The sequence below is a fragment of the Cetorhinus maximus genome, chromosome 21 (assembly GCF_964194155.1).
Source record: "Cetorhinus maximus chromosome 21, sCetMax3.hap1.1, whole genome shotgun sequence".
NCBI lineage: Eukaryota > Metazoa > Chordata > Chondrichthyes > Lamniformes > Cetorhinidae > Cetorhinus > Cetorhinus maximus.
This window is the reverse complement of record NC_135899.1, coordinates 61,037,799-61,303,921: the sequence shown is the minus strand read 5'-3', so window position 1 is coordinate 61,303,921 and position 266,123 is coordinate 61,037,799. Positions and strand designations below refer to the sequence as shown.

At 42.2% G+C, this 266,123-nt stretch overlaps 3 protein-coding genes across 10 annotated transcripts; 2 read left to right on the top strand and 1 right to left on the bottom strand.

The window, feature by feature from the left end:
• Nucleotides 1–32,689: 32,689 nt before the first annotated feature.
• On the bottom strand, nt 32,690–50,724 carry sfpq (splicing factor proline/glutamine-rich). 2 transcript variants are annotated; one of them, XR_013580027.1, is made up of 11 exons: nt 49,993–50,724; nt 48,441–48,742; nt 47,940–48,035; nt 47,487–47,683; nt 46,940–47,024; nt 46,622–46,736; nt 44,877–44,913; nt 43,646–43,791; nt 34,215–34,268; nt 33,431–33,570; nt 32,690–32,782 (listed from the first exon to the last, which is right to left on the bottom strand). XR_013580027.1 is itself a non-coding variant. In XM_078566977.1 (9 exons), exons 1-9 carry the CDS (start codon nt 50,584–50,586, stop codon nt 40,998–41,000), a joined length of 1,707 nt encoding a protein of 568 aa, XP_078423103.1. In that variant the 5' UTR covers nt 50,587–50,724; the 3' UTR covers nt 40,608–40,997. The 2 variants fall into 2 exon arrangements, 1 of the variants encoding a protein (XP_078423103.1); XM_078566977.1 differs by lacking the exons at nt 32,690–32,782; nt 33,431–33,570; nt 34,215–34,268 and adding an exon at nt 40,608–41,132.
• Nucleotides 50,725–62,501: 11,777 nt separating this feature from the next.
• LOC144695903 (uncharacterized) lies at nt 62,502–107,957 on the top strand. The gene is made up of 3 exons (XM_078566990.1): nt 62,502–62,558; nt 74,027–74,719; nt 106,897–107,957. Exons 2-3 carry the CDS (start codon nt 74,036–74,038, stop codon nt 107,599–107,601), a joined length of 1,389 nt encoding a protein of 462 aa, XP_078423116.1. The 5' UTR covers nt 62,502–62,558; nt 74,027–74,035; the 3' UTR covers nt 107,602–107,957.
• Nucleotides 107,958–134,403: 26,446 nt separating this feature from the next.
• Nucleotides 134,404–239,524, top strand: zmym4.1 (zinc finger MYM-type containing 4, tandem duplicate 1). 7 transcript variants are annotated; one of them, XM_078566983.1, is made up of 28 exons: nt 134,404–134,526; nt 150,708–150,768; nt 158,419–159,369; nt 168,211–168,278; nt 170,548–170,715; nt 171,777–171,855; nt 177,250–177,514; nt 186,845–187,007; nt 187,981–188,193; nt 192,691–192,841; nt 193,686–193,801; nt 198,106–198,369; nt 200,240–200,390; nt 202,388–202,560; nt 212,549–212,699; nt 213,941–214,063; nt 217,742–217,785; nt 217,885–218,029; nt 219,932–220,047; nt 221,516–221,687; nt 222,927–223,136; nt 227,685–227,788; nt 227,978–228,149; nt 230,117–230,268; nt 231,427–231,541; nt 232,528–232,776; nt 234,077–234,203; nt 236,256–239,524. In XM_078566983.1, the coding sequence occupies exons 1-28, from the start codon at nt 134,464–134,466 to the stop codon at nt 236,464–236,466; spliced, it is 4,977 nt and encodes a 1,658-aa protein (XP_078423109.1). In that variant the 5' UTR covers nt 134,404–134,463; the 3' UTR covers nt 236,467–239,524. The 7 variants fall into 7 exon arrangements, with proteins under 7 accessions (XP_078423109.1, XP_078423112.1, XP_078423110.1 ...); XM_078566986.1 differs by having other exon boundaries at nt 192,691–192,844; nt 217,745–217,773; XM_078566984.1 differs by having other exon boundaries at nt 192,691–192,844; nt 217,745–217,785.
• The last annotated feature ends 26,599 nt before the right edge of the window (nt 239,525–266,123 follow it).

The following is a 266,123-nucleotide window of genomic DNA, read 5'->3' as shown; positions in this document are numbered from 1 at the left end:
GAGTTGCTGTCCTATTTTAGTATTTCAAGTTGTCGTCAATCTTTGGTCTTATGGACAAGCGAGATCAAAGGGGGACTGAGATTAGCGAGAAACTGAAGAGAGATGCAGGATCAGGATTAGAGCTAGCATTTGTGAGTGATTTTATTTAAATTGTGGTTTATTAAACAGTTTTGTTACTGTCTTTCACACACCTGAATACTGGTAGAGAAGATACAGTAATTCATCATTTTATCATGTTCACATCACATACAATTATATGATGATGCTAAAATTATAATATATAATATTACAGTGCAAACACTTAAATATGTTCATCTAAAATTCCCCTGTGCTACTCCAGCAACCATTAAACGTTTATTGCAAATGATATTAAAAAAGATTGATTTAATCTTAAAATAGCAGAGAGGGGTTTCAGATGAACACATGAAATAATCGCATGAAGTATTACCTGCTGTAATGTCAGAGCCAACATTTTTTGTGACAACGTGTTATGATTTCAAATGAAATGCATCATCATTTGACAGAAATTGCGTATTGCTCACCGCCCACACCCCCATTAAATTTAAAAAAGGCTGCCCCATAACACAGCCTTAACAAGCTCAGTGTGGGACTTGTGCCCTTGAGAGTCCTGCCCTTGAGAGCTACTAGCCAATCTGATTGGCTAGCAGCTCTTGCAGCAGCAGCAGTGTCAGAAATCAGTGGTGGGCACTGCCAGGACTGCAAGCAGGCCCACAAAGAACACAACATGGACACCGGACTAAGGAGGAGGGTGGGAGTTAGGGTTTTGGAGGCCCTTGTGGGGAGGCACAACAGGGAGGTACAATCTCAAGGTGGGTGGGTGTCCCCGATGTGTACAGGTCACCTCCCCCAAAGGAGATTTTTTTTTTTTTTTTGTAAAAATATACTTTATTCATAAAATATCTTCAATCACATTCAAAACCATTTCAAAAACAACATTACAAGGGTACAATCCAGGTTAAACTTTTACAAAATGTATCACCAGGTGCATCAGTACAAACAATATTACAATCATTTACAGCCTTTCATTTTGATTTGTACAGCCCGAGGGGCTCTAAACAGTTCCCAGTCTCTCGGTGCGCTGTGGTAGAAAGGTCTTAGACAGTACCCCCTCCTTTCTTCCCGCTTTTTCTCCAGAGTTGGTGATAAAGCAGCCTGCTCATTCTTGTCCACCTTCCACTGTCAACCACATTATGGCGTCAGAGGTGGAATTAGGCCCTTAATTGTCATTTAATTGGGCAGATAAGGGCCTCAATAAGCATAAGGGCGGGCGGTCACCTTACCCACCCACTGTAGAATGTGGTATGGGTCAGGGGTAGGTGGGAAGGCGGTGAGCTAGCCACACGTCATATTTAATGTGCCCCCGCCACATCCTTCAACACCAAAAACATTTTTAACGGTGGGGGAGGGTGTGGTGGGTGGGTTGTAAAATTCAACCCAATATTTTCAGATCATCTCCAGAATGTTGTGGCGAAAAAGGGACGAGAGAGAGATGACAAAGTTACACAGTCTTACATGAACATTCAAGGCAGGGATACTTTTGGTACAAACTAAGCATAAAGGAGGAAAGATGGATCTTTCGAGCTAGAGCTCCCTTGATTGCCAAGGAAATAACGGTTAAAAGAAAACTGATAATGGAGGTTTATGGCAAATTCCCGATACAAAATATAGTCAAAAACCAGTACAGAGAGTGTAGGAGGAAGCTGAAAAAGGATAAGAAGGGCAAAGGGAGAAAATGAGAAGAGATTAGCAGATAGCATAAAAGGAAACCCCAAAAGCTTTTTATCGGGACAACTGTTTTTCTTGTTATATATAAATGACCTGAGCTTCGGTATAGAGAGTATAATTTTGAAGTTTGTGGATGATATAAAACTTAGCAATGTGGTAAATAGTGAGCAGGCTAGTGACAGTCTTCAGGAGGCCACAGACTGGTCAAATGGACACATGGCTGATGTAATTTAATGCAAAAATATGTGGAGTGATGTACTTAGGGAGAAACAACATGGAGAGTGTTGGGTTTTGAAATGCAACAGTACCACATGTCCTATCTGGCTTTCTGTAATCAAGAGGCCTCTGACATGAGGGAGCTCACTGTAGGTTGTCATTTTAACATCAGTTCAATAAAGACTTTCACTGGGAAACCACTGATGTCTTTGAACTTGAAACATGATATCAGGAGTGGATTTAAAATAGAGTTTTTGGACCCTGGAAATTCTGCAGAGAAGCCACAACTCAGAAAAGCACACAAAAATGTTCAAATATGCTAAAAAGCTGCTGAAAAAGGACATGGAAAAGTGAACACAAACCGAAGACTGCGAGTAAAATATTGGGGAGTGAACATGGCTGTAAACTTCCCCTCCCAGCTCCTGTCAAAATGAAAGGCAACATGTGGTAGAGCTGGATGTTTTTCCACTTGCAATGGCAAAACTATGAGCTGGAAACAGACTTAATTAACAAGCCAAAACTGATAAGAATAGCCACACATCTAACACTGCTGGAGAGGGACTGCTACAAATTTTATTCCACCAAGAATCTATCCAACGACCAAAGATTTTGAACACCTTGAACACACATTTTGAATCCTAAGTGAACATTGCTTATGAATGCTATGTATTCAACACTAGAGCACAAGATGAAAAGGAAACCATAGATCAGTATGTGACTGCAGTAACACAGCTTGCAGAATTTGGAATGTGAATTTGGACAACTAAAAGATGATCAGATTAAAGATCTTAGGCCTACAAGACCCTTCCATGAGAGCAAGCCTGCTGAGAGAGGAGCAACTTACACTCAGGAAAGCGGTAGACATGTGTAGAAATGCAGAGGTTGTAAAACGTCAGCAAGACCACATGTATGGCAGAGCAGACCAAAGCAGGCATTATGCTGAGAGACATTCCAGGACAAAAGAGCAGAACAATCATGGACAAAAGGCAGGATGCAAATACTGTGGCAGAAATCATACAAAGGGAAAGGAGGATTGCGCAGTGTGGGGGTAACATTATTTTAACTGCAAGAAACCAAATTATTTCTCATACAAGTGTTTGGCTAGAAAGAAGCGCAACAAACCTATACAGATGGCCCCTGGAGAGATATCTGCAGAAAAGTCCAAAGAAGACCTATACATGGTACAACAGGCTGGTTCTGCCAAGTACTGTGTACAGTTTTGGTCCTCGTATTTAAGAAAGGATATACTGGCATTGGAAGCAGTTCAAAAGAGATTCACTAGGTTGATTCCTGGGATGAAAGGGTTGATTTATCAAGAATGGCTAAATAGATTAGGCCTTTATTCATTAGAGTTTAGAAGAATGAGGGGTGATCTTATTGAAACATATGAGATTCTGAGGGGGCTTGACAGGGTAGATGTTGAGAAGATGTTTCCACTAATGGGAGAATCTCGAACTAGGGGACATGGTTACAGAATAAGGGGACACATTTAAAACTGAGATGCGAAGGAATTTCTTCTCTCAGAGGGTAGTGAATGTCTGGAATTCTCTACCCCAGAGAGTTGTGGAGGCTAGATCACTGAAAGTATTTAAAGAGGAGGCAGATAGATTTTTGAAATATCAGGAAGTTGAGGGCTATGAGGAGCTGACACAAAAAGAGGAGTTGAGGCCTGGGGCAGATCAGCCATGATCTTATTGAATGGCAGGGCAGGCTCGAGGGGCCAAATGGCCTACTCCTGCTCCTATTTCTTATGTTCTTATGTCAAGTCTATAGATGATAAATGGTTTGTGACTGTTACACTGATGACCGCAGAAGGAAAATATCACGCCAACAAGAAGTGCAATTGAAGATACCTGACATCAAGAAGTGTCAGATAGACACTGGTATGTCATGCAACATCATGACCTTCACAGACCTGGATGAAGTGGCTCAACATGACAATCCAAAAATGAAGCCCTCAAAAGTAAGGTTGAGGCTATATGATGGCATGACACATATACCGAGAGGACAAATTAATTTGAGAGCCCAATGGAATGGCAAGAATGAAGACCTAGAGTTCCAGATCATAAATGGGATGGAACAGCCATTCATCTCAGCTGAAGCAAGTCTAAAGCTTGGACTGGTAACCCTGAATGTGCCAGAGATTTACAACATGTCACAGCACACAAAACCATTGACTGCCGAACAGGGATCTAACTAGGAATCGTGCGATGAGTACCCCACCTCCTGACTCCCCAAAGCCTGTCCACAATGTACAAGTCAGGGATGTGATGGAATACTCCCCACTTGCCTGGATGAATGCAGCTCCTACAACACTGAAGAAGCTGGACACTGTTCAGGACAAAGCAGTCCGCTTGATTGGTACCACATCCACAAACATTCAAACCATCCAGTAGAAGCAGTGTATACCATCTACAAGATGCACTTCAGGATTCACCAAAGCTCCTTAGACAGCACCTTCCAAACCCACAACCACTACCAGCTGGAAGGACAAGGGCAGCAGATAGCTGGGAATACCACAACGCGGAAGCTCCCCTCCAAGTCACTCATCATCCTGACATGGAAATATATCGCCGTTCCTTCACTGTCACTGGGTCAAAATCCTGGAACTCCCTTCCTAACAGCACTGTAGGTGTACCTACATCACATAGACTACAGCAGTTCAAGGAGGCAGCTCACCACAACCTTCTCAAGGGCAACTAGGGATGGGTAATAAATGCTGGCCCAGCCAGGGAAGCCCACATCCCGTGAATGAATAAATAAATAAATAAAGATCCTAGAGAAGTACAAAGATCTGTTTACATGGTTGGGATATCCACCAGGAGAATATTATCTAGAAGTACATGAGAGTGTAAAACCAAGTCAGCATCTGCTGAGAAGAGTTCCAGCTGCCCTCAAATCCAGCCTAAAAGACAAGATAGAAGAGCTGGAGAAGAAAGGAGCAATCAAGAAAGTGACTGGATTAGCAGCATGGCAGCAATGAAATAACCTGGAAAGCTGCAAGTATGCTTAGACCCAAAGGATCCAGATAAAGTACTGAAAAGATCTCACTACCCCATGTCAACTATTGAAGGAATTTTGCCGCAATATGACAAGGCAAAGAACTTTACTACCCTAGATGCCAAGGATGGTTACTGGCAAATGAAGTTAGATGAATGTAGCAGCTTTCTAATGACATTCTGGGCACCATTTGGGAGATACAGATAGTTGCACTTGCCGTTTGGCATATCTATAACTCCAGAAGAGTATCAATGCAGACAGTTTGAGATAGTCAGTCCCCTTCCTGGACTGGAAGCCATTGTGGATGATCTACTAGTCTATGGATGTGGAGACACAATGGAAGAAGCCATAACTGACCATGATCAGAATTTAAAATGACTGCTAAAGAGAGCTCACTAGATGAACCTGATCAAGAAGAATTTGCAATTGAAGATACCTGACATCAAGTACATAATCATGTACCGACAGCAAATGGTCTTCGCCCAGATCCTGACAAGGTGAGAGCTGTAGCAGTGATGCAGCAACCAACAGATGTGAAAGCAGTGCAATGATTTGTTGGATTCGTGAACTATTTAGCAAAATTTTTGCCCAATTTGTCATTGGTGTGTGAACCATTACACAAGCTCACTGCCAAGGAGTTGCAGTGGTATTGGGGCACAGAACATGAAGCAGCATTCATTAAAATCAAACAACCAGTGACAACAATACCAGTGCTGAAGTACTATGACATCAATGATGAAATAGCCTTGCAGTGTGACGCCAGCAAGACAGGTCTTGGGGCAACCCTGATACAGCAAGGACAACCTGTCACATTTGCATCCAGGGCAATACCACAAACTGAACGATGCTATCAGATTGAGAAAGAGTGCCTGGCTATTGCTTTTGCTTGTGAGCATTTTCATCAATACCTGCTTGGGAGAGACAAAGTAACAGTAGCGTCCGGCCACAAGCCACTTCAAAGCATTTTTCTCAAACCACTATCATCTGTTCCAAAGTGTCTGCAAAGAATGTTAGTTCATTCACAGAGATATCATCTAGGCATGACACACAAGCAAAGGAAACAGGTGTCACAGACATGCTGTCGAGAGCAGCGCCCCCCATGGAGAAAGTTAAGGATGCTACAACAGAATGTGAAATCTTCCAGATTCAAGATGCAGCAGCAGTTTGACATGATTTGGAAGTCCTCAACCCAGCAAAGACATTGAATCTGACAGACAAGCACCTTGCTCAAATCAAGTGAACTACCCAACATGATGCAACTCTCAGAGTGTTACAAGAAGGGGTGGTGAAAGGGTGGGCTATGATCATCAAGGATGCACCTGTGGTCATGAGGCTATTGGGCATACCAAGATGAATTGACAGCCCAAGATGGCATCTTGTACAAAGGAAATAGTCATCATCCCTAAAGAGCTGAGAGGAGAGATGCATCCATGCAAGCCATCAAGGAATTGAATCGACTCTGAGAAAGGCAAGAGATGTGCTCCATTAGCCAAAAATGATCAATGAAAACAAAGACCACATCGGCCAGTGTGGTGCTTGTAACAATTACCAAGCTAAGCAAGCTAGAGAGTTGATGATGACGCATGACATCCCAGATAGACCATGGATGCAGCTGGGAGTTAGACCAGCTATCTTCAATGGTGACAGGAGAAATAGTGGAATGCCTGAGAGCACACTTCAATCATTACAACATTCCAGACATTATGATGAGTGACACTGGCCCTCAGTTCATGAGTGAAGAATTCAGCCACTTCACCAAATAATGGGAAATTCAACACGATACATCATCCCTGCACTATCCCCTGTCGAAAGGAAAGGCTGAGGCGGCAGTGAAAATCGGCAAAGGGATCATCAAGAAATCTAGCACAGATGTATACAAGGCGATCCTCAAATGGAAGAAACACATCGGCTGAAGGCATGGAAAGTAGTCTAGTCCAAAGACTAATGTCACACCGCACATAAATTACTCTTCCAATAACAAAAAAGCTACTGGAACCAGAAGTCGTAACAGGCTTGAATGAAAAAATCAAGGTGAAACAACAGAAAGCCAAATTTCATTTTGACAAGACTGCCAAACCATTGCCAGAGCTGAACATTGGAGGCCCAGTCAGTGTGCAAACTTTCAACACTCTCAACAAGAATCAACCGATGTGGAAAGTTGGGACATATGTAGAGAAATTGTCACCTCAAGCGTACACGGTGGAAGTGAATGACCAAATATACTGGCGCAACAGCAGACATCTACAAACAACTAGTGAAGCTGTTCCTTCACCGCAGTTGGCTGGTCAGGGAGAAGGGATCTTTCCAACTGTACCGAGTATAGAACTACCATCAATCCCAGAAATCCACAGGGTCCCCAACAACAGCAGCAGAACAACAACAGTTACCACGGCAACAAGTGCCACAGGAACGACACTCTCCAGACAAGGAATACCACCCAGACGAACCGCCAATTGCAATGCGCAAGCATGCTGTTAAGAGAACTGTATGATTTAAAGACTATGTATGCAATGCAGGGACAGAGACTGACTAGTAGAACAAACAGTTGTTAATGCATGTGAACATTGGGTAACTTGGGTAATTCACAGTTACACATGACCATGCACGCAAATTTGTCTTTTGTTCGTTAGGAAAAGGGGGATGTTTGGGTTTTGAAATGCAACAATACTACATGTCCTATCTGGCTTACTGTGGTCATGAGGGAGCTCTCTGTAGGCTGCCATGTTACATCAGTTCAATAAAGACTCTCACTGAGAAAGCATTGCTGTCTTTGAACTCGAAACAGAGAGGAAGTGTAATCAAAATGTACTGTTTTAAGGGGAGTGCAAGGAGAGATGCTCACATTCACAAATCATTAAAGATGGCAGTTAAGGCAGGTTGATAAGGCCCTTAAGAAACCATATGAGACACATGGCTTTGTAAACAGGGGCATTGAATACAAAAACAAGAAAGCCCTTCTAAATCTTTAATTCACCCATTAGGCTTCAGCTTAAGTATTGTTGACAATTCTGAGCACCACACTTTAGAAAGGATGTCAAGGCCTTAGGGACAGTACAGAGGAAGTTTATTAGGATGATACCAGGGATGAGGGACTTCAGTTATGTGAAAAGATTGAAGAAGCTGGGATTGTTCTTCTTAGAGCAGAGAGTAAGGGAGACCTAAGTGAGATATTTAAAATATAAGGAATTTTATAGAGCAAACAGGGAGGAACTGATTCCTCTGGCAAGTGAGTTGGGAACCAAAGGTCATAGATTTAAAATAATTGGCAAAAGAACCAGAGAGAAAATGAAGAGGAATGATTCCAAGCAAACCGGTGTTATGATCTAGAACACATTACTCGAAGGGTGGTGGAATCAGATTCCATGGCAACTTTCAAAAGGCAATTGGGCATATATTTGAAGAGAACTTGCAAGTTTATGGGAGAAAAAACTGAGGAGTGGGACTACATTTGACAGTTCTTTCCAAGAGCCGGCACAGGCACAAAGAGCCAAATGGTATTGTACTGTAAGATTCAATGTTTTAGTTTCCCAGCAGCCTTTATACGACATCCTCCAAGTTGATCATGAATTGGCTATTACAAAGGGTAGTGACATCACTTTCCATGCACCGCTGTCCAATCCTGATCATTTCAGTTCATTTGCTTTCAACTTGCATGTTTCCATGGGAACCAAACCATGTCACTAAGATGTTCTCTGATACAAAGAACTAGCCCCGGATCTCTCACCATCTGCTGTGGAATATAATAGGGCTCGACTCACGCACACGAGTGCAGCCTGCAGCAATTCAAAATCCATTACAAATAGATGGTCACTGCCTTCACTTGCTGCTGAAGAAACACACGGTTCAATTCAAGATAATGGACCTTTATGTTAAAGTGCAGCATCATGTCAGTGCATAAAAAATATCTTATTTCTAATCCTATAGCCTTAAAAATGCATACTATTAATATAGCCACAGAGCCACATGCAACCATTTACTCAACCATCCTTTTATTTCTTTTCAAAGCATAGTATTGCTAAAGGGAAATGTTTCATGATTTTATAAAAAATTGAGAAGGAAAGGAACTAAGGAAGATATTTTGCAGCTGACCATATTTGCCAATTGAAATTTTTACTCTTATCTTCAGTTTCACTTACGGAAGATTAAGGACATTCACTCTGGGGCTTTCTGTGTGGTTTATGCAGCATGTGGGGTAGTACTGAGGCAAGCAGACCAGGAAAGTTTCAATGTAATCAATCCTTAATGCATGTTGAGCTAGATTGCAAACAGGCCCAGCAATTTGGGGCTGGGATGGAGGCTAAGATTCTCCTCCATCACTAGGTCATCAGAAAATAAAACATTAGCCAGTTTCCTCCTCCTGGATGCCTTCCACTCACTCCTTCTACCGGAGATGAAGGCAGGATTGTCCTTAACTGTGATAATTCCCATGGCTAACCATGCTACCAATGCCCATTACGTCGAGGATTTGGCATTTAGATGACAGACCAGAGGGCAGCTGCGGAACCATACTCCAGTCAAACCATTGGTTTCAAGAGTGTGGGTGAGAGTGGTAAAGGAGTTCTCCAAGAACACAGCAAAATACTGTCGATACTGGAAGTATGAAACAAAAACTGAAAACCCTAGGAACATTCCAAAGGTGAGGTAATACTGATGGAGAAAATGCAAGTCAATGTTTCAAACATGGAGCTCTAGCTCAGTTCCAGTTCTAAGGAAGGATTCTACAATTTGAAATCCAGCTTATGTTCTTTTGCCAGACAGCTCGACATGCTGAGTGTTCCCAGTGCTTTCTGTTCTTGCTTCAGCCCTGTTCATGTCCTCAATTGCCTTTTGCAGGACAATTGGACTTTGTCAGAGATATAGAGGAACATTTATGTTAAATTTTGCACACTGCCCATTTTTGGATGCTTCGGAGAGGTTATCTTTGACTCCTTCAGTGAAGATCAGTGTGGGAATGCAGCTGTGAAGATTTCAGTGTGGCTAGTCCCTGGAAGGAAGCTTGTATTGCTCTTTCAGTAAGATGATAACATCTTGTGGATGCAGGGTTATGTGTTATACAGTTCAGATCAAAGCAAAAATGGATAGAAATGGACCTTTAAGGCCTTGGAAATAATGCATATGCTACACAAGGCCACGAGTGACTGCTAAGGCCATTACAGAACGATGAAAACATGCAATAATTTTATATTAGTTAAAATTTAATCAGAGAGTTTTCACTCCTTCAGTGGTTCAGTAGGGACAAAATGCAAGAATTAACTCATCATGGCTATCATGGCAGTGGAAAAGCTATAATTGACCTCAAAAAAACAGGAGCTGTGGTGGTGGTGCAGGGAAGCAGAGTTCCTATTGCATAATGTCAGTAAATGAGCATTTGACAACATCATAAGGAGAAGGTCAGCTTGATTGTTGAGCTCCACTGTCAAATTATTTCCTAATAATGTGTTCCTTGTACCATCTTTTCCTCCCCTCCATCCGAAGCGCCTTAGGACATTTTCTACATTTAAGGACACTTATTAAATGCAAGTTGCTCTTGACATATTGGCTCGACACAGACGAAGAATGAACTCTTGGCCAAAACACTGGAGAGCTGCAGGGTCATATCTCAGTATGAGTCAGTGATTGCTGGAGCAAAGAGGGAAAACAGGGATAAAAACAAAATTTCGCTCACGTATTTACTTAGTGACCACGAAGGTGGGAGAATTGCAACGTGTATACTGTTCTAGAGGTAAGTTGGGTTATTTGCTCCATTGATCTGTCCCAACACAGTAACCTCAGTACTGTTATCAGTAGTCTCTGCTTAAACACAAACACTGGCAGAAAAATAGAAAAATCAACCATGAGATAGGAAAAAAAATGTTCCAGTTAATCATACTTTTGGTTAATTATTGATTCTAAAAGAATCATTGAAACACCAGAAATTTCCTCAGAGCTTCTCCTGCACCGTTGCTGTAACCTAGCCGCTATGTCCATCCCTCTCCCAAGCCACACTCTTGGCTCAACCAGATTGTTCACAACCTTGGAATCCTGTTTGTCCCTGAGCTGAGCTTCCAATGTCATATCCCATCATAAAGATTAACTACTTCCATCTCTCTAACATTGCCTGAGTCTGCACTGTGCTGCTGTATCTTGTTGTAATCTCCATACTCGACTATTCCAATGATATCATGGCCATACTCCCATTTACCGCCCTGAATAAACTTAAGCTCATCCAAAATTTTGCTGCCCATATGTTAACTTGCAGCAAGTCCCATCCACCTCTCGCCCCTATGCTTGCTGACCTACATTGCCTCCTGGTCCGACAGCGCCTCGTTTTTAAAGTTCTCACCTTGTTTTAAAATCCCTCCATGGTCTCAACCCTCCCTAACTTCTTCCAGCTGTACAACACTTGGAGATCTCTGCTCCTCTTATCTGGCTTCTTGTGCTTCCCTGATTTTCTTCACTCCACCATTGGTATATATGCCTTTAGCTTCCTTGGCCCTGAGCTCTGTAATTCCCTCCCTAAACCACTTTGCCTCTATATTCTCCCTCCTCCTTCAAGATGCTCCTTAAACCCAGCCTCTCCAACCCAGCTTTTGGTCACCTGCCCTAATATCGCGATGTGGCTGTGTGCCAAATTTTCTTTGATAGTGCTCCGGTGAAGCACCTTGAGACATTTTCCTAAAGATGCAATGAAATGCAAGTTGTTGTTGCTTTAACCTCAGCAGAAATCACATGTACACATGGGGGACTGAACTTTACAGGATGCTGTGGCCCCGCCTGCCCGGCTGAAAAGTTGCGGGGTGGGAGGGAAGCCTGCCCACAATCCCAATGGCTGCCCTGCAGCAATTTATTGTTGGAGCAGCATTAATTGCTTTAAGGTGAGACTTCTGCGTCTTTCTCAGGAGAAAGTCCCGCCTTAGAGCGCTACTGGCCAATCCGATTGGATGACATCTCTGTTATCCCAGCAGAGCCACTGGGAGCCATTGCAGGAACTACAAGCAGCTCCCCATGCTGAGGAGCCTGGACTGACAGGTAAGTCCAGGGTTGGCAGTCTTGGTGAGGGGTGGGGGGGGTGGGGGGGGGGGCCTGGGTTCAAGAGGCCAGGGGGAAGTTTGGGGTGGGGGGAGGATGACTCTGAAGGAGGGTGCCGCTAATGGGCTCACAGGCCCCCGAAAGGAGACTTCCACCCCCCCTTGTCCAACACCAGCTTAAGCTGCTGGGTTATCTGCATGGCATGGGTCTCCCCTAACCCCCACACCCCCTGCCCTGGGTGAAATGCTATCGGTGGCTGGATGAGGCCCTTACCTAGCCATTAATTGGCCACTTAAGGACCATAATAGGCCCAAGGATGGACCTATCATTATGGGATGCACCCCATAAAATTTCAGGCAGGCTAGGGGTAGGCAGCAGGCAGGCTGCCCATCGGATTGTGTGTGTGCCGACCCCAGACCACCCACCCCTTCAAACCCGCCAACAGAGCAACATTAAAAGGGCGTGGAGTGATGATCAGGAATGATCCCTCCCTTCAAACTCTTTTAATTCCCTTTTTAGCTATTACAATCCATGGAGAAGCTGGCTTTGGCCTACTTCAAGCAGAGATGGCGAAAGAGAGATTTAATAGCAATGTGAAAAATCATGAAGGGTTTTGATGGAGTAAATAAGGAATAACTGTTTCCAGTGGCATAAAGAAGATTTAAGGTAATTGGCAAAAAAAAAAAGAGGCAAGATGTGGCTTAGTCGATAAATATGCTGCTTGGACTGAAATTAGACCATATAGGCAACAGCAAGAACTTAAACTTATATGGCGCCTTTAACATAATGAAACATCCCATAAGAAATAGAAGGAGTAGGCCATTCGGCCCATCAAGCCTGTTCCACCATTCAATAAGATTATGGTTGATCTGATTGTGGCCTCAACTCCACTTTGCTGTCTGCCCCCATAACCCTCAACTCCCTTGTAAATCAAAAATCTGTCTAATTCAGCCTTGAAGGTATCCAATGACCCAGCCTCCATTGCTCTCTGTGGAAGAGAATTCCAAAGACTAATGATCCTCTGAGAGAAGAAATTTCTCCTGATCCCTGTCTTAAATGGGACCCCTTATTTTTAAACTGTGACCCTCGCTCAAGGTATATTCCCACGAAGGTGAAAGGTAGGAAACAAATCCAGAGCTCCCAGGATGATGAAAGAGACAGAGATTAAGACAAAGAAAAAGGGTCCTTATGCCAGATATCAGGTGAATAATACACTGGATAACCAGGTTGAATTTAGAAGGTTCGGGAGGGAAGTGAAAAACCAAAAAGAGAAGCAAAGAGGGAGTATAAAAATAAACTGGCAGCTAACATAAAAGAGAATCGCAAAGTCTTCTTTACTTATATAAATAGTAAAAGGGTGGTGAAAACAGGATTGGGACCAAAATTAGGGACAAGAAAGGGGATTTATGCATAAAGACAGGGGGCATAGCTAAGGTATTAAATTAATACTTTGCATCTGTTTTCACCAAGACAGGTGATGCTACACAGGTCATGGTGAAAGAGGAGGTAATTAATACATGAGAAGGATTTAAAATTGAGAAGGAGGAGGTATTAGATAGACTGTCTGTACTTAAAGTTGATAAGGCACCAGGACCGAATTAGGTGTATTCAAAGTTATGAGGGAAGTGAGAATGGAAATTACAGAGCCATGGCCATAATTCTCCAGTCTTCCTTAGACTCAGGGGTGGTGCCGGAGGACTGGAGAATTGCAAATGTTACACCCTGTTCAAAAAAGGGTGTAAAGATAAGTCCAGCATCTATAGGCCAGTCAGTTTAACTTTGGAGAAGCTTCTAGAAACAATAATTTGAGGCAAAAGTAATAGTCACTTGAGCAAATATGGGTTAATTAAGGATGGGGAAAATCATGTATAACTAACTTCCTGGAGTTTTTGGAAGAGGAGATGAAGGTATTGCTGTTGATGCAGTATATATGGACTTCCAAAAGGCATTTGATACAGTGCCACACAACAGACTTGTGAACAAAGTTAAAGCTCATGGAATAAAAACGACAGTAGCAACATGGATATGAATTTGGATGAGGGATAGGAAACAGGGGGCAGAACTGTCCCAGAATTTCACAAAGTGCGGTAGCGGGCAGGAAAAAGGATGTTTTACCTCCCAGCTGCAATGGCTGGTTTTCACGCCATATTGTCCCACTCCTGGCGCGTCCTACCTCATTAATAATGCATTCCATGGAAACGCGCCAGATCATTGGCGGGGCGGCCTCTGATTCAGCCACCCCACCATAACCTCAGGCCTTCAGTAATCCAGGCGCCATATTTAAAGGGTGCCCCTGCACAGAGCTAGCACCCTCTAGGGGACCGGAAGTTGCTGCAAAGTCATGGCTGCCAAAGGGAGGAAACATGCTGCCCCAAAATTTAGCGTCACGTCCCTTGGGCACCTACTGGATGCAGTGGAGGCCCGCCGTGAAGTCCTCTACCCCACTCTGGGCAAAGACCACCAATCCAGCATGGGAGACGGCGGCAGCGGTAGTAAATACCATGCAAAAGAGGACAGCAACCCAGTGCTAAAAGAGGATGAATGATCTCCTCCGTTCCACCAGGTTAAGTCACTCTGCTCATCACTCTCAATTCATACGCTCACCAATCCATCACACATCCACAGGGATCTCACTCACTGTCAGTTCAAGGGACAGCACCATTCACACTCTCACACATACCATCATCGGCCCTGTAGATCATGTCCTCATCCCATCCATGGCACCACTCACCACCCACACATGCCAGGCATCCTTCTCATCTGGCCTGGCAGGTGTGCTGCTTACACTCTCTCCATCTGTCTTCATGCAGGGCAGGCTAGCACGCAACAAAAGGGAGAGGTCGCAGACTGGTGGGGGAATGCCTGACATCAAGTCCTCACAGACTTTAAAAATATAGTTATCTAGCTGGCTGGCCATGATCTGAACCGTTCATGCGCTGACAATAAGGTTGGCGGTGCTCAACCAAGTGAGGATCCTGTAATGCAACATCCACCAGACAACCATGCTGTGAGTCTGTTTCCCTTATGCCACAGTCCCCTGCCATGCACTAATTATCTCTCCCTGTTTTGACAGGCACATCTGGGAAGCAGCCGAGGGGGTTCACGAGCCAGGTTCTCGACTCAAGTCCTGAAGACACCTCGGAAGAAGAATCTGATGACACCCTAATTGAAAACCCATCACAGTGTGCACCCACACCCTCCACCAGTGCAGAGACACACACCTCAGTGGGACCTAGTTCTAGAGTAGCCTCAAGATCACAATCCGGTGAACACATCGCACTGTCTGAATACACAGTAGGCAGCGTCAGGGGCTTCCAAGGTTTCCAGCACTCAGAGGACTGCTGGAGGCCAGACATCTGCTGAGCCTGAGTCAGATGAGGAGCTTCTATTTTTAATTTCATTTATAGGCCAGCATTTATTGCCCATCCCTAATTGGCCTTGAGAAGGTGGTGGTGAGCTGCCTTCTTAAACCGCTTCAGTCCCTGTGGTGTAGGTACACCCACAGTGCTATTAGGGAGGGAGTTCCAGGATTCTGACCCAGTGACAATGAAGGAACGGTGATATGTTTCCAAGTCAGGATGGTAAGTGGCTTGGAGGGGAACTTCCAAGTGGTGGTGTTCCTATGTGTCTGCTGGCCTTGTCCTTCTAGATGGTAGCAGTCATGGGTTTGGAAGGTGCTGCCTAAGGAGCCTTGGTGAGTTCCTGCAGTGCATCTTGTAGATGGTACACACTGCTGATACTGTTCGTCGGTGGTGGAGGGAGCAAATGTTGGTGGAAGGGGTGCCAATCAAGCGGACTGCTTTGTCCTGGATGGTGTTGAGCTTCTTGAGTGTTGTTGATGCTGCACTCATTCAGACAAGTCGAGAGTATTCCATCACATGCCTGACTTGTACCTTTTAGATGGTGGGTAGGCTTTCGGGAGTCAGGAAGTGAGTTACTCGCCACAGAATTCCTAGCCTCTGACCTGCTCTTCTGACCACAGTATTTATATGTGTAGTCCAGTTCAGTTTCTGGTCAATGGTTATCCCCAGGATGTTGATAGTGGGGGATTCAGCAGTGGTAATGCCGTTGAATGTCAAGGGATGATGGTTAGATTCTCTCTTGTTGGAGATGGTCATTGCCTGGCACTTGTGTGGCATGAATGTTACTTGCCACTTGTCAGCCCAAGCCTGGTTATTGTCCAGGTCTTACTGCATTTGGACATGGACTGCTTCAGCATCTGAGGAGTCACGAATGGTGCTGAACATTGTGCAATCATCAACGAACATCCCCACTTCTGACCTTATGATGGAAGGAAGGCCATTGATGAAGCAGCTGAAGATGGTTGGGCCAAGGATGCTACCCTGAGGAACTCCTGCAGTGATGTCCTGGAACTGAGATGATTGACCTCCAACAACTTCAACCACCTTCCTTTGTGCTAGGTATGACTCCAACCAACGGAGAGTTTTCCACCTGATTCCCATTGAGTCCAGTTTTTCTAGGGATCCTTGCTGCCACACTCGGTCAAATGCTGCCTTGATTGTCAAGGGCAGTTACACTCACCTCTGGGATTCAGCTCTTTTGTCCATGTTTGGACAAAGACATAAGGTCAGGAGCTGACCTTGACCCTGGCGGAACCCAAACTGAGCGTCAGTAAGCAGATTATTGCTAAGTAAGTGCCACTTGATAGCACTGTTGATGACCTCTTCCATCATTTTACTGATAATCTAGAGTAGACTGATGGGGCAATAATTGGCCGGGTTTGATTTGTCCTGATTTTCGTGTACAGGATATACCTGGGCAATTTTCCACATTACTGGGTAGATGCCAGTGTTGTAGCTGTACTGGAATAGCTTGGCTAGGGACATGGCAAGTTCTGGCACACAAGTCTTCAGTACATTTGCCGGAATTTGTCAGGGCCCATAGCCTTTGCAGTGTCCAGTGCCTTCAGCTGTTCCTTGATTTCACGTGGAGTGAATAGAATTAGCTGAAGACTGGCATCTGAGATGCTGGGGCCTCCAGAGGAGGCTGAGATGGATCATCCACTCGGCACTTCTGGCTGAAGATTGTTGCTGGACTTGGTCATACCTCAGTTGCTGGAGCTGCAAAGGCAAGCTTGGGATCATCAAGAAGGGATGTCTGCTGCACTCCTCAGATTGCAAGGCATGATGGAGGAGTCTGTCTGCCTTCAGCCTAAGGTGATAGCACAGGCATGCCAACGCATCGAGGTCAACACTGGTAGGATGGCAGCTGCCATGGAGACCTTGGTCCAGGACATTGGCCCTGCACTGCTGCACGGGCTGAATTCCAGTGCTAACGCCATAATTGGCCTCCAATAGTGTCAACGCAAGAGGGGTGTGGGGCAGCTCAATCTCACTCCAGCTTCCCCTTTTCCTCTAGGAGTCTGCCACAGGCCCACAGGCACCTATAGGGATGAGAAACAGCAGGTGCACACCACGGGGCCATCCACCCAGGTGACTCCGGGAGTCTCCGGCCCATCCAAATCCCCTCTTCCTGTGACCTCAGCAGCTCCAGCTCCACAGGCTGAGGTGGGTGCCACTGCCGCACAGCAAGACCCCAAAGCAGGCCGGGGCCCTCCAGGTCTCGGCCCTTGCCAAGGTCATCACAAACAGGGCATAGCAGTCATCTGGCTGCCTCTACCTCCGCTCAGGATGTCGGGGGAGCAGCAAGACATAACGCCAGGGTTAAGAAGGTTAAGAAGATATAGCTGCACAGCCTGGGTGTGGGCATTAATCACTTGTACTTATTGTTCACTATTGTAAAAAAAAACTTCCAAGAGTGTCTCCTTGCCTAAGGCTCCTTGTTATGATGAGCAGTGTTCATGTCACCCACATGTGAAACCTTGGTTCCTGCACAAGTTAAAGGCAGGTGTCTCAGTCCAGGGCCTCTTCCCTGTGCAGTGTGTAACTTTCAGAGCAAGGCAATGATCCGGCTCCACACTCACTGGACACATTACTCTTGCTTGCACCTTGATGATGCTTGTCATTGCTGCCAGAATGTCTTGGGCAGGCGTCACATAGTCCCGTCATTCTTTCCGTGTGCTCTCAGCACCTTTAAGGTGGGGCTGGCTCCCATCTCTTCAGCATCTGTGACCAGTGACACTGTGCTCCTGAAGGCTCAGGTGCTGAAGACTGACAAAGGATCAGGTGCATTTAACATTTCACGGCTGCATCTCTATGATATGGCCCTGATCACAGAGTGCAAGCGAGCTGCCCTCGGCCAGACAGGGGTCAGACATTCACAGAGGCTATGTGAAGATCTATAGCGTGTCCTCACTGCGTGTTGTCATCCTCCTAGAATCAAGCAACTATTAGGGCCTCTGCTGTGTCTCCATGACATGAGCCTGAGCACTGAGGGTATGTGCGTTGCCATCAGCCAGACAGGAGTCAAACATTCACAGATGCAAGGTGAGGATGTCAGGACTGTCCTTACTGCATCTTGTCATCATCCTCCACAAATCATGCGGCTATGAGGGCCTCCTAAGTGCACCTGCCTCTTCTGGCCAGTGCGATGGCCTCATCACCAGCATCCTCACCTTCGAGGACCTCATCATCATCATCCCCTTCGATGTCCTCTTCATCGGAGGAGACGTGCAGCTCCTCCATCTCCTCCTCAACCATGTCCTCCCCGCCATTGTAGCACCAGGTTGTGTAGCACAGAGTAAACTACAAGGTTATGCAACACCCTCTGGGGACTGTATTGCAGTTCTCCACCAGGCCTGTTGAGGCCGCAGAGCCTCATTTTCAAGATGCCAATCGTTTGCTCTACCAAAGTCCAGTTGCGGCATGAGCCTCATTAAACCGTCACTCTGCTGAAGTCTGAGGCCGCTGCATGGGCGTCATCAGCCACGTCCTCTGTGGGTAGCCCTTGTCCTCGAGGAGCCAACCCTGCAGCCTCTCTGGACCCTGGAAGCTGTCAAGGATCTGAGACCTGTTAAGGATGTAGGAGTCATGGACACTCCCTGGGAATCGCACGCATACTTGTAGGATGTTTGTGGTGGTCGCACACCAGCTGAACATTCAGTGAGTGGAAGACGTTATTGTTGACGTAGTTGCCACAAGGATCTAAGTGCCACGTGAGTGCAGTCGATGGCACCCTGCACCTGTGGAAAACCAGAGATCTGTGTAAATCCCAGCGCTCCTGGCTTTCCTGATCCTAGGCGAAATGCACATAGTTCTGTGCCTTCACGAAGATGGCATCTGTGACTTCCTGTATACACTTGTGCCTGGAGGCTTGCAAGATCCCGCAGAGGTCACCTGTGGAGCCCCGGAAGGAGCCACTGGCATAAAACTTGAGCGCTGTGGTCACTTTCACAGCCAGTAGCAGTGGATGCCCTCCTTTTACCCGTGGTACCAAATACTGCAGCAGGCGACATGTGACTGACCAGTTCCCTAGACATGTGCAGTCTTCAGCGACACTGGCTCTCGGTCATCTGCAGGAATGACAAGTGCCATCTATAGAGAGGCACCTACGATTGAAGACGCAATGTGGATCTTCAGCTGCGTGTGCAGCAGGCTCTGGCTGCCCCTTCATCTTGAGGGAGGTGCTCCTGCCTTTGCTGAGCCGGGTGCCTCTGCTGCTTTCTTCTACTTCTCTGGTCTCTGTAAGCCATAAGGCACACCACTAAATCACCAGGCTCCATGATCCTGATGTTCTCCTCCCACAGGATCAAAGAGAGACGCGTGGGTTAGCATGGGTGTACTAAGAACCTCTCTTGGTTAGGTCTGAAGGCCCCTTCACGCACGCAGGAGAGTGCAGGCCACCATTTGGTAGGCTAATGTGTAGTGCACTCATTGGCTGTCCGAAACCCACCCACCTCCACCCCACTCCACTTGACTGATTGGTGGCAGCTTCGGCCACTGGACTACATGTTTTGCTATCAGCTCAGGTGCAGGCATTCTCCAAACCTGCACTGCAAGTCTGCACTGTTAGCTTGAACCATGATGGATACTGGTCCAAACCTTAATAAAGACATTGCAAGGGGCTGTGAGCGCCTCCACCAGTGACTGCGCCATGGCCGTCTTTCAAAAGGGAATTGTTACAACTTGCCCAGTCGGCCAATTACTCTGCTGCCCCCTAGAACGCACATTAATTTGAAGTCTGCGCCTGAGAGGTGAAAAGTTCTGGAGCTTCTGATGGCACTTTCATGCTTTTGTGTTGCTTGAGTGGGCAGAAAAGCTTCAGAGGCCTGACTCCAAGCATGTCAATGGAGCTGCTGCTGAACAGTCTCAGCTGCGGAAGAATGCTCACTTTTGACAAGTTTTCCAAGTGTGTGGCCGCTCACACACCTCCCCCTCCCCTCACCCCGGCATGTGCTTGAGTATTTCCTGCAGTCTGTGCTGCCTTGCCCCCCCAACCCCACCCTGACCCGCGCTGGGAGCCCTTGCCCTGGCATTGCACTGAAAACCAGCCAGGAAAAAGCGACTTGCTTGGGCAACACGAGTGCACGGCGCCTCCTCCTTGATGTCCTATGGGCGATGCTCGCGAGCGCTGCGCAAGGTTGTGTGCACTCACCTCAGAGTTCCCCTCAAAGTTCAGGTCGCTAGGTGCATGTCGTTTATGTACAGCCGTGGAACACATCGGCATATAATCACGCCAACGTGCCTGGATGATCCAGCATGGGGTGGGGGGGAGGATGATTCCAGTGATCAGGGCTTATAATTAGATACAAATGTATTCAAATGACGTTCCCAACATGCGGCAGCAGGAAATGCGGCCTACCATTGACGGGTGGAGCAGATGATCACAAACTGGTTTCACAATGGCATAAAGCCAACTTTGGGCCTTCTCACCACGTTGCATATTGTCCACCCCCACCACCATGATGCCCAACCCCAACGGGGCTGGAAAATTCCGGCTAGAGAATAATGAGGCTAATGGATGTTTTTCAGTTGGATGAAGGTTTGAAGTGGCGTTCACCAAGGATGAGTGTGGGACCCTTATTCTTCCATATATATCTTAATGACCTAGAGTTTGTGTACAGGGCACAATTTTAAAATTGGTAGATTATGTAAAACTTGGAAGCATTGTGAATTGTGAGGAGGAAGTGTGTAGAACTTAACATGGACATAGTCAAGTTGGTGGAATGGGCGGACAAGTGGCAGAAAAGGAAGATTATATAGGATAATGGGGAAAAGGCGAAAAAATGGTGCGAGGTGAATTGCTCATTCGGAGACCCGGTACAGACACGATGGGCAGCATAGCCCTCTTCCGTGCTGTAACAATTCTGTGATCGTTCTAGGTTCCCCCACAAGGGGAAACACCCTCTCAACATCTACCCTAACAAGCCCCCTCAGGACCTTATTTAAGATTTGAATAAGATCACCTCTCATTCTTCTAAGCTCCAACAACTATAGGCCCAACCTGTCCAGTCTTTCCTCATAAATCAACCCCTTCATCCCAGGAATCAGCCTAGTGAACCTTCTCTGAAGCACGCTTCACAGGAGCATTATAAATCAAAGTATGACACTGAGCCACAGAGGAAATATTAGGCCACATGGCCAAAAGCTTGGTCAAAGAGGTTTTTAAAATATCTTAAAGGAGAAAGATAAAGTGGAGAGATGTAGAGAGAGAATTCCAGAGCTTAGACCTAGGCAACTGAAGGCACTGCCACCAATGGTGGGGCAATTAGAACAGGAAATTCTCCATCCAGTCAAACATACAGGATATACGATGGAGGATCACTGCATCAACTCACAAAGATTACTTTAATAGCACCTCTCTCCCCTGTTAACTCTACCATCAAGAGGGACAAATGCAGCATTGTTGTAGGAACATTGTCATCTCAAAGTTTTCTCCAAGCCACTAACCAACTTGACAGACATGCGTCACCATTCCTTTAACATTACGGAGTCAATATCCACCTTCACCTAATACTATTGTGGGAACTCCATCAGCATGAGGGCGTGCTGCAGGTCAAGAGGGCAGCCCACCACCCCTTTAGGCCAATTAAGAATGGGTGATAAGTGCAACCCTGCTAAAAATACCTATGTCGCAAGAATAAATAGAAAAGGTTAAATCGCTCATCCTTGTTGATCGCATCTAGGTAGTGTTAGGGAGACTATAATTGGCCTCAATACCCCTAGATTAACAAGGGGGAAAAAGCAATTAGATTGTTGCACCCGAATGCTATTCAGCGATTCCTGTGGGAGAGCACACCTGGATATCAGGTGAGGCAGGATTGGCCTCAACTGAGCTCCCCCCTATTTAAATAAACCAACTGCCCAGGCTAACATATAAAAAATGGCCACTTAGGCAAGCCCAGAGCAACAAGAGTTAGCAGCTTCAGTGGAAAGAGGGGAAAGGGAGAGTAAAAAAAGGGTCTTTCTCTCTGATCCTTAATGCATGCTGAACATTGTCACCTGGCAATGATTCCATGGTTGTCCTTCCATACATCTATGTATTCTTCTGAAGCTCCACTTTGCAGGCTGAAACAGCAGACACAAGGCTTTTGACTAACCTTAACTGCTTTTACCAGGATCAGTCTTCTGCATGATACCAGATCTGAAGTGTGAATAGACCTTTTGTTCTATTCTTCTGCAAATTCTGATAGTTGCGAAACAAACAAGTGTTTTTCTTTGGTCTTCACTTACATCTTGTTCCCACTTCTTCAATTCTATAAAATGCATGAGTGAGCAGAGCAATGTGAGATGCTTACAACAACTACCTCAGTGTGATGAGGCAGTATGCCATTGGTATGAGTACACATATATAAATTGCTTTTTCAATATTTAACAAAACTCATTACATAAATAATGGATTGACGTTCAACAATGTGGAAGCTAATCTTCGTGTAAAGATCTTTTGAATTACACATGAGCCAGTATATTAAATATTCCCAGTGGAACAGGTATCAATTTTGCCCATAAGAAACAGAATTTTAAGGTTAGTTCATTATAAGGGTGGATGTGGTGTTCTTAAAAAAAATGGTTTATGGTTTCGGGACAATTGCAGAAACTGGAAGCTTGTAAGGATAAAGAAAATACCTGAAAATTTTAAATAAAAGCATAAAATGCTACACAGAAAGCCAGTCAATACCTAAAAAACGTGCACACTTGAAACAGTAACCATTTTTCATTTCAGATACTGCTCAATTTGTTGCTTGTTTCCAGCCTCATCTAATTCTATTTCATTTAAAATTGTCTCAAAATTCAATCACACAACACCTGCTTTTCAGGTGCCAAAAGGCTTCCGAAGCCTCCAATCTGTCAGGCAGGAATTGCGTCATTCACTATTTTGTATAGGCATAAAAAAAAGATGTCTGGCGCCCAAGCCTGAAACTGGCACTAGGTTTGTTACTTGCATGTGCAAAGGTCCTAGTGCCCTGGCTGCTGAAGGAACTGCATTCAAGAAAACATGGAAGCGCAGAGGAAGTAACGATAACCCGATATGAAACACTGGTTTCAGCCGATCTTGAGTACTGTGTCCAATGCTGGGCACTACACTTCAGGAAGGATGTGAGCGAGGACAGAAATGATTTTCTGGAGTAGTACCAGGGATGAAGGATTGCAGTGTTGTGTAGAGTCTGGAGAAGCTGGGCTTGCTTTCATTGGACCAGAGAAAGCTAACAGAACATTTGATAAAGATGTTTAAATTCATGAAGGGTTTACATAAGCAGGAGAAACTGTTCCCAATGGCTGAAGGATGGATAACACAGATCGATTTAAGGTAATCGGCAAATGGAACATAAAGAAAAAGGCAACAAGTAGTTAGGAGTTGGAATGAACCTGTTAGAGTGGTAGAAGCAGATTCAGTAGCCTTCAAAAGGGAATTGGATAAATGCCTGAAGAAGAAAAAATGTGGAGGGAAGAGTGGGGAATGGACTCATTGGATTACTCTTCAAAAGAACTGGTAGATATAGAAGGCCTAATGATGAGCTTCTGTGCTGTACTATTTTATGTTCTATGTGGTATAACAGAATAATCTTAAAGGGAATGCAAGCCACCACCAAAAAGGATAAGATTTGGTAATATATTTACCTGAAAGTGGCATCCACATTAAAATCGCACCAGCCATCACTCTTCTCAATCCTTTCTGCACCCCAGTAATCACAAATCCTTTTCCCTCCCCCAACCACTGCCTCCACTTCCCTTCATACTCCCAGCCATCAAAGCTCTCTCCTGATCCCCTTTAATGACTTGCTTAAGGCCACTATTGGCATTGCAACAACTCGCAGTGAGTTGCCGGGAGATGGCCATTACGTGTCCTCAGTCCGCTGGTTTGATGACAACAAGGCATTATGTTACCTCAGGCCTATCCATTTAGGCATGGGGAGTAATTCCTATGCCCAGTTTATGGGCACATTTACATTTCTATGGCTGGTACTCTGGTAGGTACTGCATTGTGGGAAATGACATGATATAGCTACAGTGTAAGATTTTGCACCGTCTATGCTTGGATTTCTGGTATATGCTTACAGTAAGCCAGACTCAATGCTGAAAGCATGAAGTTGCAAAATTACTCAAGACATGCAACTAAAAGTAAAAACAGGGTAATTTTCCTTCACCATACTCCCAAATTACAGGTGCAATGCAAAAGTAAAATGTGTTCTATATCTTTACCACTTGCTGAAACTGAACAGCACTGCCCCAAAACTTCCTGCTGTTTTTTCTGGTTCAATGCTTGGAGAGCATAGCAATTTAAATGACATGCAAATTGACATCATTTGTACTTGCTTCACCTGGGCACAGGCTATTGCCTCGGAGGCAAATTTTTAAATCACTAGAAAGAACTGCTCAGGAGCTAATCTATTATTGGAGACAAGTCTTACTGATAATCTTTCCCCAGGTGAAAAAAAGATAACAGAGGGTACATATAAACATACATCTGTAACTAAAGCATTATTTTCCACACTTGCAATCGTCTGTCTGAACACAGAAACAAGAACAAAAATATGATAATATGGCAGTTTAATGTACGGCTAGAGACATGGTCCAGGAGGAAAGACTTTGGAGTCCTGGAATATTGGGGCCAGTTTTGTGGTAGGAGGCGAGGTGGCTGTGGTGGGGAAGAGACCGTTGTTCACCTCCTTGTGGATTGTGCCTTTGCAAAGAAAGTCTGGAGAGAGATGCAGTGGTTGCTGTCGAGGTTCATCCCGAGCAGTTCTGTGACACAGGACTCTGTGCTCTACGGGCTGTTCCCAGGGACACACACCGAGACAAGCATCAACTGCAGCTGGAGGATCATCAACTCGGTGAAAGACGCGCTTTGGTCTGCCCGAAACTTGTTGGTCTTCCAGCACAAAGAGTTGTCCCCGACCGATTGTTGCGGACTGGCACAATCCAAAGTCCAGGACTACGTGCTGAGGGACGCACTAAAGCTTGGGGCAGCTGCCGCAATGGGGAAGGGTCGCTGTCTAAGACCTTTCTACCACAGCGCACCGAGAGACTGGGAACTGTTTAGAGCCCCTCGGGCTGTACAGATCAAAATGAAAGGCTGTAAATGATTGTAATATTGTTTGTACTGATGCACCTGGTGATACATCTTGTAAAAGTGTAACCTGGATTGTACCCTTGTAATGTTGTTTTTGAAATGGTTTGGAATGTGATTGAAGATATTTTATGAATAAAGTATATTTTTACAAAAAAAAAAGATGAACAGGTTACATCTGAACAGAGCTAGGCCCAATAGCCTTGTGAGCAAGTTAACTAGTTCTGTGTGGTTTACCACCACTTTCTCAAGGGCAATTAAGGATGGGCAATAAATGCTAGCCTAGCCAGTTACATCCACATCCCATAAAAGAAAGAATAAAATTCTGAGAAGGAAAATTGAAATTTATTCTGAAGTGGGAGAGGGAAAGTGATTGGACACCAAGGTGCATTATCAAAAAGTAGAAAAAAAGTGCATAGAGGACTGGGAGACACAGAATATGATATAATACAGAATTAGATTGCAGGTGTGAGAATATGATGTAATGGTAATCACTGAGATCTGCCTCAAAAAAAATTGGGGTGGGAAGGGGGTGAAGGATTGGATGCATAATATTCCAGGTACAAGGTACTCATGAAGGAAAAAAGGAGGGGTTTTGACTAAGGAAATATTAGTGCCAGGGAGAGAACAGAATGCCCTCGATGAGTCAAAGACAGAACTTATTTGGTGGGAATTCAGGGATAATGGAGTTAATACTTTATGTAACAGCAGTTGAAACAACTGTAAGAAGACAGAGGAACAGGTTTGTAAGGAAATGACTGAGCTGTATGAAGAGTTGTGATTATGGGAGACTTTAACTACTCCAATATTAAATGGGGCAGTGTCTGTGTTGAGGGCAGAGGGGAAAGGAATTTCTAAAATATTCAGCAGAACTTTTTGCCCAACAAGGAGGCATTGCTAGATCGAGTACTGGGGAATTAAATGGATTAGATGGAGAATGTCACAGTAGCGGAGGTGGGGGGGGGGTGGGGGTGTGATGGGGAGGGTATCTCAGGAGTGGTGATTAGTTTCATAACCTTTAAATTAATTATGGAGAAGAACAAGAAGCAATCAAGAGTAAAATCACTCAACTGGGGGATGACTAATTTCAGTAAACTGACAAGGACCTGGCTTGGTTAAATTGGTATCCAAGACAGGCAGGTAAAAAAGTAATGGAGCAATGGGCAGCCTTTAAAGAGGACATGGTCTGCATACAGCCTGGATACATTGCCACAAGGGGGAAATGAAGAGCAAGCAAAACCATAGCAGCCTGGATGAAGTAAAATAGGGGTCTATGACATATCAGCTTGAAAGTACAAACAAATTTTTTTTTACTCATTCATGGGATGTGGGCATCTCTGGCTGGGCCAGCATTTATTGCCCATCCCTAATTGCCCTTGAGAAGGTGGCAGTGAGGTCTTGAAACGGTACAGTCCATGTGGTGCAGGTACACACACACACTGCTGTTCAGGAGGGAGTTCCAGGATTTTGACCCAGTGACAGTGAAGGAACAGCGATATATTTCCAAGTCAGGATAGTGAGCGACTTGGAGAGGAATTAGTGGTGGTGTGTCCATGTGTCTGCTGCGCTCGTCCTTCTAGATGGTAGTGGTTGTGGGTTTAGAGGATGCTGTCTCAGGAGACTTGGCGAGTTCCAACAGTGCATCTTGTAGATGGTACACACTGCTCCCACTGTGCATCAGTGTTGGAGGGCGTGAATGTTTGTGGATGGGTTGCCAATCAAGCTGCTTTGTCCTGGATGGTGTCAACCTTCCCAAGTGTTGTTGGACCTGCACTCATCCAGGCAAGTCAAGAGTATTCCCTCACACTTCTGACTTGTGCCTCGTAGATGGTGGATAGGCTTTGGGGAGTCAGGAGATGATTTACTCATCACAGGATTCGTAACCTCTGACCTGCTCTTGTAGCCACAGTATTTATATGGCTAGTCCAGTTCAGTTTCTGGTCAATGGTAACCCCCCAGGATGTTGATAGTGGGGGATTCAGCGATGGTAATGTCATTGAATGTCAAGGGGCGATAGATTCTCTCTTGTTGGAGATATTCATTGCCTGGCACTTGTGTGGTGCCTGTATTACTTGCCACTTGTCAGCCCAAGCTTGGATATTGTCCAGATCTTGCTGCATTTGGACTTGGACTGCTTCAGTATCTGAGGAGTCACAAATGGTGCTGAACTTTGTGCAATCATCAGCAAACATCCTACCTTCTGATTTTATGATGGAAGGAAGGTCATCAGTGAAGCAGCTGAAGAAGGTTGGGCCTAATGCACCACCCTGAGGAACTCCTGCAGTGATGTCCTGGAACTGAAATGATTGACCTCCAACATTCAGAGCCATCTTCCTTTGTGCGAGGTATGACTCCAACCAACGGAGAGTTTTCCCCCAGATTCCCATTGAGTCCAGTTTTGCTAGGGTGCCTTGACACCATACTTGGTCAAATGCTGCCTAGATGTCAAGGGCAGTCACTCTCACCTCACCTCTGGGATTCAGCTCTTTAGTCCATGTTTGGACCAAGACTGTAATGAGGTCAGGAGCTGAGCGGCCCTGGCGAAACCCAAACTGAGCGTCAGTAAGCAGGTTATTGCTAAACAAGTGCTGCTTGATGGGCAGTAATTGACTGGGTTAGATTTGTCCTGATTTTTGTGTACAGTATATACCTGGGCAATTTTCCACATTGCTGGGTGCATGCTAATGTTGTAGCTGCAGTGGAACAGCTTGACTAGGGGCACGGCGAGTTCTGGAGAATAAGTCTTCAGTACATTTGGCAGAATGTTGTCAGGGCTCATAGCTTTTGCACTATCTAGTCCCTTCATCCATTTCTTGATGTCACGTGGAGTGAATCGAATTGGCTGAAGATTGGCATCTGTAATGCTTGGGCCTCCGGAGGAGGCCGAGATGGATCATCCACTCGGCCCCTCTGGCTGAAGATTGTTGCAAATGCTTCTGCCTTATCTTTTGCACTGATGTGCAGGACTCCTCCATTGTCAAGGATGAGAATATTTGTGGAGCCTCCACCTCCAGGGAGTTGTTTAACTGCCCACCATTCACAACTGGCTGTAGCAGGACTATAGAGCTTCAATCTGATCCGTTATTTGTGGAATCGCTTAGCTCGATCACTTGCTGCTTATGCTTGGCACACAAGTAGTCCTGTTTCACCAGGTTGACACCTCATTTTTAGGTATTCCTAATGCTGCCCCCGGTATGCCCTCCTGCACCACTCATTGAACCAGGGCTGATCCCCTGGCTTGGTGGTAATGGTGGAGTGGGGATATGCTGGGCCATGAGATTACAGGTTGTGGTCGAGTACAATTCTGCTGCCGCTGATGACCCATAGCACCTCATGGTTGCCAAGTCTCGAGCTGCTAGATCTGTTCAAAATCTATTCCATTTAGCACAGTGATAGTGCCACACATGATGGAGGGTATCCTCAATGTGCAGATGGGACTTTTTCACAAGAACTGTGAGGTTTCACTCCTACCGAAACAGTCATGGACAGAAGCATCTGTGGTAGTCAGGTTGGTGAGGATTAGGTCAGGTATGTTTTGCATTGGTGCTTACTAAGGAAGGGACTTTGCCAAAGCTATGGTAAACAAGCAAGTTGCCAGGCCACTGGATGAGATCAAGTGGTACTAGAAAAACTACAACTAGATATGTCACTCAGTTTGGATAGATTGCATCCCTGGTTGCCAAGGGAAATAATGGTAGAAATTGCAGAGATACTTGCCACACTATTCTATTCCTCCTCAGTAGGGGTGATGCCAAAGAACTGGAGGGTCACAAAAGTCAGCTTCTCCCATTTCACTTAATCACAATGCTCATCAATTACCCTTTTTCAGTCACCCACTCATCTTCTAATCCTGCTGCATTTGTGTCTCATCTTTCCATCTGGTCTTGGGCCTTCCTCCTCTTCCTACCAGTTCCATCTCCAACACTCATCTTAGCACACTTCCAGCCCCACCTCTTTCTGGAACAGGTGATCTCAGCTCCTTAGTTGAATGCTCCCTCATTCTTCACTGATCCCCGATATACTGGTTTCTCATAATGCCCTTGTCACTCCACACATTCATCTCAGCATCTGCGCATTAAAAATGATCATAAACATTTTATTCTTATTCACCTGGAAATTACAGGCCATGTCAGTTTAATGTTGATGGCGGAGAAGCTTTTTAAGAAACAATAGTCTAGAAGAAAATTCACAGCCAGATCAACAAGCAACAGCAGCCAGCACAGCAAGTTTGCTAACACCTGATTTAAGTTTGCTGATGAGTAATTGAGTGAATGAGAGCAGTGCAGTGTATGTTTAACATACCACCATATTAAACTTAACAAAACTGAAGCCCATAAGATTAAAAGGGACATGAGAATCATGTTAGGAAGGTATCATTCTAATGTTATTGGAATTTATTGTAAAATAGCGGTGCCTGAGACTTAATTGGATTAAAGGTAGCTGGTCTTAAGGCTTTGTTGTAAACATGCACGGGGGAAGTTTAGAGTGTAAGGTGTAAAAGGACATTTGTATTTTTAAATAAACCAGGCTAGATTGTTTTCGGTGGGGGGGGGGGGAGAAGAGGAGAAATGTGTCACCTAGCCAGATGAAGTTTAGAAATAGTATGTTCATTTTTCCCCAAAGATTACTGGTAAAACTTAAGTGCTATGAGCACATTTTATTATCAGTAAGATAAAAGTCCAAAGACAGTGAAACAATAGGAATTTGCATTCAAAGGGGAAGGTATGTATAAAGGAGCAAAGGCTGCGCAAGAATGGACTTTTAAGATCTAACAAGCATAGAAAGCCTTCAGCATCTATGCTTCAAGCTGCTGTTTTCAAAGGGCTGAAGTTAAGAAAACTCACTGACTTCTGAGTTATACGGACTTGAAGTTAACTGTTTCTCTCTACACAGATGCTGCTAGGCCTGCTGAGTTTTTCCAGCATTTTCAGTTTTTGTTTGATTTCCAGCATCCACAGTATTTTGCTTTTATTTCGACTGGTTCAGGATATTGTGTGTCACCTTGTCTGGGTTTCTTAAAATCTGCATGTCTTACTGTTGCCTTAACGAAAGTGTAACTGGGAGCCAGATTAAGTATAGGGGATTTTTAAGATATCATAGCAGTAATTTGTAGATTATATACGTTTAAAATCATTAATAAATATTTAATCTATTTTGGAAAAACCTAGAAGACTTGGTGGTCTTATTACTACTGAATTCAAAGCACTCTTGAAATTTATACAAATCAAAAACAAGCTGTGGCAGTTGTTTTAAGTTTCCTTTTGGGATTTCAACAACTCGGCACTTACCATCAGCTGTGCCATAACAAGACAATACGTACCAAATGGTATAATTTGGAAGGGGAAGGTACAGGAACAGATAGCTGGGGTGTACATGCACATACCTTTAAAAGGCAGAATAAATTGAGAAAACTTTATAAAAAGACTTAAAAGAGGCAGAGAGAACAAGAAGATAGTTATGCCAAAGTTAACATAATGGTTAGATCCTAGCTGAATTAGTGTCCAATTCTGGCCATCATACTTTAGGGAAGCTGTTTAGGCCTTAGTGAGGGTGCACCTTTACTAAAATGATACCAGTTATGAGAATTCAATTAATTTGGAGACCAGTGAAATTGTTGTTACTCTTCAGAAAGATCATGGGGAGATTGGATGGCAGTTCAAAACTTTTGAGTTTATAGTGGCAGAAGTTCATTGTTTAAGGAGAAAGGGATTTAAAAGGTAACAGACAAGGGACAATGAGGGAAAAAATATACATCCACTTATGATCTGGAATGCCTGCCTGAAAGGGTAGTGGAAGCAGATTCAATACTTTTAATGGATACATTTGTAAGATTATGGGGAACAGAGAAGGGTGAGATGAATTAGATATCACTCACAGAAGGGCCAACAAAGTATTGCTATGCTCTAACTGGTGTCAGCACCCTCAACTAGGGGGTGAGGCAGCTAGGGGGAAAAAGTCAACCACTACCCCATTACTACAGTGTAAGAAAGGACAAATGAGCTATAATCCTTTGTTTTTCATCTCATTAACAATTTACTTGCTAAGTGCTAGAAAAGCTCAGGTCTGGCAACATCTGTGGAGGGTAACATAACTCTTCAGAAGAGTCATTCTGTACATGAAACATAACGTCTACTCTCAAACATGAAAAAGACATCGTCAGGCAAGGTACCAGAGAAAATAAACAGCCATTTGTTGTGGAACTATTCACAGCTCAATAATTTCCAAGCGACAGCAATAAATTGTGTCTAATTTTATGTATTAATTTTATATACCCTTGCAATTGTGCAGCTGTCACAATTTAGGCATCAAAAATTATTACCCATAGGCTCAGGAAAGTATAAAGTCCTAGATCCAATCCTTTGATAATCTCATCTAGATACAGCACCATCAACTCCAGATTCATTAAAATTTGACAATTCCCAATAGATAAGAGCTAGAGGACTTCCAAGCAGCTGCTAGAGGAATTTTTAACCCTTTTCCTTTACAGATGTTTGTTTTCCATTTTGATTAGATTTTTACATTAAAGCTTCCTTAGACCATTAACATCTAGAACAGATGGCCCTTTTAGCCTCAGCACCATATGACTAGGAAAGCTAATCCAGCAAGCATGGATTATTGAATCAGCAATGATCTACCACTAGGTCCCCACAACAATTGCTGTCCTTTATTTTAGCAATTGTAGAAGTCAACAGCAGTGCTCTAGTACTCCCTTTTTAAAAAATTAAACCTAAAAATCATACTGGACATTTAGTGCACATCATACCCACTGGATAACCAAGAATCAGAATAGGTTTCTTCATCAAGCAGTAATTTTGCCTGAAGGAGGAACATGTAATTCAAACTTGTATTTATAATGATGATTTATTAGACCAACCCTACAGAAGAAATTATAGTCCAATTTGAACAGCCCCTTTCTCCCCATAGCAGGACATTTGCTCTAGGTTTAGAACTAAACACTATTCATTCATGAGAACCTTGATCAGTAGACCAAGGTATTAGGAGGCTTCACAGCTTGATCTATCCAAGGTAACTAGCATATGGGTGTTTAGGCCCCAATATCCTTAGTAGATCAGTAGTTTTATAAGGCCAGAGAGCAGTTAATTTTTGCTCTTCACAGGTACCAGCAGCATTTTCTGCTTTATATCAAAATTTCAATGTGTAGCTCCAGGCCTTGCTCCATTTTTCATAACTGGCATGAGATGGAACATTGGCCCTTAGAAGGCAAGGTGACCTGAAAAGCAATGAGGACTTTTCTTGATTAATTTAGTAAATGTAAAAAAAAAACAGCAAGTTGAGTCAAAATCAATTTTATTCAGTATAGAACAGTGAATTTGTATCAGTTCTCCAGGCATTGAACGTCCCAGGTTCTCCTTCATCCATGACCCTAAGAAGAAAAAAAAAAAAATTAAGTCTGTTGTCAGGATTTGTTCATCTGTCCACCACCTTCATGCAGACATGATTTGCCTGTTATAGAAGAATCACCTAATATGCCGACATTGCAGGGTTACGGTATTTTTATTATACCTCTTGCTGTAAAAGGTAAGTGGCCTGGGTATGTGTTCATTAATAAATCCACTTCAGCCAACAACTGCCTTGGTGTTTCAGACAGAGCAAATGAGCACTATAGGCATTTATTCTCAACTGGATGCTGTCACAGCTTTCTACTATGACCTGAAATTTGCTAAGAGCACTTCTTAGCCAACATTAAGCAGCATCCCCAGGCTGTTTTAGAAACTCAATTATTGCTACAATAGAGATGGTAGCTAATATTCAGGGTCCCTTAAAACGAGCAAGCACAACTCAAAAATAAAGGCTTATAGTTTAAAATACTTACATTCATAACTTGTCAGATCAGCAGTTTACACAACTCTAGTGCCACATGATTCCACTCAAGATAACCCAATTTAATATCCACCCAGCTACTCTAAATGTTGGTACTTTCAAATCTGCAATTTGGTAGTATAAATTGTGAATGCAAGGATGAGAGTAAAACTCAAGATTAAACTGTATAAAACAGAACTAGAAGACCTACATGTTCAGAAATATCCTTGAAGACATCCATTCATGTCCTTCAACTTTGGCACAATTCTTTATGTGCACCCATCATCCCATTTTGAGACTTCTGGTGACTGACCAGATGTGAAACATTCTGGTTGTCACATTTCACAGGAGCTGCAAATGAAACCAAAAATCAATTTAGTAAACATTAACCTTAGATGAACCACCCAACTCATGTTTCCCAGCTGAACAGGCAACTTAGCTGAAAATATTTCAGGCATATTCAGATGGTAAATTTGTGTATTGTTTATTTGTATGTCTGAGAAAGCAGTTACAGTTCAACGTAGAGGTTGACTATCTATTCAATGGCTTCAGCCAACAGTCTAAATGGTTGTAACACCACCAGGAACAGGGCAGTTCAGTATATGGGCAATGATCTGACTTGGATGGCTAGAGTCCCAATTTGAGGATGGGCCAGGGTTGCTCCAGTGGGACATGAACAGCTCAAATTGTGCTGATCTAATACTAAATCACACCAAGTAAATGGAAATGGAAGACTAATGTCTGTCTGGAGGAGATCTAACTAGATACCACTTTTTGGGGTGGGGTGGGGGGTCACTTGGTTAAGGACCATGAAAAATTTGTAGCTCAAATATTATCTTAATGAGGTCAAGTGGGTAACAGCAAGAAACATGGAAACGGCATGATAAAATGTTAATTACTCAAAAGCCGATTTTTACTTTATCTTCCAGGAAAATGATTCATCCTAAATGCTTCAGGTGTACACTGTGTAAAACTGGTAATAAATAGCCACTTACTTGTATCTTTAATGCATCGACAGTTTTTCAACATGCATCAAGCTCTTTCCATGCCTAAAGAAAATACATCAAGTTAGTAAGTACTCATAGCTCCTATATACAGCAATTCTGAACTGCTTTACAACATCCCAATCAGGTTACATCACAAAATCTTGCCATGCAAATCCATCCCAGATGTAGATCTGGAATAGAAAGGCTGACTGAACCCCCAACAGCCTCAGTGGTGCTAACTTGTAACATTTTAACGGGGACAGAATGGAGAAGTTGAAGGCAAGAGCTAAGGGCATGTAAGATCCATCCAAACTGAAATGTTTGTGGTTAAGCCAGAAAAATACAGTATACTTTTACTGACTAGTCTGGCAGCCCTACAGAAAAAAAATGCAAAACAAGCATTTGTGCTTTAAGCCAAGCTTTGCCTAGGCTAGTACAGCATTGTGCAAAATAGTCTTAGCATAGAGAAGGTTAAACAAATTTAAGATTAATAATTCTAAAGCTTTGGACAGGCCAATTAAAGTTGACCAAGCTGGCACAAAAATGCCTAATCAGGCATGTGTGCATATAAGGGAATTTATGCCCACATCTTAGAACACATGATTCTAACCTGTTTTGCAACACTGAAAGAACATACACCACATATCCCTATTATGTTCTGGCATCACTCTTCTGAACAGGGACTTCCTAGTCAAAAATTGGAGCCAAATTGCACTGGAAAAGCAGTCATGTACAAGAGAATTTAGATGGAATACAGTGCAGACACTTTGCTACCAAGTTTCAGATCCCACTTGCAAGTTCAGTGAAACAAGATGAAATAGATCACCATTTCAGCTCCAGGGACAAGCCACTGATGGCATTTACACAAGAAAAAAGCATTTAATTGCTCACTCTATAGATTACTAAAACTTGACATAATAGGCCGGTATACTCCCCAGAAATGGAATATGAAAGTAAGCATTACAGGTTCAAGACCTGCAGCAAGAGTTCATCTTGCAGTCAGACCTGTGGAACAAGCTGCAGTTTACACAGATTTAAAAAGGAATTGTCAAAATCCCAGCATTGCAGCAGGGCAAAGAACCTTAAAATGGTTGAGGACCTGAACAAAGTCAGGTCCTGCACCATGATTTTCACATCTCTTCCACCCCAGGTCTAAACAAAATTTACAGCTTATTTCATCCAAAGCAGTCGAACAACTAAGCACTCGCCAGCAAGACCAATGTTCTAATATGTTGACCTTAGTGTTCTCCTCCCTAGGCAATTTTGAGTGTATGGAGATTTCACCACTGTCATATCCAATACTGATGGCGAATCATTTGTCTTGATAAGAAAACACAAGTCATCTTATTTTTCTCAATTGATTACCAAGTTTCATTTGCTGATGAATTAATAAAGATCAATTTAGCTGAAGGAAGCCCAAAGCAACATGATTCTGCTATGGCCCATTTCCATTATATTTATGCAAAGCGAACTTTTACTGCTGCCAGTCAGAAGCCTGACTAGGCAAACAAATGGGCATTAAGACAAAGCCTGGTGTAAGGATTTAGTTTCTATCAAAATACCGAAGGATTCCATTGTACTTCATTTTTCATCCGATTGCCAGATACACTTGAAATAGGTGTCCAGTTGGAAGTGTATCACATTTATACTATTAATCTTCACATGTAAAAGTCAGTTTCTTACGTCTGCTGTATCGATCTCTGATAATTATATCTTCCTACACTTAAGCAGGTGCACAAGGTTTGGTCTTAGGGATATCAGGTCAAGTAACTCAATGGCCATGGTTAAATGGTAGTTACAGTCATTACAAAGCTGGTTTAGTAAAAGTAAAAACTAAGTAATTCCTCTATACTCCAGACAGTACCAAAATTACAGTAGACAAACCAAATTACAATAAATCGCCGTGCAACAGTTATATGCATTCGAGGGAGTAGGGAGTCTGATAAAGGTCCATCAAGAGCAAGCAGGATTAAGTGAAAGCATTTCTAATCCCCACCACAATCCCCAAAATCCAAGTAGGCATACCAAGTTACCATTTCATTTTATACAATGCAGACAATTGTCCCAACATTGAATGCCACTTAGTTTGGCAAATATAACCTATGGTGCTAAATAGCCTATAGTACATTTATTCTCAATATATAGATATATAGATAGATTGTGCTGCTTTATAGGTGTTCTTGGCAAAGCTTGAAAGTGCAGTGTATATAAAGACAAGTTAAAAAAACTAAACTACAACCTTCCTATTCACAGTCTAAGTCGCATAACAGCTTTTTTTGAACTCAAAAAAGGTACAAGACAGAAGGCGCATCTACCCATTGTTGACAATTCACAGGTGCCACAGAAGTCTTAATGTCGTGACGCAGCAGTATTCAAAAACTGCACATACTAGCTGTACATCATTTGGGCCATTATACACCACTGATACCAACATCCACCAGTAACAGCCCAACCATATAAAGTGCTGCACTGTAATTCCACTGTCAGAAAGGTGATGCCTGAACCATTTTACTCATCTTTAAGAAATTCTGAAAGACATTTTTGTTAACAAGTTATTGTACATACCTGTATGCAGTCTTTATTGCGTACCGCAGAACAAGCAGGAATACTATTCTCCAGGTCTTACTGCCCAATCCCATTTGCAGTACTACAGATCCTCAATGCAATGTATTGCAGACAAGCTGACTGTATTTATTCACTGTAGAGCGGCATTACTTGCAAGGGTGCAGCACAATTGGCTGCCAGCCGCCGCTTGCTGGCTTGTAACTCAGATGCGTTGCCATGTAACCTGAGAATCTGAAACTGTTATAACTGCCACTGAAGAATACTGGGGAAGACAAGTTATTTCAATTTGTGCCCAGGTTTAGTGGGCATTGCAAAATCAGCACCTACATGCTTAAAACGGCAACCTCTAAACCTTTTATATGCGTTCAGATTAGCCAATACCATAAACCAAATTCATAGATATGTAAAAAATGTTTAAATAAAGGAGCCCTTCACTTAGGTCAAGAGATGGTGGGCTGGCTAATTAGCTTCAAAACAGAAGTATTTTTAAAAATGTAAGGATTCTGTGAAGTAATAACTGTGGGCAGCTCACAGTATTTTGATATTTAAAAAGATATATGATGGGCATTTCAAAAATGGTTCAAGCACTGCTTGCGCAGCCTAAAGTACTGGTAAGATCCCCAAACTGGTGCACCAATTTAAAAAAGTTCACAAAAGCCTCTAGCTACAAATACCACCACAAAACTGAAGTCTACCAAGCTCGCTTTCAGATTTTGAAAAGGTGGAACCTTGGTTATCACCTCCAGCTGAATATGCCAAAGCTACTTGAATTATTGTGGAACCCATGTTCAAATGCAGCAATTCTGCCAAGGGAATGGCAATAAAATTATTGCAAGCTTGCAAAGAATACCAAACAGCAAACCAGAGCAGTTGCTTATTCAAACCCCCACAAGCTCACCTCAAATAATTTAAGTTGCACACTTATTTTGCCAGAAAGCAAATTTTTCTACATTTGCAAATTCAATGGACAAATACTAGATTCCATATAGCAAAGTAGTGTTTGAACAAAAATTATATTGAATGTCAGGTGAAAATTAAGCCTAGCTCAAATCATTAAGGCAATCAGCACTTAACCAGGTTTTAAAACCCACCATCCCAGAATTTAGAATATCTGATCTTGGATTGCAATACTTACTCTGATTTTAAACTTTAATTTAAGAATGATTGTGAATTGCCCTCTCATTGGAAAACAGCATCTATGGGCACACAAGACCATGTAAAAAAAAAAGGGGGGGGGAATTTGCTACCTTCAAACACCCGACCCTCCCCGTAGCCCCCACACAAATAAGTTTTAACACTTACCATTATCACAATGCTAATTCAGCAATTAATTGTTGGCACTGCATGCTACTGCTTGGTTTCCAGTTACCCATTGAAGCTGTTCAGCTTCTCTAGGCAGAAGATACAGAAGTCATGTTCTGGTAGTCCAGGTATGCTGATGCAAATTCATTCCTACTGGGCACATCTGCATCTCCCATATCTTGCTACTGGTTTCCAATTAGATTTTCCAATCAGCCAGTCCCATTCAGGAATGCAAATTAGGACCAAAACTCAATTCAAAAACTCGAGGTGAAACCTTCACAAGTTATTGGTTGGGGCCCCAAGCTGGATCAGGTTTAGAGAGCTTTGTGGACCATTAACTGTAGATCTTTCAAGGATTATCTTTCAAATATGAAGTTCATTTAGAACTTAAAAACAGGCAACTGTTCTGGAGTTCTGTCACCTTTTACAGTCCCAGTTTTACATCAAAACAGCCTGGTAAAACTTGAAAGACCCTATACAGAGAAGTTACTTAAAAAGAATTTCTGATTCCCAAGTCCAGATAAGACTCCGTGAATATTGCTTTAGTGTTGACGTCGATGCAATAAACCAAGCACTAAATACTGTGATTCTACACAAGTAGATAGTACTCCTTGGTATGTTAACTACATGCTGGGTACATGTTTTTTTGCATGCTTTGCTGCATTGACTACGCCCCATCAAAACACCATTTCCATTACTATTGCTCAATTTGCAGAATATTGCAATTTAGAACTGGGATACTGCCACCCCAGGTTTTTTGCTGTGAATCTGACAAGACTCAATGCATTAGTTTACAGGCCTACCACTTGAAAGTTCATATATCTGGGATGAGGAGGAATCTGTTTTTACTACAGCTAACGGCTGCCACACAATATCAGTGGTACTTCAAGGCAGACGACTAATGCCATTTTGTAGCAAGCAACATAGGAACTTCAATCGTCACTGAACAGTGTTGCGTAGATTTGTTGTATTGCAAAACAAAGTTTTAATAGACTTGAACTTACAGCAACAGGTGGAATAGTTTTACACTGCCACTTTGCCCACCAAGACTGAAATTCAGTAGTTTGAAAATAGATCACTTAAATCAAGTGGGACATATTTTGGTATTGCATGCATTCTGGAAAAATACTGCAATTTGAGTTGAAGGTGAACGTTTTAAATATATAAAAGTCTCTAAATTGATGTTCAGAAGTGCATACATCACCAGTGAGGCCCAACAGTTCAGCTCTAACCAGATGTGGCACTCTAGTGCCGATACACAAATCAAAGAGATAAAGCACAGCATATAGCTGTTAAACTGACTACATTCACAAAGCTTTAGTCTCCTTCCAAATCCAAGGGAAGTGGTAACAAAAATATTATCCATTGCAAATCTAAAGGCAAAAAAATGCAGTACATCCCTGCACTATGGGCCAAGTCCAGCAGCAAATGGCTCAATGTTTAAATGCACCAAGTACTGAGCCAGGGATCATGAATCTCAAATCCAATGCCTAGGCTGTGCCAACCGTCAACAACAGGGCATTGTAAGGGGGTTCAGCATCCATGGGCTGGCAAAGGAAAGTTGTCAGCCAGGGCTCCTGACTATCTAATAACCCTTAATTGTGCAGGTGAAACCAGGCTTGACTCCAAGATTAAACAACTTCACCACAATCTAGGTTCACATGCAAGTCACTTGGAATGATGCACAGGGCACTGCTGGTAACCATAGATCCTCAGCACGAGTCATCTTCAGACGAGAAAGTTGCAATAAGTTGAGAAGAGAGCAAGGAGAAGGAAGAAACAAATTTGAAATAAAAGTGCGCTTTGCATTAATCAGTCAAAACACATTTAACATCTTTTGAAGTACTAGCTATATAACCTTCCCTCTCTTCCCAATACCTATTTTGGAACGTGCTCCAAGTTAATTGGAATCTGCGAAAGTCAGTAACATTGTCAGTGAACTTCATTCCCACCCCAGCATAGACTGGATTTGTCTGCAGACTCAGACTGCCACAAAGACTTCTGGGAAGAAAAGAAAACTTACAAAATACAATGTTAAAACAGTCCAGCCTGTATCCAAAACTCAAACCACAAAAACAAGAATCATTTTGAAAGCAAAATAAAGCTTCCATTTAACAAAATCCAATTAGGTGGCAATTCAGATATAAATGAGACCAGACTTTTCAAAGTTTTAAAGAAAAAAAAAAGCAGGAAGTCTTTTTACAAGACCTAGTTTCCCATTGTGTACAGAATTGAGACACTAGTTGTGTATTTTGGCCAGCTTCAATTTAAATCAGAATAAGTGCCAAATCTCAGGCCAAAAAATTGATACAACTTAAGATATACACAAGCATGACGACTGCCAGTTTTGTGTTCAGTGCACTCCATTTCCATTGAATTCTTACCTTATTGCAATCAACAACTCTGATAAGTGATACACAAGAGTTTGCAGAAGTTAGTAAATGCAACACTTGGTCTCACTTAAGGAAGCAGACAAGTTGCCACAACTATGCTGCGACTTTGCTTGTGGTTAAAAACAAATCATTTCAAATCATGAACACTATGAATGGGTTTTAATTTAAAAAGACGCACCAAAATACAGAATGCCACCATTTCAAAACAGGCATTTAGCCTACACAATTTAACATGCTTCTAGAACAATTCAGAACAAAAAATACATGGAGCATACTTTCTAAAGATTTAATGGCACTTCAGCGTACAGTCGAAGTACTGGGAAAAGATGCCTATTTGCACTATCACTGTTGTTTGACATAATTCAACATTCACAATGTGCCAGCGTGACTTGTTACAGTTTACAAAGTTTTGTCAATACACAAATCTAAATAGGCATAAAATGCAACTTTGCCACCAACTAAAAACGCAAGAATGAAGAGTTCGTGTCTAAATGAAAGACTATATCTGGAATGCACTAAAGGACTATGAATTCTAAAATCTAGGCTTCTTTCCGCCTGCTTCATATTCTTCTCTCCCTCTACTAAAACTAGGCCCAGTAGGCCCCATAGGACGGGGGGGTTGAGCATTCATTGGACCTGGGGCTCCCTGTCCAAAGCGGTCATTACGCTATTGGAAGAGATTTAAAGTTCATCATACATGGTAGCATTCAATGTCCATATAAGTTGCACGTGACAAATTGAGTAAAATGTGTAACATTTAGGTCAGGGAAGACATCCGCAGTCAATGTTCGTCGATTACAACCAGGAATGGGGCGATCCACAGGTACCAGGCACATAAAAAGAAAAAAAGAGGGCAAGTTGTTCATTAGTTTACTGACCGGTACATGGAGGAATCCAAGGTGGGTATAATCCTCCCATGACTTGTGATAACTTAAGAACAGTGGCTATTCTGCTTGTAGTGCAAGCAAACCACCATTACCAACACAGGAATGCATTCAAATGTCTGATATGGATCTATAGATACCTTTATGTTACAATTACCATCTCCACATCATGTAGTTTGTCAGAGATGCAGAGCTTTAACACTTCAAGTTAAATAGCCTCTGCCCTTAATGGAAGTCACAAGTAACTGACTTATTCCCACCCACCATTTCCCCATTTAATGCAATCTGACTAATGAGCCAGTATTGTAGTACATGTTCTGTGGAGTTCAAAGAAATAATCATCAGCCGCTGGATACAATAGTTTTGTCAGAACAAAACTTTAAGCAACTTCCACCACTAAAGCATGGTGGGCCAAGAATAAGTTTTCCACCTCTTATTGGAAAGTCAATCTTTGAAAGTGGTTTACTTTTAGAGTATGTTAGTTTAAAATAATTAGTAGAAACTTGACTACACTGAAATATCCTATTCTAGTAGGCAAACTAAAATTTACAATTAGAGTACAGCACAAGTACTACAACACTGGATCAGCATTACCATTCAAGTTTAACTGGGTAAAATGTATACTTCTGCAAAACATTACACCCATTAAGTGCATGAAAATTAACAGGACATTTTCCTCAATTTTCAGTTTAAAATGCCTAACTCATTACCACTTGCACAATACACCTCAAAGTTGAGGGTGGGCAAGTGGGTTTGCCATGACCAATGGCACACTGCTGTGCTAAGGGAGGGCACTCAATCCCTCCCTCACTTCACTCCAAGGAGCAACTTTCATTGTGGCTCATTTGTCAGCCCAAATAAGGCTGACAAATACTGTCACAAGAGGATTTTAAAGCAAGTCTCAAAAGTATTAACATGGTAGCACTGGTTAGCTAGTCAAATTCTGATTATCCCATTCAGAATCTCAAGAACACTTCAGGATCTGTGTTTTTTTTAAAATAAAACTTTAATCTAGCGATTGTTAAGGATAACAAAGCAACTTGTTTTCACCTCCCTCCCCTCTTGCCACCTAAAAGGTTTTCCAAACAGTAAACAGAATTTCAAATTAACCACATCTTTGCACTGTACTGGACCCAACAGAAGATTGTAGAGAAAGATTAGATAGCTAGTTGAACAGCTCGACTAGCACAGGTGCAATGGGACAACCAGCTCTCGTGCTGTAATATGCAAGACTATGCAGCTGCCCATCTCAATTGGAAGGATATCTGCAATTTAGAATAGAGTTACTGTAATTACAATACTGCCTCACTTATTTTGATGAAAACACTGCTTATTGTAAATATATGAACACTGTTCCAGGTTTAGTTGATACTAGCAGCTACAAATGCCAGCCTTGGGTAAGGAAACTGGAATTTTACTTCAATTTCCTATAGAACAGAAACCTAACTTGTGAATGGGTTTGACTAGCATCAAACAATCAAACCTATCTGTATCGTTGCAAACATTTTTAGTACTTTCAATCTCTGAAGTACCCATTGACTACAATCAGAAGTGATTCTAGAGTTTCAATCTTGATATAGATGCAAGTAGTCCAGTTGTTGCCAACCCCATAGTTTGGGGAAGTTAAGATTAACCCATCAATTTTTTCCTATAAATCCAACCTGCCTCTCAGCATGCCTGTCCAAGCACAAACTGTCACCTGCACTGAGATGGCAAATAAAACATGTCATTTTGGCTGGCAAACCAGGTTAGATAAGCAAGTAGTTATTACAACAGTTTGACAACATGCAATTTTGCAAATTGTTGCAGTATATGCACGTTCTTTATCATTTCACTGGAGCACTTATAAACTTGTGACGACTATATTGTAACAAGTGTTGACACAACTAGACTTCAGGAGTGATATGACAGACCGACCACAAGTGATCAGATGGAAAGACGTAAAACGTCTGATTAGTCTCAGTATCTGCAATGACTATCAGATTGACATGTCACAACGAACTGCTTAAACTGAATCCTGCTACACAGTCCAGACTGAAATGCTTTTGCTTCCTATGGCAGCCTTTATCAAGCTGCCTCTGCAGTTTGCCATTTTGTACTTGTTCCAATAACGACAATTCTGCTGAAAGTTTCCCCACCCAATGGTCCTTTAGCTCAAGCTTTTACAAATCACTGTACACTATTGTTACAGTTCTCTCCTCCAGCCCCCCTCCTTCATACCAGTCAACCACATTCATTTCACTTTACAACCAAACCACACATCCAAGCATTCACTCCTAACCACAGTACACTTTACCCCTGCTATGTCGGTGGTGTTTCCACTGCTGCCCATCATCTGTCCAGTCATTGCACTTGGTCCTCCAGGGCTGTTCATTGCACTGTGACCTTCATAACCCATCGCTGCCATTGGTGGGAAGCTTTGGTTTGTAGCAGCATACTGTTCTGAAATTTAAAATCATGTATTAAAGCTTGTGAGTAAGGCAGTGAAGGCAATGATGGAACAGGCATGTGATTTGCTTGAACTTCCTGGTCTGCATCAAAACAAGCACTGGAATAGATAACCAGTCTGCAATAAGAAAGCTGCTCAGCAATAGATATGCCCTTGTGTTTATATACATCTAGCTAATCAAAGCATTTTACACGCATCACCTCACTTAGCTGGAAAATCTGCTGAATGGCAGACATCAGGTTAACAGGCCCTCATGATCATCAAGTCAATCAAAATTATATAACAAGTTGCAGTGTGAAGAAATGCATGACATAACCTCATATTGGACAGATATGAAAGTTACCAACAAACTTTCATCCAAATACTTCCCCTATAAACCTCTAAAGCAGTATTTAAGAGACAGGTGTCATGGAGCTTTTAATGCATATAACATTTTGGAAAATATTTTGAAAGAAAAATAGAGGCTTAGTCTGTGGGTGTCTTAATTGGATTAAAGTCAACTAGTCTGGGTGCTTTGATATGTACTAGTTTTGAGATGTAAACAGGAGGTAGAGTGCATTTGCATTTTTTGAAGAGAGTATTCAAGGAGTGGGCTGAAAACTGACACCTCCCTAGCAGCTATGTTTATACTGCTAATAAAATTACTACGAAAGGGGTTTTATTGTTAGAGATGTTTAGTTCAGAGGTTGTTGATACAATGAGAATTAACATTCAAATCAGTGGTGGCAAGTACAACTTCAGCAGTTATTAGGCGTGCAGAGCAGAGGCAATGTAAGATCAAGTGAAAAGAACCTCATTTTGAAATCATACAGTGAAAATGCTTTGCCTGCTGTCTGGTTAAGTCTATGGGTTGCTGTTGCCTTAATGGAGATTATTTTGGGATAAGTTATGATAGTAATTTGTAGCCATGTGTATATGTATGTTTCATTTAGTTTAATGTAAAACCTCGAGAATTAGTGGCCTGATTCCTGAATTTAGAGTTGCATCTCAAACATAACACTTAAAAATTATAGGTTATGATAGTTATTCATGGTTTAAGATACTCATAAACCCAAGAGCGAAATTATTTGCCTCTTACCTGCCATTCCTCCAGCCATGCGCATTTCACGCTCTCTCTGAAGAGAAATAAAATTCAACAATGAATAGCAGTGCAAACATTCAACATGTCAGTTTGAATTAATAGTTCAACATGAGCAGCTGACAAAATCAAGTTCAATCCCCAATCTGACATCAGGACATTTGAGGGCTGTCCCAAGAGTTGATGCCAACTATTGCAGAAAAGAGAATTAAAAAAAAACAATGGTTAGGTAATATAAGCAACTGTAAATCTTTCTCCGAACACCATAAAACTAGTTTCAGATGACTATTCATGATAAACACCCACAAAATTGTACCGAATTAAAAAAAATGAAAGCCATCCAGAACATCTGTCCAAAACTATCAATTGAGAGATATGTCCCATTTTAGCTATTTTATGAATGGACACACATTAGGCATGGAGAGACAGTTCTTGAAAATTGAGTGGATTGCAAAAGGGCTCCCCTTGTGAAATTAGGCACTGTCAACAGTATGCAGTGACCAACTTAGCTACCCAATCATAATGGATTATCAAAAAATGCAGCATGCAATTGAGTGGAGGATAATTAAATATTTAATATAATATATAAATATCAGATGGTACTAGAAGGGGAAAATGGATTAATGCACTCCTTAGTAGCAGCCCACAGGATATTTAACAGCAAAAGATCTGCAAATTTAGCATCCACATGAAGACTCACCATCACTTTGGTGTTCAGACATGACCAGTTACTCCAGTTGCTACTTAATCACTAAACACCTGAAAATTAAGTTCCTCTTCTAATCAGCTCCCATAATGAAACACATCCCCCTCCACCCCCATCAATTTAAGATCAATAAGAAGATCCTGGAAAACATGAACCATTTTTCATATTTAAGGAGCCTCCTCACAAAGGCAGACAAATGACAAATATCAACATCACTTCTAATGTGCCAGCTCAGTTTTTGGTTGACTTAAGTGTATTTGGGGACCACGATCTCAAACCAGAAACCAAGATCACGGTTTACTGTACAGTAGTGTCTCCTCCCACTTCATTTCCCTTTGCTTCAGAGGTTTGGACGACCTACAGCAGGCTACTGACTTACTGGAAAAGTACACCTGCTGCGCCTTCACAATATCCTCCAGATCCAGTGGCAGAAAAGGTGGTTCAACAGCAGCATCCTCTCCCAAGTCAACTTGCCCAGCTAATCACTCAAAATCAGCTTTGCTAAATAGGACATGTCATTCAAGATTCTACAAGTGGAGATTGCAGAACTCAATACCAAACACTAAGTAACTACTGTTGGGTTCTACTGGAACTTGGGCACGGCAGTGGACTCCCAGGAGGATAGCAACAACACTGGGGATCTCCTCAAAGCATCTAAGAAGTCATACATACCCAAGTCCCTGGCTTATGAATGACCAAAATGGAGAAGCTTCAGTTGGGAAGGCATTGAACCCAGAGGCACTTCACTGGTAATGTGCAGAGGTGTCAAAGGGAGTGCACAAACCTCCAAGCAACCCATCTATCCAATGCCTCAAGCACCACCTGCCATGAATATGGCAGAGTCTGCACATTAGACTTACCAGACATTTCAGAACCCATCGAACTGGAGTGGAAGCAAGTCATCCTCAATTCCAGGGACTGCCAAAGAAGATTCTACAAGTGGAGATTGCAGAACTCTACTGCCCATCACTTCAAGGGCCCGAGAGCGCAGACTGGATAAGCACAAATAACTGTAGTGTGTCATTTAATAAAAACTCACTGGATCCATGTATCCCATTCGGAAGTTCTCCTCCCTCTGGCGCCTCATCATTTCCTCCTTTTCCCGCTGCCGCATCAGCATTTCCTCCTCCCTTCTACGGCGCTCTTCTTCTTGCCTAGTAGATTTAGTTGAAAAGAGTTAATTTGATAGTTTATAAAGAAACTTGGAAAATTTCAATGACAGGACAGTAATCCAAGCTAAACAGCAGCTGGCAGCAAGATATCAATGACTTCAGAAGTAGATCTCACAAATTTCAAAATTAACTAAGCAGTATCACAATTCCATATGAAACCACAGGCATTCAAATAGAACTCTTACCTTAACTCTAATTGCTTACGCTTCTGAACCTCTTGGCTGTGAAGCTCCTCCATGCGACGAAGCTCTTCTTGGCGTCGCATAAGATCTGCATAAAAGTTTACAAGTTTCTTGAAACCTTAAACTAAAAATCCATTAACCTGCATTGATGAAGCACTGAGCAGCAAATTATATTGTACATTCACACCACAATATAATGCGTTCAGCACACTTGTGCTGTTCACCAACTGTTTTCCCCGCCACACCCGATTTCCCCACCCTTGGCAAACAGTAGGAAATGTAGGATCAGCAAGTCAAGAACTCAGGATCGCTTCCTAACAGTAAGATAGGACTCCTAACAGGAAATTCTTACAAAGTCTGTCTAATTGCAAGCTAATAACCTGCTATATTTCCAACAGGGTGTCATCTGCTTAATTAATATGAATCAATGTTTAATTTACCTCACTTATGCACAGTTAGCTTGTGGTATCAGAAATATCATGTTTCATTTTAATACCATGATTAAACTCAGGTTGTAGCATTATTTAATGATTTCCTCCTACCAACTTACCCTGCCTCAGCAGCATTGCTTGGTGCTCATGATATGCATCTTCCATTTCATTTTCCAGCTTATCTCTGGCCTCTCTCATGTTCTTTTCCACTTGATCCCTTTGTTGTTTTTCCATTTCATCAAGAGACTTCCATCGTTGGGAATACTCAAACTCAAATGTTCCATGCTGGGCAAAACGAGGCGGATGTTCCCTTTCCCTACAGAATAAGTATATGGTTCATTAACATACAACATTTATCAATATTCAATTGAATCATAATTCATTCTATTTGCCATAGATTCTGAAGTCTCAATTCACAGTAAATTATTCATGCAGATCTGCAAACTGGGGAATTATGATCAATTTCCACTGCAAATCAGCTTTAGACTTGAATACCAGTTCTAAGCCAATTACAAAGATCAATCGCTTATAAATTGCCCCACACTGAAAAGCAAAATAATAATAAAACTCACTTTTGATACATTGGATTCCTCTGAGCAAGCTTCTCTGGAAGGCCGTCCTCATCATCATATTGTTCCATTGGCTCCACAATTACAGGCCTTGGAGACCTACAAGACAAATCAGCTTTTAATGAGAAAAATGAACAACCCAACTTGCCACCTCTTGCAATATGTACCTACAGGAGACTCAGCTACCAACTGGTACAAAACACAGTCAAACCATTCCAGTGTAACAAAATCCAAAGCTTTCCAACAAAAATAAAAATATTTAAATACAACTACAGTGCATATTAAATATCACAAATTAATATTTGTTGCACAGGTACTACATGTATTTTTCTTTAAAAAGTTGTGGCTGTCAATGGTACAATAATTCTACTTAATTTGGGGAAGAATTCGATATGACCACACTTAATTTGAGACAAGACAAGGAATTTTACTTTAGGCTGAGTTACATTTTAGCTGCTTAACAAATCACTGACACAAGACAATATAAGAGAGACTATTGCTTACGCAGTTAAAAGGAATACTCCGTCGTTGCATCGCTCAAGAGCCTTTCTTGCAGCTGGCTTTGTTGCAAATTCAACTATGCCTTTGCCTGTTGATCTGCCACGATCATCTACTATCACAATAGCCCTCTCCACCTGACCAAACTGAGAAAAGGCTTCCTCAAGCAGTTCATTTGAGACATAGGGAGAGAGATTGCGAACAGTCAGAGCTGCAGAGTGTGTGGCAAAACGGATGCGAAGAGGCCGACCCCTCATGGGTGTATCGTCAAGTTCAGCTTTGGCTATTTCAGCCAAAGTTCTGCTTTCCTTTGAGAGAAAAGAAAAAGCATATGAAAACAGCTCATTCCACCCACTTGTTTTTGACAAGCAAATCTGTTTTTGTTCAACCAAAGGAAAGCCAATTCAACATATCGTCCAGCATTAAATTTAAACAGGAAAGTAGCTTTGGTACACTTAACAGGTTTATTTTAAAATAAAACGTTCTATTCTCTGAATAGAGAATTACTGAAAAGCATACAGAACCATAGGGTGACAGTAGGAAATCAAATAAGCTTAAAATAAAGGCAACTCACAGCCTGAAAGGGTTGTAGAGGCAGAAACCCTCAACTCATTTTAAAGGTGTCTGGATATGCAGCTGAAGTCAGACCAAGTGCTGGAAAATGGAGTGGCCTGTTTCTCAGCCAGCGCAGGCACGATGGGCAGAGTGGCCTCCTGTGCCGTAATTTCTTTTCTACATTTTCTAAATATCTGAAAAGCAGTGTGTAAGGACATGAGGGGGCAGGGGAGTGGCCATAGATACCATAGGCTGAATGGCCTCCTGTGCCGTCACAATTCTAAAGACGCTGATATGTGCATATTTTTCCCTTCCCACTCAAATTCCTGTCAAAGACAATTGAGGCAGGGGCACTGCCAGCTCCATGGTGGCAACGACAATCTTCTGCCATGAAAACTCCAAAAAGCCAAATTTGGACTCGGAATATTAACTCAGCAGGTCTGACAGCCTCCTTGGAGAGAGAAAAACAAAAGTTAACGTTTTGAGTCTGCATGGCTCTGAAGAAGGGCCATAAGGGCTCGAAACGTTAGCTTCGTTTCTCTCTCTCTCCACAGATGCGGTCAGACATTTCCGTTTCAGATTTCCAACATCCGCAGTGTTTTGCTCTTATCGACATATTAACTATTTCCCTCTCCACAGGCGCTGCCCGACCTGCTGAGTTTTCCCAAGCGCTTTCGTCTCAGATCCCAGGCACCGGCAGTATTTTGCCTTTAAGTGAATATTGTGCGGCAGGTTAGGAGAAGGCAGGCCAGGTGGATGTGGGGCATTGGCTACAGGTAATGGGGGGGGGGGGGGAGAAAAGAACGGCCGCGCTGCGCCCGATGTTAAGACAATGCTTGACAGGGCGGCGCGCGCTCATGTTGCGTGCACGCGCCGGGGGGTGGGGGGGGGGGAGAGAGAGAGAAAGAGAGTGGGCGAGGCGCGCACGTGCGCTCCCGAGTTCGGGGTCGCGCCGCGGCGGTTCCAACCCCGGCCGCTAGGGGAAGCCGCTCGCTCGACTCACCAGGCGGATGAAGCCGAATCCTTTGCCTTTGTTGATGAAAACCTCGCCGGGGTCGCCATATTTCTCGAAGAGGCGCTTGAAGTCGTCCTCGGTGATGTCGGCCGGCAGGTTGCCGACGAAGAGGCGGCAGCGCTGCGTGTAGGTCTTCTCGCCCGGCTTCCGGAGCAGCGAGAGCTGGGCCCGCAGCACCGCCTGCTCGCTCTCCAGCTCCTTGGCGTCGCGCTGCTGCTGCCCCCGGCTGCCCGGGCCCTCCGAGGCCCCGGCCGCACTCCCTTGCGGCTGCGGCTGCTTACCCTCGCCGCCGCCGCCGCCCCGGCCCGCCTGAGAGGCCGCCGCCTCGCCGTTCTTCTTGTCCGGCTCCCCGGATTTCTGCGAGGCCTGCGATTTCTGAGGCGGGGTCTGCTGCGTTGCGGGCACCTGGTTGGGGGCCGAGGCCGCCGGCTGCTGTTTGAGGGCGTCGGCCGGGTTTCCCGCTCCGTTCGGACGGTTAGGAGCGTTATTGCGGTTGCCGCCACTGCCGCCTCCCCGGAACGGAGGGCTCATGCCGCCCCTCCTCTGAAATCCGGTACGGTTCCTGAAGCGATCCCGAGACATCTTATTCCTGGGGATTTGTTTTTGTTTTTTTTTCCCCCCGCTGTTGGGTTTTTCCTTTTGTCCCGGTTAAACCGACTGCAAAGGTCAACGTGGTGAAGTGCACAAAATGGCGCCGGGTGGGAGCTGGGGCGGGCGCTGTCGCTTTATATACCGCTCCGGCGTCCCGCCTCTCCGTCCAGCGGACTGGCTGGCTGTAGGAATCACATGACAAACTCTGACAACCGATTGGGCGTCACCAATGTCAATCAGCCAGACCGAACCGATAGTGGACAGGGAATGGCCAATCAGGTTCAACCAGTTTCCAGACAAAGGATTGCTTCTTCTGGAGGAGGGGGAGGGTTGAAACTCTGACAAGTGGCTCTGGTCTCTGAGAAATGGAGGTTCCTGCTTTTTTCTGGTTAAAATATAATACAATTTGATCCTCTATTTCCCTAATTCTCCAATTATAGCGTCGATTTTGGTTTTAAAGGCACTTTTTTGCCCCTACTGTCCTGTCTGGCAAATTATTCATCATTTTATTGTTTAAATAAATCCATACCAATTTAGTTCTAACATTTCTGTAAAAATACATTAATTTTTAACATATATTCTCGTATATTTTGCATCAAACAGAATAAATGGAAAGTTTATGGCAACCCAGAATCTTGCATAAGTGGAAAGCATCCCTTGACTCAACTTATAAAATGTTTCATATGTTAAATGGCCTTTTATTGCATTCATGTTATGTGTACTTTCAACCTATTTAAATTTATATTCTCCGGCCCTACTTTCTGGTTTCCATTATAAGATATTCAGGAGTTACTGATAATCATTTAACAATATTTTCTATACTTCATTAGCTTCTCCCTTAATGACCTTCTTTCGAGTCAGAACAACTTAAGTTTATCTAAGTTATCTAATCTTTCCTCATAGTTGATCTCCTTTATACTTGGGACTGGTCTTGTGGATCTTATGTAGCTTCAATAACGCATTTTTAATGTTGCAGATACAAAAACTGAATACATTATTTTAAGTGCAATCTCACAAACATTATGAGTTCTGGAGAATACCCTTCCTAACAACACTGTGGGTTTCCCTACACCACATGGACTGCAGCGTTCAAGAAAGCGGCGCACTGCCATCTTCTCAAGGACAATTAGGGATGCGCAAGAAATGCTGGCCTAGCCAGCGACGCCCACATCCCATGAAAGAATTTTTAAAAAAGACTGACTGTGTGTTCCAGCATTCTTAGTATCTTACAGCACCAGAAGGAGGCTGTTTGGGCCATTGTGTCTGTGCATGCTCTTTGAAAGAAGTATTCAATTAGCCCCATTTCCCTGCTCTTTCCCAATAGCCCTCCAATTTCCTTACCTTCCAGTATTTATGCTATTCAGTTTTGAAAGTTTCTATTAAATCTGTTTCCACTACCCTTTCTGGCAATGCATTCCAAATTGTAGAAACTTGCTGTGTAAGAAAACGTCTTTGTCCATGTTCTGGCTCTTTTGCCAACAACTTTAAATCTGCATTCTCTGGTTACCGAACTTTCAACCAGTGGAAACAGTTTCTCCTTATTTATGCTTTATGTTTATTTTACCACCATGCTAAACTTTGGGGATAGATTTGGGGACTGATCGAGCGGTTCAAAACTGGGCATCCATGAGGTACTGTGGACCATCAGCAGCAGCAGAATTGTATTTGACCACAATCCGTAACCTCATGGCCCAGGATACAAGAACACACGAAATAGGAGCAGAAGTAGACCAATTGGCCTATTGAGCCCGCTCTGCCATTCAATATGATCATGGCTGATCTTGGGCTTCAATTCCATTTTCCCACCATCTCCCCATATCCCTTAATTCCCTGAGACTAAAAATCTGTCTATCCCAGCCTTAAATGTATTCAACAATGTAGCATTCACAACCCCCTGGGGTACAGAATTCCAAAAACTCGCAACACTGTCAATGAAGTAATTTCTCTTCATCTCAGTCCTAAATGATTTGTTACTTATCCTGAGACAGTGCCCCCACTTTCTGGACTCTCCAACTCATAGCCCCCATATTATCCACTCTACCATTATCATCAAGCCGGGGGATCGACCCTGGTTTCATAAAGAGTGCAGGAGGGCATGCCAGGAGCAGCGCCAGGCATACCTAAAAATCGGGTGTCAACCTGGTGAAGCTGCAACAACATAGGATTACTTGCATGCCAAACAACAGAAGCAGCATGCAATAGATAGAGCTATGCGATCTCACAACCAACAGATCAGAACTAAGCTCTGCAGTCCTGCCACATCCAGCCACGAATGGTGGTGGACAATGAGGACGAAGCTCTGTAATGCTGGGGAGCTCAGGAGGAGGCCAAGGTGGATCATCCACCCAGTACTTCTGGCTGAAGATTGTTGCAAATGCTTCAGCCTTGTCTTTGGCACTGATGAGCTGGGATCTCCCATCATTGAGGATGGGGATATTTGTGGAGCCTCCTCCAGTTAAGACCTGGACAATATTCAGGCTCTGGCTGATAAGTGGCAAGTAACATTTGCGCCACAAATGCCAGGCAATGACCATCTCCAACAAGAGAGAATCTAATTACCCCACTTGACATTCAATGGCATTTCAATTAATGGCAATTTATTCAATTACCATCGCTGAAACCCCTGCTGTCAACATCCTGGGGGTTACCATTGACTGGAAACTGAATTGGGCCAGCCACATAAATACTGTGGCTACAAGAGCAGGTCAGAGGCTTGGAATTCTGCGGCAAGTAACTCACCTCCTGATGCCCCAAAGCCTGTCCATCAACTACAAGGCACAAGTCAGGAGTGTGATGGAATACTCTCTACTTGCCTGGATGAATGCAGCTCCAACAACACTCAAGAAGCTTGACACCATCCAGGAGAGAGGAGCCCACTTGATTGGCACCCCATCCATCACTTTCAACATTCAATCCTTCCACCACTGATGCACCGTGGCAGCAGTGTGTACCATCTACAAGATGCACTGCAGCAACTCACCAAGATTCCTTCAACAAAACCTTCCAAACTTGTCAGGTCTACCACCTAGAAGGACAAGGGCAGCAGATGGATGGGGACACTACCATCTTTGAGTTCTCCGCCAAGTCACACACAATCCTGACTTGGAACTATATCGCCATTCCTTCACTGTCACTGGGTCAAATCCTGGAACTCCCTACCTAACAGCATTGTAGGTGTTCTTACAACTAATGGACCGCAGTGGTTCAAGAAGGCAGCTCACCACTGCCTTCTCAAGGGCAATTAGGGATGGGCAATAAATGCTGGTCTCGCCAGTGATGCCTGCATCCCATGAATGAATAAATAAAAAAAATACTGTCAAAATGTTTCATAATTTTAAACACCTCAATAAATATCTCCTTAACCTTCTTAGCTTCTCCAATCTCTCCACATATCTGATATTCTTATAAAAACAAAAAGCTACTGCGGATGCTGGAAATCCAAAACAAAAACAGAATTACCTGGAAAAACTCAGCAGGTCTGGCAGCATCGGTGGAGAAGAAAAGAGCTGACGTTTCGAGTCCTCATGACCCTTCAACAGAACTGAAGTATAGATAGGAGAGAGGTGAAATATAAGCTGGTTTAAGGTAGGGGGCGGGGTGAGAGAGAAGTTGAGGGTGGGGTAGTTGTGGGGACAAGCAAGCAGTGATAGGAGCAGATAATCAAGAGATGTCACAGACAAAAGGATCAAAGAGGTGTTGAAGGTGGTGATATTATCTAAGAAAAGTGCTAATTAAGAATGGATGGCAGGATATTCAAGGTACAGCTCTAGTGGGGGTGGGGTGGAAAGACTAACAAGGTATTAGTTATAGATTTAAAAATAATGGAAATAGGTGGGGAAAGAAGAATCTATATAATTTTTTTTTTTAAAAAGGGAGGGAGGGGGAAGAAACGGGATGGGGATAGGGGGAGGGGGAGTTTAAGATCTAAAGACTTTAGATCTTAAACTCCCCCTCCCCCTCCCCCCTTTTTAAAAAAAATTTATATAGATTCTTCTTTTCCCACCTATTTCCATTATTTTTAAATCTACAACTAATACCTTGTTAGTCTTTCCACCCCACCCCCACTAGAGCTGTACCTTGAGTATCCTGCCATCCATTCTTAATTAGCACTTTTCTTAGATAATATCACCACCTTCAACACCTCTTTGATCCTTTTGTCTGTGACATCTTTTGATTATCTGCTCCTATCACTGCTTGCTTGTCCCCACAACCACCCCACCCTCAACTTCTCTCTCCCCCCGCCCCCTACCTTAGACCAGCTTATATTTCACCTCTCTCCTATCTATACTTCAGTTCTGTTGAAGGCTCATGAGGACTCGAAACGTCAGCTCTTTTCTTCTCCACCGATGCTGCCAGACCTGCTGAGTTTTTCCAGGTAATTCTGTTTTGTTTATAAAGATTTCACATTGCTTCCTCTCTTTTGTTATCTCTATGTATATAAGGCCAAGGTTTGCTTTTTCAACAATATTAATTTGTCCTGCCACCTGCAAGTTTAGTGTATGTGTATTCCCAGGTCTCTCTTTTACTGTTCCCTTTTCAAATTTATTTTTCTTCATTCTTCCTTCAAAAATGCTTCACTGACTTGGATGAGAGGGCTGAGTGTAATCGATCAAGTTTGCAGATGATATAAAGCTTGGGAGGAAATTAAGCTGTGAGGAGGATGCAAAGAGGCTAGAAAGGATATAGAGCAGTTTAAGTAAGTGGGCAAGAATGTGGCAGATGGAATATAATGTGTGAGGTTATCCACCTTGGTAGGAAAACAGAAAAGCAAAATAATTTTAAAAGGTGGCGTAGCAGAAAGGTCCAGTACATTGAGGGTTAACCTGGGACTGAACACAGTACCGCCCACCAGCAATGTAAGAAGGCACCTGACCCAGAGCTTAGGGCAGCACTGTAGAGCTATGTAGTAACATGTAAGGACATGCAATGGAGTCCTCTCTATACTTGTACCCTCTACTGTAAATACGTACATTGTTCAGTAATGTTAAAAAAGACTTCTTGGTAACTTCCACAAAACTGCTTAATGTTGTCTAAACAGTACACACCATAGGTAGCCACAACCCAACAAAAGGGGTGGGAGCCTGGGAAATGTTAGTATTCAGAGGGAGTGTAATGAAGGTTTACTAAACTGATTCCTGGGATGAGGGAATTGTTCTAGGAGGAGTGATTGAGCACGTTAGGCCTATATTTAATCAAATTTAGAAGAATGAGAGGTGATCTTGAAACAAATAACATTCTTATGGGCTTGACAGAGTAGATGCTAGGCCTGGGAGCCGAGAACTCGGGAATCACAGTCTTAAGAATAAGGGGTCAGCCTTTTAGGATTGAGATGAGGAGAAATTTCTTCACACAAATAGATTTGAATGTTTGAAATTCTTTCCTGCAGAGGGCTGTGGATGCTCCATTGGTGATGATATTCAAGTTAGAGATAGATATATTCTGAATACTAAGTGATTCAAGGTATATGGGGTTAGGGCAGGAAAGCGAAGTAAACGGTCAGGATGATCTTGGAATGGCAGAGCAAGCTTGAAAGGTCGAATGGCTTATTCCTGCTCCTATTTCTTGTGTTCAGACTTCTCTGTGTTAAATTTTAAAAGCCCTGTGACTGCCCATTTCATCAGTCTGTATGTCCTCCTAAAGTCTGCTACTGTCTGGGTCCTACTTAGGAGAGATATATCACATTCAGCATTTCTGAAATTACAACCCTTGGGGAGCCTTGGTGTAAATATGTTTAAAATGTTATAATTAAGTAGTTCTCAGTGGGTTAAATTCACAGGACAAAAGGGCTGGCAGATGTTAATGAGAATATTGATTGGACCCTAAATTTTAACTCAGGCGAAAGCTTAGAGTCAGGGGAGGGGTGACAGAGAAAGCAGCAGGCTTGCTCTGAATGGTCAACATGAGGCCCTGGCCATTTTGACGCCTGACTCTCAGTCTAGGACCATCTTTCCATCCAAAGGTAGCTCATCAAGTAAGTGAAGTAGTGAATGTTGTGAGTAAACGTGAGCAGGGAATCAATGCAGTTGTCAGCATGTAGCTATGCAGAAGCTCCTTTCACACTGCTCAATAATTTATAATTGCTAAAATCTGAGCCACAGTATTTGGATTATGGCTAGTGAAATTGGATGAGATTTTGTTGCGAGAATCTAATATTCCTGGTCTGACCCCTCAGTCAATGTATACCTTTCTGCACATAACACTGTGATTAGCATTAAGAGAATCAAGAGGAATGTGACTAAGTGTAGAACAGTGCCTTCATTTCTCCTTTGAGTGATATACCTGCTTGGATTCTTTCAAACATACTGTTAGAATTTTCTTTAAATAAGTTTGATGATGGGAATTGGCATGGCAACTTGCTGGCTTTGTAAGGCATGTATAGCAGTGCCTCACCTGTTGAAAAGGTCTCCATCTGGAACATCTTGACACCTAAACTTGGGAATGACACCAACGTTTATTTGGGAGGGTGGAGGGAGGGAGCAGGACCTGGGTTGGAAATAAGTGAGGTAAAGGTAAAAACAAAAAACTGCGGATTCTGGAAATCCAAAACAAAAACAAATACCTGGAAAAAATCAGCAGGTCTGGCAGCATCGGCGGGGAAGAACAAAGTTGACTTTTTGAGTCCTCATGACCCTTCAACAGAACTAAGTAAAAATAGGAGAGCGGTGAAATATAAGCTGGTTTAAGGTGGGGGAGTGGGGGGAGAAGTGGGGGGGCAGGTGGTTGTAGGGACAAGCAAGCAGTGATAGGAACAGATAACCATAAGATGTCACCTCTTTGTTCTTTTGACTGTGACATCTTTTGGTTATCTGCTCCTATCACTGCTTGCTTGTCCCTACAACCACCCCACCCTCAACTTCTCTCCCCACACCGCCCCACCGCCCCCCCCCCACCCCCCGACCTTAAACCAGCTTATATTTCACCCCTCTCCTATTTTTACTTAGTTCTGTTGAAGGGTCATGAGGACTCGAAACGTCAACTTTGTTCTTCTCCGCCGATGCTGCCAGACCTGCTGAGTTTTTCCAGGTATTTCTGTTTTTATTGAGGTAAAGGTATCAGCAGGTGACTGACATTTGAGTAGATAGGAGGAAAGCCTGGGACAGAGAAATTCTAAGGTTTGCCAAGAGCCCAGGGGATAACTCCTGCATTCTGTGGTCCACAAGAAAGCAATAAAAGAAAATTAAATGTAGTGACCTTCTTGGCCCTCTTTTGGGCTTGCTCTTAACATAGCACCAGGTTTCCCTGGTGTGTCTAACACCAGGCATCCAATACATTGCTGCACAATAAGAATGGATCAGAGTCTAAATTATCTTATTGAATCCCGACTTTTGCATTTTAATATGGCTCTCTGCAACCTGGATCAAGGACAACCAGTGGGGCCCAAAATGGGTCTGTTAAAATGGCACAAATGTTGCACAATAAAGTTGAATGCCACATAGTTGCTATTGTAATCTCCCTTGTAAACTGTGGGTGTAGGCAGTTAAAATCAAGCCTCAGGCACCTACAACAGTGCTTTGGCTATTGGAGGTTAGTAATCCTTTATACTTATTCTAGTTGAGATGACTTTATTTGTTCCAGCTCAGCATGGGGGCTTCTAGGACTGGTTGGTGAGATTTCACCTCCTGGGGCAGAATTCACAAAATGCCAAAGAAAATCCCATGTCCAAGGTCAGTCATGCTAACAAAGGTAGGAGAAGGCAGGTCTTGATCTTATCTAGGTATTAAGATGTAGCAGGTCTGTTTTCCCAAATAGAAGCTGCCATTTGTAATAGCATGATATGCTTTTGTTTTGTGTTGTTATTGGAAACATTTTAAGAGACGTCTAAAACAGTCAAGAATCGCTAGTTTTGTTAGTTCGTTGATGGAGAGGGTGGATGAGGGTAGTGCAGTTGATGTGTAGGTGGACTTACTTAGGACTTTATCAAAAGTCCCACATTATAAACTTGTTATCAAAATTGAAACTCATGGGATTAAAAATGCAGTAGCAGTGCGGATGCAAAATTGAGTGAGAGACAGAAAGCAGAGAATGTGTTGAACATTGTTTTGCAAAATTGAAGGTACTATTACAGAGTAGCACTATTGCTTTTGATTTATATTTATGACCTGGACTTGGGTATAGAGGGCATAATTTCAAAGTTTGCAGATGACCTGGAGCACAAATGTGGCAAACTGCAAGGATGACAGCAGCAGACTTCAGGAGCACAGAGTGATGAAATGGGCAGACACATAGCAGATGAAATTTAACATGGAGAAGGGTGAAGTGATGGATTTTATTGGAAGATTGAGGGGAGGTAATATAAACTAACTAGTACAATTTTAAGTGGGTGCAGAAGTAGAGAGACCTGGGGGTGCATGCACACAAATCTGTGAAGTTGGCAGGAAAAATTGGGAAGGCTGTTAAAAGAGCATCTGGGATCCTTGACTTTATCGATAGAGGTATGGAGTGCAAAGCAAGCAAGTTATGCGAAACCTTTCTAAAACATTGGTTTGGCCCAGCAGGAATATTGTGTCAAGTTCTGGCACTACACTTTGGGAAGGATGTCAAGGCCTTGGAGAGGTTGCAGAGGAGATTTACTAAAATGGTACCAGAGATGCAGGATTTCAGTTATGTGGAGAAACAAGAAAAAGTGGGGTTGTTCTACTTCGAGTAACGAAGGTTAAGGGTTTAGTAGAGGTGTTCAGAGTTATTAACTGTTTTGATGGAGTAAAGAAGGGGAAACTGCTTTTGCTGGTAGTCGGGCCAATGACCAGAGGTCACAGGTTTAAGATAATTAGCAACGAAGCATTAGTAAAATGAGGGAAAGCAAAAGCTACAGGCAAGTTGTTATGATCTGCAATGGACTAGCTGAAAGGGCAATGCAAGCAGATTCAATAATAACTTTGCAAAGGGAGTTGGATAAAATTTTCAGGTGCGTGGGGATAAAGATGGGGAGTGGGACTAATTGGATAGCTGGCGCAGTCACGATGGGCTGAATTGGCTGCTTCTGTGCTGAATCTTTCAATAATCCTGCAACATACCTTCTGCAAGATAAACCAGCTTCTTGATTGACCTTGTCTCACCAGTTACACATGGGGGTTCAAGTGAGTTTATGGTATCTGGTCATATGTCAAGGGGGACATAGTGTTACATTGCTAGAGTTATATATAAACATTGCGAAGTATGAGTCAACTCCAGGATGTAAAGCACACGGGATCTGCTGATGGAATTGACAGATATCATTGAATTCAAGAAATTATCTATGGCACACCCAAAATTTATTACACATGGGGCTGGATTTTATGGTCCCTCGCCGGCTGTGTTTTCGATCGGAGTGCATGTGAAATATGTCAAGTGGCCAGCCCACCACCTTCCCGCCCACCCTTGACCCAGCACCCATAATACGGGGGTGGGCAGGGTGCATAAGGCGCCCTGTAGCACAACTGCCCTCAGGCCTATTGAGGGACTTAAGTGGCCAATTATTGCCTGCTTAAAGCCCTCAATCTGCCTCCACTGTTATAAAACGCTGGGCAGTGGCAGCAGGCAAGAGTGGAAAGGCCCTTTTTTAAACAACTTTGTTGAAAAGGTGGAAAGAAAGTGGAATGCAAATCATTTGGGGGTGCCCTAGGTTCAGCTTCTCCCCCAAGATTTTACAACCTCCCCCTTTTCTTCCTCTCTGTCTAGCTTCCAAAACCCGCTCCCCCGCCGCCCCCCCCCCCCCAATAGGTTCCCAAATCCTCCCTTGTTTAGGCTGCTGCCAGCGTGTTATCACTGGGGACGCCTTTATGTAAAGACGGTTGGTTTGGAACCAACTTTCCTTTGGAGAGGCTGGGGGACCCTATAAAATCCAGCCCTTGATTTCTTTGAGATTGCTCTTGCAGCACAGAAATCATACCTTTCTGTGTGTATTAGCTTGAAAGAGTTTGTCAATGTGTTAGTTGCATCCTAAATCTCGCCATAGGAGGAGAGAAGGGGAAAGAGGTTCTGACTTCTGACTGCCCACCTGCGTTTTAGGACTTATCTACAGGGGTTTTCTGGAGGGCATCATTGCTCCTTGTACCTGCTGCTGCTCAATTTTTCTGATGTTGAAATTAATTTTTACTCTAAACATTTTTCAGTTGGAATGGTTAAAGGTAATAGGAAGCCCATTGTGCCCATTTTAGAACTCAATGGAGGAAGACACCAATAGGAATTCCACAGACCAGGAAAATGAACATAATCAGCAAAGAAATAAGCTTTCTTTCAATCTTTGGAAAGTACTTCCTGGGCTCTTTGGAAAGTACATCTGCCCTTTTTTGTGGTGCTGAGCATAAATTGTGAAAAATGTGATGTATTGAGCTCGCCATATGGTTGTGTGGGGCAAGTGAAATTTAAATGAATCTGATTCATGGTTAATAGCCTTTGCTCATCAGTCAGGATGACATAAATTTCTGAAAGTCTCTGCCAAAGCAGAGGGGGGAGGGAACCAAACAAAGACAGGCACAAATGAAACCTAAGATTCAGGGATAAGTTTGCAGGCATGTGATAGAATAGTACCAATTCCTAACCATTTTTGATGGCTGCTGAAATTGAGCTGGAGATGGTTATGAGGAGGGATTGCTTGCCCCTTTTGGTACTCTTCAGCACTCTTCCTGTAGCATGCCTGCAAGGAGTTGGAGCCAAGTTTAAGGCCACAGCCAACCAGTGCTGTCACTAAATGGTCGTTGCAGGTGTCCTTGCAGCAGATGGCACAGCTTCGCGTATGCCTCTCTACTAATCCAGACCCTGAGAAGACAGATCCCATGATGATTGCCAATTAGATGTGCCAATGTCTGTAGAAGCATCTTGGTGGGAGTGGTTAACTGAGCAACACTGGCTGCTGATCATCTGTTGATCATGCGGTGCTAATGAAGACATGTCAATTTGATTGGGTGCTTCAGAGGTGGCATACAACACTGCAGTTAGTCAGATATTCACAAATCTTTGAGGTGTCATTCATATCTGCTGTCCTTTGGGAAAACATTTGGCTATCTGCATGAATCATCAATCAAAGTGAAGTCTTTGTGCAGTCAGGGATATGTGGGTATCACTGGGTGGGCACAGCGCACCTGCCTAGCATCTTTTGGTAGATTTCCCTCTTCCAGACATGTCAGATGGGGAGATTCTCATTGTGAATCCCATTGGTGTCATTATTAATACTGGGACAAATAATAAAGTAGAATAATAGTCTCAAAGGCATATGACAATCCAACTATCAGGGGTTTCCTTTTCTGTTTGGATATTACTTAAAAGGTACCATGTTCTTGGACAGCATTTGGCAAACCATTTTTGTTTTTGTACACACAAGACAATGACATAAAATCACATCAAAATCAGTCATTGTTTTTGATTTTGATGTCACAGTACATGGTGCAAAGGTGAATTGTAAGGGCGTAGGGAAGAAGTTAAACAAGTAAAATCAAACATACCAATTTGTGTGACTAATCCCAAAATATATGCATTGTTTTGTGTTCAGCATTGCTTAAATAAACCCGACACATAAGGTATCTGTGGAAGGTACTTATTGTAACACTGAAAAGGTCTCCCAGTCAGATTATTCCATTCTTAGCTAAAGAAAGAGGTGGGAAGTGAGGGCAGGGCAGAAGCAAAAACAGGGGAAAAAATTCAAGCGCCAAGCCCAAATAAATCATGCATAAAGATGCATCTGGTCATTTTAATTTCCTTTTCCATTCTTTAAATTTTGTTAAATTGTTTTCACTTCCTTGGAAAGACTAGAATTTTATTTTTTCTTGTTAATTATCACAGAAAAGAAATAATCAAAAGACATTGCATTAGCAGTTTAAAAGGATCATGTCCTTACATCCTGAGATGTATAATGAGAGTCCCTGCTTTTTCAGCATTTGCAGTAACCCAGTTTACAGCACCCCTACTGCATTGTGGGATTCTTTGGGTGATTAGTTCTATGTCAGCTTGGATGCCTGGCTTCACTGTGTGTGGGTTCAAACAACAGGGTAAGTATCAAGCATGTGTGCTGCAATCTTTCAGGATCAGATGTTAAAACTAAATGCACTGTAATGCTTCATGTGTGTTTTCTTTCACTGTTAACAGCTGCAGTGGTATTATTTTTTTATATTGAAGTCAGGAAGAGGCCTTTCTTGACATGTTCATGTCATGGGCTGCAGGTACAGAAATTTAATAGGTTGTACAAAGAGGAAAATCGATAGAAGAGGTGGTTTAAAAAGATAAAGGAAAAAAATAATTGTTATTCAATTTTCAAATACTGTAGTACCGAATGATCCTTAAACTGTATTCTGGTCTCACACTGTTCAGAGATGGACAGTAGGCCTCCTAAAAGGGACATGGCATGTGTATATTATAAATAATGGATGAGTAATTGAAAGCTCTAGAGGATGAAAAGGTATAGAAAAGAAACTATAAAAGGTTGTCTCAAATTACCTCAATGCTCAAATGTTAGAAAACAAGATATCTGCACACAAACTAATGTGTATCTGATTATTACGTTTTCTTCTTTAAACTTGCTGGTCAGGAGCATCCTGACAGTGTGCATTTTGTATAGGTTCTATGTTATGATATTCATAATATGGAGAGGGGCTTGGAGCGATGTCTTTTGTGTTAAAATAGATTCATCGAATTTTACAGGATACTCGGTCTATCACTCTTGTACATGCATTCAGAAGAGTTATTAATAGTCCCAATCTCCCACCCTTTCTCCATGTTCTTTTAAATCATTATTTTTCAATGTTTTACCACTCCTTTAAGCAGTATCGTGGATTCTACTTTCATCATCATTCCAGGTAGGTTATTCCAATTTGCAACAAGCCTGTATGCAAAATAAATGCTCATATCTTCTCCCTTTCTTCCTTTAGTGGTGATCTTAAAATCTTAATACTGTCTAGTTACTGAATTACTGAAATATGGAAAATATTCTTTCCTTAGCAAAATCCTTTATAATTTTGTGCACTTCTAACTTTGAAACCTTCTCTGTCCCAATGAGAAGAGTTGCAACTTCCTTAGTCTCTTCTCATAACCAAAGCCTTTCATTAATGGTATAAATTTAGTGAATCTCTTCTAGATCCTCTGTACAGGCATGGGTAGCCAACAGTGCACATGTTCTAACTGCATGATGACCAATGATTTGCATAGGTTTAGCATTACCTCAGCTAATTGTCAACTTAATGTGTAAGTGTTGACCACTTGATCAAGATAAGGGAGCTCTGCTGGGGCTGTGGAACGATAGCCAAACAAGAATAGAGAGGAACAAACTCGGATTTAAAAAAAAAATCTACAAACAAGACAGGAGTCCTGAATTCTCTGAAATGTTTGTTGCTGATTTTTTATTTAGACAGAAGGAACGAGAAAGATACAAATAGAAATGCAGAATAGCAGTTTCTTTCCACATTGTAATTTGATTTAAGAAAACAAGTTGAATTTTGAAAGCAAACAAAACTTCTTTGAGGGAAATAGACAAGAAGGGGTAGGAGGGAAACATGTTAATTGTGAAGGGCCTCTAATGACTAAATACCCATTTTTAGGGACAGTGAATGGGAACAGTGAAGTGTGGATAGAGAGTTAAGAGTTAGGTGACTGATAACGGAGCAAAGAAGAAAAGAGTATAAAGGAATTTAACTGGTAGCTCAAAGGGAATAATGTTGGAGTAATTGTTGGACTGAATAGAAGGGAAAAGGTATAGGATGCAAATTGGTTGGAAGAATCACAAGTGATTAGGGAAAGGAGATGTCCGAGGGCCACACTTTCCCAGTAATTGCCAACTCAAATGCACCCTGCAGTGATTGGTGTAACACACATCCCCTCCCATCCAAAGAAAAGAAGAAAACCAAAGGACAGAAAGACAAGCACAAAAAGATAAGTTATGGAGAGAGAAGCCAAGGACAAGAAAAGACAGAGGCAGAAGCTGAAGGAGAAAGGCAGAAAGAACTAACAACATGAAAACACAAGAGACAATTAAAAGAATGAAAATGTTCTCCAATTTACCATGTTCAATGATGGGTTCATCAAAAAAGTATGAAGTATTTCCATGTTTTATGGGATAGTCACATATTTGTATAATTCATTAACTAGATTTACTCCATGGGGCTCCATCAATGGGGAAACATTTAGGAATACAAAGTATATTTTTCAAATAACTCAGAACTGATTCTGTTATATTATGTGTTTAAATACCATTAACATGTTGCCTGTATGTGTGGAGAATACAATGTTTCAATTTGAGGTCTAGATGTTCCTGATGTACGTGGTGCAACATTTCACTGCCACATAAGAAGCTCATTCGATTCAACTACAAAGGGTTTCAAGCGCCATCTCTTCACACCATCCCTTTATGATTTACTCTAGTCCAAGAGCTAGAATTATGCATTTTCTTCAGATATAGTTGATGGTAAATAGATATCATCAGGACGATGGATAATTGAAATTGAAGTATCCTATGGGATGATAAGGCAAGATAGGTTGCCTACAATGGTAGGGTCTTTTCATATGGATTTTAGAGCACAGAAAAACATCGTTTGGCTCATCTGGTCTATGCTGGTGTTTATGCTCCACACCAGCCTCTTTCCATTCTACTTTATCTAAACTGTATCTTTAATTCCTTTTTCCCTCATGTACTTATCTAGCTTCTCATCTATGTCACTCACTGTAACTACATACAAGATCTACCTTCTAACCATGCTAGGTAAAAAGTTTCATCTTATTGGGAATTTATTAGTGACATATTTATGGCCCCCAGTTTTGGACTGCCCACAAGTGGAAATATCTCTACATCGATTATATCAAACCACATCATAATTTTAAATATCTTATCATCTCAGCCTTCCCTTTTCATGAGGAGAGCCTCAGCCTGTTCATCAAATCACTCATTATAAAATCATAGGATAACTATCGATGAGGAAAGCCATTCAGTTTATTCATCCAGAAAGACCATACAGTCTTCTTATTGCAGTATCCAATTGTTTCTAAATAATTCCAGGATTTTTGGCTCCACCATTCTACTTGAAGTCCATTCTATATGTTGCTAACTCTTCGCATGAAGGAGATCTTCCTTGACATCAGACCTAAAGTTACCATTTTACCAATTTGAATCTTTGGCCAGATTTTCACTACCGAGGCGGGTAAATCGAGTTGAGAAATTTCCTGCCTCGGCAGAGCCGCATCATTTTAAAGGGTCCCATTAAACATAATTTTTGTTCCAGGGAAGTGGGGGCGGGATCACGTCAGGTGTGCCAACCCCGGAAGCAGATCTTAGGTGGATACAGCAGCGGGTGAGTGCTAAGGCGGGCTGGTTAGAAAGCCCGCCTAGGTTCTCTGGGATTATCCCTCACACCTTCCCAACCCATTCCCCATGCCCCCTCAATGCCCTCGATGCCTCCTCCTTGCCACCTCCATGTCACTTCATATCCTCATGGCCACTCACCCAGTATCCACTATGAGCAGATGTGGAGATGAAAAAACACTAAACTTCTAAGAAGCTGATAGAGCTCTCACTCATACACATTTAATACAGAAAAAGCTCCCATTCATGAAACCCATTCAAAGATTTTAAATCTCCTCAAGTGTTCAATATGTTATTAAAAACAATCTTCTTTTGAGTGACCACATGAAAGACAGTGAATTCTTTAACAGCCTCTTTAAACTGTGAATTTAAATGTGAACTCAGCATCCCCTGCTGAGAAAATTGCTTTTATAGCATTTGGAACTCAGTCAAGCATTCATAATTGGCTCACCTGTAATTACAGCCTTGGGAGATGTCAACAATGAACTCTATTGAAACCTCAGGGATATGTGTTAATGGTTTTTTTCTAAGCGACACCAGATGGCCTGTCAATCAAAGCACTCGCAGCCTTTTTAAACTGTAATTGACAACTTCAGCCTCTCATTTTTAAAGGGCTGGCAATTTAAAAACTTCAGGCCATGACACTAAAACAGACCTTATCCACCTTTCAAGGCCATTTATGTCTACTCCAATAAATTTGTGACTCCCATACTATGAGTTAAGGCATGTGAGACAGCAAAATTGGGATCTGTTTGAACTCAGCACTAATTTCAAATGGCCCTGCTGAGTTCCAAGTTTCCCACCTGTGATTTATGCCCCATTCCTTCCCCCTGCTGGTGGAAATGGAGACAGGACTTCCACATCTGGGTCCTGGATGCCATTTTTAAAGGCCTCCAGAGTCAGCCTGACTTTGTGAAAATCCAGCACTATGGCTCAGTCTGGTTTGAAATAACTTCCCCGATCTACCTTTCCCTTATCATTCACTTCTCTGGCACTTCAGTTCAGACCTGAAAAGCTCAAATTACTCCATGGTATCTTCTCATACCTCAGTTCTCTTATACTCAGGATCAGCCTCTTGGCTCTGTCCTGAATTTCCTCCAAGGTTTGGATCTCAGCCTTGTGCCTCGTTGACCAGAACATGACACAGTACTCAAGATGTGGCCTGATCAGATCACTATACAATTTGAGTATGATGTCCTCTGATTAGTATTCTACAGCTTTGTTTTTGTAGTTCAGGATTCTGTTGGTTTGTTCATTGCTTAGTGGTTGGACAATTTGTTTGTACCATCCTCATCCTCCTTCTCTATTGATTTTAGGTCTCTGGCAGCATCCCAATACATTCCCATGGATCTCTGCTGCTCATAGGTGTCCATTTTCTTCTATTGTGGATGAGCCAATGGCTTTTATAGATTCCACTGAGTCATAATATACTTGTCCAGAAATTTGAAACAATCATGCAATTAATCTATAGATCTTTATAATATTATCTTTAAAATGGTACTTTTTCTTAAATCTAATGAAAATATTGCATTCGTTGGCCAGTTGGATTTGCCCTGCTTTCTGTGGTAAAGATATACCTGGGCCATTTCTCACATTGTTGGGTAAATGCCAGTGTTGTAGCCGTACTGAAACAGTTTGGCTAGGGTCACAGGTAGTTTTGGAGCAAAGGCCATAATGTCATACATCGAGTGAATCGATTTGGTTGAGGACTGGTATCTGTGATGAAGGAGGCAGAGAAGGATCCATTCTTTACAAGCAGCAGGCAAAAATGGGAAGGATGGAACAATGGAGTCTTGCAATAAAGTTAATGGTTCATAAAAATGGAACAGAAATGTGATAGCGTTAAACACCCAAGTGAGTACAGAAATTGCTGAAAATACTCAGCATGTTTGGTAGCAGCTGTGGGGAGAGAAACAGTTAACATTTCAGGTTGCTGATCTTTTGTCAAAACTGGAACAAGTTAGAAATGTAATGGGCTTTAAGCAAGCACAGAGGCAGAGAAAGTGGGAGGGGAGGAAAGAACAAAAGGGAAGGTCTGTCTTGGGGTGGAAGGTAGGGGAGATTAAATGTCAAAAGGGACATTGGTGTAAGGTCAAAAGAGATGGTAACGGGACAAGCAAAGAAACAAAAGATGGGACACGAGGAAGTGTAAATGGGAAAGCAGAATCCTCACCATCAGCTGCATTCAAAAACAATAAAACACAAAAAAGGGGCAAAGATTATTGTTGAACTCAAGTCCAGAACGTTATAAAATGCCTAGTCCAAAGATGAAGTGTCTTCCTGGAGTTTGCTTGGAGTTTCATTGGAACAGTGTAGGAGGTCAAGGACAGGTAAATTAGAGTGGTAGTAGAATGGAAAACTAAAATGACAAGAAGGCTGGAAGTTGGAAGCAAAGTTGATGAAATTTTCCAGTTCGGGGCAAGGCAATGGCAGTGATACAGTCATCAAAGCAGCACCTTCAGCATGATGCCACCACCAAAAAAACTTCCCCTCCCCTCCATTTTCCACAATCAGGAGACATCATTTCCTTCATGACACACTGGTTCATTCATCAATCATACCCTCACATCTGTTCCCTTTCCTATGGCACCTTTCCATGCAAGCACAGGAGATGTAACATGTTTACCTCCTCCCTTCACACCACCCAAGGCCCAGTTGCTCCTCCTAGGTGAAAGAGTGGCTGGGATTTTGGGACCCGTTGCAAAAAATTTGGCAGACAAGCAAAAAGTCCATTGACACTCGGCAGGAATTTCTGGTCCCACCAGAATCCTGGCCAGAGGTTTACCTGTGCTTTGAATTTAGCATTCGCTGCTCACAATGAAGTCTCCTCTTGAGGAAGCCAAACGCAGATCGAATAACAGCTTTGTGGAACACTTCCATTTAGTCTCCAAGCGTGATCCTGAGCTTCCGGTTCCTTTCCAGTCATTTTTATTCTCCGTACCCACTCCCACTCACCCTCCTATACCGTTCCAATGCAGTTCAATCTAAGTTCAAGGAACAACTCCTCTAGTTTTGTTTACAGGCATTTTATAGCACTCTGGACTCAACACTGAGTTCAGCAATTTCAGATCATAACCTCTGCCTCCATTTTGTTTTTTCTTTTGGATTTTACTGTTTTTGAACTGCAGTTGTTGATAATTCTGCTTTTCACATTCACACTTCCTCTAAACCCATCTTTTCTTTCTTTATTTGTGTTACCATCACCTTTGACCTTGCACCATCATTCCTTTTGGCATTTAATCTCTCCTGCCTTCCATCCTATGACAGACCTTCCCTTCCATTCTTTCCTCCCCTCCCTCTTTTCACTGTCACTGGACTTGCTTAAAGCCTGTTACATTTCCAACTTCTTCCAGTTCTTATTAAAGGTAATTGACCCAAAATGTTAACTCAGTTTCTCGCTCTACAGATGCTGCCAGACCTGCTGAGTATTTGCAGCATTTTTAATTTTTATTTCAGATTTCCAGCAGCTGCAAAATTTTACTTTTGTACCCAAGTGCAATTACCAGCCCTCTTGCTTTTCCTGTTCCTCATGCGTAGTGCTACCCCTGTGGTTTCAGCAGTGTTAGAGGCAGGCTGACTGCTCAGATATTTTTGATCGACATCCTCTGGGTCTTGGAAGCCATCAGGGTCAAAGGCCAAAGACTGCCCCACTTACACCTGTGTAGGGCAGACTTAGTCATCGGGACAGGAGACAGCATACGGGGTCCTAACTAAGGTGAATGGGGTTGGTGGCAGTGAGAGATGCAAGTGCTTTGAGCAGAGTCTCCACTTCCATCTGCCCTTTTCCCATTTTCCTTTTCGCAGCCTAACCACACTTCCCTGCTAACCAAGAGCTGGAGAGCACTTTGCTGCACTTCAGTGATCCACTGAATGGTCAAGGTGAGCTTTCCTCCATCCTGCTTAAGGTGGCAGTCTGAGTGTCTAGGCCATTGGTGAGGCCGAGCGTGCACTTGTTGGACTGCCACATCTGATGCCGCACACAGGTGGCTGCAGTTTCTGTGAACATAAACATCACGAAGGCCTGAGACATCATGGTGCTCATACTGAGACAGGCTCCTCCAATCTCTCTCTGCTTGTGTGCACTGCCTCTGGAAAGGTTGACAGAATCTCACACAGTTTCTGCTGCTGCTCCAGTATAGGAATCTTTTATCAGCTGATCGAGTGGCTCATCAGCTGCATGCAGCTGAGTAGAGCTTGGAACATCCTGTGCTTTCCAACATTCCGCTGCTGTCCCTGTCTCCAGCAGCCCTTCCTGCTCACTTATCATGTCTGAGACACCATGTGGCCTGTTTTGGAGGCCCCATTGAGGTAGTGGCATTTGAGCTGGTGGAGGGTGCGGATGAGGCATGTGAAGGTGCTTCCTCTGGCACTACCTCCCGAGGGACACTTGAACGACCTGCGGGAGATAAAGGACATGAATTAGAACCAACAGGATGAGAGGGTTCTAAGTCATCATGTTCAAACCATCATATTTCAGTGGCTGCTGGTATCAAGTCTACCTGAGTGAGTCTTGTACTGCATGTGGCTGCGTGACATTTAATTATGTCACCAGGTAGCTCGGAGATCCTCATCTCTCCATTGTTAGAGGCCAGTCATACTGAAATCCAGTTTATATCCAGCACATCCTCCTTTGCAGCTGTCAAGGTGTCTATGACTAGAGGGCCACGTTTGGTTCTCTATTCTTACCTGTTATTCTGTGCTCTCTTCTCCTGCAAGGAGAAAAACAAGAGACACGTGAATATGAACTATGCAATATTTTGAAAGTATGGAAGGACAACATTTGTGGAGAGTGACTTGAGAGATGGGTGTGATGTTGCAGTAAACTAAGAGTGAGTGTCACTGGTGGCTAGCTATATGGGGATGTGAGGTGTCTCAGCTGAGAGATATGGGTGCATGTCTAAGGACTATTGATCTGAGGAGTGACACACAGGGACAGCTGGGGAAGGCAGAGTGAAGGGGTTTGTACTTGCATATGGCATGGCACTCACCTTTCCTGCCTTGATCAGGTCCTTGAACCATTTGTGGCACTGTATCCAGGAGCAAAAAAACACACTCCTGCTGCTGACCTCCTGCCACTTCCAGCCACACCTGCTTGTTCTCGAATGCTGCCTTCTTCCTCCTGTCCACTGGAGGCAGAATCTCCCTGTGGGCCCTTACAGCCTGCAGCCCTGCAGCATGATGTACAGGGCTGCATTGGAGAAGTTTAAGCCCTGATTTCTTTCCTGTCTATATAAAAAGAGTCTCAATTCTGTCCTTCGGAAGTCTGGTCTAGCAGGAGCTGCTGGCCAATCAGAGCCAGCAGCTCTTGCACTCAATGGCGCCACTGGGGAGGCCTTGGCTGTTGCCAGAAGGACACCCTTCAGAGTCCCAGGATTGCCGAAGTAAATAGTGGGGGGGGGCAAGGGCAGGAGTGTGGCTCTCAGCGGCCCCCCCCACCCCCGACCACCACCCCTTCCTAATGTCCAGTCCCTCAGTCAGGCACTGATTGCCTTTGGCTGAAGACCTCCCCCTCCCAGGGAACAAGCGGCCTGTACAGGTTCACCTGTCATGCACGCTGCTTGGCAACATGCTCACTTACAGCTGGGTTAATACAGGCAGCAGTGGGATGAGGCCCTTATGTGGTCATTAATTGGTCTTCCCACCTAGAACTTAATTCTGGTGGAGGTGAAAGGTGGCGGGGTTCTGGTACACCACCACCTCACTTAAGTAAATGTCTTTCCCGCCCCCAAGCTCGCCACCAGCGAAAGCGGAAGATTCCACCCCTAATTTCACTCTTGAAAGGTCTGGATCTATTTTTAGTCCGTGTCTCCTAGTTAGACTCCCCAACCAGTGGAAGTTTTTCTTTATTCATTCACAGGATGTGAGCTTCGGTGGCTAGGCCAGCATTTATTGCCCATCCCTAATTGTGCTTGAGAAGGTGGTGGTGAGTTGCCTTCTTGAACTGCTGAAGTCCATGTGGTGTAGGTGCACCCACAATGCTGTTAGGAAGGGAGTTCCAGGACTTTGACCCAGCAACAGTGAAGGAACAGTGATATATTTCCAAGTCAGGACGGTGAGTGACTTAGAGGGGAACTTCAAGGTGGTGGTGTTTCCATCTATCTGTTGCCATTGTCCTTCTATATGGTAGTGGTCGTGGGTTTGGAAGGTGCTGTCTAAGGAGCCTTGGTGAATTCCTGCTGTGCATCTTATAGATGGTACACACTGCTGCTATTGTGTATCAGTGATAGAGGGAAGGATGTTTGTGGATATGGTGCCAATCAAGAGGGCTGCTTTGTCCTGGACAGTATCAAGCTTCTTAAGTGCTGTGGTAGCTGCACTCATCCAGGCAAGTAGGGAGTATTCCATCACACTCCTGACTTGTGCCTTGTAGATGGTGGACAGGCTTTGGGGAGTCAGGAGGTGAGTTATTCATCGCAGGATTCCTAGCCTCTAAACTGATCTTGTAGCCACAGTATTGACATGGCTAGTCCAGTTCAGTTTCTGGTCAATGGTAACCCCCAGGATGTTGATAGTGGGGGATTCATTGATAGTAATGCCATTGAATGTCAAGGGGCAATGGTTAGATTATCACTTGTTGGAATGAATGTTACTTGTCACTTGTCAGCCCAAGGCTAGATATTGTCCAGGTCTTGCTGCATTTGGACATGGACTGCTTCAGCATCTGAGGAGTCACGAATGTTACTGAACATTGTGCAATCATTAGCAAACATCCCCACTTCTGACCTTATGATGGAAGGAAGGTCATTGATGAAGCAGCTGAAGATGGTAGGTCTGAGGATCTTCGCTGATAATTGCACCATTAGTGACTCCTCAGATGCAGAAGCAGTCCATGTCCCTGTGTATTCCAATAAGAGAGAGTCTAACCATCGCCCCTTGAAGTTCAATGGCATGAACTAAAAGCTAGAGATTGGTATACTTTTGAGTTAAGTTTCATAGTTGAAGTGTTCAAAGATAGTGGAAGTCCTGATGTGGCAAACTCCGTGGGAACTGCCCAGGAAGTTTCAACTTCCAATGGGCAATTTCCCTGGTCCCTGGGATTCTCCAAAAATGTCTCTGACTCTGACATAAAGTCAGCATCTTTGCAGTGTCTGCAGTACTTACCTGAATAGCTATTGAGAAAATGTTAGACAGATTAAAACCTAGTTTAACATCTGGGTAACTACACAACTGACCCCGCCCTACAATCACCTCCTGACCCCTGACTACCCCTCCAACCACTCCCTGACTATCCCCCTGATCCTCCAACTAGCCCCTGACTCCCCAGACCACCCAACAACCCTCCTTACCTGACCCAACTACACCCCCAACTACCCCTCCCGACATGACCCGACTGCATCCCCGCGACCACCCAACTAGCCCCCATTCATCTGACTGCTTCTCCTGATCACCTGACTACCCTCCCATCCGGACCGGGTTACCCACCTGAACTGACTACCCATCCTGACCACCCAACTACCCTTCTGACCACCCGACCACCCTCCCAACCCAACACAGCTATCCCCCCGACCCATTCAGCCACCTGCTCCCCTATCCACCTACCCACTTATCCACTTACACGTCAACCTCCTTACCTGCCTACCCACTCACTAATTCATCCAGTTACCCATTCATCCACTCATCCATTCAGTAACATCCAGACTGGACATTTAAACTTACATATGGCAACTGGTGCCATAAAATAGGGCGTGTCCTGTCTTCCCCCGAATCTACACTGCTCTGACGAAGTTTCCCCGTGGATGCTGTGCTGTGCATTTCTGTGAAAGCCAGGATTGGAAGATCCCAGCAGAAATGTATAGCAGCGTCGAGTCGGGAGAATTTTCGATCACAATGGCAATCCAACGATCAATGCTGCTGCTCGGAAGACCCAGGCACTGTGTTTATCCCTCTACCAAACAATCACCGACACTATATCACTCCAACCTGCACTAGCTGGAGAATCAATTTCTACATTAAATTGGATGTGGGCCAAATAGTTGCTTCCTTAGCCAACTAAGTTGCAGATCCTGAACCAGCAGATCCACCCCATTTCACACGCTCACTGAATAGACTTGCTAAGTTGTATCTTTAGTGTCAGACTGTAACATGATTACTGTAGAACAGAAGAACACTGGTCATCAAGGTTTTTCATTTCCATGCAAATGTGTTAACTATGTTAATTCTTTGTCTTTTCAGCATTATTCGATGGCTAACATAAATACATCAGAGGAAATATCAGTCACCATACAACAGATCAAGGAGGGCCCAAAAGCCAAACTACGAGAGCTCTGTAAACAATATGGGCTCCCAGTTTCAGGAACAAGGGTATACTTTCAAAGAGTTCTGTGCCAAAGGCTTGGCATTGATCCAAAATCTGTCATTATTCAAAAACCCACTTCACGCTCAAACAGTCATGGAGACTGTTGCAGTGTTGCTGGATGCCGGAGTCGTCGGGGCAAAGACACACATATTCGGTGGTTCACGGTCATCAGAAAAAAAGGAAGTCACACTGCAGCCATAACAAAAGCAATCCAGCTTACAAGAGAAGGTTGGACACCAACAATGTATTCTCGGATCTGTGGCCAACATTTCACTTGTGGGCAGCTGTCTTTTGAGCCAAGTTCTCCTGACTACATTCCGCATTTACACATGGACCCTATTGCTAAAGCAGCAACACCGCATTCCACCTTATGGCCCAAAGACAGTTCAGAACAGGCCATGGACTTGACTAACAAGAGCAACATCAAAACCTCTTCCGCTCATGTTGCAGGTCCATCTAATCTAGATTTTACAAACCAATATCCAAGTATGAATTCTTCAGTTAGGGCGTTGCTTCAATCAACTCCTGAGGATCCTCATCTGTCTGAAACACAGGAAGCAGAAACCAAGGTAATGTGAAGCTGTTAAGATATATTGGTAGAGGTTATTACAGCTGTTCTGAATGAGGACGGGATCACACAATAAAACTGTGTGAAATTTGATGCTAAATTCTTAAGCTCACAGTGTGTATTAGAATGGTTATTGTCACAGAAAGTGTTCTCTTGATGATGAGATTTGGACACATTGTGGGTGATTTTAACATACCAAGATGATAGTGGATTGAGGTTTTGGGGATGTTAAACATTCAAAAATCTGGAAACCGACCCCATCCCACTCAGTTCCAGTTTTAAATGAAATGGAGTGGTGGGGGAGGTGATTAACCTGCTCCCAGGATGCAGGTTCATCACTAAAATTATTTTAATGAGGCTATGTGCCTCCAATTCAACAAGTGTATTAGTTTTGGTACCTGCAGGCTGGGTTTTCTGCGGTTATGAATTAACCATCAGCTGAAGAGAGGCAAGAAGGGCAGGATCCATTAGCTGAGTGACTTTCCAGCTTTGTTTGTCAGCCAGGAGGAACATGAATGCTTCCTTCCAGTCCACCAAGCTTATCTGTTTATCCCCTCTCTGTGATTGGACCGGTCCTACGCCTCCCACCCTACCATAGTGATTGGACTAATCCTTTCCATGATCAAGCTGATCGTCCACCCCTGTGCTTGCACTGACAATCAGACCTGCAATTGGACTCTCCCCGACAATTGGGCACTTCTCCTATTCCTCCCCACCTCCCCCACCCCTGCCCAGTGATTGGGCTTCCAATGTCCAATCTGCAATCCCTTCTCTGATCTGCAACTCCTTCCCCAACATCCTCCAGTGGCTGACCACCCCCTCACCGATGGCCCACCACCATGTATCTGGCAACCCTTCCCCAACCATGGACGACCCCATCCCCCGTGTTCAAGATCCTGCACCCCTCCACTTGCAATCATACCTCATTTACCTCTGCTCTGCTCCCTCTCAATCCGGCTGGCTATAGACAGGAAACCCATCCAAAAAGTTTAAGGGATGTCCTGCCATTATATTCAGCAAGATCACTGGGAAACCTGTACTTCCAGAGTTCTTAACTGCCAAATCTATCCCTCTCCCACCACCCTTCCCATGTTAGTTGTTATGACAGAGTTTAGAGATCTGTACTATCACAGTCACACAATAAGGCCTTGAAACTGACATTGGCAGAAAACTGTACCTTTGCATCTCTCACTTCAATGGAGGAAAAACCAAAACCAATGCTAAGCTTTACAAATTCGGTTGACTGCGCTGTTTGCTGATCAGGGCAGCTACCATTGGCTTCAATAATTTTAGGCTAAAATGGGGAGAAGGAAAGAGGAACATCAGCCTAACTTCTAACACAAGTTCTAACTTGTGAAACTGTATTGCTTCAAAAGAACAGAGATAGTGAACTTTGTGTGTTGTGGAATTGTGATTGGGCTTGTGTCTGCAACTTCAAACTTCCCCTTCATTCTTTGCTTCCTCCTCCACCAATTTTAAGGTGACTTTCACCACTTCCAGATTTACTTTATCTCCTTTCCCAATCTTTTTAAACTTGTTGATGTCTTGCATTCTCCTACACTTGGCCCATTACCTTGCTGTCTCAACATTATTTTAAAAAACGCACATGGAAAATATTTGATAGAGTTACATCATTAAAGAATAAAATCAACTACTGGGAGCTTCCCGGTAGAAGAAAGGAACAGTACGTAACCTTTTTGGGGAAGCCTAAAGGCTTAGTTAAAGTGATGAGTTGTAAGTAGGCTTTCAAAGACTGGAAGTGGACCACAAAGTGGGAGAGTTTTAGAGAAGAAGTTGCAAAGAATAATGCTGATGACTGAAGGCGCTGTCACCAATGATGAAAAGGGGAGAAGAGAGATGTACACAACACTAGTATCAGAAAACCAGAGAGACCAGTCTGGCCACAGCAGTTTGCACAGGTAGGGTGGGGTGCAACTGTGGAGGAATATTTAGATGCACGTCAAGGATTTTAAGGACAATGTGCTGGAAAAAGGGAGGCAAGTGTAAGTCAGCGTAGATGGAAGTGATGGGGAAGTAACATTTCAGGTGGATTCATATGGAAGCACCCATGTTATGGATAAATTTGACTTTATGGAGGGTGAGTGTCAGGATCCAGGCAAGGAAATTGTTAGATGTGGCAGGAATAAAATCATGAATAAAGATTCAGGGGCAGAGACAAGCAAATTGTAAAGGTGGAAGTAAGTGATCCTGGGGCTGGATTGGAAATGGGGGTTGAATCTTAGCTCTGAGTTGAACTAGATGCAGTGTCAGTGCCAAGGAAGTGGAGTTTTTGGCAATGACAGGAAACAATGGCTTCAGTGTTTAACTGAAAGAAATTTGGCTTCTCCACAATTTAATATCATACGGGCAGATTGACAGAGGTGGGTATGGGATTAAGGGAATTGGTGGAGAGATACAGCTGAGTGCTACTGGCATGCATAAAAAAGCTGACCCTGGGTTATGATGAACAGTTTTCCGAGAGATAGTCCGTAGGTAATAGAGAGAAATAGGAAGTTGTCATTGCCTGGAAAATATTCCAGCATGAGTTGCAGCCTATAAAAGGGGGAAAGATAGATAACATAAAATAAGACCATAAGACATAGGAGCAGAAATTAGGCCATTTGGCCCATCGAGTCTGCTCCACCATTCAATCATGGCTGATAAGTTTCTCAACCCCATTCTCCCGCCTTCTGCCCGTAACCTTTGATCCCCTTACCAATCAAGAACCTATCTATCTCGGTCTTAAATACACTCAATGACCTGGCCTCCACAGCCTTCTGTGGCAATGAATTCCATAGATTCACCACTCTCTGGCTAGAGAAGTTTCTCCTCATCTCTGTTCTAAAAGGTTTTCCCTTTACTCTGAGGCTGTGCCCTCGGGTCCTAGACTCTCCTACTAATGGAAACATCTTCCCCACGTCCGCTCTATCCAGGCCTTTCAGTATTCTGTAAGTTTCAATCAGATCTCCTCTCATCCTTCTAAACTAAAGATTACATAGGATATACAGCAGAGAAACAGGCCATTCAGCCCAACCAGTCCACATTGGCGTTTATGCTCTACTCAAGCCTCCTCCTACCTTGCGTCATCTAAAGTTATCATTGTAATCCTCTAATCTCTTCTCCCTTAAGTGCTTGTCTAGTTTCCCCTTAAATGCATCAATGCTATTCACTTGAACCACTCTTTGTGGTAATGCATTTTACAATCTCACCACTGTTTGGATAAACAAGTTTCTTCTAAATTCCCTATTGGATTTCTTGGTGAGCATCTTTTATTGATTGCCTCTAGTTATGCCCTTCCTCACAAGTGCAAACATTCTCTGTGTATCCACTCTCTTAAAACCCACCCCTCAACCTTCTTTTTTCTAGAGAAAAGAGAGCCAGTCTGTGAATCCTTTCCTGATTTGTATACCCACACATTTCTGGTATCATCCTTGTAAATCTCTGCACCCTTTCCAGTGCCTCTAATTCCTTTTTGTGACACAGCGACCAGCACTGCATGAGTACTTGTAGTGTGGCAAAGTAAGGTTTGATACAGGTTTAGCAAAACTTCCCTACTCTTCAATTCTATTTCTCTAGAAATAAAACCTAGTACTTAGTTTGCCTTTTTTATGGCCCTGCAAACCTGTGGCACAACTTTTAGTGATTGGTATATTTGTACTCCGAGGTCCCTTTGTTCCTCTACCCCACCTAAACTCGTGCCTTCCAAGTAATAAGTGACCCCCCCCCCCATTCTTCCTAACAAAATGTACGACCCCACATTTATCTGTGTTGAACTTCATTTGCCAATTATTTGCCCCCCAAATTAAAGCTGTTCAAGACTTATGCTCGTAGCAACAGGATTGAAGGTCACCAAGCTTGTTTAGAAAAATGCCTTTGTGCATTGCTGCCTTTGGTGTATTGTGGCTTACCATAGTCATGTGATCATTGAAGTCATCTAAGGTAAAACAAAGGTTTTGGGCAGAAGCCATTTTATCTACCGCATGGAACATGGTGTCAGAAGTGGGATTCAATGTCTCTGCTTCAGTCAGAGACCAGAATATCCAAAGGACCTCAATAAAGCTTTGAAGAGATCTTACTACACCATGCCACCCATTGAAGAAATTTTGCTGCAAAGGCAAAGATCCTCACCATCCTAGATGCGAAAGATGGAAACTGGCAAGTGAAGTTGGATGAAAGCAATAGTTTTCTAACTATGCTTTGGATGCCATTTGGGAGGTATAAATGGTTGCGCATGTCGTTTGGCAGAAAGGACTTAACCTGATTCTGATAAGGTGCGAACTGTAGGAGAGATGCAGCAACCAACAGATGTGAAGGTGGTGCAATGATTTGTTGGATTTATGAACTACCTAGCAAAGTTCTTGCCTAATTTTTCATCTGTGAGAACATCTATGCAAACTTACTGCAAAGGATGTTCATTGGTATTGGGGCACAGAGCAAGAAGCAACTTTCAGTCTCAGAAAAACTAGTGATGACAACACCAGTACTGTGATATCAATGATGAAGCCACCATGCAATATAATGTCAGAGAAACAGGACTTGGAGCAACCCTCATGCACCGAGGACAACCTGTTATGTTTGCATCCAGAGCGTTAATGCAAACTGAATGATGCTACGCATGGATTAAGAAAGACTGCCTGGCTGTTGTCTTTGCATGTGAGCATTTTAATCAGTACCTGTTTTGGAAAGAAAAAGTGATGGTAGGAGTATGACCACAAGCCACTTCAAAGCATCGGTTCTCAAACCACTCCCATCTGCTTTGAGGCACCTGCAAAGGATGTTACTTTGTTTGCAGAGATAAGAAATATCATTTGGAAGTGAAGTACAAGCAAGGGAAGCAGATGTATATTGCTGACATGGTATTGAGAGCCACATTCTCTTTGAAAGAAGTTGATGACGTTAGTACAGAATGTGAAATCCAGATTCAATGAGAAGCAACAGCACAACATCTTCTGAAAGTCATCAACCCTGTAGAGACATTGGGCGGAATCATCCCAGATTTGCACTAAGTTTGGAGCAGTCGGGAAAAAGAATGTTTTACCTGCCAGTCGCAATGGCGGCTTTTCACGCCCTATCAGCCCAATCCCGTCTCATTAATCATGCATTCCTGGGAAACATGCCGTTTTGATGGTGGGTGGGCTCTCATTTGCCCGCCATGCCCTCACCTCTCTGCTTCCTCGTGCCGAGTGCTGTATTTAAAGTGCAGCTGTGTGCACACCTCTCAGTGCTTCCAGCCTAGGACTGATGCACAGAAGACATGGCCCTAAATGGCAAGAAGACTGCAGCCCCCTGATTCAGTGACGCATCCCTTGAATGTCTTTTGGATGTCCTGAGGCCCGCTGCGATGTCCTCTACCCCTGCTCTGGCTGCAGGAGGTCCAGCATTCTCACCGCTCCAGCTTGGTAGGTGATGGCAGTGGTGATCAGTGCCAATGCTGCACAGAAGTGGTTGGCCATCCAATACAGAAAGAGGGTGAATGATCTTATCCATGCTGCCAGGGTAAGGCAACCATCTCATCACTCTAAACTCACACACTCAAGCCCATCACACATTCACTGGCATCAGACTCATTGCCGGCTCAAGGGACATCACCACTCACTCTCTCACACACACCCTCACATCTCCATCTGCTCTCATCTCCTCTGGAGACTGGCTCCCCAGCCCTCACCATCTGGAGGCCACTTGCACAGATCAACACGTGCCCCCACATACACCCTGGGATATCCCCCCTTCCCCAGTACAGCCCTCACCCTGCAGCCTCTTCCCTTGCCTGAGGCCACTTCTCCCCCTTCCCCAAGCAAACCCTAGCCCTGCAGCCATTGAAAAGCTGGTCTTATGGCTGGTCTGGTAGGTAGAGACCTGCCCATGAGCACCCCCTAAAAGTGATGTGGTGCTGTTTGCCAAGCCTGGCGCTGATGACCATGAGTGCTGCCCGAAGCAAGGTAGGCAAACAAACCTAGAAGTCCTGAGCGAAGTGCAGCTCGCCAGGAGCACATGGCTTATGTTCAGTTGTGAACACCTCAATGTGCCTGGATGATCCAGCATGAGGAGATGATTCTCGCCATATTGTCCGCTCACACCACCAAACACGCCCACCGACGCCAAACACGCCTGCTGCCAACAGGCACGGAAAATTCCACCATTGAATCTGACAGACGAGCGACTTGCTCGAATCAAGCGAACTACACAACGAGATGCAACTCTCCAAGTGCTACAGGAAGTTGTGATGAAAGGATGACCTGAAACTATCAAGGAGAGCGCTGTTGCTATTAAAGTATTGGGCATACATAGGTGACTTGATTGCCCGAGACGAGAAGAGAGATTCTGAAGCACATCTATGCAAGCCACCAAGGAACTGAGTCTAGCCTGAGCAAGGCAAGTGAAGTGCTTTACAGGCCAAACATGAGCATTGAGATTAAGGACCACGTCTGCCAGCGCAATGCTTGTCATGATAATCAAGCTAAGCAAGTTAAGGAGCCACTCTTGACTCATGGCATCCCAAATAGACCATGGATGAACCTTGGAGTAGACCTTTTCACTCTCTTTGGAGCTGACTATCTCATCACCGTCGACTACTGTTCAAATTACTGGGAATTAGACAAGTTGACATAAATGACTACCAGTGAGATCATAGAATGCCTGACAGCCCACTTCAGTTGGCATGGCATTCCCCACATTGTGATGAGTTACAATGACCCTCAATTCATGAGTGAAGAATTCAGTCACTTAACGAATATTGGAAAATTCAGCATTACACATCATCCCCACATTACCAACAGACAAATGGAAAGGCTGAGGTAGTGGTGAAAATTGCCAAAAGGGATCATCAAAAAATTGAGTAGATCCAGCACAGATGTGTCCAAGCCGTTCTTAGAGTGGAGAAACACACCTACTGAAGGCATGGAAAGCAGTTTAGTTCAGCAACTATTGTGATACTGCACCCAAACCACTCTTCCAATAGCTAAAAAATTACTGAAACCATAAGTAGTAACAGGAGTGAGTGACAAAATCATAGTGAAATGACAGAATGCCAAATTTCATTTTGATAAAGGTCCAAATCATTGCCAGAGTTGAGAGTTGGAGAGCCGGTCGGAGTTGAAACATGCAACACACTCAACCAAAGTCAGCCCACTTTGCAACTTGGAATCTGTGTAAAGCAGTTGTCACCTCGATTGTACATGCTTAAAATGAACAACATGATATATTGTCACAGTCGCAGACACATATGTGCAACTGGAGAAGTTCCTTCTTCACAGTGGACAGCTGATGAGGGAGAGTTGATTTTGCCAACTGAACACAGAATGGAATGACCATCAGTCCCAGAGATCAACTGCTCCCCAACAAATACTATGAATCAGCAGTAACACTTGCCACGGCAACAACATTCCTGAGAGAGGCAACATCACCCCAGGAACCAGCAGACACCAGATAAACAATCAACAACAACCCACATGCAAACCATTACAAAGATCTGAATACTTTAAAGATTATTTGCCTTCCTAATTGTTTGCTGCACCTGCATGCTAGCTTTTAGTGACTCATGAACAAGGACACCCAGGTCCCTTTAGACATCAACACTTCTCAACCTCTCACCATTTAAGAAATACTCTGCCTTTCTGTTTTCTCTGCCAAAGTGGATAACTCCCGAATTATTCATATTATATTCCATCTGCCATGTTCTTGCCCATTCACTGTCCAAATCCCCTTGAAGCCTTCTTGCATCCTCCTCACAACTCACTTGTGTCATCAGCAAATTTGGAAACATTACTTTTGGTCCCCACGTCCAAATACTTTATATATACTGTGAACAGCTGTGGCCCAAGCACTGATCTGTGTGGTACCCAACTAGTAAGAGCCTGCTATCCTGAGAACGACCCATTTATTCCTACTCTCTGTTTTCTGTCTGTTAAACAATTCTCAATCCATGGCAGTGTATTACCCCAATCCCAAATACTCTAATATTGTTTCCTAACCTCCTGTGTGGACCTTATCAAAAGCCTTCTGAAAATCCAAATACATCACATCCACTGGTTCTCCTTTATCTATGCAACAGGCAACATCCTCAAGAAATACCAACAAGTTTGTCAAACATGATTTTCCTTTCATAAACCCATGTTGACTCTGCCCAATCATAACATTATGTTCTAAGTGTCCAGTTATCACATCCTTTATAATGGATTCTAACATTTCCCCTACTACTGACATCAAACTACCAGGTCTGTACTTCTCAATTTTCTCTTTCCCTTCTTTCTTTAATAGTGGGTTACATTTGCTACTTTCCCGTCTGCAGGAACCTTTCCAGAATTTTGAAAGATAACCAATGTATCCACTATCTCTATATTCACCTCTTTCAACACTCTGGGATGTAACTCATCTGGTCCAGGGGATTTATCAGCCTTCAACCTCATTAATTTTTCGAGTACTACTTCTTTTATTAATACTAATTTCTTTCAGTTCCTCCTTTTCATTAGTGCCTTGGTTCACCAGTATTTCTGGAAGATTTTCTGTATCTTCCTCCGTGAAGACAGACACAAAGTAATTGTTTAGTTTCTCCGCCATTTCTGTATTCTCCATTATAAATTCTCCTGTCTCCGCCTGTAACGGACCCCCAATTGTCCTTGCTAATCTTTTCCTTTTCACATACCTAAAGAAGCTTTTGTTTTACAGTCTGCCTTTATATTACTCGCTAGCTTGCATTCTCTTTTCCCTTTCTTTATCAGTTTCTTGTCATCCTTTGCTGGATTCTAAATTGCTCCCCACCCTCAGGCTTACTTTTACTGGTAAATTTAAAACAACTTCCTTTGATTTAATGTAATCTTTAACCTCTTTTATTAACCACGGTTGATTTATCTTTCCTGTTGAGTTTTAGAGGGGTGTAAATTTGTTGTAGACCATGAAATATTTTTTTTCAAACTAGCCGTTGCCTGTCTACCATCAAGTCTTTTAATATATTTTCCCAATCCGCACTAGCCAGCTTGCCCCTCAGACCTTCATAATTTCCTTTGTTCAGATTTAGGACCCTAGTTTCAGAATGAACTATATCACTTTCAAGCTTAATGTAAAACTCTATCATATTATGTTCACTATTTCCTAATGGCCCCTTTATGGCAAGGTCATTAATCAGCCCTTTCTCATTAGATAATACTAAATCTAAAATAACCTGATCCCTACTTGATTCCTCAATGTACTGCTCCAGAAACCCATCTCGTACACACTCCAGGAAGTCATACTCCACAGCATTAGGGCTAATTAGGTTTACCCAGTCTATATGTAAATTGAAGTCGCCCATTATTACTGTATTACCTATGTTACATGCAGCTCTAATTTCCTGACTTATCCTGTACACAACATTATCAGTACAGTTTGATGGCCTGTAGACAACTCCCATCAATGTTTGCTGCCCTTTGCTGTTTCTTAGCTCCACCCAAACAGATTCTACATCTTGACCCTTCGATCCAAGATCTTCTTTTGCTAATGTACTGATCTTGTCTCTTATTAACAGTACTACCTCACCTCCTTTTCCCCATCATCTATCCTTCCTAAATGATGAATATCCCTGAATATTCAGTTCCCAGCCCTGGTCACCCTGTAACCACATCTCTGTCAGGGCAATTAAATCATACCCATTTACCTCCATTTGTACCTTCAAATCATCTGCCTTGTTGCGATAGCTACGTGCCTTCAGATATAGTGCCCTTAACTTTGCCTTTTCAACATTATTCTGCATTCTGACCCTATTTGATGCTTGCCTTTGTTTCATCTGCTTTCTAATTTCACTTGCTACTTTAACATGCTAGTGGAGTGGTGGAGGGAGTGGATGTTTAAGGTGGTGGATGGGCTGCCAATCAAACAGACTGCTTTTCCCTGGATTGTATTCAACAAAACAAAATCCAGCAATAGCAGCATTAATTCACAACTTAAGTTTTTGGCGAAACTTGTGTCTGGATTTTATAGTAAATAGAATGCCCGAGTGTAAGTGCTAATCTGCTATGTGATCATTTGTTGCTACGACTAGAACAGAAGTCGTTTACACTGATGGCTCTGGTTAGTTTTGCAGATGGGATCCTGAAATTGTGCTGCTCTTCAGGTTAACTAAGTTTTTATTGACTCGTAGAACTATTTACAAATATACAGTAAAGGGTACAAGCTAGTAGCTGTCCGCATGCTTGCTAGTACACATAGCTCTTGATCACTGTCATTCCCTGTCACTCTGTCTTTCTCACTCTGCATTGTTCTCTCTGCCTCAGTCTATATCATACCTTTATGTTGATCTCTGCCATTCTCTATTTCTCTGTCCCTATAATTTCTCGAACTCAGCCTCCTTGATTCTCTGGAGATGATTTTAACTCAATCTGCCCAGCAAAAACAGGGTAGGTAAGTAGTTAAAATCCCCAGGGCTCCAGAAAATCTTATCTTCCAATTTTGCCCCTTTCAATAATCACATGGATTCCCACAGGATGCCTCAGTGGCCAATCCCGGAGATTTATTGGTGGGTGGCCATGGGCTGTGTGAATTTGCATTGCTTCCCACCCTAAAAAGAGTGAGTGGCTTTTGAGATGAAATCAAAACTTGCCTGCTGACTACTGGCTCCAGTTAAAATTGAGACCTGTTTCTGACCATCATTCACTATCCTTGTCATTTTCTGTCTTTGCTTCTCGTTTCCCCCGTTGAAAATTTCTGGATCCAGAACTGCAAAAATTGCACTTTTATATTTTTTGCACATCATACAAAAGGCGGAATACTGGATATAGCTGTAACTTACTTAGTGACAACTTCATGATGGGAGAAAGTGGCGTAGTCGTAATGTCACTGGACTAGTAATAATCCAGTGGCCCAGGCTAATGCTCTGGGGACATGGATTCAAATCCCACCATAGCAGCTGAATTTCAATTCAATTAATAAATCTGGAATATAAAGCTAGTCTCAATAATGGTGACAACTATCATTGATTGTTGTAAAATTCATCTCAGTCATTAATGTCATTTAGGGAAGGAAATTCGCCATCCCTACATGTGACTCCAGACCCACAGCAATGTGGTTGACTCTGAAAGGGCCTAGCAAGCCACTCAGACCAAAGGCACTTATGGATGGGCAACAATTGCTGCCCTTGACACCCACATCTCATCAAAGGAAAAAAAATGAGCCACTTATCATCCATTGCTATTGCACATCATAAGTGAAGTAATTGGATTTCAATTTTCACCAGAAAAACACGGAATTGTCCCAAATAATCCCAAAACACCAATAAAAACCCTGGAACCCTCTGATTAAAAAGTAATATAAGTTTATTCAGTTATCATTTTCGCCCCTTACTTCAGGCTGTTTTACAGTGGTGCATTGTTTTCAAGCTGTCATCTTTTTTGATGCTGTTTGTCTTTTTTTATTTTTATGGGTTGGTGCATGTGGATCATTAATTTTATTAAAGATAAAGTCAAGGGTTGAGGGATTGCCTCGTTTTCAGTAGAAAATTTTCCCCTTCTCCAAAACTTTCATTCTCATTGATCCGTCCAGTATTAGTTTAACTTCTGTTCTGTAGTTAAAAATCCTTTGGACACCCTTCAGTGCTTATTTAACTGATTAATAACTGTTCCTCAATGACCAGGTACTTTCACAATATCAGTGAGCACTTGACAAATCATCTTCTATTTTGGGACAAAGAGAAGAAAATATTGATTCAAAGTATGCATTCTAAAACATAAAGCCTTAAAGTTTGAATAATAAGTCATGCCTAAACATTTTAGTGATTGGTAAAATATAATTATAGTGAAGAGAGAAACTGTTATTACACATAAACTTCAAACAAGCATGAGATAGTTGGCTATTTGCCTTATAAGCTTTGTGAGATATGGATTTGAGTTTCCTCGATCACACTTACGAGGAGATTATGGGGTAACTAATGCCTGATTTTACGTCAATCTTGCTGACAGCAACTTATGCTGAAATTTCCTGTGAATCTCATTGGCATACACCAAACATAAAATTGGTGTAAACAAGCAGATATCAGGTAAGTAATCAGGGCCCAAGGAAAGCACAGAACTTATGCCAAATTCCTTTTCAGGTATGAAAATTAAAGTTTGAAGCCATTAAACCATCTTTTAAGCATGTTAGGCACAGCATGTTTAAGAAAATACAATTGTGATAGTATCAAAGATAAAAAAAAACCCAAGCAGTTCCCAGGGAGGAGAAATAAGAGAAAGAAACGCCAGAGAAAATGTCCTGACATCAGAAACATGCCTTTGAGCTGAGCCTAAAATTATGGGTGCAAATTTGAACCCATTCAGAGCTGGTTTAAACTCAGGAAAACTGCGTTCTCTCATCTCTAACATGTGGTGGAACTATGTTAATGAGCAGTACAGGTTTTGCAGAATTGATGCAAAAGATCAAGGAAGCTCAGTCATGGTGTAAAATCCAGTGTAAGTCACATAAAGTGCTAATTTTTGCAAGCTGTTGCACTGAAAATCATCATTTTAGCTCTAATTATGCCATTGCTAAGCTGAATAACATAGGAAACTCAGGGCCAGATACAAGTTTATTTTCTCTACAAGACATTTCTCCTTTGCTTCCACTGTGCTGAGTCAACCTTTGAGAGGTAGATAACATGTTATGATTTCTTTCCATGTGTTGAGGTTGAGGATTCATCAGTTTGTGGCACTAATCTGCCTTGTCACCAACCTTTTAATCTTGTTTTTTTTTGTGTTCTGCATCTTTCTTGCCTAAAATGAAAAGCTCATTTAAAATATAAAACATTCCCGAGTTGTGACAGATTGGTTTGTTGCCATGACAAAACAAACTATTGCATCAAATGACAAATGAAAAATGAGCATGTTACTGTAAATCAGTTTGAGTTTATTTTAACAGTTTGGAACTTTCCCATTAGCTGAATGTACTGTGCTCAGTGTTGTGCTTAGCCTCACAGATAAGGAAGGGCCCATGCCTTGGGGCTATACTCCTCCAGGGCAATCTGTTCCCATTGCCTTCTCAACATATATCCAAAGGGCCTCCTTCCCCTTGAGGGTGCAGGGCATCTCTCCTTCTTTCCACCTCCACCATCAAGACCTCCAGTGCAGTGTGTGAAAACCTATTTGTTCAAACTCTTGCATGGTTTTCTTTCATTCGTTTTTGGGATGTGGACATCGTTGTCCATCACTATTTGCCCTGGAGAAAGTACTGGTGAACCGCCTTCTTGGACCCCTGCAGTCCATGTGATCCAGGTACTCCCGTAGCGCTGTTAAGGAGGGAGTTCCAGGATTTTGACCAGCGACAGTGAAGGAACAGCGATATAGTTTCAATGTGTGTTGAGCTTCTTTAGTGTTGTTGGAGCTGTACTCACCCAAGCAAGTGCAGAGTATTCCATCACACTCCTAACTTGTGCCTTCACTCTTTCCCTGGTCAAATTCACTTGTAGAATGACTCCCAGCACTGCCTCTTTAAAAGGTGCAGGCTTGTTAAGTAGTGCAGGCTAGCTTGAGGGCATGCATGAGTAATGATAATAGGCCATGTGCTGATTTTGCAGTCCATTGTACAGTACGGGGAATGCTGGCTGCAGACAAATCATTATAATGAACAGGCAGTGTGAAGCTGAAGTGTGCCTGCATTTCAATCAATGAACAGAGATTAATCGCGCATTGGAATCTCTGCATCCATTTTCGGTGCTAACTAATTTAATCTGCAGAATTCCTACCCAAAGACTCCTTACAGTTCTTACTTCTTTGTGACTGTTTTCTTTGCTTTCTGCAGGCACATTAGTGCTACTTAATTTTGCACTGTTTTTCTTTTGTGTATATTCTTAAGTACTCAGCACGACTGTTTTGTCAGGATTCTAGGTCTCTGCGGAGGGTGGTGACAAGATAGTCATTCGGAACAGGACTCCTGGATAATCTATTTTCTGCCCCTTGCCCAAGGGCTCTGAAGCCAATTCTAAGACCCCTACTAACTGAGGTCAGGCAACAAATTGAGAATCAGATGTGCAACTGTCTGGTTTATTAGACTCAGCCACATGTTTCCTTTTACTGACTGCCATTAGGGTGGATTATTGCTCTGCAATAATCCACCTTTCCTCCTCGAGCGAACCAACTCATTTTTCCCTCACGCTTCATCTTGATTTGAACATAGTATTCCATTACATCTTCCTACTCCACGGTGCAATGGCAATCCCCATATTTAGCATGTGGAAGAAGAAAAGGATGTGTTTTCTAAAGTACCACAGCATTTGATGAAGTACTACAGAATAGATGTGTTAGCCAAATTGAAGCCAATGGGATTAAAGGGGGAATGACTACATGAGTACAAAATTGGCTAAGGGACAGGAAGCAGAAGGTAGTGGTGAATGTTGATTTTGCTGATTTTTGAATGATGGGCCGATATCCATTGGAGTTTAGAAGAGTGAGAGGTGATTTTATTGAAACATAAGATCCTGAGGGGACTTGACAGGGTGGATGCTGAGAGGATGTTTCCCCTTGTGGGAGAGACTAGCAGCTAGGGGATACACTTTAAAATAAGGGGTCTACAATCTAAGACAGATGTGAGGAGAAATTTTTTTCTCTCGAAGTCTGTGAGCCGAGGGAACTCTCTTCTCCAGACAGTGGTGGATGCAGGGCCATTGAATATTTTTAAGGCTCAGTTAGGTTCTTAATTGACAAGAGATCAAAGGGTATAGGGGGTAGGAAGGAAAGTGGAGTTGAGGCCACAATCAGACCAGCTATGATCTTATTGAATGACGCAGCATGCTTGAGGAACTGAGTGGCCTACTCCTGCTCCTAATTTGTATGTTCGTTTGTTTCAGACTGTGGGGTGGGAGGCGGGGTGGGGGGGGGGGGTGGAGGTGGGGAGTGGGTGGCGTGTGTGTGGAACAGGGGGAAGTGTGCAGTTATAGCCTCAGAACTTGAGACCATTGCTCTTTTTAATATATAGGTCTTGGGTATACAGGGCATAATGTCAAAGTCTTCAGAAGACGTGAAATTTGGAATTAGAGTAAACAATGAGGATTGTAGCATATTTAAAGTGGACATGGATTGATGAAATAGACAGACGCGTAGCAGATAAAATTTAATGCAAGACTTATGAAGTGATTCATTTTGGTAAAAGGGGAAGAGGCAATATAAATTAAATGGTACAATTTTAAAGGTGGGTGCAGGAGCAGAAAGACTTGGGGTGTATATGCAAAAATCTTTGAAAATGGCAGAAAAAGATTAGTGGCTGTTAAAAAAGCGTCTGGGATTCTTGGCTTCATAAATAGAGACATGGGGTGAAATTTTATGGCAGCGGGATTTTATGTTTCCACCGAAGCCAATGAGGTTTAGAATGTCTCGCCATATTTTACGGTCCCGTTCCCACCGAAACAGGGCCGTAAAATTCTGCCCATAGAGTGTAAAAGCAATGAAGTTCTGCTAAATGGTTATAAATCAGTGTTTAGGCTCCAGCAGAGATATTGGACTGGATTTTTATCTTCGAGGCGGGTGGTGGGATTTGGGAAAATTCCTGGTTTTGCGCACTTGCCTTGGGGGACAAAGTGACTCAGGAGGCGTGATTTCCATTCTGAGTGAGGGGTGGGTGTGGGCTGGAGTTGGACCAGCTGATCCTTCTGAAACAGTTTGGAGGCAGAGGCGGGCTCTTCACGACTCAGGCCCTATATAAAGTGCCACCATGGAAGTCAGTCACCGTGAAAGGAAGGAAGGTGTGAAGAATTTGCAAGGCTGCGTGAGAGGAAGCTTCAGAGCGCTGTCTTGTGAGTAAAAGTTGGCCAACTGGTTATTAATGCTGCAAGAGAGAGCCCATCATGAGCCTTCCATTGGAATCTTTAAATTGTGAAGTTTGCCTGTTGTAAATGTCTAAGGAATGTCTGCACAGCTAGTCAATCATTGTTGGCAAAGATCCACCACATCCAACCACATAGATGTCTGCATCTTTGCAGCTGCAGCAGGTCATGACACTGTACAGCAAGTGAAATGAGTATTGCACCTCTAGGCTATCAGGATGCCACATGCAGATCCCTAATGCCCTGCCACATACCCTTTCACCTGTTACAAGGTAGTGTAGGCACCCAAAAGTGCCTCGCCCGTAACCTTTACATCAGCACACTTTCATTGCTGGCATGTATGACTCCAAGGGACTAGTCCAGCAGGGTCCTATAAGCTCTAGAACACACCATGACATTTTGGGGGTGCTTACACCCAAGCACAGTTCATCCAACCTATGATCAGAACCCCCACACAACATCAGTCTATGCACAACTCGAAATTATGGTTCCGGCATGTGATTGCACACAGGTTTTCAGTAGCCACGCAGAAAGAGAGAATCCATACTCATCCGTGTGCCTCCTTCATTGTCATGGCAGAATGAACCAGAGAAGCTAAGTTAGTAAGTCTCATGGAGTAGCTGCACCCAGGTTCTGCAAGCAGGAGATTGAAGGCCGAAGAGAAACCCTGCATCCCGCAGGTAGAAGGAACCCTCTGGCCATAATGAAGAGAGCCTGGCAGGCAATAGCAGCTGCAGTGAGCGCATCAGGCAAATCTGAAAGATCACGGATACAGTGCTGCAAGCGGTTCCACAACTTGCTACACTAAGGCAAGGTGAGCTGTTTGACAGAACCATATATTTATCTCTGGCTTGGGTGTCAGCTGACTGAGACATCAGAAGGGGCATAAATTGCACGTACTTCCCCATCAGCAAGGATGAACAAATGGACATGACGCTCTTGTATGTCCAAGCATTAATGAGGTAGCATCTGAATGCCCACTGTGACACATGGCCAAATTGATCAGGCTCATCCATGGATGCCAGATTCAATGACCTTAAATCTGTCTTTGTTGATTATTTGCAGGGGATGGCCAAGGAGATGGCCCAGATAGGGGGTCGGCGTGTAGACCTGAGGGTGATTAGGCCAGTGGAGGAGAGGGCAATGCAGATTGCACGTTTGCCTTCCCAGACCAGTGTAGGAGATGGCAAATTGCCCATAGCAGGTGCCAAAGGTGGTGTTATAAACACTTTGGAGCATGGTTTCATTGTTGGGGGTGATGGTTATTCAGCACGGGGGAGGTGGACTGAACACGATGGGAATTTGGCGCATTGTTGAGCAGGAAGAAAGCATTACGGGCCAAGAGCTCTGCCCAAATAGTTGTTGAGAATGACGTGTAACTGTATGCACTCTCACACTGACCAAGGCTTACAATAATTATCTCCTGCTGTGTCACACACAGATCCCATTGTTGCACACCCACCCTGCAGAGCCAGAGCTTGCCTCAGGTATCAGGAGGAGGAGGGGGAAGAGATGTCCGAGGAAGCACAGTCCCACCTGACCAGCCCACAATCCACGAACACAGATGCTAAGAACTGCGGAGGGATGTAGTGCGCATTTCGCGTCAGTTGCATGTGGTGAAGGTCACTACACCAGAGTGCAGGAGGAGGTGTCAGAGTCAGGGACATCTGTGCATAGTCCCCCTTGGAGGAGGGAGGGCGGTGATGTTAATGCTCAAGTTGACATAGGGGTAGGGCCTATGGGACACAGTACTTGGATCAGCAATGTCTGGTAGTGTTCCCCGAGGCAATGCAAGCTCATGCACAGCGAGTGGAGGAGCCCATCGTGGTGATGAGCACAACCTTGTCGCAGGGGATTAAGTGCATGAAATCCAATCATGACAGAATGGCCAATCTCATGGAGAGACACATGCAGCAGCACTCAGAGTGGATTTAAGAGCAACGTAACTCCATGAATAGAGTGCAAAGCTCACTCAGTAGCCTGGAGCAGTCTGTTCAGAGTATGAGCGTTGACCTCCATGGAATACATGAGGAGCTGTGCACCCATAACAAGGCGTTTTCGTTGCTGGCACAGCATTTGCTGGAATGGATCACTGCTGTGTCCCAGCAGGACACCACATCCAACCCTCCAGAAAGCCAACCCAGGGCTTACAGGGAAGAAAGAGGCTGCTGGGGGCAGTTCTGCAGCCTCATCTTCCATGGCTTACCTGTCCCCTCTGCCAAAGCCCTCATCTGTGGTACTTGATCCAGTGATCTCAGTTGCCCCTTCAGAATTGCATGTCCTGCAGTCTCAGGTAGGTCCCCAACAGGTCCCTGTATGAAGAGGCTGGCCGCATAGCTCCTCAATGCTTTACAGAGAGGTGAGCAGCCTGTCTCCACCTCCTCCGAGGCAACGACAGGGGCACCACATTAGAATGTTTGCAATTGTAAGGCACCATGATGATTCAGTCATTGATGGATGTGTAATATCTTACATTATTAAGTATAATTTTGTTCATTGGCCAAAATTTTATGTTGAATGAGCGGGCGCAAGCCCGACCCGAAATCACATGAAATAGTACGAGAAGATGTCGGGGTGCATCCTGACATCTTCCCACTCGCGCATGACGTTACAATCGGCAGACGCGTGCAGGAGTTGGAAGCACGGACGCCGACAATTAAGTGGTCAATTAAGCCCGTTAAGGAGGCAAGTATTTGAGATTTTATGTGGCCAGCCCGTGTGCTTTTACGGTTGGCTGATGGGCCAATCGGCCTTCACGTTTTCGCTTCATACTCGATCCTGGGTGGGATAAAATGTCCAGAATGAAATAAAATAAAAGAAGATATTTGAAGGTTGAGGTGTTATGAGTTCTGCTGTCAGTTGGTTGAATTTGCATCACAGAGAGAGTTTGCGGTATTTTTTTGTGCCAATTTCATTGGAACAATACTGCATCTCCCTGAGGCAGCCCCAAAGCAATTGTCAGCTATCAGGGAACTCATTGGAAACACCTGCCCGCACTTCTCATAGCGACCACCCTCTTCCCCGCAACCCCCCCCCCCAGCAGCACTGAGCCTCTTTAAGTGCGCATTTCACGGTGGCTGCCAGTTAATCGGCCAGCCAGCGTGAAATCGCGTTCGGGATTGGAAATCGTGGCTGCTTCCAGGTCCACCGATCAAGCGCAAAATTCGGGCCATTGTCTGTAAATACACCATTTAAATCAAAGGATGGATGCATTGGTCTATACTTGCTGTGTGGCACATACAATAATTAGGTAAACATAAAATTCATGTTCTTACCAGTGTTGCTGAAGATTGTAGCCAAAGTCCATCTCCCTTTCACAGGTATTTAAAAAGGAAAAGAGTAAGAAAAGTGAGTATTGGTCCCCTGGAGAGTGACAGTGGGGAGTTAATAGTAACTAATGAGGAAATGGCGGAAGAAATGAACAAATATTTTGCTTCTGTGTTCACAATAGAGTATACAAAAAACATTCCAGTAATAGCTGCAAATCAGGAGGTGAATGGGAGAAAGGAACTTGGCGAAATTGAAATCACTACGGAAAAGGTACTGAGCAAATTGATGGAGCTGCAGGCTGGCAAATCTCTGGGTCCCGATGGATTACATCCTAGGGTCTTAAAAGATGTGGCTAATAGGTATTTGATGCGGTGGTGTTAATTTCCCAAAATTTGCTAGATTCTGGAAAGGTTCTGTCAAATTGGAAAGTAGCAAGTATAACCCTTCTGTTCGAGAAGGGAGAAACAGGAAATTATAGGTCAGTTAGCTTGACATCTGTCATGGGGAAGTTATTAGAATCGATCATTAAGGAGGTTATAGCTAGGCACTTAGAAGAGCTCAAAGCAATAGGGAAGAGTCAGCATGGTTTTGTGAAAGGAAGATTATGTTTAATCAATTTATTGGAGTTTTTTGAAGGAGTAATCTAACTGGGATCTGTTTCTGGGCAGAATCGTCCCAGATTTGCATTTGCAATGGTGGCTTCTCATGCTATATTATCCCAAACGCGTTGCATTAATTAAGCATTCCCAGGAGACGTGCCATTTCCATGGCGGGCGGGCTCTCATTTGCCCGCCACGTCATCACCTCGCCACTTCATCACGCCAGTGCCACATTTAAAGTACAACTGTGTGCACAGCTCTCAGTGCTTCCAGTCCAGGCCTACCACACAGAAGACAGGATGGCCCTGAAAGGCAAAAAGACTGCAACCGCCCGCTGCAGTGACACATTCCTCGAGCGCCTTTTGAATGCCGTAGAGGCCCGCCGTGATGTCCTCTACCCCTGCTCTGACTGCAGGATGGGCAACAGCACTACCAATCCAGCATGGAAGGCGGTGGCAGGGGTGGTCAGTGCCAACGGCCTGCAAAAGAGTCCATCTGAGCTGACCTGCATCTCTGCCCACCCAATGATCACATTCCCATTCAGCACCTGATCTCGCCCACCATGACTCTCGTTTCACTTTCGATTTAGACAGCATGGTCCTGATTTGATTTTTTTGTGCGCTTCCCCATCTTTTCCCCTCCCCTAGTCATCCATTTCCTTTCTTCCATCACTGCTGACCTCCCTGGCATCACTTTACAACCCCCCTCTGTGACCTACCAGCCACAACCCTTTTCCTTCGGGGATGTCCAGGTGAAAGTGCACGTTCCCTTCCTTCCCGAAAATACCACCCCCATCCACATTCACCTCCCCGACTTCCTCCTTCCCACTCCCAGGGTCTGTGTCTGCCTCTGAGTGGCCACCAAACACCCTCGCCATCCCTTCTACCACTACCGTCGAACCCTCACTCTCCCACTTTACCCCTTCACTCTGCTCTTGGTCATTCTCACCATTCCCTTGTTCCATGCCTACCCTCAGTTCGCTCCCCAGGAGGCAGTCATGGACTCATCTGAGCCCTCCCTTGCAAGTTCACCTGGACATCCCTCCACTCTGGACCCCTTGCCCTCTCCAGACCCCTTCCCCCCCCCTTGGAAAACCTGCCCCCCCTTTAGAACTCCTTCCTCCCCCTGGGCTCTTTTGCCTTGCTTAGTCCTTCCCTCTTCCTGACTCTTTTAGACACCCTTATTTCTTCCTCCATCCTTACATCTTCCTCCACCCTTAGTCTTTCCCCCTTCCTGACTCCTTCCTCCACCCTTACCTCTTCCTACAGCCTTACTCCCTCCCCTCTCTGCACTCATTCCTCCCCCCCGGAATCGCTCCCCTCTCCGCACTCCTTCTTGTCCCCCGGACTCCTTCCCTTACACCTTTCACCTCCCCTTAAATCTACCTCACCTGCTGCTGCCTTCTTCCCTGTTACTCCCCCCCCCCCCCACCCCGGTACTCCCTCCCCTCTCCCACCCTCCCTGCCAACACTTTCATTCACCCCCTCCCAACCTCATCCCATCTTTATAGCTTCATTCCCCCCCCCCCCCGCAACCTCACTCCATCCTGACACCTTAATTCTCCTCCACCCAATCTCACCCCATCCTGACACTTCTTCCTTCCCAGTCGATCCTAGACCTTCCTCTCCTACCCCTGGTACATCTTCCTCTCCCAAACACAGCTGGACCTTCCTCTCCACCCCCTCGACCGTCATCCGTTGTGAGCAGACCCTCAGTTGGACTTTCCAACTTTCGTAGGCTGCTTCACAGCAAAGCCATGTCCTTGAGAATCCACCCAGCATGTCATGGATGTTCCTCCAGTGTGCAGTTGCTGTTGGGCTCCAGCATCTTCTGCTCCTTGGATGTCCGTGATGTGAGCTAGGCCCTGGCGGTAAGTCCCGACTTCTGCATGTCACATTTGTCAAGACGTGTTCTGCACCGGCGTGTTTTCCCGCCGATGTGGACGGACGATCCAGTGCGTGGGTTGGGGGGTGGATAAGTCCGGCGGGCTAGCCTTATAATGATATGCAGATCTATTACAATGAGGGTCCCAACGTCCCATAGCGGGAAACACAACCCGCCATCGATGGGCTGAGCAGACAATTGTAAACTGGTTTCACGACATTGTGAAAATGATTTCTGGCCTTCTTGCCATATTGTCTGCTTATGCCGCTGAGCATGCCCGACACCAGCGGGCATGGAAAATTCCACCCTCTGTCCGTTTTGTCTTGTGGGCTGGCAAACTGCCTCAAACTGACTGCCTCAAGAAGAGTTGTTCACTGACCCTTGAACTATTCTGGTGACCTATCAAAACACTCCCACCCTTGTTACTAGGTAGGAACCAATGTAACAAAGATTGGAACATCCTATACCTTAAAATGTTACAATCTCCACAGGCAGCTAATTTAGCACCCAGGGACACAAAGATCAATGATTTCATGACAAATTGGAGAAATATTTTACGTGGAAAAATTTGCAGGGCTATGGTGAAGAGCATGGCAGTGTGATTATTTGGGTAGCTCTTACAAGAGGTTGGCACCGGGCATGATGGACTAAAAGTCCCCTTCTGTGTTGTATCGTTCTATGACTGAGGGATGCCAGGTGGGTTAGGCTGCAGGAGCAGAGCTCTAAGCCCGCCTACCAGTATCCACACAGTTGCAGAGTTTAACAACCTACTTTGGCAGGCCATTAGTGCAGGTGAAGGTAAGAAAGAAGCTGGAACTGCAGACCTGATGCTACAAATAAGATGTGTGAATATCTAGCTTACCGTAACATTGGATGCTTTCTCAGAAACACTTCAATCACTTCAAGGGAGAAGTTTTCTCCTTTCTCCTCTTAAAGGGAACAACGCCTGCTGGTGTAAGGTTCCACAGACTGTGGCGGCACACTGGAATCTCATACAAGGGGCCCTTAGTATGTTAGCCTGTATGGTGAATGCCATCAGACTATTTTCCCATTGGGGACTTAAAGCTGACCGCAAACCTGCCTACATTGAATTCATACATGTGCACACTTCCTGTCAAACTCATTGGTTGGCAGTCAAGAGAAAAAACCCTTGGTTTGTTTCTTCACTCTCCTGGACCTACAGGGCTGAAATTTTCTCCCATTGGCAGGTTAACGGTGGAGCAGTATACTGTGAATTTGCTGCTCACCCACCACAGTTTCCTTCCAGCCTTCCATTCGCCATGCAAGGTTGATCTGGAGTTGCAGCATGCACCTGATAGTTTTACAACAACTTGCATTTAAATGGCGTCTTTAATGTTGTACTTCATTGGAGCCCAATCCAATAAAATTTGACACTGAGCCACATAAGGAAATATTAGATGACCAAAAGCTTGGTCAAAGAAGCATTTTTTAAGGAGTGTCTTAAAGGAATAGAGTTGGAGGGAGTGAAATACCATCCTGGCATGCCCTTTAAATGGCTGCAGCCTGCTGAAAAGCAGCAACGCTTTTCCAAACGGAGGAAGAAGAAGAACAGCAATGTTTGAATATGTAGAAACATTCCAGGAAGTGGGAAGGTGTTCAGCATCTGGAAGGGCTCCCAGAATCTCAGGTGTATTTCTGGCAAAAGTGAGATACCAACTGCTTGGCACTGAGAGCAAGAAGCCCCATAAGAGACAGGTGCACACCATGTGAAGGGAGGTGGCAGAAGCAGTCACTGCAATTTGCAGCACCCCAGGAACTTCCATTCAGTGCAGGACAGGCTTCCATGACCTCATGACACTGGGCACACTAAGTCAAGATACTGCTGCCAATGCTTCAAGCCTTCTTTGATGTCAGTACTAGAGGAATCTTCAGAAATGGGCCAATCACCCCTGTCTCTGCAAGAGAAACCAGGATCCTCTGTGACAGCTATGTCCCAGAGATATCTCAGTGCTCCAGGGCTTTACTGGACTGCCCAAGGGTGACCAACTGTCTTGTATTTTAAGGGATTGTTCCGTATTTTGGTCATTTGTCCCGCGGCCCTTTGTCCTGTATTTCTAGGACACCCTGTAGGAGACTGATCCTGGGAATCTCCAGGTTGAGTTTGAGTGGGACTGCAAGTGAGTGAGTTGGCCAGAGTTGAGATGATAATGTTGTGACTCAACAAGATAAGTTGTAAGTTTTAGTTGATTTTAAACCCGCAGCAACCTCACCACCTCACTGTGTTATTACATTATCAAAACCTTCCCTTCCCATGTTGAAAACCACAACCCCTGCTCTCATGTTTACCACATTGCCCCCTCAGGGACCCCGCTCTCATGGTCATCAGCACACAATCACCACCAACCCCCTACCCCTATCCCATGGTCGAAGTGTCCATTATTTTATTTCGTAAGAGTTGGTCTCTGTCTCCCATCTCTTAATTTCACTTCACACCACATTGTTTATTAAGTGTCTCAGCCGTTGGAGAAGCTCAAAGGTGGCATTTTCTTTAAATCTAGATAATTTCTGTAATTGAAGTTTTATGTGAATTGAATTACACAATAGTTTTTCAAGTGGACAGCCCTGTAAACTTTGAGGCTGGGTTTAAACTTGGGACCTAGGAATTGGTTTGGACCTGAATTAGTGCCCACTTTTATGTGGATGCAAAATTGAAAATGCCCCATTACAAGCATGTGAACTTCCTGCTAATTTTTCTTTATGTATTGTACCTGGGAGCAGTGGAAATGGTCTTCCCAGCAGTGCAAAATTGGCTCATAGTGAATGGGCAGCTAATTTTTCACTGCGTCATTTTCTACTTTCCAGTCAATTTGGAAACTATTCCCAAGATTTCAAACCAGGTAAAAGCGACAGTGCGACTGGGAAATGGGTCTCCAACAAGAGTTTGAACAATTATTCTGTGACCTTCAGTGGAAAGATCATCAGGTGCAGTGAAAATCGGTTACCAATTTGCTACAAGCCCATTTTGCCCAATTTCACCCTTTACTCTAGGCACATGACCAAACCAATATTTTTCAAAGCTTACTGACAAGTTGTAACAATAACTGATTTTATATAGTATAAATTGGATTATTGTAGTATTTTTGCCTCTGTGTTTTTGTCTATGTGTAAATCTGGATAGTAGGTTTGACCTATACATGCTGTTTTAGTGGAGTGATGTTTTCTGCTATGTCAGGTAACAGGACAACAGTATCCTACTCTCCAGAGAACAATCAGCTATGTTTTGGGGTTATTTATTAGACCTGGACTATAGTAATCCAAACCTGGCAGAAAATGAAAAAACTGGTTTCATTTCATTGGCGATTTGACCTGTCCATGGAAACAGTTCTCGAAACATTTACATCACCAAGGTTATCAGGAAAAGTCCAAATTGTAAGTAGGAGCTCTTGGCTGAAAAACCAAGCTTTGTTGTAATCAAAATCAGATCTAAAGTGGGATGTGGCTGCCTAAGCATTCCAATCTCACTGGCACTAAGCTAGGCACAGTGATCAAACACTATCAGTGTCCTTCCCCCTGCTGCTCCTTGTCAAGGACTCCATCATGAAACAAGCTCAACTGTTAAGGCTGAAGCAGAAGGAGAGGCAGCCTAAGGCTCTCCTTCTGCAAAATTTCAAACTTAATTAGTGGGAGATATCTAGCAGTTCAAGTGAAATATGGTGATATCTATGTCGTTTATTGGAATACAGGCTCCACAGTGAACACCATTACACAGGGTTCCTTCTTTGACTCCAATAACCTTGGAATATGCAATTAGTTGCAGCTGATGATCCTTATAAAGAGTACTTAAACATTGATGCAGAAATTATGCCTGTAAGGGACCTGGTTGCAATTTAGAAGATGGGAGTTCCCATGCTAGGACAACAAAGGAGTACCTGGAGCCCTCAGGATGAGCATATGAAAGCTCACTGAATAATTTGTTGAAGTCTGAGCTCATTTCTTTGATGAGACACATCAAAGGAAAATTAATTTTTTGTCAGGCAAAGGTAAGGGGAGCTAAATTGGATAGTCCCGAAAACTGGTGCAGGGATTCTGATGAACCCGCACTGGTTGATTGAAATGCGGGCAGCACGCCAATTTCTTTTCCAATACCCAAGAGGTGCAACTTGGCCAGGCAGTGGGGGAATATCAAGAAAATAGTGAAGATGGAGACAGAGCACAATCACTTGTTTTCACATTCGCAGCCACCAACTCCGATACTGACACTGTGGAAATACTGCAGGATAGATTAGAAGCAGGATCTGCAGATAAGAACATAAGAAATGGGAGCAGGAGTAGGCCATTTGGCCTCTCAAGCCTGCCCTGCCATTCAATAACATCATGGCTGATCTGCCCCAGGCCTCAACTCTTCTTTTGTGCCAGCTCCTCATAGCCCTCAACTCCCCGATATTTCAAAAATCTTATCTACTTCCTCTTTAAATACTTTCAGTGATCTAGCCTCCACAACTCTCTGGGTAGAGAATTCCAGACATTCACTACCCTCTGAGAGAAGAAATTCCTTTGCATCTCAGTTTTAAATGAGTGTCCCCTTACTCTGTAACTATGTCCCCTAGTCCAAGATTCCCCCACTAGTGGAAACATCTTCTCAACATCTACCCTGTCAAGCCCCCTCTGAATCTTGTACGTTTCAATAAGATCACCCCTCATTCTTCTAAACTCTAATGAATAAAGGCCTAACTTGTTTAGCCACTCTTGATAAGTCAACCCCCTTCATCCCAGGAATCAGCCTAGTGAATCTCTTTTGAACTGCCTCCTATGCCAGTATATCCTTTCTTAAATACAGGGACCAAAACTGTACACAGTACTACAGGTGCGGCCTCACCAACACACTATACAGTTGTAACAAGATTTCCCTATTTTTAAACTCCAGTCCCCTGTACCAATACAGGCCAAAATTCCATTTGCCTTCTTTATTACTTGCTGCACCTGCATGCTAACTTTTAGTGTTTCATGCACAAGAACATGCAGATCCCACTGTGCTGCATTTTTTTGGAGTCTCTCTCCATTTAAATAATAGTCTGCCTTTTGATTCTTCCTACCAAAGTGCATGACCTCACAATTTCCTACATTAAACTCCATCTGCCAAGTTTTTGCCCACTCACTCAAGGAATCTACACGGGGATATAGATAGGTTATGTTCTCATCACAACATGCCCTCCCACCTATTTTTGTATCATCAGCAAATTTAGATACATTACATTCTGCCCCCTCCTCCAAGCCATTAGTATAGATAGTAAATAATTGAGGCCCTAGGACTGCTCCTTGTGGCACTCCACTAGTTATGACTTTCCAACCTGAAAAATCTTGACTCTCTGTCTTCTGTGTGTTAACCAATCCTCAATCCATGCTAATACATTACCCCCAATACCTGACATTTGTGCGGGTTCTCCTATTGGCCTTCCCATCTTCCTGTTCTTTCCACTGTCCTTAATTGGACCACGAATGTGGAGGTGGCCTGCTAATTGGCCATCTCTGGAAGACCACCTTTGCCGGCATGCTGCTGACCCAAGCAGGGTTGGAACCCACAAATGGTCCCAATGCCTGAAACTTTTACAATTGCAGACAATTCCACTCTATGCCACCTTCAAAGATTTCTGTATGCAAATTCATAGGTCTCTCTGTTTCTGCACCCACTGCAGTAGCAAGTCTACTGTCAAAAGCTCCTATCTTGTGCAATAACCTTTTATGTGGCACTTATCGAATGCCTTCTGGAAATCCAAATACACCACATCTACGTGTTCCCCTTTATCAATTCTGCTTGTTATATCCTCAAAAACTCAAGCAAATTTGTCAAACATGATTTCCCTTTCACAAAACCATGTTGACTTTGTTTGATTGCATTAAGCTTTTCTAAATGTTCTGCTATTTCTTCCTTAATAATGGACTCTAGCATTTTCCCAATGACAGATGTTAGGCTGACTGGCCTATAGTTTCCTGCTTTTTGTCTCCCTCCCTTCTTGAACAGAGGCGTCAAGAAGGTTTTCCAATTCGCTGGGACCCTCCTGGAATCCAGTGAGGTCTGGAATATTTTGACCAATGCCTCCGCTATCTCTGCAGCCACTTGCTTTAAAACCCTTGGATGCAGGCCATCAGGTCCTGGTGACTTGTCTGCCTTTATGGACTGAATTGCGTGCACGCAGCAGAGGCTTCGGCAATGGCCCCAGAAGCAGGTGCCATTGTCAACTGGGAGAACTGCAGCTGGCTGAGCACAATCATGCAGCAGCTGGCCAATTAATGCCCTGGAGGTGCAGGGTCTGTCCATGCTGTTGGAGGGATAGACCATGAGGCACCAAACTTGGCATCACCTGATGTGTAGGCAGCTGCTTCCACCACCTAAAGACCTGCCAGACCTGCATTCTATCCAGCCTTGTGTGCTCCAAAGGAGCAGCAGCCCTCCAGAATGGGCACTTACTCCAGAGTGAAACTCTCCAACCTGAAGGTTCCTGGGACCCCAGAGCTGAGCAGTGAAGAATCTTAGAGCCCCAGAGGTTAAGCAGTGTATAATCCAGGAACTCCAGAAGCTGACCAATGTTCTAACTGGGTGCATTGCCACAATTGGTCAATGACCTCCTTCGCTCTGCCAGAGTGAGTCCTCCATACTGCTCTCCTCTTTGGGGCTTGCATGTGGGAAGTGGGCTTCCGCTTTCTTCATCAATTCTATTTTGGAATAACATATGCATTGTTTCAAGTCTATATTGTCTATATTAGGGATCTGATCCTTCATTATCTTAATGCAGTTTAAGTAATTGATGTCAAACACCCTTTAGATTTTGACAGTAGACTTGCCATTGCAGCGGATGCAGAAACAGACAAACCTGTGAATTTGCATACAGAAATCTTTGAAGGTGGCATAGAGTGGAATCGTCTGCAATTGTAAAAGTTTCAGGCATTGGGACCATTTCCGGGTTCCCACCCTGCTTGGCTCAGCAGCATCCCGGGAGGGGAGGTCTTCCAGAGATGGCCAATTAGCAGGCCACCTCCACATTCCGTGGTCCAGTTAAGGACAGTGGAAAGAACAGGGAGATGGGAAGGCCAACAGAAGAACCCGCAGGAATGTCCGGATGGCAGGCCCACGAGGAGAGGTGAGTGCTCTTGAACAAGAGGGAGACATTCAGGGTGCCTCAAAATGGAAGTGCTCACAAAAGGCTCCAAACTGGGGAATCTCTCCACAAGAATGTCTGCGATCACGACTGGACCTCTTTGAGCCTTGTGGCTCCCTGATACCAGCATTTTAATTAGTATCCAATTCCCATTCACCTCCCGCTAAGAGACTGTCTCCAAGGTGTTGCTGGCCTCCCAACACAGGGGGGAGGCCCATGCAATGCTGGGAAAATTCCAGTACTGTCAGAAAATGATTGAGGCCTTAACTCTATTGATTGTCTGCATGCATCCAAGGACTGGTTTGCTGATTCCAGTGGCAGCTGGGAAAATCCCTCAGAGGCAGAATCACATTAGTGAGCCATACCAATGAGGTTTTATGGAACTTTCCTAGCTTCTTCCACCTCCAAAGCCGTCTCTACGAGGTTAGGAAGATCCTGCCCATAGAGTGCAAAAGCAAGAAAGTTTGGCTAAAAGCTTTATAAATCACTGGTTAGGTGAGAAGCAGCATCAATTCTTTTGTTTAATTTTCTAATAGCTGAGAAACTCTATCTGTGAGGGAGAGTGACATTTTCGTGGTGTTGAGGTCTTCTGATTCATTGTCCATGTAGGGAGGGGAAATATTAATAGTTTTTTGATAAAGTTAAGCTGGGCAGTAATCTGGTAATCTAAATGGAATATAGCTGGTATTGTACTGTTCATCACCCCTTATTCCAGGAGCACAACAACAGATGTGTGCACAAGCCTTTCATTTGGATGAGAACAGACTCCAAACAAGGTTTAACAATTGCTTGTAAATGTTGCACCTGCAAGTACACATCTCTTCCAGTGAGAGGAGTTTTCAGTTCTAATTGAGGAGTAACTCACAGGCAAAAAACAGCCTAGTTCTGAGCTAAACTAATTAGGTTGTTCTTCACTGCTTAGCATTAGTGAGCTATTCAAACAGGATAATCATGCACATAAACCATTATATTACCCATGCAGCTTAATGCAATGCCTCATAAAACTGAAAAGGAGACAGGGGAACAAAGAAGGTGATTTTCAGTTTCATGTTTATTCAGGGAAGAAGGTGGAATGGAGAAGCAAGTTTGAGCCTCAAGTTCTCCAAAGCAGTAATCATTCTTTAAACAAAGAACATTTTAAAAAGTAAATGGGGAAAAAAGTAAATGATAGGGAGATATGAAAATACTAGGCCCTTAAATTACCATGCAGAGATCAGAAGTGATGAAAGATCACTGACCTGAAACTTAAGTCTGTTTCTCTCCCTAGAGATGCTTTCAGGCCTGCTGAGTATTTCCAGTATTTGCTATTTTTAAATTAGAACCGGGTTTAAGTTGTTACAAAACGCCAGAGAACACTTAATAACAAAACTAGTGGGTCTCCCTTGCTCACAGGTGGTCTGGATTCTATTCTAGTTGCTAAAATGTAGCTGCGCTTAACTTGTCCTGTCCATTTTTGGTTATTGTTAAAGTAATTCTTGTGGGAAAGTGATCTAATTAGGCAAATCCAGGTAATAGTAGCTACAGGTAAATTAGGGTAATTTAGAGATTAATCGTACTTGCTTCTAAATTTCTGCTCACAGGTCAGAAAAATCCATCACAAACTGATAGGCTATTTAAAAAAAATGAGAGAGATTAGCATATGACATCTGAAACTTGATGGATCCACACTGGATGCAAGACATAACCACACAAACACAAACACACTTTTTTGTTTGCTCCATCACTGTTTCACTAATGAAGCTGAGTTACATTGTGAGTAGCATGGCAGTCATAGTTCTATTGCATTTTAATTTTCTTTCCCCTTAATTAACTTTACTACATCTTCAGTCTAATATTATTACCAGCAGTTGAATTTACTAATATCACATTGTCATCATGTCATATAATGTCCAATTTTCCTTGAAAAAAATAGGACTAGATATTAACTGTTGGGTAACTGAATGGTAGGGCGGTATTTAATGGAGGTGATGGGGGCCTTGCCCACTGACTGGAGAGCCCGTGAGAGCCCTGCGTCACCTCCTTTCGGGAAGGCTCACCAAATTAAATGCCACTTAACGGGACAGCGGCAGGCCTTCCCTGCGACCAAGGACCCCGGGGCCAGAATCCCACTGGCCTAGAGCAGCCAGCAAATCAGAGGGCAGCAGCAGTCCATTGCTTGGCAGCGCCCACCCGAGGCCCAGGCTCGCCCAGGGACCCAGGCCACAGCTGAGTGATGTTGGGATGGGGTTCGTGTTGGAGGGGCTTGACAGGAAGGGCAGGGGGCTTGCTCTCAGTGGGCAGCTCCCCCCCCCCACTTCCCGAATCTGGGTTCCTTGATCAGGCACTGAGTGCCTTTGAATGAAGGCCCAACCCTACAGGGTTGCTTTTAGGGCTTCCTGCATGGCTAGTCCCCTGCCTGCTGCTGAGTGAATAGCATCAGTGGTAGAATGGGGGCTCTAAGTGCGCATTAATTATCCACTTAAGATTCTCAATTGATGCAAGGCGGGAAGGCCGTCCATGAGCTTTCGTACCCTGGACTAACCAGTGCAGAGGTGGGAAGTCAGTGGGATCCCCACCCACCACCCTTCTGCCCAATTAAATGCCTCCCATCACCAAACTCGCCTCAGGGATTCCACCCGTAGTGTGTACTAGCTGGTTGCTGAATCTGCCACAGGAGGCCCGGTCCATTTTGAGTCTGGGTCTCATTATGATGCCACTGGTGAGCTGAGGTAATCAAATGGACACTCCACTGTATCTTGTTGGCTGCAGGATAGGACAATATCAGATAGCCTAGAAACTGACCTGGCTAGCAGGACGATAGGCCTGAGTTGGTGGGCGTGCTGTGAAGGGGCAAGGGTGAGGGGAAACCAGAACTCTAGCCAACCACATTATTATTGTGGAACATGGAGAAGTACTCTTGGTCCTCTTGGCCTCTCCTGCTGTACTGTTATTTAACACTGGGCAGAGTGTGCATGTCATAGGCTGTGCCCTGTTGTCTATCAAAATTGCCGTCAGGATCCTACATACTTCGTAGGTCCACCAATCTGCATATTAAAAGGTGCTACTGCTTGAAACATGTGGATGCTGTAGCCATCCAGAGTAAGGCCTCTTGAGCATAAAGGAGCTGGAGTACCAGCATAAACGGAGTGATAAGCCATTTTAGCCTACTACTGCCCTGTTTATGCCCAGCAGCCACAATTTAAAATCTGTCCCATAGTATTTTGCAATAGGACCAATCAATTTGGGGTATTTTTTTGACTTTGTGTAATAGTACAAAATAGGTGATAGTGAATTGGCATCCCTTGTTATATCTATCCCGAATTGACTTCAGTTGAAATAAAGATCAGAAGACATGTAAAACGGACTGCCAATTCACTATTACCCTTTTAACACTATCACACAAAGTCAAGATCTATCCCATTGTATAGGTTTACCAAATTCTTTTGGTTATGATTAACAAAAAAATGGCACTATCCATTATGTACAATCAATCGTAATTATTCACAACTGATTAATGGTCCTTTTGGTGCAGATCCCTTTTTATGTTAATTGTGACAGTTATAATTTTCTTTTTCTTTAGCATTACACAATGACTCATGTCAATATATCAGACCAGACATCAGGGACTGCCCGGCAAGTCAAAGAAGGCTCAAAAGGCAAACTGCGAGATCTATGCCGACCCCATGGTCTCTCCATCTCAGGAAATAGGCCTTACTTTCAGAGAGTTCGCTGTCAAAAGTTTGGCCTCAACCCTAAAGCTATGATTCCAGTTAAAAAACCTGCTGCCAAAAAGGTTGTTGCTCTTAGTACAACTGCCCATGAAAGCTCCTGCTGTATTCCTGGATGCCCAAATCGTCATGGCAGGGACAATCATGTACGGTGGTTCGCTGTTATTCGAGAATCAGAAGCACACACAGCATCTTTGATGAGAGCTATACGTTTCACTAATCCAGGGTGGACACCAACATTTCATTCTAAAATATGTGGTCAACATTTCTTTTCGGGGCAGATCTCATTTGTCCCAGGGTCTCCTGACTATGTTCCTCACTTAAATATGAGTCCCACTTTTAGAATCATTACCAAGGCCAGAAGTACAGAAACTGAATGCAGAGGCAACCCTGATTCAGTTTCAATCAACAGCAAAGACCCATCCATTTGCGACTCAGTAAGTGAAGACAAAATTGTGAATCCACCGAATACTGAGGTACAAAACTTCAAGAGCCTTCACCTGCATTCTGCTCTGAAAACAAGAAACAAGGTACTGTATTCTTCTATTGTCATTTAGTACTCCACATTAATCCCACTCTTGAACTCTAGTAGTTTTCAGTCTTGTTCCTACATGAAATCAGCAGGCAAAAGAATAGATGAACCAATTCTGGTGGTTGGGGGAGGGGACATGCGGTTCCAGATTTAATGGGGCTTGCAAGAGTGGGAAACGTGACGGGCAGGGTGACTTAATTAGGCAGGGCCTTAAATTTCACTTTCCCCATGGCTGCTTCAGATTTAGAGATTAACTCAGCAGCATGTTTGTGGTGGGTGAGGCCTCATGCCATCCTTTGGCGGGTTCCTACCTGTAATACATTTGCATGCATGAATAATCATTGTATTTAACCGTTTTGCAATCACGTCCTACCTTCACGATAAAGTACCTAAGAATCTTGTGACACTCGGCTCACATTCGTTTAAAGATGGCATACAGTAGTTGACTCTATGCAGTTGTTTCTGAGGTCAGCCACTTTCCTTGTTGAACCCTGTGGCACAAGGGAGGGGGCAGGAGAATGGCAGCGTGCTTGGAGGCTTGGAACCAAGAAGGGTGAGTCAGTGATTGTGGTGGGGTGTGGTGGGGAGTGCATGGGATGGCTGTGGAAAGGGGCCAGGAACATGGAGGAGTAGAAGAGGGATCCAAGGGCGGTGTCGGGGGTATGGAGGAGTGGAAGTGGAAAGAACCTGGCATCCTAGGTGTGGTGGGGGGGTCAGTAAAAGTAAGAAAATGAGGGGCCTTAAGGGTGTCAGTACTGTCCACATGTGGGGCTATCTCAGGGTGTTGGCTGGCAAAGTCCTCCCAAGGCTTTGAGTTCACCTACAATATTTCAATTATCTCCGCTGACAGTGATCTCGGATAATGTCTTTTACAATGCATGAAAGGGAGGACCAGCTGAACTTGCAAGTTCAGTCATGTCCCACTAAGTGGCGAGTACAACACTGGACACTAAGATGAACTTTCAATAAAAAATGAAAGTAAAAACACAACATTGTTTCTTCCAAAATAAAGAAATATCCTTAACTTCCCTTTAACCAATGGATACCAGTACGTTTAGCTCTCTGAATAGGGTGATCTCAACAAATAATGATGATGTACACATGAATAATGTGAAGCCAATGTAATGTCAAGTATTTACAAGTGAAATTTACATTTTAGGAACACCTGTGCCATTTTTGTGCTCTCAATAAGTCTTATGTTAATGGCAACAGAGCTGGGCATGAAATTGTGGCCGTGATGCAGAGCCTTCCTGATTGTCCAGAAGGCTCTTTTATAGCCCACTGTCTCCTGCTGCATCGTCAGCTTACAGCTGCTTTCACCACTGAAAACCTTCCCCTGCTGCATGACTGCACAAGTCTCGGATGCACACTGCTGGCACTTTAAATTTTAATTGGAATCATTTGGGAACCAGCAAAAAGCAAGAGCACAGAAATGGCATCCGCTTCCTGTTCCACCGTTGAGAACAGGACGCCATGGTAAAAATTCCGCCCATTGTGTGTGGAACCTTTTTTTAATTTAAATTCCTGGTTTAGAACAGAAGAAAATCAATATTCAGTGTAGTCTTTTTGAGCCCCCACTCCACTATCATTTATATCAAAGTTTATATAATTGTTTTCCTCCTTTTCTCTTCCTTTGTTAAAGCCAGTGACTGAGCCTAATGAACAGTACCATAGAACTTACTGTCCTCTGGTACCTCTCCCAAGTCACCATTCTTCATCTGTCACTGGTCAGTGAATTTATTTGACTCAGTGCTGAACTTTGTAGAGATACCTTGGCTGGAATTTATGTAATTGGATGAACAATTGCAGGCAAAACAATAACAGATGAAATTTAATGTGGACAAGCACACAGGAAGGAAAAATGGGTTATAGACATTCTCCATGAAAGCTGTTGAAATAGCGAAGGATCAATTTAATAGAGGCCGAGGAGTTGATGTTCCACAGGTAGTAGCAATGCAGAACATTAATCAATAAGGCCGATAGAACGTATAACTTACAGCCAAAACAGAATAATATGTCTGAGGAAGATCTGATCAAACCGTACGGTGTCAACTCATACCTGGAGTGATGTGTCTGGTCTGGTCGCTGAGACACAAGAGGTTTTTCGGTGTTGGAGGCAGTGCAGAGAAAGACCGTGAGATTTCTCCCTCAGCCTGAATTTTTGTTCCTGGTTTGGGAGCACAGAGCCGGGACAATTTCCAGCTCTGCAAACATCCTGGTGGTGGGGTGGGGGAGGCGGGGTGGGCGGTGGTGGCTATTGGCGCGGTGAAACAGGAGTCATGCCCACTGCCCCTGAAAACAGTTCAGAGGCAGCACAGGGGCTGCAGGGTGCGGAAGCAGCCTGGGCAAAAAGGCCAGCCTTGGTGCTCCAGCACGATGGAAAAAATTGAATAAGACTAAAAGCAGACCTCCAGCCCTCACCCCTCACACTCCCCACGCCCCATCCTTGCAAATCCATACCATCTCATGGCTCCTACCCACTCCCATGGCTCCTCATACCCTCCATGCCAATCTAAGCCCCTCTACCCACCCCTATGGCCCTTTAAACCCACAATGCCAACCGATGCCCTTTATAGCCCCTCTGCCAACTTAGTTCCAACTCATGCCAACCCATGACCCCAACCAACAACCTTTGCCCTTAACCATCCATGCAAGCTCGCCCAGTATCCATCAAGTGCAGACCCCAGGACCCCTGCTGAGATTAAATAAATTTCTTAAGTGTCTATTGATGAATTCACTATTTAAAAAAAACACTCTCAATGATAAATAAACATTCATCAGAAATAACATCCTTTGATCCCTTATAAGAACAAGCATTTCCATTCATAGTCCCATCTCAAGGTCTTTAGAAACACCTGGAGCTGTCATTCAAACTGTGAACTGACAGGCAGCCCACTGTGATAATGAAGGGTTGTGAAATCAGCCATGCAACACTAATGCTGTAATGGTAGCACTCAGGCTATGTCATCAGACAGACTGAAATAGCGAGCTCTTTTTTTTAAACACAGCAGGCAGTTATTTCAAATATTTAAAGAGCAGGAGATTTAAATGCCTTGACAGCTCCCTTTACAGTTCCAATGAGAATTTCAATGAGTTTATACAGCTTTTACACAATTTCATGTCCACATTTAACAATGCCAAAGGGCACCTGGCCTCTCCTAAAAGGCATCAGGCCTCTCCCAAATTTTACATGACCCCTCCCAAAGGTGTCCCGGGACCATTTCCAAAAGAGTACCTCACCTCACCTAAAGGGTACCTTACCTCCGCAAAAGGGTACCCTACCTTTCCAAAGAACTCCGATAAGTTTAGATCCTCTCCTACCAGGTCTAATGTGCACACGTCATATTTCCCATTCTCTCCTTGCGAAAATCAGATCAGGCTGAAGGTCTGATGTGCAGCTGCCTTTGTGAACCACGGATGTGCAAAGTTCGACCTGCCTCCATTCTCCCCCTGCGAAAATGTTGGGGGCCGGATTCAGGCCACTGGAGCCATTTTCGCATAGACGGAGAGCGCCTTTATCTGCATGGAAAATTCTGGTCTACTATTGAGGGCCTGAGATATGAGGAATAAATGGATAAATTTGCTTTTTCAACCAGTAGTTAAACAGATTTTAAAAATGATAAAAAGTAAACTGAGAACTTATATTGGTAAATATTCTTCACACAACCTTCTGAATCAGAGTACTACCACAAAGCCAAGGGTGATCCCATTACTACAGTAGAACTTTACTCCTGTTGTATTAGTGCGGCATTTTTTAGTATCCCACAAGAACAATTCTATGGGCAGGATTTTTACCTCGGCGGGCGGGCGTGGTGGGCAGGCCCGGGAGCAGTCACGAAACTGACTGCTGCCCGCAATCGGGCCCTGACTGCGATTTCACGCTGGCTGGCCAATTAACGGCTAGCCAGCATGAATCGCGTGCTGCAATGCTGAGCGTTGCCGGGGTGGGGGCAGGAGGAGGGCAAGCGCAGAAGTTTGCGCATGCGCACACTGAAAGCTCCATGAAAGCACAGAGCTGCCTCAGGGAGCTGGAGATTTATAACAGTACAAATAAAGATTTAAAAAATAAGGTGAACATGTCCCTGCTCATGAGACTCTGTCCCATGAGCAGGGACATATTATAAATGAGATTTAAACATTATTTTATTCTTAATTCCTGTTGGAAACCTCATCCTGCCCGTGGACGAGGTTTCATAAAAAATCCAAAGGCCGCTTGGCCTTTTTGCCCGCCCACCCGCCAGACGAATGGTTGAGCAGGCAGCGAAAAGTCTGATTTAATTAATTGATTGAGGGCCTTAATAGGCCTCTTATTTGTTGGTGGGCACACTACCACCTCTTGCGCGCGCCTGCCAAAAAACGAAATATCATGAGAGAGTGCGTTGACATCAAGACGCTAGCCCGACGTCATCGCGCACTATTTTGCTCTCATTCGGGTTGGGCGCGTGCCCACCCGACGAGAGAAAAATTCTGCCCTATGGCTTCTCAGAGAGAGGCTGCTAATTAACATTGAATTGGGCAGATTTATGCAGAAACCCACGACTTTTAGGAACTGATTTGACACTGCGTAAACAAATTTATTGTAGGACATGTACAGCTAGCTCACAGGGAAGACTTTCACTCTCAGTTTGGGTTGGATTTGAAATAAGGTCCCAGAGGAGAAAGGTCAGAACCTAATCCACTGAGCAACCCTGTTCCCCTAATTATGGAAAGCTTGTTAAGTGTTAAAGAGACAATTTTTTCCCTCCATTCTCCTTAGCTACCCCACAAAATGCATCATTCCCTGATTGAAAGAAAAAGGAGTACAGTTTCAAATATAGAAAAGGTATGTTTACTGACTCACCTATTCTGTTCTCTCATTCTGTTCATCATGGATGAATTTTTCTCTGTATCGTAGGTCCATTTATTGGCATGGATAAGACTTCATTGTCTAGCATATGAGGACTACATGTCCTGGATACTTCTACTTGTTCACAGTTTACTGAAATGTGGGTTCTGAATCCAGAGCTTTTTCTGTCTTAGGAAATGGGCTGCAACTATTACCAATAATGAATCCCTGGATACACCCCATTGTGTGACATTATTCCAAATACAGCTTCAGTGCAAAAATATTGCTTTTGTCTTCCTGCCCTTCCAGTGGCTATTCCTTCTCATCCCTTGCCCAGTGTTGTTTCTCCTTTCCCATCTGATGATACATTATCTAGCTCTCTTTCTTGCCAATATTCATCTTAACCACCTCCTCTCCTGAAAGAGAGGACATCTAGCTAGGACATAGTTATATGACCAATCGTCCTCATGGTATCTTGCTCAAGTGCCCATTATTCACTGATCAGCATTAACAGGCAAGCTGGATCCTGCCCTCACCTAACATAAATACACACTCCCAGAAGAAATTGGTGCATGGCAATTAGGAGTGAGAATTCCAATCAATTTTCCTTCCACAAGTCTGAAACAAGTTGCAGTTAGACTTTTTGTGCCTGTAAGATTCAGCTACTCATTGGTTAAAATCACTCAGCTTCCCAGGGAGACTGTGCTATCTCTCAATGAAAAAGCTAAATTCTTCGAAGTGCTTTTCTCCCCATATCTGATCTTGTTGGACTTTAAAAAACTTCACTCCTTTGCTCAATTCTGTTCTACTAACATGACTGATATTAAGGTCTTTTGAGTTGTCCACTCTTTGAAATCTCTGGTCCTCATGGCACCCATTCACATCTTCACAATGTTGATCTTTGAACTTCAGCAGTAGAAATGCTGCAGTTGATTTCAGTGACCTGCACCAAAGTGGTAGACAGGAAAGAAATAGGGGCTAGTGCAACTGATCACTGTGCAGAGATATACCACCCATTCCAAACCCCAGAAACAAATATTAAATTAAAACAGAAAATGCTGGAAAACTCAGCAGGTCTGGCAGCATCTGTGGAGAGAGAAACAGGGTTAACGTTTCAAGTCCATCTGACACTTTTTCAGAGCTAAAGAGAAGTAGAAATGTATTGGATATTATACAGCTCAAGAGCAAGTGGAGCAGGTGGAGCAAAATAGAAGGTCAGGGATAGAGGAGCGCTAAGGAGGGATTGACAAAGATGTCATGGACACAAGACAAAGGGAGAGTTAATGGTAGCGGTAAAGAATAAAGAAGGTGCTGATAGTGGCATAAAGGCAAGATAGCAGAATGTGTTAATAGCAGGGCAAGGGTCAGTGCTCTGTGAAAGCACAACATAGAAACCAGTGACAGATGGCCCTATGAGGTGGGAGGGCGTGGTTGGGGGAAAAGCATAACATTTAAAAATATATATATATTTAAAAAATGAATGAATAAAAATAAAAAATTGAATTAAAAAAGGGGTAAAGATGGAGGAGAGAGTTCATGGTCTGATGTTGTTGAACTCAATGTTACATGCGGGAGGCTGTAAAGTTGTAGTAGCTGCAGGTATAGCCTCTCCTGCTGTTTATCAGGGGTCATTTGATGTTCTCGGAGACTCTGACCAATGAGCCCTAAGCGTGGGTAATCAGGCGCAGGGGCGGGGGGGGGGGGGGGGGGGGGCTCCCTGATGAGGGTCCTGATAGAGCATGTAGCATCTGAAAAACTCTCCGTAATAAAGTTTATCTGTCTCTTGTTGAAACCACTCTGGCCCATCAAGTCATTAGATTTGGCGATGTGGGTAAAATAGCTCCAACACTGCACCTCCCCTTGTCAGCGTGAGTACATCAAATGTTAAGAAAAAAGAAAAGACTACTCACCAGTCATGCCACTGTTTGGCAGAATCAATTTTTACGATGCGACTATGGAAGACAGGTGCTAGTATGTAGAGCACCTTGATTTTTATTTCATAGGGAACAAAATTACCGTGGAGGAGAAACATAAAGCAATCCTTTTGAGTGTATGTGGTTGCAAGACACACAATCTGATCCTGACGTCCCCGAACATGTCCAATTTTAAGTCCTTGAGTGAATTAGTGGATCTTGTGAAAATGCATTTCCAGCCGATACCATCCGTAAAAATGCAGCGGTTTAAGTTTATTCCAGAGTTAGCACCATGAGAGAGTTCATTGCAATCTATGTAGCGAAACTGAAGCAGTTGACAGAACACTGTGACTTCGGGGACACACTAAATGATATGCTGCGGGACCCATTAGTTTGTGGAGTTCATGACGATGCCATTCAGCGCCATTTATTCGCAGAGGTTGACATCGATTAGAAGCGCGCCCTGGAAATTGCACTCGCTGTGGAAAGTGCTGCAAGTGACTCGCAGGCTTTGCAACACATACAATGTGGGGCTGTTCTTCATGTGGGGCGGGAGCCTACCGCCGATTGTGATGCGAAAACCAGAGTAACAACAGCGAAGCAAGAAGCAATGTCCATAGTTAGAAACATGAAACGGCCTAGTAGAAGCACTTCAGTGACTCCAAGGTTAATCTGTTATAGATGTGGGGGTGACCACATGCTGGACACCTGCAGATTCAAGGAGGCAGAATGCCATTACTGCCATAAGAAAGGTCATTTAACAAGGCAATGCAGGGCAAGTCGAAACAGCCCGTAAAGCAGCAAACCAACAAGAGTGAATTGAAAAATACAGCAGAACTTGAAACTGCTGATACCGACATCTATCCCCTGTACAACATTACCGCTGTAAAAACCGAACCTATCCCTGTCACAATCCAAGTTAATGGGAAGCCACTAATAATGGAGGTAGATACGGGACCCTCAACCACAGTGGTGGGAGAGCACACATTTAAGTACCTAAATGAAGGTACCCAGCCACAGAATCTGGAGCGGACAACCGTTAAATTGAAGACATACACTGGAGAATCCATACAGGCAGAGGGCATTGCCACAGTACCAGTGTCTTATAGTCAACAGACAGCTCAGCTTCCAGTGATAATAGTGACAGGAGAAGGACCTAGTCTTCTGGGCCAAGGACAAGGACTGGTTTCAGAAGATCAAGCTTGACTGGTCTGAAATATGTCACCTGAGAACAGGAGGAGTTCCTGAACTGTTAAGCAAATACGACAGTATATTTCGGGATGAGTTAAGAGAATTGAAGGACTTTCATATGCTGCAAGGATCCCTCAGGTCATAGTTGGTTCCTCTGGAAAATCGTAAAGAGAAACAAATGAACTCCACTCTGAACAAACTGAAGAAACAGTTGTCAGAGAAGACTCAACAATGTTAAATATTCCAGGAGAAAGCCAAGAGATACAAGAAAGAGACTGAAGAGCTGAAGAATCAGCTGAATGAAACAAAAGAGGCATTAGAAGGCAAAGTCATAGAACTTTCCAAGATGCGAGTGGATAATGAAGCCATGGGTAGCTCAACTACTGAACTGAACCAAGTTAAGATTTCACCAGAGTGAAACTTGGCCAACTGTGAAATCAAAATGAAGGACAAGGCAAAACTTTGCGGCAAACAGAAAAAGAAAAGACAGAAATCAGATTAGAAAAGGCTAACCTGACACTACAGCTCAAGGAGCTAGAATGAAGAGAATTGGATACCTCAAACATACCATAAACCATTAATGAGTTTATTGAGTGAGGATAAGGCAATTCCACCAATAGCATCGGCAAGAACACAATATTGGGCTTTGATATTACATGTGTATGAGTATACCTTTATGCACCGTCCTGGCTTACATATTGCAAATGCGGAGGCGCTCAGTCGTCTCCTGTTAGCAGATAGCATTGTGCAAGCTCCAGTGCCACAAGAAGTTGTGCTAGTATGGAATTTCTTGGATTCCTCATCTGTGTGTGTGAAGCAAATTAGAAATTGGACGAACAGAGATCCAATTTTGTCGAAAGTCAGAGACCTTGTTTTGCAAGTTTGGTCAAATTCACCTGTATCTGAAGAGATTAGACCATTTCATGCCTGAAAAACAGAATTAAGTTGTCAAGATGGAATTTTGTTGTGGGGATCAAGAGCTGTTGTTCCTTAGTGAGGAAGAGAACCACTCTTGACAGAGCTTCACAGTGCGCATCCAAGCATATCGAAGATGAAAATGCTTGCGCAAAGCTTTATCTGGTGGCCAGGCATTGACAGTGACATTGAAAGCATGGTCAAGCACTGTCTTCATTGTCAGCCACAACACAGTTGCCTGTTTCCGCTTCCCAGCATCTGTGGGAGTGTCTTGGTTGACCCTGGGTTAGATTACATATTGATTATGTAGGACCATTCTTAGGTACCAGGTTTTTGTTGATCGTAGACGCATATTCTAAATGGATAGGCATATACCAAGTCAGATCACCAACATTAAGTGCAACTATCGAAAAGCTGCATCATTGTTTTAGTATACAAGGCTTACCGGAGAATCGTCGTTTCTGATAACTGTACAGTCTTTACCAGCACTGAGTTTCAGAGATTCATGAATTTAAATGGAATCAGGTATATTAAAACAGCCCCATGCCATCTCTCATCAAGTGGTTTAGCTGAGAGAGCTGTGCAAACTTTCAATTCTGGAATGAAGAGGTTATCAGAAGGTGCTCTAGAAACTCAACTTTCCCACTTTCTTCTCAGTTATCGTACAATGCCACATTCGACTACAGGTTCAACACCCTCTGAATTATTGATGAAAGGCCGCCTACGTACAAGGTTGAGTCTGGTGTTTCCAAACTTAGAAGAGAAGATAGAGAGAAATCGGAATAAGCAAAAATGGTATCATGATATTTGTAACAAACCTCAAAGATTCACTATAGGAGACACAGTATTCGTGGGGAATTTCAGAAGTGGACTTTGTTGGGTTCCTGGAACCATTGTCTCAGAGACTAGTCCCTTATCCTTCCAGGTGGAAGTAGAAGACAGAGTTCTTCGAAAACCCGTGGACCATATTCATGATAGAGGGACATTCTAGCAACCAAATATTCCGCCTGTGATTAACATTGAACCATTAATCCCTGAGGTGGCAGATCGACCTAGAGTAGACATGCCCGATGTCTCTGTAGAGTTGCCTAACCTGAACTGCCACTTTCTAATGATGTATCTTGTTCTGCAGTTCCTGATCATGTCCATCTATGGGGGAACCTCAAGTAGGAGAGCTACGCCGTTCTAACCAAATAAGGAAAGCACCTCAGAGCCTTAACCTTTAATCACGTGAAGTTGTATATGTTGTTGGATATTTTCTGTAAATAGAAACTATAAAAAAACTAAAGGGGGAGGAAATGTAGTAACTGAAGGTATAGCCTCTCCTGCTGTCTGTCAGGGGTCACGTGATCTTGGAGGCTCCGACCAATGAGCCCTAAGTGTGGGTAAACCGGGATGGGGAGGTGTAGGGGCTTCCTGACGAGCGTCCTGATCAAGCATGTAGCATCTGAAAAGCTCTCTGTAATAAAGTTTATATGTTTCTTGTTGAAACCGGTCCGGTCCGTCAAGTCATTACAAAAGTGCTTAATTGGAAGATGAGGTGCTGTTCCTCCAGTTTATGTTGGGCTTCACTGGAACATTGTGGCAGACCAAGGACAGACATGTTGCTCTCACGCCCACATATCTGTCCTTGGCCTGCTACAATGTTCCAGTGAAGCCCAACGCAAACTGGAGGAACAGCACCTCATCTTCCAATTAGGCACTTTACAGCCTTCTGGACTTAACATTGAGTTCAACAACTTCCGGCCATGAACTCTCTCCTCCATCTTTACCCCTTTAATAATCCATTTTGAAAAATTTTCATTTATTTTAAAAATTATTTTTATTTATTTCTTCATTTTTAATATTTTTTTCTATTTTTTGTACTTCTATTTTTAAAAATTAGTTTTTATCCTTTTATACAAAGCACCCCCCCCACCTCCCACAGGGCCATCTGTCATGTGGCTATGTTGTGCTTTCACAGAGCGCTGACCCTTGCTCTGCTATTAACTTGTTCTGCTATCTTATCTTTATGCCACTATCAGCACCTTCTTTGTTCTTTAACACTACTGTTAATATTGCTTTTGTCTTGCGTCCATGACATATTTGTCAATCTCTTCTTAGCTCCCACCTATCCCTGACCTTCAGGCTCCACCTCCTCTTAAACAATATAATATCCAGCACATTTCTACTTCCCCTTAGCTTGGAAGAAGAGTCATACGGACTCAAAATGTAGGCCGGAATTTTACGGCCCCGTCACGGTGGGGAATGTAAAATCCCGCTGCCGTAAAATTCCGCCTGTTAACTCTGTTTCTCTCTTCGCAGATGCTGCCTGACCCGCTGAGTTTTCCAGCATTTTCTGTTTTTATTTCAGATTTCCTGCATCTGCAGTATTTTGCTTTTACCACAGTAACAAGTAGGCTGCTGAAGCTTGTTGTGGACACTCACTCAAGTTGACACTTGAGTGAGATACAGTGAGATATGACTACTTCATGCATCCCTGCAAGAACTTGGACAGAAAATGGTACTGATTTTTGGTTGCAAGTTGCTTGAGTTCATTGAGCTGCAGTCAAGTGTTATTGGTATTGTTAAATGACTGCCCAGAAGGAAATCTCTCTCTCTGAATCTGAGTGTACAAAAAGTCCCTTTGGATATTATTAGCCACCCACCCACATCAGCTAAAAACAAAAGATGCTGATGGCCAGAGGCATTTCTTTAATTATGTAACAATTTACTGATTGACTTCCGTGGTTTTGACCATTGTCTCAAAACTAAAAAAATGTACACAAGTGAGTAGCTTAATAGCTGTCCCATTTCTCTTTCAGATAGTTCATTATCATTTCAATTACACAGTTCTCCACCTGTCGTCTGATAAGGAGAGAATTTTTAATATGACATCAAAAGCTAATGTTGCATTTAATATTTAAGAATTATTATAAATTGACAAAATTCTGCTTAAGATATGCCGATAAAATGTATCAAAAAATTTTGCAGGCACTAATAACTACTTACAAGCAGATATCGATACATGGAACAAAAGGTAAAAAGCTGCAGATGGTGGAAGTCTAAAATAAAAACTGAAAATTCTGGAAATTCTCAGCAGATCAGACTGTCTCTGTGGATAAAACAGACAAGTTGCTGTTTCAAATTTGGATTCTTCATCAGAACCTTGCTACTGAATCTGTGGAGTGTTTCCAGCTGCGAAAATGCTAGGTCACTCGCATAGCTCAGTGGTGGTTGTCTGGTGAATGACTCACCTCATGACTTCTCAAATCCATTCCACTGCCAACAAGATTCAAGTCAGGGCTGTGATGAAACACCCTATTCTTGCCCAAATGAGTACAGCTCCATGAACACTCAGCAAGTTCAACACCATCCAGGCAAAGCAGTCCACTTGATCAGCATCCTATTCAGTTGGCTAATATCCTACTGGCATGCATATGCACTATCTACAGGATGCACTGCAGAAAGTCTTTAAGGCTTCTTCAGCAAAATCTGTCAAACCCAAGGTTTGCACCACCCAGAGGGCCAAGGACAACAGATATTTGGAAACACCAAGTGCCCTTTCAAGTCGCACATCGCTGTCCCTTCATTGTCACTGGGTCAAAACCCTATCGAACAACACTCTGGCAATAGCTTCACCACACAGACTACAGAGGTTGAAAAGCAGATTCACCTCTACTTCTCAAGTGCAACTAGAGATAGGCAACAAATGCTGACCTTTCCAGTGGCACCAACATCTCAAAGAATGATTTAAAAAATGGTAAGAAGTGGATGCAGAGCTGCTGCCATAAGGGAACATCCAGTGCCCTTTGGCTACCCGTCAGCTTCCAGGTAAGGGTGGAAAGGGGATTTCTGGAGGATTTGGTGGGAAAGAAAGGGGTCTCCAAGGCAAGGGAAACTTCAATTATCTTTGTGCTGCCTGTAGAAGCATTCAGCTTGAAGGCCTCTCCACTCTCCCCATGAGCTGCCGACCTGCTTCAGACTGGTCGGAAAGCTGCGACAGCTTCACTGCTCAGCCCTGGTTAAAATGCTATCTACTATTGACCAAGTAGAACACTGATTTGCGTAAATCCTTGAGGCTTATGCCTGTCTTAGGCGTGCGTCTCATCCATCTTCAGTCACCTACAGGTTAATATCAGAGATGGAATTAAAGAGTCAAGTTCCAATCAGGAAAGTAAACCTGCCACATAGGAACAGGAGTAGACCATGCAAGTCTCTCTGACAACTCTATTGCAATTCTCATGAATTCATGTTCAGGCTTAAAACAGGCAGTTGCTTATGTCAGCCAAAAAGGGATTTACTTAGGATAATTGTTATCAATTTACGTTGAAATCATTTTCAAAACTGCCAGTTATAGAGCCTCATGTGCTCTTTTATTTTGGTCAGAAAGGGAAGATGCAAAATGTAAGGATGGACTTAAAAAGAAGATTCTCCGTAGATGCTGTCAACTGATGTTAGTCAAAGCAAGGAGAAAATCTGCAAACCAAGCTCAGATTAAAAGAAAGTTCTGTCAGCGCTACCCTGTTATCTCATTACTTCTGTTCGGCACACAGTGACAGATCAGTCATCCAAAAGCTCTTTTATCACAATGGTTTTATCTATGGTTTCATAAAACATTTATCACAATTGACAATAATAGATCCATTATAACAGTCAAAACAAAAAGGTTGTAATTTTACAAAATTGGAATTACCACCATAGTAGATTGGTACTGGTTATCTTGACAATTGTGACTGAACAACCATCACTTCTTCCCAAATGGTTTCTTAACAGATTTTTGTGAAAACAAAAACAATTATGACAAGAAATTTGTATTGGTTTTGAAGTAGTTCATTAAAGAAAATAATAAAAACACAGCTGTAAAATATTTCACCCTTGCAACATATCTGCTATTGCAACAATTGCAGAAATTAAGCAAATCATATTCGCCCGAACTTGCCTGGTATAAATGATGGGGATTGTAGATCATTGCTGATCTTTACCTCAACTACATTTCCCCACTTGTTCTCCATATCCCTTGATACCCTTACCCAATAAAAAAATTGTTGATCTCAGATTGGTTGGAAAGCTGACCCAGCATGAATAACCTTTTGGGTGGTGGGGAGAGGTGGGGGTAGGGGTGGATAGAGCGGGTGGATGGGTAACGAGTTCCAGATTTCCACTACCCTTTTGGTGAAAAGTGCATCCTGATCTCAATGTAATTTTAAAATTACATTCCCTTGTTCTGCATTCTCGCAAGAAAGGAAATAGTTTCTTAAGGCAGGATTTTCCCGTGGGCTTTGGGACGCTGATGTTGGGATCAAGTGGTGCTCCTGAGCCTGTACTTACAGGGAGTCGTATTAGGAAAGGAAGGCAGGCTCCCAAAAAAAGTTTCAGAGATGGCCTCAAGGAACAAGAAAAGCACACCAAGATTTAGCCATGGCTCCCTGGAGGCTTTAATCAGAGGTGTCCGCCAACACCAGGAAGTTCTTTTGCCCAGAGATGGATCCAGGAGGTCCACCAACCGCACCTTGCCGGCCTGGGAGGTGGTCGTGAAGGAGTTCAGTTCCATGGGCAAACGCCAGAGAAATGCTGTCCAGTGCAGGAAGAGGATGAATGATCTGAGCTGCACCGCTAGGGTAAGTCAGCCTTCAGCTCACTCAAAACTCATACTCTCATAATGCATTCAAAGCTTCACACAGCTCAGGGATCTTGCACAATATTAGCAGGGAAGATATCAGCGTTGAAAGCCTACTCACCAACATCTCATCTATCATCCTGTATAAACAACATCTTCAGCCCTTACTGGGGAGGGGTGCGGTGGGTGGGGAGGACTCAACACACACAGTAGGCATGCATGCTTCCTAACCTCTGCTCCATCCCTTCTGATCACATCCCATCCATTTGTCTTCATGCAGGCCAAGCTTTCCCACAATAAGAGGAAGAGATCCCAGACTGGAGGAGGGACGGCCGACATCAAGGAGCTCTCCAAATTCAATGAGGATGCCAGGAGTTGGCAGAGGAGGACAGAGATCATTCCTGAAGGTGAGACTGGCCTCTCCCAGCAAGCCAGTATGGATAAGCCCTCCATGAGTTGATCACATCTTGACATTCACAGTGAGTGACATGCAATGTTGTATTCAGCCTGTTCATGAACAAAATCTATCTTCTGTCTCTTACAGGCAGCAACAGGTCCAGACAGACCAGCACAGGCAACAAAAGCCCCAGCCCACCTCAGAGGAGAATGCTGAGGAGCCATTTGAAGAAGACCAGTTACAGCGTTCAACTGCACCCTCCACCAATGCAGAGACACATACCCCAGTGGATCATAGACATAGATTAGGTTCAGGGTCACATTCTGGGGAACACCTCACTGACATATCTCCGCAGCATGTGGAGGAAGTGACAGCCCAGGTCTCTGGCACTTGGAGGAGTGCTGGAGAACAGCCACCCACTGTGTCCAAGTCAGGTGATGAGCCTCTGGAAGTGGCTGTCGCAAACATGCTGGAGATGCAATGACAGGTGGTGGAACATCAGGCAGACTTGCGAGAGGCAGTCAACAGTTTAGAGTGAAGGATGGAGGAGTCCGTCCATGTCCTGTCTAGTGTTGTGGCTCCAACATGCGAGCGCCTCGAGGTCTCCATGAGTAGGGTGGCGGCTGCCTTGGAGACCTTAGTTCAGCAGTTTCTGCTGGGTTTGCACTAGGACCTTCATTCCATTGCAATAGGCATTGGTGGGGTCCATCAGTGACTAGGCAAAAGGAGACTGGGCATTTAGACCTCCCTTCAGGTGCCCCTTCTCCTCAAGAGGTCAGTCAGGAGCCCTCGGACACCCACAGGGAGGAGGACGAGCAGCTGGACATCCCACGCCATCCATTCAGATGACTCAGTGAGTGTTCAGCCAATTCCAATCCCCTTTGCCTGTGACCCCATCACCTCCAGCTGCACAGGCTGAGGAGGGTGCACCTGCCTCAACGCAGGGGACCCAAAGCAGGCGTCAGCACTCCAGAGGACACCAGCCAAAGTTATCAAAGACAATAGGCTGTAGCGGTCAGCAGGCTTCCTCCACCCCTGCTGTGGATGTCGGGCATTCACCAAGACGTAGCGGTAGGGTTAGAAAGATTAAGAAACCTTGATGTCACTTTTGGGTCACGGGTGTTCACTCACTGTATACATCATGCACCTTTGTAAATACATTTGCTGTTCATGACAATGGTCTTGTCATTTGAATGCATCGTGTATATGCATCTATGTGGCCTCTTATTGTGGGGTGACCCAAGCTCCCACTCCACGATTGCCTCCCTTTGTGAACCTCACGTTCATGTGATGTCCAGCTGACTTATGTTAGTTACTTGCCCCTTGTCTAATGTCAGGAAGACCTGTCAATCTCTTTATTGAAAGTGACTGCAAATTGCGTTAGGAAATGATATTCATTCAAAGACACCATGAAGTTATTGTGCTCAATTGCATTGAAGGGTTACCACTCATGTTGTATGAACATACGAAATAGGAACAGAAGTAGGCAGTTCGGCCCCTTGAGCCCGCTCTGCCATTCAATAAGAAGATGGCTGATCTGTTTTGTGTTTCGAATTCCACATTCCCAGCTACCCCCCATAACCTTTGATTCCCTTGCCTAACAAGAATCTATCTAGCTCTTCCTTAAAAATATTCAATGACCCCGCCTCCACCGCATTCTGAGGCAGAGTTCCAAAGTCGCACAACCCTCTGAGTGAAAAAAATTTCTCCTCATCTCCGTCTAAAAGGACAACCCCTACTTTTAAAACAGTGCCCCCTAATGCTGGACTCACCACAAGAGGAAACATCCTTTCCACGTCCACTTGTCAAGACAGTTCAGGATATTATATACTCCAATAAATTTTTTAAAAATTCATTCACAGGAAGTGGGCTGCGCTGGCTGGGCCAGCATTTATTGCCCATCCCTAATTGCCCTTGAGAAGGTTCTGGTGAGCTGTCTTCTTGAACTGCTGAAGTCCATGTGGTGTAGGTACACCCACATTAGGAAGGGAGTTAGGCAGGGAGTTCCAGGATTTTGACCCAGCGACAGGGAAGGAACGACGAGATATTTAAAAGTCAGGATGGTGAGTGACTTGGAAAGGAACTTCCAGGTGATGGTGCTCCCATCTATCTGCTGCCCTTGTCCTTCTAGATGGTAGTGGTCGTGGGTTTGGAAGGTGCTGCCTATAGAGATTTGGTGAATTCCTGCAGTGCATCTTGTAAATGGTACACATGGCTGCTACTGTGCGTCAGTGGTGGAGGGAGTGAATGTTTGTGGATGTGGTGCCGATCCAGCAGGATGCTTTGTCCTGGATGATGTCAAGCTTCTTAAGTCTTGTGGGAGCTGCACTCATCCAGGCAAGTGGGGAGTATTCCATCACACTCCTGACTTGTGCCTTGTGGATGGTGGACAGGTGTTGGGGAGTCAGGAGGTGAGTTACTCATCGCAGGGTTCCAAGCCTCTGACCTGCTCTTATAACCACAATATTTATATGACTAGTCCAGTTCAGTTTCTGGTTAATGGAAACCCCCAGGATGTTGATAGTGAGGGGGATTCAGTGATGGTAATGCCATTGAGCGTCAAGGGGCGATGGTTGGATTCTCTCTCTTGTTGGAGATGGTCATTGCCTAGCACTTGTATGGCATGAATGTTACTTTCCACTTGTCAGCCCAAGCCTGGATATTGTCCAGGTCTTGCTGCATTTGGACATGGACTTTTTCAGTATCTGAGGAGTTGCGAATGGTGCTGAACATTGTGCAATCATCACCAAACATCCCTACTTCTGACCTTATGATGGAAGGAAGGTCATTGGTGAAGCAGCTGAAGATGGTTGGGCTGAGGACACCACCCTGAGGAACTCCTGAGCTGAGATGACTCAACTCCAACAACCGCAACTACAACCATCTTTCTTTGTGTTGGGTATGACTCCCATCAGCGGAGAGTTTGCCCCCTGATTCCCATTGTCTCCAGTCTTGCTAGGGTTACTTGATGCCACACTCAGACAAAGGCGGCCTTGATGTCAAGGGCAGTCACTCTCAACTCACCTTGGGAGTTCAGTTCTTTTGTCCATGTTTGAACCAAGTCACCCTTCACTCTTCTCTCCAGTGGAAACAAGCCCAGTCTGTCTAACCTTTGCTCATAAGACAACCCGCTCATTCCAGGTATCAATCTGGTAAACCTCCTCCGAACCTCCTCCAATGCATTATGTCCTTCCTTAAATTAGGAGACCAAAACTGCACACAATATTCGAGATGTGGTCTCACCAATGCCCTGTATAACTGAAGCATAACTGAAGCAATTCCTGAAGCATTCCATTAGCCTTCTTAATTACTTGTTGTACCTGCATACTAACTTTTTGTGACTCATGCACTAAAACACCTAGATCCCTCTGCATCTCAGAATCCTGCAGCCATTCTCCATTTAAGTAATACTCTGCTATTCTTCCTGACAAAGTGAACAACTTCACATTTTCCCACATTATACTCAATTGGCCGGATTTTTGCCCATTCACTCAACCTATCTATATTCGTCTGCAAACTCCTTATGTCCTCTTCACGACACACTTTCCTACCTATCTTTGTGTCTGAAAATTTAGCTAGCATGCCTTGAATCCCCTCATCTAAATCATTGATATAAATTGTAAAAAGTTGAGGCTCCAGCACAGACCCCTGCTGGACTCCACTTGTCACATCCTGCCAATGAGAAAAATACCTATTTATGCATACTCTCTGTTTTCTGTCCGCCAGCCAATCTTTTATCCATGCTAATATGTTATCCCCTACACCATGAGCTTTTATTTTCCGCAATAACCTTTGATGTGGCACCTTATCAAATGGCTTGTTTGTGCCAAAGCACAAGACCTGCAGCCATGATGGTCTCTCCAGCCATGTGCGCATCTCTGTGGCAGCAAGAAATGTCTCATTTAGGAGGCCACGACTGCATTAAATCTACTTGACACAGGCTTTGGGCTGGTGAGCTGCCTTTCACTTCCCAGAGCAGCTGCATACAGCTTTGACTGATGACCTTTTCAAAGATTAGGGCCTGGTGAAACATGAGGGTTGGAGGTCCAAGGCCCAATGCTGACATTGCTCTCAATGTTAGTTGTTGTGAAAGCCTTTTAGATAACTGGCATGCCACTAAGCGACAGCAGAAATGCGCCTGGGTACCCTTTCCTGCACTTTACTCCTCCTGAAACCTCATGGCTATGAGTGTGTCACGGGCACATCTTCCTCATCTTTGATCGCACCCTCATGAGGAAACTCCCCATCATCGCCCTCTTCAGGTTCCTGCACTTCCAGTTCTTCATCGTCCAAGGAGTTCTCAGCCTACTCCTTGACCTCCCCTTTGAAGCGCCAGGCTGTAAAGTGCACAACAAACCACAATGATGCAGGATATCCTCTCTGGAGAGTACTGAAGAGCCCTACCTGAGCGGCCCAAGCATTGGAAGTGCATCTTCAGGATGCCAATGGTGTGCTCCATGATGGATCCTGTCAAACTATGCATTGCGAAGTACCTTTCCTGTGAGGCACTTTAAGCACATGCATGGGTGTCATGAGCCATCATTTCAGTGGGTGCACCTTATCACCAAGCAGTTAGCCTTGTAAGCACCTCAACCCTTCAAATATCTGAGGCAGCTGGGGCTGCGTCAGGATGTCTTAGTCAGGGGAACTCGCAGAGTATCTGGCACAAACGTGCATGATGTGCTTCTGATGGTTGCACACCAGCTGAATGTTTAGTGAGTGGAACCTTTTCCTGTTAATGAACATCAGGGACTCTGACAGCTCTTATAGAGCTCTGAAAGCCACATGTGTGAAAATTGATTGCACCCTGTACTCTAAGGAAGCCAGAGATTCCTGTGAAACCCAGAAATCTAGCAGCCTGGCTGGCTTCATCCAGTGTGGACTTCACATAATGATGAGCCTCACTGTAGAGGGCATCTGTCACCTCCTTGATACATTTATGTGCTGATGACTGAGAGATGCCACTTAGGTTCCCTGTGGATCCCTGGAACGACTCGCTGGCAAAAACATTGAGTGCGACAATAATCTTCACGGACACTGGCAGGTGATGTCCTCTCCGTCCATATGGCTTTAGTTCCTCCTGCAGAATATGGCAGATATGAGCTATCACATCTCTTGACAAGCCTAGATGTGTGCAGCATTGTCTCTTGCTCATCTCCAGATAGGAACGGCGTCTTTGGTAGACCCTTGGTCATGTGAGTCACCTCCGTGGGATGGGTCTGACCTCTTCATCCTCAGGTTCTTGCTGCGGCTCCCTTGGACCATGTTCCTTAGGCCGGGCCTCTTCTCGAAGCCGTGCAGCGCAGCGCCAGGCCCTTCTTCCCCTCCTCAATTGGATTACTGCCATCAAGAAGGCAGCATTGAGCGCAGGCTTCATTACTCGATCCCCCTTCTCCCGGTGGACAGATAGATGCAACAGATTAATGAGTAATGGGTAATGATAGTAGAGCTCCCAGTCGCAACCAGGAAGTCAATGTTATTCCCTAGTGTTCGTCTGCACTACTTGCCATTCCCTGATCTAGTGTTCCAGCTGAGGCACAACCTCATAGATCTAGGTGACGAAGATGCCACCCCAGCTACTTGACATCTTAATCACAGAGAGGTTGGATGAGGCTTGAGTGCCTCCAGGATATGTTCAACCTTATCTAATGCCACTCCTAGTATGTCTGATCTGGTGTACTGATTTATGCCTAACCTGCACTTTTGAAATGACTGGATGTCCTTTGGCCTGTTAGCTATGCCAACTGCAGAAAGCGCCTTAGAGGCTTTCATTGATCATCTTGCAGATATCCAGCAGCTGTGCTCCTTTCATGGTTGGCTACATCTTCCATTCTCACATTCCTATCTGTTAATGCTCAAATTGATCAACTTCATTGTGAACCCAATGACTCTGCAGTCTCAAGTTAAAGCGCTTCAAATGGCAGTGGCTCCAATTGCACCTTCTCAACAAACTCTTCCTGAGTTCTATCAACTCAGACTCTATTTCCATGTTGTTACTTTAAGCAGTGTGAGGGTGCTCCCTGTCAGGGTCCCTGAATCCAGTCATGGGCTCCTCCCACACTCCCTCAGCCCCCTCCCTTGCAGATTCTTTTCCAGTTTTGATTTTAAATTGCATCATAACTTTAGGGTCTCAAGATGGTGGTGCTGCATTTTTACTTTGAGACCAGCTTCGACATTCCACCTGTCAGAGTTCGGGTCCACCTGCTCTTCCTGAAGCCTGCAGATGTGCAGGTAGAATTCCCTCCCATGATTCTCCTGCCTCTCCCAGTAACCCTGGATCCCATTGTCATTCTAGTGGATATTCCTGTGCTCCCTCTGAACCCATGACTGATGATGTTCCCATTCCCCATGTGGATCTCACTCTCCCCATTGTGATGCTGTGTGGACGGTCATGTACAGAGGTGACCCCCACCTCCCCACCGGCAGGAGAGTTTTGGGTATGCCCGCTTTATTACGTTTCCCCCACTTACAGGCTGCAGGTGCCTTCACTGACCATAACCATCCCAGCTGCAGTCCAGTACCAAGCCAGACACCCCTATCACCATGCCCTGCACACCAAGTTGTGCCTGATCCTCACTGAGCACACAGTCCTTGCCCTTCCCTGGAGCAGGAACATGACGTGTATGCCATGCATGGCCCACAGAGCCCCAGAGCTGACTTTAATCTCTCACCCTGACTATGAGGTCCACAGAGCCACAGGACTGCCTTTAATCTCTCACCCCAGCTTCTTGGCATCAGTCCAGGGACAATGGCTATCTTTCACTCAGCTCTCTGGCTCCTTAATGAATGACCACCCTTCTCCCCACTCCATAAGTCTCTGTGCAACCCATCCCTTTTGTGCCACACTAACCACCCACCCCCGACTTTCATTCCCTAGAGTCTGCATGCATCCCCTCTCCTTCATGCAAATCGAATCCTATCCACCCACTTATGTGTCTGCGTCCTACTGTTCCATGTTGGGCTCCAGCTTCCCCACCCCAATCTTCCCTCTGCCTACCATCGTTCCCCCTCACCCAACCCTCCCAAACCCCCTTCACCATCATGTCTCTGCCATCGTCTTCCCCCTTCTAACCCTACTAAACACCCTTCACCCTCATGTCTCTGTTATCTCCGCCACCCCCCAACCTTCCCAAACTCCCTTCACCCTCATGTTGCTGTCCTCTTCATGCCCCCAACCTTCCTAAACCCCGTTCACCCTAATTTCTCTGTCATCTTTCATCCCTTGGTCACCATGCTGGTCTCTGTTTTAAAGTGCAGTCCTGCCTGAAACTCGCAGCAAACAATGCTGTCCTGCTGGAGTAGCATAGCAACCGTGGTGAGCAGCCCAGCCCAACGCCCAAGGCAACCACGGTGAACAGCCAAGCTCAACACCCGAGGCAGCCACGGTGAACAGCCAAGCTCAACACCCGAGGCAGCCACGGTGAACAGCCAAGCTCAACACCCAAGGCAGCCATGGGGAGCAGCCCAACCATACACCCCCACCACTGTGGGCTAACACTGGCACCGCTGAGGAACTGGAGCAGTGCTGTTGCAGGTAGGCTTTGAATGTTGCACTCACCTCGAAGTCACAACTGAAGTGAGGGTGGACAGCTGGATGCCATTTATATCTGGTCATGATTTAGGCCTGTCGAATTTCCTGCTGATGTGGCACGTAGTTGGGGGGGGGGGGGGGGGGGGGGGGAACATGGTTCTGACGAGTTGCGTTTTTAATGAGTATTAATGACATGTGAATGCATGCACATGGCATTCCCGACATGCATCAATGGGAAAGCTGACCCACCATCATCCTGCCATGACAGCGGCGAGGGGAAAAATTCTGACTCGTTTTTCCACCGGTGGGAATTCGACTTTTTGCCTTACTCCGAATTTTCCACTCCTGCCCACCACAAAACCCATCACTGGTGGGACTGGAAAATTCCGTCCAATGTCTTTCCATAATTCTGTTGCAAATATATAAACCAGAACTATCAGACTCACAACCTACTACCTCAGTGCTGCCAAACTTGTGCATTCACCCCTCTAGTGCTGACAGGAAACCCCCAGTGAGTCCAATCCCTCTTTCTATCCTTGCTTTGACAAGTGCATGGTTTTATTCCACCTCCCATGATTTATCTCGGCATCACATTTTCTTATTTTTAGATTTCTTACATCAAAATTCAGAGTGAGAAGAAGTGGAAGACAAAGGGAGTGGGTGGAAAGCAAACAGATAATTACAGGAAGAAAGTTATTTTTTGTTCACAAGCTAAGTCATTGGAGAACAACTTTATTTTAATACATTGCAATGAATGTAGTATGACTTACCTGATATTATAAAATAATGTATCTTCCTACTTATCATCAATAAAGCCATAGTAGAGCTCCCAGAACACAAAAGAAATAGAATAATAATGTTCATCAGTTAAATCACCTTAATAAGCATGGCTGATAATTCTGTTCATAGTGAGCTAGGAATCATACCCAACCTAAACACTGGATGGAATTCTTGTAGTACGGTGGTTTAAGATTCTTCTATAACATCAGCTTTTAGAAGAAGATCTCTACTGAGGTCTCAAGACTTTATGTTGTTAATCCCTTTGTTGTAAAAATTGTGATATCTGGACTTCTCTGATGTGCTCTTAGATCAAATCAAACAATATCTCACAGCCTTTCTGTTAATGTAGAGGATTATAACAATTTTTTTCCTTTTATGTAATAATCTGACAATCATTCAATCTTAAACAAATGAAACAGACTTCACCAAAAAGAATATATATAATTATCTGCTCAGATACAAAAAAGGGACTTGCATGCAGTAGACATATGAATTTGTTAGTTAACTAGATGATCCTGCATCCATCATGACCACTGAAAGAGATAAAAGGATTCTTTGTGATGGAAAATTCAGATACCAACCAAAATTTAAATCAATGAACCAAACTGATCCAGCATCAAATACATAATTTGAAAGTTCAAGACAAGGAAATAATCAATATAGCCTCTGTTATGACAAGGAACATGACTCAGAGGGAAAATTATGAAGATTGAAAAGAAAAGAAAAAAATAAGTATCTCTTTCTTGTCAGTCAAAATGCATTCTTGTGGACACTCTGCGTGGCCATATATCCATCTTTGGGAACTGTCATTAAGTTGTACAGGGAATGAATCCTAAATCCTAGTTCTGTTTATGGATTTCAGCACTAATCTTTAACCTGTCAGGACCGAGTTATTTATGACTTTTTGACTAATTCTGCTTCTTCCTATATTCACTTTCTTAGAACTGCTAAACCTTTTTTTTTTAGAAATAATTGAAGCTATTTTGATTTATTTCATAGTTTCTTCCAGTTCACTTAGTTCTACAGTTTCTCCTAACCATTGGGTTACTGCGTTTCACTAACTCACACCAAGTCCGTTGCTTAGTTCTGCAAATTTCTGCAGTTCCTTTGTCACTCTTAGTTTTGAATGCCTCTACACCTCTGACTTCTAGGCTTGGCTTTATGAGTTTCGATGACCCTCTCTGTTTGGTAGGTTTGCCCACCATTCACCACTTCTCCTGATGCAGTTTATTGCCTCTTGTTTTGTGAATCTCTGCACTCCTATTATGCTTTTAGATCTTGCATGAATTGTGATATTGTTTTTCTACCTCCATACTCCATCAGTGGTTTTTCCACTTCAAAATAATTTATTGTGTGAAACACTTTAGCTTTGCTTTTGAGAGACATGATAAAGTGCTATGTAGATGCAAGTTATTTCTTACTAACTGCATTTCTTACTTTACAGACTTTAGGGGTGGACATCCTACTGAGTACTATTGCATTCCTTACCAGAATATTCACTGGTATGTACAGATAGTGAATGGGTGGATACTTGTAAATCTCCGAAGAAAGGCTTTTGCTAATATCTCAACACCATCATCCATGCTTCCAAGTTTAGCTTCTGTAAAAATACACACACACAGTAGTTCATCTCGTAAAGCATTTTAGACAAGGAGTCAAGATCAAGTATGGCTTTGAAATTAAGTGGTTTGGTCCAGTGTATGCAGATACAATTCAGTTGCAAATTTAAAGACATTCATTCTATCCTTATTTTGTTAAATTTCCATTGAAAACCCCTGTTTATATTTATCCATAGTGAATGACAGGATATATATTTAAAAGTAACGTGAAGTTACCCAGAGTTAGAAAGTACAGATTTTTCTCTCCTTCCGTCTGCATGTTAAAACCACCTGCTGTTGACTATTTAGCAGTTATTTTCACCCACTGCATTTTCACCCTTGTATTTCTTTAGTCTAGAGACTCAACATTATTCAGATACAATATTCAGCATTTCTGCTAAGTTGGATTTGTTTTGTGGATAAACTGATTGCAGAATAGTGATAATGCTACTGGGCTAGTAATTCAGAGACCCAGGCTAATGCTTTGGGAACACGCGTTCAAATCTCACTATGGCAGCTGGGGATTTAAATTCAATTAATAAATAAATTTGGATTAAAAATTAAAGCTAGTCTCAGTAATAGTGACCATAAAACTACTGATAAAAACCCATGTGGTTTGCTAAAGCCCTCCAGGGGAGGAATCCGCCATCTTTACTTGGTCTGGACTACGTGACTCCATACTCAGCAATGTGGCTGAATCTTAACTGCCCTCTGAAATAGCAAGCCAGTTAGTTCAAGGGCAATTAGGGATGGGCAACAAATCCTGGCCTTGCCAGCGGCGCCCACCTCCCTTGAATGAATAGAAAAAAGTTTATTTTTATCAAACGTAGGACCAATTTGTACACATTTTTATCTGTGTAGTGTAGTAACTATTCTTTTTATTTATACCATTTACCTTCTGAAGCAATAGTTTATTAATAGATTAGCATAAGATTATCTAAATAATGATTAGATGGATTCACATAATTATGAACAAGTATATAAAACCATATCTATAACTCAAAGGTAAATATTCATTAATTGTGCACATTTATCACCATGAAAGTCATTTCTATAATTTTGATTTCACTGTTTTTAATGATCAGAATTGCAATTTTTCCCTAACATTGAAAATAATTACCATTTTGAAGAAACAACCTAAAACAATGAAACCCATATCTAAATAGAGGCTGAAAACTGTTGAAAGAAAGCAATTCCAAATTCAGTGAACCTTCTCTTCTGTGGCCTGTCCCTGCTTGGGTGGCATTGGAGACAGAGTGGAAGTGTTTACTGGCATTCCTGCAACTCGCTGCATTTGGTGGGCACCACAGTGAACAGAGTGGATAAAAGTAATATTTTAAGTAATTGTGTCAGCTGTGGTTCGGTTGGTAGCATTCCTGCCTCTGAGTCACACAGTTCATGTCCCAATATGCCTTCTTCAGAACAGAAGAATACATGAATTTGCAGGAAAATCAGAGTCCCACCATCTCATGGGCTTTCAGTGGAATTGAAGTAGTGGAAATTGAGAAAGTATGAGCACTGGGCTAGGCTGGTGTTGGCGAAAAAAGGTGAAACGTCAGGAAAGAACAGACTGGGTTGGAGAAGGACTAGATGGGTGGTCAAAATCAGAAACTGGACAGATGGAGGAATGACAATGCTGAGGCCACAATCAGAGCAGCCATGATCTTATTGAATGGCAGGAGAAGCTTGAGGGACCGAATTGCCTACTCCTCCTAATGTGATTTTTTAAGCTGCGTCCTGGACTATGGTTAATTATGGATGGATGGAACCTCCCTTGAGGACTATGGCTAATTATGGATGGGTGGGACCTCCTTTAAGCCTATAGCTAATTATGTATGGATGGATTGATGAATGGGGGACCCCCCCCCCTACCTGGGACAACCTAGTATCCGCTTCCGGGCTTCATCTCAGAAGAGGACAGAGTCAACCTCCAAAAGGCGGGAAGAAGCAAGCTGAATTCTCGCGAGATCTGACACCCCCCCCCCCACCACCTCAGGGAACGCTCACGTCAGCCTTGGCCCCGCCCCTCCGCCCGGCCTACGTCACCACGCCGTTGTGCGTGTGACGTAGAGGCGCCGTGTGTCACGCCGTCACCCGCGCAGCGCTGTGCGTGACATTCTGATGTTGGTGCCACCAACATGGCGGACCCGAGAGAGCAGGAGGATCTGTGCGTCTCCAGATGCACAGGCTCACCGCACACGGTAGGTCTGGCAAGTCCGCCGCCTTCACTTTCCCAACCGCTGGGCGCCATTATTCTGATATCTTTTTTGAGCGGTTTGGGGAAAAAAATATAAAACAAATCTCAAGCCAAGACATGGATATAGAGGGGGAAGTGCATTGAGGCGAGTGGTCTGCCGGGGAGAGAGATGGAGGAATGGGGGGGGGTCACTTGTCAGTCCATCAGAGGCACAAACACACACACAAACAAACACACATGCGACGCCTTCGGTGTCGAGAGAGAAGGCTCCAATCCCACCCCCTCCCCCCTAAGTTTGAATCCGCGTAGTTGCATTATTTACTCCTGTGAGGTGTGAAGCGCTTTGCTGGCTGCATCTTCTTGCAAATTTAAAATATTGACTAAGTGGCGGGAGGGCTCTGAGTCTTTTGCAGCTTTTATTTTATATATCTTGTAAAATGACACAAGGTGGAACTTTGTGGGGCTTTCGATATCGCGATAGTGACTTAGTGTGGCCCATGCTTAGTGGTCCTGCTTTTGTCTGGGAGAGAGAGAGGGAGAAGGATTTTTTTCTCAAGCCCCAGCACATTGTTTTGAAATACAGAAATCTGTACAATGCCCATTTTATTTTACAGCTCACTCATGATATTTGCTAAGATGCGTGTACATTTGGATCAAAACTTTAAAAGGAGGAAAACTTTAGTCTGTATATCATTCAATTTTTACCGAAACTTTGGTTGTTTTTATAAGGTAGTTGAATGCTATTGTACTTAAGCATCTGTGTCTTTTAATTGTGGGAAATCTATTCTCAGATAAGAACGTTCTGTATTTGTGGCGATAGTTTGGATAAATGCAATTTTGGGTTTTCAACTATTTGACAGTGGCCCCCATAAGTGGACCTTTTTCTCCACGGTACCACAGCTGTACTGTGTACTTGCCCTGTAATCTTCCCTTTCACAATGGTGGAAATCAAGGATTAACAATTATGTGTAATAATTTTGCTGGATTAAAAAGTCTTCTACTGCTAAGTGACTGCCTTCCTGAGTGGCATGTTAAATATAAATAGGGTTTTAGAGAGAAATTTAATATTACTTTTGTAAATGTAATTGATAATGTGGCATATGCAAAGTGTGAATATGTTTATGCAAGCGTGAATCCCAATAGATTTATCTCAATAATTGTTTGCAGTAATTATTCAATTTACAAGTAGCCAGATATATATGTTTATTAGCCAAAGTGTTAGTAAACACATGCAATTATCTTCTTTAGATGTTAAGAAATTTGAATTTATGTGGTCTTTAGAAATATCTAATCAATTAAGCAAGCTTCATCTAGGATCAAAAATCCCCCTCTACAAGGAAATTAACACTTTTGATTTTTTGAGCAAACTGCTCTTTAAAATTAAATGTACCGTAATTTTGGTGTATACTTTGCAATTAATGTAGCTCTGTATTTCTAATATTCAGTTCCCATATCTAAAGTTTAAATAATTTGTTCATAGTAAAATAAAGAAAAAACTTGAATTTATGTTGTGCCTTTCATGACCTCAGGATGTTCCAGAGCACTTTACAGCCAATTAAATACTTTCTGAAGTGTAGTCACTGCTGTGGAAAATGTGGCAGCCAGTGTACCGCAAGCAGTGTGATGTTGATCAGATAGCCTGCTTTAGTGATGTTGATTGAGGGATAAATGTTGGCCAGGACGTCGGGAGAAATTCTCTGCTCCTCTTCAAAAAGTATTAATGTTTTATGCCCACCTGAGAGAGCAAATGGAACTTAGGTTAAACATTTTATCTGTGAGGTCGTCCTGAAATATCCACCTAAATTATGCGCTTAAATCTGTGGAGTGTGTGGGGCTCATGTGCTTCTGGGGGGGAAAAAACCTTTGTATATGATGTGGCGACGGTTCCTTTAAGAACTAAATTTCTTTGAAAGATTTCTGGAAAAAAAGCAGCTTGCTTCCACTAAATAATCATGTGACCAAGCTGCCTGGGAGATAACCAATAAGGAAAAAGGTCAACCAGCAGTTAATTACCTGGGTGAGTTGGCCCCTGCATGTGGCTCTGTTCAAGTAGTTTGGTTTTTTGGTTTAGAACAAGCTGGAGAGAGGAAACATCCCTTTAATGCAGAGTTCAATTGAAATTCTGTGTGTTGGCTAGAAGAGTTTGAAACTCATGTTAATTGAAGGACTCCTAACTGTTAGTTGAAGGACTCCTAACAGTGAGTTGAAATTCTAGGCTGAGGAGAGAGAGTAGGTTTAGATGCAGGACTCCGGAGATAAAAAATACTAGAACCAGGAGACTCAAGGTGGCCACATTTAAGACGGTAGCGGTAACTGTGTTGAACTGGAAATCTACAACTGTGGGGCAATTGGAGGAGACTTGAAGGGACAGCCTTACCTGAAGTTAATGGAAATCCCGAGAAATCTTAGCTGCTGTCCAAATCTTTGAAACAGTACTCGGATCAAGTGGTTAATCTACTAATTTCTGATAAATTCCTAACTTGAGTTATTGGGTGCGTAAATCAAATGGGTTAGAAAGTTCAGTTTAAAATACAAGCACCTATGTTCATTGTACTGTTAATATCTTTAACATAACTGTTTAAGATTGTCACTAATTACACTATCTTTGATTTTGGTGCAGCAAAATTCTTTTGATTTAATTCGTGAACCCTGTGACTTAATTCTTTTAGCAAATACCTGGGTTTTAGGATTCTAAGGACAATGTTACTGGCCTCTACCGAGATCATGATGGATGGGTTTGGAACTCGGATGCAAAAGTGCCCCTACTGATCCTCAGTTGACACCTGTATACTCTGATCAACAAACAGAAAGTGTGCTTGTTATGAAATGAAATAGTTGAAAACGTGACAAGGCTAGACAATTGCATTCATGATTAGGCTGAATATGAACTAATTTTTGGCTTTGGTGAGACTGGAAAGCAAAGCAACTCACTAATTTGCAAAAGACAACCATTTGTTTGCTCTTTCATGCTGACCATTTCTTTTTTTGCATTCTCGATAGTTTAATTTAATGTAATGCAGCTTTTAGAAATGTAGAAAATTCACAGCACAGAAAGAAGCCATTAAGCCCATTGTCTCTGTGCTGGCTGAAAAAGAGCTAAGCAGCCTAATCCCACTCTCCAGCTCTTGGTCTGCAGCCCTGTAGATTATAACACTTCAAGTGCATATCCAAGTAGTTTTTAAAAATTGAATGAGGTTTCCTGTCTTTACCACTCTTTCAGGCAATAAGTTCCATTTTCACACCACCCTTTGAGTTAAAGGATTTCTTCCCAACTCATCTCTAATCCTTCTACCAATTACTTTAAATTTAACGATCCTTAGTTGTTAACCTTTCTGCAAAGGGAAATAGGTCCTTCCTGTCCACACTAACCAGGGCCCCTCAATTTTATGCACCTCAATTAAATTTCCCCTCAGCTTCCTCTGTTCTAAAGAAAACAGCCCCAGTTGATTCAATCTTTCCTTGTTGCTCAGATTCTCGATTCTTGGCAACATCTTTATAAATCTCCTCTGTACCTTCTATTGTGCAATCACAGCCTTATTGTAATGCAATGACCAGACTGAATGCAGTATTCTAGTTGTGGCCTAACTAGTGTTTTAATCTCAAGGCCCTGATTTTTTTTTATTCTAAAGCCAGAGATATGTGTTTTCTCACTTATAGCTTTTAGTATGTATCACCACTGAAAGATGTGCCATGAATAAGATCTATGATTCTAGGATCAGCGGCATTCTTAGGCGTTCATCACAGGTGTCCTTGCTCTTGCATGAGTCTGGATAGATTGTGCTGATCATCCATAAGGGCACCATAGACAAGCACAATTCTGCTTTTCGTTCAAAATAATGATCAAAAGTGAAAGCTCTAGTTAATTTTTGTTTTGTAACCCATCTTTTGGGGGAGGGGGGTGACTTAGCTCAGTTGGCTAGATGGCGCGCATGTGGATCAGATTAATACTAACAGTTTTTACTAACAGGTTTTCCCCTATTCCGGATGAAGTAGACTCGGTGCCTGCCTCTTTGCCCAACCCATAGTAAAATCATGGCACTTCGCCATGGTTAGGCAAATAATTGCCAAGGTCCAGTCTTTGGGCAGACAGCTCAATAAGAAGAATAAGATCCATCTTTTAATGGAAGCTGAGGCCAAACTTAATAGCTGTGATTGTAAGATTGGCTAAGTTGATACAGATCTGGGATGGAACCATTTAGTCACCATCGTCCGAAATCATGTGGCGCAATGGAGAGCTATCAAAAATGTGTATTTTATTCCTTAATAGAATGAAAATGAACTAAGTTTTTTTTTGAAAGCAAAATACTGCAGATGCTGGAAATCTGAAACAAAAACAAAATGCTGGAAAAACTCACCAGGTCTAACTGCAACTCTGGAGAGAAAAACAGTTAACGTTTTGAGTCCGTTGGAACTCTGTTTTTCTCTCCACAGTTGCTGTTAGATCTGAATTTTTCCTGCATTTTTTTTTTTGCAAGTTTAGTATTAACTTTTGGAAATAAAAAAAACCCACCAGTGACTAATTTCCAAGATAATATTTTACTGCTGGTACATTATCATGTTAAATTGGGGGGGTGGTTTTAGGGTGATTTGGTATGAGAACCTTGATGAGTTTCCCCTTCAAGACCCAGCAATGCTGTGACCTATTGCAGCATCCCTGTTTAGTCCTCGCTAAGATCCCAAATATGATAACAGACGAGGTGGCCTCTTTGATTAAATTGTATGAACTGTTCATGTAAAAGTCAAAAAACTAGATCTCTTTATTTGGTTCAGAAATGCAGATTGTTCAATTTTATCTCAGTATTCAAAAGAGTGTTTTATTTAGGAAAATGTAATGCATTCAATCACAAATTGGAATAACTCTATGACTGTGTTTCCCGAACTAGTTTTCAATGTGACCCCATTTTACCAACGTCCATCTGGTGAATAACCCCAGATCTTTCTCTCCACCATTTCCTGACTTCTAAGATTGGATCAACCTTTATGTGAAAAAGCACCTCTTGACATCAGCTTCGACTTGCCTGTTCCCGGTTAACTCAGCCTCATTCTGCATTTTGAAATAGGATTAATGTTTCCTATAACAGTAATCGTCATGTACCTCTGTAAGGTCTCTTCTCAAATCATCCTTTTGCGAGGCTGTTTTAGCCAAGGTTTGTAATCTTTCCCCATAATTCAGCCTTCTGACACTAGGGATTGTCCTTGTGGCCCTTTTCTGGACCACATCCAGGGATTGGGTGCTTCCCTGGATCAGTTAGCAGAGGGTACCATTCAAGGTGCGCAGGCCAGTCAGAGTAGTGCAGGCTGTTAGCATGGTAATCTCTGATCAGCTTATTTATAACACAACCTCGGGATCAACTGTGAACCTTTTGGTCTTAATGACTCTAAAATTGAGATTTACTTTGGAACCATTGGGGTATCTTGCAAACATTTATGAGAGCAAGTCTCCTATTGTACTGAGCTTATTTCTGCATCTGATGTAAAGCCCTAATATAAATACTTAATGAATTAGTACAAAACAAAAACCCTTATTCCTTTTAGGTAGGAAACAGCAGCTGCTCACATCTCTTGGAAGTATCTGACCCTAACTGTCTATGGTACTGATGATCTCAGTTGCCTTTTGAATCTGTTACTGAGATGGCAGAATAGAAACACTGCGACAATACAGTTGAATAACTGTTCATTGTTAAATTGATTTTTTACGGACTTGTTTGGGACTGAGTTACCCAATTCCAAATAGTGGCGGCTCCAATCATTGAGATTTTCTACATGTGGCCTCTCCAATTAAATTGCGTGAACTATTTCTGTATAAGTCAAAAAACTAGACCCCTTTATTTGGTTCAGAAATGTAGATTGTTTAATTTTATCTCAATATTTCAAAAGAGTGTTCCATTTAGGGGAATGCAATGCATTCAATCACAAATTGGAATAACCCTATAACTGTGCTTCCCGAACTAGTTTTCAGTGTGACCCCATTTTAACACTTGAAAATTAACATGACCCCAGACGTCAGCAAAAACAAAACGGTAATAAAACAGCGTAGTAACATTCAACTGTGTATAATAGATCAGTATATGTGATGCAATATGGTTGACTCTTAAAATGCCCTCTGAAATGGCCTAGCAAGCCACTCAGTTGTATCAAACTGCTACAAAGTCACAAAAAAGGAATGAAACCGGATGGACTACCTGGCGTTGACCTGGGCATTGGAAACGACAACGGCATTCTCAGCCCTGTTGACCCTCCAAAGTCCTCTTTACTAACATTTGGGGGCTAGTGCCAAAATTGGGAGAGCTGTCTCTGAGACCAGTCAAGCAACAGCCTGACATAGTCATTCTCGTGGAACAGTACCTTACAGATAATACCCCAGACATCACCGGCAGGATAGGCTCAGCATAGGTGGCGGTACAGTGGTATAGAGTCGGGAGGGAGTTGTCCTGGGACTCAACATCGACCCCGGATGCCATGAAATCTCGTGACATCAGGTCAAACATGGGCAAGGAAACCTCCTGCTGATGACCACGTGCCACCCTCCCTCAGCTGAGAATCAGTGCTCCTCCATGTTGAACACCACTTGGAGGAAGCACTGAGGGTGGCAAGGGCACAGAATGTATTCTGGGTAGGGACTTCAATGTCTATCACCAGGAGTGGCTCGGTACACCATGACTGACCGAGCTGGCCGAGTCCTAAATGACATCGCTGCTAGACTGGGTCTGCAGCAGGTGGTGAGGGAACCAACAAGAGGGAAAAACATACTTGACCTCATCCTTATCAGCCTGCCTGCCACAGATGCATCTGTCCATGACAGTATCGGTAGGAGTGACCATCGCATAGTCATTGTGGAGACGAAGTCCCGCCTTCACATTGAGGATACCCTCCATCGTGTTGTGTGGCACTACCACCGTGCTAAATGGAATAGATTTCGAACAGATCTAGCAACTCAAGACTGGGCATCCATGAGGTGTTGTGACCATCATCAGTAGTACAATTGTATACAATCACATTCTGTAACCTCATGACTCAGCATATCCCCCATTCCACCATTACCATCGAGCCAGGGGATCAACCCTGGTTCAATGAAGAGTGCAGGAGGGCGTGCCAGGAGCAGCACGAGGCATACCTAAAAATGAGGTGTCAACCTGGTGAAGCTATAAAATAGGACTACTTATGTGCCAAACTGCATAAGCAGCAAGTGATAGACAGAGCTAAGCGATTCCACAACCAACGGATCAGATTTAAGCTCTGCAGCCCTGCCACATCCAGTCGTGAATGGTGGTGGTCAATTAAACAACTCACTGGAGGAGGAGGCTCCACAAATATCCCCAACCTCAATGATGGAGGAGCCCAGCACATCATTGCAAAAGATGAGGCTGAAGCATTTGCTACAATCTTCAGACAGAAGTGCCAGATGGATGATCCATCTCGGCCTCCTCCGGAGGTCCCCAGCATCACAGCTGCCAGTCTTCAGCCAATTTGATTCAGTCCACGTGATATCAAGAAATGGCTGAAGGTACTGGATACTGCAAAGGCTATGGGCCCTGACAATATTCCAGCAATAGTACTCAAGACTTGTGCTCCAGAACTTGCTGCACCACTAGTAAGCTGTTCCAGTATAGCTACAACACTGGCACCTACTCGGCTATGTGGAAAATTGCCCAGGTATGTCCTGTACGTTAAAAGCAGGATGAATCCAACCTGGCCAATTACCGCCTCATCAGTCTACGCTCCATCATCAGTGAAGTAATAGAGGTGTCAGCTGTGGCTCAGTTCATAGCACCCTCGCCTTTGAATCAGAGGGTTGTGGGTTCATGTTCCACTCCCGGAAACCAAGAACTGTGATTGTACTCGAAAGAGTTGCAATCTGTGACTGTTGATAACTCGAAAGAGTTTCCACTGAGTGGAGAGAGTTAAAAATCAGTGAAGTAATGGAAGGGGTCATCAACAGTGCTATCAAGCGGCACTTGCTTAGCAATAACCTGCTCACTGATTCCCAGTTTGGGTTCCGCCAGGGCCACTCAGCTTCTGACCTCATTACAGCCCTGGTTCAAACATGGACAAAAGGGCTGAACTCCCAAGGTGAGGTGAGTGTGACTGCCCTTTACATCAAGGCAGCATTTGACAGTGTGGCATCAAGGAGCCCTAGCAAAACTGGAGTCAGTGGGAACCGGGGAAAGTTCCGCACTGGTTGGAGTCATACGTAGCACAAAAGAAGATGGTTGTGGTTGTTGGAGGTCAGTTATCTCAGCTCCAGGATATCACCGCAGGAGTTCCTCAGGGTAGTGTCCTCGGCCCAACCATCTTCAGCTGCTTCATCAATGACTTTCCTTCCTCCGTAAGGCCAGAAGTGGGGATGCTCGCTGATTGCACGATGATCACCATTCGTGACTCCTCAGATACTGAAGGAGTATATGTCCAAATGCAGCAAGACCTGGACAATATCCAGGCTTGGGCTGACAAGTGGCAAGTAACATTCACGCCATACAAGTGTCAGGCAATGACCATTTCCAACAAGAGAGAATCCAACCATCGCCCCATGACGTTCGATGGCATTACCATCACTGAATCCCCCACCATCAACATCCTGGGGGTTACCATTGACCAGAAACTGAACTGGACTAGCCATATAAATGCTGTGGCTACAAGAGTAGGTCAGAGGCTAGGAATCATGTGATGAGTAACCCACCTCCTAATTCCCCAAAGCCTGCCCACCATCTACAGGACACAAGTCAGGAGTGTGATGGAATACTCCCCACTTGCCTGGATGAGTGCAGCTCCCATAACACTCAAGAAGCTTGACACTGTCCAGGACAAAGCAGCCTGCTTGATTGGCACCGCATCCACAAACATTCACTCCCTCCACCACCGACGTACAATAACAGCAGTATATACCATCTACGAGATGCATTGCAGGAATTCACCAAGGCTCCTTAGACAGCACCTTCCAAATCCATGATCGCTTACATCTAGAAGGACAAGGGCAGCAGATAGATGGGAACACCACCACCTGGAAGTTCCCCTCCAGTCACTCCTCATACTGATTTGGGATTATATCGCCAATCCTTCACTGTCGCTGGGTCAAAATCCTGGAACTCCCTTCCTAACAGCACTGTGGGTGTACCTACACCACATGGACTGCAGCGGTTCAAGAAGGTAGCTCACCACCACCTTTTCAAGGGCAATTAGGGATGGGCAATAAATGCTGGTCTAGTCAATGAAGCCCACATCCCATCAATGAATAAAAATATATATATAATACATACAAATATGAAAATCTGTTTTTAAAGTTCCTGTAAAAATGTTATTTTATTTACTCGTGTAGGCTTCAGCCAAGGTCTCCATGTCCCCCAATGAGAGAAGACTCGGTGAAGCCCCCTCCTGTTCCACCTCATCACCCCTCCCAACACACACACAACACGCACGCATGCGTGCAAACCTTTCTCTCCCCACCCCCTCCAAAGCATATCTATGTGCAGATGTGTACACATGCACTGTAATCAGACCCTCTCCCACCACACTCTCACACAGGCACAATAATTAGTCCCACTCTCTCTTCCCCACCATCCTTTTGGCTTAGTTTCCAGTGTCTGCAAAGCAGAGTTTCCAGCCCAGGGTAAGGAGCCTGCACAACAGGCAGACCGGAGCAGAAACACAGCAAAGTTTGAAACTGCCACATATCTTCCCAGTTCAGCCTCATGATCTCCCAGTTTTCCCATACTCTGGACACATCAGTCAGTCACTGAGTTAGACCTACATGCCTGATCTGTGCCAAGTCGCCGCACAAACATCCCGTACCCGCTTGGCACTCACTCAGCGTACGCTCCTTACTGTTTAGCAGAATCAGCCCGGCGGGTCCAGGGCTACCCTGCCAGCTCCTCCAAACTAGATAATGTCCTCTCCACAGTCGCCTTTGCTGCCTTGGAAGAGAGGTGACCTTGTGACACCAATGGGTATCGTGACCCACAGTTTGGGAAACATGCCATTTGAGATGCTTTAGAACTTATTTGTTGAGGGAAGGAATTGGGTAGTATAGTGAATACCTACAACTGATCCGTGAAGTGTGGGTTCACGTTTAATTCAGATTGCTTGCAGGGATGGTGCATAAAAGAATTATGGACTATTTCCAAACACCTGCAATGTTCACCTCATTATACTGTCTATAAATGGGCACTTTTACTGAGGTCCTCATGGTTTGTATGATAAATGTAAACAGTCAATTTCCTGGGGGTGTTGAGGTAAGTTTCTGGGAAGTGTTTTGAGTTTTACATTGGAACTGTTAATATGTGACCCTGTCACTGAGTTCAAAATGGTAAAACTGATTCCCCAACACCTTGACAAACACAACAGTGTGGCAGTGTCAGTAAACTGCCCACTTCATCACATGATTTTGGCAGCAATCACCAGCCAACTTCCTCAATCCTGCTAAGTTCGCAGTTTTTCAGATGTCAGAACATTGCAGAACACTTATTGGAAGTTGTGAAGGAAAGTACTAATACACAATCACTTACATTTCATGGGAGAATTGAACAGGGCAGTTGAACTTTCTTTACAGCATATTCTTTATTTTTTTCTCATGTTTCAATGTACAACTTAATTTGCTTGAATTTAATCCATTTTATATTTTGTCTCAATTTTTTTTAAAATCAAACCTTCTTTATAGAACCCAATCAAATTCAGAGCACCATATGGCAGTAAATGGCAATATGTAGGTCTGTCGTATTTTCTGCATCTGTAATCTATTTTTGCAGTGGCTTTCCTGATTGAGATGAGCTCGCAGTATAGATTGGAAATCAAACGTTTGGTCCATGATCTGTGTTTTATTTTTATTTCATGTGATATGGGTGTCGCTGACGAGGCCAGCATTGGTTGCCTATCCTTAATTGTCCTTGAGAAGGTGCTGGTGATCTGCCTTCTTGAACTGCTGCAGTCTATCTGGTGTAGGTACACCCACAGTGTTATTCAGAAGGGTGTTCTAGAATTTTGATTCAGCAATGGTGAAGGAATGGCGATATATATCCAAGTCAGGATCTGGGTGTCACAGTGCATGAATTGCAAAAGACTAATATGCAGGTATAGCAAGTAATTAGGAAAGCTAATAGAATGTTATTGTTTATTGCGAGGGGAATTGAATACAAAATAAAGAGGTTATGCTTCAGTTATTTAGGGCATTGGTGAGACCACATCTGGAGTAGTGTACAGTATTGCTCTTGTTATTTAAGGAAGGATGTAAATATGTTAGAAGCAGTTCAGGGAAGGTTTACTAGACTAATACCTGGAATGGGAAGGTTGTCTTAAGAGGAAAGGCTAAACACGCTAGGCTTGTATCTACTGGAGTAAAAGGTGACTTGATTGAAACGTATAAGATCCTGGTGTGGAAAGGACGTTTCCTTTTGTGGGAGAATCTAGAACTAGGGGTCATTGTTTAAAAATGAGTTGCCCATTTAAGACAAATGAGAATTTTTTTCTCTGAAGGTCATGAGTCTTTGGAACACACTTACTAGAAGCAGAGCCTTTGAATATTTTTAAGGCAGAGCTTGATAGATTCTTGATAAGCAAAAGGGTGAAAGGTTATTGGGGTAGATGGGAATGTGGAATTGAGGTTACAGTCAGATTAGCCATGATCTTATTGAATGGTGGATCAGGTTCGAGGGGCCAAGGGGCCTACTGCTTCTAACTCATATGCTCCTTTGTGTATGGTTTGTAGGGGAACTTGCAGGTGATGGTGTTCCCAATTGTCTGCTGCCTTTGTCCTTCTATGTGGTAGAGGTCTTGGAAGGAGCCTTGGTGAATTGTTACAGTGAATCTTGTGTATGGTAAGCACTGTTGCCATTCTGCATCGGTGGTAGAGGGAGTGGATGTTGAAAGTGGTGGGTGGTGTGCCAATCAAGTGGGCTGCTTTGTCCTGGATGGTGTAGAGCTGCTTGAGTGTTGTTGGAGCTGCACTCATCCAGGCAAGTGGAGAGTATTACATCACACTCCTGACTTGTGACTTGTAGATGGTGGACAGGCTTTGGGGAGTCAGGAAGTGTTAGTCACCACGAAATTCCCAGCCACTTCTTGTAGCCACAGTGTTTATGAGGCTGGTCCAGTTCAGTTTCTGGTCAATGGTAACCCCTGGCATGTTGATAGTTGGGGTGATGATAGTGATCATAATGTTATCTAGAAGAACAAGGACAGCAGATACATGGGAACGCCACCACCTGGAATTTCCCCTCCAAGCCACTCACCATCCTGACTTGGAAATATATTGCTGTTCCTTCACTGTCACTGGGTCAAAATCCTGGAACTCCTCCCCAAGAGCAGTGTGGGTACACCGCAGGGACTACAGTGGTTCAAGAAGGCAGCTCACCACCACCTTCTCAAGGTCATTTAGGGATGGGCAATAAATGCTGGCTGAGCCAGCGAAGCCCACACCCCGTAAATGAATAAGAAAAAATAACGTCAAGGGGAGATGGTTGGATTCTCTCTCATGGTTATTTCCTGGAACTTGTGTGGCAGGAATGTCACTTGCCACTTATCAGCCCAAGCCTGAATGTTGTCCAGGTCTTCCTGCAAATGGGCACGGACTGCTTCAGTGTCTGAGCAGTTGTGAATGGTGCTGAACATTGTGCAATCTTCGGCGAAAATCCCCACTTCTGACCTTATGATGGAGGGAAGGCCGTTGATGAAGCAGCTGGAAGATGGTTGGGCCAAGGGCACTACCCTGAGGATTTCCTGCAGTGATCTCATGGAACTGAGATGATTGGCTTTCAACAACTACAACTATCTTCCTGTGTGCTACGTATGCCCTCATGGACTTTAATTTCCTTGGGGCTTCTTGAAGTCACACTTGGTCAAATGCTGCATTGGCAGTCATTCTTGGTCAAATGCTGCATTGGCAGTCATTCTTGGTCAAATGCTGCATTGGCATTCATTCTTGGTCAAATGCTGCATTGGCAGTCATTCTTGGTCAAATGCTGCATTGGCAGTCATTCTAGGTCAAATGCTGCAGTGGCAGTCATTCTTGGTCAAATGCTGCAGTGGCAGTCATTCTTGGTCAAATGCTGCATTGGCAGATGTTCTTGGTCAAAGTGCTACAATGGCAGACGTTCTTGGTCAAAGTGCTGCATTGGCGGTCGTTCTTGGTCAAATGCTGCATTGGCGGTCGTTCTTGGTCAAATGCTGCATTGGCGGTCGTTCTTGGTCAAATGCTGCAATGGCAGACGTTCTTGGTCAAGTGCTGCAATGGCAGACGTTCTTGGTCAAGTGCTGCAATGGCAAACGTTCTCGGTCAAAGTGCTGCAATGGCAGACGTTCTCGGTCAAGTGCTGCAATGGCAGACGTTCTCGGTCAAAGTGCTGCAATGGCCGACGTTCTCGGTCAAAGTGCTGCAATGGCCGACGTTCTCGGTCAAAGTGCTGCAATGGCCGACGTTCTCGGTCAAAGTGCTGCAATGGCCGACGTTCTCGGTCGAAGTGCTGCAATGGCCGACGTTCTCACCTCCTGATAGAACTCTGACTGAGCATTTGTGAGCATGTTTTTGCCCTGCAAGTGCTGCCTGATAGCACTGTCAATGACACTTTCCATAATTTTGCTGTGCAGGTACTTGGCCAGATTGGATTTGTCCTGCTTTTTGTGCACAGGACATAACCTGGGCAATTTTCCACATAGTTGGGTAGATGCCAGTGTTGTAGCTGTACTGGAACAGCTTGCTAATGGTACAGCTTGTTTTGGAGCACAGGCCTTCAGAACTATTGCCGGGATGTTATCTGGGCCCATAGACATTGCAATATCCAGTGCCTTCAGCCTTTTCTTGACATCACATGGTGTAATCGAATTGACTGAAGACTGGCATCTGTGATGCTGGGGTCCTCAGGAGGAGGCCAAAATGGCACATCCACTCAGCATTTCTGGCTGATGATAGTTGCAAATGCTTCAGGATTCTCTTTTGCACTGATGTACTAGGCTCCCCCATCTTTGCGGATGGGGATAATTGTGGAGCCGCCTCCTCCAGTTAATGGTTTAGTTGTCCATCGCCATTCATGACTAGATGTACCAGGACTGCAGAGCTTTGATCTGCTTTATTGATTATGGATTCCTTAGCTCTATTGCATGCTGCTGCTTCTGTTTATTATGCAGGCATCCCTGTGTTCTAGCTTCATCAGGTTGGCATCTCATTTTCAGGTATACTTGGTGCTACTCCTGGTATGTGCTCTTCATTGAACCAGGATTGATAACCTTAGCTTGATGGTGGCAGTAGAGTGAGGGATGTACCAGGCCGTGAGGTCACAGGTTGTGGTTGAATTCAGTTCAGCTGCTGCTGATGGCCCACAGTGACTCGTGGATGCTGAGTTTTGAGTTGCTAGATCTGTTCTGAATCTATCCCATTTAGCACGGTGGTAGTGCAACACAATCCTGGAGGGTATGCTCAGCATGAAGATTGGATTTCCTCTTCACAAGGGCTGTGAAGTGGTTGCTCCTATTTATAATGTCAAGGGCAGATGTATTTGTGACAGGTAGATTGGTGAAGCCAAGGTCTTTTTACCCTCTTGGTTCCCTCACCACTTAATGCAGGATCAGTCTTGCATAAATTTCCTTCAGGACTTGGGCAACTTGACCTGTAGCGGTGGTACAGAGCCACCCTTGGTGATGAACATTGAAGTCCCCTATCCAGAGTGCATTCTGTGCCCTTGTTTCCTCCAAGTGTTGTTCTACATTCGAGCAGCCCTGATTCATCAACTGAAGGAGAGTGGTAGGTGGTAATCAGCAAAAGGTTTCCTTGTCCATGTTTGACCTGATTGCATGAGACTTCATGGGGTCCAGACTCAATGTTGAGGACTCCCAGATAAATCCCCTCCCGATTGTAGATCATGGTGCCACTGCCGGTGGGACAGGACATACCCAGGGCTGGTGATGGTGGTGCCTGGGACATAGTCATATTCATGGAATCGTACCTTACAGACAATGACAGGCTGTTGCTTGATTAGTCTGTGAGACAGCTCTCCAAATTTTGGCACAAGCCCTCAGATGTTAGTAAGGAGGACTTTGCAAGGTCATAAGGGCTGGGTGTGCTCTTTTCGTTTCTGGTGCCTTGGTCGATGTCGGGTGATCTGTCCCGTTTTATTACTTTTTGACTTTTCTGTAGTGGTTTAGTACAACTTGAGTGACTTCCTAGGCCATTTCAGAGGGCAATTAAGATTCAACCATATTGCTGTGGGTCTGGAGTCGCATGTAGGCCAGACCAGGTAAAGACAGCAGATTTCCTTCTCCCAAAGACATTAGTGAACCAGGGAATTTCATGGCACTAATACTGAGACTATTGTCATAAAAAACTATCTTTCAATTCCAGATATTTATTAATTGAATTTAAATTTCACCAGCTCCCATGATGGGATTTGGACCAGACTCCCCAGAGCATCAGCCTGGGCCTTGGGGTTACTGGTCTTGTGACTTTGCTACTAAGCCACTGCCTCTCCTTGAAGATCGAGAAGGACACATTTAAAAGTAATTGGCAAAAGGAACAATAACTATATGAGAGAAAGAAAACATTTTCACACAGGGTCTGGAATGCACTGCCTGTGTGTATGGTGGAGGCAGGTTCAACTGAGGCATTCAAGAGGAAATATGATGATTTGAAAATAAACAACCTGTAGAGTTATGGGAGAAGGAAGGTGAATTTCACCCAGTGCCATATTCATTTGGAGAGCTGGTGCAGACACAATGGGCCGAATGGCCTCCTGCACTGTAACAGTTCTGAGATTGTGTGTATTATTGTTACTGCATGTTAGTTTGTGTTTATTTTGGAACGGAGTTTCTGTTCTGCCTTCTGAAAGTCCATACAAACAGTGTGTCTCTAATTTCTGTGGGTCCTGTAGTGCTTCTCTTAAATGCCATGTAATATTACATTGCAGCATGGGTACATTTGTTTAACAATTCTATGTATATTTGAATAAGCTTGAGTTGATGAGAGAGGTGACTGAAGGTGTTACAGCAAGCAGGTGTGACACTTGCGAGAAGTGTGCATTATGTGCAAGACTATAATACATAATTCACTAGCATGCCATTTATAAAACTTATTAAAATAACTGATTTTTGAAATGGATAACTTTCAGGAGGGTAATTTTTCTTGCCAGAAGTGGAACAGAGTACAGTTGTATTCAATGATTACATATCAGTTGTTTCACTCCAATATTTTTGTGACTTTTCTGCTTCTAGGATGACGAATACCTTGGCAATGCTGCTTCTCCTGGCGCATGGGAAGATGATGGTGATGCTAGTAAGTGCTTTATCTTTGAATGTTGAATTTGGAAAAAACTGCTTAACAAAAAAATTCATTTGATCCTACAAAAGGTTGAATCTCCATCTATGGAGACCCTGCAATAAGAAATAAGACTAAAGAGTGAACAGGCACTGCAGAACTGATCATTTTGCCATATGAAACATAAGAAGACTGTGGTTTAATATATAACTGGAAATATCCATGTCAGGTACACTTAGCAAGATGCTGATTGGGCATCGAGTGAGGAAAAGTTTGAAAACTTTCAATTTGTGCAGAAATTGATCTTCAGTGTAAAACATTTTATTGAACATTTGTGATTTGTCGTGGCATTGCTTATTTTGAGTTGTAAGGAGTTAGTGGAGGGGACATCTGGCTGCTGAGTGGATTAGTAAAGTGAAAATTCTACTCTGACAGCGTGATGACTCATGTGCTTTGGGAAACATGTATTATCTTTTCGTGTGATGTCCCAAAGTAGGCTGGATAGTATTCTAAAAAAAGGTTAATTGGTTTCATTATTATGACATCATTAGGTACAGGAAATGCCCATGTGACCTGAGGTTGCCATGGGCATGACTGGCTAAGAAGCAAAGGGTAAATAGAAAACTAATTGCATTGGGATTGAGTCAGCCAGTCTTTGCTGTTTGGCAGTTCAGAACACACTGAAAATTTGTGTAAAGAGGAAACAATCAAGGTTTTCTCCAAATAGAACAGTTTGGCAGTCTTTGAATAAATCCTGATGTCGCTGCAGTACTGAGAATAGAGCAGACTGTATAACTGTGTGTGTGTGTGTTATACATTTGGAGAGAGCAGAAGACAGGAAGGGCAAGGTGGATAGGACAAAACCCATTGTTGCTGTTGTGTTGCCAGAAACCATTTAAAGGGATCAGAGAGGGGAGTCTGTGGGGATTCTGTGTCGTCAGCAATGTCGTTACTCAAATGAGAGAGGGTACAAAGATGTGTGCCTTGTCAGTGGTAACCGTGTTCGGGGCCTTAGAATGGAATGTGGCTGCTGGTATATATGACTCAAGGTTGAAACAATTGGATGGGGAGTAAGGAATCCTACAAAATAGAGGCCAAGTTGGAAAGACTGATTTAAAGTGGTTCTACATTTGTGTGGGAAGTAATGCGAATGCTTGTAACTATATGATATATGTCTGTTGTAGTGACTATTTAAAGTGAAATTTACCTCCTTGTTTGAAATACCCTTCACCTGTTAATTAATGTTGAATTATGTTGATTTTAGTTGGTTTGTGACAGGAAGAGTTTTAAAAAGTGAAATCTTGTCCAGCGGTTTTCTTTCAGTGGTGTTGTGGGGATCCCTTTCTTTTCTTACATTCTACAGGAATCATAACAACAGTGAGGGATGTGTTTTTCAATTGATGTCTGGAAAACTTGAGGCTGTTAGAATATTTTGTATGATGAACGCGTAAGAGGTGCTGAGACCAATTGCCCTACTGTGTTACTGGTTGAAATGGGACACCCAGACCGTTTAGTCATTGGAGTCAGACCTTCTGGCCTGCTAACTCAAATACTTGCTGACAAGAAATATTCTTGTTACAGTTTGTTCTTGAAGCAATTTAAACTTGAAACTGCAACATCATTTAAAGCTTGCTTTACCTTTCTGAAGAAAAACATGAGAAGGGGAGGAACGTGTTGGAGAACCATCAAAAATTGACTAAGTTTATGAATAGCTGCTCAGATTTATTTCTGAAAAGTCTACTCGAAGCCTTGCCAAAAGTAGATTTAGTGGACTTCTTAAAGTATTTGTTGGCACTCCCTGGAATTTGATTCAAATTGTTGTCTGTTTGGCTGCCAGTAGTTTGTGTTAGTTTTTTTAAAATAAAAATTTTATGTTGCAAGCTGGCATTTTAGACACAGTTTTTTTGCTTCTGAATTTGAGAGGATTTAAGATATTTCAATGCATGCATTGCTAAATGTTAACATTAGCTGCCCCCATTCTGCTATCTGTCATCACCAGGGCTGTTGCTCCTGCAGTTTATAATTTCCGAACTGGAGAAATCTCACCAATGTTGATCTGCGCAACCTGGTTTGTTACCTGATTAATTGCTTTGGGCAGCTTTATTTCTTATTCCTAATTTCAAAAATTAATTCCTTATTTAGACAATATCAATCTCTAAGCAATTCTGAATGTTAACCTTTTTCGTTCCATTCCTTCTGGTAAATTTCTAATTTGAAACTCCGTCGTTGGCATCATTGTCATGTCTAAACAAATGGCAACTTATCATTGGGAGCAAAGATTTTCTAACTTGGTCTTCAGTTAAATCCTTTGGCTTCTCTTTGTGCAATAGTGCGTGTATAAGTGCAGAATGTGTCTACATATCTATCCTTGGTTCCCTTGATAAACCACCTGAAAACTTGATGCTGTGTTACACCTGTATGTTGACAACACCCAGCTCTCCTTCTCCACTACTTCTTAACCTGTGCACTTCCTCTCTGTTGTCAACCTGCTTGTCAAACATTTCTGTCCTAGATAGGCCGCAGTTTCCTCCAGTTAAGCATTAGGAAGAGCAAAGTCATAGCCTTTGGCCCTTGTTGTAAATGTCATAGCAATGTTCCCTGCAAGCTGAGTGATTGCAAAGCAATCTGGAAGTCCCCACACAAACCGTGCACAAATCAGCCTCTTTTAAGTTGTCAGGCTTGCGTGGACACGCAAAAAACAAGTAAAGTGTCCACGCAATTAAATTACCCGGACTCTCAAAAAAAAAGAAATGGGTGCAAAGTTGCTTCATACACTTGATTCCGACTCTGACTCTGTCCTTGTCCATTGTCCCAGGTTAGAGTTGACTGTTCTCAACTCGGCATCCTATTTGACTGAGCTGAGCTTCCAACCCTCCCAAGATTTTCATTGCAAACTATTTAATTCCACTCTGTAACATCTTCTCACTGCTAGTGCCATTGTTATATTCCTGATAGCCAGTTGGTGAATGAAGAAACCAGAGTCAGTCTTTTCTTGGAATATATTCATTCACAGAGTGAAGCATGACAGGTTGATATCTCCTGACTCCGCTCTCCTCCTTTGTCAATAAGTGTCCCTTTTTTGTACTCAACTAACTATTCAATCAATGTCCTCCACCTATATCTGCTTAACCTCAATTGATACAGCTAACAGCTAATTAAATCAAAATAGTTAGAATTAACATGCCTTTTTGAAACCCTTGTTCGTGCCTTTGTCCCAATTATTCCAACATTTTCATAGCTGTCCTACCAAACTCCACTGTCCATATCCTCAAACTATGCTTCTTGCATCCTAACCTGCGTGGTGTCCCACTTATCCTTCATCCCTGTACTAGCAAACCTACCTTGTCTCATGATCTGCCATTTCCTGCAATTTAGAGTTCACTCATTCATATTCAAATTCCTCATTGATCGCCTTGTCCCTTCCTATCTCTGTAAACTCCTCTAACCACACAACCCTCCAAGAATTCTCTTTTCCTCCAGCTTCTTAGGTATCCCCTATCACCATGTTTGACATCCATGTCTTTAACTGTTAAAAGCACTAAGCCCTTTTTTCCTGTCCCTAAACTTTAATCTCATTCCTATTACAAAGAAATAAAATCCAGTCTTCAATTTAATACCAGCCCATGCAGAGCTGAATAGTTGGAGCAGAATGCTTGAACTATTAAAGATGAAATATAATTGTCTTTCTTTATTGAGATTAAAAGGAATTTCTAAAATGTAATTGATACGTGTTGGATATATAGGAATGATGAAAAGGCATTAATCTCCTTGAGTGGCTGAGGTAATGTCAATTATATAATAAGACTACAACCTTAAAGTAATTGCAGTTAGATCATTTGATGACTTGCGCTGAGATAAGCTTATATTTTGTGCAATGTCCCTTTAAAATCAAAGTGCATTGAGGAGTAGTCTGAAAGAAGGTTAATTGGTTTCCTGATTATGACATCTTAGGTTCCAAGAAATTCCCATGTGACCTGAGATTCCCATAGTAATGAACAGTTAAAAAGCAAAGGGTAAATAGATAGCTAATTGCAGTGGGGTTGGGTCAGCCAGCGTTTTCTGTTTGACAGTTTAGAAAACACTGAAAATTTGTGCAAAGAGGAAACAAGCAATGTTTTCTCTGAATGGAACAGTTTTCAGTTTGACAGTCTTTGAACAGATCCTAGTGCTGAAGCAGGATTCAGAATAGAGCAAAGTCTGTGTTACCATTTATGTTATACTGGCCGAAAAAGCAGGGAGCTGAAGACAGGAAGAGCAAGGGATTCTGGATTGGACAACACCAATTGCTGCTGTTTCAGTGATGCCAGAGCCCATGAGACCATCTACAGGGGTTGGAGAAGGGAGTCTGTGGGGACTCTTGTCATCAGTACTATCATTACCCGAATGAGAGAAAGTTCTTGGACATGCACCTTGTCTCAGATAACCATATCCAGGGACATCAGATGGCAAACCACTGCTGGTGAATGTGATTCGAGGGCTGGATCGATTGGGTGGAAAATGAGAACCTTCATAGTGGAGACTAAGTTGGAAAAACTGAGAGATTGCATGTGGTCCCACAATTGTGTGGAAAGTAATGTGAGTGCTTAAAACTGCGTGAGGCATATCTTTGTTGTAGCAGCTATTGAAAGCAAAATTTACCTTTTTATTTGCAATAGCCTTCGCCTGTTAATTAATTCTTAAGATTAAAGCAAAATACTGCGGATTCTGGAAATCTGAAACAAAAACAGAAAATACTGGAAAAACTCAGCAGGTCTGACAGCATCTGTGGAGAGAGAAAAACAAAGTTAACGCCTCGAGTCTGTATGACCCTTCTTCAGAGCTGGAGAAGGGCTTCAGCTCTGAAGAAGGATCATACAGACTCGCAACGTTAACTTTTGTTTTTCTCTCTCCGCAGATGCTGTCAGACCTGCTGAGTTTTTCCAGCATTTTCTGTTTTTTTTCCTGTTAATTAATGTTTGAATTATGTTGATTTTAGTTGATTTGTTGCAGAAAATGTTTGGAAAAATGAAATCTTGGCCAGTGTTTTATTTTTCTGTGGGAGTTGTGGGGAATCATTTTGTTTTTGAAAAGTTATTGACCTGAAGATCATAATAATCATTAAGTAAATTGAAGCTAACAGTTGGTTTAATTCTGTTTTTTTGCTGGCATTGGCTTTCATAGCAGGTGCAGACCGCCAATGTTCTGTATATCAGTGATACATGGTGACGTCCACACTGAAGGATCAATGATTCTGATGTAATTACTACAAGTTACTTCAGATATATTTCACCAAATTGTATTTGTGTAAAATTGGTACTTAGCAGCATCCTTTTCGGTGCCAGACTTACAGCTGTGGCTCAGTCCATAGCACCCTCGCCTTTGAATCAGAGGGTTGTGGGTTCATGTCCCACTCCCGGAAACCAAGAACTGCGATTGTACTTGAAAGAGTTGCAATCTGTGACTGTTGATAACTCGAAAGAGTTTAAAGCTGTGTGTGCTTTCATTAAATTAAACTCCATTCTCTGAATTAAGGACAGGTGTTTGGGGTTAAGTTTGCTTATGCTGTGTGATGGTAGGTACAATAGAAATTCTCTGTAAAAAGACAATTTGAGAGATTTGCAGAGGTATATAAAATACTGGTGGTAACATGCTGATTTGACACAAATAATATAGGCTGGTTCATGTATTTAAATAATGCAAGGGCAGGTCTTTATCTACTTTTGAAGCAAGTGTTTTCAGATCTTATACAATACTTTGGAAGCTGTGTGGTTAATAGGCTGATTGTCACAGCAGCAAAAGTTCATGTAAAGGCTGTTCAGATACTTCTACGATATAACGTAGCAGCAGTTGATGAATGTTTTCAAAAAAGCTTTTTTAATAGCGTAATGCCAAATTGAGCATCAGTAGGAACAGGGATGTTCCTGTATCATTCTTGTTGCACATTTTCAGCTTACAAAAATAAATACATAGGTTAATGAAACATGTTTTTAAATTTAAAAAAAACCTTATAAACAATATAATTCAACTACAAAATGTATGGTGATGGAAAACATCTTTAATTTTTCTGTGTTCTGCAGAAGGACCCACTTCCTTGCTGAAATACGATTCCACAGTTGGTAGTCATCCTCTAACACTTCAGCCAAGTAGCTGTTATTCAGGGGCAGTGTTTTTTTTATTCATTCATTAATGGGATGTAGTTTTTGCTGGCTGAGCCAGCATTTATTGCCCATCCCTAGTTACCCTTGAGAAGTTGGTGGTGAGCTGCCTTCTTGAACCACTGCAGCCCATGTTAAGCATCAGCAGGCTATCGATCAGTAGAGGACATCATGGGCTCACTTTGATTCTGGCACCTATTAGCAATCACACATATGCACTTCAAGTCAGTCTCCAGTGAGCAATGAAAAGCAGAAACAGTGGCTGATATTTTCCTTTACTAACCCAAAGTGCTGCAGCTAATTGTAGCACTATTATGAGTTAACTCAAATGTGGCACCTTCTCAATCCAGATGCCTCAAGAGAATGTGACTTCTGGGTCACCAGGAAAGCCTATCTTCTAGATCTATGCTGACATCTTGCTATCTTCTGGCAGTTTCATCTCTGCAACAGATGGTATTTGCATAACTCTTGGTTTTTTTTCAAGAAAATTAAATGTTCTCACATTCTAGGGAAATCCATTGCTGCTAATCTGGGGAAGTTGTTTTTAATCTGTTTCTGTTAAATTGTACTCAAAAATAAACGTGTGTTGGTTGCAGGATGTAAAATCCAGCGCACCTCAAATAAACAGTAGAGTTAAATATAGAACAGCTGAAAAAGGGCAATATTTGCACATGGACATCCATTGGCAAACGTGGCTACTGGGTACCAATTCAATTGAAAGGTTGAAATGATGCCATAAGTTGAGAGAGCATGATTGTTGCACTTTATTTTGTCACCTAAATCCCAAAATTAGATTATAAAATTCCAGTCACTGTAGGCATGCCAAATTTTAGTATGCTAGTAGATCTTCTGTTGTTGAACAACAATATAATTTTAAAATATTAAAGTGACCCCCAATATACTCATTCCTTGATTTCTGTCAGTTTTTAAACTACTTCTTCAATTGATTTATAATCTGCAGTTTATTTTTGTAGTCAGTGTAATTAGCTTCATAATCCCTGCTGTTATTTTAAATGTTAGCTTGTACAAAATTGTACCTACCTTTGTATGGAATAATCTGTGCATATTTTCAAATTAAGTATTTACCCCTGAACAGTGTATAATTTAAAGCAATCATTATGTCCCAATTTTTTATTTCAAAGGTGGTGACAATAGTAAGGAATGTGGGCAATGAGCAACACTAGAACATGTACAGTGAAAGGGCCTGAATTCAGGCCAGGAGTGTGGCTGAAAAAATACTGAAAGATTGAATAGTGTTTATAAGTCAGGCAAACAGGCTTGGGGACAGAAGGCTGCTAGGCCTGCATTGAGGCCAGGCGGAAGTTGTGGAGCTTCAGGTTTCTGGGGGCTGTAGCACACTTTCTTTGGCTCAGAATGCCAGGCTTTGGCTGGTGTCAATTGGATCACCATCAGATACAAGGGCAACAGTAGGTTAGACCACGAAGCATTAAAGGAGGGATATTTGTAAATTATGCATTCCATATAAACTAATTAACGATGTATTTATGCAACAGTCTTTCTGCTTTCCTCTTAGGTGAGGACGAGATGGATACGGAGGGTGGTTGGCAACCAGTTCCATCCAGGGAATCTTCTGAGGCACTGGACTTCAGCACAACAAATCGAGCTAAAGCCGAGAGAAGACTTGAACTGTCTGTGACCGTGAATGAAAGCAACTTTGGTCAGAGTGACTCATTTGGGAGGCCAAGTGATGTTTTTAACAATAAAGAGCAAACTTTGTTACATAGAGGACATCGGCTGTTGGATGAAGATGAAAATGACTATATGAGCTCAAGTGAACTAATTGCTGTGCCTTTAGGGGAAGATAATGACAATGAAGTTGATTTTGACCCAGTGGACTGTCTAGGCATTCAGCATACTCAGAGTAACCAAACTACTCTTGGTAATAATTTTGAAGAAGGAAATGGAGTTGAACAGGGCATTTTTAATGAAGCTGAGGAAAAGAGGAGGAAGTCCGAGCTCGATGAGCTAAAATGTAGAAAGCAATCAATTGGAAGCAAACCTGATGAGTATGCATCAGATGGTGCTAACAACTTTGAGAAGGATTTGCTATTAAATGATTGTGACAGGCGCTTTGATTGTGGAGATGAGAATCGGGGTGTTCACCAAACAACTTTGTCTAACGCGAATGAAGATAGTTCGACTTTGCATAAAACGGAACTATTTAATATTGCTGAAAATGGAGATGATATTTCAAGAGCAGGAGGTAGGCCTGCTCTAGGTGAAGATGAAAAAGCTGCAGCATTATCACGTAAAGCAGTTATCCTAAAAGAATCTGTTGGATTTCCAATGAAAAGGTCAGACAAGAAAGATTTTTTGTCAGAGACGAGGCTAGCAATTAAAGATGGTTTGCCAACAGTAGTTGATTCTTTACTGAGAGGGACTGTGGAGGCACAAGCTGAAGTCCTGGATAAGGGAAGAAATGAAAAGAATCGGAAAGTGACTGAGCATGACGATTTATCTGCAGGTTAGTACCAGAAGGAAGAAATGTGCTACTACACATTTGCCAAATGTGTTCCAATAAATAAGCCACACAGGCCCGAATCTTAGGCTTCACCAGAGTCAGTTGGTCTCAGCCAGAAAAAAATTACATTATTGTCCTTTGCTTCTGTTTCAGGAAGGGAAGATCAGCTATAGTTTCCTCTCCTTTTCATTATTCAGTGATTATTGCAAGGGCAAAAAGCTTCAGAAGAGAGTGAAAATTGGAACAAGAGGTCCTTGTTCCATGCAAAATTAAAATTAAACTCCATATTGTAAGGAGTTCTTTAGTGCTTTTATGTTATATAAGGAGACCACTGGCTCTATATCATCTCCCTTTTAATATCATTTGCTTAACTTGGGTTGCACCTAAGAATATGGAGGCTGAGTTTCTCTATCAGTAGAAACATGGAGGACTGGCGCCTTGTGTACGTTTCACCAAAATTAGTTTACTCAATCTGACAGTTTATTTATTGGCCTATATTTTTGTGGTATTAAAATATTGTTTGATCCCCAAGCATTGTGGGGAGGCTGGTGGATCTGTAACTGGTTTCTGGCTGGCGCACAATCAATTCATGTCATTAAGCATATAAGAGTGAAAACGTCCAATTCAGTGCATTTGCATGGGAGTATTGAGCCAAAGTATCAGTTTTAATACTCTTGCCTTTGAGTCATAAAGTTTTGGGCTCAATCTCTGCTCTGAAGACTTGAGCGCATAATCTATGCTAACTCTTTAGTACAGAGGGTACTATAGCTTTGAAGTTGCTCCCTTTTGGATTAGCCGTTAACCTTCTGGTGGATGTAAAATATTTCATGTCATTATTTGAAGAAGGCCCTGGAGAGTTCTCTGTGCCTTGCCAGCGTTTATCCTCAACCAAAATCACTAAAACAGGATCTGGACATTCGTCTCATTGCTGTGTGTGCATTGGCTGCTGTGTTTCTGTACATTATAACAGTGACTTCACTTCGGAAGTACTTCATGTTCTGAAGCACTTGGAGTGATCCTGAAATCATGAAAGATGCTATGTAAATTGCTAGCGCATTTCTTTAATTGCAGAAATTCATTAACCGGTAATTTTCAGATGTTGATGCTGCTAAAGAAATAGTAAGCTATATTTGTTTATATAGGAGGCTTTTTCTAATGGAAACTGAGATTTTGTAAAACAAGTTTTTAACAGTAATCAGGCAGAGGAATTCTGCCTGTGAGAGAAGGCTGTGTCCTTGAAGGCAGAAAGTGACATTGAAGGCCCTTGAACATTGAATGAATGCTACTCTACAGTATAAAGGACCAAGCTTCCAGCAACTCAGCCAAATTTTCATGTGTCTGTCAACTACACTGAGGCTTCACTGTACAAATGAGCAGGAGAATCCAGACTTTTAATCAATCGGAATTGTGGATTTGGAGCCGTGTTTGAGGTGACAGAAGGAAGTAAGACAATGAGTGGAGAGCATGGCATCAAGGTTTTTAGGTCTCTATTTGAGTAGTTCTATCCCAGAACTCCATTTGATTATGTAATTTCAGTCAGCAGTAAAGAAGACCATAGAATCATAGGGATTTATGGTACAGAAGGTGAATGTCTGTGCTGAACAAGAAAGAGTTATCCAGCCTAATCCTACCTTCCAATTCTTGGCCTGTAGCCCTGTAGGTTATGGCACTTCAAGTGCATATCTAAATACTTTCTAAATTCTACAAGGGTTTTGGTCTCAGCCACCCTTTCAGGCAGTGAGTTCCAGACTCTCACCATCCTCTGGGTGAAGGAAATTCTCCACAACACCCATTTAATTCTTCTAATTACTTTAAATCTGTGCTCCCAGGTTATTGATCTCTCTGCTGAGATCCTTCCTATTCACTCTATCTAGGCCCCTCATAATACGTATCAATTAAATTTCCCCTCAGTCTCCTTTTCCAAAGAAAACAACCCCACTCCATCCAATCTGACCTCACATTTAAAATTCTCCATTCTTGGCAACATCCTTGTAAATCCCCTCTAACTTCTCTGATATGATCACCTCTTACCTGTAATGCGGTGATCAGAACTGTATGCAGAACTCTAGCTTTCTTCTAACCATTGTTTTATCTAGCACTGGAATAAGCTCCCTACTTTTATGTTCTGTGCCTCAGCTAATCGTGGAAAGTATCTTGTATGCTTTCTTCATCAGCATATCTACCTGCTCTGCTATCTTAAGGGATCTGTGGATATTTACTCCAAAGCCTATCTGTTCCTCTACACTTATCAGCATTATACATTATCTAGCCTTGCTTGCTTTCCAAAATGCACTATCTTACAATTCTCTGGCTTGAATTGCATTTACTGTTTTTTGTTATCTACCTGGTCAGTCCATTGATATCTTCGTGTGGTCTACAGCTTTCTTCCTCACTATAAACCACACAGCCAATTTTTGAATAATTTGCAAACTTTTTAATCTTGGTAATCAACCCACATTTAAATCTAAATCATTGCTATATATCGTGAATAGTAAGGGATCTAGTACTCTACCCTATGGAACCCCACTGGAAACAGCTTTCCAGTGACAAAAACAACAATTGACCATTAGCTTTTACTTCCTGCCATTGAGCCAATTTTGGATCCAGTTTGCCACTTACCCTCGATCCCATGGGCTTTTACCTCTCTAACCAGTCAGCCATGTGAATCATTGTCAAAAACTTTGCTAAAATCCACGATTACATTAAAATATTTTACCATCATGGACCATCCTTATTATCTCAAAATTCAATCAAATTTGTCTGATACAATTTTCTGAACAAATTCATGCTGATTGATTAATCGTGTCTTTCTAAACAACAATGAATATCATCGCTCATTTTTTTTCCAGTAATTTCCCCACCACCAAGATAAGGCTGACTGTCCTGTCATGACTTGCTCTATCCCTTTCTTCCTTTGTAAACAACAGCATAACGTTAGGGATCCTTGGACACCAGAATGATGATTGGAGCCCTTGCTATTTTCTCCCTTGCTTTCTTTAACAGCCTGGTGTGCGCCTTATCCTAGCCTAGCGATTTATCTACTTTCAAAGATGTTAAGACCCTTAATATTTTGTCTTTCACTATGCTTGTCCTATCCAATATTCCTCCTGCTTAACTAGAATGTCTACATCATCCGCCTATTTAATGAAGAGAGCTGCAAAGTATTCATTAAAAACCATGTGCACGTCTTCCCGTTCTCTCACAGGTAACCTTTTTGGCCTCCACCAGGCCCTATTCTTTCCTTAGTTATCCTCTTGCTCTTGATGTAATTATGTTTGTGGCCATAGGTTCCCACATATAGGACCCAATTTTGACACTCTAAGTGGATGGGTTTTGAATGAGTTAAAACCTTGTCCACAGTTCTCCCAGTCTTAAGATCGTAAGAAATAGGAGCAAAAGTAGGCCAATTGGCCCATCAAGCCTGCTCTGCCATTCAGTAAGATCATGGTGGCCTCAATTCCACTGTTCTACCTGCCCCCCCCCCCCCCCCCCCCCCCCCCCCCCCACCACAATCCTTGACTCCCTTGTGGATCAAATATCTGTCTAATTTAGCCTTGAATATATCCAATGGCCCAGCATGCTCATCACTGTCTTAAATGGGAGATCCCTTATTTTTAAACAGTACCCCCTAGTTCTAGATTGCTCCACAGGAAGAAACATCCTCTCAGTAACTACCCCGGTTAAACCCCTTCAGAGTATTGTATGTTTCAATAAAATCGCGTATCATTCAGTTAAACTCCAGTCAGTTTAGGCCCAATCTGCTCAACCTTTCCTCATAAGACAACCCCTTTATTCCAAGAATCAGCCAAGTAAGCCTTCTCTGAATTGCTTCTAACGCAAGCACATCCCTCCTTAGGTAAGGAGACCGGAACTGTACACAGTACCCCAGGTGTGGTCTCACCAAGGCCCTGTGCAGCTGTAGCAGGACTTCCCTATTTTTATACTCCATTCCTTTTAGAATAAAGGCCAGCGTTTCATTTATCTTTTCAATTACTTGCTCTTCCTGCATGCCAGCTTTTATGATTCATGTACAAGGACATATGGATCCCTCTGTAGCATTCTGCAGTCTCTTGCCATTTAAATAATATTCTGGTTTTCTATATTTCTTGCCAAAATGGGCAACCTCGCATTTTCTCACATTATACTCCATCTGCCAAATTTTTACTCACTCACTTAACCTATCTATATCCCCTTGTAGACTCTTCGTATCCTCCTCACAGCTTGCTTTCCTACCTACCTTTGTATTGTCAGTAAATTTGGCTACAGTACAGTCGATCCCTTTATCCAAGCCACTAATATATGTTGTAAATATTTGAGGACCCAGCACTGATCCCTGTGGCACTCTACTAGTTCGTTTTCCAACCTGAAAATGACCCATTTATCCTCTATCTGTGCTAATATATCACCACCAACACCATTAGCTTTTGTCTTGTGCAGTAACCCTTTATGTGGCACCTTATCGAATGCCTTTTTAAAATCTAAATACACTACATCTACTGGTTCTCCTTTATCCACCCTGCTTGTTTATACTCTTAATAAATTTGTCAAATTAATAAAAAATTGTCAAATGTCAGAATCATATTGATGCTGCCTGATAGTATTATAATTTTCTAAATGTCCTGTTACTGCCTCAATAATGGATTGTAGTGTTTTCCCAGACTTTCTTGCTTTCTGTCTCCCTCCCTTCTTGAATAATGACGTTAGATTTTTTTTTCCCCCCAATCTGGTGGGGCCCTTCCTAGAACCTAGGGAATTTGGAAGATTGCAACCAATGCATTCACTATCTCTGCAGCCACTTCCTTTAAGACCCTAGGATGCAGACCATCAAGTCCAGGGGACTTGTCAGCCATTAATCTCCAGTTAGTTTTTAGTTTTTTTCTCCCTGGTACTTCTTCTCTAGTGATTGTAATTGTTTGAAGTTCTTCCTTCTCTTTTGCACCCTGCTTTTCTACTGTTGAAATTATTTTTGTGTCTTCTACTCTGAAGACAGGTACAAAATATTTGTTCAAAGTCTCTGCTATTATTCCCCCAGTCTCAACCTACAATGTTCATTTGCTCTACACTTTTCTTTTTATATACTTGTAGAAACTTTTACAGCGTGTTTTTATATTTCTTGCTAGTTTTCTCTCACTTCAATGCCTCCCTCTTTATTATTCTTTTAATCAGCCTTTGCTGATTTCTAACATTTTACCAATCTTATGGTCTCCCATTAATCCTTGCATCACTGTACATCTTTTTGTTTAATTTGATACCATCCTTAACTTTATAGTTATCCATGATGGGGCATGCTTTTCATAGAATCTTCCTTTCTCACTGGAATGTATCTTTGTTGAGAGTGTTCTCCTTAAATGTCTGCCACTGCTTCACTACCTTTTAACTAATTTTCCCATTCCATTTTAGTCACTCTGTCTTCATACCCTTGTAATTGCCTTTATTTAAGTTTAATACACTAGCCTCAGACCCAAATTTCTCTCCCTCAAACAGAATGTGAAATTCTCTCATCTTATGATCACTCCTTACCTAGAGGACCCTTTATCATGAGGTCATTAATTAATCCTGTTTGGTTCCAGAACGTATTGTTCTAAGAAATTATCCTGAATACATTCTATGAACTTCCCCTCCAGGCTACCTTTGCCAGTTTGATTTGTCCAATCTGTATGCAGATTAAACTACCACTATTGCAGTACCCTTCTTAGAAACATACATAGAAAATAGGAGCAGGAGTAGGCCATTCGAGCCTGCTCCGCCATTCAGTATGATCATGGCTGATCATCCAACCCAATAGCCTGCTCCTGCTTTCTCCCTATATTACAAGCCCCTATTATTTCTTGTTTTATACTCTGTCCTACAGTATAGTTACTATCAGGGGGTCTGTAGACCACTCCCACCAGTGACTTTCCTTTGCTCCATCCAAGAAGATTCTATATTTTAAACCCTCAAAAAGATCTTGGCTGTGTTTTTGGGCATGGAGACAAGACCGGAATCTGGTAGCTAGTTTCCTAGCTGCCTTTTATTTAAGGAATGTTTTGTGACTCAAAAATATCAAAAGGAGTGGAAGAAAACATAAAAGAAAAAGTAGGTGCTGCTCCAATTTAGTGAAAAGAACTATTAAATATTTGGCAAGCAAAGTAGTGCTGATGCTGGAAATCTTTTTGAGTTGTTTTTGTATTGAATTTAATGGAGCATCTGAGACATGTGTTCTTGGTGTGTGGCTTTTACACAGCCAGTTGCCTACCCCAGGGTAAACCTGTTTGATGCACCAAGACCAGTTGTCACAAAAACCTTATATAATTTGGGTCTTGCTGGCCACTGCCTCGGGGATGTTGCCTGCGTTATTCTGGCTGTTCAACCGAACAGCAGAATCATAGCTGTATTGTTTATGGGATTGGGAGCATTTGGAGGGATGGGGATGAAGTCTGTGAATATTAGTGACTCTCCACGCTCCGCATTCTGAACTTTGCCGCATCCAGTACAGATTGTCCCACCTCCCCACTGGCACTGAACTTGTCAGCTGACAGCAAATTGTCCGAAATCCATTCCTGCTTAAACTCGCGCTGCTATATCACCTATCCAATTTTTGCCTCACTTGGGTGGCCTGTTTTTAGTACGGCTCTCCCTCCTAGTTCGCTGCTCCATTCTCTACTTAACTGTTTTGCTGTATAGCTTGTATCCTAGACTATTCTTGAGCAGTGCCATAGCAAATGCACTGGTTAGCTCCAAAAGTATGTTAGTTGAACTAGGTTAATAGGTTGCCAGTGCATGTAGTTGTCACGTTGACAAAAAATTGCTCTAATTTATGTGGATATATTTATGAGATCCCTTCATTTTTCCAGTCACCAATAGCCATTTTTCTTAATAAGAGCAGCAGTGGTGAGTGAACTGATTTGTTTCACAGAGCCTTACCTTCACCTGCTGTAAACAAATTACTATCCTTTGCTTTGTACATAATTGACAGAAGAATGAATATGCAAAATCCACTAAATGATGGGCTGCATTATTACTTGATGATGTGAGCGTGTTATTTTCTGTGTTCAATCAGTCCAACGTAGATCATTATATTTATACCCAACTTGTTGCTCTAATTCTAATGTATATGTATAATATGAAGTTCTGTATAAACCAAGATAAATTGGAAAGTATACAGTACATTACATGATGGCAGTTGTTTTCCAGAATTTCATGCTTATGATTCTTTACAGTCAGTCTTAAGACACCTCACTGTTGCTGCTGTTTTAGTTTGGATTTTGAGAGGCTGGTGTCCATAAGCCAATTCCTGAAGTCTATATGATAGTTTCCCCCCTCCTTTATCCTGGCAACAAAATCATAGACTGATTTTTTTTCTTGGCATCAAGAGAAGACAGGAAAGCTGAGTATAACATGGACACTCTGGAAACCAATTGGAGACTCCAATCTCTCAGAATATGCACTAAAACAATGGCAGTATAAACATTATGGCATCAGTGAGGTGACAAGTGGAGGTTTGATATTTTGCTACAGGTAAGGAAGGAAGAATGGAGGCAGTTACCTCAAACTGTTCCCATGTTTTGCCTCAGAAACCCCTCCATCGTGTTAAACCATGGGGAATAAACCAATCCTTCTGGTGATATGGTTTGTGCCACTGCAGTGGTTGGGCTGTTTTTGTTTTGTTGCTATTAAAAATTTTAATACTTGATAGACGTTATTCATTAATTGATGCTGCAATTAGTGTTTCAAACATGTGTCAGAGCCACACGCTAATTTCCTGAGTTGGGTTCCTTTAGGAAACAACACCAAGGTATACCTCAGTACATAAGACTATAGGCAGTAGGAGCAGAAGTAGGCCAGGATTTACTCCTAAACAATTCTTAATTTCAGGAGTACATAAACCATGCAAAGGCTCTGTGGTGTTGACTCCCAGCTCTTGTAGGGTAAAATGTATGGCTTTCAACTTGCTTCCCCTTTCTTCTCTGAGTGGACAGCAGTCACCTCGATGCAGTAGGTTTCCCCTAAGATTACACTGGCCAATCCAAGGAAGCAACCTGGGAAAAATCTGAAGTGTTAAGTAAAAAAAAAGTGCTACGCACTGATTTGGTTCCTGTCTGTAGGGATTTAAAAAAATGTAACTTCAGGCATCTTCACTTGATCCTTCTGCAGTGGTGCATAGCAGATGGGTGGGAGAATTGATAGAGGGAGCTGCAAATGTACAGGATTTGGAAATTTGGTGAGGAATATACTAAGTACCACCCTCTTTCCTATGTTCCTGGCTCCTGTGTAAGTTGGAATGTTTAATTTTGGGCACATTAGGTGTCTATAGTGGGTTTTATGGGTTATATATGAAGTCCAAATCAGTGCTCCCATTAATTTTTCTTTAGCTCAACTTGTGGTTACTAAACTTCGGTATTCGGACTCAAGGTTTTTCCATCAATGGGAAACTTGATTACTCATCTACATTGAGTGGTCTGTCCACAGTCTGTGTGTGTGGGTTCACTGTCATTGAATGGTTACTATGAGCAAATGTGTTTTCACTTCTGGCTGAATACAAGGAAACATACAGGAAAATAATCAAAAGGACGTATAGTAATATAATTAGTATAGAGGGAGTTGTGCAGGCGACGTCGAACAATTTTACCAAGTCCTAAAATTTTCTAAGAATTTAACTTAAAGGGAAGTGATTGTGCATCTCAGTCAAGATGACTATTAAATAGCAATAGTTAATTGTGGGGAGTGGGAAGGTGGCCGGAGGCAGATATAACCCTGAAATTTAGCAGTAGTTGAAAACTTGAATTTCTTTTAGTTTCTATTGTGGCATTAGATAAGTGTGAATCCTTGTAAATAACTTATTAAAATCATTTTTATAATTCTTAGATGAGACACAAGACATTGATGCTATTGAATCAGAAGCAACTATTACAGCAGTAACAGCATCTCCTGTGGTAAGAAACAGCATTTAACCAATATTGACTGAATACATATAGTACTTCATTTTGTGTTAAAAGCTGAAGCCCCATATACGCTATAATTTAACATGCTGTCTCTCCCCGTCGCTTTCTCTCCTTCACATGTCAGCCATGGCTCAATTCATAGCACATTTGCCTCTTGAGTTGGAAGGTTGTGGGTTCAAGTCCCATTCGAGGACCTTAGCACAAAAATCAAGCTTGACGTTCTGAGCGGTAGCTGGTGCATCTATAGATGGTGGCTTTGATTCAACAGGAAGGCGAAATCAATGCTGTGGAACATGGTGCAGGAAAATCTGCAATCACATTCTAGGGAAGATGCTTTTAAAATCATTATGGATTAAATAAATTAATTTCTATAGGAGTTCTCTTGGTTGCTATTGTTTCTCCCACACTTTCTGTAGCTCTTCTCATGAAGTTAAGGCAGATGAGCAGAAAACCCCATGGAAATTTGCTCCCCTCCCCACTATCTATAGGTCCTGACTTCAAGAGATGTTCATCTATAAAGATGGTACTCTGACATGGGCAGCCCTCTGGTTACCAGCTAGAATATTGGGGTGATCAGAATACTCATGTTGACTTCAGGTTGCAAGCTTCTTGACTTCAGCTGTCAAGAGTTAAGAAGATACTGGGAATGAATGTGAAAACAAATTCCAGGAGTAGAAGTTTTAATTCTCCCATTTTGGAAATAAATACTCGATTGATATCAAAAGCTGTTTGATATATGTTTAGGACCAAGTATGTAAATGACCATTTTGTTTCATTTTGTGCTTCATACAGCTGCTAATGTTAGCTAAGGTGCTGCAGTTCAGTAAATGTAATAGATGGTGCATCAGAGGTGCCATCTTTCAGATGAGACGATAAACTGAGGCCACGTCTGGCCCCTCGGGTGGCTGCAGAAACCACTGATGGCACTTTTTTGAAGAAGAGCAGAGGACGTATCTCTGGTGTTCTGGCCAGTACTTATCCATCAATGACCATCACAAAAACAGATTATCTGGTCATTATCACATTGCTGTTTGTGGGACTTTGCTGTGCACAAGTTGGCTGCTGCCTTTCCTACATTACAACAGTGACTATACTTCAAAAGTACTTTAGGTTGGTTGTGAAAAGGCGCTTTTTAATTCAAGGGTTTTCATTGGTTGTGCCAACCAGTGTAAGTTAGCTGTATTAACCAATTTGTGCTGTGAAAGAAGGAATAATTTTTCAGCCAAAAAAGAATACTGAAAAATTAAATTCAAATGTCACAAGATTGCCTGTATTTCGTGCTACTCACCAATCTTTTAAACAACCAAGCAGCCTCATGAGCTGGCACTCCTACTTGATTTTAGTTTAATTTTTAGGCATATTTTTAATATTCCTCCACTGGACTTTAAAGGATTTGATATTTTTGTGGCAAAAGATTTCAGAACACTGTTTAAAACTCTGCATTACGCAGACTGCCAGTCTGATGTGCAGATTGCTTTCCCAAGGAGCGATTGGTACCATTTCATAGAAGTCCACAACCAGAACTTTAAAAGAGTATCTAAAACTTAATTTCAGATTTAGCTAGATTACTCTCAAAGCTACCTGATTGCCTGTCAGCTATAATGATCATTTTGTTATTGAGATCATTGTAAGCAAATTCCACTGAAGTCTGTTTTAATTTGTAAACTTCACCAGTGCAGTGAGACTAACAAATCCATTTTAAATGTAGATAATATGCTGATTATGGCATGTTGGTTATGTTTGTACAGCAATGGAAGTAATGATCCCATACTGACAGATTTAAATGGATAATGAGCTTCGTTGCTTATGGATACCTAAATTTAATTATATTGAGCTTTAAAACTGACTCAAATGCTATTTTACTTAAAACCTCCTTAATTCAATCATTATTGACGTTTTGCTACTGATATATAAAGCATGTAATGGGAATGTAATGTCCCATTAATTCATACAATTTTAGATATATTACTTACAAACCTCACAAAGGAGGATATTTGGTTAATTTTGTTAACCTGATAAGAATTCTTCAACACATAGGCCATAACTGGTCATAAAAGGGAAATTTCTACCTAATGGGGTTCATGCTGGCATTTTCTGCTCTAAAGGTGAAAGCATAAAAACAAAGTTGGCCAAAATTGCTAAACAAATCTGACTTTCAATTTTCAGGCTGTGAATCAAGTGTTTGAGCCCAGAAAGGCTGGTGAGTTAGAAGTTCAACATGTTTTAAAGAATCTTCATAGAAAAGTTTTTTTTTCTCTAGGAAAAGAGCTTAAATTCACACCGGCATACTGAAGCTCTTAAAAGCACTTGCAACTCCAGTTTTATGCAAGGTATGAAAATAAAAGATGAACCTTTGGATGAAGGATATGAGAAAGCCTTTGAACCACAAGAAGGTGCAAGAATTAAGGATGAGCCTGATTCTTTACAGGTATAGTAAGTTTGTTTTTATCACATAAAATGTTAAAACTTCAAATGAAACAAAGAATGAGTATAATGTGATAAAATATTGTATAAATGTAAATCTTGCTTTTCCATTTAAATACGAGTTAATTAAGCCTTCACCTGATTGGTTTGTATAGTGTGGTATTGTGACAGGTGGAGTTTTTAATCCACTGGGAAATCTAGGTGATTCAATTTTTTTAAAAAAAGTGTTTCATTATCATTCTCTGTCCCTGCTATGATTCTCCAATGGCAGGACTGCCATGTATACAATCGTCGATTAAAATAAAGACATGCATTTATCTAGCACAATATAATGTCTTTCAGAAATATCTGAAATTTACATCTCATACAGTGATGTACTTTGAAGTGCAGGTGTGACCGATATTTTGCTTACCGAATGGTCATACATACACCAATGAGAAGAAATAAGCGGCTAATCCGCTTTGGAAGACAAAATGTATTGGCCAGGACATGGGTAAAACTTTTTAAAATAGTGCCCTTGGAATCGCCAAGATTTACCTGAACACACAGGCAGGGCATTAATTTACCATTCACTGAAAGTGCTGGAAACAATTAACAGGTCAGGCATTATAACAGGTCAGGTGGAGAGAGAAACAGCCAATGTTTCAGCTCTGATGAAAGGTCATCATTGGCCCTGTTTCTCTCTCCACAGTTGCTGCCTGGCCTGCTGAGTGTTTCCACCATTTACTGTTTTTGTTTCGGATTTCCAGCATCCGCAGCTTTCTGCTTTCCATTAATATAACATATTTTTTGACGGATGACACCTCAGTACTGCACAGATTACGCACTCAAGACCCAGGTTATATCCAGAGACCAGAATGTTGTCAACTCAACCTAATTCTTAAATATTTTTTGCTCATTTGTGGCAGAGCACGTTGGTGAATGAAAGTAACTCCGAAAAAGCTATTACATTTTATGCTCATCATTTTGCAATAATTTAAGAAGTGCAAGCATCAGCAAAGTGCAAGGCTGATAGTTTTCGTTTATGCAAGTGTAAAAGCAAAAGTATATATTTTTTAATTTCAGGGATATGGCCATCATTCCAAGTCTCAGGAATCTGATATCCGAATCAGTGCAGTGTTCTCAGTGAGTGGCAGTCCTCTAGGTAAGCATTGTACAATAATGTTGCATAATTGGAGACCGATGACTTTCTCTGGTGGGAGATTTCTTAAAAGTGTGGCAAAAAAAGCTCCGTGTTAACAGAACATAATTTTTAAAAATGCATTGTGCAGTCCAACACCATTAATCTAAATGATGCTATATTGCACAGGGCAGTAATCTGAACAGAGGTGAAAAATCTAGAAGGAGCTCTTGTTGGCAATTCCTAGGAACTATTTGACACAAACAGCCAGTCTTCCAAGCACTCCTGTTCTATTCCAAACTTAAAAATTCTGCATAAAACATCAACCTTGGGAACTAAGCCAGGATTGAAGAGTAGGAAGGGAGAGTTTGTTTTTAAATATCACAAGGCTGAAGAATTGGAGCACATATCCATCAGTTGCACTCCTCCAGTGCTATGCTGCTGTACATAAATAGTACTTTGCCCCCAGATTTAAAATTCAAATGGTTAGTCACATCACTGTGTTTTCATTAAAGCCATCAGTATTCTGTGCATCAAATTGTGAATGATGAATTGCTCATTTAAACTGCCTTAATTCAAAGCAGGTTAGGATTAGTGGACATGTACTTTTACTGGAATGTATGAGAGGCACGTAAAGGATTCTGTACCATTGCAAGCATCTTCCATTTAAAATGCCTGGACTTGCTGTTGACTGTTTATAGTGACCTTTTGCTTGTAGTGATCAATGCAGTTCGGTTGCACTGGTCAGTTTGGTAGCAATTTCATTTGATTGAAAGTTGCCTCAGTTGTAGCGTTGCTAATCTTGAGTTAGCTTTACTGTTGAAACATTGTTGCTCATCATTGACTAGCCTTTTAAACATCTGGATGTAAACTATTCTTCAGCTGCTCAACTTCTCAAATGCATGGTTCAGAAGATAGTCCTATAAAAGAATGTATTAATGCTTGTGGTTTATACCATTTATTGTTCTTGTTTTAGCTTAGCATTCTGACATAATCCTGCACAGCTGTTAAAAGGACTGGTAAAAACTGATCAGTGCTCCATTTACAGAGCCAAATTTGGGATAAGAGCAATGAATGAAACAAAATAAAAGCACTAACGTTCTGAGCAGTACATCAAAGCGGAAAGACTGAGAAGTTTACAGCTCAAATTAATGACTTTAACTGGATTGTGCTGTAAAAACAGAAAATGCTGGAAATACTCAGCAGGCCTGGCAGCCTCTGTGGAGAGAGAAACTGAGTTAACTTGTCAACCTTTTCTCTGCTCCCATTTTCTTTTTTTTTTCTTTACTGGTTTTGGTTTACTCTATTGCTTCTCTCCTTTCCTTTATTTTGCTTTCAGATGGCAGCTGTTCATGATTCTGCCATTCGAATCCCCTCTCGAGATATCTTTTGTTTCTTTCCCATGAACATTCCCTTTGGCCTGGCACCATGAACTGTTTTGGCATTTAAAGCTCCTGCCTTCCACCCTATCACAGACCTCCCCTTTTTGTTCTTGTTCCCACCTTCCTCCTTTCACTCAAAATCTATAACATCTCTAATTCCTTGCAGTTCTGATGAAAGGTCGTTGATTTGAAATATTAACTTACTTTCTCTCTCCACAGATGTTGCCAGATCTGCGGAGTATTTCTAGTATTTTCTGTTTCAGATTTCCAGCATCCACAGTACTTTGGATATAACAGAATCCAAAAGCAGTTATTCCCAATAAAACTCCAGCAGTGAATTTTTTATGCGCTTCCACTGCAGATTATATTCTTGCAGGTTGCTATTTAATTATAAAACCAGAAAAAAGGTCAATAAAACAAACATTCTGAAATCAGCTCCTCTTGTGAAAGGAAAAATTGGTAACGTTTTGTTTATAATTTCTTTGCATTTAAGTTTCCATATGCGTTGCCTGGTTGCTATGATAGGCTTGAAGCTCATTTTTAATCATTAGCTAAGAGTTGGGCTGACAGTAGAATTGGATTTCACTTCCTTTCACTCATGTCCATGCTCATTCGAGCTCTCTGGTCGGTGCTTCACTTGCTGTTGTCATTTCCCTGATGCTTGACCAAGATTCTAAATGCACAAATACGGAAGGTATTTTTACATTTAGAGGTACACAATTGATGGCATGTACGCGGTTCTCCTGGTACTTTTATTTCATTTCTAAACTGTTAGGAAATAGAGAAAGTTTAAGTAAGTTATATTTATATTTGTAGGTGGTATGAATGAGTTTTAGCTTTAAAGTTTAAGTTTGATTTGTATTTCTGTATCTGTGTTTAAAAAAAGGTCAAATTGAGTTTTAGTTTCACTTTAAAAGATGTCTGCATTTCTAATGAGAGTTTTACGACTGTTGCAGGGAAGTTAAACAAATAAGAGTAGAGAAACTGGATTGTTGCCTAGCCACGGGGGTCCAGAGAGGTAGGCCCCTCCCATATACAATACAGAAGAAACCAGAAACAGCAGTTTGATTTGGAAGCTGTTTGAGTTCAGTTAGTTTTGAAAGTAGCTGCCAGGAGAGACTGGAGCAAAGGGGACAAATAGCCAGTCCCAAGCCAAAGAAAAGGCCCCAAAATCCAGGGGAGTGGAACAGGAGAAAGTCCCAAGCAGACCTTTTAGTCAAAGGGAAGAACAGGAACATGGAAAGGATCCTGTTAAGTGAAGTTAAGAGTGAGGGGCAGAGGCAAAGGCTCAGATTTAGAGACAAAGGTACAGAAAGCAGATTTAAAGTGAGAACAGCATGCAAGAGGTCAGAAAGTCCAAAGAGACAACTGAAGGCCTGCAACTCTTCGTTATGGGCATGTGAAGCAGTGGTACTGTTGACGGCTGAGTCAGTGAGTGAGTGTGTATGGAAGACAACTTGAATGCATGTTGTGACCCGGGGAGAAGAACATCGGGAGGAGAATTTGAAATCCTTGCGGAAAGCGTCGGAGAGAAAGCGTCTGGGGGGAGTTGAGTGACTCAAAGCACCTGTATGGGGTGGCATCTATCACTTGATTTCAGAGTGTGGTGTGTCTGACTACCGGTTGCCAATTGGTTTACAAGGACTGTGCTTACTGTGAACATTAGAGTATAAGATAGCTTTTGTAACTTGTCTTATCCTTACAAATCTGTATATATCTGTAAAGACATAGTTGTGGGTGAAGGAGCATTGTAATATAGTTCATCTTGTTTAATAAATGTTTTATGCTTTTGTTATAAGTTCATCAGCTGACTCCAGTGACTCTGTTCAGTAGCCCCTCTCTATGGATCTAAACAAACAAATAAACATTAGGATCTATCAAGCTGGGTTCCACCTTGGGATCAGGCTTGTCCAGGGGTAACCTCAGCTGGGGATCACAACAATATACAAACAACTCAAGTCTATCCTTTTTGGGGTATGGGGGTTGGTGGTGATGGTACACAGAGATCGCTATCCTGACTAAGTGAAACAACATAAAGAGTTGCAGACTCAAACATGCGTCTCCCGACTTGGATGTTATAATCAGTTGGGGCCGCTCTAGCCTGCTGACTCAAAATTATTTTATGAAATATAGCTATTTTTAGCTCCCCTATACATTAGAACAAAAAGGATTTCATAACATCAGTTTACTGCAGGTGCTGTTGAATATATTGGAAACGAAATGCTTTGTGAATAAATCAGAGCATTACTATGGAGGTAATTGCTTAATGTGGTGTGTTAGCAGACATTGAGATTTATAATTGATGTTATTAAACCTAAGTTTTGAGTGTGCTGCTGTGAAGAACTTTTTCCATTAATACTTAGTTCTACACTAATGTCCCCTTTAAAATGAATATTTGCATTAATGGAGGTAATTGTATTTATGAAGAAATATCTTCGAAATATTTAGCAGCCTTTTTCCTTGCTGATTTCCGTCTCCTAACTAGAACGTGGTTCCATAGGCATTGGTTGGCCTGCAGATTTTTGCAGTGTGGTTCAGCAGGATTTTAGGCTATGGGGTCATCAAAACTGGGTCAAATCCATTTTTTACTGATTAATGTTGGATACAGATGTGCAATTCCAACAGGGGTCACTAGATGGTGATAGGGTGTTTTTCTTACTGAACTGAAGGTTGCTGAGGCTAATTATAGAATTCGTACCAGTGCTCCTGGCTGACATCAAACCCAAGCCCTCCTTGCTGATTTACTGTGTAAATCTGCTGAATCATAAGTGCTTTCTGGAAGTCTTTTAGAGCTTCCTACTGATTTTTTTCAAATACTAGTTTATGTAAAAGCCTTACAATGTATATAAACATGAAATTTTAAACTAGAGACACACTAAAGGCAACATTTTGATGCGAATCATGGCGCTTTTGTGAGGTGGCTTCTGCAGCACTTGTTCTACTCTAGAGCGATTGACCTGGTGCAGTTATTTTGACGTTATTGTTCACAGCTATTTAGCTGGTGGCAGTATAGAACCATAGAAAAGTTACAGCACAAAGAGGCCATTCAGCCCATCGTGTCTGCGCCAGCTGAAAATAAAAAATAAAAAACTAGTTGCCCATTCTAATCCCACCTTTTAGCACCCAGTCTGTAGCCTTGCAGGTTGCAGCACTTTAGTTGTAGATCCAGGTACCTTTTAAATGAGTTGAGGGTTTCTGCCTCCACACCAAACCAGGCAGTCAATTCCAAACACCCACCACCCTCTGGGTGAAGAAGTTTTTCTTCATGTCTCCTCTAATCCTCAAATCACCTTAAATCTGTGCCCCCTGGTAAATGACCTCTCCGCTAGGGGAAACAGGGCATCCCTGCCTACTCTATCTAGGTCCCTCATAATCTTGTACACCTCAATCAGGCCACCCCTCAGCCTCCTCAGTTCCAAGGAAAACAACCCCAGCTTATCCAATCTCTCCTCATAGCTGCAATTTTCAAGCCCTGGCAACATCCTTGTAAATTTCCTCTGTACTCTCTCCAGAGCAATTATGTCCTTCCTGTAATGTGACCAGAACTGTACACAAAATTCCAGCTGTGGCCTAACCTGCGTTTTTACAGTTCCATCATTACATCCCAGCTTTTGTATTCTATACTTCATCCAATAAAGGAAAGCATTCCACATGCTTTCTGTACCACCTTATCCACCTGTCCTGCCACCTTCAGGGACCTGTGGACATACACTCCAAGGTCTCTCACTTCCTCTACCCCTCCCAATATCTTTCCCAGTAGCTGCAAAGATCAGCAAATGCTTTTCTGGCATGTATGACAAAGGTGCAGGTGTTTATACCACTCCTACCAGGGGCAAAAAAACATGACTGTCCTACATGGAGCAACATTAGTGGAGGCTGCACTTCATGTGTGGAGCAAGGGGAGAAAAGTTGAAAAGGAAGTATTTATATATTTTACAAAAAGAAAGGAACACAAAAAAGGCACAAGCACATTGCAATTCTAAGTTTGTTCCAGCGTATTTGCCTTATTTTCAGACTTTGTCATATTGTATTGCAGTATCACAGTTGGTGCAGCAAAATACACCAAATACACTCAGCTCAACAAAGTCACCTGCAGGTGGCAGTGGGCAGCCAGCTTCAACTCCTATGAGTGTACGAGTCACTTGTTCAGGATGTAAGAAGATTCTAAAGAAGGGACAAACTGCCTATCAGAGGAAAGGTTCAACCCAACTCTTCTGTTCCACGCTCTGCCTTACTGGACTCTCAGCAGCTACTCCAAGACCTCTTCCTCCTCCGAAAAAATCCTGCTATCTCTGCAACAAGTATGACCTACCTTTAATTTAATAGTATTTGTTTTAACTGTCAACTCTGAGGTGAACATGAGAGGTATTCCCTTACAGTTTATGTATCTAACAATGGTTAGCCTGGGAAAATGAGAAGCTATGCTTTCTACTTGGGTTAGTAGCTGTACTGACGTTGGTAGGTACACCAATCCCATCTGGTAAAACACAGCCAACCAGTGGAAATAACAGTTGTTTTGTATGGATGACATCCCAGAGCAGATTCAAAGTGCCCATCTTTGTTCGATTACATGTGAGCTGCTCAATTAGATTACTGGCTTCTAATTATACTGAAGTACCTCTATATATTTTAACTTGTCATCTTGTTTTGGAAATAAGGTCATATTAAACTAAGTAGCTACACTAATCAACTAACTTTGTACATGAGACCAATAAGCAAGGTGTAAAATTATTGGAAGTAGTCTGTTCACAACACCATTAAGTTTTGGGTCCATAACAAGTTACTCTTTAACTTTTAAAGAGGAAGTATGTTAATTTCTTAGGCATTTTTACAGTTAAAAATTGTTTACGAGCAAAGACTTTATTGTTCTTCACTTGCATTCTAAGGTTGTCTTTAGCACTGCCACATTTACATAATGTGCATTTGTAGTTCACCACTTGTACTCAGTTCAGTTATTCAATATTTCGGTATTTTCACCATCCAAGAGCCACTTGTGGCAGATCAACAGAAATAGAGTTGAATTGTTATCAACTGTTGACCGTCTGATTCCTCATTGGTTGACCAGTCAATCAGTCAAAATAATAAGAGAGGACATCTCAAAGGTGCTTCAAGTTAACATTTTTTTCTGGTTACTTGCTTACCAATCTTGAGAGTGTCTTGCCATAAGCCACAATGAATATTAACCTGTTTGTGGCTGGCTGATCGAGAAGTTTCATTGACATTCAGAGAAAATAGGGAAAGGCTTCATTTTTATTATTTATTCACGAGAAGTGAGCTTTGCTGAGTTGTAAGAAGAAAAATGACATGTTTTAATGCAAAATATTACCCTTTGTTTATATGTGGTTCATGTGCCCTTGAGCCCAAAATGAAAACTGGAAATATTCCAGTGGAAGGAAAGGTATAATTTGACTCGAACCCATATTGTTTTTTGTTTTTATGGTCAATGAATAATTAGTGTAATTAAATTCATGTGTCTGCATTATAAGCTCATCTTTAAGTTTTCTGTTTCATTCAGTGTAGGCTCTTGTTTGAACAGTTGTTTGGTTGTTTTCATGATAGAATCAATCAGACAGTAGCAGAAAGATTGTTAGCCATGGCTTCATTGGTCGCACTTGTATTTAGGAGTCAGAGACTGGAGCAGAAAATCGAGTCTAACACTCCAATGTCACACTAAGAGATGCTGCACTTTGGAGATGCCATCACTTGGATTAGACATTAAACCAAGGCTTCACCAGCAATCTCAGGTGGATGTAAAAGATCCCATGGCATTATTTTGAAGAACAGCGGAGTTCTTCCCTCTGTCTTATCCAGTATTTACCCCTTAAGTAACATCACTAAAGCAGGATTTATCTCATTGCTGTTTATGGGAGCTTGCTGTGTGCAAATTGGTTGTTCTGTTTCCTACTTTATAACAGTCACTAAGCTTCAGAAGTATTTAATTGGCTGTAAAGCTACTTAGGATGTCCTGAGATAATCAGAGGCACTACATAAATGCAAATCTTTCTTTGACCAGGGAGAAGGTTTGTTGTTTCTCTGATTTCAGAGCGGTTCCATTTCGTTTGAGTGCATGCTGTAAAATGACACTTGGGTGGAAAAAGAATGTAAATGTAAACCCCAGTATCATTCACAAGACCAAATGGTCTTTAGCTCATTTGATCGGTCCTTTGCATTGATGTATTATGTTCTCATTGCTTGCTCCCTGCGTGAATCCAGTGTCCTCGACTCAACCATCCTTCTTGTAAATTCGTTGTAGCTGTTGATCACCCTTCCTTCTGACTGCTTGGTTACCTTTTGTGTGAAGAAGTACTTCCTGGAACCTGTCCTAAAGTTACAGTCAAAAGTCCTACATCCATGGCACATTAGAACTATTCTGGGTTTTGTTTATCCAATTAAATATGTGTCTCTCTCTCATCCTCTTTCTGAGATATCTTTGTTCAAGGCTGATATCCCCATCTGTCATCCTGGAGATAAAGGGTAAATGCCCATTAAGAGAAAGATCATTAGATCACTTATACTAGCCTGACAGGGAAATGCCTTGCCTTTGTTTGATGATGATGATGCCTTGCAGATTGAAGATATTCAAAGCTCGTTCTATGGAGAAAATGCCTTTTCCTGTCATTCCAATTACATAGTTTTTGTAAGGCTTCTGTCATCACTTTTGCAGAAATGTGCCTTCATCAGGAAAGGGAGACTGGAAAGTTTATAACTTTATATAGGTGGGAGGAGCATGGCAGCGAGGATCCTTTTGTTTTTGTGTACTCAAGCTTAGATGAAAAAGACTATTTTGCTTCTGCATTGCTGTGATATGTAGCAGTATAATTTTTTAAAATAACGGCCTTGAAGGTAACTGGGATATTAAACAAAGAACATCAGGGAATAATTTCCAGATTTTAAAAAATGCTTTTGTTGCAGATGTGATTGCCCAGACGGTTTTCTTTCACTCCCAGTCTTCAAAATTTCAATGGACCTACATCCATAGCCTTTTGGGGGACAGTTCCAGATTTCCACTACCCTTTGTATGTGTGTGTGTATACAAAGTGCTCCCTGATTTCACTCCTAACTGTCCTAGCTCTGATTTAAGATCATGCCCTCTTGTTCTGGATTCGCCACTAGAAGAAATCGTTTCTCAGTATTTACCCTATGGAGTCATATTAACCACTTCGATTAGATTACGACTCAACCTGCTCAACTGAAAAGTGTACAAAGCCAGGTGTGTACAAGTCCTCATAATTTTAATCTTGCAGACCTGGTATCATTCTGCACCATTTGCGACGACTCAGATATTGAAGTAGTCCATGTCCAAATGCAGGAAGACCTGGACAATATCCAGGTTTGGGCTGACAAGTGGCAAGTAACAATCGCACCACATAAGTGTCAGGCAGTTACCATCTCCAACAAGAGAGAATCTAACCATTGCCCCTTTACATTCCATGACATTACCATCACTGAACCCTCCTACTTATCAACATCCTGGGGTTACCATTGACTAGAAACTAAACTGGACTAGCCATATAAATACTGTGGCTACAAGAGCAGATAAGAGGCTAGGAACCCTGTGGCGAGTAACTTACCTCCTGACTCCCCAAAGTCTGTCCACCACCTACAAGACACAGGCCAGGAGTGAGATGGAATACTCTCCGCTTGCCTGGGTGAGTGCAGGCCCAACAACAAGAAGCTTGACGCCATCCAGGACAAAGCAGCCTGCTTGCTTGGCACCCCATCCACAAACATTCACACCCCCCCACCACAGTGGCTCTGCAGCCTCCTTAGGCAGCACCTTCCAAACCTATGACCACTACCATCTAGAAGGACAAGGGCAGCAGACAGATGGGAACACTACCACCTGGAAGTTCCCCTGTAAGCCACTCACCATTCTGACTTGGAAATATATAGCTGTTCCTTCACTGTTGCTGGGTCAAAATCCTGGAACTCCGTCCCTAACAGCATTGTAGTTGAACCTACACCACGTGTATTGCAGTGGTTAAGAAGGCAACTCACCACCACCACCTTGAGGGTAATTAGGGATGAGCAACAAATGCTGGCTAGCCACGCCCCATGAATGAATAAAAAAAATTCTGGTGAGTCTGTACTGCATGCCAACTCTCTTTTCTGGAATCTAGAGAACTAAATTCACAGAATCACAGAATTGTTATAGGTCAGGAGTGCTGTTGTGCCTGCACTAAGTCTTCGAATGAGCAATTCGCCTAGTGCCATTCCCCCACACTCTGCCCGTAACCCTGCACATTCTTCCTTTTTGGATAGCGGTCTAATTCCCTCTTGTGTGCTTCGATTGAACCTGCCTCCACCACACTCAGACCCCGCTGCGTGCAAAAGTTTTCCCTCATGCTGCTTTTACTTCTTTTGGCAATTAGTTTAAATCTGTGCCCTCTCGTTCTTGATCCTTTTACAAGTGGGAACGGTTTCTCCCTATCTACTCTCTCCAGACCCCATGTGGTTTTGAATACCTCCATCAAACCACTTATCAGTCGGCTCTTCAAGGAAAATAGTCCCAACTTCTCCAGTCTATCTTAATAATTGAAGCTCCTCATCCCTGGAACCATCCTCATGAATCTTTTCTGCACTCTGTCCAATGCCTTCACATCTTTCCAGAACTGGACGCAGTACTCCAGCTGAGGCCGAACTAGTAGCTTATACAAGCTTAACATAACCTCCTTGCTCTTGTACTCTATGCCCTATTAATAAAACCTAGGATACTGTATGCTTTGTTAACTGCTCTCTCAACCTGTCCTACCACCTTCAATGACTTATGCACATACCCAGCCAGTTCCCTCAGCTCCTGCAGCCTCTTTAGAGTTGTATACTTTATTTTATATTGTCTCTCCATGTCCTTCCTACCAAAATGAATCAATTCATATTCCTACGCGTTATGCTCGTGGGCTACCTGTCCACCCATTCCACCAACTTGTCTATGTACTTTTGAAGCTCTACGCTATCCCCCTCAAGTTTGGTATCATCTGCAAATTTTGAAATTGTACCCCGTACTCCAAGGTCTAGTCATTAATATATATCAGGAAAAGCAAGGGCCCCAACACTGACCCCTGGGGAACTCCACTACAAACCCCTTCCCCCATCACATCACTCAGTAAGTTTCATATTCAGTTGTTCCTTTCCCTTTTATTCTGTGAGCTGTAACTTTGTTCACAAGTGTTATGTGGCACAGTCAAATACCTTTTGGAAGTCCATGTACATAACATGAACAGCATTGTCCTCACCAATCCTTCTGTTACCTCTTTAAAAAAAAACTCAAAGTGAGTTAGACATGATTTCCCCTCAACAAATCCATTTTCTTTAATTAATCCATTTGCCCATGTGACTGTTAATTTTGTCCCGTATTATTGTTTCCAGAAGTTTCCCCGACACCCAAGTTAAACTGACTGGCCTGTCGTTGCTGGACTTAACTTTACACCCTTTTTTGAACAAGGGTGAAACACTTGCAGTGTTCCAATCTTCTAGAACCACCCCTGGGAATAAAGAAGACTGGAGAATTATGGCCAGTGTCTCTACAATTTCCACGTTCACTTCCTTCAGTATCCTTGATGCATCTCGTCAGGCCCTGGTGCCTGTTATGACACAGCAGATGGTAAATGCCGAGCCGTTCAAATCTCAGAGGGAAACTTGAAACCACTGTCACAACTAATTTTCAATTTGTATAAATTCTGAGCTGCGTGCCTTGAATTCAATAGTTATAACACCACCAAGTCTTATAAGTTTTCATAAAATTAGATTGAACATTTATTAATTAGAGAAATGATTTTAAATACATACATAGATCTGCAAATTACTACTATGTTAACTTCTAAATCCCCATCTTAATCTAACTCCCAGTTACGCTTTCGTTAAGGCAACAGTAAGACACACAGATTTTAAAAGACCCAGGAAAAGAAACATGACACCCTGAACAAGTTGACTTCCAAGAGAGTTTTCTTAACTTCAGTCTTTGAAGACAGCAGCTTGAGGCATAGATGCTGAAGGCTTTCACACACTTGTAAGATCTTAAAAATGCCTTCCCTTACAAAATAGTCTTCTCTTCTTTATACATATCTTTTTCTTTGAATGCAAGTGCCCATTGTTTCACTATGTCTTTGAACTTCATCTCCCTAATAATAAAACCCCCTCAGCACTAAGTTTTACCAGTAATCTTTAGGAAATATAAACACACTGTTTCTAAACTTCACCTGGCGAGGTGAGACATTTCACCCCCTCCTTTGAAAACAATCTAGCCTGGCTTATTTCAAAATGCAAATGTTCCCTTGATACCTATATTTCTAAACCTCCCCATGCTTATCTAATTAACATTTCAAACTTGCCCCCTCTTCTTAGATCAAAGCTCCCAGACTAGCTGCCTGTAATTTAATTAAATCTCTCATTCATACATAGACACATTCTACTATTACTCTACTTTACAATAAATTTCAATAACATCGAGAATTATATCTTCTTGACAGTGCGGTATCAACTTTTAAGTATAGACAACCTATTAACTTCTCATCAATTTTAACCCTTCCAGTGTATTAATTATCTCCTCTTTCTCCATTACCTGGGTAGCATCATCTTCCTTGGTAAAGATAGAAGCAAAGTATTCATTTAATACCTCAGCTATGCCTCTTGCTTCCATGTGTAAACCTCTTTTTGGTCCCTAATTGGCCTGCTCCTCCTCTCAACACCCTTTTACTTGACTTTGGCATTCCCTTTTATGTTAGCTGCCAGTCTCTTTTCATAATCACTCTTTGTTTCTCTTCTTTGATTTTTCACTTTCCCTATGAACCTTCTGTACTCAGCCTGATTCTTCATTGTACTATCCACCTGATACCTGTCATAAGCATACTTTTTCTTCTTACTTTTAATCTCTATCTCTCTTGTTAAACGGGGAGCTCTTTGTTCACCCTACCTTTGACTTTTGAGGGAATATATCTTGACTCTGCCTGAACTATCCCTCAAAGGTAGGTGCTGAGGGTGGAGGAGTTGTACCCTGGAGATACCCCAAAAGATGCACTGGGGGACCGCCCGGCACTTGCCCGGAAGTTCAAACTTCCGATGGGAAGTTACCCTTTACCCTGCACTGGGAATCATCCAAAACCCCAATTTAAATTGAAGATTACAGATCGTTCCAACTGTCTTAGCAGAATAGTTAATAGAATAGAATAGGGAAAGTTAGAAAAATTAAAACCACTTCTAAATCCTGGGTAACTATAGTACTGACGACCCGTCCCCGACCACCTTCTATAACCCCAACACCTCTTTCCCCCCCCTCCCCCCCCACAACTACCCACCTGACCACCCCTTGCCTATCCTCCCAAAACCCGACTACCACCCCCACCCCCCGACTACCCCCTTGGCTGCCTTGTTTAGGTAAGAGAAATAGGAGTTATTCACCAGTCAATCACTAACTTGCTTCCCTGTGACGTCACACCTCAATTTTTCTTTACGAGCGTGGGCTCTGAGCCCACAGACCTGCTGCTGGTGGTGGCAGAGAACCTCGCTCTGCTCGCTGTTTCCTGCCGTACAACTCTAACTTTGGAGAAAGGAAAAGCAGCAGCTTTACTCACCAGACAATCAATGCGTGGCTTTCCTGTGATGTCACAGTTTTTTTTCTCTTTCCTTCTCTTTCCCACTTCAATGATAACCTGCCTCAAACACCTCCAGGTCTCTTCGCAGGGCTGCTGACCTGCTTCACAGTCTTCTTGGTCTCTCCAGAGTTATGCTGACCTGCTTCGCACTCCTCCCGGTCTCTTCACAATGATGTCGCTCTGCTTCACACTCCTTCTGGCATTTTCACAGTGATGCTGATCTTCCCGGTGTTTGTTAATTAATTAATTAAAATAATTTTGTAAGGTCAGATTATATTTCTGTGCTAGGTTATCCCATGGATTTTAGAATCAAATTTTTTAAAAAAATTCCTGATAGCCACAGAATCAGAATGTACAAATTAGTGGTACTCATGGTTCTTTGAAATATTGTCATGAAAGTCCTCACCAGTAAGCCCTCCCCAATCCCATGTGACAATGTGTCAAACCCTTTTGGAACTAAATTGCCAAGTAATACTGTGGTGGTGCATCTGCTGGGAGCAGCCTGTAATTTCTTTTGTGCGGGATTGCTTTAAGAACAAATTATTCTGGGGAGTATTTTGAAACAGGGTTAATTGGTTTCCTGACTATGACATTATTAGTTCCCAAGAATTACCCATGAATAGCTAAGAGGTAAAGGGTAAATGGAAAGCTAATCACAGTGGGGTAGAGTCAGTCTTTTTGTTTGGCAGTTCGGAAGACTGAGAAATTGTGAAATGAGAAAACAAGCAAGGCGCTTTCCAGATAGGACAGTTTTCTGTTTGGCAGTCTTCGAACAAATCCTGGTATTACACAGTTGAAAAGGACAGAGCACTGAAGACAGGACAAGTGAGGGATTGTGGATTGGACAATACCCATTGCAGCTGTTGAAGTGGTGCCAGAGCCCACCAGTCTGTTTAAAGGGGTTGGTGAAGGTGGTCCCTGGGGATTCTGTGTCATCAGCATTGTCGTGACCTGAGTGAGAGTTTATAGACATGCACCTTGTCAATGGTAACCATGTCAGGGGACCTCGGATGGAAAACAGCTGCCAGTGAATGCAGTTCAAGCCGAAATTATTGGATGGGAAGTGAGAAATATGACAGAACGCAAGCTAAGTTGAAAAGACTGAGAGATCACATAAGGCCCCACATTTGTGCAGGAAGTAATGCGAGTGCTTGTAACAATGTGAGGCATACCTCTGTTGTGCCAATTATTTAAAGCGAAATTTTCTTTTTATTTGAAATACCCTTCACCTGTTAATTAATGTTTGAATTATGTTGATTATAGTTATGTTATAATCGTTCTACAAAGTGAAATCATGTCTGGCAGTTTTCTTTCCATTGGCATGATGGGGATCCCTTTCCCAAGGTTTACCAGTTTCTACAGTGATTGTAACAATACTTCAATCCAGTGTAGTTCAAAGTGTTTCATAGGCCAAAATGTACAGATCAGTAGTAAGCTCTCAGTTGGCATAGTCCTTCAGCAGTAGCAAATTAGATTCCTACCCAAGATGGTGTGCCTTTGAATTCCACCCTTGACTTTGCAATCAAGCTTGTTTGCTGTTATTGTGAGAGAATTCTTAACGCACAACATTAAATGGAGCTGTTTACCTCACTTTGGCAGCAACAATGGACACTTCCCTCCTTCCAGCCAAAGGAGGAGAAAACTGATGTACCAGAGAGGGAAAATTGGAGAAATAAGGAAAAATAAACCAACAAATGGAAGTTCTACCTGACCTTTAAATCAGATACCTAGAATATCACACCCAGTATTATTTAATATACACAGTGTATGGACTATTTCATCTATATTTGGACGAGGCAGTATTTATATTTTGTTTCACTTTGATCTTTCTGGCATGGTTTTGAAACTGTTGCTCATTGTAGCACATAATGTGGTAGAAGAAATAGTTCTGAGGCTAGCATGTTGGACAAGAACTCCACTGTGAAATTTTGTTTTAATTAGTTTGGAAAAAGCAACATCTTTGGTTTGAGTTAACGTGTGTTTTTAAATTGGAGGAAGTTGCTGAAATTTTCTTTAAAATGTCATTCAACTTTTTTTTTCCAGAGAAATCATGAACCTAAAGGACCTAGTAATGGGTCAAATTGATGGTAGGGGTCCATACAAGGAATTCTGTAACCATAACTGCTTATTTGAGATGAAAAGAAAGTCTGCTTCAACAACTAATAATATTACCACCAAGTGCAGCATTTGTCAGAAAGTCTCTGTTGTAAGTTTATCTATTCATATCTATCTCTTTATTTATAATCCACTCCTATTCAGTGTTCTCCATAATATTTCATTCGGTGATCAAGAATTCAAAATGAAACTGAATTATTTTCCAGTTTCTGTATGCTTTGAATTGTACAGGAAATTTTCTGTTGCAAAAATAGTGAATAACTCAGTAAATGATTAATTTGGAAAAATCGTTCTACCACCTGTGAGGACATCTCAAAGAAATAGTCATGGCTTTTAGAAATGAGGTTACAATTGGGAAGCAACATAATGGAACCGCTATTACCAGGATCATGTTGCAATCTAGTTTCAAATTCAATGTAAATGTCACTTTTTAGTGGTTTATTCTTGCTTACTTACCCTAAATATGGTAAACATGGATTCAATAATGAAGAATCATTGGACAAGTTCTGTCTCACAGGATGCTTCTCATGCATCGCTTGCAACCTTGCCATAAGTTACCTGGTTAACCCATTGATGGTGTTGGTTCTGAATCATCTGTACCTCGTGTAGTACAGTCATCATAGCAGAGTTGGGGATAAGTAATATGAAAAAAGCTTAGCAGTTACAAGTTAATTTGATTATGTTTGTAGCTGTGATGATTATCCATTTAGCGTATGCAAAATGCACTCACTGTATTTCAGCAAAAAAAAGGCCCAGCCGAGAGGACTATTACAGGTAACCATTACTGCTCTGTTAATCCGCTGTAAGGCAATAAATATATGAGAGCGGTCTTGAGTTGGTTTTCCCTTAATTTATATATAAACACAATCTATTTTCCTGTGGAGCTGTGCCTGACTTCTGGCATGTGATGGCACTGGAGGAAATTGAGCTCTGTTTGGGGAGTTAAACATGTACAAAACGTTGTAGGTGAGCATTTCAGTGCCACAGCTCATTGCAATGTCATGTTCACCAATATATTTTTAACTATCATATCGCACATCATAAGATTTTATTCTTTATTTCAGGTGCGCCATGAAGTGAACTACCAGAATGTTGTACACCAACTTTGCAGTGATATATGTTTCTCCAAGTTTCGAATGGCCAACAATCTCACTATGAATTGCTGTGATAACTGCGGAGCTTATTGTTACAGTGGGTCTGCACAGTGTCACATGCTTCAGACTGAAGGACAGTGTAAGAAGTTCTGTGGTTCTGCTTGTTTGTCTTCATTCAAACAGGTTTGTTGCCTTTTAAACCAGCAGGACACAAATGAAAAGCTGAATTGCACGTTACTTAATGTGATGCCAGATGTCTGTTTTCCCTGCATACAAGTTAATTTTTTAAAACATGTTCCTTTGTTCCTGTCAACTATATGACTGCCTTCATTCCAGGGACGTAAAATTAATGCCGCTTTATCTAATGTTTTGCAAGCTGTCCTTTGTTACTGTAAACCTATTAATAAGATGGATACATAGATTGGACTGACGTAGTAGTGTACTAAATATAACTCCAATATTGCTGCCAAGGCTCCAGTAACAAGTGAAGTAAACTGCTTGCCTACCTTTTCCAGACCTCAGTTATACATGATTGCACTATCCCACATGATCACTTGGCATTCTTTGTTTAGATTTAATTCAGGACTGTAGTGTCCAATAAAGGAAGACCTCAGGGTGTGTCAGCAGGTGAAAGGGTGATCCCGAGTCACTGCTTTAACAGTGGCAGGGCCACCAGAGAGATGTTTGAGATTAAAGTGATGACTGAAAGCTGCAGTGCACTCAGAAAAGATCGCACAAACAGCAACTGATCAGTTAAACACTGTATGAAGAGAACTGAGGATAGCTGGATGACTGAAGGGCAAACCTAATAAGTGTATCAGCATAATTCTGAGTATGCATGTGAACTTGTTCTACATAGCACCTGTCATGTCCTCGTGACATTCAAAAGTGTCTCATACCTAATTAATTACCTAATCAAATGTTTAAGAAAGTAGTTCAGACTCACAACAAAGATATATCCCAGAGAGGAAGAAGGATTCTAGGAACCAACCATGGTTAACCAAGGAAGTAAAGGATAATATCAAATTGAAAGAAAAAACATACAATGTGGAAAAGATTAGTGGTATGCCAGAGGATTGAGAAAGTTTTAAAAACCAACAAAAGATGACCAAAAAAAAATAGAGGGAGAAAATAAACTTTGAGGGTAAACTAGCAAGTAATATAAAAGCGGACAGTGAGAGCTTCTTTAAATATACAATAAGGAAGAGAGAGGCCAAAGTGAACATAAGCGCCTTAGAGAATGAGGCTGGGGAAATAATAGTAGGGAACCAGGAAATGACAGAGGAGTTGAATAAATACTTTGCATCAGCCTTCACGGTAGAAGACACTAATAGCATTCCAAACATGCTAAATAATCAAGGGGAAAAAGGCAGTTGGAAGAAATAAATACAATAACTATCACCAGAGAAAAAGTACTAGGGAAGCTAATGGGGCTAAAAGCCGATAAGTACCCTGAACCTGATGGATTGTATCCTAGGATATTGAAGGAAGTAGCTACACAAATAGTGGATGCACTGGCAGTAATCGTCCAAGAAACCTTCAATTCTGGAGCAGTCCCAGAAGATTGGAAAACTACCAATGTAATGCCCTTATTCAAAAAGGGAGACAAAAACAGGTAACTATAGGCCAGTTAGCTTAACATCCATCATTAGGAAAATGTTAAAGTCCATTATAAAGGATGTAATAGCAGAGCGTTTAGAAATGCATAATATAATCAAGCAGAGTCAGCATGGCTTCATGAAGGGGAAATCATGCCTGACACATTTATTAGGATTCTTTGAGGAGGTAACAAGCAGGATCGATAAAGGGGAACCAGTAGATGTAATATGTTTGGATTTCCAAAAGGTGTTCTATAAGCTACCACACATAAGGCTACTTAATATGATAAGAGCCCATGGTGTTGTGGATAGTATATTAGCATGGATAGAGGATTGACTCACTAACAGAAGACGGAGAGTTGGGATAAGGGGGGCATTTTCAGGATGGCAATCTGTAACTAGTGGAGTGCCACAGGGATCGGTGCTAGGGCCACATTTTTTTTTTTACAATATATATGAATGACTAAGATGAGGAAAGTGAATGTACTGTTGTCAAGTTCGCGAATGACAAAAATAGGTAGGAAGGCAAGTGGTGAGGATGACACATGGAGTCTACAGAGGGATATAGACAGGTTAAGTGAGTGGGCAGAAACTTGGCAGATGGAATATATTGTGGGAAAATGTGAGGTTATGCACTTTGGCAGGAAGAATAGAGGAGCTGAATATTATTTAAATGGAGAAAGACTGCAGACAGCTGCAGCACAGAGATCAGGGAGTCCTCATGCTTGAACCCCAAAAAAGCTAACATACAAGTTCAGGAAATAGGGAAGGCAAATGGAATGTTGGCCTTTATTTCAAAGGGAATAGAGTATGAAAATAGGGAAGTCTTGCTTAAAACTATACAAGGCACTAATTAGACCACACCTAGAATACTGTGAACAGTTTTGGTCCCCTTATCTAAGGAAAGATGTACTGGCATTGGAAGCAGCCCAGAGAAGGTTCACAAGGTTGACCCCTGGTATGGAGGGATGATCTTATGAGGAGAGATTGAGTAGGTTCGGCTTGAACCCATTGAAGTTTTGAAGAATGAAACAAATAAGAAACATATAAGATTCTTAGGGGGCTTGACAGGGTAGACACAGAGGTTGTTTCCCCTTGTGGGAGAGTCTAGGACCAGAGGGCATAATCTCAGAGTAAGGGGTTGCCCATTTAAGACAGAGGTGAGGAGGAATTTCTTTTGAGGGTGGTGAACCTGTGTAATTCTTTATTGTAGAGGGCTATAGAGGCTGGGTCATTAAGTATATTAAAGGCTGAGATAGACAGATTTCTCATCAGTAAGGGAATCAAGGTTATGGGGAAAAGGCAGGAAAGTGGAGTTCAGGATTATCAGATCAGCCATGATCTCATTGAATGGCGGAGCAGACTCAATGGGCCAAATGGCCTACTTCTGCTCCTACGTCTTATGGTCCAACTGGGGTGTAGTTACTGTTGTCATGTAGACAGATGCTGTAGCCATTTTGCAGGCAACAGGATTCCACAAACACAAAATTAGATAAATGATCGATTAATCTGTTAGTGGTTTTGGTTGAGGGCTAAATATTGGCGAGACATTTTGAATAATACCTCTCTGTGAAATGTACTTTTTGATTTCTACATGTACTTGTAAACTCGGGTGTGATGTCTAACCTCCAGCACATCCCACAATGCAGTACTCCCTCAGCACTGCACCGATTGTGTACAAATATGTAGTTAGCTTGAACCATGATCTTCTGAATTGTAGGTGAGACTGCAACCATTCAGCTAAGCTGACACTTAATGAGTTTAATGTTGGACAGTGATGCCACGGCAAGAATAATTCTTACCCCTCCCTATCTCTGTGTTGATCCTATGCTTTTTCCAGACACACTAACTGCAATGACCTTATAAACCTTAAAAAAAACACAAAATAACCTTTGGGGAAATGACTGATATTTATTGTTAGTATCTTACAATGCTTGTATGGAATTCCTTGGTGCTATTCCAGCTGATTTATTGAAGAGTTTAAAGTAAGCAGGTTATAGATATGTCATAATAGTGCACAAAGAAATTTCATATCAGCACAATATGTTTGCTGTAATTATTGCTGAGAGGAATTGTATTTTGTTTATTGTGTGATTAGAGGTTTTTGTGTGGAGAATCTCTGTGAAATAAACTTGAGACTTTAACATGCCAGCACAGTTGCAATAAAAAATGGGCCTTGTAATCTGTCTTGCATGTGTAGAATGCTTGGGTCATTTTTTTCCCAAATGATTTGAATAGCCAGTATAACTGTTTGTTTCTCCATCTCCCTGAACTGCCACACAGTTAGAACTTGCGGTGTGTCTGCATGTGCACAATATTGGCACCAGTCTGGAGTGCAGATATTATATGGATAACCATATGAGATGTGTTAATAGATATCAGGCCCCCTCTCAAATAATGAATATTAGAATCCTCATCCTTCAGAATGTGAGGCTTTCCCATTAGCTCAGTTGGGCACAGTACCTAGTCTGGAACTGAACCATACAGACCAGCAGTGTCCTAGTTCTGAATCCAGTCTTTGTTAGGTCACACTTGACCACAACGATGCTGGAGTAGAGAGGGAAAAATTCATCCAAAATCTCTGATTGACTTAAAGCATATGTAAGTGGACCAGAAAAGGACAGGATTAGACTTGACTGTGAAGCCTGATGTCATCAAATTGCTTGCACTGTTTAGCCTCATGCAGAAAGAATTGCCACTTGGGTGAGCTGAACTCTTGATACTGTACTCCAGCATCTCCAGCATGAATAAATGCTTTCAGAAAAGAATAAAAATTGAATTCAGAATAGAACTTCAAATGCAATTAGAGTTAATTCATTTATTTTGAAATGCACATTGACTACCTCATACGCTGCTTGGAAAAAGTCTTATATACAAAAGAGACTAAATAATGGAAGTTGGTTCTGCACCGCACCCCTCCTTCCCATTCAAGACCCCATCTCTCTCCATATTATTAGTATATTTCAGTTAACGTGTTTATAGATGGATGAGTTATATGGCTCAAATGGCGCCTCTTATCTGTGAAGTAATAAAACAGTCTTAATCCTTGTTTTACACCTAACACTTTCTATTCTTGTAACAGAAAAATTCAAAGATTACTCCCTGCGCTTGGTGTAAATGCCTGAGATCGTCTGCCGAAATGATTGAAAACACAAACTCTTTTGGAAAAGCTGAACTATTTTGCTCAGTTAACTGTCTTTCAGCATTTCGAGTGCATGTGGTGACCACACAAGGTAGTGGTATAATTTCTTCAAATATTATGTAAAACTTCAGGAAGTTTTAATTGTTTAAGGTGTATTTGGCACCTCTAAGGCACTTTGCAATTCTGAAGCCATCAATTTTTGGGTCTGAAGTAGTGAGATACACATTTGTGTGGGTCTGCTGATTGTATCATTGTCTCCTTTGTTGGAGAAAACCTTGCATTTGTGGAACAGTGAGTTTTTTTGTTTTTGTAGCTGACCTTCATCGAGGTTGCTTTCCGGAGACACACATTGCATAAAATTAGAGGGCAGAAGCTCAAATTATTGCGAACCTGAAAAATTAGAAATAGAGTCATGGTGATAAGTCTTTCTTCATGCACTTAAATGTTTCATATAAAACCTAAATACATGGCCTCTCTGCATGAGTCCATTTTAATTCAGCTTCACTTGGAAAATGCTGAATGTGAGGTACGGTTTGTTGAATAACCGGAGATCTAGTTATAGTTAATTATGTTGAAACAACTTATTTATCTGACTTCTCTTTGTGTTTAAACACAACACCTCCTTAATTGGCGAAGTTATAATGGGATTTGAATACCTTATCTGTCTTCTGTAATCAAATATTCTGTTGAGAAAAATGTCATTATAAGCTATTGATTGCTTCCTACAATTATGAATGACTGTTGGTCTTGATAGTGAATGCTGCATCACATAAATGGAAGTAAATGTATCACTGAGTTTAGTAGGGTGACTTGGGACAATTTAGTCTGTCATTAGCTCACTGTCGTTAGTATTTTATTATGTTTCTCTGGTTTTAGGTGATGCTTAGAGCTAATTTTGCATGTTTGGACATGATTTTGTATTTGTATCCCATTAGGTACCAGTGTTCAGTGCAATTACTGTAAAGTGACGATGACACCTCAGTATCACCTTGCTATGTCAGATGGTAGTATTCGGAATTTCTGCAGTTATAACTGTGTGGCATCATTTCAGGTATGATTTTCAAAAAAATTATCTTTTCTTTCGCTCCTCGACTTCTCTCACCTTGACAGCATAACTTAAGAGTTTTGTGTTTGTTGGCTCGGATGTTAATATGGTGCACGTTTTGGGGGCATCCAATGGGTTCTACACATTTGCATTTAATGTTGAGGAAGAAGACATGACTTAGTAAAATTGGGCATTTCTTCCACATGCTTTTGATCCTATTCACAATTTTTGCTGGCAAGATTTACTCAAAGAATCCTATCAGTATTGCATTAACTTTTGATGGCCAAATATTCAAGAGGCTTTAGTAACAGATTAATTACCAGCCTCTTTCAAAGACTTTCTATTTACAAGTGAAAAATGTGTGCAGTCTCTTCACTAATGCCTGCTTTATATCCATTCTTCATTTTTAATCATTCATGGGATGTGAGCATTGCTGGTAAGCCCAGCATTTATTGTGCTGCCTTATTTACCCTTATGAAGGTGGTAGTGATCCATCTTTTTGAACTGCTACAGTCATTATGATATAGGTACTCCGATATTGCAGTTAGGTAGGGAGTTCCGAGATTTTGACTTAGCAATAATGAAGGAATGGTGATTTATTTCCAAGTTCAAGATGGTGTATGCCTTAAAGAGGAACTTGCAGCTGGTGGTGCACCCATGTGTCTGATGCCGTTGTCCTTCTAGGTGGCATAAGTCGCTGGTTTGGAAGGTGCTGTAGAAGAAGCCTTGACGAATTGCTGCAGTTCATCTTGAAGATGGCATGCACTGCCCGGCTAAGGTGTGCAGGTGGTGGAGGGGAGTGAATGTTTAAAGTTGTGGAGGCATGGAATTCAAACAGGCTGCTCTGTCCTTGATGGTTCCAGCTTCTTGCACGTTGTTGGAGCTGTACTCATCCAGGCAAGCAAGTATTCTATCACACTCCTGGGCTGTGCCATGTAAATGGTGGACAGGCTTTGGGGAGTTGGAAGATGAGTTACTCACAGCCTCTAATCTTGTTTTGCAGGCACAGTATTTCTTTGGATCATCTGGTTAAGCTTCTGGTCAATGGTTACCCCTAGAGTATTGATAGTGGGGGATTCAGCGATGGTAATACCATTGAATGTCAGGGGAAGGTGGTTAGTCACTTTCCCGTTGGAGCTGGTCATTGTCTGGCATTTGTGTGGCATGAATGCTGCTTGCACTTATCAGCCCAAGGAGCCTGGATCTTATCCATGTCTAGCTGCATGCAGGCACTGACTGCTTCATTATCTGACGAATTGAGAATGGAATTGAACACAGTTATCAGCAAACGTCATACGTATGACCTTATGATGCAGGGAAACTAATTGATGAAGCAGCTGAAGATGGTTAGGCATAGGGCACTGCCTTGAAGAATTCTTAGTGATATCTTGGGACTGAGATGATTGGCATCCAACAAGCACAACCATTTTCCTTTCTGTTAGGTTTGACTCTTGGCAGTAGGATGTTTTCCCTCTGATACCCACTGACTTGAATTGTGATAGGACTGCTTGATGCCATGCATAGTCAAATGCTGCCTTGAGGCTGTCTGACATCTGGTATTCAACTCTTTTGGCTATGTTTGGACCAAGGCTACACTGAGATCTAGAGCCAAGTTGTCCTTGTGGAACCCAAACTGAGAATCATTTAGCAGATTATTGGTGAGTTAAGTGCTGTTGGATAATACTGTTGATGACACCTTCCATCACTTTGCATGACTGACTAGGGTGGTAATTAGCTAGAATGGATTTGTCTTGCTTTTTGTTGTCAGGACATACTTGAGCAATTTTTCACATTGTGAGGTAGATGTCAGTGGTGCAGCTACACTGCTTGGCTTGAGGTGTCAGCTGTGGCTCAGTTCATAGCACCCTCGCCTTTGAATCAGAAGGTTGTGGGTTCATGTCCCACTCCCGGAAACCAAGAACTGTGAATGTACTCGAAAGAGTTACAATCTGTGACTGTTGATAACTCGAAAGAGTTACACTGCTTGGCTCAAGGTGGTGGTTTACAATTGATATTTTGGACTTCTAGCAACACACAGTTTTATCTCAACCTCATCACAGTGGGATGTGAAATGGCAAAAAGTTAAAATATACACAAACCAAGCAAATTTCTTCAAAAAAATGCATTTACACAAATGTATGTTGTGTACAGCCAAAAAAGGGAGTGTGAACAGTGATGGATTATCAAAAAAGGAAAAAGAAAATTTTTTTAAGTCAGCTATATCAGATATGCAACAGTGGTGCAGCAGTTTCGATGTAGGTGCTTTAGCAGCTGTACAAAGCCCTGGTTAGACCACGCCTGGAATGCTATACAAGTTCTGAGCACCGGGAAGAAGTGCAGTGCAGATTCCTTAGAAGATTGAGGGCTACAAGGGTTAGATTATGAGGAGAGAGATTGAGAGGGTATGTAAATTATGCTTATATTCCTGGAATATGGAATGTTAAGGATGACGTGGTTTTGTGGGGTTTTTTGGATTTTAAAAATAATTGATGTGGTCGATAGAGAGAAACAATTTCCACTTATAGTGAGTGTAGTGCACATAACATTAAAATCAGAACCAGGTGCGGACCTCTGTTCCACAAAAAGCAGTGAATACCAGTTTATTTAATTTTGAATCTGAGATTGATTTGATTTCTTGCTAGCCAAGGGTAAGAAAGGATATAGAGCCAAGACAGGTTGGTGGAGTCAAGATACAGATCAGCTGCAATGTCATTGAATGCTGGGACAGGCTTGAAGAGCTGAATTGTCTATTCCTGCCTTTATGTTTCTATGCTATAGTTTCAACCTTTCCCAGTCTCTATTGATGTGCATGTGCTATAATGCACTTTACCTTCTATGTAACCTATTCTTCCTCTTTTAATGAAGTGCATACTACACTTGATGTCCTAGAATGTAATTTTGAATGTGTCGAGAAAATTAGGAGCTTAGGTACAGTATGGTAAGAGGTGTTATTCAGTACTATCACTGAGATTTCAGCTAAGAGAATGAAGGTTTCACGCTGCGTAATCTGCAGAGCGTGAATTGCAGAGCACCAGGGTTAAGTGCTAGCACTTGCAGGTTTGTTAGTGTTGGTAGGGAGAAATTGGACATGATGAATTAGGAGTATCACATGAGAAGTATATCACAGTATTTAAAGTCTTCTATTGTCTCCTCCCCTGCCCCCATTGCGTATTGTTGCACCCAGCAACAGCACTGTGGTATTATAAACTCAAAGGCTGGCCACAATGCTGCAATACACTCCAGTCAGTTGGACTTGTTCCCTATGGAGAACATGCAGAAAAATATTTTTGACCACAAGTCCATCAGGCACTGGTCTGCAGATGGTGGATCCTGTCGAATGGCTCCCTGAGCAGGCTGTTGAAGTCATTTGGCTGAATGGCACTTCGCCAGAACTTGCAAACGAGCAGCAAGGCATAGCCTGGCTGCTGGTGAGAAAGGCCCTCCTGTCAGATCCTTCCTGACTCTGAACCTCACCCACCCCCCAGCTACCCTCGAGATAGTTGCAGTGGGGAACAGACAGACCAACACCCACCTCCTTGTCAAATGTGCCTTTGCAAAGAAGGTCTGACGCAGGACTCTGCTCTACAGGCTGTTCCCAGGGATGCACCCCAAGACAGACATCAACCTTCAAAAGGCGCTCTTTGGTTTTCTGGTTATCGGTCCTGAAACTTATCGATCTTGCAGTGCAAAGAGTTGTCCATGACACTGTGTTGCAGGCTGGCACATTCCAAGGTCCAGGACAGTGTGCTAAGGGACACACTAAAGCTTCGGGCAGCCGCCACAAAGGCTCAACAGGGAAAGACCAGAGTCGAAGTTCTACATGGCATAGTATAGAGATACTGGAAACTGTAAAACTCTTAGGGTGGTATAGCTGTCTTGGAATGTTTTTGTAAATATCAAGTGTAATTACAGTTGTATTGAGGCACCTCAGTGTCACATGCTTAATGAAAAAAAATTAAACTATTATATTTTTGGTAATGTCCAAGTTGAACTGTAATGGAATGTAATTTAACAATTTTTTAATTGATAAAGCATATGTTTGGAAAAAATATAATTGAAAGTCTGAATGAGAGTGGTGACTGAATGCAGTGGTTAACCCCTCTTTTTCAACTGGTATTACGCATAATTTGAAGCAAAAAGTTCAGCCTAATGGTGTGATTCTAATCATCCTCCTTTAACAAAACAATTAAGTTACAATTGGCAGAAAAAGCTTTGTTTCACTATAGATTGAAATTTATTTCAGAAGCTGGTTCTATGAGATTTATTAACAATAAATGGATTTCTATAGTTTGTTTTATTTTTCCCCATAGGGATTATTCAGCCAGGCTGCTCCAGGCTCTCAAACTGTTGTACCCCTGTCTCAGGGTCAGTTAGCGGTAAACATTCCATCAACTGCTTCAGTAGTGGCTGGCGCTCCTGTGGTTTCTTCAACTTCTGTCACCACATCGGCGGCAGCAGGGTTACAGAGGCTTGCACAATCCCAGCAGGTGACAGTAGCTCGTACACTTATCAGACTGAAATGCCAGTATTGCCAGCGGATGTTCTCCTCTAAGCCTGAGCTGCTTGAATACAAGGTAAGGATTTCGGATGCAAGATGATTTAACTTTTATCTAGCATTTCTGTGCATTTCAAGGGTAAACTCTCCAAAATCAGTATTTTGAGAGTTGAGAAACATATTGAAACTTTTTCGAAAGTGGTAGTAATGTTCAAAGTTTCATTTCCTGATGAATGGATTTAAGTTTTCCCTTCATTTTTAATGTGCCCGTTTCTCCTCTTTCATTTTTTCATTTAACCAGTTACATCTAAAAAGATGTTGAAGAGCCATTTGTTAGCTCAGTGGATAGTAACACAGCCTCGTCCCAGTTTCAGTCCTTGTCTGTGCTGGATTAGTTTATCTCGGCTGAGGCAAAAACAATGGCTAGAATAATTGGGTTGAGTATATCTGAGCTAAGGAGGATAAAATACTTAACATTACTGCTCTTCGCATAACCCTGCTGGAAATCACGTCTGATGCCAACTGAGGACAGGGTCAACAATGTGGCAGCATTTGCTTATTCTCTGTTTTTGGTTTGGGAATCTTCAAAGCAACACTCAACAAATCTCAGTCTTACTGAGATAAGACTCTATTGTTTTTCTTTAAATGTAGATTCCACAATAATACAACTCATATAAATTTATATACCCTATGGAGTTTCAATACCTGGAATCTATCTATGTTAAATTTTACTTCGAGCAAGCTACTTCTGCATCTCCATATGAGCTGTTCCACTGGGTGATATCATCATTTGGTTAGACGCAGGAAAACTATTAACTGTGAATATGTACATGAATTTCAGTGAAACAGTCTTGTCGGTGGAGATTTGGTTTTGGAAAGAATAATACTTGCATTTGATTGAACAGAAAAGGTTAAGAGGAGGTCTGATGGTAGTGTTAAAAATTATAAGTGGGTGAGGGGCAAACTATTTAGTGGTCAATGAGTAAAATTTAAGGTAACCGCCAAAATACGAGGGGAAGAGATTTTTTGTTTAATAAACTTAGAATCATAGATTCTAGATTATTGCATGGAAGGAGGCCATTCACTCGTGCCTGTGCTGGCTCTCTGCAACAACTCAGCTAGCCCCACTCGGCTGTCTTTTCCCTGTTGCCCTGCAAACTTGTTGTCTTCAGATAATTATTCAATACTTTTTTGAAAGCCGCGATTAAGTTTTCCTCCACCACATTCTAGTGCATTCCAGATCCTAACTACTTGGTTTAAAAAGTTTTTCCTTTTACCCTTGGTTCTTTTGTCATTCACTGTAAATTGGTGTTCTCTGGTTTTTGACCCTGGGCACAGTTTCTCCCTATCCATTCTGTCCAGGCTCCTTATGATTTTGAACACCTCTGCCAAACCACCTCTCAACCCCCTCTAAAGAGAACAGCTCCAGCTTCACCAATCTCTATTCCTAACTGAAGTGCCTCTTCCCTGAAACCATTTGTCAAAATGGAATGCCCTATCAAAAATGAGTTGCAGAAGAATCCATTATTACTTTTAAAAGGCAAGTTGGTAAACTTCTGTAAAAGAATTCTAAAGGTTATGGGTGCAGGGAATTGGAATTGAGTGGATAGCTCTTTTACAGAGCCAGCATGGGTGTGATGGACCAAATGACGATGCCTGAAAACAGTGTATTGTGGATTCTAAGATTCTATCATTTCAAACTTATGTTCAAACACCTCATGACACTTCTTTAAAAAAAAAATTAAATTTGGAATTGTAGAACAAATTTTCAAATAAGGAATTCTATACTTTTGGAATTAAAAAAATTATGGGCAAAGTATTTTGGTTTAATTGAACCTGCCTTATCATGGGTGAAATCATATACTTTTCACTGATTTTTGTGATACTTTTATTAGATGCCATTTTTGCTCAAGTGCCAACAGTCACATTTAACTTTCTTCTTCACACAGGGTAGAATGGTTCAATTCTGTGGAAAATCTTGTTGTGATGAATACAAACGGATCAACTCTGTGGTTGCGATATGTGAATACTGTCGGTCAGAAAAGATTGTCAAGGAGACAGTAAAGTTTTCAAGTGTTGACAAGCCATTTTGTAGTGAAGGTAATGGACGTGATTTGAAATAGTTGCGGTGCTGAATGAACTAAAATTTTGGCCCTCATCACTTTAATAATTTGTATGAACAATTTCTGATAAACTATTTTGTTCAATATGATTTCTATTAAAGCCCACTGCTGGTTTATTTCTTCATGTGGGTGAAGAAAATGGGGATAATAAATATAAAAATATGTTCAGAATACTTTGGAATTGACATGTTTTCACTGTAGGATCTTTGGTGGTTTGAGCTAAAAGAGATAATCACTATTCCCACTAAGCTGCGTGGCTGCACTTCTGTGCAGTAATCTGTAATGTCCTGCTGAGTGCAATAAACAGGCTGTGCACATTCAATGTTCCCTTTGAGATGCAGTGTGCGTGGCTGTGCAACAATCTTGAATGTACTGTGCAATGCAGTACACAGGCCACGCATAACAAAAATTAGAGTGAGAATTGCATATAGCCTGGCAAAAAATGTCTGACAACAAAACTGGTGACAAATATGTCCTTTTCATCTAAGTACATAAGAATAAATGAAATGCGAAAAGGCTGTGCTTGACCCATCAAACTTGATCTTTGCAATCTTCCATTTACAATTTCCATTCTCAGCAACTTATTTATTCTGTCAAATAAGATAAAATAGCCTTGGGTAAAACTTCACAATGTAAAATTGGGATTTTTCCCTCATTCCTTGAAATTAATTGAAGAGAATTTGACGATGCACTGACAGTCAACATTATTTAATTTGACTTTTGTCTTTGATTTATTCTGCTGATATTTCCAATTCTCTACAAACCTGAAGGATGTTTCTTTTCCTCCTGCATTAGTTGAGCTTCCCCTCTTTACACCATACACCATTCTGTAGCCAGGTGATGGAGAGGAAGAAATTGGAAGCTATAGCTAAAGTCTGAAGTTAATAAGAAATAAATGTTCTGATAAGAGAGATGGAAAACGCCCATCAGAAAAATATGCTGTTTTATGAAGTTTGCATTGAGTCGGAATGGTGTAGGAGAGCAAAGACAGAACAGAAGGAGAGCTAAAAGTGTTGAGCGACAGGGAAGACCAAGTTACTTGCTGAGATCAAATATTCAAATTGCAGCACAGGACTGAATCCTGGGGCTGAATCTTTGGCTTGGTGAGCAGGGGCGGGGCCCACTCGCCGAGGCGTAAAATGACGCGTGGTGATGCTGGGCATATGTCCCGACATCACGGCGCGTCATTCAGACTTTGTTTGGCGGGTGTGCACTGGAGTCAGCTGAACTGTCAAAGGCCTATTAAGGCCATTTAACTCTCAATTAAAGTAATTAACGGAGCTGCCTGTCCAACCTCGAGGTTGGCGGGCAGGCGAAGAGCCCAGGCGGCCTTTGCATTTTTCATGAAAACTCATCCCACAGGCGGGATGAGGTTTCGTGAATGATTTTAAATTTTGACAAAAATTTTTATTGAAATCAATGCATGTGTCCCAGCTCATGTGACAGTTTCACATGAGGGGACATGTCATAAAAATTTTCTCGCCATTTTATTAAACTTTTTGGACTTAAAACTAATATCCCTGAGGCACCTCGCGAAAGAGCACACTCCTGACTCTGGCAACACCCCCCTGTAGCACAGGGAGCACTCGGTGCTTCCAGGCATGCATCACGCAGCGGGAGGGGGGGGCCTTAATTGGCCCGCCCACGTAAAATGCTGGCGTGGACCCGATCAGGCTTGCGCCTGCCCGACAAGCAGAAAATTCTGCCCCTAGAGTCTTTTCCATGGGTTAGTACCACATTGGACAGAGCATTTGTCCATTGGGCCAAATGAAGCTGCAAAAACTAATTCAAAACAGGCATGACATAAGTATTCTGCAACTGTGCAGATCTAACAACATTGAGTGGAAAAAGAATGGAAATATGGCAACGGTGTAGGGTGAGGGTGCAGTTTCAACAAAAATGAGACGACTTGTTTTTGATTCATGAAAATATTCATTTTAATATAAAAGCGTGCTCTCGTTATTTCATTTGCAGGTTGCAAGCTTCTTTACAAGCATGACTTGGCAAAACGTTGGGGACTTCACTGTAAGTCTTGTAGTTCCTGCTCACAATCATCAAAACGGCTACTTAACCAACAGTTTGGGGGGAAAATAGAGGAGTTCTGCAGTGAAGAATGTTTGTTCAAGTTTACTGTGCTCTTTTATCAGGTAAACTTCTTCATTTGTACAATACATAATTAAGTAAATTTGAATTGATATAGAATTGGCTTACCTTTATTTTCAATTGTTTGCACTGATAAAATACTTGCTGAACTTTCCTGTGTCACTTGAAACCTTTCAGTCATCAAAGCAATTGGGACTGCAGACAGGCATACTTGAGTGTGGCATCAGTTCTCAGGGGGTATCGAGCCTAAATCAGTTGGACAAGACCCATCTGCATATCTAACCTTCCTATTGAAATCAAACACTTTCCCATTGAAATCAGACTGAGCATCAATTATGCGTAGGGGTTTCAGAGTTATTCTGTTCTTTAAGCACATGTATGTGTGTGTATGGGACATGGGTGGAGTACCAAAAAGTTGCTGATAATTATGGTACTGTATGTGAGGGAAAAGCTGTAATCAATCTTAAATATCAAGCTTTAGCAGTAAAGGTACAGAACAGAGACTGAGAAAAGTCGTCTTTGCTTTATATTACTTTAATGCTTGAGAGTTATTGTAGAAACTAATAAACAATAGCAACTGCCTTTGATTTATGTCTGAAGTTCATCCAGGTAAATATGCATCAGTCCTTTTAGTCTTCCTATCACTGGGTTGCTCCCCTGCTCCTGCAAAGCCTGTTTTATTTTGTTTGTCTATCTGGGATGGCAGAGAAGTTTATTAAATCTTATTTAATTGCAATTTCTGCTCACCCATTCTCCAAACGCTCTCACTTCCCAGCCGGAGCTTTAATCTTGCCAATTCATGGTGATTACAACTTTTTTTCAAAGCTGTATAAGGAAGGCATTCAGAGCAATGGCGTGATGGGAGAGGGAAGGTTAAGAGTGAAGGAGTAAGAAAAAGCAGGCAGGGCAGGAAATGGAATTGGAGTGCTGAGTGAACGGTGGGGGTGATGGAACTGAGAGCCAGAGTTCAAAATAGGTAGCGATAGGAGAAATGGTGCAAAGGCATAGAGCATAAGATGGAGAGTGGATATATGAGGAAACATGTCAAGGAACTGGACTGGTGAACTGTCCTCTTTACGTTGATTTCATCCTGGGACCTTCCCTATCCGTGATCTAAAACTTAGCTACATCCTTGCCCGTGTCCCTCACCTCCATGTCCCTATTATGATAACCGTTGACCCGGGAGCAGAACAGTAAGGAAAATTTGTAATTTCTTTAAAATATCTGTGGAACCTTTTTTTAAAAGAGTGTTTGAAAAAGACTTGAGTTTGCAACAATTGTAAAGGGATCAATTGCAATTTCTTGGATAATAAGTGCTGGTCCTTGTGACTTGGCAACCCTTGACCAGGAATCAGTACCAACAGGAAGGAAGATAAGATTTGGACACTAGCTAGACACAAAGGGGAGCTGCAGACACATAGGAGAGCTACAAACACCGGAGCTGGAACGTGAAGGCACAGATGCAAACACAAAAAGAGAAAGCAGACTGAGGAACACATCAAACTCTTGAGAAGAAACAAATCACTCTCAAAGAGATCAGTTTTTCTGCTTGGCAGAAAAGGAGACAGGAGCTCTTGGAGGTACTGTGTGAGCTGGCTAAAAAGGTCTAAAACCTGGAAAGCTGTGCATCAGTTTTCACTATAGAGAATACAAATAACTACCCAGAAGCAGCTGTAAACCAGGAAACGGAAGTGGAGAAGGAAGTCAGGAAAATTACAGTCACCAGAGAAGTGGCACTGAGTAAATTACTGGAGCTGTGGGCTGACAAGAGCCTGGGCCCTGATGGACTTCATCCTAGGGTTTTAAAAGAAGTGTCTAGTGAGATAGTTGGTGCATTGGTTTTAATTTTCCAAAACTCCCTAGATTCAGGGAAGGTCCCATTAGATTGGAAGATAGCAAATGTAACTCCCTTATTCAATAAGGGAAGGAGATAGAAAGTGGGAAACAGGCCAGTTAGCTTAACATCTGTTGTAGGGAAAATATTAGAAGCTATTATTAAAGAAGTTATAGCAGGGCATTTGGATAAGCTCAGTGTCATCAGGAAGAGTCAACATGGTTTTGTGAAAGAGAAATTATGTTTAACCAATTTATTGGAGTTCTTTGAAGGAGTCACATGAGCTGTGGATAAAGGGGAACTGGTGGATGTACTGTACTTAGATTTCCAGAAGGCATTTGATAAAGTGCCACATCAAAGGTTATTGTGAAAAGGATAAGTTTAGGGGGTAACATATTGGCATGGTAGGAGATTGGCTGGCTAACATGAAGCAGAGAATAGGCATAAATGGGTCTTTTTCAGGTTGGCAAGATGTAACGAGTGGCATGCCACAGGGATCAGTGCTGGGACCTATGTATAATATTTCACAGAATCACTGCAGTAGAGGCCCATCGAGTCTGCACCGACAAGTGAGAAACACCTGACCTACCTACCTAATCCCATTTACCAGCACTTGGCCCATAGCCTTGAATGTTATGACATGCCAAGTGCTCATCCAGGTACTTTTTAAAGGATGTGAGGCAACCTGCCTCCACCACCCTCCCAGGAAGTGCATTCCAGACCGTCACCAACCTCTGGGTAAAAAGGTTTTTCCTCACATCCCCTCTAAACCTCCTGCTCCTCACCTTGAACTTAATCCCCCTTGTGACTGACCCTTCAGCTAAGGGGAACAGCTGCTCCCTATCCACCCTGTCCATGCCCCTCATAATCTTGTACACCTCGATCAGGTCGTCCCTCAGTCTTCTCTGCTCCAACGAAAACAACCCAAGTCTATCCAAACTCTCTTCATAACTTAAATGTTTCATCCCAGGCAACATCCTGGTGAATCTCCTCTGCACCCCCTTCAGTGCAATCACATCCTTCCTATAATGTGGCGACCAGAACTGCACACACTACTCCAGCTGTGGCCTCACCAAGGTTCTATACAACTCCAACATGACCTCCCTACTTTTGTAATCTATGCCTCGATTGATAAAGGCAAGTGTCCCATATGCATTTTTCACCACCCCACTAACATGCCCCTCCGCCTTCAGAGATCTATGGACACACACGCCAAGGCCTCTTTGTTTCTCAGAACTTCCTAATGCCATGCCGTTCATTGAATACTTCCTTGTCAAATTACTCCTTCCAAAGTGTATCACCTCACACTTGTCAGGGTTAAATTCCATCTGCCACTTATCTGCCCATTTGACCATCCCATCTATATCTTCCTGTAGCCCAAGACACTCAACCTCACTGTTAACCACCCGGCCAATCTTTGCGTCATCCGCAAGCTTACTAATCCTACCCCCACATAGTCATCTATGTCGTTTATATAAATGACAAATAATAGGGGACCGAGCATAGATCGCTGTGGTACGCCACTGGACACTGGCTTCCAGTCACTAAAGCATCCTTCTGTCATCACCCTCTGCCTCCTACAACTAAGCCAATTTTGAATCCACCTTATCAAATTACCCTGTATCCCATGTGCCTTTGCCTTCTTTATAAGTCTCCCATATGGGACCTTGTCAAAGGCTTTGCTGAAATCCATATAAACTACATCAACTGCACTACGCTCATCTACACACCTAGTCACTTCCTCAAAAAATTCAATCAAATTTGTTAGGCATGACCTCCCTCTGACAAAGCCATGCTGACTATCCATGATCAAACCTTGCCTCTCCAAGTGGAGATAGATACTCTCCTTCAGAAATTTCTCCAATAGTTTCCCTACCACTGACGTGAGACTCACTGGCCTGTAGTTCCCAGGCTTATCTCTACAACCCTTCTTAAATAGCGGAACCACATTAGCTGTTCTCCAGTCCTCTGGCACCTCCCCCGTGGCCAGAGAGGAATTAAAAATTTGGGTCAGAGCCCCTGCGATCTCCTCCCTTGCCTCCCTCAGCAGTCTGGGACACAAATCATCCAGACCTGGAGATTTGTCCACTTTTAAGCCTGCCAACACCTCCAATACCTTGTCACTCCCTATATCAATTTGCTTAAGAACCTCGCAGTCTCTCTCCCCGAGTTCAATACCTTCATCCTCATTCTCTTGGGTGAAGACGGACGTGAAGTATTCATTCAACACTCTAGAGATGTCCTCTGGCTCCACCCATAGATTGCCCCTTTGGTCCCTTATGGGCCCTACTCTTTCCCTGGTTATCCTCTTCCCATTGATATACTTATAGAATATATTGGGATTTTCCCTACTTTTACCAGCCAGAGCTTTCTCATATCCCCTCTTTGCTCTCCGAATTGCTTTCTTAAGCTCCACCCTACACTTTCTGTGCTCCTCTAATGCCTCTGCTGATTTGCTTCCCTTGTACCTGCTAAAAGCCTCTCTTTTCCTTCTCATCCTATCCTGAATATCTCTGGTCATCCAAGGTTCTCTGGGCTTGTTACTCCTTCCTATCACCCTAGAGGGAACATGTTGAGCCTGTACCCTCCCCATTTCCTTTTTGAACACCCCCCACTGTTTCTCTGTAGATTTCCCCACAAGTAACTGTTCCCAGTCTACCTTGGCCAGATCCTGCCTTATTTTACCAAAACCTACTCTCCCCCAATCCAAACGTGAATGAAGGGATGATTGCCAAATTTGCTGATGACACAAAGATAAGTAGGAAAGTAAGTTGCGAAGAGGATATAAGGAGGCTACAGACAGATATAGGTTAGGTGAATAGGCAAAGACCTGGCAGACGGAGTATAATGTGGGAAAATGTAAACTTGTCCATTTTGGCAGGAAGAATAAAGGAGAAGCATATTATCTAAATGGTGAGAAATTGCAGAGCTCTGAGGTGCAGAGGGACCTGGGTGTCCTAGTGCATGAATCACAAAAGGCTGGTATGCCAGTACAGCATTCAGGAATTCACCAAGGCTCTGTAGACAGTACCTTCCAAACCCACGATCACTACCATCTAGATGGACAAGGGCAGCAGATAGATAGGAACACCGCCACCTGGAAGTTCCCCTCCAAGTCACTCACTATCCTGACTTGGAAATATATCGATGTTCCTTCATTGTCGCTGGGTCAATATCCTGGAACTCCCTTCCTGACAGCACTGCACATGGACTGCAGCAGTTCAAGAAGGCAGCTCACCACCACCATCTCAAGGGCAACTGGGGATGGGCAATAAATGCTGGCTCAGCCAGCAATACCCACATCCCGTGAATGAATAAAACAAAAGCAAGCAATTAGGAAAGCTAATAGAATGTGATCATTTATTGCAAGGGGAATTGAATACAAAAATAGGGAGGTTATGCTTCAAGTTGAGGGCACTAGTGAGACCACATTTGGAACACTGTACAGTATTGGTCACCTTATTTAAGGAATGATGTAAATGCGTTGGAAGCAGTTCAGAGAAGGTTTACCAGACTAATACCTGCAATGGTCAGGTTATCTTATGAGGAAAGGATGGACAGACTAGGCTTGTATCCCCTGGAGTTTAGAAGGGTAAGAGGTGGCATGATTGAAACATTTTAGATACTGAGGGGTCTTGACAGGGTGGATGTGGAGAGAATGTTTCATCTTGTGGAAGAATCTAGAACTGGGGGTCATTGTTTGAAAATAAGGGGTCACTCATTTAAAACAGAGATGAAGCGAAATATTTTCTGCAGGTAGTGAGCCTTTGGAACTCTCCTCTTGAACAGGTGATGGAAGCAGAGTCTTTGAATGTTTTTAAGACAGAAGTGGATAGATTCTTGGTAAGCACGAGGGTGCTAGGTTATTGGCGGGAGGTGGGATGCAGATTTCAGGTTACTATCAGACCAGCCGTGACCTTATTAAATGGCGGAGCAGGTTCGAGGGGCTGAATAGCCTACTCCTCCTTATTCGTGTTTTCGTAATAGCTCGAAGATGCTAAAGAGCTGGGTGTTTTCCCAGAAGTAGCCAGACAATCAACCAGGTTGAAAAGGAACTTTGAAAAGCTACACCACAGAATTGTTGTGACTCGAGAGAGCAGGTCCGCAGAAGTGTGCCTTGATGATGATAACTGTACCTGCGAAACTTGAAGATGAAAGCTGTTGTCTGATAGGGCTCCTCATCTACCCTGTACGAATAAAGAACAACATATTGTGGAACTGTGTAGCCACGTAGTGCCACATTTGCGCAGGGAGTGATGCAAATGCTTATGGTTGTGTTAGATGTATATTTTTTGCATCGTCTATTCAAAGTGAAATTTACCTTTCAATTGAAATATCATTTGCCTGTAAATTCATGTGTAATTAGCACTGGTTCTGATTCGTGTTAAAACAAAAGCTATAAAAAGTGGATTCTTGGTAATTACTTCATTTGGGAGTCATTCAATAAATTTGGATATTTTGGTTTAGCACTATCCCGCAGCTGTGACTCCCTCCAATGTGCAATCCATACTGCCCAAAAGTCCGTCCATCCCAAAAAAACCAACCCTATCCATTGATTGTGTTCCTTCCAGAATCACTCCTATAATTGGAGCCCCACAGAAGCCACCAGAAAATGCAGTCTGCAGGTTTTTTTTGTCATGCCATCCTTGCCTCCCAACCAAAGGATGATAAAAGTAATTAAGGTGATTGTACAGAAAGAGGGAGAGAAGTAGAGGACCATGCACACTGAGAAAACTACTAACACCAACACAGCCAAGTTTCATAAGAGGCAGACCACATGCATTGAGTTAGTGTGAGGCTCGCTATGGGTGATATGTTAGTTTTTAGGACACTTAGGGTTGGAATTTACTGTTGCTGGCAAAAAGAACAGTGCCTGCCATTTGTTCAACTTGCTCTCGTCCGTTTAATTCCTGTGACCTTTCACACTGGATGTTCATGTAAATTAGCAATCCAAACTGCAGAGAGAGAGAGTGAAAAGAGACAAAAGAGGAAGATAACAATAGTTAATTTTGTAAAAGAATATCTCCAACAACAGTTAAAATCTGAAAGAATGAAATCTCCCCCCTTGTAAACCTTAATATTTTCAACCCCAGAGAACTTGTCTGGTCTTAATTACCATGTTATTAACAGGATACTTAGATTGAAATGGACTTATCCCAACTTTTGCTGAAAGTTTAGTCCATAACAATGACCTAAGTACAGTAACATTACACCGTTCAGTATATTTGAATGATGACCCAGATAGCAAGATGCTGTTTTAGAGCTTATAGAGGGGCGGAACACCTCTAACAGCAACTTCTGTATTTGATCTGCCTTCACCTGGAGTTGCTGTCCGATTTGCACATAAATTATTGTGTGGGTTGTTAACCTCACCGTTATTTTTACAGTAAATACTGCCATTAAATGTTGTTGCATGACATGTCACTTTCCTACCACGAGAGGGTGCTAATGCACCTACTGTTTACCAGGCATTTTATACTGTCCAAAAAGTCAGCACTGGGGTGGAGAGGAAAGATAGTTTTATTTTCTATGTTTTTTTGGAATTTGTGTTGAGTATGGATAGAGTATTGGGAACAGCTTGAATTGGCACACTGCCAAAGTTCAAATCAAATAGAGATAAAAATCCAGGTATTTTGGAAAATATTTCACAATGCAGAGCGCTTTCCAGTACAAAATTGTTATGCAATACTCTACAGTTACTTAAAAAAGTAGATTTTAATCAGGACCACTGGCTTATGATGTCTATTATTTTAATAGATTGTAGGATTTTTACCTGTGCTGCAGGATTCACACTGTCAATTCTGTCTTTTTTCATGAAAGCTATCCAGCGACTTTGATTGCGGTTTTCACCATGAAGCCAATAGCAATAACGTACCTACTCTCTCATGTACTGTATAGGTTATACCAGCAAGCACTGTCCTTCACTGTGTTGGAGCAATATTGAGAAAGCTGGTGGGATTAGTGCTAAAATGGCACTGAGCCACAGTACCTGTACAATATAAAATACAATATTGCCCAAAACATTATACCTCGCATTTGTGTAGCTATTAACTATTCATAGTTTATGATGTCCAATTTCTTTGCTGTTTATCCTGGGGTAAACTTGAGTACACACTTGTGTATTTATCTTTGGAAGCAATAGTTTGGTTTACCAAACGTTTCCATAAGCCTCATACCATTCTGAGCAAGAGTTGAGAATTTAGAAAGCATGGTGAGTTTCCACTTCAGTTTTTGGAGCTTCTAAGGCAGGTTAGCCAGTTAGCTAACCAGAGGCAGCTGATTGAAAGTCGTGCTTGCTAGGAACTGCTCCAAGAACAAGCTGGACTAGAAGTGATACCACTGTAGTTTGTCATGGCACCTGCTGTTTCATTCCGTGGTTACTGAGCTAGTTAATAGTTAATCAGTTAACAGCTGATTAAATATCTCACATCTGCACAAATATCCACGTCTTTTGTGTCGCAACTAAAGCTGGCATTTGGTTTCATGGCACAGACAGCTCTGAAGATCTGACTCAAATATGGTTGGCCTTGGATGATGCATTTCAGTAAGCTATTCAGAATCACAGAATTGTTATGGTGTAGAAGGAGGCCATTCAGCCCATCGTGTCTGCACTGGCTCTCTGAGCATTTTAACTCAGTGCCAATCTCCTGCCCTTTTCCCGTAACCCTGCACGTTGTTTCTATTTAAATAATCATCCAAGGTCCTCTTGAATGCCTCAATTGAACCTGCCTCCACCGCATTTCCAGGCAATGCATTCCAACCCCTAACAACTTGCTGTGTGAAAAAGTTTTTTCTCACCTTGCATTTGAACTGTACACAACACTCCAGCTGAGGTCGAAGCAGTGTCCTGTATAAGTAATTTAAAATATATATAAGTTCGTCATAACCTCCCTGCTCTTGTACACTGTGCCCCTATTAATGAAGCCTAGAATACTGTATGCTTCAGTAAAAGCTCGCTACCTGCCCTGCCACCTTTAATGACTTATGTACATGTCCACCCAAGTCTCTCCTTCTACACACCCTTTAGAATAGTATCCTTTAATTTGTACTGTCTTTCCATGTTCTTTGTACCAAAGTATCACCTCACACTTCTCCGCGTGGAACTTCATCTGCCATTTATCTGCCCACTCCACCAATGTGTCAATGTCCTTTTGAAGTTCTACACTGTCGTCCTCACAGTTTACAATTTTCCCAAGTTTTGGGTCATCTGCAAACTTTGAAATTACCCCCTGCACACCAAGATCTAGATTATTTATATATATCAGGAAAAGCAAGGGTCCCAATACCGACCCCTGGGGGGACTCCACTACAAACCTTCTTCTAGCCCGAAAAATACCCATTAACCATTTCTCTCTGTTTCTTATCCCTCAACCAATTTTGTATCCACATTGCTACTGCCCCTTTTATTCTATGACCTATAACTTTCCTCACAAGTCTGTTGTGTGGTACTGTATCAAGCGCCTTTTGAAAATACATATGCACCACATCAACAGCCTTGCCCTCATCAGCCATTTCTGTTACCTCTTCAAAAAAACTCCAAGTTAGTTGGGCACAATTTTCCTTTAACAAATCTATGCTGACTCTTCCGAATCGATCTACATTTTTCCATGTGACTATTCATTCTATCCCGAATAATTGTTTCTGGAAGTTTCCCTGCCACCGAAGTTAAACTGACTCTACAAGATCATGCGCATGCTCAAACTGCACCCAAGCACCCTTTTCAGAAGGGATACCCGATAGTGATCAGGAGCAGGAACTTCAGCTAATTCTTTTTCTTCCAAAGCACGTCAAAATCGATGATTAATTTACTAAGTTTAGTTATTGTTTTGTAGACAAATAAAGCAGTCAATTTGAACAAGGTCCCATGAACAGCAGATGACAAGTCAATTTGTTTTGATGATGTTGATTAAAGGAGCTCTTCAAGTTGTGCTATTCACCTGCACACTTAATTTAATTCATCTGAAAGACAGCCCCTCTGACATTACTGCATTCCTTTACTGCACTGATTCCTCGCATTGGGGCGTCATTGGGTTTTGTTGAAATGCTGGCGTGACCTGAACCCACAACCTTGTGACTCAAGAAGATCATGCTCCCACTGAAAAAGTTGACACTTAATACAGAGACCTCCAATTACCTTACAAAATTCACTAAGAATGGAGTTGGAGATTTTGAATTTTATTTACCTTTTTATCCTGTAGATGGCTAAGTGTGATTGCTGCAAACGTCAAGGTAAACTAAATGAGTCAATTAAATGGCATGGACAAACCAAACATTTTTGTAACCTTCATTGTGTCCTCACATTCTGCAATCAACATCACCTAACAGAAACGGCACCTCAAGATGGAAAAGGTATTAAATGCAGCCCTGACAGTTCTCCATATGTTTTTTTTTGAGTGGGCTTGAAACAAAATGTGTGTGTATGTTGTCACCATTATAGAGGAATGCCTAACCTGCTCTCTGGGGTTAACTACAGCCCTATTCCTTGGAAATCTAGCAATGAAGCCAAGTCGACCCAATCCTATTTGTGCTTATTTCTTGTCTTTCAAGTGACTGGGAATTTAAATTTAAACCAGTTGGAACTACTAATTGGGAAATCATGTACACTGCACGATTGAACTTTTGATGCATGCTCTCAATGGTTGAGATTCCTTGTCTGGATTGCAAAGCCAGCCTATTTACTGAGCCCTTGAGACTTCATGTAAATGTCTTAGTGTCCCTGACCCATAATGCAGAGAATGCATCAGTGTGTTTAAAAAAAAAAAAATTCACCTCAACTATTAAATCTTGAGGCCCTTTCAAAATGACCTTGAGCGAGCTTACGCAGGTCACTGATGACGTCTGCATTTAATAGCCGATAATTGCGTAATATTGACTGAAAACACAACTGCCATTCCCGAATAAGTTGCTATGATTCTCTAAACCTTGTGTGTGTGTGTGTGTGTGTGTATATATATATATATGTTTTCATGTACATCTGTAACCTATGAAAATGGAGGTAAATCAACCAATTTTAGTGCTAATTAAAACTACTAAATCAGTGTTCACACAAACATAGAATCTGATCCTGAAGTCTTCAGTAGCGCTCTGTCAATATGTAATTTAAATATAATTTGACTTAATTCACCACTAAATCAGTGACCATAATATTATTATATGTTATATAGTGTAAAAGGGCATGTGCTTTGATTCACTGAGCAATGTCACTGGAGGAGTGTATCTGCAAAACCAGAAAACAGTGGCACATTACCCTGAAAGGACCTGTTGTAATTTCTAGTTCCTTAAAATGTGTTGTTCTAGACATGTTGAAATGACTGGATGTAAAAATTGACAAAGAGATACAATATCCATTCTTTTAAATCTTAATGTATCTTCTAAATGAAATGAAATTGTAATTCTGATTTGATTCTAATATTGAAGTACTGCATTGGTCCTCGTAGGGTTACTTTAAAAGTTACACATCTTTTAAAACAGAATCTAACTTCAATTGGTGTTATGTGATGAACTAGAAACTACTTTATATTAAATGTTCTGTATGATTTGTTTTTAAACCTTTCAATAATCATTCAATAATCACCATCTTCTTTTGACAGTAACGGTACCAAATGTTCCTAGTATCCAGAGAAAGGAATCTACTCCTGTCATAGCAAATGTGATGTCCTTGGCTAACACCCCGCCAGTACAGAATGCTGCTAGTTCAACCACAGCTTTAAATGGTATGGAAGCTGCTGCAAGCTCGAATTTAACATTTGCCTATCTTTTAACAAAGCAACATATGTGGAGAATTAAAAACTTGTTCAATGCTCGTTAGAGGAAGATCAGTTCCAAGCTAAAACTTGATGTGCTGCCTGCTCTTCAGTAAATTTTTTTTCATTCTATTTGGCATTTAAATCTTCTGCTCCTGAAAGAATGTTGTCTTTTATGCACCATTTGTCAAGCAGGCAGGCAGCCCCATAAGTCTCTGCCACTGATTCCTTGTCACTATTTACGAGCAGATATAGGCAGATGGCCTGAATAGGTGAATTGCAACACATTTCTTCTTTCCTTTCCTCATCCTCATGGAAATCATCCATCCATTGCTTATTGCATCCCCTGCCAACAAGGCCAATTTTGGAGGCTTATTTTGTGGGGCAAACCCACTTCCTGAAGCTATTCTACAATCCCAGCAGCCTTTGAGCACCCCTCTCAGATTACCTTTTCATGTAAAAGGCTTGGAGGGGGTACCACCAGGCATTTTGAAGAGACATTAGTCGCAGTATCTCAGTTGTGTATTCATTCTACGTTTAACAGCAATTCAAAAGCTTCTAACAAGATCAGTGGATAGCAACTGTGAACCCTGACTGAACAATGTGAAGTAATAACTTTTTAGCAGGACTGAAACAGATTGACCACGTAATTCTGGATGGCTGGTTGTATGCTACTCTTTGAGGATTTTCCTCTGTAACTGAAGTTTCTTTCTTTTGAATTATCAGTTGATAGTGCTTAATTATAGAATCATAAAAGTACAGAGCACAGAAGGAGATTATTTAGCCCCTCATGGGGAGAATTTTCCCCCTGTCGGGGTGGGGTTTGGGCGGGAGCAGGTGCGCAGCCGATCGCCGCCCGTGATCGGCTGCATGTCGCCATTTTACGTGGGTGGGCCAATTAAGGCCCGGCAAACGTGACGCGCACCAGGAAGCGCTGAGCACTTCCTGTGCGGGTGGGGGGGGATGAGGCTGAGTTGGGGCCTGCACTCTTTTGCGCATGCAAGCGAAAGAGTGCAGAAATCTCCCTGAGAAACAGAGCTGCCACAGGGAGATCAGTTTGTGTTTCCAAAAATTTTAATAAAGAAAAAAAAATTTAGGACATGTCCCTTCATGTGAAAGCGTCACATGAGCTGGGACATGTCTATGAATTTTAATGAAAAGCTTGATTTCACTTATAAATCATTCATGAAACCTCATCCCGCCTGTGGATGAAGTTTCATGAAAAATGTGAAGGCCGCCTGGACTCTTCGCCTGCCCGCCAACCTTAAGGTTGGACGAGCAGCTATATTAAGTGGTTTAATTAGCTTTTAAATGGCTTTAATAGGCCTTTGACAGTTCAGAGGGTGCGCAGCTGACTCCGGTGCGTGCCCGCCGAACTGAAAATCGGAATGACGCGTGATAACATCGGGACGTACGCCTGATGTCACCGCGTGTCATTTTACTCGTCGGTGAGCAGGCCCTGCCTCTGCTTGCCGAGCCAAAGATTCTGCCCCATGTGTGTATAAAATATTTACTCAATTAACCTAAAACTAATTTCACTAATTTCATTTCTCATGTCTTCCTCTGCTTCAAATATTTACCTACTTTTTAAAAAAAAAAGAAAGCATTGTCTGACCCAATCACTGTAGTGACAAATCATTCCATACTGGTAACAACTCTTTGTGTAAGGAAATTTATTTAAACCCCCCCTTCATTCTTTGTGACAATTTTAAATTGACCCTCATCATGTCCGTGGAGCAGTATCTTCGTATTCACCTTATTAAAATTCTCCCTAATTTAAAAAGCTTCCGTTATATTTCCTCAGCTTTCTTTGCTTCAGTAAAAATAGTTCCAGTTTCTCAACCCATAGTTTCTTATCCCTATTATCACCCTGGTGGGTATACACTGTATATTCAGCATGGCTTTAATGCATTATCAGGAACGAGCTATCCAAAACATCTGTATTCCAACCATGACCACCAACCATTGTCTGGTACAAATTTATCACAATCTCTTTGTTTTTGTACTCCATGTCCCTTTTTCTAAAAACCCAAATGCTATTGGTATTTTTGAGGGCTTTTTAAAAAAATTATTTGTACTTGCATTTTCAAGGAATTATGCATTTACTTCTGGTTCTGTTTCTCACTACCTTCAGTAGTGCATCCCCTGACCACAAGGCTAATTTTGGAGGCTTATTTTGCAGGGCAAACCCACTTCCTGTACAGCATAATGAAGCTATTCTACAGTCCCAACAACCTTTGAGCACCCCTCTCAGATGATGTTTTCATGTGAAAGGCTCGAAGGGGGTACCATCAGGCATTTTGAAGAGCCATTAATCGTCGTATCTCAGCTGTGTAATCATTCTACATTTAACAGCCATTCAAAAGCTTCTATATTTTCCCAGAAATGCATTACCTCACACTTGGCGACAATGAATTGCATCTGCCACCTGTCTGCCCGTTTATCTAACCTGCCTACACACTCCTGAAGTCTTTTACAACCCATTTTGCTGTTGCCAAAAATCCTTACCTCCATGTCTCGACAAATTGCGCTCCTTTTCCTCAAGTCCAATTGATTTAGACATATTATGGTGTTAACTCAGCACTGGACCCTCAGGTACATCAGTTTCAATCCATGCAACACTCGTGAACCCTAACCTAACCTTTTTGGTCTGCCAAATTGCTGTCCATGATACTACATATCCCTGAATTAGTATTAAAAGCTTCTAGATATTTTTTCAAGCTCATACAGAGGGCAGAGCTAATTTGTGGTCGACGAAGATTCTATTTTGCTTTAAAAGTTAGCTTTTTCTTTTGGCTTCTCTCATTTTTAAGAATATTGTTAAAAATGAGTGTAAATAATTGCTATATATGTGCTTTTGTGTGATATGTTACACTTACAGATTTCTTCATATGCATGTTCAAATGAGTTTTTCATTTGAGATTATTTCTTTACTCCTGTACTTTGTATGATTGTGAAAGAAAAAAAGTACTTCCTTTCAGTCAATGATTCTATCCCTTTCCCATTGCCTGACAATAGTTTCACTGACAACTTTGCCCTCCAACCAGTTTGTAGCAACAACTTAGAAAGATAGTTTCCAAATTAGCCATGATTAGAGTTCAGATCTTTAATAACTTATCTTGTAATTGAATTTCTCATTTTTCTTGCTATGTGACAATTTTGTTTGAGAGGAAGAGCTTCTATGGGATTTGCAGTGGGGAAAACAATTGTGCAACTTGCAACATAGCCTTTCCAGACCCTACTTGAAGTCCACCTTTTTGACCAAGCTTTCACCTTCACTAGCTGTCCATCTTTTGATTGCACCTAAGTGGAGTACCTTAAACTATTTTTCTGTGTTGAGAGTACCAAATTAATGCAAGCTGTTAGAAAGCAGTGCCACAGGCTCAAAGAGGCAATTTCCTTAATCTTGCTTCCTTGTTTGATTATGTTGGAGGCCTGTTACAAGTATACCTATCTCCTTTGTTACATGGCTAAATGTTAAGAACAAACAGCATAGGAGGAAAGATTTTCAGAGGAGGTTACACTGTTGAACTCTTGTCTTGGGTTCCAATTAGCCCTCTATTTAAATAAATTCAAAGTATTCTGCCATGTTTTTCTGGCAGATCTAAGGTTATGATTGTATATTAAAATTTATTTATTTCCTTTTAGCAGGAGGAACTCGTACCACTTCAGGAACTCAGGTTAGTGGAGAGGTAAGTAAGGAGATTGGTTAGTGTTTGGTTTGACAATTCTGAATTGTTTGCAGTTAACTTTGTCTTTACATTGCGTTTCTTCAATCTCTTGATAATTAGGTCAGCACTCAGACAGAACCCATTCGATTACAACCTTCTGCTCCACCCAAGGTGCTCAAGAATAAAGCATTACTCTGTAAACCTATCACACAGACCAAAGCAACATCCTGTAAACCACACACTCAGACCAAGGCTTGTCAGACAGGTACAGTATGTGTGTGGATGTCTGCTCGCATGCATATAATAATAGTAGTTTCGTGTAGATACAGTTGATTAACGTAGAGCTACCTTTTTAAGAAATATTTAGATTTGAATGAAAATTTCTATCATCTCTATGTAGAAACAGCCAATTTTTAAAGCTTTGTGCTACAGTCCACTTAACCAATCAAATTAATAGTTCAACCTAAACAAAAATGGGTGAAATTTGGAGGAGCTTGTTCTTCTGTATATGAAATGGTGCATTTATTGTCAATCCATTTTTGCCCTTGAGAAGGTGGTGGTAAGCCACCTTCTTAAGCCACTGCAGCCCATGTGAAGCTACTGCCATAGTACTACTAGGTAGGTTGTTGTGGGATTTTGACCCAGTGGTAGTGATGGGACAGTAGTTTATTTCCAAGTCAGAATGCTGTGTAACTTGAAGGGGAACTTGGAGGTGGTGGTGTTCCCACACACCTGCCCTCTTGGCCTTCTAGCTGGTAGAGGATTAGGTTAGAAGGATGCTGTTCAAGATACTTGGGTGAATTGCTGCATTGCATCTTGTAGATGGCACGCATTGCAGTCACAGTGTGCTGGTGGTGGAAGGGGTTAAGGTTTAATGTCATGGATGGGGTATGAATCAAGCAGGCTGCTTTGTCCTGGATGGTGTTGAGCTTCTTGAGAGTTGTTTCAGCTGCACTCATCCAGGCAAGTGGGGAGTATTCCATCACAATCCTAACTTGTTCGGTGGAAATTGTGGAAGTGCTTTGGGAGCCAGGAGGTGCATCACCTGCCACAGAATACCCAGCCCCTAACCAGCTTTTGTAGCCTCAGTGTTTATGTGGCTGGTTGAGTTAAGTTTCTGGTTAATGTTGACCGTCATGATGTTGGTGGGGGATTCAACGATGGTAATGCAGTTGAATACTCAGGAGAGGTAGATGGACTCTCCCTTGTTGGAGATGGTCATTACTTGGCACTTGTATGGTGCAAATATCACATGCCGCTTAGCAGTTCAAGTCTGAATGTCATCCAGGTCTTGCAGCATGTGGCTGAAGACAGCGTCATTACCTGAAATTGCGAATGATACTGACCACAGCAATCATCAGCAAATATCCTCATGTCAGACATTATGATAGAGGGAAGGACATTGATGAAGCAACTAAATTTGATTGGGCCCAAAGGTCTCTGCCCTGGGGATTTCTGTAGCGATGTCCTTGGGCTGAGATGATTGCCCTGCAACAGTCACAACCTTTGTGCTAGGTATGAGTCCAATCCCGCCCCCCCATTCCCATTGACTTCAATTTTACTAGGGCTCCTTAATACCACACTCAGTCAAATGTTGCCTTGATTTTGAGCACAGTCAGTGAGAAGTGTTTTCAGCTGCGTTGAGAGATGAGAAAAATTCTGGATGTATCAGTCTTAGTTTCAGCAATCTTGTTTCTATAAGTGATGTTTCACTCTGAATGTGACTTCTAGGTACTGCAGTTCCAAGCAATGCGACTGGGTCAGAGTTCCACCAAATTGCAACTCCAGTATTCTTTCCTAAAAACTTTTAACTGTAGAAGGATATACACTAATATCAGAGATTTTATACAATGGAAGTGATTTGGTGCACTGAGTTTGTATGCATTAGGACTGTGCAGGGAAAAATGCTATGCATTGTAACTTGATGCTCTGGTCAGAATTGTGACTCTGGAATTGGCTGTACAGTGAGTTAAATAATGGCAGTATAGAATTTACAGTGTGTTAAATTCTGAAATAGATCACCTAACCTTCATAAGCTGATAGAAATTGTCAATTTATGTTGCTGGAAAACTTTGGAATTGATTAAAAGTGAAACATTTTATATCCAACAATGAATGATTCTTGTATTATTGTTACTATCTATTTTGCCTCTTTTTTTCATTTACAGAAGAGGATTGGAAGCAACAAGTGATTGTGTTGCCCATCCCTGTGCCAGTCTATATTCCAATGCCTCTACATCTTTACTCACAGTTTACACCATTACCAATAGGGATGCCTGTGCCTGTAAGTTACACTCAAAATGGTAGGCTGTCAAAAGGTTTCCTCCTGGCTGTTTTTTATAGCATAATGCAGAAGCTGGAGTGTGATTTAAGGCAGCAATACAGTATTCTGAGGAGCAATGATCATGATTTTAAATATTACTTGAACCTAGAGGTGTGAAGTTCTTGGAATTACATTACATTTTGTATTGTTAAAGGTATGTTAAAGTTGGAGTTTCTAAGACTGGTTTTGATACATTTTCAGAAATCTTTCTATTGGTGTCAGGTATCGTATTGGACAGCAACAAACAGCAAGCTTCACTTCAGAGCATAGGACTTGTTGGGTATTACAGAATAGATTATAGCTGTAATGGGTAGCAACAAGCAATTGGTTCAGATGACATCTCAACAGTAACTGTCAGGCATATGATAAACTGTGATGCCCAATGACATTCATGTTAGACTAGCATAGGGGTGCCATTACAGCAGCTTCCTCAAGACATTGTTAAAATGAGAGAATTCAGTGCAATGTAGAATTTAGATTCAGAGGTAGTGCCAAATTCTGAGCCTCAGTAAATCGTATGAGTGATGCATTTCAGACCTTGGCAAGCTGTCTTGCAGTAAGTTGGAAGCACTAACTGTTACTATGATAGTCTGCAGGTGGAAACTACCCAGTCACCCTGTACATTCCAAATGTTATGTATTATAGCTTACAGGAAGGGAAGCAGTAGGTCAATAAGTTTTTTGAATTTTTTTGTGCGTGCTTTTTTTACATTTGTAAATGTAAGTGCTTCATCGTTGTCAGCATGCAAGTGCCTGTAAGGATACTCGCATTTTTTGCTGGGGTGATCAGTTCAGGATAATCAAATGCACTAATGAGTTTTATTCACTGAAACACTTGATTAACATAATGCAGATCAAAATGCCTAGTACTGTTACTTTTTTTCCCTGAGTTCACTTTGATTGTATCAATGTTATGCTAATGTTTAACTGATTGAGATATTGTCCTGAGCATTGTGGACATGTAGTAAATATGAGACCAAATTGTACAGAATCAGGGCTCTGATAGAATCAGATAGTAATACATCAGCATGCATTGCTGATGGAACTTCTGCTAGTGCTTTCTTGAGACTTGGCACTTGGTGGTGTTAAATGGGTAACAGGCAAAATCAGATCTGGAAATATTTAGAAATAAAGCTCATAATTTTCAGTAATTTCACAACAGAATTTGATGGGTGAAGTTAAATACTTGTAACTGGTTCTTTACAGAATTTCAATCTCTTGTAATAATGTTGTAGAATAAATGTTGCATGGGGTAGATGTTTACTCGAATGTCTGGTGGAGTGGATCAGCCATTGCTTATTGAAACTGCCCGATTTTCATTCTGTTGAAACCCATGGAATAAAAATTGGGCAGGTAAAACCCTTGACCAGGTTACTGCGAAGGCGAACTCTACTCCAATATTCTTTTTAAAAAAACCCTTTTCATTTCAGCTCCCAGTACCAATGTTCATTCCAACAACGCTGGACAGTGCAGATAGAATAATTGAAACAATCCAAGAAATAAAGGAGAAAATTCCCTCAAATCCTTTTGAAGCAGATCTTCTAACAATGGCTGCGATGATTGCAGAAGAGGAGGAAAAAGAGAAAACAGTTTCACATGGTGGTTGGTATAGATTAGAAATGTAATTTCCAGTTTCTAATCCAACTCTGGTACTTGTTTTGGAGAATAGTTACTTGTAACACCCATTCAAACCTGTTCCAAAGAGGCACAAATCTTTACTTTCTATTTCACCACGAGAGCTACAGGAGCCTATCTTTTTAAATAGTTTAAACTTTCTTTTAACTCTTGGTTTTTGATAGTCACATAGCCAGAGGTCAGTAATGTGAGCGCAGACAATTGGGTGCCGGAAATTAATCTCCAGCCTTATTGAAGTCAGTGGGGCTGAAGTAAACATTATTGGGTGATAGTGATCTGTGACAAAGATAGCTTGCATTTATGTAGCACTTTTTAATATAAATAATCTCTAGTGCACTTTACACAGGGGAGAGGAAAAAGACAATAAATGAATGGGCAAGACACAGGTGTAAGAGTTAGAAGAGATAACAAAGTTTGGTTGAGAAAATGGAATTCAAGAAAATTCATTAAGGTGCAGGAGAAGGTATGAGGCTGGAGAGGATTGCAAACATAGTGGGGCAAGGTCGAGGTGGGATTTGAAGATGGGGATTTGGGGATCAGAAAACTAATATTGGTCAATTATCGTGGAGGCCAGTGACAAACATGGCTTACTGCAGGAACAGGATACAGGCACTGATGTTTGAAAACTGCTAGTTACTGAATTGTATTGACAGATTTCGGGCGTAGATTGTTTCCTAACCTACATGCCTGAATGGAATACTAAAGGAGGAGAGGATACTTAATATTCAGAAAAGACAAAGCCTAATTGCCATTGAATCTCACAGTTGACTGCACTTAATATTTATGTTACAAAGCTTTTTGTTCAATGAAACAGTAGGGAAATTCATTGGGTTAGCACCAATGTCTTGTGAAATATTATTATATCCTCATTTGTAGGTGTCCTTATTCTCACATGTGCACACTGCCTGACTAAACCGCATCCACAATTGTATATATTTAGTTATAGTTAAGTTTGTTGCATTCCTGACATTTAAGTTTTAAGAACTGTTGACCTGTTTCATCCACATACGACAATGGTATCTCAGTTGTGATCTGTTGACAGAAGGTTTGCTACTTTAGCATAGCTCTATGTTAGTACAACCTCCAATGCAACTAGTAAATCAAACCTTAAGGGCTATAAACGTGCAATTCTTTTTTCCTTTTGAGATTAGGTCCTGTGTAAATTGAAAACATTGTCAGCTTAAGCAAATGTGGTTCTCCTTCCAGATCAGGGTAGCACATACAGTGGGGATCTTGAGTCAGAGGCTGTGTCTACTCCGCACAGCTGGGAGGACGAGCTGAGTAACTTTACTCTGAAACAGTCTGTCACATCTGCACCTGTACCTCTACCTCCACCTCCACCAGCAACTGAGCCAGAGATACAGTCACATCTCATTGAAGGACCGGAGGACGATCTGGAAGCTGACATATCAGTAGGTCAGTAAGAGCAGACAACAGGAAGATGTTTTAGTAATGTGTGCCTTTGAAAATAAAATGTAGATCTTGTACACCCCCCACTTCCCCCACCAAGTAGTATTAAAATATTTAAATCCTAAAATTTAGTATAACAATTTTGAAATCTGCTGGTGTTTTGTGATATCTCAGGATTGTGTGTCACTGAGCCGGTGGCAAGAAAACTTTTTGATACAATACCTTGCCTCTGTTGTATTAGTTAATGCCAGTCTGGGCTGCATTAAGTATTGTTTCTGGTTTAGGAAAGGCCAAAATTAAACAGTTTCTGACCCTCATTGCTTTATGCTGATTCAACTGTGGTGCCTTCTGTGGGCAAGTAGTCTATTGACATTCATTGTTTAAGCATGCACATGGAGAATGAGCATTTGAATGAAATACCTGAATGTTAGTGCACCTTTTGAATGGTACCACAACATCAGTTAATATTTTTAGGAAAGAATAAGAGAAAATATAAGATATACATCAAATTATAAGAAGGTGATATAAAAATTAAACCAGAGTCATGCTTAGCCTTAAAATTATATAGACTCAAAAAAATTATTGGCCTGGATTTGGTGCTTAGTGGCAAATGAATGATGTGGTGTTCATTACACCTACACCTGCTCACAGACTTTTTGTGGGTTTTTGTACTGCAAGTTGCAGTTATTCGAAATCAATAACAGTGCAGCACTTTCTACAGGGGATATGGGACCAATGTGAACAAGGCAAGCACTGCTGTTAACTAAAACAAAAACAGAATTACCTGGAAAAACTCAGCAGGTCTGGCAGCATCGGCGGAGAAGAAAAGAGTTGACGTTTCGAGTCCTCAGGACCCTTCAACAGAACTGAGTAAAATTAGGAGAGGGGTGAAGTATAAGCTGATTTAAGGCAGGGGGGTGGTTGTAGGGACAAACAAGCAGTGATAGGAGCAGATAATCAAAAGATGTCACAGACAAAGGAACAAAGAGGTGTTAAAGGTGGTGATATTATCTAAGAGAATGTGCTAATTAAGAATGGATGGCAGGACACTACATTACAAATTACAAAAAACATTACAAATGCCCTGTCAATCTTTCCACCCCACCCCCACTAGAGCTGTACCTTGAGTGTCCTGCCATCCATTCTTAATTAGCACATTCTCTTAGATAATATCACCACCTTTAACACCTCTTTGTTCCTTTGTCTGTGACATCTTTTGATTATCTGCTCCTATCACTGCTTGCTTGTCCCTACAACCAACGCCCCCCCCCCCCCCACCTCCCCCCACCTTAAACCAGCTTATATTTCACCCCTCTCCTAATTTTACTCAGTTCTGTTGAAGGGTCATGAGGACTCGAAACGTCAACTCTTTTCTTCTCCGCCGATGCTGCCAGACCTGCTGAGTTTTTCCAGGTAATTCTGTTTTTGTTTTGGATTTCCAGCATCCGAGTAGTTTTTTGTTTTTATTACTGCTGTTAACTACCTTAACCAATCGCATTGAAGAATCCTTAGGCCCTCAGAGCCTAATGTAAACCATGAAATGTAATACAGAATAGTTAATTCAATGACAGATTGGATTAAGCAAGAGAGATAAAAGACCAAGTAAGAAGGAAAGAATGATTGCATTTTTCATATCTCCAGCAATTAAAATTTGAAGGAATGGGACTCTACACTTGGAAAGATTAAATTTTAGTGAGAGAGACATTGTTTTGGCAGGAATTAAGACTTGTCGCACCTTTAAAAATTCACTTACACTTGAATTAACAAGCCCAAATGTTTTCTAGCATCCTTAGTGGGCACCTGTTATGTAAGTACCACAACTTCATGCCCTGCTGTTTATTTTAATGCCGAGCCTCTTAGTCCGAAACTGATATAATTGCCCTTAATGAGGTGGTGGTGAGCTGCCTTGCTGAACTGCTACAGTTCATGTGATGCCGTTTGGAAGGGAGTTCTGGGATTTTGACCCAAGGATGGTGTGTGGCTTGGGGGTGGGGAACTTGAAGATGGTGTGTCCCCATGCATTTGCTGCCCTGGTCCTTCTAGGTGGTAGAGGTTGTGGGTTTAGAAGGTGCAGTCAAAGGGTCTTTGAGTTGCTGCAATGCATCTTGTAGATGGTACACACTACTGGCACTGTGCGTCGTTGGCGGAGGGGATGAATGTTGAAGGTGGTGGATTGGCACCCTATCAAGCGGGCTGCTTTGTCCTGGATGATGTTGAGCTTCTTGGCTGTTGTTAGAGCTGCAGTCATCTAGCCAAGTTCAGGAAGAATGTATTAGTCCCAGAAAGGGGTGCACTGCAGATTTTCCAGAACTATATCAGGGCTAAAAGGGTTAAATGATGAGGACAGATTACATAAACTTGGACTACATTCCCTTGAGTTTAGAAGGTGGTTCGGTGATCCAATTGAGGTGTTTGGAATGAGGATTAAATAGAACAGATATAGAACTATTCCCTTTGGAAACTGAACCCAAACTCCAGACAGGATCTGACCAATGTTGTGGATAGCATATCAAGTAACAGTCAAGAGTACTATAAGCAGACCACAATAAGTAATTATGAATTGATCTGTAATATTTCCTGATAATTTTGTTCTTAACCATTTTCCTTTGCAACTTAGATGTTTAATACTAGAATAAGAAGTGTTCCTTACAGACATTGGGAGATAAGCAAAGACCTCATTTCAAATAGCACCTTCAGTCATTTAAGGGGTGATGATGACAGATCTGGTTTGATACACAAGCCTTATTCAGTAACAGTGGACTTCATGTAAGCACCATGAAGCCTGGGAAACTTGCATCAAGCCCTGTCCGAAGAAGAGAGTTGTGACTTTACAGTGGGTCTATGCACATGTCCAGAACACATGAATTCTAAACTGAACACATTCTGAATATGGACTAAACATCTTATCACTGTGATGTAGTGAGTTCACTTCAGAAGCTTGCTTCATTGAGCCACTGACTTGGCCAGGCTAATGCAATTGCACCATCACAGGCAACAATTTACATGCAGGAGTGTCATTCTAAATGTTTAAGTAAGTAGTTTCAATGCTAAATGTTGACCTAACAATGTGATCACTTCAGATTTATTTATGCATATTGTATATAATTAATATGTGTGTGTATATATTAAAAACATTTTGGTTTCATGTTCACCGATTTTTACATAGTGTTTGTTATATGAGCCATTTCAAGTGAGGACCAGATGCTTCCGAACAGGAAAACTAATTGTTCTAAACTATTCTTAACCCCCTAACAGCTGGCTAAAGAGTAATATTGGTGAAATCTTGGGAGTAAATCATATATATGAGTAACGGGAAGGTGGTGGCAAAGTGGTAATGTCACTATACCAGTAATCCAGAGGTCCAGGCTAATGCTCTGGGGACATAGACTCAAATCCCACCATGGCAGCTGGTGGAGTTTAAATTCAGTTAATAAATCTGGAATTAAAAGCTAGTCTTGGTAATAGTGACCATGAAACCATTGTCGATTGTCACAAAAACTCATTTGATTCACTGATGTCCTTTAGAGAAGGAAATCTGCCGTTCATACCTGGTCTAGCCTACATGTGACTCCAAACCCCGAGCAAGGTGGTTGCCTCTTAAACTGCCACTCCCAAACCCTTGCTGTGAAAATTCTATTAGTCCTGCTATCGCTTCATGGTATTGCTCTTGAGCATTGCACTTTGCTCTAGACTGTCCTTTCTTTCATTAATGCTTTTTCCTGAAGGGAATATGCTCTATTCGCCCTGCCGGCCATGAGCCCTGTTCTCTTGAAAAACAAGATCTGACTGCAACAGTTGAGCATCGCCTATTGTTCTAACAGTCACACAGACCCTCATATTATTTCCAAACTTGCAGATTGTGACCTCAATACCTATATCTAAATAATGAATAAAATGGTAAACAGCGAAGGTCCCAACTGCAGGCAGCATTGATGGCCGGTCTCCAAATAGATTCAAATCCACCTGTAACTACTTCATACCTACCATCTTGCAGAGCACCTGCTCGATTACCTGAGGACCCTCTCTGGTAGGTATCATCAGGCCTGGCTGCTCTTATCTGCTTTCAGGTTCTTAGTTTTACCTAAGCCAATATGTTCATCTATGTTAGTACTACTGGTTTTATTATCGCCACCGTTTAAATCGTCAAGTATTGTCTTTTAATATTCTAACATCCCATGTGAGCCCTTCATGATTATCCACCAATGGCCCAATGCAGTCTTTGACAGTTGTGTGATTCTTCACACTGAAAAAGCTTTTCCCGTTACTTCTACAATTGCCCTTTGGCTGATCAAATAGCAGCCTAATTTTCTTTAACTGTTCCTTGTATTTATCTCTATTTAGTTGAGTATCAGATGCCTTTCGTCTGCTCAGCCACTTATCTATAGGAGAAAAGAATAAATTCTTATTTATACATGTCCAGTGGCATCTTTTTCAAACCTAATTTCAAGTGGAGATTAGAGTCATGAAAGTTGTTTACTTTTCCATTTTAAGCAATGTAAAGGTTCCTACAGATGGTATTTGCAAAATTAGTTTTCGACTTATTTTTTGAAATAGCTAACTTTGAATCATCTCGACGAGACCGAATGGCAACAGCACGACAGCATAGGGCAAGGCAACGTGCAAAGAACAAAGATGGCTTCCCGCAACCAAGGAAACGGGTAAGCTTAGCCATTTATTTTGTAATCGAGCTTGATTACAGCATTTGATTGATGTATTCATACAGCAAATTTATTAATCACCGGGGACGTGACCCACAGTTTTAAAAAGTACAAATTAGCTGATTAATTCTGGCTGTTGAACTTTTTTGACAAGAGCTGTAAGACTATTGCTTTTGTTTAACTCTTTAGGGAAGGAAGAAGTCTATTGTGGGGTACACCCGAGATGTTTTACAGGAACCTGTAACTGGCGGGAATGACGTTGGTCTGTTTCTAAAGTATATGTATGGTGTGAAGGCTTGGAAAAGATGGGTACAATTTAGGAATGATAAAGGAGATCCCACAGAGGAGATGCGATTTGGATGTAAGTAGTTAGAGGAAACATTAACCTCGGATGGACCTAAAGTAAAGTTAGTTCTTTGTTTCCTGCTTTCCACATAGTTCAGTAAATCACCCATGACAGCAAAAGGAGAATATTTCAGGCACATTGTTCTTTTAAGACATATGTGTCTAATATGCTGTATGTCTATCTAGAAATATGTAATTCTGCACTGGCAAGCAGTCCCTGTCTCATCTCCAGTTGCCATGGTGGTGGATCCACCTGTTGCCATTTTTGATCTCATTCTTGATATTTTTCTTATTTTCTCATTTCCCTTTTTTAGGCCTCCACACACCATACCTAAGCCAAGGGAATGGCATGCAATCTGCTCCCAAGGTTTGCTAATGCTGTCCTGTAACTGGGTAATATGAGGTTTCTAAATGTGGTCTTGAATGTTGATCACAGCTTTTTCTCTTAACTCCCTGTAGACAAATGTCAAGCCTCAGCTTGATGCCTTTATGGCACGTCTTGCTGTAGTTCTTCAACTTCCATATTTGTTCAGGTTTTTCTGTTCATTTAGGCATATGAAGAAAGAGCTTGTATTTATATAGTGCTTTCAGCTTCTCAGGATCTCCTGAAGCATTTCACAGTAACTCGATTACTTTTGAAATTGCTGAAAAAAGAGATGTGTCTAAGCTGCTTTCTTGCACTCATCAGGACACTTTGTAAGAATACCAATATAAGAGGAAAACAACAATTTATACTCTGAAGAGAGTGCTGATTGGTTGGCAAGTGGCGTTGCCATGGAAAATGCACCAGTGACTAACAGTTAACTGCCAAGCATGGGCTGGTTGGGTACTGTCTGTACCCTACCCATTACGAACAGCTGCTGGGACATTCTCAAAACTCAAAATATAGTGTCCAACATTAGATGTGATTCCACAATTGGACAACATTTGCTAAATAGTTAGTGTGCTAAGAATTACGCTGACAATCAATTTAAGATTGCCAGTCAGGCTTGCAGTGTGGCGCATTTGCACATACTGGAAGCTACATATATTAATGCACAGGGCCCAGTTCTTTGCAGGCACAAAGAACATGTGTACACATTGTGCCTGTTTCAGCTAAACAAAATAAGTGACAGACATTCACTGACTCATTCCTCAGGGCAAGCTTGCCTCGTTTAAATTTCAAACAATGCTTGGCAGTTAACCGTCGGTCACCATCATTGGTGTATTCTCCATGGCAATGCCACTCGCCAATCAATCAGCACTCTCTTCACACACAGCATAAATTGTTGTTTTCCCCTTATATTGATATTCTTGCAAAGTGTCCTGATGAGTGTAAGATGAAAAGCTTAGACATGTCTTTTTTCAGCAATACTCAAGTTCTGTACTACCAAACGACTATTAATATTTACTTTTGAAATGTAGACACTTCATTTATAGGTAAATAATGCAATCCATTTGTGCACTGTAAAGTCCCACAGTTTTGATAAATGATTAGTTAATTTACTTTGAGTGTTGACTGAGGGATAAGTATTGGCCAGAACGAGATAACTCCTCATGCTTCTTTGAAGGAGTGCCAAAAGATCCTTTATGTGAATGAATAGACAGGACCTCACCTTACTATTGTATCCTCTGGCAGTTTGGGATTTTAACATACTACTGAAGTGTCAGTTTAGATTGTTCTGAAATTCTGGAATGAGGCTTGAACTGAAAACTTCTTGTAGTTCCATGTTGATTATGATACACGTGGTTAAATTGACCATGTGTCTTGCTATGCGTGCAGTCCAACATCCAGGCCAATGCTAGCTGCTAGGAGATGCACGGAGAACCTAAACCCTTTTATTCCTCTGGCATCTCAGCCCAGGTAGAAATCTCAGTTTGGGGAATTGTGGAAACACAAACCCAGAGCACTCTTTTGAAAAAAAGCTTCTGGTTTCAGTAGCAGTGTTTGTTTCGTGATTAGTGATGATACCTTATTTATGATCAACCTAAATTTATGTGCAGCTCGACCAATTAAGCTAAAAGAGGACATTCTTTCATGTACCGCTGCTGAGCTCAGTTATGGCCTGTGTCAATTTATTCGAGAAGTACGGAGACCAAATGGAGAAAAATATGAGCCGGATAGTATCTTCTACCTTTGTCTAGGAATTCAACAGGTATCACACAATACTAAACTGACTGAAATTTATATGGAGCCTTTCATTTTGTGGTTTAAAAAGACATGATGATACATAGGAGATAGTTATACATACCTATGCGGACTAGTATTTTCTATTGTAATGACTGGATTAAATTGTATTTTGGGGGTAGACCTTCAGATGCTCTAACACTAACCTGGTATTCAGACCTGCCTATGTTGTTAAACTATAATGATTAGGAGAGGGGCACTTGGAAATTGCATTAATGTCCTATCAAACCAGAGAGTGATTTGCTCCATTAATTAGTACCTTTATATGTTGATTTTTCTTTATAAATACAGATCTATGTAGTGTATTTTTGTGATCAGGAGATGGCATCAAACTTTCTGATGATTAATTTTTAATTTTTATTTAAACTAATCATTATTTGCTGACTATCAGACTTGCAACCAGAGTTTTACAGCGGTTAAAGATTTAACAAAGAGTTTTGTCAAGAGAAGAATAATGAGAAACTGGGAATGTCCAAATTATTCAGGCCCTGGAGGAAATGATCAACTTTCAATTCTCTTTTTCAGAAAAGAAATCCCTCCCTGTATAGCTCTGCATGAACTCGTATTGTTTGAAATCAATTGATGTCAAAAAATCATAGTCATTACTTTAAAAGAAAGTGACCAGTTTCCCTGTGGTGATAGCACATACTGTTTCCCTCAATTACATCCCCCTCGACCCTGTCCCTTCTCCAGATAACAATAGGGACGTGTTCGCCTTATGGCCAGAGATGTAAAGCCGGTTCACAGGCCTCTACCAGTCATGCTCTTAAGTAGGTCATCAAGGGATTTTCTATTCCCACATGAAGACTCATTTAACCTCTAGTTTATATGTGCTGTGTGGTTTAAGCAGGAACTGAGCAGGGCAAGAGATTGAACTCTACGACAGTGTCTATAACGTTCCAGTATGAAGCTTCAGCAAACCACCGATGTGCTGTTTCAAACAGTCCCAGAGTGCTATTAAAAGCTCCCTTATTTTAAAAAGGCCTCTGGCTCAGTCAGTTAAATATTGCTATTTGACCCCTTGGAGCTGTGTTAAGAATCTAGGCCAGAGAGGGAGTTCATGTTCTCAATGGCCAATGAGATTGTTTTGAGAACTGCATAAATCAGATGTTCTGCTTTCTTTCAGTACATATTTGAGAACAGCCGGATTGATAACATCTTCACAGACCTTTACTACACAAAATTCACCTCTGAGCTTACAAAGGCTCTGAAATTTTGGCAACCGCAGCTTCTCCCAAGTGGTAAGTGCCAGTACAGAGAATTCTTGCCCATTTGAGAACAGTATCATTATTTATCACTTTTTAAAAAAATAATTTTGATAACATACCTCTTTACATTGGCTGTACAGTGCCTCAGTCATTTCATAAAAACTAAATTCGGCTTTATTCCTTGGGGACTCAGGAATAAAGCATAGAATCTATTGGAGTTATAGCAAGTGGTAATGTAGCTTTCATGTATACAGAGTAGGAGAAGTACACATTCTATTCCTTTTATATATTATTTAATCTTATAACTCTTTTTATTTTTATTTAAAAGTAGTCCTTTGTTAACTCCTCTGGTCAGGTGGACACATGTTTTTGGCTTCCAGACAGTTGAGGTGTTTCTGTTTCACCAACAGAGTCAGTTATCTTTGTTTCTTCCACATTTGAGTTTCCAGGTGCTTCTTTGACTTACGTGGCTCGAAACACCAGAAAATGCTAAGCAGTGGGGGAAAAACATTTATATGGGTGGCCTCTTTGAAATTCAGCCCTTTTTTTGCTTTATCCCTGGAATCACTATACAGTCATGGAACATTATCTTAAGTATTTTATCTGAGGAAAAATAAATCGCTTGTTCCTTCAAATAACAAATTTCTAATGAACATCTTTAAAAATTGTGAACTAATTTGCTTAAAAAATGGTGATACTTTATGCAGTCAAATGCCAAAACTAAACTTGTGCTCTCTGTTAATCTCGTAATTGGATTATTTGCCCGCTTCTAGCAAGATGGTTACAATTTGTTGAGAGCTTACCTGCCAACAACTGACCTTGTAATTATTCCATAATTTCATAGTCCTTCAGTCTGGCTGATTGAGGAGATGCATATCTTTGCCCTGTCACTTAGATCCTGTTTTGGCGCTATTTATGTTCTGTGCGATAAATACAAGAAAAATTAGCAACTAAGTTATTTTATGAACAGCATACTCCTGCTTGATGTGGTACTCACTGTCTCACTGTTTTGTCTGCAGGCCAGTTATTTTGTCGAATTGAAGAGGAACATTTATGGGAGTGTAAACAACTTGGAGCGTATTCTCCAACAGTCCTCCTCAATACGTTACTGTTTTTCAACACCAAGTACTTCCAGCTGAAAAGTGTCAGTGAACATATGAAGCTTTCTTTTGCTCATGTAATGAGATGTACAAAGTCTTTGAAACATAACACAAAACTGACCTACCTTCGATTCTTCCCACCTATGTACAAAAAGGACAAAGATATAGGTACAAGCAAATCTTTTTCTTACCCGATGTATAATGGTTGATAGTTCTTGCGAACACAAAATGATCCAAATAGTTTGTACCGAGACAAAGTAAGGAAGCTCTGAGTCTTCCTCTAGTCTCATGCTTGTTGATCAAATTGTGACCAAATTAAGTATTTCCCATGAGCTGCAGCTGTCTGGTTTTCAGTGCACTTCTGTCTAGTGCTGTATGGCTGATCCTACAATTACCGGTTAAACTACATTGGCCACTGCAGCTATCTGAACCCAAATTGTCCTATCAAATACAATTCCAATGCATATTGCTCAGGAAACAGTAGAGTTGGATGTGTATACCACTTTGCAGCTATAACTGTGGAACTCCTTTTTCCTATGAAGAGTATTTAAAAAAAGTTATGATTTTAAGTATTTGTAGTAGTAAGAAAATTCCTTGTTCAGCGCTTTGTGTTATTTACATGACGTATTCCCTATGATGCAGATGTGATCCACTGACACATGAGGTTCTGACACCCTTGGTGGCCTAATGCATTCTCTCGCAATTGCTGTCCAGCAGATAATAGTTAACTGCACTATGGACATGGCAAGCAGACAGCAAGTGATTGTTGACACAGACATTTCGCCAACAGTGCATTCACACTATAAACTTATGTCAGTATGAAGTGGTTTTAGCTTTGACTCAAGATTCAGCCAGTATTACATTGTAACTGCAGAGGGTGTACCACGCTACAGTTATTGTGAATGCAGCCAATTTAAATGCCTGTACAGAGGTTAATGGAAGGGGAGTGACTATTCAGTTTGAGAGCAAGTTGTCTTTTATTAATGACTGAAATTCAGGAGGTTGACAGTACATTTTAGGAATCCAGATTTTTATGAAAATTCAAGACATCTCAGGATGGATAAAGAATGCATCTTTCAGATGTCAAACACATTTAATTGGCAGCTTTCAGGGCATCAGATGAAGTCAGCTGTCTGGCCACTGAGAAAGAGTACAGTAATGAAATGAGGTGTGGCCCAATACACAGAATTTCTTTAAAACAGGACCTACTGTGCTTTTACAATGTGAAATAGGGATGCTCTTCTAGGACCGTAGTTAAGCAGTCTGAGGGATTCCAGTACCCATGTCCTGCCAAGTAATCAATATAGTGCTGATGTTTTTCCCTATATTTTAAGAACGTCTGACTTAAAAACAAGGGAAGAAAATAGCAGGCTGAGAAGAAAAGGATCCAAGTCTAAAGCCGGTACTACTGATGCCACAGGGTCAGAGGAGGCAACGTTGTATTTGCTAATTTGTGTTTCTAATTTAGATAAGTTACAGTTTGGAAAGCGGAAGCGCAGTGATGAGGAGGAGGAAGGTGCTATGGAAATGGCCGAAAATACAGATAATCCACTCAGATGTCCAGTACGCCTCTTCGAATTCTACTTGTCTAAATGGTATGCCTTCAATTTTCTTGTAAAATCAGTCTTGAAAGATGAAATTAAAAGTACACAAAATGAAACAAAATTAATGTTTGCAGCAGAAACAGAAAATGCTTGAAGCACTCAGGTCAGTTAGCATTTGTAGAGAGAGGGAAACAGAGTTAACATTTCAGGGTGATGACTTTTTGTCAGATCTGGAAAAAGCTAGAAATGTGACAGGTTTTAATAATCTCAGAGGCAAGGAAAGGAGGGAGGAGGAAAGAACAAAAAGGGGAAGGTCTGTGTAAAGGTGGAAGGCAGGGGAGATTAAATGACAAAAGGAATGATGGTACAAAGTAAAAGGGATAGTAATAGAATGAGTACAGAAGCAAAAAATGGCTCTAGAGGAGGTGTAAATGGTGATAGCAGAGCTGTCATTCAAAATCAAAAAATAAAACCAGAAAAACAAAGAAAAAAATTGGGCACAGATTATGATGTGAAATTGTTGAATTCGATGTTGAATAGGAAATACCATGAAGTACCTAGTGGAAAGTTGTACTGATCCTTGAGCTTGTGTTGAGTTTCATTGGAACAGTGTGGGAGACTTGAGGCCAGAGAGGGTTGGAAATTTAAAATGATAGGCAAATGGAAGCTTGAGGCTGTGCATGGAGACTGCACTGAAATGTTTGGCAAAGCATTCCAGTCCATCTGTGTTTGGCCTCCTGAATGTAGAGGAGACCACGTCGCGAGTTGGTACTAAATTGAAAGAAGGACAAGTAAATTGCTGTTCCACCTTGAAGTGTTTCCAGCCTTGAATAGTGAGCAGGGAAGAGGTAGAATTGCAAGTGTTACATCTCCTGTGCTTGCATGTGAATGTACAGTGGGATGGGGAGGGATTGTGGAGGGCGATGGAAGGATGGCGAGGGTGTTGTGGAGGGAATAGGACCTTTGGAATGCGGAAGGGGGATGGGTCTGTATGGCGGTGACGTCATACTGGTGGTGATGAAAATGATGAAGATTATCTGTTGAATGTGAAGGCTGTGGGTGGAAAGTGAGGCAAGGGGGAACCCTTTATGGTCTGGGAAGGAGGTGAGATGTGAGAACAGAAGTGGAGGAAATAGAATGGACAGTGTGACCCTGACAACTACATTGGTTGGTGGTGGGGGTGGAGTTCTTAGCTGAGCAAGAATGGAAACGTTGGTGCAACGTTATGGAAGGTTGCAAGGTCAGAACAGATGCAACTGATATGGAGAAATCGGGAGAAAGGAATAGAGCCTTTATGCCGGGAGTGAGGAATTGTAGTCAGCTGGCTCAGGGAGGCGGTGAGTATATGGTGGATAATAGGGAGATTTGGCACAGATTGGATGATCACTTTTATCCACAAACATGACCCTGAGTTTGTGATTGCCTGTTGTTTTAATTCTCTGTCCCATCCCACTATAACTTCCGCGCACTCTGCCTCTTGCACTGTTCCAGTGAAGGGCAACGTGTGATCAAGGAACTGCACCTCATCTTTCATTTAGGCAATATACAGCCTTCCGATTCAATACTTGAATTCAACAATTTCAGATTGTAATCTCTGACCCTTTTTTTAATCCTTTGCATTTTGTTTTTGCATAACAGCTGTTTTGTTATTCCTATTTACACCTGCTACAGAATCATCTTTTGTTTCTTGTTCCTTTACCACCTCCTTTTGCTTTGCACTGCTATTTCATTTGTCAATTCATCTCTCCCGCCTTCCACCCTGTCACAAACACTCCCTTTTCATTCTGCCCCGCTTTCATGTTTTTGCACTTACTTGAAACCTGTTGAATCTCTAACTTTTTCCAGTTCTGATCAAAGATCATCGGCCTGAAACGTTATCTCTATTTCTTTCTCCGTGGATGCTGCTATACCTGTTGCATATTCCCAGCACTTTCTGTTTTTATTTCATATTTCCAGCATCTGCAGTATTTTGCCTTTGCATCAATGTTTATATATTGTTATTCCATTTGATCAATGTAAAAATTAAGCCCTTTATAATTAATAAAAAAGTGTCTATTCATCACTTCTAACCACCTTTGTGTTTTTCTTTTAACCGTTCCATAGTTCTGAGAGTGTGAAGTCGAGAAGTGATGTTTTCTATCTTCAGCCGGAACGCTCGTGTGTGCCTGACAGCCCCATGTGGTATTCAACGTTACCAACTGACCCTGCCATTCTGGATGCCATGTTAACTCGTATTCTCATGGTGAGGGAGGTTCACGAGGAGCTTGCAAAGGTCAATCACGAGGATGCTGAAGAGGAAGATGCGTTTGAATGAACTAGATTTTTATCCATTTTTAAGCACTGAATTTTAGAATGCATGTACCCATGAAGAGTAACAGACTGCTAGGAATATAGCATACTCTTCCTCTGGGTTGATTTGGGGGACAGGAAAGGGAGGGTTGATAAACACACTGGTCAAAAAAAATTGATGTTAATAATTAAATTGACAGGAAATCTTGGTGCTTTTAAACAATTGCAGTTTAAATACTTTTTTGTTAAAAATGAAAAGTGATGTGGATTTGTTTTTACCCCATGCTGAATCACTGGATTTTCATCATGAAAACCTACGTGCAACAAAAACATTTATAGGGAGAATGGGGAAGAGGGACAGGTGGGATGAAGGGCGCAAGAATCACACCAAGAAGTATTTAAATGGCAATACTACCATTTTAGAATGTTGCAGCCACGTTTGAAGGTCATAGAGACAGTATTTCGCCATTTAAATGTTAACACCTATGAATGAAAACGCAACGTTTAGTTCCTAGATTGCTGTTAACTGTGAAATTTTGTTTTAAAAAAAATAGCATTGAAATGCATCTACTAACCCCTTGTTAAAATGTCCTGTGCTCACATTTCGTTTAGAGGAGATCCGTGTGCTGTAAGTTTAGGTGTAGATGTACACATGAGTATAAATTTGTATATTTTGAAGGTGATGGGCAGCTAAAAGGATGTTGTTATAAGTTTAGGTTCTTGCCGATATGTTTTTGTACATACATTTTAATTACATTTATATCTTTACTGTGTATAAAATAATTGCTTATGTGAAGCCTGGTCAGACTTTACATACCGCAAACTCATTACATTTGTAGAAAAACCCAATGTACTCCTTGTTATATAATACAGTTTGCATTGTAGTAAACAGGCGTTTGTGTGAAAGTACCTTTTACCTCTACATTAGCCGAGAAACGCACTGTTCCCCATTTGCATATACAATGGGAAACTTGAAAGTAGTTAATACACTAGATACCGTTTTGAGTTTAGTTTTGAGAAAGGCATTTTGTACATGGAAATTGCTGTGAACTAGACGCATTGAGTTTTTTTTTCCCATTAAGGGAAGGACTTAGTTCTAATACCTTTTCTGCTTCATTCTATGAACGGAGGTGCATCAATTACTTTTACTTAAAATCCCCAAATCCAGGCAATGACCAAGCAGTGCACCTGCTGCTGGACTAAAAAATACAAGTAGAAGAGTGGTGATGGAGGGGATAATTGAATTATTTTTATAATTTTCTTTGCCCCTTCCTGTGGATACACATTTGTCTGATCTGTCAGGTAAATTCATTTACAGTCTCAACAATGAGCTATGTTCAAGGAGCTCCAGTTGGAGTACTGCAGTGCTGTAGCCCGTCCTCAGACACTCATTTTCTTCGGGCATGGCTGAATGATGGGAGCTCAGAATCACTGAATTTACCCTTAAATTTCCTTTTGGAACTGGAAAGCAATCACCAATCAAACTTGTGCCCTTTTATTCTGAGGCACTGAGTTTTGGTGAACCTGATTTGTTTATTTTCAAAAAAAAAATCTCAACTTATTTTACTAAGGAATGAAAGGTTGGAAGAGTCACTGAAACATAGTTTAGAACCTGGGGAAACTGACTGATTTGAGGAGATTTTCCACTTCATCCCAGCATATGCTAACAACACCTATTTGGAAATTGTCCATCCCCAAGATTTTTCACCCATTAACCTTTAGGAAGAGATTTTCCTATCATTATGTGTAGAATTTGCCTGTTGCCTGTTTGTATCTTTTTCCAGTGAACTTAGCAGAAAGCTTAAACTGAGAAGCTGAAGATTTTTCCACTTTTTTGCACCTATTGTCAGCATTAAGCCTTCTCCAGTTTGGGTAAACTATCAGTTAAGATACAGGGTGAAACTCCACCATCCCAACAATGTGCCTTAACCACTATCTAGAAGAGCATCCCTAATGCACAATGTAAATATTCCATTTCCAATCATTGTGACAGTTCTAACTTAGTGTTAATTTGTGCCGAATTCTGAGCACTATTGTGTGGTGGGCTTGCACTGAGTTGTGACTGCCAGCACTCTTTTTTCAGGCTACCACAACCTACAGGAAAGAGGAGGCATTCATGCCATCACCCTAAATGGGGTCAAATCCAGATCCCAGAGATAAAGGGATAGTGTTTCTAGCCTATTGCGTCATTTCATTCAACTGCAAGTGGTTATCTTAGAAATTGCAGTACACCTCTCGCCCACTCCCAAATCTTGTAAATCTGAGGGCGAGTAACTGAAAGCTAGTTAAGCACATTTTCTGAAACATTTTCAATTGGCATAAAGGATGAGGTGAAGTGTTGGGATTGGGGAAGAATAACCTAGTTTGGTTTTCAACCTTTGGCATGTTTTACAAATTTATCAGCAACTCTTGAATGTTATCACCCAAGAAATGAATGGCCCTATAGTGATCAGGTTTTAAATGAAACTGTACGTGGTGCAAGATGGTATCATTTGTTTCGAATAGAACCAGCAGTTCTTTTCTAATCATTGAAGAGCATAATGCCTTTTAATGGCCGAAAGTAAGTGACTGTTATTTTATAATCAATGCATTCTTCCATATTTCAACTGTGTTCAGATAATATTACAGTGCTATAAGTACATTTTAAAGGGGCACTGAGAATCTTTTTGTGGAGAGGGTTTTCAGGCAAGCTGAATGTGTGAAATGACCAGGAACAATGTTCTGAAATCCCAGTTGAAAAGTACCTGAGTATCCAGGATCATGGAGCTGCAGGAATATTTTTGTTTTGGCACAGTACAACCTTTTTTTTAAAAAAAAAATTTGTTTTAAAACATAAAAGACTTTGTGATCATTGTTGTGGATCATTTTTTTACACTTCTATTAGCAAACCTGGTATAAAGTGCAAGACGTATCAAACGACTATGCCCCTTTAATAAAATATTTATCAGTAAGAACTACAGGATTCAGCTGCTGTCATTTATGAGCCTTTTTAAAGTTTTTAGTCAAATTTTAATTCAACTTATAGTAAATGAACAAAAATAAGTGAATATTTATGTTACCTGAATAAAATTTCTTTTTTTTTTTTAATCTACAGCCATTTGTATTCGTTACTGCTTGGATGTCTCTCATGGTTTGATTGTTCTTGTCTGTTGTATGTTAAATTTAATGTAGAAAATCTCCCATTGTAATTAAAGGGCAAGATATTAGTAATGTTTGTCTTGCCCTCTTGAGGGGAAGGCAAATCCTGCCGGTCCTTTAAATAGAAAATTTGTCTTGTGCAGGAATACTGGAACTTCTGTGAACATATTAAGTCTAAGGCAGTGGAAATGGGAGATATGTAAATTACTAGAATGTCCTTTTTAAAAAGTATTGAAAGAAAATTTGCCACAGAAAAAACGTTATTGTACCATATTCTTAAGTTTTGTAACCAAATGACTTCTTAATTACTATACCCAGACGTGGCAATGTTTTCAACACCGTGGGTGCTTAAATTGCAAGAGAAAAACAGTTCATTGTTTTTGGGTAGTTGGGTGAGGCAGCAGTATCTTTCAGCATGTACAGTCACATTGTAATTTGATCACCAAAGGGTAGAGCATTCTACTTTTAATTATTAGCATCACTTTGGAGGGAAAAAAGGTCCCAAAATTGGTGAATTTACACAACATGCTAAATTTGAAAACTTTGGACAGTGATTTTTAAGTATAAAATTACATTTGAAGCCACAGAAATAAACGAGTGGTCACTGGCTATATGGCAAAGGAGGATATTCTAATGGTTCATCATCACCATTTGATTCTGTAATTAGTTCACAGCCTTGGAAGTGATTCCACTGAGTTCACTGTTTGTTGTCAGTACAACTGTGTACCTGATGGCAACATCTGACATCTATGCAAGCACAGTTAAACATGGAAATGCAGAATTTGTTGTCATTGAATCCCTACTATTTCACAGGGTGCACTGTTAAAGTCTTCACAGTTGGAAATCTGAAACCACTTGAATTGATGCGATCTAGTATTTTTATGCTTAGTTTAGTAAAATCCTTTGATAATGTTATGCCTTGTTGAATGAGGTATAACTGAGTTTTTAACAGCATATTAAGTTCATAACTACTGACGAACAACTCCTCTGGCCACGAAAAACTAATTTTATATTTGTGGAATGTCAAATTTCTCCATTATACATTCCACAGATTAAAATTTGTGTATGATATTTCAGTTTGCACCTTAACTTGTGTATGTTCTAATCTTTATTTTGCTATCTGAAAAATAATTAAAAAATGAAGGATAATGTTTTTGTTACTTTCTGGTTTGCTGTCTGAGAGAATTATTCAGTGTGATTGACTGCTTAGTCTGGTTGATGATAACACTTGCTGGACACCAGGGATCCCCTTGAGTTGACGCTGGAATCAAAGTAATGTTGAGAAAGGGAAAAATGCATGCCACAGAGATCAACAGCAACAATTTGTAGCACTTTTAACATCATAACATGCCTCCATGAAGTGCCTCAGGACATTATAAAACAAAACATGACATGCCACTTAAGGAGATATTAGGACAGATAACCAAAAGCTTGACGGAAAAGATGGGTTATAAGGAGTGCCTTGAAGAAGAAAGGTGGAGAGGTTTAGGGAGGAATTCCAAAGCTTAGAGAGAACAAAGTAGCTAAAGGCACAGTGATCAATGGTGGAGTGATTGAAATTGGGAACGCTGAAGAGACTAGAAATTAGAGGAGTGCAGTTATCTTGATTGTGGAGCAGGAGGAGATGACAGTGATAATCGAGCGAGGCCTTGGAGAGATTTGTACATCAATGGCTTCTTGTACCCTACCTCCATTGGCTATTTGGAAAGGATACCCTCTGTTTGGACACTATGCTGGTGGTGCAGTATTGCAGGGGTTATGTGTACTCATATTACATGTGCCCAGTTAATATTGAGTGCCTCGTACAAAACAAATTTCATAGATATGTTTATACAAAAGTTACCAGTGATGACAAGTTTTTAGGTCAGTGCATCTGTGAACTAAGTGGTTGTTTTAGTGGGACAATAAAAAATGATAGGCATTTCCCCTGATGAGTTGAATAAAAACCGTTTGGATATTTGTTGCTTTGTCCTGCTGTGTTGGGCAGTTAACTATCTCTCCTTTTAAGTGATTAATAAAAGAACCAAAGGCAACCTGAGAAGGAACATATTTTACACAGTGAGAGGATTAGATTTTCAACCTCTTTTGCTTTTTGTTAAACTTTTTGAAGGGACATTTTCCCACTTTAAATAAAAGCAACTTGTACTTTAGCGCCTTTAACTGATTACTCCTTTGATGTTTGTGGGGTCTTGCTGTATACAGACTTGTGTTTTTGCTCACAAAATACCAGTAACTATACTTGTAAAGTAATTCATTGGCTGTAAAGCACCAGAGCATATCCTAAGATGTGAAAGGCACTGTATATAAATGCAAATTTATTATTCTTTTCAATGCTGCATATTGTGTACTTTTTCATCTCTATCAGGCTCTCTCCCCAACCCACATCCACTACAATTCTGAGTTGTGAACATTAAAAAAATTAGGAATGTCATTCCAAGCATCAGGAAATGCATAGATTGCAAACCCTGTGAAAATATAGTGCTGGGTTTACTTTTAAGAGTGACGTGCCCAAATAGGTCATTCTTCAGACCAGAATCAATGAGTCTTGCCAAATCTGCTAAAATACTCTGTCCCCGCCTCCTTTCCCCCTCTCTCTGTTTGCTATCATTCGCCTGACAAGTAAAGCCAACAATAACAGTTAGAGGTGGATGGGGAAATGATGGAAGTGGCATTAAAAGACCTGCAGTTCTCATAACCCTTATCATCATTATTATTGTTTTCTCATATGTTTTAGTTGTTAAAGAGCCATTTGTAAAGGCCACAGAGCAGAAAGGGAATGGTCAACAAAGTGCTCCAATAAACACTACTGTTAAACATGCTTGGTGATTGTGATTATGGTTTCCTCTAACCATAAATACATCAAAGACCTTTCTAATCAGTACACATACTAATTAATCACCTAATTAACAAGTCTGAGGCATTTGAAGTAGCAAATAAATGTAAAGTAAAACACCAGGTTTAAAGATACAACTCCAGTAACTATGGCACCAGGCACTTCCTGCAGGCGATGCCATTTCCGATGTAACAAATGTGTTTTAGACTGACCTCTCCCTCCAGACTGATAGTCTTATCTTAACAAACATTTCCTGTTTACCTGGCGGGGTTTGTTATCTAACAAGTGTTTCAGTCTTTGAGAGGAGTTTCTATTTCAGGTAATTAAGCAAAACAGTCTTGTTTTCCTTTTAGTTTGTTTGATTAGATAAAAGCAGAAAGCAAACCTTAAAATGCTATCATACATCATTTTGATGAATGAGTTATTTTATATGAGAGAGAAGTCAATACTTAGTCATTTTAGTATAATGGCATGAATGATATGTGATTAAAGAGATGGGTGTCTCCATGATAGCTCTGGTGGGCTGGGCCATCTGCAGTGGTGTATGTGGACTGAGTCATAGAGTCACAAAAAGTGTTTTCCACAACTTCATCTCATCCCAAAGCGCTTTATGAAGGTTCAGCATAACTTCCCTGCATTTGTTCTCAATACTTTTTATGAAACTCCAAAATCCCATATGCTCCGTTAAATGCTTATGGACATATGAATTAGGAGCAGGAGCAAGAGCAAGCCACTCGGCTCCTTGAGTCTGCTCCGCCATTTAATAAGATCATGGCTGATCTGATTGTAACCTCAACTCCACATTCCAACTCTGCTTTCTTAATATATAATTTTCTTAATATATCCTGCTACCTGCAAAGACCTGTGCACGTGGATCTCAAGGTCCCTCTGTTCCTGCACAGTCTTCAGAACTGTGTCATTGAATATATTGCCTCTCCCTACCCCTTCTAAACTTTTCAGTGTTAAATTTCATCTACCATTTGCCCATTCTGTTAGCCTACCTACGTCCTGTTGCAGTCAATTTGTATCATCCTCTCTGTTACACCTTCAAGTTTAGCATCATGAACAATTTTGTGTCTGATAAGGTGGAAGGCGGACAGATTATGTGACAAAAGACATCATGGTGCAATGGAAAAGAGGATGGTCATGGGTCACGTTAAGAAGCATTGATGTGTCTAGAGGAGCTACATTGACTGTTTTGATAACGTTTCATGCTCTCAACCAAACTAGAGAATATCAAATTTACTTCCAATTTTCGCCCTTCCTTCATCTTCACCAGGTCCATTTCCAACTCCTCCCTTCCCTTCCTTGAGTTCTCTGTCTCTGTATACTATTGACCAATATTCACCAGAAGCTCACTAACTCCGACAACTACCTTGATTATCTCCTACCCCCTTTCCATAAGGACTCAGTTCCATTTTCCTAGTTTCTCCATCTCTGCCACATATGTTCTGATGATGCCACCTTCTATACCAGTGCTTTGAGATATCTTCCTTTATCTTTAATTAGACATTCACTCTGCTGGCCTCATTGTGATTGACAGGGATCTTGGTCATTTCTGTTTAGCTTCCCAAATCTTAGCTCTCACCTCTTCTTGTCCCTCCTATAATCACGATTAGGGCTCCCCTTGTCCTCACCATCCATCCTGACAGTCACCACATCTAATTGATCACCCTCTATTATTCTAGCCACCTCCAAAATGATGCCACCACAAAATGTATCTTCCTCTCCTCCTCCTTCAGCATTTCAAAGTGACCACTCCCTTCACTCAACGCTCCAACTCCTTTCTAGGTACCATCTCGTGCAAGTACTGGAGAATGCCCTGATTTATTTAGAGCTGCTCTTAGCAGGCATAGACTCTGCTCAAGTGCACCACCCTTTAAATAAGGTGGAGCATTTAAGCACTTCAGTACCTCCGGCTACTCCCTGGCCCATTCCCCCACCTGGCTCCCCAGCTGTACACTGCACCCTCACCCTGCAACCCCAAACCCCCTTTACTCCAGTTCCAAACACTGTCCCAGCTCTGCATCCACCCTCCCCGCTCCACCCCAGGCTGTGCGTTCAACCCCTGGCTCCATTCCCCCCTCTCTTGCCCCACACCCGCAGCTCCTCAGTCCCACCAATGTCAAAAGAGTCAGGAGTACTGGAGGCGGGGGGCTGTGGTGACAGGTGGGAATGGATGACTGGCGTGACGAGGTTGTGGGAGCAGAGCTTGGGTGACAGCTAGGGGAGGAATGGGAGTGGAGCTGAGTCAGTCGGGGAATGGGTGCAGTGGTAAACTGGAATTAAAAGTTGATTGAAGAGAACATTTAAAACCATGAATAGCACTTAACTGTCATTGAGATGAAGGCAGACCTCAGGGGCAAGTCTTTCAGCTCGTGACCTCAAAGATGGATGTGGCTGGAATTGCGCCTTAACACTAGGCCTCCCTACTTAACTCACCGATGGATCTATGCTGCAGCCAGCAAGAAAGGTAAGATTGTGGTTTTAAACGCAATTGGTGGAAACACCTCCAGTTCACCACACTGCAAGATCCAGGCAAATATCACTTTATGCAGCTCATTGTCAAACTTAGTTTGTTGATCCTCTTGTGCAGTGCCTTGGGACATTGTACTATGGTGAGGTGCTACATAAAAATGCACCTTTTTGTTGATGTAGCAGAAGGTGCTCTGTTGAGCGTGTGCATTTATGGATCACAGCATTTAGCTGTGTGCAGCTGATTTATAGATCATAGAATGGTTGCAACACAGAAGGAGGCCATTCAGTAAATGCTGATTCTAAGTTTGTGACAAGGTATTCCATTATCTAGCGAGGACATTCCTCCAATGAGTGAACATAAAATACACCAGGGTATATTACAGACTTAATAATTTCATACATTGTGTACAAATAGACTTTGATATTTTTAGGATTTCTTTTATGGCCAGGGATACAACTGTATAAATACAGAAGTAAAATGGGACCATACCAACCTCCTATCAATGCAATTAACACCAAAGTGCGAACGCATTATGTTGGGGACTGATAAACGATGGTTTCGTTGTTTTTGGCACTTTGTTTTCAGAGTCTGTTTTTAAAAGAAGTACTTGGAGTACTTGGAATTGGAATACAAACACTTCCAAATAGGGCGATAGTGAAGAGGATGCAGTATAAACGCCCTAAATAAGCACATGTAAATGAGATTAGTGCCCAGCTAAGTTTATCAACAATCGGATTCAAGCGTGAGGACCCTTGTTCAGAGGCCATACTAGTTTGAGATCAAATTCAACTAAAGGAAGCCTGAAAGAACATGACTTATGGCTCACAATTAAAACCTTTAATTTCAAAGACACAATTGAATTGAAAAATATGTAAGTGTTGTTATCCAGCTGTCAAAAGATCTGTGGAACCTTGTTGATCATTCACCACAGTTACAGCTGTGCACACATCAGATTTTGTCCTTACTACATTTTTTGCTAAGCCAATTGTGAATCCAGACATATTTACACGTGGGCTTGTGGCTTGCTGCTATGGTGTAAAGCAAAGTGGTAGTGGTGGTAATAGTTGGTGGGGTGGGGGCGATTAAGGGAGCAGAGTTCATTACCTCTAGTTAGGAACCTAGGAATTGCTATATGAAAAATAGACCAAAGTCCATTGAGTTCGCTCTCTACCATTCTGCTAGTTTTGTGATGCAATAATGGAGATGTTGATTAATCATACCAATCGATCTCTATCAATTAGTCTACAATCGACCCATAAGGAATTCAGGAAAATACCAGTGGTGTTAATTTCCCACAGCCTTTGAAAGGGGAACTTGGGAGATAGTGGGTGAGATACCTTCCTTCCCCCTTTTTTTAGGAGAGAGCAGGGGGAAACGAGAGACTGATCTGACTCTCAATGCTGGCGTCCATTTCCTGATGGGTGTTTCATAGCCCCATCAAGGCCTCAAAGTAGGCCCATGTACTCCCACTCTGTGTTGGAATGATGTGTGGCATCATAAAAGTAGTGAAAGATAAATTAGGTGAAAAACGTTCAATCTATATTCCTTAATCTTCTGCACCCATGTGGACTTCATTTTTGAATGCCTCTTCATGCACTACCCAAAGTGGTGGTGTTCCTGTAATTTGTTTATTCTAAGTGTAAGATCGCTAGGCCACGCATGTTTTTTTGGGATTCCATTGAATCTCACTGGACAATGGCAAGGACCTGATTAGACTAGATCCATACTGCTTCTGGTTGGCCTTGTTGGGGGCAGAACTTTCATTCACCCCTTGCACTGAGTGAGATGAGATATATCAGCCTGGAGCTGGCTGAGGGGCTCTAAGATAGGGGAGCAGCCTGAACCCTGAGGAAATTCTAAACTTCTTAGAATCTGGAGTTTCAGGCCCTTACTCTTGAATTATGACATTCAAAGCTTATTTAGTTTGGAATTTTATCCTCGGAGTTTTCCTGTTCTCTCCTCATTCATCCTATTAATTTCCTTATAATTTTAAAGATTTTCCTAGATACTCTCAAATGGCTGGGGGAAGGTTATCCAGTCAATAGTTGCGCTACACAGACCTTGAAACTCCCAGGTTTGATTGCCAGCACCTACTGAGGTAGCTAATCTCATTCAGGACAACAGTAGGGGCAACATTTGCCTCAAGCAACCCTGGTACGTCAGAGGAAATAAAATCAGGGTTTCTGTAAAAAAAACCCAGAAAATGCTGGAAATACACAGCAGGTTATGGCAGCATCTGTGGAGAAAGACAGAGTTAACATTGCAGGGCAATGACCTTTCATCAGAACTGGAGAAAATTAGAGATGTTATCGGTTTTGAATAGAGCATGGGTGTTACAAGGACAAAAGGAAGGCCTGTGATAGGGTGGAAGACAGGAGAGATTGAATGATGGGTTAGAATACAGGGCCAAAGGGAATTGTGATGGGGCAAAAAAAGAAACAAAAGATGTGCCTAGAGCAGGTGTGTTGCTGTCTGAAAGCAAAAAAATTAAACCAGCAAAGAAAAGGAAACAAATGGAGCAGAGATTATAGTCTGATATTGTTGAACTTAATGTTGAGTCTGGAAGGCTGTAAAGTGCTGAATCAAAGGATGAAGTGCTGTTCCTGATTATTATCTGGAGCCCATTCTGGCAATGCACCCTCTGAGCATTGTGTGGGGAACTTGGCTTAGTTAGCATGCCTCATACAGCTGAATAGTCTACTGACGGTCACTACCCATGTGAATAATGGGCATTTGTTCAAAGTAGTGGTGGATGAGTGGTGCCTGCAGAAACGCACCCTGATTTCATGACAGGAAGGGAGAAAATAACCAAGGAAACATTCGCAACCAGGGCAGGTTTTTGTAGATTCTCTTCGTAGCTCATTTTGAGGTGCTGGTGTTTTTTGGTCAGTATGGTGACAAAATGCTCAAATCTTGCAGCACTCACCTAATGCATTATGGTGCATTTGGTACTCTTAGGATATACTGCGGTTAGGTTACAGTTGGAGTATAATAAGCAGTTTGGGGCATCTCATTATAGGAAGTTTAAGGCCATGGAAAAAGGATACAATGAGATTCACTGCACTGATGCTAGAAATAGGTGATTATGGTTATGAAGCTAGGCTCCAAAAAAAAACAGGCTTTTTTTTATAAACCAAAAGTGTTAAACGCAGATGTAAGTTTTTCAAAATTATGACTTTATATTTTGAGAATAACAAGTGAAAGTTTGTTTCCACTGTTTGGAAAATAAAAGGGAGCAGAGACTGAAGATTTGTGTAAGCTGTGGCTCTGTTGGTTGTACTCTCACCTTTGACTCAGAAGGTTCTGGGTTCAAGTCCCACTTCAGGACTTGGGCATAAAAATCAAAGCTGACACTCCAGTGCATGACTGAGGGAGAGTTGGAGGTGCTGTTTCTTGGATGCAACATTAAATTGAGGTCCTGTCTGCCCTTACAGGTGAATGTAAAAGACCCCACAACACTATGTTGCAGGGGAGTTATCCCTGGTGTACTGGCCAATATTTATTTCTCAATCAATATTAAAACAAAATGGATTATATCTTCATTATTACATTGCTGTGTGTGGGAGTTTGCTGCAGATTAATTGGCTGCTCCATTTCCTATACTACTGCAGTGACTACACTTCAGTAGCACTTCATTGGTTGTAAAATGCTTTAAGACATCCAATATTCATGAAAAGTGCTAAGAAAATGCCAGTCTTCCTTTCTTTTATCATTGGAAGATGAAGGGGAAGTTTAGAATTTTTTCTACACACATGGTTATTTAAATGGTTTACGATAGTGACAATTGAGGCAGAGATAGTGTACGTCAATTATTATGTTAGTGTTTAGTAAGAAACATATGTCATGCCACCCTGCATTCACACAGCCCCCCCACAAACATCAGTCAGTGCTGAACTAGAGAATCAGATTCCTGCATGTGAGCGGACATAGATTATGTTTGGTGACCAATGAAACTGGAAGCCTTAATTGCTCATGTGCTTTCTTCATTGTCATGTCAGAATGGTACAGGCAGAGGCCAGCTGATGAAGGTGTGGGAGGGCCAGCACCCTGCATCTGTGACCAGGGCCTCCAGATTCTGGTCAAAGAAATGCAGTGAAGGAGGGTGATCATATACCCCAGAGGAAGGAGGAATGTGTCTAGTGTGATGAAGAGAGCATGGCAGGAGATAGCATCCACTGCGAGTGCAGCTGGTGGACATCAACGGTCCTCAATCCAATACTGCAAGAGGTCGACAACCTGTTGTGATCTGGCAAGGTGAGTTGTTTGGCAAAAGCACATCGGTCCCTGTGATGGATGACAACTGAATGCTGCACCTGTTGGGGCAGACCTGGTCCATACCTTGCCTTTCCCATGGACAATTGTATGTCCAAGGCACACGTGTTGATCCAAGCAGTTATGGTCGACACGAGAATGACCACTGTGACACACCGCCACATTGAAAAGCTTTGTTCCTGGCGGCACGATAGAATGGGCTTACATTCACTCTATATGTTGTATTTGCAAGACAAGAGGGCTCACAACGCCAGAGAGATGGCCTGGGCTGGGGAAAGGTCTGTGAGTCTATGGATGATTCTCACCATCGAGTGATGGAAATAGTGAGGGTGCCTGCCGAGCACATTATTGATAGTGAATCACCCATTGTAAGGGACAAAGATGGTGTTAGAGGCACTTTCAATCATGGTGTAAATGGTGGAGGTGATACAGTTAGTGCACGACGCAGAAGGGGACATTGGTATGAGGTAGAGTGTGAAGGGTGGCCTGCATAATAAGGGTTCCACTAAGATGGTTGAAAGCAATTTTCTAGACCTGTGTGTGCTCTGAAAATGGCAACGTCTTACTTTAATTACTTTCTTTTAAGACTCACGCAAGTCCCAGTGATGCTTGCTCAGCAACCCCCCCCGCCACCACCCCCCCCCCCCCCCCCCCCCCCCCCCCCTGCCCCCTCCCACCCCCCACCCCCCAGACCATCTCATCCCTCAGGAATCAGAAGGAGGAAGAGATGCCTGAGGAGGCAGTGTCACATCTGACTAGCCCACCATCTGCCAACACAGACACTGGGGGATGTAGCATGTGTTCAGAGTCAGTGGCACGTGGTGGAGGGCACCACACCAGAGTGCAGGAGGAGGATTCTGATTCAGAGACATGTGTGCAGAGTAGGCCTCAGAGGAGCGAGGACAGTCACGCTGATGCTTCAGTGGGCATGAAGGTAGGGCCTCAAGAGTCTCCTTATGGGCACAGTATTTGGGACATCTGGCAGAGTTCCCTGAGGCAATTTGAGCTCACATACTGCGAGCGGAGGGATTCCATTGCTGTGATGAGTTCTACCTTGCCTTGGGGGCTCAATTGCGTGAGCTCCATCCAAGAGAGAATGGCCAATCTCATGGGGAGACACATGCAAAATCACACGCTGCATGCAAGAGCAACGTAACTTCTGGCCTACAAAGAGTACAAGACTCAATCAGTAGCCTGGAGCAGGCCATTCATAGCATGAATGCTGATCTCCAAGGAGCATGCGAGGAGCTATGCACCCTTAGCAGGACATTCATGCTGGTGGCACAACAGTGGCAGGAAAGGAAGATGGCTGAGCCTCAACAGCCAGCCTTATCTAACCCACAGAAAGCCAACCCAGAGCTGTGGAGATGGGTGAGGAGGATGAGGGTTCTGAGAACACCTCTGAATCCCTGTCTTCTACTACTTTCCCAGCTCCTCCTCCAGAGCCTTTGTTTGCAATACATGTCCCAGCAACAACAGTTGCTCCTGGAGGAATGCAGAGCCCGCAGTCTCAGGTAGGACCCCACCGGGTTACTGCATGACAAGGCCAGCAGTCACACTCCTCAATGCCATATGCCAGGAGAGATGAGCAGCCTGCCTCCATCTCCTCCGTGGCAACATGGGGAGGACTAGGTATGAGTGTTTGCAGGAACAGGATGCTGCATGCTTTTCCCCCAGCGAGCCTGGCAGTCAATCCTGCCTCCCACGTGGCTGCTCAAGGCAGAGTTATCTGAATGGGCCACACAGATATGTCCTTCCAATTCCACAAGACCCACTCCCCCCACTTTCTTAGGATCAGCCACAAACCTCTTATCTGCGATGGAAAACTTCTGTGGTCAAACTTTAAAATCTCTGCGCTCTGCACCGGGGAAAGATGTATTTCTGGAGGCCTTCAGAACTTTTTATCACTTGTCAATAAAGTTATGAGTCACACAATGAGGATTCAGTCACTTCCAGCGATGAAAGTCACACCTGAATTTGAACTTTGCAGTGCTTTTAAATGTCCTGACAGACTTGGGAGCCATGCATGCGCAAAGCACGTCCTGCCCCACTTTCCCTACTATCGAGAATGGTTTCTACTGGAAAGGGCAGCGGGACTTAAGAATCCGGGTCTCAGCCACTATTTTGAACGCTCCATGGAGTCTTGACTCAGTGAAAATCCAGCCCTGAGCCCCTGTACAAAACAGGGCTGATCTCACAATGCTACCCTCCCATCTAGGAGCCTCAGTCACAGAGTGTGTATTGTAAAAAAATGATGGGCATGCAGCCAGAGATTTTCCACATAGCACATGAGCTGCAATGCAAAAATAATCCAAGTCCATCATATACGAACAAAACACATATAACAGATCAAACTTACACACAAAAATGTAAATCTTAAAACATCAAACCCTTAGATAAAATAAACTACATATAAAAATTTGAGCAGATCATACACAATATTTTCTTTCAAATAAATTATCATTATCCTCCCCACTCCCCCAAAACATGAATATTTAGAAGCTTCAGCCATTAAACTCTCAAGGACTGAGAGGCTGTTAAAAACTGGCTCCCAATTAATGCAAAGGAGTATAGTATAAAGGGTTAATGCTAAATATATAAATAAATAGTCGACATCATCAGTGATATAAAATCACATGATAACAGAGCATGGAGAGCGACAGTTCTATGTAGGCCCTCGTGCTAATTCTGTATTGTAGATAATTAGTATAATGTTCAATAAAAGGTAGCATTTACCAAAAGTCTAGCCTTCAGTCTAATCTGTACATTCAGACCCATGACTACTACCTTTAAGACCCACAATGGTGATAATCGAGGGTGACAATGGAAAACATGATGAAAGGAGCAATACTTGAGCCCAGCAACTGGAAGAAGCAGCAAGAGAAGTGACTGCAGGACAAGGACAGCATGGGAAAATCTTCAACCAATCTCCAGAGAAGGCAATAGCAAAAAGAAGACATAGAAAAAATCCTATCTTTACCAGAGTGCCTCAACCATGTGCAAAGCCCAGATCAAGCCCTGAAATGGCACAACTGGTGTCACCGGTTTACCAGGCACAGAACAATAAGGGCACTGGCACAGAAGGCGAGCAAGGAGCAGGTCAGTGCCTTACTCTATGCCATAGGCAGTCATGCAGATGACATAATCGTCAGACAGGGCATAAACGAAGGCACAATGACAAATTAAGAAGCTATCGTAGCCCTTGATACTTATTTCATTCTTCAAATAAAAAACACCATTATAGAGAGAGCAAAATTCAATAGGTGCACCCAAAGACTGGGTGAGAGCATAGATTCCTTTATTAATGAGTTACTTAGCCAAGAATTGTGAATAGGGAGCCCTGAAAGATGAATAAATTTGGGATCGCATTGTTGTGAAAGTCTTAGAAGAGGCATTATCGGATTTTCTTCAGTCGGGAGAAGATTCGACGCAATCGAAGGCTGTCCATTTAACAAGGCAGGCAGAAGACAGAAAGCAAAACAAAATTTTTATTCGAGGCAAAAAGAAATCTTGTGGGAAAACAGGGCTGATACAGTCCAGTTTGTAGCACATAGAAATTGCAGCGCACCTAACCCCAAACAGAGAAAAAGTGAAGAGGGCAGAGTAGCCACCATTATTCAGCATTCTTATTGTGGTGGGAAAAAGCTGCATTGGTGCAAAGAATTCCCTGCCAAAAATGTGGAGCGCCATTCCTGCAAAAGGAGAGGCCATTTTAAATCAGTTTGCTGCAGAAAACAGCTCTTAACAGAACAATTAAAGGAGAAACAGCTAAGATCAAGGACCATTCAAGAAGTTGAAGGCATTAAAAAAGTTGAAGAAGAAAAGCAAACAGAAATATAATTCTTGGGAGAAATTACAGGATCAAATGGGAACTACTGGAGTGCAGATATTATGGTCAACATACATAAAACAAACTTCAAATTAGACACTGGAGCAGGAATTTCAATTCTTTCAGACACAGAACAATGGTTAAAATCAGACTTACCCCAGCATCGACCATAAGACTCCACGGTCCAGGAGGCATTCAGCTAAATATTAAGGGACAGTTGGCTGCAAAACTTCAGTACAAAGGAAGGCAAATCACAGGAACTTTGTATGCGATCCACAATAAAGTGTGTTCATCGTTAAGTCGAAATGCTTGCACAGACCTACAGGTCATCTTTAAAGGAGATGAATTGGAAAACATTGAGGAAACCAGACAGAAGATTTCCCCTGAACATCAGGTGCGGGGTCCAGACAAACATGTACAAGACAAACAACAACAGATGCATTGCCAAGCATTCCTGTTGGGAAGCCAGAACAGGAAGGCATAAATCTTGTTGAGGATGTAGAGATACAGCTCATTGACTACAAAATTCATACCAGCAGCCAGAGAAAAGAGATGAAGAATGTACTAAAATTAGAGAATACTGCAAAAGTGGATGACCAGAATATGTTCCTAACAATCTCATCCTGAAACAATACTTTGAGCAACACAAACATATCAGTATTGTGGACGACTTATTGATCTACGGTGAGAGCTTGGTCATATCAAGAGTCTTCAGACTCAAGATCTTTGAAAAAATACACCAGGGACACCCAGGCATTACAAGGTGTCATGCTAGAGCATGAAATTCAGTTTGGTGGCCAGGAATCTCAAAATCACTAGAGGAAATAATTTCAAGCTGCATCACCTGTGCAATCCATCACCAAGAGCAAAAAGATCTGCTGATGGTATCACCATTTCCGTCCAGGTCTTGGGAACATCTCGGAATGGACCTTGTCGAGTTCAAAAAGAAGACATTCCTCATAGCTGTTGACTATTATTCCAGGTGGATTGAGGTTAAACATCTTCATGGAACAACCTCAGGAGCAGTCATTAATTCACATAAAGATTTTTTTTTGCCACAAACGGCATTCCAGGTCTTGAAATTTCAGACAATGGCCCACAATTGGTGACTGAAGGGTTCAAGAAATTTACAGAAGACATACAACTAGTTCACACAGGTACCCGCAAACAAATGTGAGGCCGAAAGAGGATTATGAACAGTCAAAGCTTTGTTAAAAAGGAATCATGATATCAACTTAGCACTGTTGAGCTACTGTTCCACAACACTTCAGAATGGGTTGTCTCTTTCAGAACTTCTGATGGGAAGAAGACTATGGACTCAACTTCCTGTCCTTCCACATATGCTCAAGTGATGTAAAAAAAACAACTGAGATTGAGAGAGTAAGGGAGAAGGAGGATAAATATTGTGCAAATCAGACCAAAAACTACAATCAATGCCATAGAGTGCATGAGTTACTAGAACTCCAAACAAGTGAATCAACCTGGATTAGAGACCAGAATAGAGAAGGCCAAGTAATGGAAAAGACACAAAGTTCAAGATCACATCTCCTAGAGATTGAGAATGGAATAGTGAGAAAAAATACAAGTGCACTCATATCTATGAGAAGACCATCAATGTAATGGACTAACTACAGTATGATCAGGAAGACAACCTGAACAGAGAACCAATAGTCTCTGAAGATTCACCTGCTACTCTACATAGTTCCAGACAGGACATGGAGAATCCTATGCAACCTCTGAGACAGATGAGAATAAGGTCAGGGTGAATGATGAAACCATTGCAACACTTGTCTCTGTGAATCAGAGATGAAGGCAGAGACTTTGGGGCTAAATGTAGGATAATGTAAATAGTATCTATTAGAATCAGAAACGTGGGGGAGGTCTAGTGTAAATGGTTATTGTTAAATAAGTAAATATATAGTCTACAGTGTCAGTGATGTAAGATCATTGACAACAGAGCATGGAGAGATATAACTCTATGTAGAACCCTATGCTGAGTCTGTATTGTACATAGTTAGTATAATGTTCAATAAAAGGTAGCGTTTACCAACAGTCTAGCCTCCAGCCTTATCTGTAAATCCAGATCCATGACTACCACATCCAAGACCCACAGTGATGATAACAGAAGAAGATGCTCTCTAATCAGCTATCCATGTTAGAAATCCTAATCAGCTTTGTGGACACAAGGGAAATGATTGACCTGTGCAAGTCTGCAGGACTCACTATGGTTAATGCAGGAAATTATAGAATCCTGTTAAAAAGTTGATCAGAGAGGCAAAGAGACATTAAGGAAAAAAGCTTGAAGCATAATAATAATAAAGAAGGCAGTCAGAGAAGGGGAGAAAACTGTCAAAACTGCAAACTGGCTTGAAACTGAGGAGAAGCAAACAAGTATCAACTATATTTTCAATTATTCACAAGGGAAGCCACAAGCTACATGCCATCTCCCAGGACAGCCCAAATAAAATTAATGACTTTGTTACAAATGAGATGGAAGTCCTAGCAAGGTACTTGGGCTCAAAATAGACACATGTCCAGGGATACATGGTATCTATCTCAGGTTGTTAAAAGAGATGAGTGAAGAGATTAGTGAAACACTAACAATAACCCTGAAGCACACTGGGAGGCACCAGAAGGTTGCAAACTGGTTAATGTGGTATCCATAGTTTAAAAAGGTGACAGGTCTGCAGCTAGAAACCCAGCCTTCATATATTTCACTTAAAATAATGGAATCATTTGAAAGCAATCTAGTAATCAGGAGTTAACATGGATTGAGAAGGAACAGGTCCTGTGCCTGGCCAATCTTCTTAACTTATTTCAGAAAATGACAGCCCTCGTTGGCTTGGGAAGCCCAGTGATGTGGTATACTTTGACTTCCAAAAGGCTTTTCACCAAGTTCCGGACAAAAGGCTAACAATTTAAGGTAAAGTCTGGGAATGGATAAAAAATGGTTGAAACTAGGAAACAGTGAGTATAGTTCCCACCATTTAAAACATCCACATTTTAAACAGGCAAATATTGATCTAAAGGTGATAATCATTGTCCAAACGCATTAACATCAATTTCAAAGTTGTTTTATGTGCTCAGTTTATTTTGGGCACAAATTCTTGTGCTTACTCACTCGATGATTCAAAAGGTTTTCAAATGGAGAGGATATTTGACGAATAATATCACATAATTGCCATCAGCAAAAGTTTTACACTAATGGCAACTTCTAGGCTTCTTTGCTTTCCCTTTTCTGAGGGAAGGTCATCAACCAGAAACGTTAACTCTGTTTCTCTCTCCACAGATGCTGACAGACCTGGAGTGCGGTCTGAACAGTGTGCTGGGAGTTTGATGAGTTGAGTAAATTTAAAATCTCTTTCTAAATATCTAATATTGTTTGCATTTAACATTTAACTGAAAGTACTGTTTAAATTTTCAATCTCACCCAGGCTTTTAAGCACAGAGGTAAAAGCTATCCACTGGGGAGCAGTTGTAGTTAGTTAATTAAGGAAACCAGCTTGAACTGTATTTTTCCATACCTGGGGCTCAGCCAGTCTCTTTAGTTTCAGAACATATAATTATAGGCATCTCTGTGCAATCTAGCACTGGAGTGCAGCCTGAGTTGAGTGCTAGAAGTTTGGTGAGTTAAGGGAGTTAGGGGAAGGAGGTGCTCCTTTGCTTTCTCTATCTTTTTCACCCAGTAGGAATTGGTTCTTACTCTACTACAGGGGAAGAAGCTAGCTGTATGGTGAATATTTCGTAAGTGGTTAAGGTCTATTCTACTCCCAAGGTTTAAAATAATACAGGAACTTGTGGTAAGGTTAATAAAATAAGTAAAAGGAAAATAAGTAATTAAATAATATAATTAAAACACATTAAGGACTGCAGGGCAGGTGATGTGCCACAGCTGCAGCATGTGGGAGCCCCTGGATGCCATTGTGATGGCACGTCCCCAGTAAGTTTTTGTGGCTCAAGGAGCGTTGGCTCAGAGTCATTGACCTGGAGGCCAAACTGCAGACACAGCGACACATCAGGGAGGCGGAAAGTTACTTGGACGCTTTGTACCAGAAGGCAGGTGCACCCCTTAGGATAGGGTCTTCTGATTTGGGAAGTGGTCAGGGACAAGAGGGCATTACTGCAGTTGAGGCAGGTAAGGGGACTCAGAGGGCAGGAGTGCAGGAGTCTCAGCCTTTGAAATTGTCCGAAAGGTTTGAGGTTCTTTCAGCTTGTTTGGATAAGAGTGGTGACTGCAGGGTGGACGAGCTGACTGACCTGGGCACCGTGGTACAGGAAGCCATTCAGGTTGGGGGAGCAAAAAGACATGTAGTGGTAGTCGGGGACAGTATACTAAGGGATATTGACACTGTTCTCTGCAGCAAAGAATGAGAGTCCAGAAGGCTGTCTTGCTGCCTGGTGCCAGGGTTTGGGACAACTGCTCAGGGCTAGAGAGGAACTTGGAGTGGGAGGGGGAGGATCTAGTTATTGTGGTCCATGTAGGTACCAACAACATAGGCAGGGCAAGGAAAGAAGTTCTGCATCCTCAATATGGGGAGCTAAGCATCAAATTAAGAACCAGAACCTCAAAGACAATAATCTCTGGATTATTACCTGAGCCATGTGCAAATTGGCTTAGGGCAAATAATATTAGAGAAATGAATGCATGGCTCAAAGTTTGGTATGGAAGCAGTAGGTTCCGGTTCGTGGGGCACTGGCACCAGTACTGAGGAAATTGGGGACTGTACTGTTGGGATCGTCTATATCTGAACAGTGCTGAGGCTGGTGTTCTAGCAAGCTACATAACTGGGGAAGAAGAGAGGGTTTTAAACTAAATAGGGGCAAGGGATCAAATTTGGGAAGATGTGGTAAAGGCAAGATAGAAAGGTAAATGATAAACAGAACGTGACAGGAAGGGATAGAGTATAAATCTAAGAGTAAATCAGCAGATAAGGCTAGAGGTTACAAAAATAATACAAGGATAAAACTAAAGGGTCTGTATCTGAATACGCATAGCATGCAAAAAAAAAATGAACTGATAGTGCAAGTGGAAATAAATATGTATGACCTGATAGCTATTACAGTGACATGGGTGCAGGGTGACATAGATTGGGACCTGAATATTAAAGGGTACATGGCATTTAGGAAGGCCAGGAAGCTAGGTAAAGGTGGAGGGGTGGCTTTGTTAATTAATGATGGTATTAGCACAATAGAGAGGGGTGACCCAAGTTCAGGAAACTAGAATGTAGAAGCGGTTTGAATAGAGACGCAAATTGATTAAGGCAAGAAGTCACTTGTGGGAATGGTGTACAGGCCACCTAATAGTAACTACATGGTAGGACAGAATATAAAGGGAGATATAATGGCAGCTTGTCAGAAAGGTACAACGATAACCATGGGGGATTTTAATCCACAAATAGACTTGAAAAATCAGATGGACAAAGGTTGCCTGGATAAGGAGTTCATAGAATGTTTTTAGGATAGTTTCTTAGAACAGCACGTTTTGGAGCCAACCGGAGGGCAGACTATACTAGGCCTGGTATTGTGCAACAAGATAGGATTAATTGGTGACCTCATAGTGAAGATCCCCCTAGGTAGCAGCGATCATAATATAATTAAATTTTACATTCAGTTTGAAGGAGAGAAGAGTGTGTCCTAGACTTGCATTTTAAATTTAAATAAGGGCAGTTATAAGAGCATGAACACAGAGTTAGCTAAAGTGAACTGGCAAATTAGGTTAAGGGATGGGTCATTGGAGATGCAATGGCAGACATTTAAGGAGATATTTGAGAATACACAGAATAGATACATTCCAATAAGAAAGAAAAATTCCAAGTGGAGGACACACCATCCATGGTAACTAAAAAGGTTAAAGATAGTATCAAACTTAAAGAAAAAGCACATAATTGTGCCAAAATGATTGGCAGGTCGGAAGATTGGACAGAATATTAAATCAACAAAGAATGGCTGGAAGATTGATAAGGTAGGAAAAATCAGAGTACAAGAGAAAGCTAGCTAGAAATATAAAAACAGATAGTAAAAATTTCTAGATATTTGAAAAAGAAAATAATTAACAAAGTGGGCATTGGCCCTATAGAAAGTGAGTCTGGGGATTAAATAAGGGGCTATAAAGACATGGCAGATAACCAGGTATTTTGCTTCAGTCTTCATGATAGAGGATACAAGTAACATCCTAGAAATAGCTGTAATATGGGAATTGGAAAGGAGGGAGGAACGCAAGAAATTTATGATCACCAGGGAATTGGAATGTAGCAAATTGTTTGAGCTGCAGCTGACAAATCTCCAGGTCCTGATGAACTTCATCCTAGGGCCTTAAAAAAAATGGATAGTTGATGCGTTGGTTTTAATTTTCCAAAAGTCCCTAGGTTCAAGGAAGGTTCCATTAGACTGGAAATTAGCGAATGTGACTCCTTTATTCAAAAAGGGGAGGAGACATAAAGCAGGAAACTACAGACCTATTAGCTTAACATCTGTCATAGGGAAAATGTTATAAACTATTATTAAGAACATTATAGCAGGGCACTTGGAAAATTTCAAGGTAATCAGGCAGAATCAACGTGGTTTTGTGGAAGGGATATCATGTTTAACCAATTTATTGGAATTCTTTGAAGAAGTAATGTGCTGTGGATAAAGGAGAACCAGTGGATGTACTGTACTTAGATTTCTAAAAAGGCATTTGCTGAGGTGCTACATCAAAGGTTATTGTGGAAAATAAAAGTTTGTGGTATGGTGGGTAACATACTGGCATAGATAGAAGATTGGCTATCTAATAGTAAACAGAGATTTAGGCATATATGGATCATTTTCTGGTTGGCGAGATCTAATGAGCTAGAATTTTGCTCACAAGTCTATTATGTGGCACTGCCTCAAAAGACTCCAGCAAGTTAGTTAAATATGATTTTCCCTTAGTGAATCCATGCTGGGTTTCTTTAATTATCCTGCACTTGTCTAAGTGACCATTGATTTTGCCCCAAACTATAGTTTCTTGAAGTTTCCCTACCAATGAGGTCAAACCAGCTGGCCTGTAGTTGCTGGCTTTACGCTTGCGTGCCTTTTTGAACATGGATGTAACATTCACAATTCTCTAGTCCTCTGACACCTGTGTCTAAGGTAGACTGGAAGATCATCACTAGTGGTCCTGCAATTTCCACTCTCACTTCCCTTGGTACATTTGGATGCATCTCACCTGGTCCTGGTACCTTATCTATTTTAAGTAAAGATAGCCTTTCAAACACCTTCCCCTTCTCAACTGTAAATTCTTTGAGCGTAGTATGTGCCTCCTCTCTTATCTTGGCCTGGGTAACATCATCTTCCTTTGTAAAGACAGATGCAATGTTTTCGTTTAATACCTGTCCTATTTCTCCTGCCTCAACATGCAAGTCCCCTTTTTTTTAACCCTAATCAGCCCTACTCTTTCTTTTCTCACCCTCTTCTTATTTATATGCTTATAGAAGACCTTGGGTTTCCCTTTTATGTTAGCTGCCAGAATCCTTTCATGCTCTCTCCTTGGATGTCTCTGAATATACATGGGGTAGATGGCATTTTTCAATTATGTTGTGGTGAACAGAATGGGGAGTGTTTTCTTGGGCTGAATAAAATAAGTTTTTTGGATAGATTTGGTACACAGGTTGGTGTTCAAAATCGCCACCTTAATAGAAATAATTTTAAAGTTTTGTTTAATACCCCAGTGAAATTAGATGCTCTTTGTTGCTTCCATTATTACGAACTGTGATATTTTTCTCACAACCTATGGTTCTTGGTATTATACTTTTCTAAAAATTGACATAGTGTAATCCATTCTCTAGTTCTTTTGCTGTCTCCCTGGCTCCTATGAAGTTCCTTAGACTGCTGTTGGAATTTCTACCTTCACTTCTTGTCACTCTGCTGGGCACATTCCTTCCAGATTTGATTTTTATTAACCTTCATGAGTTTCATATTCTTAATGACCTTTTCTTTCCTGATCCCTACTCCTTGCAGGTGCTTTCCTCTCCTCCCTTAACTGATTGACTTATTTATGAACAGTACATTTTCAGTAAAGAAAACGGGGGTGGAAATCATTTTACATCTTACAATATACTTCTTGGTGAGTTGCTCAGTAAGTGCATTGTGTGGTATGGTACATAAATACATTGAAGGTAATTTATTCATTCCTTGGTCTGAGCTGAATTAGTTAATCTCAGTTGAGGACAGATGAAGATCTACAAATAGGAGAGGATTAAATAAAGAAGAAAGAACTTGTGTATATATAACTGATGGATTTGGATACTTTTGATGGAGAGTAAAATCAGGCATGGTGTAAAATGGACAGCTGACCCCACCTCATCCATTTGCTGACATGTTGGTTATGTTAACGTTCACCCCATTGGTTTCTTTTCAGATTGATGCCAACTCTCACCATTATTTTAGCCAATTAGATCCAGGAATTAACATTATTCCCCAATTTCTGAAAGAGATATATCCTTTACAAAATATATTGCTTGGTGTTCAGCCCCAAATCTTCCTTCCTTGCTTCCCTTATTGCCTTAAGATGAGTTTGGAATCTGGTACTTGTTAGCCAAAGGGGCATGGGACATCTCAGTTTGGGTTGAACTGTGGCGTGGGAAAAAGGGCAACTGAAGAGCGAAGAAACAACATAAATGTGCCAGGCTTAGTTCGATAATTGCACTCTTGCCTCTGAGTTAGAATGTTGGAGGTTCAAGGCTCAATCCATAATTTAACCACCTAAGCTAGACTGAGAGAAACATCAGAATAGTGCAATAAGAAGTAATCTTCAGAAACTGGGTTCAAAATACATTGTTGGGGAAGTTCTACTCTTTATCTGGGCACCTGAGCTGGGAGTGATGGCTACTGGCATTGAATGTTAAAAGAAAGAAAGTGTCTGCTGAACCTATTGTTAAAGTTACAACTGTACACTGACACCTGATATAATTTGTTGCAAGTCATCAAGAGTTTGGCTTCTGACCTTTTAAGGTTACATTTCATCTTATTTTTGAGCAATATACATTGGGGTTCATGAGGTTACAATTGTTGAGAAAGCTCTCATATGTTGAACAAACACAAAGGCGACAGACTACGTTGTTTAACACCACAAGAGACAATTAATACAAACTAACCCCCGAGCTCTGAAGTATATTGCTATTGAACGTCCTATCACTTAAACATTAAAATAATATAAATGGTACTCTAATAGTGGCTGAAATTTCTTATCATGTTTTTGCAGAGTTGGACAGGATTGTCCTGATCTTCTGGTATTTATTGCCTTGGGAGCCTTTAATTCCAATTAACCTCCTGAACTCCAAATTGTATTGTTGTTATAGTCCATAAGGATTAGAGTATTTCTTTGAATTGTTAGACAATTTAGAAGTAGCTGAAATGTACAAAAACAAAAAGAGAAGTGGACTGGAAATGTTCTTGTGATGGGAGAGATGCTTAGAATAAATTCACAAAGTCTATTGTTTGGAAAATCCCCCTATGTTGTTCACAACGATTGACAAAGTGTGTACCACTAACTGAAAAACAGGACATTCAATATAGTGGCACCCCATTTAATGTGGCCAGTGTTTGGCACATTGGGCCAGTAAGTGAGGATGGATGCATTAACTCTTTAGAGAGCTGCATGTTCTTAGAAGCTTTCAAAGTTCATACTTTACCTTTTCTTTACAATGCTACAAGAAATCATGGCCTTGGAATTATGATTTGCACTACTGCACCATAATAGAACTCCAAGGCCATATAACTTCTATAATTTTCTTAACAAATACATTAATTTTAACAATAATTTTAACAATTTTAAATCATTTAAAGTAAAATCTCTTGTGAAAACGTTGCTATGGTCTACTAATCTTCCACAGCATATTTTCAAACTCAGTAAAACTACTTAATATTACAAAATGCACAGAAATTAAAAGCAATTTCCAAAAGAATGTATGATTTTTTAAATGTGCGGAAAACTGAATATCTAGTCAATTAGTGTGTTCAAAACCTTTGAGGGGGCTGAAAGGGCCTAGAATGGCATTCAGGAAGCATTAGATTAATGATTGGTTCCCAAGCACCAAGTCCCTTGAGTAGTGGGTATTGTGCTGAAAGTTGGGCCTGAAATAGTTTCTCAATGATTACAGCTGCAGACGTGGGAATAGTCATAGTAATTCCAACAAACTACATTTAAAAGAAAAGGCTTCTCTACATTGTTTGATAATCACTATGGTGATTGTCAATGTTCCCAGGTATTGTTTCAGTTAAGCACTCTACACTTTGAAGAACACAATCGCTAGCCTTCACAAACAATTGATGAAAGGAATTTTTTTAAATATAAATTCTTTCATGGGATGTGGGCGTCGCTGGCTAGGCCAGCATTTGTTGCCCATTCCTAATTGCCCCTGAGAAGGTGAGTCGCCTCCATGAACTGCTGTAGTCCATGTGCTGTAGGTACACCCACAGTGCTGCTTGGGAGTGAGTGCTGTGATTTTGACCCAGCGACAGTGAAGGAATTATGATATAGTTCCAAGTGAGGACGGTGTGTGGTTTGGAGGGGAAATTACAGGTGGTGGTGTTCCCATGCATCCGTTGCCCTTGTCCTTCTAGATGGTAGAGGTCCTGGATTTGGAAGGTGCCGTTGAAGGAGCTTTGGTGAGTTGCTGCAGTGCATCTTACCTATGCACACTGCAGTCACTGTGCATTGGTGATGGAGGAAATAAATGTTTGAGCTGATGGATGGGGTGCCATCAAGCGGGTTGCTTTGTCTTCGATGATGTCAAGCTTCTTGAGTGTTGGGCCAGCATTCATCCAGGCAAGTAAAGAGTAATCTATCACATTCCCGACTTGTGTCTTGTAGATGGTGGACAGACTTTGAGGAGGCATGAGGTGAGCTACTCATGTCGGAATTCCCAGCCTCTGACCTGCTCTTGTAACCTTTGTATTTATATGACTGGCCGAGTTCAGTTTCTGCTAAATGGTAACCAGAGGATGTGGTAGTGTGGGAATTCAGCGAAGGTAATACTATTGAATGTCAAGAAGGAGATGGTTAGATTCTGTCTTGTTGGAGATGGTCATTGCCTTGTGTGGCCCAAATATCAGTGACACACATCAGCTCAAGCCTGAATGCTATCTTGAATGTTATGCATGTGGACATGGACTGCTTCAGTATCTTAGGAGCTGCGAATGGTACTGAACATTGTGCAATCATCATTGTGCAGAAGAGAGCATCCCCACTTCTGACCTTATGATGGAAGGAAGGTCATTGATGAAGCAGTTGAAGATAGTTGGGCCAAGAACCCTGAGGAACTTCTGCAGTGATGTCCCGAAGCTGAGATGATTGGCCTCCAACAACCATACCATCTTCCCTTGTGCTAGGTATGACTCCAATCAATGGAGAATTTTCCCCCAATTCCCACTCACTTCAGTTTTGCTAGGGCTCCTTGATGTCAAACTCAGTCAAATGCTGCCTTGATGTCACCTCACCTCACCTCTTGAGTTTAGCACTTTTAACAATATTTGGACCAAGGCTGTGAGGAGCCGAGTGGTCCTGGCAGACTGAGCATCAGTGAGCAGGTTATTATTGTGTAAGTGCCGCTTGATAGCACTGTCGGTGACACCTTCTGTTGCTTTGCTGATGATTGAGAAGAGGCTGATGGGGCGGTAATTGGCTGGATTGGATTTCTCCTGCTTTTTGTGGAAAGGACGTACTTTGGACATTTTCCACCTTGTCAGGAAGATGCCAGTGTTGTAGATATACTGGAACAGCTTGGCTAGGGGCACAGCAAGTTCTGTAGCACAAATCTGCAGTATAATTGCTGAGATGTTGATAGTGGCCATAGCCTTTGCCATATTTAGTGCCTTCAGCTGTTTCTTCACATGTTGTGAAGTGAATTGAATTGGCTGAAGACTGACACCTGTGATGCTGGGGACCTCAGGAGGAGGCTGAGATAAATCATCCACTTAGTACTTCTGGACGAAGATGGTTGCAAATGCTTCAGCCTTGTCTTTTGTATTCATGTGCTGCTGCTCTTTGGCATGTAAGTAGTCCTTGTATTGTAGCCTCATCAGGTTAACACCTCATTTTTAGGTATGCCTGGTGCTGCTCCTGGCATGCCCTCCTGCATTATTCATTGAAACAGGGTTTTGGTTGGATGGTAATGGTAGAGTGAAGGATATGCCAGGCCATGAGCTTACAGATTGTGGTTAAATACAATTCTGCTGCTGCTGACAGCCCACAGTGCCTCATGGATGGCCAACTTTGAGTTGCTAGATCTGTCCTGAATCTATCCCATTTAGCATCGTGGGAGTGCCACGCAACACAATGGAGGGTATGCTCGGTGTGAATACGGGGCTTCATCTTCACAAGGGCTGTGTGTTGGTCACTCCTACCTATACTGTCATGGACAGATGCATCTGTGACTGATGAATTGGTAAGGACAAAGTCTGGCAGCTTTTTCCCACTGCCTGATTCCCTCACCACCTGCTGCAGGCACAGTCTGGCAGATATGTCCTTCAGGACTCAACCAGCTCAGTCAATAGTGGTGCTACTAAGCTACTGTTAGTGACGGACATTGAAGTCACCAATCCAGAGTACATTCTGTGCCCTTGCTAACCTCAGTGCTTCCTCCAAGTTGTGTTTAACATGGTGGAGTGCTGATTCATCAGCTGGGGGGAAGGGGGGGAAAGTGTGGTTGGGGGGAGAGGGGTGGTTGGGGGGAGGGGGGGGGGGTGGTGGTGGGTGGCAATAAGTAAAGTAACAGGTTTCTTTGCCCATGTTTGACCTGAGGCCATAAGACTTCATAGGGTCTGGACTCAATGTTGAGAACTCCCAGACCAACTCCATCCCAAGTGTGTACCACTGTTCCTCTGCCTCTGCTGGGTGTGTCCTTCCAGTGGGGTAGGATATACCCAGGGATGGTGATTGTGGTGTCTGGGAAATTGTCTTTAAGGTATGATTCTGTGAGCATGACTATGTCAGGCTGTCGCTTGACTGGGACAGCTCTCCCAATTTTGGCACAAGCCTCCATATGTTAGTAAGGTGAACTTTGCAGGGTCAAAAGGGCTGGGTATGCTGTTGTCATTTCCGGTGCCTAAGTCGATGACAAGTGATCCGTCTGGTTTCATTCCTTTTCAACTTTTCTGTAAAAGTTTCATACA

What these genes read in the sequence shown, in the direction of transcription:
- LOC144695903 (XM_078566990.1), top strand. Translation starts at nt 74,036, where the DNA reads ATGGCTAACATAAATACATCAGAGGAAATATCAGTCACCATACAACAG. An exon ending in CACAGGAAGCAGAAACCAAG is followed by an intron (nt 74,720 to 106,896) that starts GTAATGTGAAGC and finishes CTTTTTCTTTAG; the next exon opens with CATTACACAATGACTCATGT.
- sfpq (XM_078566977.1), bottom strand. Translation starts at nt 50,586, where the DNA reads ATGTCTCGGGATCGCTTCAGGAACCGTACCGGATTTCAGAGGAGGGGC. An exon ending in GGAGTATTCCTTTTAACTGC is followed by an intron (nt 48,036 to 48,440) that starts GTAAGCAATAGT and finishes TTTGTCTTGTAG; the next exon opens with GTCTCCAAGGCCTGTAATTG. An exon ending in ACACCACCGACATAGCAGGG is followed by an intron (nt 41,133 to 43,645) that starts GTAAAGTGTACT and finishes CTCTTCCAATAG; the next exon opens with CGTAATGACCGCTTTGGACA.
- zmym4.1 (XM_078566982.1), top strand. Translation starts at nt 134,464, where the DNA reads ATGGCGGACCCGAGAGAGCAGGAGGATCTGTGCGTCTCCAGATGCACA. An exon ending in CAGTAACAGCATCTCCTGTG is followed by an intron (nt 168,279 to 170,547) that starts GTAAGAAACAGC and finishes TTTTTTCTCTAG; the next exon opens with GAAAAGAGCTTAAATTCACA. An exon ending in TTTGTCTAGGAATTCAACAG is followed by an intron (nt 230,269 to 231,426) that starts GTATCACACAAT and finishes GCTTTCTTTCAG; the next exon opens with TACATATTTGAGAACAGCCG.